This window comes from Bos mutus, chromosome 21, assembly GCF_027580195.1.
Source record: "Bos mutus isolate GX-2022 chromosome 21, NWIPB_WYAK_1.1, whole genome shotgun sequence".
Taxonomy (NCBI): domain Eukaryota; kingdom Metazoa; phylum Chordata; class Mammalia; order Artiodactyla; family Bovidae; genus Bos; species Bos mutus.
In genome coordinates this window covers 45,701,183-45,942,629 of record NC_091637.1, presented here as the reverse complement: position 1 = coordinate 45,942,629, position 241,447 = coordinate 45,701,183, and the positions used below count along the sequence as shown (strand labels likewise).

The 241,447-nt window shown below is 42.5% G+C and overlaps 2 protein-coding genes, 3 long non-coding RNA genes and 2 pseudogenes across 14 annotated transcripts; 4 read left to right on the top strand and 3 right to left on the bottom strand.

Moving 5' to 3' along the window:
• Positions 1 to 14,152: 14,152 nt before the first annotated feature.
• Positions 14,153 to 14,768, bottom strand: LOC102266832 (PITH domain-containing protein 1 pseudogene; annotated as a pseudogene).
• Positions 14,769 to 61,119: 46,351 nt separating this feature from the next.
• NKX2-8 (NK2 homeobox 8) lies at positions 61,120 to 63,320 on the top strand. The gene is made up of 2 exons (XM_070358401.1): positions 61,120 to 61,596; positions 62,279 to 63,320. Exons 1-2 carry the CDS (start codon positions 61,440 to 61,442, stop codon positions 62,833 to 62,835), a joined length of 714 nt encoding a protein of 237 aa, XP_070214502.1. The 5' UTR covers positions 61,120 to 61,439; the 3' UTR covers positions 62,836 to 63,320.
• Positions 63,321 to 120,938: 57,618 nt separating this feature from the next.
• Positions 120,939 to 126,002, bottom strand: LOC138984436 (uncharacterized). Of its 2 annotated transcripts, none has more exons than XR_011461724.1 (3): positions 125,554 to 126,002; positions 123,300 to 123,907; positions 120,939 to 121,030 (listed from the first exon to the last, which is right to left on the bottom strand). It is a non-coding gene; the product is annotated as an uncharacterized lncRNA (long non-coding RNA). The 2 variants fall into 2 exon arrangements; XR_011461725.1 differs by lacking the exon at positions 120,939 to 121,030 and having other exon boundaries at positions 122,736 to 123,528; positions 123,859 to 123,907.
• On the top strand, positions 124,923 to 128,945 carry NKX2-1 (NK2 homeobox 1). Its single transcript, XM_070358753.1, is given in 4 exon segments — positions 124,923 to 125,311; positions 126,001 to 126,386; positions 127,318 to 127,763; positions 127,765 to 128,945. Coding segments are annotated over 4 exon segments (1,203 nt in total). The 5' UTR covers positions 124,923 to 125,234; the 3' UTR covers positions 128,059 to 128,945.
• Positions 128,946 to 131,430: 2,485 nt separating this feature from the next.
• Positions 131,431 to 179,557, top strand: LOC138984435 (uncharacterized). 8 transcript variants are annotated; one of them, XR_011461717.1, is made up of 8 exons: positions 131,433 to 132,148; positions 148,077 to 148,257; positions 149,563 to 149,603; positions 154,679 to 154,776; positions 154,935 to 155,217; positions 169,047 to 169,171; positions 170,293 to 170,431; positions 176,684 to 179,552. It is a non-coding gene; the product is annotated as an uncharacterized lncRNA (long non-coding RNA). The 8 variants fall into 8 exon arrangements; XR_011461718.1 differs by lacking the exons at positions 148,077 to 148,257; positions 149,563 to 149,603 and adding an exon at positions 167,177 to 167,421 and having other exon boundaries at positions 131,431 to 132,148; positions 176,684 to 179,557; XR_011461722.1 differs by lacking the exons at positions 148,077 to 148,257; positions 149,563 to 149,603 and adding an exon at positions 165,050 to 165,240 and having other exon boundaries at positions 131,431 to 132,148; positions 176,684 to 179,555.
• Positions 179,558 to 180,712: 1,155 nt separating this feature from the next.
• Positions 180,713 to 184,777, bottom strand: LOC102274272 (ferritin light chain pseudogene; annotated as a pseudogene).
• Positions 184,778 to 193,260: 8,483 nt separating this feature from the next.
• On the top strand, positions 193,261 to 238,060 carry LOC138984349 (uncharacterized). 2 transcript variants are annotated; one of them, XR_011461594.1, is made up of 4 exons: positions 193,261 to 193,366; positions 200,779 to 200,942; positions 207,173 to 207,431; positions 237,924 to 238,060. It is a non-coding gene; the product is annotated as an uncharacterized lncRNA (long non-coding RNA). The 2 variants fall into 2 exon arrangements; XR_011461595.1 differs by lacking the exons at positions 207,173 to 207,431; positions 237,924 to 238,060 and adding an exon at positions 202,479 to 202,599.
• The last annotated feature ends 3,387 nt before the right edge of the window (positions 238,061 to 241,447 follow it).

Sequence of the window (241,447 nt, the reverse complement as noted above, 5' to 3'; positions counted from 1 at the left end):
CAGCTGCGTCCATAAATCTCGGTGGATAATTTGTGGAGACTGTGCATGTAAGGCAAACTCTTCCGCTTGTCACTCTGTCAAAACCTGAATGCTATTTTGATATGATTCTCCCGGAAGCTGCTTCACACAAATAACAATAATGACATGTATTCTTTTTATTCTTTTTGATAATTATCCAAGTGTTTGATTCTAAGGCAAAGCGTCTCAAACTTTAATGACCATAAGACAACTGGAGATCTTGTTAATATGTACATTTCTTTTTGAAAATTGAGGTATAATTGATTTACTGATATTGGTTTCAGGCGTACAATGTAGTGATTCACAAATTTTAAAGATTATACTCCATTTAAAGTTATTATAAAATATTGGCTATATTCTCTATGCTGTGTAATATATCCTTGTAACTTCTTTTATACATAGTGGTTTGTACCTTTTAATCTTCTACCCTGTCTTGCCCCTCCTCCTTCCCCCTCCCCACTGGTAACCACTAGTTTGTCCCCTGGGAGCTTGTTTTGTTGTTTTCATTCATTTATTTTCTTAGATTCCACATATAAGTGATAGCATACACTATCCGTCTTCCTCTAATTCCACTAAGCATAATACCCTCTAGATCCATCCATGTTGTTGCAAATGGCAACTTTCATTCTTTTTTTGAATGTCTGAGTAGTATTCCATTGTATATGTACCACATCTTCTTTATCCATTCATTTGCTGGTAGACATTTAGGTTGCTTCCTTCTCTTGGCTACTGTCAATAATGCTGCTGTGAACACTGGGGCACGTGTATCCTTTTGAATTAATGTTTTCACTTTCTTGAGATATACACCCAGCTGAGGAATTGAGTCACACGGCAGCACTGTGTTTAGTTTCTTGAGTCACCTCCATATGGTTTTCCATAGTTAACCAATTTACATTCCCACCAGCAGTGTGTGAGGGTTCCCTTTTCTCTACATCCTTGTCAATATTTGCTATTTGTACACTTTTTGATGGTAGCCAATCTGACAGGTGTGAAGTGATATCTCCTTTTGATTTGCATTTCTCTGATGATTAGCAGTGTTGATCATCTTTTCATGTGCTTGTTGGCCATCTGTATGTCTTCTTTGGAGAAGTGTTTGTTCAGGTCTTCTGCCCCTTTTTTAATCGTTTTTTATTTTTCGATAAAATGTTGATTCTAAATCATTAAGTCTGGGGTGGAGTCAGACCTGCTGCAGTTCTAACAAGCTCCCAGGTGATGCCAATACTGCTGGTGAAAAGACTACACTTGGAGTCATGACTATGTAAGACAATGCAAATTACCCTATTTCAGCAGCCAGTCAGTCCTGGAGAAGCAAAGACATACATATGTCTAGTTTAAATATGCAAACTCAAAAAATGCATTACTAATTTTGATCTACTGAGTCAGAAGGCATTTGTGGAAGAATTTGACTACTTTTATCCTCCCCCAACAGCTTTGCAACCATACCAAAGCCAGATGTAGTGCTAGAAGCGCTCCTGTTTCCTCAACTACCCAAGTGGAGTCTAGCACCCATGACTTTAATGAAATCTTATCACAAAGAAGTAAGTTTGGAAACATTCTTTCCTATGTTCTTTCCCCACACCAAATTTAACTCAAGTAATTAGGAAAGTATTTCCACCTGAATGAGTTTGGTAATATATTTTGTGTATCAGGTGAGAGAAAAAAATGAGTAATGCTGGCTGTAAGATCGGTCTGTATATGCACATGTTTGTGGAAGACTTTCGTTTCTTTTGTTATATAATTAACCTTTTGATTATTTAGTATTTTATTTTCTATAAGTCCAGGTGTTAAGCCATTTCATTCTTACATATGCTAAAAATCATGGGCCATTTCTTATAAACTCATATTGCTATTATCATACCTAACAATCATCAGTATTTCTGTGGTATCATCTAAAACTCAGACAATGTTCAAATTTCCACAGTTATTTCAGAAACTCTGTTACAGGTGGTTATTTAAAGTCTACATGTGATTTGGTTGTTATATCTCTCACGTGTCTTTTAATACCCCTTTCTTTCTTTTTTCCTTCATGCCATTGACTTGTTAAAGAAATCAGATCCATTGTCCAATAGTCTAATCTGTTAGATTTGGAATAAAGGCACCTACCCACTTAAGAGAATGCCTTTGAAGCACATAGACCCTGATTTCCTATTGATGGAAAAACAGGGGTACAAAGACTTTGACTGATGTAGCTTTAAAGATCTGAAACCAAATCCTCATCTCCTAATTTCTTATCTAGTTATTTTTCTACTAAATATTCTTGACTCTGTGTTAAAGTATATGTATGGTGAGATATTGTAAATATTTGTGGTTTAAAAATGTGGTCTTCTACTTTGCAAGTCATTTGCTTAAGAAACTTGACTAAAATCTTATGAGGATAAGGTCAGGTCTTATTCACCATAATATTTGTTGAGTGTGGCAGAACCTGATGTCGTTTAATGCTCAAGAATGATGTCTGTTGAATAAGTGAATGAATGAATGAGCATGTGTTGTGTTTCACCAAAGTGTAATGAAGCCTTGAGTTCGAGTAGCGCCTTATCCTCTACAAATCTCTAGTGGTTCTCATTTATTTATGCAACAACCACATAAGATAAATATTGCAACCCCCATTTAACAGATAGAGAGATGGACAGCATCTTTCTAGGTATATGTTAGGTATAAATAAAAGTGAAACTGGGATCCAGATTTTGACGAAATAAAAACTTTTCTTTCGTCAGCTGCCTCTTTATACAATGTCACCCACTCTGGTAGGGTAGGTACACAGAATACTTTGCAACTTGCAAAGCCTCTTAGCCCTCTTGGTCTCTTCACCAAGCATCCAAAATAGGAGCAATTATCACAAGATTGTAGATGAGGTAACTAAGCCTAAGCCACATGACTACTAACAGGAAAAGCCTAACTGGACCCCAGATTTTCTGACATCAACTTCAGTTTGTTTCTACTTTACAGCAGATTACACCCCTCGCCTGTCTGTCCACTGCCTCATTTCACTGTCAGACACAAGTCCGTCATCTTTTATGGCTCCCTGAGTCCATTACTATTCATACCTATCTGGGTGGCCAAGATATGCTATGGACTTGTTCATTTATCACATCTTCCTCCTATTTATCATTCTAACCAGTTTCCTATTATTGCCCTATTACCTCCTTTGATACAGAAGCAGAGTTTTCACCTTTATGTACCTAATTCTATCCTCTTAAGTAGATGAGGCCCAACAGCTGACTGCCCAGACACTGAACTGGTCAGTTTTCGGATGCCCCTTATTTCTAACAGGAATCCAGAAATGAATGAACTAGAGTGTTTTGCTATTTGTTTGGTGTAAAGTATTACGCATTTAAGGTGAGTAGCTGCTTGGGGGGACTGATAAAAAATAATTAATATTCCCAAAAAAAATAAAGGGGAAAAGTAGCATTAACAGTTTTCTTTTGTCATATAATTAACCTTTTAACCACGTAGATGTTAATTGTTTGGAGAATACATTCATCACTTTGGGCATCTACTTACACACACACACCCCTCCCTTTTATTTTTCCTTACAGTGAAACACACTGCTCACCAGCCATTTAAGATTATTTTTTTCAGGGCTCATTTCTAAGAGATTCTGTTTAAAAGGTTTGGATACATGAACTTCTTCAATTTGATCTTGAACTCAGGTCTCAGTAATATGAGAATATAGGATTTGGGGCATCTACCCCCACTACACCTTTAGAAAATTACTTTGAAACATTTGGAAATTTTGCATCAGTGGGTGGATGGGGGTGGGTGGGAGCAGTTTTATTATGCACGTCCTTTTATGGGTTGTGGCCAGATATTTTCAATGTGCTATTATCCTAGTTTTATGGAGTTCTTGGACCCTGTTGGTATAAACATCTGGGAATAAGTGGTTGAGTGCAAGCTGTATGCTGTTGTGCCTGGGAAGAAATACATTTGTGTTACATTTAAATTTTAATGAATTATTCACAAGGGAAGTAATAACTTAAGTGTACTAACTACGCATAAGCCAAAATGAGGGATTATTTTTTTAAAGATTTTCTACTGGCTAATATACAAATCTTTCTTTGGGTATTATCTATGTGCATATAATCAAATCATACAGATTCTTGTCTTCACAAATGCCAGGTCTACCTGGAGCTTTGGAGAAGGAGACTAGTGAATGAGGAAAGATTCTGCCGTTTATGTTCGTTCAGTGGGTAGACTGGGATGGAACTTGAAATTGAATTTCATGGTACTCACTCTTTGAGGGGAGAAAATCAATATGTCTATGATCAGTTCCTCTTTTGAAAATCTTCTTGATTCTGTTCTTTCTCAGACTTCAGTACTTTAATTACATAACTCTAAGAATGTTGTTAGTACTGAGTCCTTTTTTTCCTTTTAGCTTTGCTTTCTCCCTCTCCTACCTTTTTCTTTTCTCAAACTCTCTGTGGAAAGCTCTCATATGTCTCAGCTTGTAGGGACTGAAACCAGAGTCTCCCAGGTCCCTGCTGAGTCCCACATAGTCCACCAGTGTGAGTTCCAGCTCTGCCAACCAGCCTTATTTCTGAGTTGAATGTGAGCAGTGATCCTTTTCCTGGAGGCAGGATAATCCCTCTGGTCCCAGCTGCACTAATTGCCCGAGGAACAGTATTCTCCATGTTTGCACTTTGCCTGGGATAGGCTGTCTAGAAGCCTGTGAGGATGGGGCTGGAAGAAAGAGCTACTCCTCTCCCTGGTGGCTGCAGCTGTAACTGGGAGCTCTCATCACCTAACAGGTCCCAGGGTAACAGCAGTTCAGATGCTTGCGGCAGAATTGAGTCTGGGCTGTATCCAGTTTTGATTTTGCTCTTCAGATTAAAATAGATTCACGACTGAGGAAAGCAAGGAATGGCAGAGAGGGAAAAAAAGAGGGGGCAAGGGGAGAGAAAGGAAAGGAGGGGAACACACGTGCATGTTCAAAACCCTAACAGGATTGGGTGAGAGCCATCAAGTACCTGGTCCGCTGCAATCGTAAAGTCTGCTTTCACCATCAGCGGTGGGGTTTGGCATCTGGAAGTGATTTCAGTCTGTGATTACCTTTGGACGGCAACGCTTGTTGGTTCTTTACTAACAAGCAAGCACAGACCCAGAGCAAGCCTTTCATGCTAACAAGCAAACAAGCCATCAGGCTGCAGATTTCAAAACCAGAGGCAGGAGGCAGATGTGAAGTGGGTCAAAATTCTGCGGCTCCTCAGAGGAAAAAAAGTTGAGACAGAAAGGGGAAAAAAGTGCCTTTGTCCTCCTTAGCCCCTTCCCAAAGCACATGGAAAAGTCAACAGTTATTTCATAGATCATGTGTCCACCCATGTATTTCTAAACTTTTGGAATGCAACGAACACTGCCTGGGGCAAGCAGTAAAAGACACTTACTCTGCTCAAGTCCAGATTGTAACTTTGGTAAGCACAGTGGCTGTGGGCCATCTTCCATCTGAGACACTCCGGGCCTTGAACCCAAGTGACAAGATATTTTCTTTCTCTGTGTGGATTCACTCAGAAATCACCCATTCAAAATGCAGGCAAAGATTAAGGAGGTGAAATGTGAAAATTCAACTCCTCTTCTCCCAGTCTATAATGTTTTGTCTCCTAAAATTTCTGCAGTAACCTATTCTTGAGATGTTGTTTTTTTTTTTTTTTGAAATGCTGTACTTTGATGCCAACTACCAGCATCAGATAGCCAAAGACTGTGATTATAACTTATACCTATTGGTGTCATCAAAAACTGCCCATGGGTTTTTAGCATTGACCAGCTTTTGTTAAATTTTAAAGGGAGCCAAACCAGGCTTTAAGAGCAGAAAGTCTGAAACAAAATACATTAGATTAAAGAATAGCAATGAAATAATAATGATGATAAGCCCAGGATTTCTTTAGTACATATCACATGCCAGGCACAGTGCTGGGTCTTTATGTGTGTGCGTGTATGCTGTGCTCAGTTGTGTCTGACTCTTTGAGAACGATGGACTGTAGCCTGCCAAGCTCCTCTATCCATGAGATTTTCCAGGCAAGAATATTGGAATGAGTTGCCATTTCTTCCTCCAGGAGATCTCCGACCCAGGGATCAAACCTGCATCTCCTGCATTGGCAAGCGGAGCCACCTGGGAATCCCCTTTATATGTACAATTATTTTCATTTAATCCCACCCCAAACCCAGTGGCATGAATTCTATTATTACCCCTCTGTCCCTAGATAAGGAAATGGAGCTTCAAGGAAGTTACTTGCCCAGAGTCACACAGCTGGTATAAGGTAGAGCCAGAACTCAAACCCAGGGAGTCACAGGAGAATGTGGAGAAAATACACTGCATGTATGTTTCAGGCTCACTCTCCTCAACGAACTACAGTATAACTCAACTCTCCCCAGGATGTGTATTTGGTTTATGTCCATGGCGCAGGTGTGTAACTACATCAGTGCTTGCTTTTGTAGGAAGATGGTTGATACAATTATGTGTACTTTCCAACTTATTAAAAGAGATATACCAGAGTTATGTCCAGAGGCATATGACCATTACATCTCTGCCTGTACCCCTGTGGGCCCCAAAAAGGGCCGGATTAAAACGTCCAAGGATCCTTGCTTTCTGGCATTCAAGCCCTGTGGATTTCCTTCCCCTTGTGTGTGAGATGGATCTGTTTCTAATACATAGGATACAGCACAACTGATGGGCCGTCACTACTGAGATTGGGTCACAGAGACTGGCTCTCTCGCTGGTTGACTTTGAAGGAAGCCCGCTACCATGCTGTGAGAGGCCCTAAGGAGAGACCCACTTGGCTAGCGAGTGATGTTTCTGGCCAACAGCCAGGAAATTCAGCTTGGAAGTAGATCCTCTCCCAGTTAAGCTTTGAGAAGGCTCCAGCCCCAGCTTGACATCTTGACCGCAGCCTTGTGAGACCTAAAATCGGAGGCACCCAGCTAAGCTGCTCCCAGATTCCCAACAATTAGAAACTCAGGTAGTAACTGTTTGTTGCTTTAGATCACTAAGTTTTGGAGTAGCTATCTACATGGATAACCATGTGTGCTTACTACAGGTGAAGGGAGGACAGTAAGCCTGCCTCTTGTGAGTAGCCTCTGGGCGAACTAATCGAGAACCTTGGTCCAAGGAACGGGGCACAGAATGTTTTCCTCAGGCCATGTCCTGTCACTGGAACAGCAGCCCGGCTGGAGTCAGGATGTGGCTTCAGGAGCAGTCTACTCTCTTTGTCAATGGGTGGACGGCTCCGCTTTCTTCCAGCCTACTTATTATATCAGGACTGATTGTGCTGATTAGCCCAGGGGAAAGTGAAATTGAACTAAATTTGTAGCTCTTGAAAAAAGAACCAGGTCTAAGGCAGAGGACGGAGAAGGCAATGGCACCCCACTCCAGTACTCTTGCCTGGAAAATCCCATGGATGGAGGAGCCTGGTAGGCTGCAGTCCATGGGGTCGCTAAGAGTTGGACACGACTGAGTGACTTCACTTTCACTTTTCACTTTCATGCATTGGAGAAGGAAATGGCAACTCACTCCAGTGTTCTTGCCTGGAGAACCCCAGGGATGGGGGAGCCTGGTGGACTGCTGTCTCTGGGGTCGCACAGAGTCAGACACGACTGAAGCGATTTAGCAGCAGCAGCAGCAGCAGCAAGGCAGAGGAACTCACTCAGCAAATAGAAGCTTAATAGGCCCTCATCCTGCCCTCAGGTGGCTCACGGGCCCTCATGCACAGGTGTGAGTCATCCTGGCGAAGGCCTGCAGCCACGTGACCGTTCATGATGCGGAGGCAGCACAAAACAACAGGCTGCCAACCAAAGAACAGCCCAAAGGATTAGATTCTTTCTTTATTCAGTCTCTCGAGGTAACATCCAAGTGGGGAGTTCATTCTTTTCTTTTTAAAAGATTCAAATAATTTTATCATATTTGAAATTCAAAACTCCAAGACATTAAAACATATATATTGAGTCCCATTTTATAGGCAATCTATACTTATCTAGATGACTAGCCCAAGATTTCACATGTTTTCTCTTTTTAATTTACTTTATTGATGTAGAGTTGATTTACAATGTGTATTAGTTTCTGGCAATTCAGAAACTAATACACATTTTTATATATATATATATATATATATAATAGTTTGGAGGAACAAGATGGCGGAGGAGTAGCTGGACGTGGGGTACTTCTCTCTCCACAGATACATCAGGAATACACCTTCAGACACAGAACTGCATGCAAAACACCAGCTGAGCGTGGACAAGTGTTCCTGATCAGTGGAAAAGAATATGTAGAACCACGCAAAACTCAGTAGGGTGAAGAAACTAGGGGGAAAAACAGGAGTGTTAGTAGGACTGGGCCTGCCCTTCATGGGTGGGGGAACTGAAGCAGGGGTCCGATCCCCACAGTGGGGCAATTGTCTGAGTCAGAGGAGAAACATCTAAGGCTGAGAGGGAAACAGCTGATCTGTGGAAGCCTAAATGGAACGAGTATCAGACAGTCCTTGCCACAGCCATACATACCCCGAACAGGAATACGGGTCTCCTAGAAGGCACAGCAGCTGAGAGCTGGAGTTTAGGGATTGTGGAGCAATCCCAGGGCGAAGGCTGCTGTTGACTGCAGAGAGACAGATTGAGGGGATGTGAGGGAGGAGAATGTTGACATTCTAGGAATCAGTGAACTAAAATGGACTGGAATGGGTGAATTTAACTCAGATGACCATTGTATCTACTACTGTGGACAGGAATCCCTTAGAAGAAATGGAGTAGCCATCATGGTCAACAAAAGAGTCTGAAATGCAGTACTTGGATGCAATCTCAAAAATGACAGAATGATCTCTGTTCATTTCCAAGGCAAACCATTCAATATCATGGTAATCCAAGCCTATGCCCCAACAAGTAACACTGAAGAAGCTGAAGTTGAATGGTTCTATGAAGACCTACAAGACCTTTTAGAACTAACACCCCAAAAAAGATGTCCTGTTCATTATAGGGGACTGGAATGCAAAAGTAGGAAGTCAAGAAACACCTGGAGTAACAGGCAAATTTGGCCTTGGAGTATGGAATGAAGCAGGGCAAAGGCTAATAGAGTTTTGCCAAGAGAACACACTGGTCATAGCAACACCCTCTTCCAACAACACAAGAGAAGACTCTACACATGGACATCACCAGATGGTCAACACTGAAATCAGATTGACTATATTCTTTGCAGCCAAAGATGGAGAAGCTCTATACAGTCAGCAAAAAGAAGACCAGGAGCTGACTGTGGCTCAGATCATGAACTCCTTATTGCCAAATTCAGACTTAAACTGAAGAAAGTAGGGAAAACCCCTAGACCATTCAGGTATGACCTAAATCAAATCCCTTATGATTATACAGTGGAAGTGACAAATAGATTTAAGGGAGTAGATCTCATAGACAAAGTGCCTGATGAACTATGGATGGAGGTTTGAGACATTGTACAGGAAACAGGGATCAAGACCATCCCCATGGAAAAGAAATGCAAAAAAGAAAAATGGGTATCTGGGGAGGCCTTACAAATAGCTGTGAAAAGAAGAGAAGTGAAAAGCAAAGGAGAAAAGGAAAGATATAAGCATCTGAATGCAGAGTTCCAAAGAATAGCAAGGAGAGATAAGAAAGCCTTCCTCAGTGATCAACGCAAAGAAATAGAGGAAAACAACAGAATGGGAAAGACTAGAGATCTCTTCAAGAACAAAGAAGAAGAGGCAAGAGTACACAGAAGAACTGTAAAAAAAGATCCCTGGGACCCAGATAATCATGATGGTGTGATCACTCACCTAGAGCCAGACATCCTGGAATGAGAAGTCAAGTAGGCCTTAGAAAGCACCACTATGAACAAAGCTAGTGGAGCTGATGGAATTCCAGTTGAGCTATTCCAAATCCTGAATGATGATTCTGTGAATGTGTTGCATTCAATATGCCAGCAAATTTGGAAAAGTCAGCAGTGGCCACAGGACTGGAAAAGGGCAGTTTTCATTCCAATCCCAAAGAAAGGCAATGCCAAAGAATGCTCAAACTACCGCACAATTGCAGTCTTCTCACACGCTAGTAAAGTAATGCTCAAAATTCTCCAAGCCAGGCTTCAGCAATACGTGAACCATGAACTTCCAGATGTTCAAGCTGGTTTTAGAAAAGGCAGAGGAACCAGAGATCAAATTGCCAACATCTGCTGGATCATGGAAAAAAACAAGAGAGTTCCAGAAAAACATCTACTTTTGCTTTATTGACTATCCCAAAGCCTTTGGCTGTATGGATCACAATAAACTGTGGAAAATTGTGAAAGAGCTGGGAATACCAGACCACCTGACCTGCCTCTTGAGAAACCTATATGCAGGTCAGGAAGCAACAGTTAGAACTGGACATGGAACAACAGACTGGTTCCAAATAGGAAAAGGAGTACATCAAGGCTGTATATTGTCACCCTGCTTATTTAACTTCTATGCAGAGTACATCATGAGAAATGCTGGGCTGGAGAAGCACAAGCTGGAATCAAGATTGCCGGGAGAAATATCAATAACCTCAGATATGCTGATGACACCACCCTTATGGCAGAAGGTGAAGAGGAACTCAAAAGCCTCTTGATGAAAGTGAAAGAGGAGAGTGAAAAAGTTGGCTTCAAGCTCAACATTCAGAAAACTAAGATCATGGCATCTGGTCCCATCACTTCATGGGAAATAGATGGGGAAACAGTGGAAACAGTGTCAGACTTATTTTGGGGGGCTCCAAAATCACTGCAGATGGTGATTGCAGCCATGAAATTAAAAGATGCTTACTCCTTGGAAGGAAAGTTATGACCAACCTAGATAGTGTATTCAAAAGCAGAGACATTACTTTGCCAACAAAGGTCCGTCTAGTCCAGGCTATGGTTTTTCCAGTGGTCATGTATGGATGTGAGAGTTGGATTGTAAAGAAAGCTGAGTGCTGAAGAATTGTTGCTTCTGAACTGTGGTGTTGGAGAAGACTCTTGACAGTCCCTTGGACTGCAGGAAGATCTGATCAGTCCTGGGTGTTTTTTGGAAGGACTGATGCTAAAGCTGAAACTCCAATACTTTGGCCACCCATGCAAAGAGTTGACTCATTGGAAAAGACCCTGATGCTGGGAGGGGTTGGGGGCAGGAGGAGAAGGGGACGACAGAGGATGAGATGGCTGGATGGTGAAACCGACTCGATGGACATGAGTTTGGGTAAACTCCGGGAATTGGTGATGGACAGGGAGGCCTGGCATGCTGCGATTCATGGGCTCTCAAAGAGTCGGACACGACTGAGCGACTGAACTGAACTGAACTGAACTGAGGGAGGAGATCATGGTGGGAAATGCCGGTGGAGGAAAGCCAGGCAGCCATGGAAGCAAGGCGATACTGCTAAGTCACACATAGCGGGTGGAACCATCACCATAGCCTTTCTCTCTCCCCACATGCCAGCATTGGCAGCTGAACAATAGAGACACTGGCCCATCAAATGTGTGATGCACTGAACTACAGAGTAGAACCCCAGTCAGAGTGCTCTTTTAAGTGACTGATGTGCCCAACTACAGAGTAGGACCCCACTCAGGGTGCCCCTTTAAGTGACTGATTTGCTGATCTACAGTGTAGGACCCCAGCCAGGGGGTCTATGTGCCTGATGTGCTGAACAACAGGCAAGGGAGCCCTCTAAGTGCCTGAACTGGTGAAGCTACAGAGAAAGACTGGCCAAAGAGGCCTTCTGAACGCCAGCTACAAGAGGCTCGAGAAAAGACTCTGATAGGGCCATAACTCCTGCGGTGGAGGCAGTCCATGTCCCTGCACACTTGGCGCTGCCAGGGTCCCTGCAAGCCAAGCAGCTGCGCCACCTTTATGCTCAACTCTTACTGGGGCAGAGCTGCCACAGGCAAAAATAGTCTTGCATCTATGTGCGCAGGATCACTTTGGTCATGTCTGACTCTTTGCAACCCTGTAGACTGTGGCCTACCAGGCTTCTCTGGCAGGAAAGGGGGTTCTCCAGGCTAGAATACTGGAGCATATTGGCCAATGCTGGTTGCCATACCCTTCTAGAGCACTATATTTCCTGCTGCCCTAGCTGCCAACTCCCCTGAGTACCTGGTGCTGCGAGAACCCCTGGGACCCAAGCACCTGCACCACCTCCACACCTGGCCCTGACAGGGGCAAACCCAAGTCCTCCAGGGCAGCCTCAGGAGCAAACCCCAGTGGACAACCCATGTGCAGAGGTGGGAATAAAACCACAATTGAAACCCAGGGGCAGTGTGACTAAGGAAGAAGACCCCAAACCTTCCCACCAGCTGTACAAGCTGCAGATTAAATCTACAAGATCAACTAGGCAGACTCTGTGTCTATGGAATACATAGAAGGTCATTGAGAGCTCCCAAAAAAGAAAATGCACTAGTTCTGAGAGCTGTGGACAATGGAGGCAAGAACACCCAGGAGCAAGACCAGATTAGAATCTGAGCTGCCGCCACAGCAGGTCCAGAGATCAGCACAGTGTTCGAGGGCATCCTAGGCAGGTGAGGTGGACTGCAACTCCCAAAGCACTCTGACAGTTGTGACTCAAGAAAAACATTTATTATTCTTATGGTTTGATTTGTTCTGTAGATTCTTTTGGATTTTCTTTCTTTTTTCTTTTTTTTGGTCATTTTTTTCCCCTCTCTGTTGTAGTTGTCGATTTTATTGGCACTATGAAATGTAATTAAGCTTTTGAGCTTTTTTTTTTCTCCTCAGTCACATTTTTTATTGTTGTTTTAAATCTCTGCTTCTCCATTGGGCTTTTTGCATTTCTTCGGAGTTTTCCGTTTTTTAAAAAAAAAAATTCTCTGGTTTTAATTTTTAGTTTTTTAAACCTGTTATTGTTTTTTATACATTTATTCCTTTGTTTGCTTTTCCTACTGTTCTTTTCCCCTTCAAGTTAGTCTTTAATGTATGTAAATCTTTATCTACCTCTGTTTAACTTTGTGTATCTATTCTTTTTTTCTTTTCTTTCTTTCCTTGCCACTCAACATATTTGTTAGTTTTATTTTCATAGCTTTATTCCCCAATTGGCACCTTGCTTTAGTTGTGTTTTCCAGTTTGTGCTTTAGTTAGTTTTGTTCTTAACTAGCAGATATGATTGTTGGTTTCCTTTGTTTGCCAGGTCAATCTGTTGTACTTTATTTTTGTTGGACTGTTTTTATTTTGCTTATGGGTGTACATGTGTGTGTGTGTGTGTATATATATATATATATATTAAGTCACATTTTTTATTTTGCTATAAACCTCTACCTCTACCTCTTGGGCTTTTGCAGTTCTGTGGAGTTTTCCTTTTTTCTTTCTTCTTCCTTTTTTTTTCTTTTCTCTTTTTTATAATTTTAATTTTTTTTAAGTCTGGCAAGGATTTATTAGGAAGCTTATTAGTCACAGTGAATACAAAGCCACGAACAGAAGAACTGAGATCTCCAAATTCTGCCAATGGGCTTACAACACTGGTTAGAAGCTGATAAACATTAAGGATGTCCCAAAGAGAAGCATATCAAAGCCCCATCTTACCCCAACCAGGATACCCACAAACACAGAAACAATGCCCATGCTCTCCTCAGACTGCTTCCCTGGGCAAGAGGGAAAAAAGACCCTCTCAAGCTATAAACCAACATCAGGAGATTCCTGCTCTTCAAACTGTAACATGGGACATTGGTGCATGACAGACAACTCCAAGCTGGGCAATTTGACAAGAATGCTGAAAGATGACAGGGAGAAGGAGCAAGCAGGGACACATATTTCTAGTTGGAGACTCTCCTGATGGGTAAGACAAACACAATGCTGAGGCTTCAGAAAGTTTACTGCAGCCCAGGAATAGTTTCCATTTTAAAAACAAGTCACACGATAATCCTGCCACAAAGCAACAAGACACTGGGGATGTCAGGCGTTATCTGGGAAGGCAGGCATTATCCATGGCCTCCAGATACTGACCAGCCCAAGACCCAGAGAACCACAATTGTCCCTTGGCACCCACACAACCCTTCGTGGGGGTGTGGTGTCTTCCATAGGCCAGGTTTCTGCAGCAAGCCCCAAAGACAAAGCTTGAAAGAGGCTGTGGCAGCCAACTCTTTGGAGCCCCATCTCTCTTTGTCCTTCCCAGCAGGATGTCATACTTTTCACCGACACAATGCCTCTGTGGGAGTCTTGGCCAGCCCTTAGGAAATAAAGAGTGTCTGTGGGGTAACCTGATAGACCCTGTGGTCGGCTGGATTGACTGATGCTTCATAATCGCAGATGGTCACCTCATGTCAGCGAAGCTCAGTCCATTCTCCTCTCGGGCCAATATAAAAGACCTTTGTGGTATCGGCTCCAGAGTTTTTTTGAAATATGAGTTGAGAGAGGATAGACATTTGGAAAACGAGACATTTTGGTAGCATACTTTAATTCCCCTGTAAGGTCTGGGTTCAGACTAAAGGTCTGATCTAGCTCCCTGTCTGTATCATCAAAGGACATCTGTGGAATGTTCTTATACAGTCTCATCTCAGATGCCTTTAAGCTTGACATTGCCTGTAAATGGAATATTAAACAGAAGCTGTTCATCTGCATCATTTTCAACAAACTTGGAGCCGTATGTCCACTCCTCCTGTGGCTTGAGGGCGAGGAGGCCGCTGACCTCGCAGTTAAAATTGAGGCCCTGCAGCCGCTCCAGGTCGATGCACAGGTGCAGGCCGTAGGCTAGGCCACGCTGCTCTGGTGGCTCCTCCCATTCGGCACCTCCCATTTGGCGGAGCAGCGGCACCCAGCCCCGCCGTGGCTGTGGCAGTGCGACATGGTGACGCCACCGCCCATGCGTCCCCTTGGCCCTGCTGCTGCCACTGCCACTCCCCACCACTCGCTTTTTGCTCTACCTAATTTTAATTTTTTTAACCTATTAAGACCATTCCCATAAAAAAGAAATGCAAAAAAGCAAAATGGCTGTCTGGGGAGGCCTTACAAATAGCTGTGAAAAGAAGAGAAATGAAAAGCAAAGGAGAAAAGGAAAGATATAAGCATATGAATTCAGAGTTCCAAAGAATAGCAAGAAGAGATAAGAAAGCCTTCTTCAGCGATCAATGCAAAGAAATAGAGGAAAACAACAGAATGGGAAAGACTAGGGATCTCATCAAGAAAATCAGAGATGCCAAAGGAACATTTCATGCAAAGATGAGCTCGATAAAGGACAGAAATGGTATGGACCTAACAGAAGCAGAAGATATTAAGATGAGATGGCAAGAATACACAGAAGAACTGTACAAAAAAGATCTTTACGACCCAGATAATCACGATGGTGTGATCACTGGCCTAGAGCCAGACATCCTGGAATGTGAAGTCAAGTGGGCCTTAGAAAGCATCACTATGAACAAAGCTAGTGGAGGTGATGGAATTCCAGTTGAGCTATTCCAAATCCTGAAAGATGATGCTGTGAAAGTGTTGCACTCAATATGCCAGCAAATTTGGAAAAGTCAGCAGTGGCCACAGGACTGGAAAAGGTCAGTTTTCATTCCAATCCCAAAGAAAGGCAATGCCAAAGAATGCTCAAACTACCGCACAATTGCACTCATCTCACACGCTAGTAAAGGAATGCTCAAAATTCTCCAAGCCAGGCTTCAGCAATATGTGAACCATGAACTTCCAGATGTTCAAGCTGGTTTTAGAAAAGGCAGAGGAACCAGAGATCAAATTGCCAACATCTGCTGGATCATCGAAAAAGCAAGAGAGTTCCAGAAAAACATCTACTTCTGCTTTATTGACTATGCCAAAGCCTTTGACTGTGTGGATCACAATCAACTGTGGAAAATTCTGAAAGAGATGGGAATACCAGACTACCTGATATGCCTCTTGAGAAATTTGTATGCAGGTCAGGAAGCAACAGTTAGACCTGGACGTGGAACAACAGACTGGTTCCAAATAGGAAAAGGAGTTCTTCAAGGCTGTATATTGTCACCCTGTTTATTTAACTTCTATGCAGGGTACATCATAAGAAACGCTGGACTGGAAGAAGCACAAGCTGGAATCAAGATTTCCAGGAGAAATCTCAATAACCTCAGATATGCAGATGACACCACCCTTATGGCAAAAAGTGAATAGGAACTCAAAAGCCTCTTGATGAAAGTGAAAGTGGAGAGTGAAAAAGTTGGCTTAAAGCTCAACATTTAGAAAACGAAGATCATGGCATCTGGTCCCACCACTTCATGGGAAATAGATGGGGAAACAGTGTCAGACTTTATTTTTGGGGGACTCCAAAATCACTACAGATGGTGACTGCAGCCATGAAATTAAAAGACGCTTACTCCTTGGAAGGAAAGTTATGACCAACCTAGATAGCATACTCAAAAGCAGAGACATTACTTTGCCAACAAAGGTTCGTATAGTCAAGGCTATGGTTTTTCCAGTGGTCATGTATGGATGTGAGAGTTGGACTGTGAAGAAGGCTGAGTGCCGAAGAATTGATGCTTTTGAACTGTGGTGTTGGAAAAGACTCTTGAGAGTCCCTTGGACTACAAGGAGATCCAACCAGTCCATTCTGAAGGAGATCAGCCCTGGGATTTCTTTGGAAAGAATGATGCTAAAGCTGAAACTCCAGTACTTTGGCCACCTCATGCGAAGAGTTGACACACTGGAAAAGACTCTGATGCTGGGAGGGATTGGGGGCAAGAGGAGAAGGGGATGACAGAGGATGAGATGGCTGGATGGCATCACTGACTCGATGGACGTGAGTCTCAGTGAACTCCGGGAGTTGGTGATGGACAGGGAGGCCTGGCGTGCTGTGATTCATGGGGTCGCAAAGAGTCAGACACGACTGAGCAACTGATCTGATCTGATATTTTTTTCTGCATTTATTCCTTTGCCTTTCCTACTGTTCTTTTCCCCTTGCAGTTAATCTTTAATGCATATAAATCTTCTTCATCTACCTGTTTAACTTTGCATATCTATTCTTTCTTTTGTTCCATTCCTCTCAACATATGTGTTAGTTTTGTTTTCATTGCTTTATTCCCCACTTGGCATCTTACTTTAGTTTTGTTTTCCAGTTTGTGCTTTAGTTAGTTTTGTTCTTAACTGGTAAATAAAACTTTTTATTTCCTTTGTTCGCCAGATCAATCTATTGTGCTTTATTTTTGTTGAACTGTTTTGATTTTGCTTATGGGTGTATATATCAATAACCTCAGATATGCAGATGACACCACCCTTATGGCAGAAAGTGAAGAGGAATTAAAAAGCCTCTTGATGAAAGTGAAAATGGAGAGTAAAAAAGTTGGCTTAAAGCTCAACATTCAGAAAACAAAGATCATGGCATCCAGTCCCATCACTTCGTGGGAAATAGATGGGGAAACAGTGGAAACAGTGTCAGACTTTATTTTTCTGGGCTCCAAAACCACTGCAGATGGTGACTGCAGCCATGAAATCAATGGATATGAGTCTGGGTGAACTCTGGGAGTTGGTGATGGACAGGGAGGCCTGGTGTGCTGTGATTCATGGGGTCGCAAAGAGTCAGACACGACTGAGTGACTGATCTGATCTGATCTGATCTGATGGGTGTATATGTGTATACTCCATTATTTTAATTATTATTTGCTTGATTTTGTAACTGTCATTTGTCTGAGTTTCATCTTTGGTTTATTGTTTTGGGGTATTTGTTTTAATCTCACTTAATACCATAACAAACCACTTGTGGAATCTTCCTTCCTGAGCAGAGGTCAAGCCCTGAGCCTTTGGAGTAGGAGCACTGACTCCAAGACCCTAGACTCCCAGAGAACTAACCCTAGAGAGTATCAAATAGTGAGAACTCACACAAAGGAAACCACCTGAATACAAGACCCAGCATCACCCAACCACCAGTAGCACCCTGTGCAGGACGCCTCATCTAAACAACAGCAAAACAAAAATACAAACCCAATCACCAGCAGACAGGATTACCACCTCACTCAGCCTTGCCTATCAGAGGAAAAACAAATAAACCAACAACAACAACAACAACAAATTCAGCACAAATCTCACCCTATACGAAGCTTAAACAAACCACTGGACCAACCTTAGGAGAGCAGAAATCAAAAAGAAGAAAGAATTCAACCATGAAGTCTGGGAAAAGGAGACCTCAAACACAATAAATTAAAAAAAATAATAAAAGACAGAGAAATACTACACAAATGAAGGAGCAAACCAGAAACACAGAAGTCCAAATAAATGAAGAGGAAATAGGCAAGCTACCTGAAAAATAATTCAGAATAATGATAGTAAAAATGATCAAAAACCTTGAAAGAAAAATGGAGAAAATGCAAGAATCAATTAACAAAGACCTAGAAGAATTAAAGAATAAACATGCAGAGGCAAACAACACAATTACTGAAATTAAAAATACTCTAGAAGGAATCAGTACCAGAATATCTGAAGCAGAAGAACGAATCAATGAGCTGGAAGATAAAATGGTGGAAATAACTTCTGAAGAGCAGAATAAAGATGAAAAGAACTGAAGATAGTCTCAGAGACCTCTAGGACAATATCAAATGCACCAGCATTTGAATTATAGGGGTCCCAGAAGAAGAAGAGAAAAAGAAAGGGTATGAGAAAAATTTTGAAGAGATTATAGTTGAAAATTTCCCCAACATGGAAAAGGAAATGGTCAATCAAGTCCAAGAGGTACAAAGAGTCCCATACAGGATAAAACCCAAGGAGAAACATGCCAAGACACATACTAATCAAACTAACAGACTAAACACAAAGAGAGAATATTAAAAGCAGCAAGGGAGAAGCAACAAGTAACATACAATGGAAACCCCATATGCTTAACAGCTGATCTTTCATCAGAAACTCTGCAAGCCAGAAGGGAATGGCAGGATATATTTAAAGTACTGAAAGGGAAAAATCTACAACCAAGATTGCTGTACCCAGCAAGGATCACATTCAAAATTGATGGAGAAATAAAAAGCTTCTCAGACAAGCAGAAGTTAAGAGAATTCAGTATCACCAAGCCAGCTTCACGACAAATGTTAAAGGGACTTACATAGTCAAGAAATACAAGAAAAGAAAAAAGATCTACAAAATCAACCCCAAATAAGAAAATGGCAATAGGAACATATATATCAATAATTACTTTACATGTAAATGGACTAAATGTGCCAAGGAAAAGACACAGACTAGCTGAATGGATACAAAAGCAAGACCCATATATATGCAGTCTACAAGAAACCCACTTCAGACCTAAAGACGCATATAGACTGAAAGTGAGAGGATGGAGAAATATATTCCATGCAAATGGGAAGCAAAAGAAAGCTGGAGTAGCAACCCTCATATCAGACAAAATAGATCTTAAAGAAGACTACAAGAGATAAGGAAGAACACTATATAATGATCTAGGGATCAATCCAAGAGAAAGATATAACAATTGTAAATATCTATGCACCCAACATAGGAGCACCTCAATACATAAGACAAACACTGCAGCTGCTACAGCTAAGTCACTTCAGTCATGTCGAACCCTGTGTGACCCCATAGACGGCAGCCCACCAGGCTCCCCAGTCCCTGGGATTCTCCAGGCAAGAACACTGGAGTGGGTTGCCATTTCCTTCTCCAATGCATGAAAGTGAAAAGTGAAAGGGAAGTCGTTCAGTCGTGTCTGACTCTTCGCGACCCCATGGACTGCAGCCTACCAGGCTCCTCCATCCATGGGATTTTCCAGGCAAGAGTATTAGAGTGGGGTGCCATTGCCTTCTCTGAAGACAAACACTAACAGACATAAAAGGAGAAATTGACAGTAACACAATAATAGTAGACTTGAACACCCCACTCACACCAATAGACAGATCATCAAATCAGAAAACTAATAAGGAAACACAAGTCTTAAATGATACATTAGATGAGATGGATCACATTTATATCTTCAGGACATTCCATCCAAATGCAAAAGAGTGCACCTTCTTCTCAAGTGCACATGGAACATTCTCCAGGATAGACCATATCTTGGGTCACAAGTCAAACCTCAGTAAATTTAAGAAAATTGAAATTGTTATCAAGCATCTTCTCCAACCACAACACTATAAGACTAGATATCAATTACAAGAAAAAAAAAACTGTAAGAAACACAAACACATGGAGATTAAACAACATGTGTCTAAATAACCAACAAGTTACTGAAGAAATCAAAAGGGAAATCAAAAAATTTCTAGAAACAAATGACAATGAAAGCACGGCAACTCAATACCTACGGGATGCAGCAAAAGCAGTTCTAAGAAGGAAGTTTATAGCGATACAATCCTACCTCAAGAAACAAGAAAAACATCGAATAGACAACCTAACTTTCCACCTAAAACAACTGGAAAAAGGAGAACAAAAAGCCCACAAAGTTAGTAGAAGGAAAGAAATCATAAAAATACAAGCAGAAATAAATGAAAAAGAAATGGAAGAAACAGTAGTAAAGATTAATAAAACTAAAAGCTGGTTCTTTGAGAAGATAAACAAAATTGACAAACCTTTAGCCAGACTCATCAAGAAAAAAAGAGAAGAATCAAATCAACAAAATTAGAAGTGAAAAAGGAAAGGTTACAACAGACAACACAGAAATGCAAAGGATTATAAGAGACTATTATGAACAACTATATGGCAATAAAATGGATAACCTGGAAGAAATGGACAGATTCTTAGAAAAGTTCAATCTTCCAAGACTGAACCAGGAAGAAATAGAAATTATGAACAACCCAATTACAAGCACTGAAATTGAAGTTGTGATAAAAAAATCTCCCCAAAAACAAAAGCCCAAACCAGATGGCTTCACAGGAGAATCCTATTAAACATTTAAAGAAGAGCTAATACCTATCCTTCTGAAACTCTTTCAAAAAATTGCAGAGGAAGGAACACTTCCAAACTCTTTCTACGAGGCCACCATCACCCTGATATCAAAGCCAGACAATGACAACACAAAAAAAGAAAACTACAGGCCGATATCACTAATGAACATAGATGCAAAAATCCTCAACAAAATGTTAGCAAACAGAATTCAGCAACACATCAAAAAGCTCATACACCATGATCAAGTTGGGTTTATTCCAGGGATGCAAGGATTCTTCAATATACAGAAATCAATCAATGTGATATACCATATTAACAAATTGAAAGATAAAAAACATGATCATCTCAATAGATGCAGAAAAAGCCTTCAGCAAATTTCAGGACCCATTTATGATTAAAACTCTTCAAAAAAATGGGCATAGAAAGAACCTACCTCAACATAGTAAAGGCCATATATGATAAGCCTACAGCAAACATTATTCTCAGTGGTGAAAAACTGAAAGCATTCCTCCTAAGATCAGGAACAAGACAAAGGTGTCCAGTTTCACCACTATTATTCAACATAGTTCTGGAAGTCCTAGCTACAGCAATCAGAGAAGAAAAAGAAATAAAAGGAATCCAGGTCAGAAAAGAAGAAATAAAGCTCTCACTGTTTGCAGATGACAATACTGTACATAGAAAACCCTAAAGATAGTATCAGAAAATTACTAGAGCTATTCAGTGAATTTATCAAAGTTGCAGGATACAAAATCAATACACAGAAATCATTTGCATTTCTGTATACTAACAATGAAAATTCAGAATGAGAAGTTAAGAAATCAATCCCATTCACCAAAAAGAATTGCAACAAAAAGAATTAAATGCAACAAATGAATTTAACAAATTCAATGCAACAAAAAGAATGAAATATCTAGGAATAAACTTACCTAAGGAGACGAACTGTAGACAGAGAATTATAAGACACTGATGAAAGAAATCAAAAGATGACATAAACAGATGGAGAGATATTCCATGTTCCTGGGTAGGAAGAATCAATATTGTGAAAATGACTATACTACCAAATGTAATCTAAAACTCAATGCCGCCCCTATCAAATAACCAATGGCATTTTTCACAGAACTAGAACAAAAAATTTCACAATTCATATGGAAACACAAAAGATCCCAAATAACCAAAGCAGTCTTGAGAAAGAAGAATGGAGCTGGAGGAATCAACATTTCTGACTTCAGATTATACTACCAACCTACAGTCATCAAGATAATATGGTACTGAAACAAAAATAGAAACATAGACCAATGGAACAAGATAGAAAGCCCAGAAAGAAACCCATGCACCTATGGGTATCTTATTTTTGACAAAGGAGGCAAGAATATACAATGGGACAAAGACAGCCTCTTCAATAAATGGTACTGGGAAAACTGGACAGCTACATGTCCAGAATGAAATTAGAATACGTCCTAATACTGTACACAAAGATAAACTCAAAATGGATTAAAGACTGAAATGTAAGACCAGAAACTATGAAACTCTTAGAGGAAAACACAGGCAGAACACTTGATGACATAAATCAAAGCAAGAACATCTATGACCCACCTCCTAGAGTAACGGAAATAAAAACAGAAGTAAACAAGTGGGACTGATTAAACTTAAAAGCTTTTGCACAGCAAAGGAAACTCTAAGCAAGGTGAAAAGACAGCCCTCAGAATGGGAGAAAATAATAGCAAATGAAACAACTGACAAAGGATTAATTTCCAAAATATACAAACAGCTTATGCAACTCAATACGAGAAAAACAACCAACCCCATCAAAAAGTGGGAAGAAGACCTAAACAGACACTTCTCCAAAGAAGACATACAGATGGCTAACAAACACATGAAAGATGGTCAACATCACTCATTATTAGAGACATGCACATCGAAACTACAATGAGATATCACCTCACACCAGTCAGAATGGCCATCATCAAAAAGTCTACAGACAATAAATGCTGGAGAGGGTGTGTAGGAAAAGGGAACACTCTTGCACTGTTGGTGGGAATGTAAATTGATACAGCCACTATGGAAGATGGTATGGAGATTCCTTAAAAAACTAGGAATAAAACCACCATATGACCCAGCAATCCTACTCCTAGGCATATACTCTGAGAAAACCAAAATGGAAAAAGACACACATATCCCATTGTTCATTGCAGCACTATTTACAATAGCTAGAACATGGAAGCAACCTAGATGTCCATCGACAGATGAATGGATTAAGAAGTTGTTTTACATATATACGATGGAATATACTCAGCCATAAAATGGAATACATTTGAGTCAGTCCTAATGAGGTGAAGGAACCTAGAACCTATCACACAGAGTGAAGTAAGTCAGAAAGAGAAAGATAAATATCGTATTCTAATGCATATATATGGAGAAGGCAATGGCAACCCACTCCAGTACTCTTGCCTGGAAAATCCCATGGACGGAGGAGCCTGGTGGGCTGCAATCCATGGGGTTGCGAAGAGTCGGACACGACTGAGCGACTTCACTTTCACTTTTCACTTTCATGCATTGGAGAAGGAAATGGCAACCCACTCCAGTGTTCTTGCCTGGAGAATCCCAGGGATGGGGGAGCCTGGTGGGCTGCTGTCTACGGGGTAGCACAGAGTCGGACACGACTGGAGTGACTTAGCAGCAGCAACGCATATATATGGAATCTAGAAAAATGGTACTGAAGAATTTATTTATAGGGCAGCAGTAGAGAAACAGACATAGAGAGTAGACTTATGGACATGGGGAGAGGGGAGGAGAGGGTGAGATGTATGGAAACAGTAACATGGAAACTTACATTACCATATGTAAAATGGATAACCAATGGGAATTTGCTGTATGTCTCAGGAAACTCCAACAGGGGCTCTGTATCAACCTAGAGGGGTGGGGTGCGGAGGGAAATGGGAGGGAGGTTCAAAAGGGAGGGAATATGTATATACCTATGGCTGATTCATGTTGAAGTTTGACAGAAAACAACAAAATTCTGTAAAGCAATTATCTGTCAATTAAAAAATAATTTAAAATAATAGTTTGCATCTGCTCATCCCAATTCCCAATCTGTCTCTCTCTGTTGGCAACCGTGGGTATGTTCCCTATGCCTGTGAGTCTGTTTCTGGTTTGTAGATAAGTTCATTTGTACCACGTTTTAAATCCCACGTACGTGATATCACGTTGTGTTTGTCTTTCTCTGACTGACTTCACTTAGTATGATAATCTCTAGGTCCATGTTGCTGCAAACGGCATCTGTTGACGGGCATTAACGTTGTTTTCATGTTTTGACTATTGTAAATAGTCCTGCTATGAACATAGGACCACATGTATCTTTTCAAATTATAGTTTTGTTTATATACATTATATATATATATAAGTCCAGGAGTTGGACTGCTAGGTCATATGTCAATTCAAGTTTTAGTTTTTTGAGGAACCTCCATACTGTTTTCCATAGTGGCTGCAGGAGTCCATTCTTAATGCACAGCAAAACATCTTTAGAATCGCCTCTCAGTTTCAGCCACTCTCAAATTCCTCCTCACTACTGGCAGCTGCTCCTCCTCATTCCCTCTCAACTCCCAATTTAGGACTTTGTTGTTTTTGCTTTTTAAAAACTTAAATATTTTCTTTTTTAAAAAAATTTATTTACTTTTGGCTGCACTGGGTCTTCACTGCTGCTTCCAAACTTTCTCTAGTTGTGGCCCTTGGGAGCTACTCTGTAGTTGTGGTGTGCAGGCTTCTCATTGCGGTGGCTTCTCTTGTTGCAGGGCACGGGCTCTAGAGCACGTGGGCTCAGCAGTTGCAGCTCTCATGCTCCAGACTGCAGAATTAGTAGCTGTGGCACAGAGGCTCAGCTGCCTCACATCATGTGAGATCTTCCAGGACCAGGGATTGGACCCATGTCCCTGCATTGGCAGTGGGTTCACCACTGGACCACCAAGGGAGGTCCTTAGGACTTTTTAAAACCAGCTTTTTACCATGCCCCATCCCCTTCATTCTTGTTTCTTTCTGATGGACATCTTCTTGTCCACAAGTCCCATGCTGGCAGGCGGGTAGGGCCACACTGCCTGTGGATTGTTCTGTTTGGCTTCTGCAACAATCCACATTTGGTTTAATTTGAGAAATGGTTAGATCTGACCACAAGGGGGCTCCCTTCTGGCCTGGCAGAGTGGAGTCCTGCATCTCACCTGCTTTTGCTTCACAGGCCCAACTCTCTGCTGCTTCTCCTCCGCCGCCGGCCTCGCCACTGCACCCCTGCCCTGCTCTGCCAGCATTTCGCTCTGTGCCTCTTGCTCCAGCTTCACACCCAGCTCCCCACGCTGACTCCGAGATGGAGGAGAAAGGAGTGTGCCCAGTGGACAAGCCAGGATTTTCTTTAGGGGGCAGAATGCAGGAAGGGAAAGAGGCAGAGAATATACACAGGATAAAAAAGCTTGTCCCTGTTAACATGTAAAATTGCAAACTCTCATAAATGCTGTGAAGGAAAAGAGCATAGATTCTTGCTCAGTTCCTGCCAACACCAAGACGATGCGGCATGGTCTCTGTGGAAGGAGTCCCATGGGCCTGGGCTGAAGGACACATGGGGTCTGCTGCACCCGTGTCAGCACTGCTCTGGTGACATGGGGAACCTGGCAAGGGCTGCTGTGGGCCTTCGCTCTGCGGAGTGTCGTGGCTCTGCTCTGTTTTAAGAAGGAAACCAGGAATGAGCTGATGGGTTTGTTCTGGCAGCAAGATGCGGAGCTCGCTTAGGAAAGGAAGACCAAGGTTTATTATGATTGGGTGAAGCCCTTAATTGCCACTTTGGATGAAGCTTAGTTTTAAAAATTCATATTCTGTAGCCAAAGGGCCTCTCCTCTTACAGAAGTACTATGGCTAATTAATGGCTGGGCATCTTGTAAGAGGCGGCTATTTATTTTTAGTAAAAGCTTCTTGGAATTTTCCTGACTTCTGCCTCCTTCCAGTGCCCTTGGCTGCCAGAGGGTGTTAACAGGCCTGAGTAGGGCTGAACTTTGCTCATGGCCAGTGAGCCTCTTCCTGGGATTCTTCTTTTGGGGGGAGGGAATGAGCATGGCTCTGGCTCCTCTCCGCCTGCCCCCAGCTGGTGGCCCAGCTGCTAAGGCAAGAGCCAGAACCCAGTGGTAGGCCCTCCGGTTCCCCTCCAGAGATGGTGAGCTTTACCTTCCCTGGCTTAGACGCCAAGAAGGGTGTGGAGAAGTCTATCAGCCCAGTGACAAGGGGCTGAGAAGTCAGGCAAGGCTCTGAGGTATACAGATATCCCTGGCTGTCTCGCCGTTGTCCATCCGGGTTCACTCCTTACCCCCCTCTTCCAGCTCAGGACCTGACAAGGCTCACCTGTGTGGACCGACCACAGCTCCCCCGCCCCCTGGCTTTCTGCCTTCCCTGGGGTTTGGCCAGTGTGGAACACCAGCAGGAGATGGAGGTGGATGTATCATTCCCTGGCCCCGTGCCATGCGGCTACAGGTCTCGTCAGGAGAGCCTCTTCACACAGCTTGCTCCGTTCAGATTCCAGAAGCCAGGTTCAGCTCTTCCCATCAGAGCAGGGGCAGTAATGGAGCCCCACCACGGCTAGCCCATTGCTGCCCACACCTTGGCAAAGAGTTTGCTTACTCAGCGTTCCATTAACCTTGTTTGAGTGTGCCCTCTGTTTCCTGCAAGAACATGGACTGATAACCAGATCTTCCAGAATTGCGTTTCCTGGGGAGCAGTGAGAGAGTCATCCAGGACTGGGGCCTAAACTGCCGTGTGCAGACAAGGCCTTGTGCAGGCCTGTGATTTTGCTCTCCTTCCCCTTCAGCCTTTCTCTCGTGATGCAGAAGGAGCCCCTGGAGGACTTGGGCCTCACGAGAAAAAGGCTGAAGGGAAAGGAGGGCAAAATCACAGGCCCTCACAAGGCCTTGTCTTCTTCCATCTTCTTGGATGGCTCTCTGTCACTTGTCTAGCTTCTGGCAAATTAGGAGACAACAGCAAAAACATATGGATTCTCAAAAGAACTGGCGTGTGTGTTTAAACCATGTTCAAATGTAGGTTCATTCCAGGCCTGAAGGGTTTGGGCTCACTGGAAGGTTTTGGATTTCAAGGCAGAAGGCTCTGGAGGGTAACATGAGTAGATGGAATAAGGAGAAGGTTAGCAAGGAGAAGCAAGGGGAAGGTTTTTACTTTGGCATTGTACACCCTTGCTTGCTTGAAGGAGTAGATTTTGGTGTCCTTTCCCTCTGCTAAGTAGCCATTGTCACGTGAGGCTGTCACACATGGGCCTTACGTTAGTTTCTTCCGATATGTAAAACACTCTTTCCTGTTTTCTCTCATGTGCTGTGTTGTGCTTAGGTGCTTAGTCGTGTCCAACTCTTTGCGACCCCATGGACTGTAGCCCACCAGGCTCCTCTATCCGTGGGAATCTCCAGTAGAATACTGGAGTAGGCTGCCATGCCCTCCCTCCTTCATGCCCTCCCTCCCTCCAGGGAATCTTCCCAACCCAGGTATTGAACCTAGGTCTCCTGCATTGTAGGCAGATTCTTTACCATCTGAGCCACCATAATTCTTGGAAAGAAGCACAGGGACACATATATACATGACATTTTAAGGGCCTTTGAACCTTTCTGTGTGTAGTAAATCCTTGCCTTCTTAGTTCAATAAAGACAACTTTAAAGTAAGATGTTATAGGAATGAAATTTTAGTCCAATGCAATACTTCAAAGAATCATGTACAAAGGCCCTGAGGTGAGGCTAGAGGGTCAGGGGTAAAATAAATAGAAACAGATGCATTTAAAATTACTGGTTTCACAAACTCCTCCAGAAAATAGAAGAGGAATATTTTCCAACCCTTTTTATTAAGTCAGTATTACCCTGATCCCTGAACTAGACAAGAGCATTACAAGAAAACTACTGAACCAAAACCCTCATAAACGTATATGTAAAATCCTTAACAAAATACTGGTAAATCAAATTCAGTAATATATAAAAATAATAAATCAGGACTGTCAATGAAGGGAGATTTATCAAAGAAGTACAAGATTACTTCAACATCTGAAAATCAGTCAATGTAATTCACCATATCAGTAAGCTCAAAAAGAAAAATCATATTATTATCTGAAACAATGCAGGGTGCGGGGGGAAGCATTTTATGAAGTCCAAAATCTATTCATAATGGAAACTTTATATAGGCTTGCAATGGAAGGAGATGTATATACAGGTGGCACAGCGGTAAAGAATCCACCTGCCAGTGCAGGAGATGGAGGTTCAATCCCTGGGTCAAGAAGATTCCCCTGGAGAAGGAAATGGCAACTCACTCCAGTGTTCTTGCTGGGATAATCCCATGGACAGCAGGAGCCTGGAGGGTCACAGTCCATGGGGTCACAAAGGGTCGGACACGACTGAGCGACTGAGCACACCCAAACCTGAAATAGGGAATCAACAAAAGGCTGTAGTTAACGCAGTACTTAGTGGTGAAATTCTGAATGTTTTACCTTAAAGGCTGGGAACAAAGTGGAGGTGTCTGCTCTCATCACTCATGGTCAACGTTGTCCTGGTGGTTCTAGCCAGTAGTAAGGGAAGAAAAATAAATAAGAGAGTCATATATCTTGGAAAGGAAAAAGGAAAACTATCTTGATTAGCAAATAACATAATTATCTACATAGAAAATCCCAAGAAATCATAACAATTACTTAACTGCTATGTGAATTTAGTGAGTTGAGACAACACATAGTCAATATAAAAGGTGAATTATATTTCTCCGTATTATCAATGAGCAATTGGAAATTGAAGCAAAAAATACAGCTTCTGATAGCATGAAAATGAAATGCTCAAAGAGAAATTCAACAAACTATTTATAATACCTGTACATTGCCGAGAAAAATCAGAGATCTGCAGAGATAGATCTATACACTATGCTTTTGGAATGAAATTCTCAATATTGTTTAAGATATCAGTTCTTCCTCAAATTGATCAACACGTTGAACAAGTCCCAGTGAAAATTCCAGGAAGCTGCTCCTTTTTAGAAATTGAAAAGCGGATTCTTAAATTTATATGGAAATGCAAAAGACCTAGAATAGCCAAAATAATTTTGAAAAAGAGGAACAAAGATGTGGTGTTCATAATATCAGATTTTAAGACATAATATAAAATTATGGTAATAAAGGCAGTATGGTATTGGTATAAAAAGGGACATGTATATCAATAGAAAGTTAGAAATATTTGATTGGCCAAAAGTTCGTTCAGGATTTTCTGTAAGATATTGTGGGAAAGCCAGAATGAATTTTTTGGCCAACCAGTAGAGCCACACACGTACGCACACTGAGTCACTCAGTCCAACTCTCTGCAACTCCATGGACTGTAGCCCGCCAGGCTCCTCTGTTCATGAGATTCTCCAGGCAAGAATACCAGAGTGAGTTGCCATGCCCTCCTCCTGGGGATCTTCCCGACCCAGGGATCGAACTGCGTCTCTTACCTATCCTGCATTGGCAGACGGGTTCTTTACCACTGGCCCTACCTGGGAAGCCCATAGTATAGTCAACTGAATTTTGACAAAGATACTAAGCTAATCGGGTGAAAAAAAGGACCTTTTAGAAAATTGTGCTGGACAGTTGAAAAAATTGGACATCCACATATAAAACCCACAAATTTCAACCCTTACCTTGCAGCATGTATAAAAGTCAACTTGGAAAGCATCATCCCACAAAGTGGACAGACTGACACAGAGAAGAGAGTAGGGGCCTTAGGGTCCTAAGTCAGACAGATCCCAGTCCTGGATCTGTCACTTACTAATCTTAGCTTTGAGCAAATACTTTAAACCTCCTGAGTCTTGGTTTCCTTTTCTGTAAAATAGGGACATGATACCTGCCTTGCAAGGGTGTCTGTAAATATTAAATGGGACCTATATTAACATGTCAAGAATCCAGCATGTAGAATTTCTCAACCAACAGTTGTTGTTATCATCATCATTATCAATTATTGTTGTTGGTGTTCAGTCACTCAGGTGTGTCTGACTCTTTGTGACCCCATGGACTGCAGCACACCAGGCCTCCCTGTCCTTCACCATCTCCCAGAACTTGCTCAGACTCGTATCCATCGAGTTGGTGATGCCATCCAACCATCTTGTCTTGTCCTCTGTCGTCCCCTTCCCCTCCTGCCTTCAATCATTCCCAGCATCAGGGTCTTTTCTAATGAGTCAGTTCTTCGCGTCAGGTGGCCAAAGTATTGAAGCTTCAGCTTTAGCATCAATTCTTCCAGTGAATATTCTGGGTTGATTTCCCTTAGGTTTGACTGGTTTGATCTTCTTGCAGTGCAAGGGACTCTTGAGAGTCTTCTCCAGCAAAACAGTTCAAAAACATAAATTCTTCCATGCTCAGCCTTCTTTATGGTCCAAATCTCACACCCAAACATGACTACTGGAAAAACCATAGCTTTGACTAGACGGACCTTTGTTGGCAAAGTAAATGTCTCTGTTTTTTAATATGCTTTCTAGATTTGTCATAACTTTTCTTCCAAGGAGCAAGCATCTTCTAATTTCATGGCTATAGTCATCATCCACGGTGATTTTGGAACCCAAGAAAATAAAATCTTTCACTGTTTCCATTGTTTCCACATCTATAAGTCATGAAGTGAAGGGACCAGATGCCACAATCTTAGTTTTTTGAATGTTGAGTTTTAAGCCAGCTTTTTCAGTCTCCTCTTTCACTTTCATCAAGAAGCTCTTTAGTTCCTCTTTGCTTTCTGTCATAAGAGTGGTGTCATCTACATATCTGAGTTATTGATATTTCTCCCATAAATCTTGAATTCCAGCTTGTGATTCATCCAGCGTATCATTTAGCATCATGTACTCTGTGTGTAAATTAAATAGGGTGACAATATACAGCCTTGACACACTCCTTTCCTAGTTTTGAACCAGTCTGTTGTTCCATGTTCGGTTCTAACTATTGCTTCTTGATCTTTATACAGGTTTCTCAGGAGGTAGGTAAGGTGATCTGGTATTCCCATCTCTTGAAGAATTTTCCACAGTTTGTTGTGATCCACACAGTCAAAGGCTTTAGCATAGTCAAGGAACCAGAAGTAGATGTTTTTCTGGAATTCTCTTGCTTTTTCTGTGATCCAACGGATGTTGGCTATTTGATCTTTGGTTCCTCTGCCTTTTCTAAATCCAGCTTGTATGTCTGGATGTTCTCAGTTCATGTACTGGTGAAGCCTAGCTTGGAAAATTTTGAGCATGCTAGCATGTGAAATGAGCACAATTGTATGGTTTTGAACATTCTTTGGCATTGCCCCTCTTTGGGATTGGAATGAAAACTGACCTTTTCCATTCCTGTGGCCACTGTTGTTTTCCAAATTTGCTGGCATGTTGAGTGCAGCACTTTCACAGCATCATTTTTTAGGATTTGAAATAACTGAGCTGGAATTCCATCACCTCTACTAGGATTGTTAGTAGTGATGCTTCCTAAGGCCCATTTGACTTCACACTCCAGGATGTCTGGCTGTAAGTGAGTGATCACACCATCATGGTTATCTGAGTAATGAAGATCTTTTTGTATAGTTCTTCTGTGTATTCTTGCCACTTCTTCTTAATATCTTCTGCTCTGTTAGGTCCATACCATTTCTGTCCTTTATTATACCTTTATTATGTCCTTTATTATATATCATTGCATGAAATGTTCCCTTGGTATCTCTAATTTTCTTGAAGAGATCTCTAGTCTTTCCCATTCTATTGTTTTCCTCTATTTCTTTGTGTTGATCACTGAGGAAGGCTTTCTTATCTCTCCTTGCTATTCTTTGGAACTCTGCATTCAGATGGGTATATCTTTCCTTTTCTCTTTCGCCTTTAGCTTCTCTTCTTTTCTCAGCTATTTGTACGGCCTTCTCAGACAACCATTTTGCTTTTTTGCATTTCTTTTTCTTGGAGATGGTCTTGATCACTGCCTCCTGTACAATGTCATGAACCTCTGTCCATAGTTCTTTAGTCACTCTGTCTATCAGATATATTCCCTTCAATCTATTTGTCACTTCCACTGTATAATCATAAGGGATTTGATTTAGGTCATACCTGAATGGCCTAGTGGTTTTCCTTACTTTCTCCAATTTAAGTTTGAATTTTGCAATAAAGAGTTCATGATCTGAGCCACAGTCAGCTCCTGCTCTTGTTTTTGCTGACTGTATAGAGCTTCTCCATCTTCGGCTGCAAAGAATATAATCAGCCTGATTTCAGTATTGACCATCTGGTGATGTCCATGTGTAGCCTAATTATTTAATTAGACTTGATTAGAAGTGCTCTAAAAAATCAGAATGTGTGGTTAGGCAAGGAAGAGGTCAACCTGAAGTTGATATGGCTATTTCATTTTATTTATAACTAAGCATTGTTCTATGATGGCTTTAAGGTAAATTATATATAAACAAAAGGATAAAAATAATCACAGGAGCCTATGACAAGGAAATGGGCAGAAAATTATAATATTAATATCAAGAAATGCATATTCTGAAGATCTTGATAGTTGCTATGGATGAGTCACAGTTTGGCTTTGATAATTCAACATAAAGAAGAAGATACACTGAGTTTCAAGATTCATTCTTTCCACCAGCTACAAACAAGCTAGGTGGTGAGCAAAATGCATAGCCTACGATCTTGGTATGTTGCTAGAGATAAGTCACTAATTTGACTTTGAAATTTTTAATAATTCAATGAAAAAGGAAGATATACTTAGCTTCAAGGTTCACACTTTCACTAACTACCAATAAGCTAGGTCATGAGAAGAAATACATATTTTCCTTACACCCCAGAGACCTCAAACAGAGGAAGCACAGTCGTGAAGTGGATGGTTTCCCAACCACAACCCCCATAACCTCAGAAGTGAGTTTCTTATAAAATCCTTCAGTATTGGCCAAATCACAGATCTACACCTCTGTAAAAAGCATGAGACTCACATGGTTTGAAGTAATCCTAAGGTAAAAATTTTAAATATCTGAAGAATGTTTGTGTGGCTTTTCAAGCCAGCCCTTCTAAATAGTTCTTGAAACTTTTGGTAAGTGTTGGAGAGCAGAGAGTTCAAAATTGTAATTTCTGGCAAGAATTTCAAAGGTGAATATTTTGCTAATTAAAAGAAAAGACAGTCACAGGCTAAGAGTAGAGTAAAGATCCTTTGGAAATTAAAGAGTCTAGCTGAAATCTACCTCTGCAGAGCAGTGCGGTAAGGGACAAACTACGGGCAGGGTAGAAAATACTCCCACAAAGCAGTCCCACGGCCTGCTCTGACACATGGGGGAACAGGCAATTGAGATCCAAAGTTCTAAGCTATAGTGTGAGGCTATAATGATTTTAGTCTGGAAAAATTTCAAAGCAGATGTTAGCAATCACCCACCATGGGCACTGAAAAAAATCTCAGTAAAATACACATAGCATTTCTAATTTTAAGCAGTGTAGGTTCTGGTCAAACACTTCAAGATGAATTAGTTGCAAATCAGATTCTCAGACAGTAAAATGATTTGACCAGTGGTAGAGAATTGCTGGATGTAAGCCACATGAAACACAGAGCACATCTGCCAAGGATAATGAATTTGGTTTGGAGAAGTTGATCTTTCTTTCTGGTAACATTTAGATAACAGGGTTAAAAAAATTTTTTTTGAGACTACTTCTAGTACATGCTGGAAAAGTCTCTGGAAGGGAGCTGGACTGGGTCAATGGAGAGGGGCTCAGCCCAAAAAGGCTACCTGGAGGGGTGAGGCGACCCCAACAGAGACTCACACTGAAACTGGGAGCCGGAAGGAAAGCTGTTGGGCGACTTCACCTGGAGGAGGTATCACCCAAGTCAAGATTTCCAGTGGTGATCCGGAATCAAGAAGCACCAGGCAAGAGCAGCAAATCGCCTCTGGAAACTCCACACCCAGACGGTACTAACGTCCTACTACAACTGTATCAGTTGTGGATGCTGTTGCGTGCTCTTGGATCCCTCTTTAAGGGCCAAGATGCTCATTCACCAGCTCACCGTTGAGTCCTTCTCCCGAAATTGCTCTCGGCAGGTTTTGTCCTCTCCTCGAAGCAGCCTGAGCTCTCTTCCTTTATAAGCAATGCTGGACCCTCGGGTATACCTGAAGACCATTCCAGCTTCACAACCCCCTGTGGGACTGGCTGAGACCTCTGTGTAACCAGACTTTGGTTTACCTTCTCCCTTTACATATGGACACAAAATTTCATGTAGAGTTTTTCTTTTTTTTTGATTGTTTGGAATTTATTATCTTAAAAATGGTAACATTTGTTTAAAAAAATTAAAAACACAACACCTTGGATTCACAGTAACAGGAAAAACAGTTACACAATTAAATAAAAACAACTCACAAAGAAACACACCACAACTCACAACAGCACAGGCTAAAGGCAAACAGGAGGCTTCATGGAAGGAAGGCCGGGGGCAGACAAGTGGGATGTTCCTGGCACAGCTTTGGCCTCTATACCATGCCTGGGGACCCACTTGCCTGCCCCCCACCTTCTACCCCAAGTTTAACAGCCCAGAAAAAGTGGGATAAAAAACCCTTTAATTCACTGGTCAGGCCTTCAAGGCCATGCTGAGGACCCTTTCAGGAGAGGCTAAAGGCTTCCACTGTCCTACAGACAGACACCAAGAGCCAGCAGGAGGCTGTGGTGATGGACCCTGGGAGCCAGATACATGCCTGAAAGCAAAGCGTTCCTTGGGGGGTCCCTGAGTGAGAGCCCTGCGCCCCTGGTTTCTGGGGTTGGGAGTGTGCACAGCTCACTTTCTAAGACACTTGCACCACCTCCACCAGGGTGCCTGGCTGCTCTGCTCCCTTATATAGAGTTTTGAAGGGGCCTTTGACTCCCTGAAGGTGAACTGAAGGTTAAGAACCTGTCTTACAAGGCAGAAAGGTAACTAAGATCCCTGATACAATGACCCTAACTAATTCTACCAGCAAGTGGGAATTGCTGGTAGAAGAGAAGTTACAGAAATCTTGGGAGAAGATGACCATGCTTTTTTATACATGTATGTATAATAGAGATTAAATTCACATAGCATAAAATTAGCCATAAGCCATTTCAGAATGTGCAATTCTGTGGCATTTAATACATTCATGATACAGACACTTTATCCTCTGAGCCACCAGGGAAGCCCCATATCTAGTTATAAGAAACTTTAATTACTTCAAAGTAACTCCTGCATCCATTAAGCAGTCCCTCCCTATTCTTCTTCCTCAGCCCCTGGCAACCACTGGACTGCTTTCTGTCTTTATAGATATAGCAATTCTGGATATTTCCTATAAATAGAATCATACAATATGTGATCTTTTGGTCACATATCTTGGTCTGGCTTCTTTCACATAAACTTGATGCTTTCAAGATTCATATACATTGTATCATGTATCAGTACTTCATTCCTTTCTGTGTCTGAATACTGTTCCACTCTATGGATTTTCGGCATTTGTTTATCCATTCATCAGTTGATGGACATTGGCATTGTTTATGGTTTTTGTGACTATTTCACGGATAGAATTGTTGGACTACTTGGTAACTCTATGTTTAACTTGTTGGGAAACTGCTGAACTGTTTCCCACCATGGCTGCACCATTTTAAATTCCTATCACCAACGAGTGAGAGTTCCAGTTCCTCCGTATCTTTGCCAAGACTTGTTATTTTCTGTTTTTCACTATGGCCAACCTGTGGGTATGAAGTCATATTTAACTGGATTTTGATTTGAATTTTCTTAATGACTAATGATATCGAGCATCTTTTCATATGCTCATGGGATACCTGTATATTTGGAGAAAATGTCTAATCAAGTCATCTGCCCATTTTTAAATTGGATTGTTTGCCTTTTTGCTGTGAAGCAGTAGGAATTATTTATATGCTCTAGATACCAGACCCTTAGCAGATATATGGTTTGCAAATATTTTCTCTGATTCTGTGGGTTGTCTTTTCACTCTCTTGATAGTGTCCTTTAATGAGCAAAATTTTGTCAAAGTTCAACTTATCTGTTTTTTTGTTTGTTTGTTTGTTTTTTTCCGCTTGTACTTCTGGTGTCATATCTCCCTTTGTGGTTCAGCTGGTAAAGAATCCACGTTTACCAGCCATGTGGGAGACCTGCATTCAATCCCTGGCTTGGGAAGGTCCTCTGGAGAATGGAAAGGCTACCTTCTCCAGTATTCTTGTATTCTGGCCTGGGGAATTCCATGGACTGTTTAGTCCATGGGGTCACAAACAGTCAGACATACCTGAGCGACTTTGACTTTCAATTTCACTTGGTATCATATCTAACAAACATTGCTAAATCCAAGGTCATGAGGATTTACCATTACATTTTCTTCTAAGATATGCAATGGCAGAGCTAGAAAAGTTGATGTCCCAAATAAAGCAAGTCTTACAAAAAGTATTAAAGATAGCTAAAAGGGAAATTAATGTTGAGAGTAAGGAAATTAGTCTTAGAGCAAGAAAGAGTCAGGATGATAGGCCAAACATTGGGTTGACCAAAATGTTCATTCAGGGTTTTCTCAAGATGTTACAAAAAATCGGAGTGAACCTTTTGACCAACTAAATATACAGCTTGTTGTTCTCATATTTATGAAGATCAGAGAGAAATATGAACTCCCGATTGTTTCCATCTCCCCCTAACAAGGAAAATGATGTTCAGACTGAAAAGACTGAATTTTCAGTAGCACAGAGGCATGTATCAGAAGGAGAGCCTGGATATGCTGCAATAACAAACAATGCCGAAAAGACCACAAAGGTTAAATTCTCATTTAGGGAAAGTCCTTTACAGGTTCGATCAGTTTTCTAGGCAGCTGCCCTCCGTGTGTTGACTCAACATGACAGGTGACTTTGGTCCTGTGGCACTGTGACTTTGACCTGTGCTTCCACACAGGAGATGAAGGGCACAGGGATTCTCTGAAATATCTCCACATGGAAGTGGTGACAGTCTTCACTTCCTCTCACTTTGCCTTGGCAGTAGCAAGTCACGGGGCCCCTCGCTTTGAGGGAGTGGGAAGGGACAGTCCTCCTGAGCATGTGGAAGGAGAGGAGCTTAGAAATGTCAATGAGCAGCAGCCAATGCCCAGCATAAGGTGTCTCTACCTCCTTTCTCAGTTCTGCAACAAACCTGCATTTCCTGACACTTGGAACATGTACAATAAGATATAGTAAACAGAGGGTTCTCATTTGACCCTGTAATTCTGAATGGATGGAAACTCTTCTGGAGCTGCTGTGGTTTGATTATTCCTCCACTTGGTCCCTGCCAGTGTCATGGTCTGTGTGGGTAGAATGAAAAGACCATGCCAGGGCAAAGGGGGCAGGTCTTGGGTGGGAGCAGGGAGGGACTCTGGGAGCTTAAAAACAGAACACATGGCCAGTAACAGAGAACAGGTTCTTTCTAACAGACTTAGTTATTTACTATTCTCTGTTCTCTGAGGATTTAAGAATGCTGTGCCTTGGCTAAACAATGGAAATCGCTATGTTGCTAGGTTGTCCCAGAAACTGTTTTATGGGTAACTAGAAAAGTCAGATTTATGGGCAGTGCTTTAAGAGTTTTAATACATACTAATAATCTCTTAAGATTAACCACTGGGATATCCTTTATGACTGTGAACAGTGAAGAAGATTTTGCAGCTCTACAAATCTCTCCCCAGTGCCCATCCACTTCCTGATACAGTAGTGCCCAAAAAGTTTTGTGGAGTCCCTACTGTGCCTGACTTCACACCCTGCAGAGGTCTGGAGCCTGAAGTGGATTAGACTTTGAACAAGGCTGTAAACCAAGTGAGGAGGGATCCTGGGTCTCCTCTGCAGCAGTAACCCTGAAAGGGCCATTGCATAACCTCCAGGAATCCTAGAACTGGCTTCATGGATTTTTGAGTTTATAATAAGTCACTATCAACACTTGGATTTCTGGCATAAATTTTGAAATACGTCACTCCTGTTTTATCAAGAGTGGCAGTCCCACTCAGGGTAAAAAATATCAACTGAACTGGAACATTCTTGCCTTTAATGGAGATTTTGCCAGCGTTAAGATATAACTGGTAAGAGGCATTCTTTCCACTTTTCTCTAAGCTGCAGTCCACCAACTAGCAGATTGTGTGGATCAAAGATCGGCTGTAATTCTGAAAAGAGTCAGAACTGAATTATAATTCTGAAACAAGACTGAAAATGGGGCTCCTTTGCTGACCCGGCTGGAGAACTCCCACTTAGTGGCCCCGTGTTTCCTTGGCACTTTCATAGCAGAATTCTCATGTTGTCAGCTCGGTAGCACTCTTGCTGCACAGGTTTCTTGGAAATGACACAAGAAAAGAGCCTGGGATTCTTTTTATAAGAATTGGCTGCAGAAATTAGAACCAATAATCCTCCCTGGTGTCACTGTACAACTTACTCAGAGGAGACACATCTATGGAATGGAGAATCCTTTAGATAGATTGGCCCCTTCTTCTAAAAAAAATGATGTGGGTTTAACTTCCAACAGCCAAAATCTATAAACAGGGAGAGTTGGGAAAGAATTCTGGAATAAATGGTTGAATTGAACTGAATCGTTTCAGAAGACGTATGAAACAAGAATGGAAAGAATGAATAAATATGTTGTCCCAAAAGACAAAAAACTGCAGGGATCTGGCAGGCTCTAAATCTCAAGCAGGCTGGGCCTTCATTTGGTGGGACTTTGGCATTAAATTCAGAAAAGGCGATGGCACCCCACTCCAGTACTCTTGCTTGGAAAATCCCATGGGCGGAGGAGCCTGGTAGGCTGCAGTCCATGGGGTCTCTAAGAGTTGGACACGACTGAGCGACTTCACTTTCCCTTTTCACTTTCATGCATTGGAGAAGGAAATGGCAACCCACTCCAGTGTTCTTGCCTGGAGAATCCCAGGGATGGGGGAGCCTGGTGGGCTGCCGTCTATGGGGTCGCACAGAGTCGGACACAACTGAAGTGACTTGGCAGTAGCAGTTGCATTAAATTCATGCAGATTTCAGGTAGAGCTCTAGAGGGCAGCAGAGATATGGTTTCCTTGATGAAAAAGGTCACTTTCAAAAATGCAAGGTACTAACATTTTTTGGTGCCAAAAAATGTTATGGTGCCAATTTTTGTTTTTGACTGATGTGTGTGTGTGTGCTCAGTCACATCTAACTCTTTGCAACCCCATGGACTGTAGCCCACCAGGCTCCTCTGTCCATGGAATTTTCCAGGCAAGAATACTGGAGTGGGTTACCATTTCATACTCCAGGGGGTCTTCCCGGCCCAGGGATGGAATCCACATCTCTTGTGTCTTCTGCATTGGCAGGAGGCTTCTTTATCATTGTACCACCAGGAAGCCCCTTTTGACTGATGTCTGGGTTTAAATAGAGTCTAGACTATTATAGAAATATGGAAATTTAGGCCTTAGAAGGCTTGCAGTATTGTCAGGTTAGTTCAGTCCTCTTATTTTACATAAGAGGACCTTGGCCCCCCCCACCCAAGGGGTTAAGTGATTTTCCCCGGGCCATCTAGTGATAGCAGCAGTTAGGACTGTCCCTCGACACCCCCCCCCGCCGCCCCACCCCCCACACAAACTCACAAATGTGTTCTCTCTTACATGTAATCAAGGTTCTAGAAAGTATTTCTCCATTCTGAAATCCTCCAAGGCTTGAGTTCAAACACACATTCATGTCCTATTAAAAAAAGGACTGATGGACATTCCTAAGTCTGAAGCTGGTGCTTTTTAAGTGCTGTAATTAATTCAACTTAGATTTCTCCAAAGAGCCAGACCAGTTCAAATTTCCCCTGCCCATACTTCCAGGCTTTGGACTCTAGGTGGCAACATAGGACCTTTGGTTTGCTTTCCAGGAGCAGCGGCAGTCTAGATAAATTCTTTGAGGAAAAAAACTTGATTACTGTGGCTCTTCTTGACCCCGGTAGACTAATGGCATTTTCTCTTGGCTGAGCTGACGATCAGGGCTCAGATGTTCACTTCTTAGATGCTAAAATTATTTTCACTGTGATCCTCTGACAGTGACTTATTTAACAGGTCAGACTCCATTATGTCATCTGTTTGGCAGGGTCATATCTAGAGATTAGAGCATTTTCATTGATTTTTAAACTTCATAACATTCAGGCGACTGCCGCCCCTCTTCACCGAACAGCCCCTGCCCCTTCCCCATTTTCCTCCGAGAAGTCATAGCTACCCCCTGTTCTCACCCTGGTGCCCTACCCAACGGTTTAACTCAGTGGAATCAGCTTTCAATGGGCATAAGGGACCGTCTTGAAAGAACAAAGTTTCAGAGAATGGCCTGAGTTGGGAGAGTGGCACTTCATGTATTTGTTTTCTGGATTTATAACATCCCTAGAGTAGGTTTTCTTGAGAAATGGTCTCAGAACAACATGGGATGGTTGGAGAAATGCAGAATTGCTGCGCCACACTCCGGACCTGCTGTGTCACAGTCTCTGGGGATGGCTCCTGGAACCTGTCTGTTAGCTCCTAAATAGACTGTGCAGTGGACCACAGCGGCAAAGAAGCTGCAGTTTGGGGCTGGGGGGTGGGGTGGGGGAGGTTTCTGAACAGCTGGTGGCGCCATTTCCATCTCTTTTGCTGCCTCTGGTTTACTGGCCTGGTACCAGATTTTCACTGCTGAACTTGAAGGCTTAAAGTTCAGGAATAAAGATAGACCCCCATTTCCCAGTACCTGCTCATCCCTTCTTTCCCCTATCGTAACCTGACTCCATAACACCTGAGGACACATAACCAGAAAGGTGATGTAGGATGGAAAGAACATGAACTTTGGAGCCACAGACAACCAGGATTGAATCTTGACTCAATTGTCAGATGATTTCCCTTGCAAGGGCTTCAGTTTCGTCAGTTAACACAGTCACAACCATTTGGATATAGCCAACTGTTAAGGTTTAAGGAATATTTTCTTCCAGTATTTTTTCTCATTTTCTTCCCTCACTTTAAGTTTTAAAAATATGATTTTAAATTTCATGATAAATATATTATTATTAAAGATACTCAAATGATACAGATGAGATTAAAGTCCCCTTTAACCTTCCCAATCCAAAAGCCTAACCAAGTAGGATTGTGCTCTGCATCGTTTCAAAACATGTTTTCATGAAGTGATGTCAGATTTTCGGAGTCTCTCCAAGTTAGCACATTTAGATCCATTTAGTCCTTTTGAACTGCTGCAGGGCACAGCCTTTTCTCTAGGACTAGAGAGTCTTAAAAAATTGTACACATAATTTTGCACACTACTTTCTCCATTTCACATATGTCGTAAATATTTTCCTGTCTCATTATATGTTCCTCAGAAAATATGATTTTAATTATTTCATTGTAAAGTGTTAATCACTCAGTTGTGTCCAACTCTTTGTGATCCCATGAACTGTAACCTGTCGGGCTCCTCTGTCCATGGAGTTCTCCATGGCAAGAATACTAGAGTGGGTTGCCATTTCCTGCTCCAGGGGATCTTCCTGACCCACAGATTGAACCTGGGTCTCCCACATTGTAGGCAGATTCTTTATTGTCTGAGCCACCAGAGAAGCTCTGTACATTTAATTTTGCATATTCCTTTTTCCATTTCAAATATGTGGTAAATATTTTTCCACCTTATTATATATACATTCTTCAGAAAACACAGTTTTAATCATTTCATAGCATTCCAGCATTAAACATACTAAAATTAATAATTCTCCAATTATCCGATATTTAGGTTGTGTTCAGTTTTTTTTGGGGGGGGGGCTGCACTGTGTCGCATGTGGGATCTAGTTCTCCAAGCAGAGATAGAACCCATCCCCCCTGCATTGAAAATGCAGTCTTAACTGCTGGACCCCCAGGGAAATCCCATTTTCAATTTTTGATCAATTGTTCCTTTTTAAAGATCATCTCAGTGGCTCCTTACACTCATCGTTCCCACTGCTCCCTTACTTAGGGATTGTTTTTTTGTTGTAGCTGAATAATTGAGGTCCTTAAAAAGGGGCTGATGGGATCAAGGTCGTTTTGTAGTTTCTGCACTCACCTTAGGAACAAATTGCTCTATGAGTGAAGATGGATGTTGAATTTTAACTTCTTAAATTTCTGTTGAAACTCCACTCTCCTCAGCCAAATAACTGAAGCAAAATGAAGGTGTCTTTCCAGAACTGTTTACTTTGAGCAGGTGAGCATTTTCACAATTAGAAGGGAAGCTTGCAATCAGTTTCTTTAATGGAAAAGGCTCTCTTATAGAATTAATCCATGCATGGCTCAGAGGAAGTAAGACTCTCTGAAATTGATTGGATTAAAGGGGCTCCTTAAAATCAGAAATACTTGGCTCGTTCATCTCCTCGGCTGGGTGATTGACAGAGGTCTTCAAACCATCATCCTTCATGGGAGGTACTTGGCACAGGATCCATGTGATTTTAGAGCTTCTGGATTAGAATCAATTAAATCCATAAATAGAAATGAACTGCCATCATTATCCCCTGAATAACATCCCAACATCTTCATCTGGCCCACTCCAGTGTCAGGCAGGAGTTATAGACAGGCTTGCTGCCCCGGAAGGGAAAGCCTTACATACAAATACTGAGAGTAATGATCATGAGAAGAAGATGCACCGGGTTTTAAGTGAAACTTGAACTTGAATATCTGTTTTGCCCTTTGAAAAATACAGGAGGAGCAGAAGACAGCCTCTACCCTTGAGGACATGTTTGTCGAATATTACTCTACCACAACAACATCAAAAGCACCAAACTAGAAGGCTTTACAGGCTCAACAAAATGCAACAGTGACTAACAGCATTGCGGATTAAAATAACATTTGAAGGAAATGAATAGCATTGCTGTTTGCCAAATGTACAGATCATGTGAATATTCCAAGTATTCAGTGTTTCTCCTAGAATTTCAATGTTCTTTGACTCAGAAGAGCTTAGATAATTTGGGGCACGATTTAGGTTGTAGGATTTCCATTATTTAACATCTGCGGTTTAGGAGTGTGATTAGAGCCTTGGTTCTTGAGGCCGACAGGAGACTGGTCCTCTCTTTTATGTTTCTGTGTCTCTGCCTCTTCCCCTCTCACCCTCGACAGACTCACCTGGTCCAAGGAAAAAGAAAACCAGGACTTCGGACACTCAGGGTTTATATAGCAGCATCACTCATGGCTTCTGTGATTCTCTAACACCCTCCCTGGTGTTGGAAACAGGACTTGTCAGCTCCCTTTTACTGAGAGAAAGTGAGGCAGGAAAGGGTAAATGGCTCCCTGGCCACCCAGCAAGACCACAGCAAAGCCAGGATTAGGACACAGGCCTTTTGAATTCCACAGTGCCCCTTTCTCTTTGCCCCTCTTTTACATGTTGGGCCAAATGCTTGCTTTCTTTCTGGCTAAAAGCACCTCTTTCACCAGTTTTTAACCACAAGTCAAAAAACCTACCCTTTGGCCATCTCCTGGGTGGAACTTTGTTTTCAGTCATTCACTTCTAACTGCACGGGGTGATAAGACACTGGGTCTCCCAGGGAATTTGTGCTGGGAACCTGAGGGTGAAAGGTCATCCCCTTCTCCAGCCCCTGTTCTTCCTTTGGCGAGTTGTCAGGCAGCCTCTCAACCATTGATCAATCAACCCCGACGGCAGACTGCCTACTGCAGCCCTCGCTGACTCTGTCAAAATGGGAATCTTCCTCTTCAACCCATCTGGCCTCTCCCAGTACCTCCATGACTTTCCCACCATTCTTCTTCTTTCGTGTTTTCCTCCTTTTTTACTCCCTGGTCCTTACAGTCACACTGACTCTAATCTCAGGAATTAGTCACCAGCTTTTTGCTGACCAGGGGAGGTTTCCGTGGATTCACACTCAGCACCTCCTCTAGTGCAGTCACATCACCCTATATATGGATTTTTGTGCACATGAGATAAACAGTGGATCAATCAATGGAAAAAGGCCATAGGCTTTTTAGAGCCAGGAGGGGATATAGAAGTCATCTGATTTAACAAACTTATTTTTACAGATAAAGAAACTTAGAAAGAGGTTAAATGACTCTCCTAGGTTATGTAGTTACTGACACAAATACTATTAACCAGATCTTCTGATATCCAAATTTCTTTTTCCTCCCATGAAACCATCCAAACAATCCTTCTTCTACTTATTATAGCTCCTTTTTAATGATATTTGTCTAATTCCAATCATTTTTTAAATTTTAGAGATAATGGCCTATTTTTCATTTAATTAAGACATTAAGTATCATCTCTCAGATAGTAAAAACATGTTATATCTCATACAGTATTTTACCCCCCAAACATTAAAGTAATACATGCTCAATGTGTAAAACTTGGGAAATAAAGAAAGGATACCTATGGAACAAATAAAGAAAAAAAATTACCTAATTTTATCAATTGGAGATAAATCATTACTAATGTTTTAGTATATTTCTTTCTAGTTTCATATACTTCTTACACTGTTGAAATCATGCTGTACATGGAGTTTCATATTCTAAGATGTTTTGTTTGTTTACTTGTTTGACAGATCATAAGACTTGAATGTGTCATTAAAAATTCTTTGTGTAGATGCTATAAAAAGCTGCATGTAGTCTATCTTTGATGGTAATACAGTGCTCTTAAACATGGGACATCTAGGCGGTATCCCAGCTTTCTATATTTAAGGTAGTGTTGCAATATATTGGTATCCATACATGTTTCTATTTATATTTCTGATCTTTCCTTGGAAAAAACTGCTAAAAGTGGGTCAAAACCTATTTACATTTTTAAGGCCCATGATACATTTTACCCAATTACTTTTCAGGTAGGTGATGCCAACTGACACACCTACCAACAGGCTTCGTGGTACTTTTTAGGGTATTTTTCCAAAAATGTATCTCATTTTATTATCAATTCAGTCTGGACAGGTCCACAGTCAAAAGTAGTTGCTGCCAAACATCAGCTGTAAATTAAAATTGCCAGACTCCCAGCCCCCTCTATGACTGTTCCTTTTGGCTGTTGGGTCAGCAGCATCCCCACCCTGCTCTGCAAAGGGAAGTTGGCCGCTTTCTGACTATGTACACGTTACTGTGTTAAATGTATCGGAAAGCATACTGAGTGACGGATGGTAGGCCATGTGTGTGTGCTCGAGGGCAGAGGTGAAAGACAGGGTTTGTGGCCTCGGGTAGTTCTAGGTGTGGAGGGGGAGACAGCCATGGAAGCCAGCAGGGAGAACAGAGTTTTAGATGCTGCTGCTATAAAGGATGTCTGCACCAGCTGGGTACAGCCCAGCCCAAGCGCACCAACTCACCCTTTGCAGGCACAGGCAGCATTTAAGAAGATACAGCACTTAAACCGTACCTTCAAGGGCAAAGAGGTGCCAGATGGGAGACCTGGGGTGTCAACAGTCTGCCCAGCGGGAATGTCCTGAAGCAAACTGCTCACGGTAGAGTCACCTTCAGAGACTGGTGACCTTGGGACAGTTACTTAACTTCTTTATACCTCAGATTCCTCATCTGTAAAGATACCACTAATATAAACTACTTCATGGGGCTGTGAAGGACAACTGAGATAACATGGGTAGAAAACTTCTTGGTGCTTCGTCAGAGCCTCCGGAGATGTCATACCATCACCACGGTCATCATTCCGGGGGAAGCACTGAGGCATAATGAGGAGGGCACGGTGGGAGATATGGGGTTGGCAGAAGAAGGGTCAGTGCACAAAGGCCTTTCTACTGTTGTGAATAGCACAGTTTTTACCCCAACAGCTGTAATTCCCTCGTAGCTGTTTGGAGTTGACTATCTGAAAGCAGGAGGCTGAATGCATAATCTCCTTGGGTTCCTTCCAGGTCTGAGATGTGATTCCCACCCAAGACCAAACGAATTCAGTCTCAGTCCTGGGCACACCATCTCAAATAACACAACCCCCTCCACTTAGCTTATCAATAACCAAAGGAAGGTATCTTTCCTGACTTCTGGGCCTTTTAATGATTAACCTCTACCCAGTGGGAACAATTATTTTAATAATATCGAACTATTTAGTTACAGAATAAATTCCTGGCAGTGGAGAATGTGTAAAAAAGATCCAGCCAAATTTTTTTTTTCCCCTGAAAAAGATCTTAGGGACTATTACCCACTTTGTGGCTTGGTTTTACTAGAGGGAAATGTGAAACAAGATGGACTAATTTTGTCCAGAGAATAGAGCCTCTCTGCTCACTTTCCCTCTTTTCTCTTGCAGCTTAAATTTAAGCAGCAGGGCAACAGCCACCGTCTGGCTACCTGCCCCATCGGCAGCCCTGCCTCCCCAGTTGGGTTCATCTCAGATTACCTGGTTGGTACAAAGTCAGCCCAGGTACTGTTCCCTGTCACTTCATTCCTGTCTGTCCACCCCCCCGCTGCCCCCCGTTCACGCTCCTTAGCTATGCCAGCTTCTATGAGGGCAAATGTGTCACCAGAGATAGTACACTGTTTTCTCCTTGGACAGACAGTCTGGGAGCTGGAGAAAGGGAATAACCATGCCTCCCAGTCTGCACAGTTGTCCCAGCATAATTATCATAGTGCCTCTTTTCTTTCTCTCAGAAGTGTTATGTTTGGATAATAAATTATGTGCAAATTCTATGGTCACATATATATCAGACATTCAGTCCCTCAAGCTCAGGGACTGGGTCATTTGTTATTATTAAATCCCCAGCACACAGCCAAGGAGAGGCAGCTGATAGTCTTCTGTACTATCTGTAGTTTAACCTTGGATGACTGTCCTGCCCTCTTCAAGGCCCTGGGATCTGAACCTGTTTTTAAATGATCTGTACAATGGACATAATATTACTTACTTTCTAGAACTGCAAAAAGATAAAAGGAAACAGTGATTTTATGTCTTAGAAATTTTAAAACATTATGCAATGTCATTTTCTAGAACTTAACACAGCTTTTGTCACATAGTAAGCATTCCATAAGAGCTTGTTAGTTGAATGAATAGAATGAATAAACTTGTAATAAATTAGCAGCCCTCAGTGGGGAGAGGATCAATTCTACTTAAATTGTAGTGCTGTACTTAGCAATCAAAACTGATTTACAACCCTACCCTGAAGCTGATCTATAGATACAATAGCAAAATGCATGTGTCCCGTAGGCTTACTGTGAGGACTCATTGTTCAGTTGCTAAGCCATGTCCAGTTCTTTGTGACCCCATGGACTGCAGCACGCCAGGCTTCCATGTCCTTCACTATCTCTTGGAGTTTGCTCAAACTTATGTCCATTGAGTCAGTGATGCCATCCAACCATCTCATCCTCTATTGACTAGAAAGGAAATAAATAATTTAAAAATATTAGGGACAGTGGTAAATGAGACCAAAGCATGACTGAAGCTGACTGAAGGAGTCAGGTTCCTACAAACTGGCCCTCTCTGTAACTTCAGGATTGACCAGTAACTAGAGAGGGGTGGGACCTACTATACCTGGCTTTCTGGTAAAGGTGATAACCTTTACACAGTACTGAGCCAGGCTGGTGATTCAAAGTGCATTTCTTGATTCTTGCTTAACTTAGGAGCAGTTAGGGCCCAAGGGAAACTCACTGCTTATGCCAGTGTGGAAATTCCTCTGCCTGGGTGCACTTTTATGACCTGACTCTTTCATCACTAATGTGAACTGATCTTTTTTTTCTGATTGGAAATAATCTAACTAGTTCTGATTATCTAATTCAAAATTTTGGTCTTGCTCACGGAAGTCTGTAACCTACTCCTGTGCGTGTACTTAGACTTTAGGGCTTGTTTTCTCACATCTGAACCACTGTCATGCCCTGATTTCTCTTGCTTTGATTTTCTCAGGGGACCAGTCAATAAAGGTCTTTTAAGAGATGATCTGTTCTTCTCTCTCCTGATCCAGGCAGGTTTCCAAGTTCTTAACTCAGTCATTTGGGCAATGCATCCTCCTAAGAATCAGAAGTCACTAATTAGTGTCACAGCAACATGGCAAAACCAGCCAAGCTGAAGCAGCACAGAAAACATTCCTGGACAGGTCTGGGAGCATGAGACAGCCAAGAAAGGGACAGCATGCATCCAGGCACACTGTGATACCGCTAAAGATCCATGGCAGAGGTACAGCGTTAGAGACACAATCATTCGGATTTGTGTCCTAGTTCTGCCACTTAATGGCTGCTTGATTTTGGACCCCGTCATGGTATCAGTATTTACATCTGTAATACAGGCATGTCATGAAATATAATTCCCAGGATTATGAGGTCTGAATGAGCTACATTTTGCAAAATGTTTAGCGCTATGCTTGACATACTTCTTTTCTGAAAGTGTGAAAAGAATTGCATACAGAAGGCAGTGATTGATCCCTCAACTCAAAGGGAGGCTGCAGAGAGAGATTTAATTCATCTGGGGGGACCTGCCCACACTTAGGGGTACAGTAGTAGCGATAATGTCCTTGGAGAGAGTCTTAATACCAAGGAAAGACCATGAGTTTTTCCTTGTCACAAATAGTGGAAGAATGCAGTGTTTGGTTCACTGAATAATTTGGTTAAGAGACAGTTCTTACCACATTGTTCTTTACATCATGGAACTATAAATATTCCTTAAATATACTATATGATAATATGGTATATATCACAAATGAATTCTCAGTTTTTCAAATAATATAATATTCTGTCTGTCATATCAAAACCATGCAACATAAAAATCACTCGTAAAAGAAGGATAATTCAGATTCTATTTCAAGACCTTTTCATTTTTACTGAAGGATGCTGGTATATGACTTTGCATGTTAGCTTTCTTTGAGTGTAGTGAGCAAAGAATAAATTTCTGTTGTTATAAACCACTGAATTTGTGGTAACTGGTTATGGCAAGCCTAGACAGCTAATACATTAGGCAATACCTGAGTGGAAGTTTTGATGTCCACATTTTATTACTTGTTCTCATAAATATAGAAGTTATATTTTAAGGAGATATGAATTTTAGTCCACTTGGAAGCATACTCATTAAATAATTCTACACTTTAAAAAATAATGATATATTATTGAAATGTTATATATATATCAAATTTTAGTACATAAAATAAAATGCTAAATACCTTGAAAGAATTCACCGTTAAACATCCATGTTCAGTGAAAACAGATAAGGCAAGTCATCATCCCTACATAGTAAATTTCCAGGAGTGAAAATAGCAGAGTAGTGTGACTTCTTCATTATTTCTGAGCCACTCACCTTCACTTTAAAACTCTTGCTCTTTTCTTATTAAACTAGCTATTATCTGGACCTGCTAGAACTAACAAACTTAAGTACCGTTTTGAACAAAATGCTTTTTCTCCTATAATGTAAAAACTTAGCATAAAACTCTAAGCATGAGAAAGTTCAGGTTGCCTTTTATTTACAGTCTTTATGGAGCAAATAATATTCATATTTTGAATTATGCAAATAAGCATTTACATGATAAATCGTAATTGCTCTCAGACAGCTGTTTATAATTGGGTAAATGAGACACACTTTTAAATTGTCTAAATACATACTTACCCATGTTTACATATTTATACACTAGAGTATAACTGTTCTGAATCAGCTGGTATCCTCTATTGTGTCATATACAGACCAAGGGAAGAGAACTTTTCATACAAACAGTGAAATCCCCTTTAATTGGTCTGAGATCAGAACCAGCCCTCTTAAATTAAGCGTGACCTCTCTCCACATACCCCTAGCCTGTGGCATTCCGCAATACCTCAAGCAGCAAATTATTCTACATCACTTTGGTTGGGTGGGAAATGAATCCCGACTCAGATTCTTGTCCCATTAGATACACCTGTGGCAAAGAAGAAAGCTGTTCCTTCTAATGAAATGTTTCTAAACCTTAAAAGTCCAGTTGTCTAATAGTTAGCAGTGTATTCTGGTGTCCATTTAAAAACTCAAGTATTTCTTCTGAAAATACAGAAGAACTAGAGAGCAAGGTGCCTGTCCTGAAGAGGCTGACAGTCAAATTAGGGAGATGAAATGAGCATTTTGAAATGTTCAAGAAGCAATTAAGAGGATAAGCAGATGGTGTAGACTGTAAGAACTAAAGGAGTCTAAAAAAGAAAAGAAGGCAAGAGGACATACAGCCTGGGGTGGGGTGGCCTGGGTTTTCAGGACTCTGGAGCTAGCCCCCTCCTCCCTGCAGAGTGGATGAGGACTGTCCCACCTCTGGAAGGCAGCCGGAGATGTGGAAGGCAGGACCTGGGCAGTCCAATGCACACCTTTCTTCCAGCACACTCACTCGCAGCCCCGCAGGGAAATCAGAGGTCCTGATGTAAGAGAGGCAGCCTTGTGAGAGAGGCTGCAAAGCACCCTTTTCTCCTCCATTTTTCCAGGTAGAAGAATTCTATGCACTGCCACCTTTTAAAAAAATCTTAATGCATTTCCCCTTGCTTTCTTAAAGCAGTCAACATTTGCCCTGTTTCTGGTTCCTCTCCTGGCAAATGCATTTGTTTCTGATCCATCTGATTCTGTTCTTATGTGGTGTTTCATATGTGCTGAAAAGAGAGAATTTTTACTGCAAGATGCTTGGGCTGAATTGAGAGGACTCAAATGCTACTTCAGGGATTCACACACCAGGAAGAATGAAGCCTAGAGACTGGGGGAAATACACCTGAAGCAGCTACAGAAGCACCCAGAAATGAAAACATTAGGACTCTAAGGATAGAAGCCAAGCCTCTATCCTTCCATTAAGTACAATGAGAGCCTTTGCATCTTGAGCGGAGATCTGAGAGCCATAGCAGCAAGCAGACCTGAGCCTGAAAATCTGAAACTGGAGGGTCTGGGTAATGCTGCCGAGTTTAAGGAAGTCTCTTCTATATGCGGCTTTTTCCTAACTCTGTTAGGAGAAGAAAAGCTACTTCAGGGACTAGTAATGCAGGATGTGCTGAAGTAGAAAGAACCCTAGATGAGGAAAGTCCGGGCTCCAAGGGAGACTCTGGGAGACGCTGGGCAAGTTACCCTATCTCTCTCTGTGCCTTAGTTTCTTCTTCTGTGAACTGGATGAAGTTCACGTCAGCTCTGTGACTGATGATCCTAAACCTATAGCCAAGCTCCCCATTGGCTATATGAGGCTAAAATGCAGCCTCCCCACAGCAATCCCTCCTCCCAACAATTCGTTATTATCACAGCAACAACACCACCATTAACTGAGCACCTACTAACTATGGTAAGCACTGTTCCAGGCGCTTCACACAAAATATCTCAGTCATCTCAACACCTAAAGAAATGGTCACTTCCATTTTACAGGTGAGGAAAGTGAAGCTCCGAGAAATCATGAAGCTTGACCTAGGTCACTCGGGTATTACTGGGAGAGCCAGACCTCAAACCCAGGTTTGGTCTGTCTCTCTGATCCCAAATCTGGTGCATGTTGGAAAGAAAAATCAGGTTGTGTCTTCTGCACTAGGACTTATGCTTGACCATATCAGCCTCAGCACTAGCTCAGTGCATGGTGCTTATGACATAATTATTGTTGTTGTTCAGTCACCTAGTCATGTCTGACTCTTTGTGACCCCATGGACTGCATCGTGCCAGGCTCCTCTGTCCTTCACTAGCACCTGGAGTTTGCTCAGATTCATGTTCATTGAGTTGGTGATGTTATCTAACCATCTCATCCTCTGCCACCTTCTTCTTCTTTTGCCTTCGATCTTTTCCAGCATCAGCATCTTTTCCTATGAGTCAGCTCTTTGCATCCAGTGGCCAAAGTGTTGGAGCTTCAACTTTAGTATCAGTCCCTCTGTTGCAGGAAGGGGGACCCCTTCCAGGGCCCGAAACTGGGCTCTTGTCTAACACTCGGAAATGAATTGTCTGAGGAGACACATGTGCTGACAAGGCAAGAGATTTTATTGGGAAAGGGCACCCGGGTGGAGAGCAGTAGGGTAAGGGAACCCAGGAGAACTACTCTGCCACGTGGCTCAGAGTCTCGGGTTTTATGGTGATGGGATTAGTTTCTGGGTGGTCTTTAGCCAATCATTCTAATTCAGAGTCTTTCCTGGTGGCACACACATCACTCAGCCAAGATGGATGCTAGCGAGAGGGATTCTGGGAAGTGGACGGACATGTGGTGTCTCCTTTCGACTTTTCCCGAACTCTTCTGGTTGGTGGTGGCTTATTAGTTATGTATTCCTTATCAGGATCTCCTGTCATAAAACAACTCATGCAAATGGTTACTATGGTGCCTGGCCAGGGTGGGTGGTTTCAATCATTGTGCTTCCCCTAACACTTCCAGTGAATATTCAGCATTGATTTCCTTTAGGATTGACTGGTTTGATCTCCATACAGTACAAGAGACTCTCAAGAGTCTTCTCCAGCACTACAGTTTGAAAGCATCAGTTCTTGGATACTCAGCCCTCTTTATGGTCCAACTCACACATGTCCATGACTATTGGACAAACCATAGCTTTGACTATATGGATCTTTGTCGGCAAAGTGATAACTTTGGTTTTTATGCTTGCCATATTAAATGCTTGTTAAGTTTGTCATAGCTTTCCTTCCAAAGACCAAGCGGCTTTTAATTTCATGGCTGTGGTCATGAAAAGAAAGAAAGCCCAAGAAAAGAAAATCTGTCACTGCTTCTACTTTTTCTCCTTCTATTTGCCATGAAATGATGGGACCAGATGCTGTGATCTTAGTTTTTTGAATGTTGAGATTTAAGCCAGCTTTTTCACTCTCCTCTTTCATCTTCAGCAAGAGGCTCTTTAGTTCTTCTTTACCTTCTGCCATTAAAATGGTATCATCTGCACGACTGAGGTTGTCGATATTTCTCCTGGCGATCTTGATTCCAGTTTGTGATTCATCCAGCCCAACATTTCACATGAGGTACTCTGCATAGAAGTTAAATAAGCAGGGTGAGAATACCTTGTGGTGTTCCTTTCCCAATTTTGAACCAGTCTGTTGTCCTGTGTCAGTTCCAGCTATTGCTTTTGACATTGCATACAGGTTTCTCAGAAGACAGGTAAGATAATCTGGTACTTTTATCTCTTGAAGAATTTTCCACAGCTTGTTGTGATCCACGCAGTCAAAGGCTTTAGCGTAGTAAATGAAGCAGTAGATGTTTTTCCTGGAATTCCTTTGCTTTCTCTGTGATTCAACAAATGTTGGCAATTTGATTTCTGGTTCCCCTGCCTTTTCTAAACCCAGCTTGTACTTCTGAAAGTTCTCAGTTCACTTACTGCTGAAGCCTGGCTTGAAGGATTTTGAGCATAACCTTAATAGCATGAGAAATGAGCACAGTTGTCAGGTAGATTGAACATTCTTTGGCACAGTTCTTCTTTGGGATTGGAATAAAACCGTGTATTTGTGGATTACAACTTTAGCAAAATCTCTTCCTCATGAGGGCCTTGCATGATAATAAGGCTGACTTGGTGGGCAGCCTTTCGGTGGGCAGTGGGTTATCAATTAGTGTAATTCAACGGACTCTAACTGGTACTCAGTCACTCTCATTAACAACCTCTGGATCACCACCAGCGAGGCTGCTGCCCACAGCTGCCAGAGCATCCCCCTTCTGCCTCTGGGGTATATTTGGAGGAAGAAAACAGGCTGTGGATACACGCAGGGCATGAAACAGGACTAAGACAATCCCAGCCACCCTGGCTGCCTCCTGAGCAGGACTCAGGGAAGCTGGCCTGGCCGCTGGCTCCAGGTCTCTGTCTCCAGAAGTGACTCGGATCCCCGTGGGTGGTCGCTCCCATGGCCATTATGCACGTGCGGCTTTCTGCCTGTTGACATTAGGGGATGTGCCCCCACCTTCCCTTTGTTCCATCCTCGATTTAAGATCCATTTGTTCTCACAGGCTTTTAACTGGTTTTCAATCTATGTTCATTGCTAGGATGAGTTATCTGTTTCAAAAAATGCAACTTGCAAAGAGTGTCTGTACCCCCAATTAGCATTGTTAAGCAGTTTGGAAACAAATACAACTTAGACAAGATGAAATAACACTCTGCTAGTCACTGAGAGATGCTGCTAAAACAAATCACAAAGGATTCCTGGAAATTAGTCTCTGTTCCCTACAAGGACTTTTGAAATGCCGAAGGCCTTCTGGTCCCTTAATTGGCATCTGAACAAAACCACCCTTTCTCCTCTATGTGCTACTCCAGAGGTGGTAAAACCCACTCCCTGCCACTGGCTGGCCCTTTACCCACCTCCAGTTGGTAAAAGCCAGGGCTGGATGGAAACGGGTGATCACCAAGCTGACCAGGCACTCTCTTATTCTCTTTCCTTTCTCTTTCCTCACTCACTTTCTCTTCCCTTCACCCAGTTGCTTCCGCCTCCATTCATGGCAAATGTCTCCATTCCCTTTTGAGACACTAACAGTTTCCCCTCTCTGCTGCCTGCCCTTTGGGAATGTTCTTGCAACCAATCCGTTGTTGGGGGAATCAGGAACCTACTAGGACTTGAGTAATAGAAAATCTCTAGGATTTGGCTTCTCTGGGATTTGCATAATAGAAAATCTCAGTAGTGGAGAAATGAGTGTACGTGATAAAAAGAGATATTCATGTACTTTACCTAATGGTTCTATAAAAGAAATGATTAAGATGATAATTCCTGAAACCTGAGTGGCTTTGTCTTTTATTATAGAAAGAACCAGAGGACTAAACTCACCAGAGATAACCTATCAATTGTACCGTATAACCCCCTGCATTCTGGCACCTGCGCTTTCACAAAGTTCATCACTTTTAATAGTCCTTTTAATAATATGTAAGAAATAGAATGTATAGCTTGTAGGCATACATATTATTATTTCCTTGATTTCCCCCCTCTAAATTTGCTTTACAGACCAATCCTTTTCCTTAAGGAAGAAAAGGTTTTTTTCTTTTTTTTTTCTTTTGAAGTAGACAAAGCCAAAGAGCAATTAAAATCCAGTGTGTAGCCGTCCATTTCTTTCTTACACCACAAACCACCTAAACACACCCATGCTCCATTGCCTAAGGAAGGAAATGAATTCCAATTATGTATCCAAATATATGTATACAGGATGCCATAGCCATCCAAGAATATATATCAATCTAGTTTTTGTGAACTGCCTTGATGTGAGGAGCTGGTAAGGAAAACAAGCAACAGAAACACACTGTGAGCCACAGGTGGTCTTTACACTTGGTTCATGTGACCACCGACTGAGGGAAACTGGACACAAATTTTGTGGAAATTTTAAATTAAATGAGAACTTGACAAGCAGATGGAGTGGAAAAAAATACAATGTAAGTTTTGTATAGCACTCTTTTAAATTTTTTCAGGTTACTGTTGTAAAGCAAAATGGTATATTTTAAGGATAAGTCAACAACAGTTTAGTATACATCTTGTTAAACAAACCAACAAAAAACTCATTCAGCAGGATACATTTTTTTCTTTCAGTTAATTAAAGGTCATCAGCAACTAAAAATATATATTAAATTTCCTATCTTGGAGATACGCAAGCTGTCATTAAAAAATCACCTAAAAAAGTGCAGCTATATTATACATAGTTATATTAAATACACAGCATATATATTTTAGTATTAGAATCCCTTTAGATAAAGTCACTTCTTAGTTATTTCCTAACTTGAATAAGTCCAATTCATGAGTTTTAAGATTCAGAGCAAGATAAATTAGAACAATAAATTTCTCAAGAAATTCCAAGCACCCTTCCTCATATCCTGTTGTTGAACTAAAGCCAAACCTAAAATGCCCAGTGTTGAGCTTTGTCATTTATATATTTGTCTGATGGCTCCAGAGGTAGTTTCCATGGTAAGCTCCCTGTGCACAAGAAGCAGGGTGAGTGGAATGTCTCCTCCAATGAAGAACTTTTCACTGACAGTGATAAAGGCCAAGAACCTCCTTCACACAAATGATTGAAAAACAGAACACGAAGGACATTTTTATTTTGTTTTGTTTCCTTTGTGTGGTATCTGACTTCAGTGCAAATACCCATTTAATCAAGAATACAAAGACTGCCACCTTTGCTGGCCGAGGGAGTTCCAGAGACTGCAGTAAACATATATAGCTCTTTTCCTTTTTTTGTGAGGAAATTCCTGTGAGGTTGTCATTTCATGCTCCTGTTGTGCACGTTTGCCTCCTCTTAGAAGAGGGAAAAAGATTTTTCCAAAGGAACATTTCAGAGTAAGCTAAATCAAATCTGGAAAAACTTGAAATGCTTTAAAAGCTGACATTTATCTATTGTCATTTTAAAAAAATATATAGTTGATATATAACATTGTATTAGTGTTAGGCGTATAATGTAATGATTTGATATATTGCAAAATGACTACCAGAATAAGTTTAGTTAATAACCATCACTACACTTAGTTACAGATTTGGTTTTCTTGAGATAAGAACTCTCAAGAGCTATTCTCTTAACAACTCTCAAATATACAAAACAGTACCATTACCTATAGTCTTCATGTTACACATTACATCCTCAGGATTTATTTGTCTCACAACTGGAAGCTATTGTCATTAATTTTTAGAAATATAAAGACTTTGGGGGAGAATATATAATAGAAGCCCCTATTGACTGGAACTTTTTGGCTCAGGCATTTTTTTTTCTCTTTGAGCTGATGAGATCAAATTGAACCTATAGCTCTAAGCTAGCACAGGCTCTCTTTCTCTTTCACCTTTGAATCATTCTTTTCTAATACCTTCTATTACAATAGACTCTCTTTCTCCTCTTTAGGTCCTCTTCATTCTACTCCCTAATTTCTTCAGTTCTAGGGATATAACAGTCAGTCTGCCTTCAAGTCTCTCCTTAAGCTTTGCTTCTTCTAGGTAATCTGTCCTGTGATAACAGGGGTGAGGGCACATTGCAAACATTCTCAAATGTATGAAACATGAAGTGATATTATATTACTAATGCTATCTTCATCACTGATAATAAAATGGAATATTTGATTCTGAGAGACTGTGGTCCTTGTTTTCAGCAAGTATTAACAAATACTCTCCCAGAATAATAACTGGTTTAGAGTTTGAATTGCTGTTAAATAAGACAAATTGTATCTCATCTTAATAATGCTACCCTTTAAAAATCCCTAATATCAGACAAAGTAAAGGTATATTTAAAAAGACCTCATAATTGCTTGGGTAACTTATGGAAAAATAATAACAACGGACTTGAATTGAAGTGCTGGTGGTTATATGCATGCCCTGTAGGCAGGCCTCTCTGTGATGTACCAGGGCAAGTATTATAAAATATGTTCCTGGGGTCAGTCTACTCTGTCAGTGTCTGGGTGTGACATTAAATGTGACTTAGGACCTAGGCCTTTAAACACAATAAGAGTATGATATAAATTACATCTATATCAGTCAAACAAAGGATTATAAGTTGTTACCCTTTTAAAAAGAAAAGATTAGATAAAATTGAGCAGTTTAGCTCTAGACAAATAAGATTTAGCACCCTCCACAAAATGTAGTATTATTTTTATTCTGACAATTTACACTCCATTCTACCACAGCTACTCTGATACCATGGAAAGGCACGAGAAAGACCAGACATATTTAATAAACTAGTTGAAAAATAAAAAGTTATTTGCTGGCTATTTAGGAAATGGAGACTATAATGAAATACATTTCCTTTTTAATTCATTAAACCATTTTACCCCCTACATTTTTTCCATGTATATAACTAAACAAAGATAACGAGATATAACTAGATAAACATATTTGGAGAGAAAAACTTTTCTTCTAGTGATCAAGCACAACAACAAAAAAGTCCATGTAAAGTCAATATTTTAAGGAATTTAAGGTGGGACCTTTCAAATCTTGTCATTTGACATTAAACAATAAAATCTAAAGCCCATTTCAAAGATGTACTAAATTCCCAATCTGAAAGTAATTGCTGTTCCTTGTCCCATGTGTATATATCATCAGCACAACTGAGAAAGAATTGCAGCCAGGCCTGGACCACCGCCAAGCAATTGATTATTAGCCATTAAAAGGGAAATGTTTACTTATTCATGGCAAGTAGTTTTTAGAAGGAAAGGCAAAGAGGTCTGATTTTAAATGCTGCCTTTTCTTTCCATCCTAAGGCTGATGAAGATCATTCACTTCTTCTTGGAAATGTCAAAAGCCCATTTTTATTTTCCTTTTGCTATTTTAACCAGAATACTGATAAAAAAGGAGAGAGCAGTTGCTATGAGGCAAAGAAAAATGTCCTGGCAGTTGAGGGCCCTCCATCTATCAAGGGGAATTTGCAATGTTGCCTCTTTTCAAGACTGTATAGATTTGCAGGATTTTGTGAAACACTTAACCAAAATGGAAGGATTTAAAAGCAGAATGCAAGATATAGATGCAATCATTTTTTTTTTAATCAAGATACTTTAGTTTTATTTCAGAATTTTCTAGTCTTAAATTCTCAAGCACACAGCAGTGATGACCATCTTGGCTAATACTTTTGAAAGGGTGATTAGTGCAGGCTGCTTAAGTATACTCACTATAGCACAGATGCTTTACGATTAAAAACTCTTACTGGGATTGAGATGTACTACATCCAATTACAGGGAAACAAATACTTATCTAATTAAATAATAATATTCACAAGCTATGTTGAGTTTCAAAAGAAGTTCAAGTGTCCAGAGCACCGAGGAATATTTTAAAACTGGAAAAGAATAGCCAGTCATTTGTTTACCAGTGATTTCTAGGATATTTCTAATATGTATAAAACCTAATATCATGACAACCTTTTTTCTAATGACCCAATATCAAAATTATTTTCTCCTCCCATGTCTTTGAGCTTATCTGATGCGAAGAGGCAATTTAAAAAAGCACCTGCATCTAATAGTTTTGGCTCTCCCTTTTCTGCATTTCTTCAGAAGGCACAGTTTAAGTGGAACTATCTCCTGGAGTCCTCCGGCTCTGGCTCTTGGAGATAATTTAGGTAAAGTCCCAGAGAAGAGCTGAAAGGAGGACTGGACTAGTGCAGAATCCACAATGAGGTAGGGAAGTTACAGTGCTTTCCAGAACCAGGAGGTAGTTTCCTTGGGGTATTCAAAACACAGACTGGGGCTCAGGAACACTGTTCCCAGATAGGGAGGTGAGGCTAGAAGTAATATTTGGGGCTAATCCCAGAGCTAGGTCCTTTCTAGAGCACAGCTGCTAGATGGGGGATGTATCTCCTCTTTGGGAGCCAAATACTAAGAGTAAAAGCAAATATTTGATGCTTAAGAGCTCTTAAGAACTGAAGAGTGCCATTTGCTTATTTCTACCCGTCAGTGTGGGCTTAGGATGTTAAATAGATTAAAAGGCTAAGAGAGGTCAGTCACTCCAGGAAAGATGCTTCTTTTGCCTCTCTTGACTTGGTTCTCTTGGCAAAATTGTTATCTACCTACCCCTCCCCACTCTTGTGGAGGCTCCTTGGGAAACTCAAAAGATGTCACATGCTCTTCTAGAACATTCTGGAAAATGTGGGGCCAGGATCCTAGGGATGAGAGATCTAGAAGGGTAGGAAGACCAAAGTCTGCTAGTTAATGCGATGAAGATGGTTTTAGAAAAATTCAAGAGATATGTAATCATAAAACTGGTAGGGTCCTTAGAAATTACTGAATCTATTCTCTTCTGTTTCGGATGAAAAAAGAGCCTCAGAGTGGTGAGGTGATTAAAGCTCGCTAGGGATGGAGCTGGGATGCCAATTGGCTTCCAGGTCAGAGCTTCTACCTGACACAGCTTCCAAGTTCAGACTCGAATTTGGGAGTCTGTCCTAATACTGGCCTAGGACAGTCTTTGTCGGTACCTTCCTTCCACCTCTCCCAGGAGAGGGGCTGATAGAGGTTGCTAGGCATCGGGCGCCAGCCAGAGAGAAGGCCACGCGGCCCTGGGTCAGTCTATGACCTGCCCAACTTCTAGGGTGCGGAGCTTAGGCGCTGGGCACTGTGCGCGCAGGGTTTCCGGCTTCTGCTGCTCTCTACCGTCAGCTCCCTCCTCCGCCCTAGCTCGGCGCGGACAGCCAAGTCATTTCAATTTAATCTTCTTTAAAAAGACATAACTAATAAATCTATTGCCGAGACCTCGGAGAGACGGCCAGCAGAGTGGACCGTGCTCCCAATCCCATTGAACCCCATTGAAAACCATGACAACACAGGACAAGCTCCGATTTATCCCGGCGCGCTAAAGCGCATTGTGAGCAGGCGTCAATCACGCATTATTTCGGACTGAACAAATGCAAAATCTTGACTGGAACAAATGCTTCCAACAGGTCCGGGGCGTCGAGCTCCATTTCCCCTTTGTCCGCGGCCTAGCAGTTGGCCTGTATTGGGGTTGCCTCCGCCCGACCACCCAGCGCGCCGCACAGTCCCGGGCGCCTCGGGCACGCATGACAGGGAAGCTCCTGGGGAGGGTGCGCCGGGCCGGGTGGGGCGGCTCCAGTTGCACGGGAGCCGGGTCCGAGCTCAGATCAGGTGGAGACAGGATTTCAGGTGCGGTCACCTAAGTACCGCCGGCTCGCACCTAAATTTAACAACCCACTACCCTATCCACTGGCTGCAGAAGGAGAGGCTTCTGAGAGCGCGCTCGCTCGGCCCTTGCCTGAAGCGCACCTACCGTGAAACCATGGGCCAAGAAAATGTGCCCGGCTCCTTGCACCTTCTACACGACCATTTCCTCGGTTAGGGAACGAGAAGATGTCAGGAAACCCCGAGCAGGCCATCTTTTAAGCCCGGCGGGCGCACTCCTAACTCCCGCAATCGGTCCCTTACCAGACCAGGCCCGGCAGCTTTGGTGGAGCGGAGAGCCCGAGCCACCCAAGGCCTGGTCTGGGGCAGAGGACGCACCTCCAGCCCCCGGCCTGACGTTGAGGCTACGGAGCCCAGGCGGTGCCCAGATGCCAAGGAGGCAGCAACGCCCTCAGAAATGCCACCGCCCGTGAGGCCTAGAGTGGGCCTGGGCCAGCCACCGGGGCAGAGTGGGAAAACGAGCCTAATGCCTCGTAGGAAAGCAGTTTGGCCTGATTCTGCCTCCATTTTGCTGGCCTGGGGCAACCCGCGCAGAACTGGGGCTCCCCGGATGCTCCCAGCCCTTCCCGAGCACCGCTGAAGTTGCGGGCGCTTGGGGTGTGGGAGATTCCTAGCGGTCTTCGAAACCCTCTGCACAGGTGCTGGCGGGGCCAGGCCTCTCCTCTGCCCCCGCCTGCAACTTCTCGCCTCTGAATCCTTACAGGAGCCCAGCCAAAAAGAGAAAGAGAGCGCGCCAGTGTTCAACGCCGCCTTGTAAATCACTTTCCGGATAATTGCGGGAAACGAACACTCCAGCAAACAAGCTCGAGGAATAAAGCAAACAAGGAATAAATTCCTGGGTGCTCATAAACCCACCCATGTCGCCCCCACCTTTCCCGGCGCTCCCGCAGGGCCAGGCTCGATGTCAGCCCCGGAGGAGGAGGAAGCCGGGACCGGCGGGCGGTGGCCACCGCTCGCCACCCAAGATGTTATTCTTTGGTAACAATCCCCATTATCTGTCCCCACTTGGGGCTAATCAGACAGAATCACTAATGCGGAGGGCAGCTTCCTGCCGCCTCTGGGATGTAACGGGGCGCCCGAGGGGCGGGGGACTGGGCGGGGCGGGGGAGGCACCTTCCGGGCTCGCCGGGGCTTTGGTGCAGCACTCATTCAGGTACTTGACACCCGGGAGACCCGGACCTCTGCTTTCAAAGCGTCCCGGGTGGGAAGAGCTGTTTATATAAACTGGGATTCCACAGTAAACGCGCTAATATCTCGGCAGCCAGTGCATGGCGTGCGCCTCTCACGCCCACCCATAGGAGCGGCGTCCCGGGCCGCCCCTCGGTTCCAGATCTACCCTGCCCCCGCCTCCTTCCCCTGCTCGGCCATGGCTACCTCTGGACGCCTCAGCTTCACCGTGCGCAGGCTCCTGGATTTACCGGAGCAGGATGCGCAGCACCTGCGGAAGAGGGAGCCGGAGCTAAGCGCCCCTGAGCCCGGCCCCTGCGCCACCTGGCTGGAATCCGAGCGCGGCCACTACCCTTGTGAGTGAGCAGAGGACAGCAGCGGGGGTGGAGGCGGGGGAAGTGAGCGGGCTCAGAATCAAGTCCCCGGCTCGTGCGGGGATGGGAAGCGGAAACCCCAGCCCAAGGTCTGGATTTCCTGTGTTGGACCCACAGACTCTGTCCTCCTGAAATCCCTATGTCAGTTGGCACATCTTGAGAGCAGATCCCTGGGCCTGGCGCTAACGCCCGAGATTTGGGTTTCCGTTTCAAGGGGTCAGAATATTTAAATATTTAAGAAGCCGCCCTTAAATGCCTGAAAAAGTGGCCACGTTCTTCTGGCCTCGGTTTGGGATGAGCAGTATTGGCGAGCCTGGATTCAGGGCTTTGCAAACATCGGCAAACCGTAGTGCAGTCGACCTCAAAGTGGCCCGTTTTGGTGAGACAGCTTGCAGTGAATTCGTCTGCCAGCGCAGCGACCAGGACTGAATGGTTTTAATAGACCCCCCGGGGTGGGTTTCTTTGGAGGCGCAGTCCCAGGCTGTGGTCTAAAAGGTCGTCGAATTCAGAGAGGTGGTTGTCCAGACATGGGTCCAGGAAAGGAAACGGCCTCATCCCGAAAGCCGCGGGCGAGTGGGGGCGCCCTCCCGCCGCCCGTGGGTCGGCGCCCGCGCTCCAGAGGCGGCCGGCGTCTCACAGGGCCGTGTCTCCTTTGCGTCCCTAGCTTCGGACGAGAGCAGCCCAGAGGCCAGCCCGAGGGACTCGTCGCAGCGGCCGTCCGCTCGGCCTGCGTCTCCGGGCTCCGACGCCGAGAAGAGGAAGAAGCGGCGGGTGCTGTTCTCCAAGGCGCAGACGCTGGAGTTGGAGCGGCGCTTCCGGCAGCAGCGCTACCTGTCGGCGCCCGAGCGCGAGCAGCTGGCGCGCCTGCTACGCCTCACGCCCACACAGGTCAAAATCTGGTTCCAGAACCACCGCTACAAGCTGAAGCGCGCGCGCGCGCCGGGAGTCGCCGAGGCGCCCGACCTGGCAGCGGCTGCCGAGGTGCGCGCCGCGCCCGGCCTGCTGCGCCGCGTGGTGGTGCCCGTGCTGGTGCGCGACGGGCAGCCGTGCGGCGGCAGCGCCGAGGGGGGCACGGCCGCCGCCCGGGACAAGAGCGCGGCTCCGCCGGCCGCCGCCTGCCCTGTGCCAGGCTACGCCGCCTTCGGGCCTGGCTCGGCTTTCGGCCTCTTCCCCGCCTACCAGCACTTAGCGCCCCCCGCCCTGGTCTCCTGGAACTGGTGAGGCAGCCGAGGGGCGCGGGCACCTGGGGCTACGCTGGACTTGGAGTGAGCTCTGCGGCCGGGCCCGGCTACAGCCGGAGACAAGGAGCGCGTCTCGCCGCCCCACCTCCTTCGGCGCGGGGGTCCTCTCCGGCGCCCCCACCGGCCGGCACTCCGGAAACTTTCGCCAAGACACCCAGTCTCCTCTTCCTTCGACCGCCAGACCCAGAGCTAGATTTTATTGCTTGAACCTTATTTGTACATTTTAAAATAGCTATTTGTATGGGAAGCAACTTATTTTAAAAGAAATAGAATATTTTTCCTCTTTGTGGTGCGAGAATAAAATATGTAGGTTTGGGTCCCCTTTTTGCGTGTCTGCCGGGAACGGAGGTGGGAACAGTGCTTTCCCGATCCGGAGTTCGGGGCGCCGGGCCACTCCTCACTCGCCAAGTTAAGGCCCACCCCGAGCTGGGTAGAAGGGCAGAGCACAGTCCCCACACGCCTTTAGGAAGAAACAAGGGGAAGGGAGAGAAGAGGGGGGGCAGAGGCACCTGTGAGGGTCCTATAAGTGTGGGGTGGTGGCTCTGCTCCCAACGTGAGACGGAGGCCCTGGAGCCGCCAACCGAGTCGGCCAGGACAGGGCATAAAGAGAGGGCATAATGAGCTTCTCCGAAAGGGTTCGGGGAATGCCAGCGGGACCCGGGCTGAGCGCGCTGCTGGCGGTTCCTTTCGGGGACCCGAGGACCACGCGGGGAACCCCCAGTTACGGCTACGAACGCCTCACTGGGCAGCTGTGATTTTCCGCCTCTTCTTGGCGTGACACCTGGCCAGGGTGGGATGGGAGCGGGTTGGTGGGGGCGGGGCTGACGCAGCTCAGGGCTGCCCGCTGGGGAAGGACAGCCCTGGAGAGCTCTGGGAGCCTGACCCCGGGGTGGACCCGTTGGTTCATCCAGTTTCACCCACGGCCCCAGTTGTACCGCCCGGGCGGGATCTAGGGTTCTACCCCGCTGGGTTTGTAACTGTTCTTCGTTGGGCATCCCTCCGTATCTGTAGTCGCAGGGCCTCCCATGCAGTGTAGGGTTCACTCTGTCGGAGAAGAAGTGAGGACCTTTCTTTCTGGCGCCCAGTGAAGGGAGATTCGAGTTTAAAGAGCAGTTTGGAGGCATCAGATCCACGGGCGGGAGCAAGGGCTCGATTAGGCCTGTGAGAAGTAGGCATTGGCCGTTTTTTGGGTTTTAGCTTTTTTGTCCCAGGAGGAAAAGGAGGAGGAGGTTGCGGGAGGGTAGATAGCTGAGGTCCTGTTATCACCTGGGATTTTGGGGGTGGGGAGAGACAGGAGGGCAGAGGGGAAAGGAAGGGGGGTGTTTGGGTCTCAGCTGCTGGCCACCTTGCCTTCCATATGGATGCAGTTATCTTAGAAGAATCTCTATCCTTAAACCTCCTTTTGTCTTGGAAACTGAAAAGGGCATTGTCAGGCCTGAAAAGGACCTAGACAAAATCCGCACTGTTTCGATTCAGGACTCTGTTTAATCAGTCCCTGGTGACAATGTAGTGGGTGTTAGGGAGGACAATAGTATCTTTTAAACCTTGTGGCCTTCGGGAAGACAAAGGGCTTGAATTTCATGGGCTTACAACTTCAATTAGAACAGTGTCAGTGTGCATGGGAGATTATCAAATTTGTATCATAAAACCTCTTTCTAATAAATGATTGCTGGGGTGGGAGCTGGATATTGTAAGACATATATTGGAAACTGCCCTTGGGGCTTCCCCATCAGCCCTGGCAGAGTGGATGGGAAGGAAGAGGAGGGAAAGATGTCTGAAGAAGGCCCGGCTCAGAACTTGTCCCTGCAGTCAGCTGATGGGGAGCCTGGCTCGTCCATGCTCTTCTGAAAGGTGGTTTCGCCAATAATGGAAGTAAAGACTCGTAGCTCGTTTTCTGTTCTTGCTGGTGACAAAGACCTGAACATCTGTGAAAGTGCAAAATCACCACTTGTTTAGTTTCCTGCCTTTTCTTTCCTGGAGCTCCAGAAAACGTAGGACTTGTGGTATGCAAAGCAGAGAGTCTATTAGCTATGAGGCCCATAGGACTAAAGGATCTGACTGTGGAAAGACTCTCTTCCCAGGAAGACCTTTAGGAGACCGTCTTCAACCAGATTCACCCGGAGGTCTCACCCATGTAAAGGACCCAGAGAGGTGATCACAGCCATAGGAGGCCAGCCCGTGTCTTGTGGAGGAGAAGAGCAGACATTTCTTCCGGCTCTAGCCTCAGGATCTCGCGTGTCTACAGTTACCCACTTCTTTTTGCTCCTTTTTCTTTAGGTCCCTTCCTTTGTAGAGGAAAAGCCATAGGGGAGAGTTACTAATGTACCCCCATCACCACCCACGCATTTTAGAAACTCAGGCTGTCATTTTTCTTCTGTTCACACCTGAGATCAGCTGGAACTGATGAATGTCAATTTCCTTTCTGACCTAAAAGATCAATTCCCCTAGGCTCTGACAAGAGAAGCTAAACCCAAGGCCTGATCTCTCTCCCCAGATGAGAATGTTTCATACCTGTCACCCATCACCAATATTGCAAGGCAGAGTCACACTCAGCAAACTTTTATTGAAACTTGCTCTGTTCTAGGCATTGTTTCAGGCACTTTCACAGCTGACCTCACAGAAACCACTGCATATATAATACACCCATTTTGCAGATAAGAAACTGAGGCTCAATGTGTAGGAGTAAGCAGTCATAAACCTCACAGAATATTGCCATTGTCTTTAGCCCTTACTTAAGCCACAGTGTAAACTGCCCTTAAAGTGGACTTGAAATCTTTATGTGATGACAACATAGATGCTACCCAGCCACCATAAAATTGTCTTATGAATGATCTGAAAGGATGGAAGAGCATGCTGAAAGTACCATATGTGGCTTAAGGCCACTTAGAGAAATTGACCATAGCTTATCACAGTAGTTGCTAACGTTTATTGATGTTCCTGTGTATGAGGCAATATTCTAAGTTTTTAAGTCAGATTAACTCATGTAATCTTCATAACAATCCCGTAAGATGCTACTGCTGTTCCTACCTTACAGGTGGTAAGGAAACTGAAGGCCAGAGAGGTTATCAGTAACTTGTCCAGATCACACGACTAGTAAGTGACAGAGAAGGTCTGAACTCAAGCAGCCTAAGGTTAGATCTCACGCCTTTAACTACATGGTGGCAATTATTTCCATTCTTTGTTTCTGTTTTATTCCTCCCAGTCAACAGTCTTGGTTTACCTTATAGACACTTCTGTAAGAGACGTGTTTTTAGCATCTCTGTGTCTCTTGATCTCTCTCCCCACCCCACCCCACCCCCCATCTACCAAAGCTCGAGCTTTTGGACACAGCCTCTGTGTTTGCCCTGTGTCTGTGTGCATTCTTGCCCAGCTGTCAATGAAACACAGCTCTTGTCTGCAGGTCACAATATTTTCCTGTGACTATCATCCCACCATTCTTCTTCCAGAAAAACATCTGCTGCCAATGCCTTGACGCCGATTGTCCACTCAGCATTTGGTTACTGCTGACTCTGATAAGCTCCTCTAAGCTTCCCCAACCCCTAGGCCCAGATCCCTGGGGAACTTTATGACTTTGGCTTCCCTTGCCCTTTCCCTGTCATCTTTTTCCTTCCTGGGTCTCCAGTGTTATCTTTATGATTAAATGTCATCCTTTTCACATTTACTCTCCTGCCATTGTAAACATTTTCACTTCATCTCACCTAAGTCCCTTTTGGATGGAGATTGCAATTTTCACTTCAGTTTTCTCTCCCATCATTCAGAGGATCTCACATCTTAACATGTCTGTTATCTGACTAGTTTAGCACTTTAGAATCGTAGATAACACGTGATGGCTTAGTAGGAAGTTATCTGAGCTCAGGTTAATGTATACCTCCCTTTCTAACAGTGATGTTTAGTTGTTTATTATTCTCTTGCATTCACACAATTAATTGTTGCCTCTTCAACCCACACACACTTCATTACCTTTAAAATGTTTAGAGTTAGGGATAAAATGCCCAGGCAGGATAACTATGGACACTGCATGATTAATTGTTTATTAACCATGTTTATCTGTTCTAGGTATTTCAGCTAACCAGTCTAGGCAGGTTATCTGTAAAATGAATAACAGACAGTCAAGAAAGCTTTTGGAATGCTAAGAAAGTACTGTCTCTACCCCAGGGCATGATCATTTCTGTTAGATATGATTGCATTACTTGATATTCAAAATTTACATGAGAAATTGTATCCCGCCAGGTCACTCATCTCTCCAAGCCGTGATGTGGGAGTGGATTTGCTAAATGGTACCTTAATTACTTTCAGAAGTCCAATTCTGAACCTGTTAACACCCCTCCAATACCCTTGCCCAGACTAATAGCTAAAGGTATGTGACATTCCCTTTTCTCCTGTGTTCCCACCGTTCATGTCACTCAGTCTATAAGCTCACCAAAACTGTGAACAGTATTCCCATCAGTGCTGATCCATAGAGCAGTATTTTTCTTTAACCAGGAAGAATCAGTTAGGCTGTTAAACAGTCTCACGTCCTCCCCAAATTTGTAAGCATGGGGGGTTCTTCTTTTTCCCAACTATACCCTGCATAGAGTTCTTGTTGTTTATCCAGAAAAATAACATCAGATCTTAGAAGCAGAAGATAATACTCTCTTTAATACCCTGCCCTGTGGACCAATAAAAATTTCTAGCTCTTTATCCAGGTCCTATAGTTGCAAAAGCTGCCCTAGTTTCAGTATAGTTGCTATGAGGAGGGTGTGATGGAAGGACCATCTGAGGGGACCTTGGTCATGCTTAATCTCCTGAGTTCTGACTGGGTGGTCCTTTATGAGTCAACGGGTTTTCAAATACATTCCCCCAGCTAAAAGCTCTGAATTGAACTGTCCCTTTTCTTTCCTTGTAATACCATCTCCCCCCTACTACCCACCCCTTCTCCTTTCCTAGGGGCTGGATAGGATACTTGGCAGAATTCACTAGGAAGAGGAGTGGAGGCTGTTTGCAAATTAAACCAGAGACAAAAAAGTGCCCAATAACCCATTAAAAGGGCCCTTGACTCTCACCTGAGATGTCCCTTATAACTTCCTTCTCCAGCTTTGCTGAAGGATAGTGTTTTAAGCTGTGTTTCTTCCTAAAGAATTTACCAGTTTAGGTTTAAATTACTTCTTGGGAGGCAAATTCTCAACCGGAGGCAACCCTGAATTGTCATAACATATCAGGGTCTGACACAAGCTTCAGCAAAAAGTGAAATAACAAGAAAGCTTATTTTTTTAAACAACAAAATTGAAATTCAGAGCAAGAGACACACAGAAGACCAGGAGAAGGCAAAAGAAACCTCATGAGTAAAGAAGTAACCACTTTTCTGAGAAACTATCTTTCCTGCCTAATCACACGGATGGACTCAATCATCTGTCCAGCCAAATATTCAGCAGAGTTCCTAATTCATTGTGGGGAACATTTCCTACTTAAGTTAAAACATAGAGTAGAATTTTCTTATTTTCCATATTTTTGGATAAAATAGTATCTTAAGGTTAATCATTTTATCAGTTTGGGGGCGTGTGGGAGTGTAGGCAATTAACAGAATGAAATGGAGCTTCCAGAATTTTGTCATCCCAGAAAACAAGAATCTTCTCTTTCTTCACCTAACTTGTCACTCATTGAGAGAAAAGTGCTCAAATTCTTCAGGTATGCCTAACAGCTGAGCAACCTTAAAACAGCTTAAAACACTTAAAAGTTCTTTTAAGTTTGTAAATATGCATATAATACACATGTAAGTAGGTATGAAGCAGATTTTGGAAGTGTTCAGTTCTTTTAATGAGAAAGAAAACCTCTAATTTGTAGTCTCACTTGTCAGACCCATAGAGGATGGATAGTTTGTTATTCTCATTCTAAAAATATTTTCTTTGTAAGATAATATGGAAAATACTGAAATGTAGAAATAATCTATGGCCTTAAGGATAGTTACTTTCATATGACATTTGGTTTCTCACTAATATAATCGTGATGTGATGAATAGGAGATTCAGGTGAGCTGTTGAAAGTGCAAGGGTACATTTCATTTGTATCACTGTAAATTACAATCACAAAGAGAAATGATTGAGATCATATTGGTTTGGAAAGAACAATTCTCCTCTATCCTTTAGTTTCCTTTTTTCTTCAGCCTCAAATTGTTCCCTCTACCTAGAGTCATGCAGTGGGAACCGCAATCATTTCTGCCTTTAACAAGGTAAAAACAGACTGTGAAGTGGTTCAGAAGGACATGGACAGAGGAGCTGGCTGTTAGTTTCTTGCTTGGTATGAGTTCAAATAGGGCGATATGATTTCCAGGGGAGCTGCTGTTCACCAGCTTCTGGTAAATTATGGACTTCTGAAAACTCCGTTACCCAAAGCCCATGTCTGTGAAGCCTTAGAAGGTAGAGGAATTTGGAATTGATGTTACCGATTGATTGATGTTTAGAAGTTTTAGTTACCTCCAGTCCCTCTAAAAAGGCATTTTTTCAGTTTGTTTAACTTTCTTCCATCTTTGCCACTATTTGATGTGTCAGCCAGCTAATTTTCAGACAACAGAGGGAGGCTGAGAAACTTGTCCAGCTGGAGGTATCTCGGTGCAGAGATTCCCAGGATGGTGAGAACTCCAACTTCTTACCAACTAAGGACTCTGTGGGGACACAGGGGCCCACTTCTGCACAGATGTTATAACAGCACATCATTGCATATAAGGAAGATGAAAGCCAAAATATGTACCAAAAAATCCAAATTAGTTCTCTTTAAATTGACCCTTACTCCTATGAGCATAGCTATTTATGGCTGCCGTAGCAAGGTCTTTCTTTCCCATAACCTCATGACTCTTTTTGAAGACTTTCCTTCATCCTGTTTCTAGGAGGTCTTCACCAAAACCTCCTCGCTTCCCGCATCCCTTTACACAGTAAGGCTTGGAGACCTTTTATCATCTCCTAAGTCCACTGTGCTTCATCACCCAGCCATCATCCTCATGCCTTAGAACTTTTTTGAGAAGAATGATTTGCTCAGAAATGCCCTAGTCTACAATGCCCTACCTCTGTTTCTTTTTGCACATGGTTATAGTTTCAGAACTCCTTCCTTCTCTCTAAAGCTTTCCCTAACTGATTGGAATATGTCACCTAGATCCGTCCTGTGTAAAGCTGCAACAAACTTAGAACTCCTTCATCCGAAGCACAGCAAGATAGAGTGGCAAGAACAGGAGTTGAGAATTGAGTGAGCCTGAATTTGGGAAGAGAGAACTGAATTGTCACATTCATTGCATGAGAATACTTTTCACCTCAGTGCCTTAGACCATCATCTAGAGATAATACCACCTACCACATGTGATTAATAAGAGTATTGAATGCATGAATAACATCTACTAGTCAGCTGGGCATCAACATAGTCCCTACTCCATATTGTGGACATACATCCAATATAATGTTCAATTTGTTTAGCTTATCATAACAATCAGCTAGGACTACGTTTTATAAAATACACAACCACAACATCTCAGTGCCTTAGCTGCAAAGTGTCCTTTCTTATTTATATGACATGTCCCTACAGCCTGCATCATTTCATTTTCATCCTGAATCTTCAGCAGAAGGAAAAATCTCTTATATAGGATATTTCGGAGGAGAAAGAGAACATGCCATTAGCTGTTAAAACTTCCAATTGAAAATGATCTATATTATTTTTTGCATTTAATTGGCTAAAGCAAATTGAGCAAGCTTAATACCAGCTGGGCAGGAGGGAAGGTGGTTATTTTGAATAATAATACAATCTGCTACATTTGTGTTCTTAAATTTTTAATTTATGACCACATACAATGCATGCTTACAGTGTTAATTATTCCTTTAAATTTTCAGAAGAAGAAATGTCGCGGTGTGCTATTTCACACTGTAAAGTACATTTGACACTACAGATAGTATAAGAAGAATAGGAATTCTGTCTCTTTCCATTATTTGAATAGCACCTGTGCCACATGCTCTTGGTGACATTTAGGAGAATGGTCAACACTCGGGTGAACAGGCAGGTAAGAGAACATCTGAAGACACTGTGAGCAACCATCATCAGAATACAGTTTTAACTGCTTGGTGTGAGGTTATTCCTACGGAATCTCTTCTGCCATGACTCATTATAGGTGATAAAAAAAAAACCACTGCAAGGATTAATTGCAATTGTTACTTATCATTCTAGGAAGTTCACTTAAATCGATATCAGAATAATGGAAGGACAAACCACAGTTATTTGAAATATCAGAATATAAGTTTCTTAGTCCAATGTCCAGATAAAGCCATAGCTGCTGCTGCTGCTAAGTCGCTTCAGTCGTGTCCGACTCTCTGCAACCCCATGGACTGCAGCCCATCAGGCTCCACCATCCCTGGGATTCTCCAGGCAAGAACTCTGGAGCGGGTTGCCATTTCCTTCTCCAATGCATGAAAGTGAGAAGTGAAAGTGAAGTCGCTCAGTCGTGTCCGACTCTTGCGACCCCGTGGACTACAGCCCACCAGGCTCCTCCATCCATGGGATTTTCCAGCCAAGAGTGCTGGAGTGGGGTGCCATTGCCTTCTCCGAAAGCCATAGCAGAGCCTCACATATTACCTGACAGATAAACACACAATCACACAAAACTGCTTTTAACATAGAACCATAATTTATTTAACAAATTTTCAATTAATATTTATATAATTGTGTTATATACAGTATAATTTTTACTGTTATATAAAAGATTGAAATGAATGTTCCTACAGGCATTGTGCATCTGCCTCAATGTTTCTCAAGGCTAAATTCCTAAAAATACATCATTGACCAAAGTGGTATGTACATCATGAAGGCTTTTTATTTCAACCCATTAGTTCTCCCACCCTTCACTATCTCCTGGTGCCCTCATTTCCCTACTTACCCAGCTTAAATTCCATGACCAGTCGTTATAACCATTCCTTTGAACATGCCCTCAGCCTCCTCACACGAGGCAAGACTATGTAACTCTTGTTAAAGCCAGCTCTCCTTCTACTCTGCGCCTGCATCCAGGCTGCAAAGTATGGCTGGGGAAAAATACAACCACATTGACTGATCTGAGTTTAAATTTATGACCTTAACTTCAAATGAGCCCCTAATGTTGCCAGGCCATCATGTGATGTCTCTAGACCCTTCATTTTCCCATTATCCTCCTTGACTGTTTCATACCATTTGTTTCTCCTCCACTTGCTCCTTGCTCCCTCATTCTTACACTCAGGTTCCTACTTCATGGTGAAAACTGAAGTAACAGAAGAGAGATCGTCCATAGTTGTCTCCCATGACATCATTGCCTTAAAAGCTAGTGTTTCCTTCTGCTTTGTCTTCCCTGTTGTTACCAAAAATGAGTGGCCCCTGCTTTGATTTTCTCTAGGATATCACTCCAGTGATTTTGCTCTCTTGCTTCTACAGTGTCAATTTTTTTTCTTTATCCTGCACCATTCCTTTGAGCATACAAATATGCCGCTGTCTCCCCCATCTTAAAAATGAAAGTATTTTCCCTTGACCCTCCTTCCCTTGACAACTATCATCCCTTTAAGCAAAACTCTTAAAATACTTGCTTAAACTCACAGTCTTCAATTTCTCTTCTCCTCTCTCGTTATAATCATCGAGTTAGAATTTGCATACAACAGCATTCGTCAGTTTGACATCAAATTTTGACAAATGTAAACAATCATGTAACAACCACTACAATTAAGATAGAGAACGTTTCCATCCCTCCAAAAGTATTCCCACCGCCTCTGTGTAGTCAATTCTCTGCCTCATCCTAAGACTCTGGGAACCAGTGATCAGCTTTCTGTAGTGATTGTTTTGCTTTTCTGTAATTTTATTATATATAAATGTAATCTAAAGTATGTAGCCTTTTTGTAAGACTTTATTCACTTAGCATAATACTTTGTGATTTATCTATGTAGTCTTTTGTTTCTTTTAATTGCTGAGTATTATTCCACTGTATTGATAATACTACACTGTTTGTTTACCAATTTACCATTGATGGGCATATGATTTCCTATCAATTATTTTACTGTTATGAATAAAACTGCTATGAACTTTCATGAACAAGTCCTTTTTAAGGCTCTATTTCTTTAAATGCTTTAATATATAAATATATATATATTGGAGTACAGTTGATTTACAATGTTGTGTTAATTTCTGCTGTACTATATAGTGGTTCAGTTGTACATTTATATTGTCTTTCATATTCTTTTCTATTATGGTTTATCACAGGATATTGAATATAGTTCCCTGTGCTGCATAGTAGGGCCTTATTGTTTCATTAAAAAGTCTTTGAGTTTACATATGTCTTCATTTTCTTTGAGTAAATACTTAGAAATGCAATTGTTGAGTCATGTAAAAGTGTACATTGAACTGTAAAAGAAACTGCCGAACTGTTGATATTTTCCAAATGGGCTGTAGCACTTTGCATTCTCAGTAACAAGTAGACTGAGGGTTTTAAATCTTCCACATGTTCAAAAACACTGGGTTACTCAGACTTTTTACAGTTTAGTCATCCTAGTGAGTTGTAGAGGTATCTCATGATGCTTTGATTTGCATTCACTTAATGACTTGCAGGGGCTTCCCTCAGCTCAGTTGGTAAAGAATCTCCCTGCAATGCAGGAGACTAGGGGTTTGATCCCTGGGTCAGGAAGATCCCCTAGAGAAGGAAATGGCACCCCACTCCAGTGGTCTTGCCTGGAGACTCCCATGGACAGAGGAGCCTGGTGGGCTGCATTCCATGGGGTCACAAGAGTCGGACACGACTGAGCGACACCACCACCACCACCAGCGACTTGTGGTGTTGAATATCTTTTCATGTGCTTATTTGACATCATAAATATTTTCTTTGGCCAAGTGCCTCTTCACATCTTTTGCTCATTTGAAAAAAACACCAGGTTGTTTGTCTTCTCGTTACTGTGTTATAAGAGTTCTTTATGTATCCTGGACAGAAGTCTCTATTCAATCAGACACGAGTTTTGTAAATATTTTCTCCTAGTCTGTGACTTGCACATTTGTTTTTTAATGATATTTTTTGAAGAGTGAAAGTTTCAGATTTGATGAAGTCCAATCTATTGATTTTTTTCTTTTTTGATTCAAACTTATCTGCTGTAAGTAATCTTTATTAACCCAAGGTCATGAAGATATTTTTTCTTAGAAGATTTTCTTCTAGAAGCTTTGTACTTTTAGCTCTTAAGTCTGTGATTCACTTAAATTTAACTTTTGCTGAGAGGTAAGGGTCAAGGTTCTTTTTTTCCATCTAGATGTCCAGTTGTTTTGTTAGTATAAGTGTTTCCTTATACTCTGTTTTCCCAGCTCTTACCACAGATAAATGGTGCCAGCACCATTATTAAAGACTATCCCTTTCTTTTGAATTACCTTGATACCTTTGTGAAATACCAATTGATGTGTATCAATACCACACTCTTTTAACTTTTTTATTTGTATTTTTTTGAGTTATGAGAGATTTGAAAAATATTGAACAAGGTAGATACAGTTCCACTCTATAGTACAATTATTTTTTAAGTAGATAAATTAAGATTTTTACTTCATTTCATATCAAACTCTCAAAGATTAACATTAATCTTTAATTTAATAATTAAAGAATAAAAAATAAGAAATTAACATTAAAGGTACTTTAACAAAATTCCATGTTTTTGGAAATTAAATGTCCACTTTTAAATGATGGGTGTATCTAAGAAGTCATAATGAGGAAAATTAGAAAATATTTGCAATGCAAGAGAATAAAAATGAGAATTTACCAGAATTTACTGCATATGGCTGAAGCTGGTCAATGCAATTAAATACAGTGTGGAGTCTTGAATAATGTATGAAAACAAATAATGGACATTAGCATAAAATTTTGTGAAATTTGAATATAAGCTGTACTCTAGTTAATAATACTGTATCACTTGTTCATCTGTTTTACAACATAGTATCTCTTTATATTCTCAGAATTGGATTAGAAGTTTCAAGCCTTATTCAAAATTTTTAAAAAATCACTAAGATATTAAATTTTCTAGACTTTTAGCAGTAATGAAAATGAAAGCATTAGTCACTCAGTCATGTCTGACTCTTTGTGACTTCATAAACTATAACCTGCCAGGCTCCCCTGTCCATGGGATTCTCCAAGCAAATACTAGAGTGGGTAGCCATTCCCTTCTCCAGGGAATCTTCCCAACCCAGGGATCAAACCCAGGTCTCCTGCATTACAGGCAAATTCTTTACCATCTGAGCCACCAGGAGGCCCATTAGCAGTAATACTAGATGCCAAAATACATGGAACTATATCAAAGTTTTTAGTGAATATAAATTAGAAATCTAGGATTCTATTCATACTAAGTCAGACAAGAACCACTGCACTCTTTTGATTACTGTAGTTTTATAGTAAGTCTTGAAGTCAGGTAGTGTGAGTCCTAAAACTTTGCTTTTGTTTTCTCAAAATTGTTTTGGCTATTCTAGGTAATTCACATTTTCAAATGTGTTTTAGAATCAGCTTATCAATTTGTATTTTTTAAAAAAAGCTTGCTTGAATTTTGGTTGAAATTACTTTGAACTTATAGATCACCTTTATGTTTATAAGATATTTTCCTTGGGTACAGGGTTTGGGGTGGAAGGTTTTTTTCTTTCAGCACTTTAAAGATGTTGTATCTTCTAGCCTGTGTGGTTTCTGATATTAAGTCTGCTGTCATTCTTTATCTTTATTCCTCTTTAGGTAATGACTCTCTTTCGCTTGGCTGCTTTAAAGATTTTTCTCATTATCACTGGATTTCAACAATTTGATTGTGATGTGCCTTCAAGTGCTTTAAGTTATGTTTATTCTGTTTATTCATGATCTTTTTTGGATAAATAGGTTTATAATTTTCAATAAATTTGCATTAAAATTTTTTTTAATTTCTTCAGTTATATTTTATGTCCCCTTCTCTTCCCTAAGTCTCCTCTCCTCCTGGGACTCCAAATTACAGGCATATTATATACTTTGATTAGTCCCACAGCTCATTAAGATTGTGTTTCTCTTTTTTCAGTGTTTTTTTCTCTCTGTGCTTCATGTTGGTTTCTTTTTCAGTGTCTTCAAATTCACTTATCTTTTCTGCTATTTTATTTTTTAATCTCTAGAAGTTTTATTTGGGTCTTTATATCTTCTTTCCTCATCAAGTTTATATTTTTCTTGAAATCCTCAAATGTATTCATAAGATTTATAATACTTGTTTTAAGGCCCTTGTTTATGAAATCCATGATCTCTTTCATTTTTGTTTCCATCTCTGTAAAGTACTTTTTATTCTGGTTATGGGTCATATTTATTTGCTTCTTTAAAGTCCTGGTAATTTTTAAAAATTAATTTATTTTTAATTGGAGGATAATTGCTTTACAATATTGTGTTGGTTTCTGCCATACTTCAACATGAATCAACCATAGTCACACATGACTATGTGTATGTGTGACTATGAACCTCCCTCTTGAACCTCTCTCCCGCCTTCTACCTCATCCCACCCCTCTAGGTTCTCACAGAGAACTGGTTTGAGCTCCCTGCATCACACAATAAATTTCCACTGGCCATCTATTTTACATATGGTAATGTATGTTTCCATGCTACTCTCTCAGTTTGTCCCGCCCTCTCCTTCCCTCACAGTCCAGGTAATTAATTGGATACAGAATTGTGAATTTGCTTTACTTGCTACTGGATTTTGTTGTATGCCTTTAAAGACTGTTGATTTTTTTCCCCTGACATCCAGTTAAAGTACTTGTGGATCATTTTGATCCTTGTGAAGCTTGATTTTAAGCTTTGTTAGGTTGAGTTCAGAACAGCATTTTTAAGAAGGACTTAATTTAGTTCCATCACGGAAGCATGAGCCTTCTGAGAACTTTAACCAATATATTATGGGATCTCTCCATTTTGGTTTAGGGCCTGAACTTCGATCACTGTGTGCTCTCTGGGAATTGTTCTGGCTACTCTTCCCAGCCTTGGGGAATTTTCTCTTATTTGCATGCAAATCAGTACTCAGCCAGAGATTCAAGAGGACTCCTCTAAGGATCTTCAGAGCTTTTTCTCTGTGAAGCACTCTTCTTTTCAATATTTTGCCTTATAAATTCTAGCCATCTTGGTATCCTCAAACTTTGATTTTATTCTCTTCAACTCAGTAGGAGTGTTAGGCTCTTTGAGCTCCCCTGCCCTTCAGTGTGGCCTGAAACTGGCTCTAAACAGTAAGCTAGCAAATCCTAAAGCTCATCTCATTTGTCTTGCTTCTCTCATGATCACACTTACACTGCCTACTGTCCAGTGTCTGAAAACTATTATTTCATCTATTTTATCAAGTTTACAGTTGCCTACAGTAGAAAGATAATTCCTATTGCTGCTAATTCTTCATGGTCAGAGGAGAAATCCTCCAGTCTCCTATAAAATTAATCTAATAAATTTTGCTCCACCATTCTGCTGAAACTCCTTGCATCAAGCCCTCCAATGACTTCCCAGTTGCTAAATCCAATACCATTTGTATTTAAGATTCACAGAAGACCGTTAACTCTCCTCTAGAACTTACGAAACTACTGTAGAAGATATAAGTAGGGTGACATGTAAGAGCATTAAGTAAAACTGTATAGCACTCTAGGTCTAAAGAAAATTAGTCATAGATTCGTAAGTCTTTCTTAGCATGGGCTCACCTAGGTGAAATGCAACTTGTTTTAAAATGTACCTGGGATTTTGTTTTACTCAGGTATGTTGAGGACAGGGTTTCCCAGATGACACCTGCCAAGTAAGAGACACAGGTTTGATCCCTCCCTGGGTTGTGAAGATCCCGTGAAGAAGGAAATGGCAACCCACTCCAGTATTCCTGCCTGGAGAATCCCATGGACAGAGGAGCCTGGTGGGCTACAGTCCACGGGGTCAGAAAAGAGTCAGACAGGACTGAGGGACTAAACAACATGGTGAGGACGACAGATCAGGAGACGATTGCTATTGGAAAGATAGTTTATTAATCACTGTTTCCAAGAATGGGGCGCATGCCACACCACACAGGACCACCTAGGGAAGCACCAAGGTTGGTCAGGAGGCAGAAGGAGTGAGGAGAAAGCATGGGCAAAGGACTTCACTATGGTTTTTCATGGGAAGAAATGAGCACGGCCGGGGAGGCAGCTGATCATAGGGCTGCTTTGTTTGAATAATTTCAGTGGGCTCTGGGTTACAGGGGTAGTCCCTGGTTATCCAGCACCTGGCTGTGAGGTGAACGGAGCAGAGGGATACTGCCTCCTAGACTGTGAAAGTCAGAGAGAGGAGATGGTTTGGAGTATGGACACTGGATTGGTTACTTTGCATATGGAAGGCATGCTTACAGGCAGGTTGCTTGCTGTCTCTAGGAATTAGCTAACCCTGGGAGGGGCTATCCCTCCCCTGTCCTCAAGGCCCCAAGATACCAAAGCATCATAAAAATACAAATCATGAAAGACATTTTTATCACACAACAATAGCAAGCCAACCTACCTCACACAGATTTTCTTCATCAGGGAACGAGAAAGGGGAGATACAGTGATTCACAGAGACTCTGGTCTTGTCCTGGGTCCTGTGGCTGGGCACCAGAGTCACTGCTGTGTCCAGACCACCGTCTTGTCTCAGCTGGATTCCTGCAGTCTCCCCCTTGCATCTCCTTTTACTTTGTTCTTTTTCTCCACACTGGTAGTTCTTAGTTTCCCCACCAGAGATCGAACCCATGCACTTGGCAGCGAAAGTGCAGAGTCCTAACCACTGGGCCACTAGGGAATTCCGAGCACTGTTTTCTCTACTTCAAGGAGTCATTTTCAGAAGTTATGAAAAAGCAGTGAAAATCACGGATAACATCAACACCATCATTAGAAAAGCAACCACGCTGGTATGTATGCTCTTTGTACAATATATTAGGAATAGAGTAGATGGTGAGAGTGGGGCAGTGTGGTCACCAAGACTAGGAGTAGGATAGGGTTATTCCTTGTTATTATGTATTGATATATTGAGCCAGAACTTTGGAAAGATGTATCCGACTGTAAAAATTTGTTATCAAATCCACTAGAGCTAGGACTAGTGGATTTCAAGATAAAGAAAGATTTAAATAAATGTAATTTAGACAAAAACCTGCTGAAAGAGGATTAATAGAGGAGCTCAGGTGAGTTGTGCATTTCAGGTAATTGGGTTAGAAAACCAATGGGTAAAGTCCTTTTCAAATTTATGCTGTGACGCTATTATTTATTCATGTGTGTATGTGTATGTGTGTGTGTGTGTGTGTACAGGGCATACTGTGTGTAAAGTTCCATCTGCAGCTGTTTATAACTCTGAGAATTACCCCTCTCTGTGCTGTGGTTTCCACTCCACAAACTCCCTCTCCACTAACACAGTAACTATAGAACAGTTTTACAGCCTGCCTTGACCTTTTTGTTGCTGATGTTGTTTTAGAGTGGGAGTAGTGGGGGGCTGTAGGGGAAAGCGAGAGAAGTGTCCAGCTGGGAGTTCCACATCCTGCCTAGAAAGGGCTGGATTCTCTGAGCAGTCCATTTGCGATGTATGAAGCACCCCGGCCGTAGGAGGTCAGAATTCTACTGTTTATTAATACTTTATCCCATTTTTCTTGTCATTTACTCTGTGCCTCTAGTTTCATTTTCTATTGCTATTTTATGTTTTTCTGGCTCACTCTCTAGGTCTTTAGAACATGCCTTTTCCTCTGGCTCTGGGTCTATACCATGATAATTTTCATATTCAGTTTTCTTTCTAGGCTACGTTAGCAACATTGAAGTTTTGGATGAATGTACTGCCAAATGATAAAATGTATGGTTGTCACATATTTACTTATCTATCTGTAAATCCTTTCATTTACAATGAAAGCTGTGACTATTGTGCAAAACCAGAGAAGCATAGAAAGAAAAGCATCAAATTACAAATTATTTAAGTTAAGGGATAAAAAAAAAAAAGTTAAGGGATAGCCAGTTGTATTTTTTCTGGTGGTAAAATGGAGAATGCACTGATTTTTGGAATAGGAAAACTTGGGTTCAAATAGACATTCTGCTGTTTCTTGACATCCGGCTCAGTAAAACTGAAGTCTGAATTTAATGTGGCCGCATGTGGAAGGTCCTACTGAAAGGAGCCACCAATAAAAGCTAAGAGACTTTTGTACTGAATAATCAGGAACTGGAGTATTAGGGTTTTTCAATGCCTACACATTGTCTTTCTGTCCCCACCTACCCCACATGATGGCATGTACTGAATCTTGAAAAGAGGAGAGAGGAGAGAAAGTGCTATATTGAATCTAATATTGTTGTATTTAAATAGCCTTTAGAATAGGTGATACTTTCTGAATAAAATATTTCTAGAGCTTAAATACAATTGGATGAAAAGAGCGAATCATTTTTACGAAATCCTAGAAAGCACTTCATTCCTTCGAACAAGCAAGGCTCTTAAACCTCTGAAATCCTCCTCGATGGCAAGTGCTTCAACCCCTAGAGGGCAGCATGCCCTCAAAGAAACTCACCCAGGGCCCAGTTGGAAGCCACTGAAATGGCCAATCATTGTCTTGAATTGTCTCTTATCAACCGTTGGGGTCGCAAAGAGTCGGACACGACTGAGCGACTGAACTGAACCTTACGAAAGACCCTATAGAAACCCTACCAAGAACTTAGGAGAACTTAACCATTTCTGATAACTACCACAGATATATGTTCCATTGACACCATCAAATAAAAAGCATTGCAAACCCTAGGAAATTAAGAAACCTGGTTGAATCCCCACCACCTTGGCTGAAGGAAGGCTGCTCAGGAGGAAGCACCTCCGGGTTCTAAGATGGGCTTGCTTCTTCGACAGCGACTTCCCGTCAGTAGCTCTCCTCTGCAGCCTCTCTTCAGGGTGTCTCAGAGGGACATGGAGGGAATAAGAGGTCTCTGCCCTTCTTCATCCCACCCACCCATCCGCTTCGCTTCCCTTAATACTTGGGTTAAGAATTAGGGCGTTTCGAGCACTTCAGCGGAGAAGACAATGGCACCCCACTCCAGTACTCCTGCCTGGAAAACCTCATGGATGGAGGAGCCTGGTAGGCTGCAGTCCATGGGGTCGCGAGGAGTCGGACACGACTGAGCGACTTCACTTTCACTTTTCACTTTCATGCACTGGAGAAGGCAATGGCAACCCACTCCAGTACTTTTGCCTGGAGAATCCCAGGGACGGCGGAGCCTGGTAGGCTGCTGTCTATGGGGTCGCACAGAGTCGAACACTGACGCGACTTAGCAGCAGCAGCAGCAGAGCACTTGAGACACGCACAGTTCTTAGCTGCGATTCCTAGGATTCTAGAATTAACTCGTGCTTTTCCTTGCGAACACCGTCATCATTGCTTCACATATAGTGGGAAGACTATGGTGGGTGGCCCCACCCACACCCACACCCACACCACATCCCGCAGTGACACAACCAGGCCCGTGGTCCACGCCCTTCAGACTCTCGCGGTCTCCGCCCTGGCTCGTCGCGCTAGGCCCCTGCAGCTGGGGCTCTCCGCTGCCTCCATGGGCGTGCCTTCTTCAGAAGCCCTGGATTGTAGTCCAGTCTCAACCTCTAACCGGAGCCTCTCGCCTCTAATGCGCAGAGAGGGGAATGACGCCAGGCACCTTCACCCACATCCTGGAGTGGCAGATGGGGGTTACCAGTCACTTTGATGCCAAAATCATATTGGATAACAGGTAATACAATTTCTCCTATTCATCAAGACGCATCAGTGAGCTCTCTATACAGGTTCTGGTTTGACTTGGATTTGGGGTGACTCTTTGCCCTTTTTTTTTCCAAACAGCATCTGGATTTGGGTGGATAAAACACTTTCCCTCTGTGTATGGGATGTTGTCAAAACAGGACACTAGAGTTGGTTCTTTTTTAATGAAAAATAACCCTTCTAGTATTAAAAGGCAGTATCTATTAATTCAATTGAACATTATTTTCATAAGCAAATATGTTTGAAGAAATTAGCAAGTAAATGCATAAATTACCTACATTGAAAGCTGTTACTGGCAGATATGATAACACATTTCTTGTTAACTAGTTTACATTGCTTTTGAAGTGAATTTCTGGCTGACAGTGTTTATGTCACAGATGGTATCCTCACCTGCTTCATTAAGGCCTGTTTAGAATACAGTTCTAATGTAGGTTTTATTCCATGTAAAGCCACCTAGAGATAATTTAAAACGATCATATCGACTAACAAACACGTAATCAAGAAGCTCTTAAAATTTTATCAAAATTCAGGTCTTTCACTATTAGCAAACCTGCTTGATTAACATATTAATAGATAATGTTCCTGCTCATAATTAGGGTGTATTTTCTTTGCATCATTGTAGTTGAAAGAATTCAGGTGAAGTTTGTTAGAAAAGTTGCTTTTTTTCCCCTTCAATTTCTGGGAACAAAGCACCTGGAGAAAACACTTCAGGTTGACACTCCTGAGCACCATTCCTCCTGCCCGCAATTTTCCCTCCTTAAACTTCATTTTATCACTCATTTCCCCCATATTGAACCCTCTATGACTTACAGCCATGATAAGCAGTGAACTATATGCAGACAGGCAAGGGTTTGGCCCATGCACTGAGGATAAATGCTACCTGTAAGAGAAATCCCATGTACAAACTTATTAATATTTTCATCTCAAGTTTGAGAGAAGTGGCAACATTAAGCCTGAAAAGAAGCTCATGTTTTTCTTTAAAAAAAAAAAATTTCAGCCACTTGTTCAAAATATAAGTGTATAGAAGAAAGAATAGAGCCCATGCCTATATTTCTATTAAAAGAGCAATCTCTTTTATCTATTAAAAGAATGGCATCTTACGGAGAGGTATAATTCAGAGGGCTACTTAGGAAGGGTTTTTTCTTTAATGACCACAAAGTTAGATTAAGTCTGTCATTGAGCTCCTGGGAATAAAGTACATCATTATTTTGAAATATTGTATTCTCACTGACTAGCGATGTACTCATTGTGATACATTCACAATAAAGAATGGAATAAGCATTATCTCTTGAGATCACAATTATCTTAAGGTCACACTCTCATTTTAAATAAAAGGAAAACTAATATATATATATATACTAAAAATAGCAATTATCATCTCATATGGTCTAAATATTTAGCTGAGGCTATTTACCAAAACTGCTCTGAAGCCACACCATTCTGTGACTTTAAAACTCACCTGTGACATGAGGCAGAAGCTGCACACACAGTCTAAGCATTTTGGAACCTGTTGTATGGGCCAGAGGTCAGTTTTACTTGTAAGGAGTACACATGTTAGTCTTGCTGCACTTGAGTGTCTTAGGTCTTAAGAGGGCATGTAGTTGCCCCACTCATTTATCCAGGAGCATTTGCAAGCCCAGAGTTCAGCAACTCTGTCTCTCAGCTGTTAGGGACAGAGGTGAGTGACTCTTCTTTTTTTTTTTTTCCACATATATTTCTTATAATTTGCTGGCCCTGATTTTCTCCATATGAGAAAAAAAAGAATCTATGTGTTATTAAAGAGATAGAATATGCAGGCTGTGCGGGGAGAGTAAGTTGAATGTGATCCTGAAGAATGTTTTCATCGTCCACCCAGGATACTGGGATAAAGGGAGGATTCAGACACCATACTGAAGATTTAGCTGGGGCACTCAGGAGAGGCACTGCCTCTTTGCTCCATTAACAGTGGAATCCTAAACTTGTATTTCTACATTGATGAATTACACATACGGTAATTCATACTGCACCCGTTAGCTATCTGCACTGTCCCATATGGAAATCACTAGCCATGTGTAGATATTGAGCACTGAAATGCAGTTAGTGCAGCTGAGGAACTGAGTTTTAGATTTTATTTTTATTCATTATTTATTCTTAACTAAATTTAGATAGCCACGTGTGGCTGGTGGCTGTTGTATTGGACACCACAGATTTACTATATCCCATGGAAGAGTTTGTTGCTGTTGTGTAGTCTCTCAGTCATGTCTGGGTCTTTGCAACCCCATGTAGCTGGCCAGGCTCCTCTGTCCATGGGAGTTAAGATTCTGATAATGTCAGTGAGCTAGAGACCCCTGGTGGAAGGGACTGTTCTCTGCAGGACACAAAGCACATCTTAGTAAATGGGCGGCTTTTTTTCCCCCCGCTAAGGTTCAGCTATTTTGGGATTCTACACATATTTTGATGCTAACGCTACCGCTTAAATTAACATGAAAATTCTCTAGGTATTACAGGATAGAATAATGTAGAATTCAGTGGCTAATTATTATACTGGTTGATGATCACAGTTCACAGATATCAAGTCTCTGTTATTAGGTTGACAGGACACTGGTAGGATGATGGATATGGTTTAAAACACTACCCTCTTGTTGTCTGGCATGAGTAATGAAATATTCTAGGTCCCTAGCCAGGCCAAGAAGCATTCTTCAGAAAGGATGATGGTCTCAAGTCTTATTATATAAATTAAGAGGTAATACAGCATGGCTGAAGTCTGTGCTGAAGTCAGGACAATGGCTGTTTGGTCACTTGACTAGAAGAGAAATGCTTATGTTGCCTCTACCCACTGGCTTTCACACAGCTACAAACAGCTGCCTCCTTGAAATTTCGGTAAGCTGGTATCCATATGCTGGACTCAAAAGGAGAGATTCTGGCCTCTTTTACCTCTCTTAAATCGTGCTCCCTAAGATGGAGTTTCCTGATAAATATGGTTCCTTTCTGATCCCACTGCCTTCTATACTGCTTGTTTTTATCTAGCCATCAAAAGCTGTAACTACGCCAACCACAGTCCTTATCTGTTCACCCTGCAGAGAGTTGAGGGCTTCCTTTTCCTTCTCTGGCCATTCTTACCTCTTCCCACATTCCATCTTTGCTTGATGTCAGCCCTAACACTCCTGCTTTCTTGGGTGAAACAGTATGAAAATGATGGATAGTTAGAATAGGCAAAGAACTCATTAGAAACTTAACCATGGGTCCAAGTTCATATGATAAACGTGTCATTTCACTTTAGTGCGAAAAGAGTAGTTTATGGAACCAGCAAAAATCATTTCCCATGCAGAAGAAAATGAAGTTAGGTCTCTATCACACACCCTGAAAAATTGTTTAAATTTGTAAGATTATTTTATTAATTCTCAATCCCCAGAAATCCCCGGTTTCAGTGTTTCCCTTTTTAATGTATGCTTGCATGCACGCTAAGTTGCTTTAGTCCAACTCTTTGAGACACCATGGGCTGTAGCCCTCCAGACTCCTTGTACATGGGATTTCCCAGGACAAGAATACTGGAGTGGGTTGCCATTTCCTGCTCCAGGGGATGCTCCCAACCCAGGAATCAAACCCAAGTCTCATGTCTCCTGCAACGCAGGCAGGTTCTTCACCACTAGCACCACCTGGGAAGCCCCTTTTAAAGTATAGATTGTACCAAGAGAGGACTAGGAGACTCCTCTGTATAAAGTTGCTAATTGAACCTCCCTTTCCATTAAAAACTATATTTTTATATCTTATAAAAAAGATACAAAAGATGGACACTAGTATCTTCATTTTTAGGTTAAATGTTAAATTATCTTATTCTAAATAATGCAGATAATTGGAGACAAAAATGAGATCAGAGTCCCATATTTTAAAAATTCCAGTACTCAATTATGCAACACTTTATTGTTTTAATATTTCCTCCTGTTCTGTTTTTTTCACTGAAAGCCCTGTGTGTTCAGGGAAACACTTAGTCCTTGGCAACTGGACAGTTGGTCATCCTACAAAGGATCTTCTCTTTTATAAGCTAAAAGCTAAGACAAACTATAGTAGTAATAGGAATGCAAGTGAAGTTATTGAGTCATAACTTTGAAGAGACTTTAAATGTGAAGAAATATCATTTTGAGGAATTTCTAATTCCTATGTGAATTAGAGCACTATGTGAAATATTGAGTCTTGGTCCCTGTAGAGAAAACCAGTAAAGTACACACGTGAAATTGCCATCTTAACTGACAGGGATATGTGACAAGTGATGATATAAAACAAATGATAATTATAAATAATCAAGTTTCATGAATTTGTTGATTGTTTTTCCTATCTCTGTGCACATTAGCTGCCAGCTTGCTAGAACCTAACTAGCTAGCTGAGTGATAGATCTGTCTATGCCAAATCATTACCTTGAATTTTTGAAAAATTCTATTTTCTTTATTGTTCTTATCTACTTAATTTTTCATAGCCTATATGTAGTTATTATTCATATAAGTAAAAAATTATGAGGTTTAATTCTTAAAAATATGAAAAATTCATATACATTATCATAGACTTTAAAACAGATTCCTTTTCCCTTTGGATCATCAAACTTTAAGCCAGCTCTGTGTTGAAGCCCAGCTGTGGTGGAGTAGAAAAAATTTTCAGTTTGAAATGAGGCAGATTTATTGGTTTTGTGATCTTGAGTTAATTACTTAGCCTTTTTTATTCTAGGTTCTTCCTTTTAAAATGTGTGTAATACCAACCATCTGAAAGAATTGTGTGAGAATCAAATGACATTGTATAGAAACCACTGGCAAGTGGAAGATTATCAGAAACTAATAAGGTACATGCCATGATTAACAGTGGCAAACAATGAATGGTGCCTGAATCAGGCATCAGTATTTGAATTGAGGCCAAATTTGTCACTGGCTAACCCTGACTATGAAATACATACTTAACTCTTGACTATCAGCTTCCTTATCTGTAAAATGGGAATAATTTATCCCTGTTTACCTTTTTCTTTATCTTTTAGTTGTAAAAAGGAAAATGAAGTAAAATACACCTTCAAAGTAAAGAAAGAACTCTCCATCCACGTGATGCTAGGTTCCTGGCAATACTATCCCTCCTATAAGTTTGTGTCCACACATCAGCTCGTATCCCACAAGATGTGCTTCCTACATCCATCATTTAGGCATCATGACCTCCAAGCTTGACCTTTACTTGGCTATTTTGTTCCCTCCCAATCAAGATATGGCTCCTAGCCACCAGCCCAGCTCCTTGCCTCTTAAATGAGTTCTTGGCAGGGCAGCTGTGTCATTTGCAGGGCCCAGGGCAAAAACACTGGAAAAAAAGCAGGAAAGTACTAAATATAAAACATTGCAAAACTAAATAGTTTTACCATCTGATCTAGCCATTTTTGAGCTCCTTGGTGTTTACCCAAAGGAGTTTAAAACTTATGTTCACAAATACCTGCATGTTTTTATGAGGTTTATAGCAGCTTTATTCATAACTGTCAAAACTCAAAAACAATCAAGATGTCCTTTGGTAGGTGAGTGGATAAATAAACTGTGGTACATCTGGACAATGGAATATTATTCAGCACTAAAAAGAAATGAGCTATCAAACCATGAAAAGATATGGAGAAAACTTAAATGCATATTACAAAGTGAAAGAAACCAATCTAAAAAGGCTATCTACTATATGATTCCAACTATATGACATTCTGGAAGAGGTGAAACTATGGAGATAGCAAAAAGGTTAGAGGTTGCCAGATGTTGGGGAGGGGAGGTAAGGATGAATAGGCAGAGTACAGATGAATTCTGGGGCAATGAAACTGCTGTGTATGATAGTATAATGGTAGATACATATCATCATAAATTTGTTCAAACATATAGATTGTGTAGGCACCAAGTGTGAACCAATATAATTTATGGACTCTGGGTGACAATGATGTGGCAGTGTAGGTTTATCAGCTGTAATAAATGTACCCCTTATTTGGGGGATGTTGATAATGGGGAAGGCTGAGGACTAAGTGTGGAGGTAAAGTAAGTATGGGAAATCTTTAGATCTTCCCCTCAGTTTTGCTATGAATCTAAAACTGCTCTAAAAGATAAAGTCCAATTTTTTTTTAAAGGGACATGAGGTTGTCCCCTTGACAGATTTGCCCATCATTTTTCCTTGGATAGATTGTAGCTGTGTCTTATATTAGTTATTGATTTATCACATTTCTTTCAAGAGTCCTTAGAAACTTTCAGCACTGATTTCACCTGTAAGGAGGACTTTGTTGCCCAAAGCTGTGTTTCATTGTCCAGCAAAAGATTCTCTGTCCTTTACCTTTTCTAATTCCTCTATCTAAGGTATTTTTTTTCTCAACTAATATTAGTCCCAAACAACCCTGTTTACCCTTTAATGGTCAATTCTACTGTCTGAAACTATTTATCTTTTTTATACAAGTCACTAGGGCTTGTTTGAAATGCACTAGTGTGCAGGTTTTATAAGTTATTCTTTTACAAATGTATATATTTTTAATTGAAGGATAATTGCTTTAAAATATTTTGTTGGTTCTGCCATACATCAGCATGAATCAGCCATAGGTATACATCTGTCCCCTCCCTCTTGAACCTCCCTGCCACCTCCCACCCCATCTCACTCCTCTACGTTGCCACAGAGCCCTGGTTTGAGTTTCCTGAGTCATATAGCAAATTTCCACTGGCTGTCTGTTTTACATATGGTGGTATATATGTTTTCCTGCTGCTCTTTCCATTTGTCCCACCCTCTCCTTCCTTCCCCCCTGCTCCGTGTCCATTAGTCTGTTCTCTTGGATGTCTGTATCTCCATTGCTGTGCTGCAAATAGGTTCATCGGTACCATCTTACGAGATTTCATGTGTATGTGTTAAAATATGGTATTTGTTTTTCTCTTTCTGCCTTAATTCACCCTGTATAATAGGCTCGAGGTTCATCCACCTCATTAGCATTGACTCAAATGTGTTCCTTTTATGACTAATATTCAAACTTATTCTTTTATAAGTAACTATATCTCATGTCTTACAATTCTCAACAGAGACTAAAATGAGAGGTTTCACCTGAAAATGAAATAAAATTATAAAATGTTCTTTTTTAAAATTCAGTGATACATCATCCAATATGGACAAAGCTCAAAAACATTATGCTAACTGAAAGAAGCTAGACACAAAAGATGTCCTATCTTATGATATGATAAACATATCATATGATTCAATTCATATGAAATGTCCAGAACAGACAAATCTGTAGAGATAGAAAGTAGATTAATGATTGACTCGGGATGAGTGGAGGAGCTGAGTGTTACTATTAATACTAATGGATAGGAGGTTTCTTTTTGAGCTGATGAAATGTTCTAAACTGCATTGCTGTGATGGCTGCACAGCTCTGTAAATATTCTAAAATTAAAATTATTGAATTATAATTTACAGTGGGAAATTTATGGTATGGAAATTATATCTCAATTAAGTTGTTTAAAAATAAAATCAATGGATATGAACCTCTGTTGAACATATGCATCTAATTCCAGTTTTCTCTGTTTTTCACATCTCCTTTTATCATTTTCTATTGGGTTGGTCAAAAAGTTCACTTGGATTTTTTCCACAAGATCTTATGGAAAACATTGAATGAGCTTTTGGCCAATCCAATATTTTTATTCTTTCTAGAGTAGCCTTCTAAAATTCATCCTATTATTAGAACCAGGAACATCTCAAATTTTCTTTTAAAATAAATGCATAAAAAATATAGAAAAAATCAGAGCAAACAATTACTAAAGCATAAAACTTTGATTTGTTTGATGAAATCTTCCCTAGTTCACCTAAATTAGCAAACTTGCCTAATAAATTTTAAATATGCCTATATGTGTGGTAGGTTTATTTAAGCTCTTAGGAAAGTTCTACTTGTTTTGTGAAAAAGCATCCAGGCAAGGTTAGAGAAGGAGCTATCTGAAAATAGGGCTGCTGCTATGGACTGAATATGGCCTCACCAAATTCATATGTTGAACCCTAATACCTAATGGTATTCAGAGGTGGGGCCTTTGGGAGGTAAGGTTTCCCTGGAGAAGGAAACGGCAACCCACTCCAGTATTCTTGCCTAGAAAATCCCATGGACAGAGGAGCTTGGTGCAGGCTACTGTCCATGGGGTCACAAAGAGTCGGGCACAACTGAGCGACTTCACTTCATTTCACTTCACTTAGGTCATGAGGGTGGAGCCCTCATGAATAGGATTAGTGCCCTTATGAGTAACCAGAGAACCTATTTCCTCTCTCTCTGCCATGTGAGATTTTGCTAAGAAGATGGCCATCTGCAGACCAGGAAGCAGACTTCACCAGACACCAGGTCTGTCAGCACTTTGATGTTGGATGCTGCAGGCTCCAGAACTGAGGCTGAGAAGCAATTATTTAAGCCACCCAGTCTATGGTGTGTTGGTTATAGAACCCTGAACTAAGACAGCTGCTGAGTGGGAGTCCTAGGGTCAGCAGATCCAAGATCCCCAGGGTTCACAGCCATTGAGACAAAGTTGCTGCCAATACCAAATTTGGGCTACATAGTGAAAGAAAAGTGAAGTCGCTCAGTCGTGTCCGACTCTTTGCGACCCCATAGACTGTAGCTTACCAGGCTTCTCTGTCCCTGGGATTTTCCAGGCAATAGTACTGGAGTGGATTGCCATTTCCTTCTCCAGGGCATCTTCCCAACCCAGGGCTCGAACCCGGGTCTCCTGCATTGTAGACAGATGCTTTGCTGTCTGAGCCACCAGGGAAGTCCTAAATCCTTATGGCTACATAAGCAGTCCCTAAACATATATTATTTGTCTGGCTGCAGAAATTGAAAGAAAAGCAGTAGAGGAAGGCCAAATATGAAGAATAATGACAGCTGCCATTGTTGGCCATCACTATGCACCAGGCAGTGTGCTGAGTGCTTTACGCACATTCAGTTAATCCGCCCAGTTCTATTTCTAAATTAGAAGTAGAGAAACTAAGGCTCAGAGAACTTAAATAACCTGCCCAAGGTTTCACAGCTGTAAACTAATCTCTGTATATATAGTGTTAAAAAGATATCATCCCTGGGACTTCCCTGATAGTCCAGTGGTTAAGAATCCACCTGCCAATGCACAGGACACAGATTCAGTCCCTGGTTTGGGAAGTAAGATCACACATGCCACAGGGCAACTAAGTCTGTGCACCCTAGATCCGTGCTCCACAATAAGAGAGTTGCCCCTGTTTACCCCAACTAGAGAAATTCTGCATGTAGCAACCAAGACCCAGCATGGTCAATAATTTAAATAAACAAATTAAAAAAAAGAAGATATCAAAAACCTCATTGAGTAAAGAACCCCAGAAAATCATTACTACTTACTCATTTTGGAATTCACTAGTTGTATACAATTGAAACTAGTATTATCATCAATGAGGTATTTGTTTTCTTCATATGTGCCTGTGCTGTTCCAAATTGCTAAGTCTCTTCCCCCAGAGTATAAAAATGCACATTAGAGCTTTAACCCGTAACAAAGGGAAGTATGTCATATTACAACTTAGTTTAAACTAACCCCTGAAGTGCTGCGATTTGTCCATGTTGGATCAAAGGTTCTTCCCAAGCAGTCCGATTTTATGAATTTTACTGAGCTCTGTTAAATAGCATCCCATTAGCATCATCATGAATGAGGAGCGAGGGGTGGGCTCGGCACAAAAGCATGACCTCTTATTAGTTGCTATTCTGATACTTTATTTGTCAGCACTGATTCAATGGCAGGCAGAGAAGGCTCATAGGAGATTATGTAGAAAGACTGTGCTACACTTTTCAGCCTTTCTCAAACCATCAGGGTAAAGAATTGACTGCTACTTACATCCATAATTATATGTGGCAGTTTGGCTCTGTAATTAAATTCAAAATAAATCACATGCAGCAATTTGTTAAATTTAAATAATGTTACAAAAAAATAAAAAGATGAGTGAATGAAATGAGCTTCTGAACTTAGGGATATGATTTGAGGAAAGACTGTCATTCAAACTAGCAGGGTTTGTGGCTGCAAAAATAAACTCAGTGACACTTAACTATGCTGAATCTAGGATGTGATGAGGCCATTAAAATCTCTGCCATTGGACTGGGTTACAAAGGAGACAACTGCAATAAACCCTTATGCATAGGAAATTCAAAATAAGTAATGTTCATAAACTGGTTTCAGTTTATTTTCCAAATGATTGAGAATTATGCATAATATTTATTAAAATCTAGTAAGATTTTTCCCAGTCCTTTAGAAGAGGCTGAGGTACAAAAAAAGAGATTTATCCAAATCAGTATCAGAACTAGGATAAATTAAAATAACTATGTCTAACAATAACAGCACTACATGCTTGCTGAATTTTTTTTTTTATTAGAAAGCACTTTCGTATACATTAAATAGGTACATATATCCCGAGAGAGTCCAGAAAAAGATTTGGTTTATGGTCCCTTTAAGCTCCTCACTGCTAGGGGAGACAGACAGGGTGGGACAGGGTAAATGGGTTGACCTAGGGCTAGACTGGAGAAGGCAATGGCAGTCCACTCCAGTGTTCTTGCCTGGAGAATCCCAGGGACGGGGGAGCCTGGTGGGCTGCCGTCTATGGGGTCGCACAGAGTCGGACACGACTGAAGCGACTTAGCAGCAGCAGCAGCAGCAACAGCAGGGCTAGATTAGCCCAACAGAGGTGATGGACAGTAGAACAAAGGTTGATAAGGGGATTTTCCCTGGTGTCCTCATAGAAGGAACTTCAAGGCCTGGAACCTAGACATTAGGCGTGGATGGTGTAGCTGAGTTATCACTCTTTGCGATAGAACATAGTATGCTAGTGGCTAGAGATATAAAGGTCCACGCTTCTCTAGTTGGGTGGAATACCTGACTCTGGGCAGGCTGACAAGAGGTATTAAGCTTTAGTGTGCCTCCCAGAGATGCGAGGGAGACAGTGGAAAACAACATCTATCTACTTGCATCTCTATCCCATGCATAAACTTCGTACGCTTATTGATTGCTTTAGGAGTAAAGTAGTAAGCAACTTTGAACCAAGTCTAAATTACTGTTCTTGCCCATCCTTGAACTTGAACCAGATTTTGGGGGTCTGTCAAATGCAGTGTAGTCAGGCTTCCATGACCAAAACCAGTTCTCCAATAATCTGAATTATGAGTTAGGCAGTCTGTTCTAAGGTTTTACTTAGAATATAAGGAAATAATTCTCCAACTTGGTGAGGGAACAATCCACCAAACATAGGCAGCTTCTGCAGTCAGACTTTTAAAAAATTAACAGTTTTATCTAGGAAAAGTTGATAATATTTAATTTACATATTTTTTGTTACAAAAGGGCTGATTCTAATTTTCCTGAACCGAAAGCAGCCTGTTCTATGGTAGATATCTACTGTATCGTATCTGCCATATTCTCTCCCTTAGACCAAGTAACTCAGTCCAGCTAACACTCATGATAAGAAGGTATACAAGGGAAAGAATATCAGAAGGCGGAGATCACTGGAGACCACCTTATAGGCTGCCTACCACAATCCAACCTCACTAATAATCAAACACACAGTAACAAAGTACCATTTACATTGTTTTTAATTATTAAAGTTTTGAAATGATAACATCTAGCAATTGCCAAGATATGATAAAACATGCTTTGTTAGGAGCAAACATGAATTGATACAATGTTTTGGAAAGCAATCTATATATATGCATTGCTGCTGCTAAGTGGCTTCAGTTGTGTCCGACTCTGTGCAACCCCATAGATGGCAGCCCACCATGCATTCAGTTCAGTTCAGTCGCTCAGTCGTGTCCGACTCTTTGCGACCCCATGAACCGCAGCACGCCAGGCCTCCCTGTCTATCACCAACTCCCGGAGTTCACTCAGACTCACATCCATCGACTCAGTGATCCCATCCAGCCATCTCATCCTCTGTGGTCCCCTTCTCCTCCTGCCCCCAGTCCCTCCCAGCATCAGAGTCTTTTCCAATGAGTCAACTCTTTGCATGAGGTGGCCAAAGTACTAGAGTTTCAGCTTTAGCATCAGTCCTTCCAAAGAAATCCCAGGGCTGATCTCCTTCAGAATGGACTGGTTGGATCTCCTTGCAGTCCAAGGGACTCTCAAGAGTCTTCTCCAACACCACAGTTCAAAAGCATCAATTCTTCTGTGCTCGGCTTTCTTCACAGTCCAACTCTCACATCCATACATGACCACAGGAAAAACCATAGCCTTAACTAGACGGACCTTTGTTGGCAAAGTAATGTCTCTGCTTTTCAATATGCTATCTAGGTTGGTCATAACTTTCCTTCCAAGGAGTAAGCCTCTTTTAATTTCATGGCTGCAGTCACCATCTGCAGTGATTTTGGAGCCCAAAAAATAAAGTCTGACACTGTTTACCAATCTATTTCCCATGAAGTGATGGGACTAGATGCCATGATCTTCGTTTTCTGAATGTTGAGTTTTAAGCCAACTTTTTTACTCTAGTCTTTCACCTCCGTCAAGAGGCTTTTTAGTTCCTCTTCACTTTCTGCCATAAAGGTGGTGTCATCTGCACATCTGAGGTGATTGATACTTCTCCTGGCAATCTTGATTCCAGCTTGTGCTTCTTCCAGCCCAGGGTTTCTCATGATGTACTCTGCATAGAAGTTAAATAAGTAGGGTGACAATATACAGCCTTGACGTACTCTTTTTCCTATTTGGAACCAGTCTGTTGTTCCATGTCCAGTTCTAACTGTTGCTTCTTGATCTGCATACAAATTTCTCAAGAGGCAGGTCAGGTGGTCTGGTATTCCCATCTCTTTCAGAATTTTCCACAGTTGATTGTGATCCACACAGTCAAAGGCTTTGGCATAGTCAATAAAGCAGAAATAGATGTTTTTCTGGAACTCTCTTGCTTTTTCGATGATCCAGCAGATGTTGGCAATTTGGTCTCTGGTTCCTCTGCCTTTTCTAAAACCAGCTTGAACAACTGGAAGTTCATGGTTCAGGTATTGCTGAAGCCTGGCTTGGAGAATTTTGAGCATTACTTTACTAGCGTGTGAGATGAGTGCAATTGTGGACTCATGCATTAGGATCCACTAAAATACTAAAATCCTTTGAAGTTAGTAATCCTGCTCCTAAGAATCTATCCTAAGGGAAAAATTATAAAAAACAAAAAACAAAATCTATAGGCTTGGATGTGATTATTACAGCACTTTTTATAATAGTAAAAAATTGAAGGGAATGGTAGAATAATATCCAGAAAAGAATGACTACAAAGATGTTTACTTACTTAACAGGATATTGTATAGTCATTTTTTTTTAATATCATGAAATAACACTGTGAAATGCTTATGATTTAATGTAAATTGAAAAGATAAAGATATATAATTTTTTGTAAATTATATGTACTATCAAGTAAAATAATTTGTAAGAATAAAAGACTAAGAAATTTACTCTGAAATGCTATTAATAATTGAATTTGAATAATGGACTTTTAGATAATTTTTATTGTCTATTAACTAATTTTAACCTTTTTATTGTAATTATTAAAATAAATATGTGGGAATTTATACATACACACACACACACACATATATATATATAGCTGTGATTATGCAGGTCAGGAAGCAACAGTTAGAACTGGACATGGAACAACAGACTGGTTCCAAATAGGAAAAGGAGTATGTCAAGGCTGTATAATGTCACCCTGCTTATTTAACTTATATGCAGAGTACATTATGAGAAACACTGGACTGGAAGAAACACAAGCTGGAATCAAGATTGCTGGGAGAAATATTAATAACCTCAGATATGCAGATGACAACACCCTTATGGCAGAAAGTGAAGAGGAAGTAAAAAGCCTCTTGATGAAAGTGAAAGAGGAGAGTGAAAATTGGCTTAAAACTCAACATTCAGAAAATGAAGATCATGGCATCTGGTCCCATTACTTCATGGCAAATAGATGGGGAAACAGTGGAAACAGTGTCAGACTTTATTTTTTTGGGCTCCAAAATCACTGCAGATGGTGATTGCAACCATGAAATTAAAAGACACTTACTCGTTGGAAGGAAAGTTATGATCAACCTAGACAGGATATTGAAAAGCAAAGACATTACTTTGCCAACAAAGGTCCGTCTAGTCAAGGCTATGGTTTTTCCAGTGGTTATGTATAGATGTGAGAGTTGGACTGTGAAGAAAGCTGAGCGCAGAAGAATTGATGCTTTTGAGCTGTGGTGTTGGAGAAGACTCTTGAGAGTCCCTTGGATTGCAAGGAGATCCAACCAGTCCATCCTAAAGGAGATCAGTCCTGGGTGTTCATTGGAAGGACTGATGTTGAAGCTGAAACTCCAATACTTTGGCCACCTCATGTGAAGAGTTGACTCATTGCAAAAGACCCTGATGCTGGGAAGGATTGGGAGCAGGAGGAGAAGGGGATGACAGAGGATGAGATGGCTGGATGGCATCACCGACTCGATGGACATGAGTTTGGGTAGACTCTGGGAGTTGGTGATGGACAGGGGGGCCTGGCATGCTGCGATTCATGGGGTCGCAAAGAGTTGGGCATGACTGAGTGACTGAACTGAACTGAACTGATAGCTGTGATTATAGGAAACTAAACCCCTCAGAAAAATTGTGGACTTTGGCTGAATTATATTTTCTGTTAATTTCAGTATCAAACCTATTTCACTCAATTATGTACCTTAAAAATATTGCCATATATCTATACATACTTATATAGTGCTTTAGTAATTTTCAAACCATTTTACCACTGCTCTTTACTTTTATTGCCACTATATTCTTTTATTATTCTTCCTACTGCAAAGATTAGAAACTGAGGTTTGAACAGTTGCTGGTGAAGTTATAGAGGAAATGGGACTCTTACATGCTGATGATAGGAATCCAAGATGGTACAGACACTGGAAAACAACTTGGCAATTTCTGACAGAGTTAAACATAAACCTATCATATGACAAAGTGGCAGACTTTATTTTTTTTGGCTCCAAAATCACTGCAGATGGTGATTGCAACCATGAAATTAAAAGACACTTACTCGTTGGAAGGAAAGTTATGACCAACCTAGATAGCATATTCAAAAGCAGAGACATTACTTTGCCAACAAAGGTCCGTCTAGTCAAGGCTATGGTTTTTCCAGTGATCATGTATGGATGTGAGAGTTGGACTGTGAAGAAAGCTGAGCACAGAAGAATTGATGCTTTTGAACTGTGGTGTTGGAGAAGACTCTTGAGAGTCCCTTGGACTGCAAGGAAATCCAACCAGTCCATCCTAAAGGAGATCAGTCCTGAATGTTCATTGGAAGGACTGATGTTGAAGCTGAAACTCCAATACTTTGGCGACCTGTGGGAAGAGCTGACTCAGATGCTGGGAAAGATTGAAGGCAGGAGAAGGGGATGACAGAGGATGAGATGGTTGGATGGCATCACTGACTCAATGGTCACGAGTTTGGGTAAACTCCGGGAGCTGGTGATGGACAAGGCCTGGCGTGCTGCAGTCCATGGGGTCACAAAGAGTTGGACACAACTAAGCAAATGAACTGAACTGATCATATGACCCAGCTTGCAATCTCATGCCTAGAAATCTACCTAAGAGAAATGAACACCAGTGTTCATAAACAAAAAATCTACTTGCATGCATTTAGTAGCTTTAATCCTAATTACAAAGACAAAAGCCCCCAAACTGAAAACAACTCACATGCTCTTCATCTAGTGAATGAATAAACAAATTATGATACATCCATATAAATGGATTACTCCTCAACAATAAAAAGGACCTACTGATACATGCAACAAAACTGATGAATTTAAGACACCCTGTGCTAAATAAATGAAACCACATTCAAAAGGCTGTATATTATATGATTTCATTTATATGGAATTCTGGAAAAGGTAAAGTTATAGGGACAGAAAACAGATACTTGGTTGCCAGGGGCTTAGGAGTGACAAGGGTTGACTATAAAAGAGCAGCATTGGGGAATTTTTGAGATGATGAAACTGTACTGCATCTTGGTTCTAATGGTGGTTACAAGACTATATGTAACTTTGGTAAAAATTATAGACCTGTGTGCTAAAAAGAGTGGGTTTTACTCTACGTGACAAGATTAAGTGACTTTCCCAAGGTCTTTAGACTAGTCTGCATTGTTTTCCATATCGAGTAGTTCTGTCTCTACCTCTTTCTACCTTAGACTCTGTAAAGATATTTCAGGCACCAACAAGCCAGTTCAATTCAGTTCGGATACATTTTGTTGAGTCATGGTTCCCACATGACTAGAGGAAAGAATGACCCTGAACAACAATGGTTTAGTGGGTTTAGAGTGCCTGGAGGAATTGATTTGGAGGTCGTTTAAATGGTGTCTTCTCCCTCTCAAGGATCTCTTAACGGAAGACAATAGGCCCTAGCTGCTGCTGCGTTAGGATTTCTCCTGTAAGGAAGAAAAGGAAAACTAACTTTTTAATGAATTCTAACTATGGTACCTGAAGAAATACAAGAATAAGAAATTTTACATATATTGTCTCATTTTCTCATCACAACAGTTTTCCAAACCAAGATATTATTATTCCCATTTTATACACAAGAAAACTGAGGCTCAAAGTGATTAAAAATCCACTGAGAATGAACTCAAAACCCTCTGTACTTAACTGGATCCCAACTTATTTGAACACAGTTGACTCATAGACTTATTATTACCTTTTCTTTCCCGTTGTAGAGTCACAGGAATTTTCTATACCCTGAATATGAAGCTACATCTATTTTGAAGGAGGAAGTAAGTGTCTTTTTCTAATTTGCGCAGAAGTGCTTATGGGGTTGCAAGAGTCGGACATGACTAAAATGCGCATGCCACCTCGCTATATGGGCAAGTAGTGGATCTGGAGTATTTTCTTGGTGCTGATTGCCCTCACATGTAAGTGATCATGGTGCCTCTCTCTATAAACCACCCTCATCTCCTACTTTCCTTCTAGCTTCATGGATGAGAATTTCAGCTGGTGTATCTGGGAGACAGATTCTCTGGAGTCTGGGGAGGCAGAATGAGTAAGCCAGGAGGGAAGAAGCAAAGGATAAAAAACTTAAGGAAATGATAAGGGTAAGGGCAATGAAATAAAACAATGAACCACCAGGAAACTCTCATTGTTTGTCTTATGCATTCATTGTGTTAAAATTTCAGAGTTTGATTCCCATGGTTAATCAATTTGGTGAATTAACATCCAGGCCACAGTTATCCTCTCTAACCTATTTTATCCCCATTTTTATTCCTGGAGAAAAGTAGGAGTCAAATTGATGATAAACTTTGTGACTGAATGTTTTTGTCTGCCATGTGAAGATCTGAGTTGCTTTTAGCTACAGTCTTCCAGGCAACTCTACCAGGGTTCCATCAGTCTCTATTATTGACCTGCCCCCGATGGGGTAGAACTGGACCTGAATGAAATAAGAGCAATGTTTAAGTTGAGGTTCTATCCCAAAGCCTGGAAGAAAGAATGTCTGTGGTAGTATTAGTGTGTGTGTTTGTGCTCCATAGCTCAGTTGTGTCCGACTCTTTGTGACCCCACAGACTGTAGCCCACCAGGCTTCTCTGTTTGTGGAATTTTACAGGCAAGAATATTGGAGTGGGTTGCCATGCCCTTCTCCAGGGGGTTTTCTTGACCCAGGGATCGAACCCGTGTTCTTACGTCTCCTGCATTGGCAGGCAGATTCTTTACCACTGTGCCACCTGGGAAGCCTATAATAATTAATGTTGTTCACCAAATATTTCCACACCTCTTGAAATATGTTAGGAATGTCCATCCTCCCCTCTGTGGTTTGGTTTGGTCTGGTCACGTGTCTAGTCCTGGCTTATGAATTGTGAGCTGAAATTAATTGTGGCACTTCTTGACCCAGTATTGAATTGTCCTCTGGCAAGGAGATGGGCCGTATCAGAGACAAGCCTGCTTACAGCCTGGATCCCTGAGTGATGACCTTGAGCAGAGCCCCCTGATGATCATGAGGGGCAAGCTGTTTTAAGCCACTGAGATATGGGGCTTTCTTGTTAACTAGTGCATAATCTATTTTGAGTGATATAATTCTTTTATGGTTTTGTATAATATTTTCAGTTTTTGATGCTTTTGCAAGTTAAGAATTAATAATTGATGACCTATATTCTGATTAAACAAGGAATGTTCTCACAGAGTTACATACCACTATGATACAAAATTTCATAAAACAAAAATATGGCACCGTGTTTGAAACTTTCTAAAAATAAACTGTCAAGAATTAACTTGATAAAATATTATTAAAGTAGGAAGACAATGAAATTGTTTATCCATCAGATTAAGAAACCATCAGATTAATTAAGCTTTTATATGTCTCTAAGGAAATGGCAATCCACTCCAGCACTCTTGCCTGGAAAATCCCATGGATGGAGGAGCCTGATAGGCTACAGTCCATGGGGTTGCAAAGAGTCAGACAGGACTGAGCGACTTCACTTTCACTTTCAATACAATGTTCCTTTAAGAAAAAATTATGTTCCTTAAAAAAAAAAGAAAGAAAACAATATTCCTTTAAGAAAAAGAAATTTGGGGTTACAAAAAAACCTTTTATATTGACTAAAACAAGTTTTCTTAACTTTATTAATCTTGATATTAACTATCACTGTATCACTTATAATCTGTTTGGTGTGTTGGAGACATTCTAAAAATGAAAACAGATAAATTAAAATTTTTATTTATTTATTTTAATTGGAGGATAATTACAATATTGTGGTGGGTTTTGCCATACATCAGCATGAATCGGCCATGGGTGTACATGTGTCCCCTCCATCCTGAGCCCTCGTCCCACCTCCCTCCTCACCCTGTCCCTCCAGGTTGCCACAGAGCACTGGCTCTGGGTGCCCTGCTTCATGAGTCAAACTCGCCCTGATTATCTGTTTTACATATGGTAATATTTATGTAATACCATATTCACATATGGTAATATTTCAATGCTATTCTCTCAGATTATCCCACCCTCTCCTTCCCCTACTGAGTCCAAAAATCTGCTCTTTACGTCTGTTTCCTTTGCTGCCCTGCACACAGGATTGTCAGTACCATCTTTCTAGATTCCATGTATGTGCATCAATATATGGTATGTGTCTTTCTCTTTCTGACTGACTTCACTCAGTATAATAGGCTCTAGGTTCATCCACCTCATTAGAACTGACTCAAACGTGTTCTTTTTTATACCTGAGTAATATTCCATTGTGTATATGTACCACAACTTCCTTAATCCATTCATCTACTGGTGGACATCTAGGTTGCCTCCATATCCTAGCTATTGTAAATAGTACTGCAATGAACATTGGGATACATGTATCTTTTTCAATTCTGGTTTCCTTAGGGTCGTGGGATTGCTGAGCTGTATGGTGGTTTTATTCCTAGTTTTTTAAGGAATCTCCACACTGTTCTCCATAGTGGTTGTATCAGTTTGCATTCCCACCAACAGTGTAAGCGGGTTCCCTTTTCTCCACACTCTCTCCAGCATTGATTGTTCGTAGACACTTTGATGATGGCCATTCTGACTGGTGTGAGATGATACCTCATTGTAGTTTTGATTTGCATTTCTCTGGTAATGAATGATGTTGAGCATCTTTCCATGTGTTTATTAGACATCACAGATAGATTCTTAAATGTACAAAAGAAAAGCAAAATATTAAAATAATTAGAGCTGTGAGATTCTGTTTCCATCTTTTAAAAATAAGACTAGGTTTTTAGGGAAGATATATTCACAGTGAGACTTCTTTTTAATTTTCTTTAACTTTAAATCTTGCCAGCATGTACAGTACTACTTTGAAGCTGTTCATCATTCTTAAAGAATACATTTTTATTTTTTACCTTATACGTCCTTAAGTAAACTAGGGTATGTATGTTTCTCTTAGACAACAAGAATATCCTGATGTTCACATTAAAAGACCCCACGGAGAAAGTCCTTAAACATTTACTCATATTCTCAGAGCTGCGTAGATCCTGCTTTTCACAGACTTGCTGTATTTCATTGATTCTAAGATACTTCTTAAAATTTTTATTTTAACATTTACTATTTTCCACTAAATTGTTGGAACTATCATTCTGATATTTAATATTTTATATCTTGGATTAACATAATTTTTATTTCCTTAAAGGCAACTTAATTCTTCTACCTAAATACTTCTAGAATTTTTATGTTTTATATTTAGCAAATATTTGTATTGTCTTCTCTTATTATTTATTTTTGGCTGCACTGCGTCTTTGTTGCTGTTCATGGGCTTTGTCTAGTTGTCACGAGGAGGGCTACTTTTGGTTGCAGTATTCAGGCTTCCTCTTGTGGTGGCTTCTCCTGTTGCAGAGCACAGGCACCAGCGCATGCAGGCTTCAGTAGCTGTGGCCCAAAGGCTCATTAGCTGGGGCTCACAGGGCCTAAAGCTCATGGGCTCAGTAGCTGTGGTGCATGGACTTTGTTGTTCCACGGCATGTGGAATCTTCCCGGACCAGGGATCGAAACCGTGTCCCTTGCATTGGCAGGCAGGTTCTTATCCACTGTGCCACCAAGGAAGTCCAATATTTAGCAAATATTTAATATTTAGCAAAACACTCCAAAATATAGTAGCTTAAAGATGCAATGAATTATTATTTGTCATGATCCACGGGGCAGGTAGACAGTTTCTTTGCTGGTTTCTTGTGGCATTGTTGCACAACTGCAATCAACTGGTTGGTCAGCTGGACTGAAAGATGCACAATGACCTTACTGGGGTATCTAGCAGTTGGTCCTGGCTGTAAGCTGTGGAGTCTCAGTTTTCTTCCATGCGGCCTCTTATTCTCCTATTAGATTAGACTGAATTATTTTCATAGCTGGGTTTCCTCTTAAGGACTAGGGTCCAGAACTCACAAAGCATCACTTCCATCATGTTCTGTTGGTCATTATAAGACACACCCAGATTGAAAGGGGAGGGAAATTGTTGAGACAATTGAAGAAATATGAATATGGTCTGGATATTAGATGTACTCCAGTTCAATTCAGTTGTTCAGTTGTGTCTGACTCTTTGCGACCCCATGAATCGCAGCACGCCAGGCCTCCCCGTCCATCACCAACTCCCAGAGTTCACTCAGACTCACGTCCATCCCATCCAGCCATCTCATCCTCTGTCGTCCCCTTCTCCTCCTGCCCCCAATCCATCCCAGCATCAGAGTCTTTTCCAATGAGTCAACTCTTCACATGAGGTGGTCAAAGTACTGGAGTTTCAGCTTTAGCATCATTCCTTCCAAAGAAATCCCAGGGCTGATCTCCTTCAGAATGGACTGGTTGGATCTCCTTGCAGTCCAAGGGACTCTCAGGAGTCTTCTCCAACACCACAGTTCAAAAGCATCAATTCTTCTGTGCTCAGCTTTCTTCACAGTCCAACTCTCACATCCATACATGACCTCTGGAAAAACCATAGCCTTGACTAGATGGACCTTTGTTGGCAAAGTAATATCTCTGCTTTTCAATGTGCTATCTAGGTAGGTCATAACTTTTCTTCCAAGGAGTAAGCGTCTTTTAATTTCATGGCTGCAATCACCATCTGCAGTGATTTTGTAGTATTAATCTTATTAAATGTGATGATGGAATTGTGGTCACCTTTTTTAAACAAAGAAGAAGAAAAGAGTATCAGATATACTCACTCAAGTAGGAGACTTCCCATTAAAATTAATGCAAAGCGGAAGGCAATGGAATAACATCTTTTAAATGCTGAGAGGAAAGAAATTGTTTCATTAAATTGTATGCATTAAATATGTACAGTTTTTTTGTAGTGATAATTATAGTGCAATAAAGTAGTTTAGAAAGAGATTATCAACCTGTAATTCGATATAAAAAATATTCTTCAAAAAAAAAAAGCAAAATAAAACATTTTCAAACCAATTAAAAAAAATGACAGACTCCATTGCCAGTAGACTTACACTCCAAGGAATGTTAAAACAAGTTCTTCACACTGAAGGAAAATAATACCAGATGGAAAATAGGATCTACACGAGAGTAGAGACTGCTATAGATGGTAATGATAAGAGTATATATAAAAGATAATTTCCCTGGTTTAAAATGTTATTTTTAAATAATAGACTATTTATTTATAATATATAGAAGTAAAATGTATGACAATAGCAGAAATAGCATAAAGAAAAATTGAATTATATTATTGCTAGTTCTTTACATTATGTATGACATAATATTTGAAAGTAAACTATGGTAAGTTAAGTTAAACATGCATTATAAATGATTATTTATAAGTTATAAACTTTAGGGAAACCATTTATAAAGAATTAAAGTAGATGAAACAATGTGATTTTAAAATGAAATACTTAAAAATACTCAACTACCGAAAGAAGGCTAAAAAAAGGGGGAAAAAAAGAACATAGAATAGAGAGAACGAATATTAGATTAATAGCAGTCTTGTAAAATTAAACCAAGTATGTTAAAAACTTACTTCAAATAGATATGGTCTAAACATCCCTGGTGGCTCAGTTGGTAAAGAATCTGCCTACCATTCAGGAGGCTTGGGTTCAATCCCTGGGTCAGGAAGATGCCCTGGAGAAGGAAATGGCAACCCACTCCAGTATTCCTGCCTGAAAAATCCCATGGACAGAGGAATCTGGCAGGCTATCGTCATGAAGTTGCGAGAGTGAGACATGACTTAGAGACTAAACAAGAAGACAACACCCCCATAAGAAGGCAGAAGTCATCAGGCCAGATGAAGAAGCAAGATCTAACTACATGCTATCTATAAGAAAAAGGTTTATATAAATCACAAATAGATCAGAGGTAAAAAAAATAAAAATGGGGCTCTGCCTCTTGTCATGGCAAAGTAGTTTCTATTTAACCAATCTTCCGCAGATAGCTATAAATTCTAGACAAAATATAAAAACAACTACCTAAGCATCCCAGAGAGTAACAAAAGCAGGCAGAATCTAGAAGGGAGCCAACATTTGGAAGAAGAGAACATCATTGGAGGAGTTTCAGACTTTTATGGTTTTTTTTCTTAAAGAGAGGCCACAGTGGAGAATAAAGCTCAGAAGCCCACAGAGCTTTTGCAAGGAATCATTCACGGTGAATGAAATCCAACATTACCATGTAGAAAAAAGAAAATGAGACTCATACACAAAAGATAAGCAGTGGATACTAACCCTAGGATGACCCAAATGTTGAAATTAGCAGACAAAAATTTTAAAGCAACTTTTATAACTATGCTCAGGGATGTATGCTTATAATGTATGAATATGCTTGTAATAAATGAGTATGCCTGTAACAAATGAACAAGTAGAAACTTCAAATAAGAGCCAAACAGCAAGGCAGCAGCTTGAGCACATGGTAAGGTTGTGGGGCTTATGGACAAAGTGAGCTGGAAAGCCCAGGAGCAGAGGGAGTCCAGGCCAAGTGTTAAGTTTAGCTCCTGATGCTTATTGTTAGAATCAATAATTTGCAATTGCAGGTTCACCTGATGCAGTCCTGTCCTCTTCATCCAATTTCTTAAGACTCCTCTCTGCTGTGAACCTCTCAAAAACATTAATATCCTAAGATCTAATTATTAAACCTTATGGGATAAATTGAGTCATTATTACAGAAATGTCAAGTTAACGCTGCTGCTGTTTCAAGGTCGAACAGTGGGTCTCTTTTCCACTAAAAGGTGTGATGATAACTAGAATACCAGGACTGTGCTTCTAAGGCCTGTGCCTTTAACTCTTACGTATAGTCACACTGATTGTGACAAGAGAAGGATCTATGAGCTTGGCTATAAAATGTCTGAGATTATTTTCTTCGGCTACAGGCACCAGTATGATAATGTTCAATAGTTGACCAACCCAATGCCTAGTGAAGTTAAGCAACTTATGTTGGATATTTTGCAGCCTCAGCAGCTTGGAAAATGCCGACTAAATAGGTATCAAATTGATTTCGTCTTTGAATAGAACTTTCCCTGGGTTCTCTGACCAAGCATTGCATGCCCTGCAAAAAACACTGAATGGTATCATTGCACCTAAGCATTTACCATAGCAACCAATCTGCCAGATATGATCATGTATGAGAGGAACTTCTTTCTCCTTCTTGAAGACATGTTGGAAAATAGCAGCTTAGCTGAAGAACAGAGGGACCATCATGGAGTTATTAATGGCTATACTCATTGTGTTGAAAGAAATCTTCAGCCTGACTTCCAAGACAAAAGGTAAATCTAGACAAACTAGTAAAAGAAGCATTTTGCTGATTTCAAAACTATGAGATTCAACTAAAGGATATCAGAAAAAAAGATGATATGATTTCCTTTTACAGCACTCTCCCTAATCCCCTGGAACAATGAGGAAGATATTATAAGCTATTTAACAAAGTGAAAATCTTTCGGTCATGTCCGACTCTGCAATCGCATGGACTGTAGCCATCCAGGCTCCTCTGTCCATGGGATTTCCCAGGCAAGAATACCAGAGTGGGTTGCCATTTCCTTCTCCAGGGGACCTTCCCAATCCAGGGATTGAACCCAGGTCTCCTGCATTGCAGGCAGATTCTTTACCATCTGAACCAGGCTTCCCAGGTTCTGCTGGAGGGAGAAGTCAAGCCAAACAATAGTGACCTGTGTTTGGTTAGCTAGTGAGATGGGTAGAAGAAACTCTGTTGAGACAGTTTGTCAAGAAGTATGTTATTTTGTTGAAACTTAATCAAGGCATCTGTAAATTAATGGACTGATTATGCTGGTAAGGTGTTTGCCACTCTGTTGTCAGAGTGGTTGGACCTCTTGAATGCTATATCCAATCTAATGGTAAGAAACAACATTATTCAAGAGGAAACATTTTGATAGTCATGCCAGAAGCAATAATAATCTTCACTGAATGACAGAAAAAAATTTAAAATGAAAAGTTCACTGCTGCTTGTTTCAAGATATAATAGAGCATGAAAACAAATCTTTGTGTTATTTGCTCACTTATTGTCTCACAGGTCACTGATGCTCTGCTTTAAAAAAAAAAAAAAGATCTTTTTGTCTCTGCTTTTCAGATTGTATAATTTCTATTGATCTGTTTTCAAGTTCTTTGTCCCTTTCTTCTTCTGTCTCCAATCTTCTCTTCAGCTCATCCAGTGACTATTTTTCTCATTACATATATTGTAGCTCTTTAGTTTCAGGATTTACATTTGACTTATAAAATAGCTTTCATTTCCCTAAAGTTCCCTGTTTTGTTTAGTTATTATTAAAATATTTTAATTTGTCTTTGAATATATACATATGTATTATTATATATATTTACCTTTTTAAATGTACTTTTCTGCAAACTCCAACATCTTGGTCATATAGAATTCTATCAACTGCTTTCTCTTTTGCCTTGAAAACTATCTTCTATGTCTTCACATACCTAGTAGTTTTCTATTACAATCTGGCTATTATGAATAATACATCTTAGAGTTTCTTTGTCTTTCTGCTAATCTTCCTTGAAGAGTATTAGTTTTTGTTCTACCAGGAAGTTAAGTTACTAGCTGATCCCCTCGAACTTGTTGAGGATTGGTTTACACTTTATAGGCATATTTATTTGCCCCTTTCTTTACAAAGATGGAGAAGCTCTATACAGTTAGCAAAAATAAGACCTGGAGCTGACTGTGGCTCAGATCATGAACTCCTTATTGCCAAATTCAGACTGAAATTGAAGAAAGTAGGGAAAACAACTAGACCATTCAGGTATGACCTAAATCAAATACAGTGGAGGTGACAAATAGATTCAAGGGATTAGATCTGATAGACAGAGTACCTGAAGAACTATGGACAGAGATTCTTGACATTGTACAGGAGGCAGTGATCAAGACCATCCCCAAGAAAAAGAAATACAAAAAGGCAAAATGGTTGTCTGAGAAGGCCTTACAAATAGCTGAGAAAAGAAGAGAAGCAAAAGGCAAAGGAGAAAAGGAGAGATATATCCATCTGAATGCAGAGTTCCAAAGAATAGCAAGGAGAGATAAGAAAGCCTTCCTAAGTCATCCATGCAAAGAAATAGAGGAAAACAATAGAATGGGAAAGACGAGAGATCTTTTCAAGATAATTAGAGATACCAAGGGAACATTTCATGCAAAGATGGGCACAATCAAAGACAGAAACAGAAGCAGAAGGTATTAAGAAGATGTGGCAAGAATACACAGAACTATACAAAAAAGATCTTCATGACCCAGATAACTACGATGGTGTGCTCACTCACCTAGAGCCAGACATCCTGGAATGCAACGTCAAGTGGGCCTTAGGAAGCATCACTATGAACAAAGCTAGTGGAGGTGATAGAATTCCAATTGAGCTATTTCAAATCCTAAAAGATGATGCTGTGAAAGTGCTGCACTCAATATGCCAGCAAATTTGGAAAACTCAGCAGTGGCCATAGGACTGGAAAAGGTCAGTTTTCATTCCAATCCCAAAGAAGGGCAAATGCCAAAGAATGTTCAAACTACTGCACAATTGCACTCATCTCACATGCTAGTAAAGTAATACTCAAAATTCTCCAAGCCAGGCTTCAACAGTACGTGAACCACGAACTTCCAGATGTTCAAGCTGGATTTAGAAAAGGCAGAGGAACCAGAGATCTAATTGCCAACATCCATTGGATCATAGAAAAAGCAAGAGAATTCCAGAAAAAGATCTACTCCTGCTTATTGATTATGCCAAAGCCTTTGACTGTGTAGATCACAACAAACTGGAAAATTCTGAAAGAGATGGGAATACCAGACCACCTGACCTGCCTCCTGAGAAATCTGTACACAGGTCAAGAAGCAACAGTTAGAATCCAACATGGAACAGACTGGTTCCAAATTGGGAAAGGAGTACATCAAGGCTGTATATTGTCACCCTGCTTATTTAACTTCTATGCAGAGTACATCATGAGAAACACTGGACTGGATGAAGCACAAGCTGGAATCAAGATTACTGGGAGAAATATCAGTAACCTCAGATATGCAGCCGACACCACACTTATGGCAGAAAGTGAAGAGGAACTGAAGAGCCTCTTGATGAAAGTGAAAGAGGAGAGTGAAAAAGTTGGCTTAAAACTCAACATTCAAAAAACTAAGATCATGGCATCGAGTCCCATCACTTCATGGCAAATAGATGGGGAAACAATGGAAACAGTGACAGACTTTATTTTTCTGGGCTCAAAAATCACTGCAGATGGTGACTGCAGCCATGAAATTAAAAGACGCTTGCTCCTTGGAAGAAAAGCTATGACCAACCTAGTGAAGTGAAGTGAAGTTGCTCAGTCATGTCCAACTCTGTGATCCTGTGGACTGTAGCCTACCAGGCTCCTCTGTCCATGGAATTTTCCAAGCAAGAGTACTGGAGTAGGTTGCCACTTCCTTCTCCAGGGGATCTTCTCCACCCAAGGATCGAACACAGGTCTCCTGCATTGTAAGCAGACGCTTTACCATCTGAGCCACTTGCATATTAAAAAGCAGAGACATTACTTTGCCAACAAAGGTCTGTCTAGGCAAAACTATGGTTTTTCCAGTAGTCATGTATGGATGTGAGAGTTGGACTATAAAGAAAGCTGAGTGCTGAAGAATTGATACTTTTGAACTGTGATGTTGGAGAAGACTCTTGAAAGTCTCTTAGACTGCAAGGAGATCCAACAAGTCTATGCTAAAGGAAATCAGTCCTGAATATTCATTGGAAAGATTGATGCTGAAGTTCTAATACTTTGGCCACTTGATGTGAAGAACTGACTCATTGTAAAAGACCCTGATGCTAGGAAATATTGAAGGTGGGAGAAGAAGGGGACAACAGAGGGTGAGATGGTTGGATGGCATCACTGACTCGATGGACAAGAGTTTGAGTAAGCTCTGGGAGTTGGTGAAGGACAGGGAAGCCTGGTGTGCTGCAGTCCATGGGGTCGCAAAGAGCTGAACACAACTGAGTGACTGAACACTACCTTGGTGTGTGCATGTGTGTTAAGTCACATCAGTTGTATCCGACTCTTTGCAACCCCATGGACTGTAGCCTGCTAGGCTCCTCTGTCCATGGGATTTCCTAGGCAAGAATTCTGGAGTGGGTTTCCATTTCCTTCTCCAAGGAATCTTCTCAACCCAGAAATCAAACCCACATCTCTTATGTCTCCTGGATTGGCAGGCATGTTCTTTACCAGTAGCGCCACCTGGGAAGGCCAATCTTTTAGTCCTGTGACATTGCCTTTTTTTCCAAGGCAAACTTTCCTTTGATAGAAAGCCCGAGGTGTCCACTGAATCTATTTAACTTGCTGAGAACAAACCTCCAAACTCTTCTGCTTTTTTTTTTTTCTTTCTGCTTTTACATTCTTTCCAGGTACTGTTTTCTGCTCAGCTCCTAGTAAACTCTCCCATGCATCAGCATTTTGAGAATTGGGTTGTGATTTGAATAGCATTTAAATGCAAATTATGGTCTTTCCTCTCCATACCCCAAATCCTCGCAAGGTTCCCTTGTCCTGGAATTTCTCTAACATAATTTTTTAGATGTTTTTGCAGCCTCTAACTTCATCCTCTAATACCTCAATCTGAAAACACTGGGCTTTTCAGCTCTGTGTGTGATCTGAGTGCTGCTGCTGCTGCTAAATCGCTCCAGTCGTGTCCGACTCTGTGCGATGCCATAGACGGCAGCCCACCAGGCTTCCCCATCCCTGGGATTCTCCAGGCAAGAACACTGGAGTGGGTTGCCATTTCTTTCTCCAATGCATGAAAGTGAAAAGTGAAAGTGAAGTCGCTCAGTCGTGTCTGACTCTTAGCGACCCCATGGACTGCAGCCCACCAGGCCCCTCCGTCCATGGGATTTTCCAGGCAAGAGTACTGGAGTGGGTTGCCATTGCCTTCTCCGATGTGATCTGAGTAGTGCTCAGTAAAATAGACTGGTAAACTTGATTTTCATGCAGTGAGTGGTTCCATTAAGGACTAGAACCTCCTTCAGTTTCTGCCTGCTTTTGATCACTTTCCAGTCCCTTCAAATGTAATTACGTGTGTGTATTTGTGTGCGTGTGTGCGCGTGCGCGCACACTGTCAAGAGTTTATTATTGTTATCTGAGACTTGGTCTGATATAAGCTACTTTCCATTACCAGAATCAGAACTCCTATTTGAGAATATACACTTAAACAAGTTTTAAGATGATTCTTTTATACTGTAACATTTGGGAGCTGCTGTCTTAGATAAACTTCTGTGTTTAACTTATCCTTTAAAAAGTCATCTTCACTGCCAAAAAGAATTTAAACTCCTTAGGTACATTAGTCACACTCGTTTAATGGTGAAAGTAAAGTCCTACAAACATAACTGTGTTCTTCCCTGCAATGTGTTTCTTGTTACTACATTTTCCCAAAGGGACTGGAACCTGTTTGTTAAAAATCAGAGCATGGTAGGAGAGTGGGAAGAATACAGTGTGGTCCTTGGTTGTTAGGTTTTAAATGTGATAATGCCTATGGTGCATGCACGAAGTCATTTCAGTTGTGTCTGACTCTTTGCGACCCTATGGACTGTAGCAAGCCAGGCTCCTCTGTCCATGGGATTCTCTAGGCAAGAATACTAGAGTGGGCTGCCATGACTTCTTCCAGGGGATCTTCCTGACCCAGGGATTGATCCCATGTAATGCCTATGGTACAGGTCCAATAATATCAAAATTGCCCTAGAAAATCTTATAAAATGGTGACAAAAATTTGTGTATGTAACTTGATACAATAATTTTTATGCACATTAAAGTTTGAGAACTACTGAGCTAGACAAAAAGGGTAATTGGAAAAAATTCTCTAAGCAAAGAGTAGACATTCAAATTATCCTGCTATCAAAATAACTACAAAATTAGGAGATATAAATGGAGGGGCAGGTAGAGAATTCTTAAAACTCCCGGTTTGTCTAGGGTGTGACTTCTCTTGTGTTTTAGTCTGTGAAGTGAAGTGAAAATTGCTCACCGTGTCCAATCTTTGTGACCCTTTAGAATTCTCCAGGCCAGAATACTGGAGTGGGTAGCCTTTCCCTTCTCCAGGGTATCTTCTGAACCCAGGGATCAAACCCAGGTTTCCCACACTGCAGGTAGATTCTTTACCAGCTGAGTCACAAGGGAAGCCCAAGAATACTGGAGTGGGTAGCCTTTCCCTTCTCCAGTGGATCTTCCCAACCCAGGAATCAAACTGGGGTCTCCTGCACTGCAGGTGTATTCTTTACCAACTGAGCTATCAGGGAAGCCCTTTAGGCTGTGACATACTGGCAACCAAAACTTAGCTCTGTTACTTACCAGCTATATAATCTTCAGCAATTCGCTTAACCTTTCTGAAACTTGGTTTCCTCATCTATAAAAGCTGGGAACCATTCTCTTGGAATATGAATGCCAAATTGCCTGGAACATTTCTTAGGATATTTCAGAAGAGAGGGTCCAGGACTTTCAATTTATCTGAGAGTATTCCGCAAGCTTTGTTCTCAAAAGACCCAGGCAAGCTCATTTCTGATTGGTTTAGATTCAATCTATATTCTCCCAAAACTTCTTAAAAATAATTTTATTTAGTTATTTCTTTTTGGCTGCTCTGGGTCTTCGTTGCTGCACGCGGGTTTTCTCTAGTTGCAGCAAGCAGGGGCTGCTTTCCGATTGTGGTGCTTGGGCTTCTCGTTGCAGTGGCGCCGCTGGTTTTAGAGCACAGGCTCTAGGGCATGAGAACTTGAGCAGCTGTGGGCTCAGCAGTTGTGGCTCCCGGGCCCCAGAGCACAGGCTCAATAGCTGTGGCACGTGGGCTTAGTTGCTCCACTGCATTTGGGATCTTCCCAGACCAGGGATCAAACCTGTGTCTCCTGCATTGGCAGGTGGACTTTTCACCACTGAACCACCAGGGAAGCCCCAATGCTTTGTTTTTAAAGGGAGCAACTTAAACACATGGTAACTTTTTGAAAACTTAGAGTTTCCTGCTCAGTTTCCCAAAAGAATGCAACTTGATGGATAATTTATAAGAGACTTGGGCAACAGAAGAATAACCATGATCATGACAATTACTCGTGGAAAAGGCTTAAAATAATGATTATAGAATGTCTAGCTCTGATATATACCACCTGCTATTCTGGAAAAAATCAGGGGCAGGTCTATAATTTCCATATAGGATACAGTGAGAGAGGACAATCCTGTGTGCCTTCAGGCAGGTGGGAGGCAGGGCCATGGAACTACACATACACATGGTAAAAAGATAAACTTGCCATAGCAAAAGTTGGAAGGAGTTTTTAGAGATTGTTGGGAAATAGGTTAGGCCCTGCCAAGGCTTCTCACTTTGTGCTTTCCTTGGAAACAATGGCAGCCAGAAAATTGTGGAGCAACATCTTTAAAATATGGCAAGAAAAAAATACTGCACACCTATAATTCTATGCCCAATGAAAATATCTTTGGAAAATGGAGATTAAAATAAAGAGATTTTCAGATATGCAGAAGCTGAAAGAATTTATCACCATCAGACCTGAGCTACAAAATATGTTTAAATTATTCAAGCAGAAGGAAAATAATACCAGGTGGAAGTATGGATCTACTGAAGAGTACCCGAAGTAGTAACTATGTGTGAAATAGCAAAGTCTTTTTCCCTTAGTATTTAAATCTCATTAAAAGATAATGGACTGTGTAAAACAAAGGCAATAAACATTTACTATGGAGATGATGATATTCTTAGAAGTAAAGCATATGATGACAATAGCATAAAGGCTAGAAAGCGAAGGGCTGGAAGTATGCATTTGTGAGGTTCTTATACTACACATAAAGTGGTATATCATTGGAAAATAAACTGCAGTAAGTTAAATGTTAAATCAGCTACTGAAATAACACAACAAAAATTATAGCTAAGAAAGCCAAAAGAAGGAGATAAAACGGAATCATAGAGAATGCTCATTTAGTCCAAAAGAAGACCAAAAGAGGGAAAGGGGAACAAAGGAGCAGTCTCAGATAAAATACAAACGGTAAGATGGTCAATTTAGCCCCAACAATAGCGATAATCACATTAAATGCAATTGCTCTAAATACTGCAATTAAAGGCAAAAATCGTGGCGTTGGACTAAAAGGAAGACTCAACTATATGCTGCTTACAAGAAACCACAAAACTATAAAGGCTAAAAGTAAAAGAAGGAAAATAGATGTATGATGCTAAGACTAATCAAAGTAAAGCCATAGTAATATCAGAAAAAGAAGAGATCAGAACACGGAATAATACCAGAGATTTAAAACGTTCAATTCGTAAGGGTAAAATGTCGAATTCAAGAGGACACAACAATCCAAAATCCAAAATTTTTTGAACCTAATAACACAGCTTCAAAATGAAGCAAGAGCTGATAGACCTGTAAGGAGAAACCCCCCAATTTTATAGTTGAAGATTTCAATACTGCTGTCTTAATAATTGATAGAACAAGAAGCTGCAGTAACAGTAAGAACACAGAAGATTTAAATAATACCATGAAGCACATTGACCTAATTGACTTTTATAGAACACTCCACTCACCTTTAACAGAGTAAACATTCTTTTCAAATGTACTCAGAGATTTGCCAAGAGAAGTCATATTCTGAGCCATTAAACATCTCAATAAAAACAATTCGAGTCACACAAAGGAAGTACACTACTTTGATCACAGTCAAATCAAGAGTACACAGAATCACAGCAGATCACAGGAGAAATCAGCAAGAGCAAGATTGCTGGGAAATCCTTAAATGTTTGGACATTAAAGAACATTAATCTATGTAACCCAAGAGTCAAAGAAGGGTTCAAAACAGAAATTAGAAAATATTTTAACTGATTTGAATAATGAAAGAAGAAACACAGCCTATCAAAATGTATAGGATACAGCTAAAGCAGTGCTTATAAAGGAAATTTGTACTACTAAATGCCCATTTAGAAAAGAAGCTCTCTATACTGGGCTGAATTGTGACTTCCAAAAAGATAATGTTCACATCCTAGTCTCAAGAACTTGTGAGCATTACCTTATTTGGAAAAAGAATCTTTGCAGATATAATTAAGGATCTTGAGATGCTGCTGCTACTGCTAAGTCACATCAGTCGTGTCCGACTCTTGTGCGATCCCATAGACGGCAGCCCACAGGATATCATTATTTGGGTAGGTTCTGAATGCCATTATAAGCATCTTTATAACAGAGGAGCAAAGAGAAGCACATTCAGAGGAGAAGTCCATCTGAAACAGAGACAAAGATCAAAGTAATATATTCAGAAGCCAAGGAATGCCAGCAGTCATCAGGAGTTTGAAGAGGCAAGGAACGGGATCTACCCTAGAAACCCTAGAAAGAACACAAACCTGCGAACCCCTTGATTTCAGACTTCTGGTCTGCAGCACTGTGAGAGTAAAAATTTTTATTCTTTTAAGCCTCCAAGTTTGTGGTAATTTTTTTACAGCAACAAGAGGAAACTAATATAGTCTCAAATTAGTGACCTCATTTTCCATGTTAAGAAACTGGAAGCACACTGTTAGCAGAATAAAAGAAAGAAGAGAACAAATCATTGAAATGGGAAACACAAAATCAATATAAGGAAATCAATGAACCCAAGAGTAGAGTCTTTGAGGAGATCAGTAAAATTGATAGACTCCTCAAAAAAGAGAGATGGAGGGAAGACACAAGTTACCAATAACAATAAAAGAGGAGATGACATAACTATAAACCCCACAGATATTAAAAGGATAATAAGGAAATAGCTTATATGAATAATTTTACTTAAGAAACTTATATGAAATGGATACATTCACTGAAAGACACAAACTGCCAAACAAAGATCATTCAAGAAGAAATAGGTAATTTGCATATCTGTTTTTATAATACACATATATAATCTTCCCACAAAGGAAGTTTCAGGCCAGATGACATCACTGGTGATGTCTACCAAACATTCAAGCATTTGAGGATGACATACAAGTTCTTCACAAATTCTTCCGGAAAACTGAAGATGAAGGAGTATTTTTCAACTTGTTCTGTTTAGCCAGCCTCTGAAATTAAAAATAGACAAAAGCATTACAAGGAAACTATAGATTAACATGCTCATGAACATAGATACAAAAGTTCTTAAGTAACATTTAGCAAATTAAATACAGCAACGTATAAAATGGGTTAACAAATGATGACCAAGTAGAATTTATCATAGAAAGGCAAGATTGGGTTAACATTCAGAGATCAATTAATGTAATGCAACAGATTAACAGACCAAAAGTGAAAAGTCAATGGTCTTATCTCAAGAGATACAGTAAAAGCACTGGACAAAATCCAGCATCCTTTCCTGACATAAACTCTCCAGCAAACAAGAACAGAAAAGAACTCCTTTAAACTGTTGAATGGCACCTACCTACAGCCTATGGCTAACATCATGCTCATTGATGAAAGATGTCATTTTGACATCTCACCCAGCTATTCCACTCCTACCTATTTACCTGAGACAAATGAAAACATCATGTATAACATAAATGTTCATAGTATCTTTTTTGTAATAGCCCCAAATTGGAAATAACCCAGATGTCCATCCATAGGTGAATAGATAAAGCACATTTGGTATATCCATATGATTATTACTCAGCAATGGTAACAACAATAACAATAATAATAAACTAACCTACAGATGCATATAGCAACATTGATGAATCTCAAAATAATTACACAAAGTGAAAAAAGCCAGATAAGAGAGACTGCATACTGTTTGGTTCCATTTATATGTAATTCTAGAGAATGATAACTAACCTGTAGGGACCGAAAGCCACTAGTCAGCTTGCCTAGTCATCAATATGAGAACAGGGAGGAGTAAAAGAGAAGGCTTACTCTAAGAGTCATGAGAAACTTTGAGGGTGTTATACATGTTTATTATCTTGTCATCATGGTTCCATCGGTGTGCACATACATCAAGACATCTAATTTTACACTGTATACATGTGCAGTTTATTGTTATACCTCATAAAACCATATAAAATGACTAAGACTGTGAAAAGTTTAGAGAGAGTAGAATGTGAAGGGGCAGGTAGTAGGCAGAAAGGAAGTAGTCTGGAGAGAGAGGCTGGCCTCTGTCCTGTGGACAGGTGTATGGCGTAGACTGTGGTGCAGTGCCATGCTAAGTCACCAGCTCTTTGTGACTGTACAGACTATAGCCCACCAGGCTCTTCTGTCCATGGGATTCTCCAGTCAAGAATGCTGGAGTGGGTGACTGTGCCCTCCTCCAGGGGATCCTCCCAACCCAGGGATCGAACCCATACCTCATGACTCCTGCACTGGCAGGTTGGTTCGTTACCACTAGCACTACCTGGGGAGCCCATGAGTAGACCAGAGAGAACTTAAACAGATTAGAGAGCTTAATGGTAGAGACAAGAGCTAAGTGATTCGGCAGTGGATGATGAACCCTGTTGAGGAAGGCAGTGAAAGGAGAGGAGAACTGGTAATGAAGAAGTGGGGCTGGATCTGAGAGACGCTTCCGATATGGAATTGATATAGCTTTATGACCCATTGGATAAGGGAGAGGAAAAGGTACATATTCGGATATCTGGCTTGGAAGCTGCTTTAGACTGAATTTTGTTCCCCTAAATTCACATGTTGAAACACTGACCTTCGATGTGACTACATCTAGAGATAGGGTATTTAGGAGGTAATTGGCAGTGGCAACCCACTCCAGCACTCTTGCCTGGAAAATTCCATGGACGGAGGAGTCTGGTGGGCTGCAGTCCATGGGGTCGCTAAGAGTCAGACATGACTGAGCGACTTCACTTTCACTTTTCACTTTCGCGCATTGGAAAAGGAAATGCAACCCACTCCAGTGTTCTTGCCTGGAGAATCCCAGGGATGGGGGAGCCTGGTGGGCTGCCATCTATGGGGTCGCACAGAGTCGGACACGACTAAAGTGACTTAGCAGCAGCAGCAGCATGTTAACTAAGGTGGGGCCCTGACCCCATAGAACTATAGCCTTCTAAGATGAGGAATAAATAGAAATTTCTCTCCATCATGTGAGGACCTGGTGAGAAGGAACTGGATGCAAGCCAGGAAGAGTCTTCCCCTGAAACTGAACTCTGCAGAACCTTGATCTTGAACTTTCCAGCTTCTAGAACTGTGAGGAAATTAATTTCTGTTGTTGAAGCCAGTCAGTCTATGGTATTTGTTATGGCAGCCCAAGAAGACTAACACAAGCTTTTAGGGGGTTGTGAGCCCGAGGGGGGGAGCGGTGCAGATATGTTCATACTGGTCACCTAAATCAAGAACACAGAAGGTGAAGCAAGTTGGCACAGTTATGAGTTCAGACTGGGATATGTATTCACATGAGGACATAAACCATTTAAGATATAGGCCTGAAGCTCTGGAGAGAGATTGGCTAGAGGTACATATTAAGGATGGGCTTCTCAGGTGGAGCTAGTGGTAAAGAATACACCTGTCAATGCAGGAGACATAAGAGACATGGGCTCGATCCCTGGATTGGGAAGATCCTCTGGAGGAGGGTACAGCAACCCACTCTGGTATTGTTGCCTGGAGAATCCCATGGACTGGTGGGCTACAGTCCATAGGGTTACAAAGAGTCGGACATGACTGAAGCAACTTAGCACATGCTAAGTCACTGCTAAGTCACTTCAGTTGTGTCCGACTCTGTGCGACCCCATAGACGGCAGCCCACCAGGCTTCCCTGTCCCTGGGATTCTCCAGGCAAGAACACTGGAGTGGGTTGCCATTTCCTTCTCCAATGCATGAAAGTGAAAAGTGAAAGTGAAGTCGCTCAGTCGTGTCCGACCCTCAGCGACCCCATGGACTGCAGCCTTCCAGGCTCCTCCATCCATGGGATTTTCCAGGCAAGAGTACTGGAGTGGGGTGCCACTGCCTTCTCTGAACTTAGCACATAGCAGGCACGTATTTAGGAACCATCAGCAATCGGTGGCAGTTGCAACCATAGAGATGGGTATACAGTAGGAGCAGAAAGGCCAACAAGGGAGAGGAAATGGCCAGACAGAGGAGTATAACAAGGACTGAGTGGTGACTCTAAAGCCAATGAGATAATTTTGAAAAGAGTTAACACTAACAAATGCTACAGCACACGGGACATATTTCTGGGGGCATGTTAAGTGTCTGGCATGACCCTTTTAAAATCAAGGACCCTACAGTCTAGCTGAAAAAGAGAACAAAAATGCATATGAAACAATTAGGGAATCATTCAACTAGGGTAAATTGTCTTAGTGTAACAGAGAAGTCCAATAAAGGTTCGTCCATTTATTCTACAAACATGTTGAGCTCCTACTGTGTGTCTGACTTTAGCTTTTGGATGAGGCAGTTGGGCTTTTTATTAATAAAAAGAAGGGCATGACTGAGTTACAGAAGTGTGAATAATGATACCCTGGATAAATGGAAAAAACGAAAGCAGAGTAATTTAGGTACACAGGGAGTGATGGAGAGGATCCAGTCTTGACAAGAGTCCAAGGAGAGGAGAATAATAGGGGAGAAAGCCTGGCTGGCTGAGTTGGTGTCAGATATTAGAAAGCTGGGGAGGGGAAGTGCCCACCCTAGTATAGCTTGTCTCAGAAGGATTCTTGCTCCAGTATTTTTTAGGCACTAAGCCCCTGGTGCCTAAGCACCTGTTGCTGCACACTAAGCTGCAACAGCCAGTAGGGCCACTGCTTTCTACAGGTTTCAGACATGCAGAAACTTAAAGCCTCTTCACTGGCCACCAAATATGTATCCAACTGCTGTCGTGCATGGAGGGGGAGTTTTCATAACGAGCTTCCCAGGCAAAACTTAATAAGAAGAGGGCTTTTTGTATCAAAGTGCCTTCCATGGTTCTTTGAAATAGTGGGTGCATTGAGGCTGGGTGATCCCAAGAGTCGTTTTTAACCTATATTGCAACGGCTTTGGCAACCAGACATGTGGTCAGATAGATAATACAGTGGATAGTTAGGTAGACAAATTCGTGGCGGACAAACCACTATCAGTCTCTGGACACGACCAGTCAGTCAGTCTTGTTGGGCGGAACTATCCACAGTAACAAAGCATCCACAGTAACAAAGCGTCCCCAGGCCAGCCCTAAGGATACAGTTCCTCCGATGGACGGAAGAGGGCGCTGCGGATCGTCTCGGTCTGCTACTGTCAGAGACAGACCTAGAGTCCTGGGCGCGAAGGGGAAGACCGCGTGGTCAGGTCCCGGAAAAACCCAGGGCTGCGGACGTCTCCCCAAGAGCGCCTGGGGTTGGTGCTTCGGCTCCCCGAAACTGCCTGAGCCAAGTGTTGGGGGCGGGGAAATGGTGGGAGGTTGGAGAGGAGAAAGGACCAGAGGAAGGAATCCCAGCGCTGCTGGTGACTCCGCGGGAAACGCGAATGCTCAAAGCCAAAGGGAAAACACCGCTGGGGCTGCGGTTTGGTTGGGAGACAGAAGGTGGAAAATGCTGCGGGTTTCGGCCTTCTAAAGCTGAATGCGGCTGCATACGGGGCCTGGGGGCGAATCAGCGGTGCCGCCATGAGGATCCTTCCCGAATCTTTCTGGTCTCAGCAGCAACTGCAAAACTTTGCTTCGAGCTGCCCGCGCCCCAGAGCGATTCCGCTAGTGTCCCTCTCCCTACTAAGGGAAGCTTAATAGGGGGCTTCCCGTGTCGGTCCAGAGTGTGGTGGGATCACCACCATCCTCTCTCTCTGCCTGTTCAGAGGCCTTTAAAGAGTAACGAAGAAATGGGAAGAAACGGAAGCCGCTTCGATGTGGAGCTCAGGCTCGCTCCTGAGTCTACTCCTGCGCGCCCTGCATCGGCTTTGCGGAGTCTCCGAGCAGCTGCAGGCCCGCGCCCCCCACATCCCACCCACAGCATCTCGATTTTCCTCCTTTCAAAGGGTACTGCTAGCGCTGGGTACCACCCCCCCCATCCCCCACCCCCTCCACCTCTGCTTTGTAAAGTGAAAGTGAAGTCGCTCAGTCATGTCCGACTCTTAGTGACCCCATGGACTGCAGCCCACCAGGCTCCTCCGTCCATGGGATTTTCCAGGCAAGAGTACTGGAGTGGGGTGCCATTGCTTTGTAAACCAGACCCCAAATTCTCTCCTTACCCCAGACTCCTTCCCGCCAGGGGGCGCCCCCGGAGTTAGTGGCGAGGTCAGGGGCTCTGACATAAATTGAATCTAGGCTTGAATTGTGTGACAGGAACATAAGACGGTTTCAAGACCACTGGTGTCGACTTCAGGAGGGCCAGATCTGACAGGAGAGGTTTCTCTGACACCAAAGACCTGAGGGTGGAAGTCTCCTTTTCTCCTGGCAGGTGCAGGCCTTCACGGGCGCAAACCCGCCTCCCATTCCCACCCCAGAAGGCCGAGTGGTATGCAGGGAAGGGCTGCACAGGAACCTCGACAGGACGTCCTAGGGTTATCCACCTCCTCTGTCCTCACGACCTGCCCAAAGGCCACTGTTGAAGAGAGCCTTCCCTAAAAGAAGGCTACCCTCAGAGACCCTAGATGGTCAAGGCGAGATGGAAAGCAATAGAGAAATCTCCAGATTTCTTCCTCGCCCGGCGTCTGCGAAATCCTCCTGCGGAAAGCCGCCAGACTGCCGCGCCGTGGGGCTTTGCGCAGATTCTCCAGAGGTTCTCGATTGTAGTGCCTGGGGAAACGGGGCAGAGGGGCCCTATGAGATCCTTCAGGGAAAGGAAGACGCACCCCCCCCACCCGCCTCAAGGGGCTCCTGATCCTCTCTCGGTTCCTTGCACCTCCGAGTTGGAGACCAGCGACCCCAGCGCTCGGCTGCCTTCCTACTTTCTGCTCCCTGGGCGGGGTTGCCTCGACGGCACCCGGGAACCCAGCTCAGCCTGACTCGGGAGTCTGCGCCTGGCTAAGGAAGACTCGCCCGCCTCGGGTCTGGGCTCGGGAGCAGACGAGGGGTCGAGAGCTTCATGCCAAGAGACTGTTTCTAGAAACCCAAGACTCAGAACCAGAAGTAATAACTCCTTCCGTGTGCCAGCGAGTTTTACAGTTTACAAACTCACGTGCATGCCTAGCACAACCCGAGAGCTACATTGGACAGGTTATGACCATTTTTGCAGCTCAGGAACCAGGTGCTAAAATGCTTTATTTCCTTAATTGAACATTTTTTGAGGCACTGAACGACTGGAGGATAAATAAAGCAAGGACTTGCCCTTGGGGGGTGGGGTGGGGAGCTGAAAACAACACCCTAGCTTATTTTGGCCCTGAGGGTAAAGGCTCCAGACGTCCACAAGAGCCATACCACATGGCTGAAAAGTGGCAAAACGGGCTAAAACCAGGACTTCTGAGTTTATATTCCAGAGCTTTGCCCACGCCCCTGAGCGCTTCAAGATCGAGAAATGGTGCAGACACACGCACATAAACCTTCCTTACAACCCTATCTCGGTGGAAGCCGGAAGTAACATTTGTCACAAAGTAACTACATATTATTTGAGGGATTTGTTAATTTGTAAACTCTTGTAGGTAGGAACCGCATCTAGCTGATTTAAGGCTGAATTTTCCAACGTAGCAGGGAATCTGGGACAGAGCCCACACTCAATAAATTTATTTGTTGAATGAATCACAAATTGCAGTAACTCGGGGCAAAATAATCCGGAATAAGCCCGACCAGGAAAGAGGGTCTCTCCCTGCCCTAGGGAAGCCGGAAGGACCATGAAGGGAATTAGAAAACTGGGGGAGGGGAGAAGATAGGCTTTCCTATTTCATCACCCCCAACCTGGTGAGAGCTATAGAGCCGGTGTTAGCCTTCTGTATGAGCCCTCTGTCCTAAGTTCTCAAAGAAGTGGTGCAAGAGTGAAAGAAGGGCGTTTCTCTTCGGCCAGGCGGCTGGTGAGCAAAGACCGATGGCAATTTCGCGAGTCCCCGGCCCGGCCTGGGCCTGCACCCCCAGGGCTCCTAGATACCGGTCTGAGCCGCAGGCAGCAAAGCAGAACGTGGTGGAGATTGAGGCGGATACCGGCGGCCGCCCCAGGGAAAACTCCTTGAGAAAGGCCTGAGATCCGCTTGCTCTAAGCCTGCCCCACCGCCCCACCTTGGCTGAAAGATAAGGGAAGATGAGCGGGCCCTACATGGTGAACTCGGGTTCCCAAATATCCCCTAAAGAAACTGCTGGCGTAACTGCGATCCGCCCTGTTTAAGATAAGTCGGGGGAGTGGGGAGGCCGACTAAAAGAGAACCCTCTGGTCAGAAAGAGGCACTGGGGCCAGGTGAGGGACTCTCAAGGCTTTCACTTGGACCAGCCCGGAGATAAGGATATCCGCCTTTTCCCCACAAGACGGCTTATTCTTGGCAGCGAAGCGCCTCTGGGGAAAGGTGCAGAGGTAGGGGTGTGTGTGTGTGTGTGTGTGTGTGTGTCTGTGTGTAGGGGCAGAAGAAGCAGGTTCCTCAAGATGCTGCGATGGCCCAGGCCAAGTCGAGACAAGAACTGGTGCCAGCCCGCAGCAGCACAATCTCGGCTGCGGCAGAGAGGGGGCGGGGAACAGGGACCCTTACCCTCCACTCCCTCCCTCGAGCTCCCGCTTCCGCTCTGTGCCCAAACCCAACGCTAGCCAGCTACCTAAGTGGATCCGAGTCCTTTCCCTACGGTAAGCTTGGGGTGGGGGCGGGGAGCTGTCAGCCACGTGCCTGCTTCGGAGCTGAAAGCTGCGAGGGGACGAAGGCCGAGGAGGCATGGCTCAAGGACTGCGGAAGATTCACCCAGCTAGTACTTTCATGTGCCCTGTCTTACTTGGATCTTTAAAAAAAACCTGGTGAAGAATGACCTCCATTTCTAAATGGCATTGAAACAGGAGAGACTACAACGTGTACACCTAGTGTTTCTTACATTTAGTAATAATATAAAACAGTGGAGAGGGAGGAGAGAAGACTCGAGACTCAGAAGCCCTTCCCACCTTGGCATGAAGACCCTAGTTGAGGCGCAGGCCCAGGGCTGGCGGCTGGCCTGCATACAAGACCTATATTCAGTTTTGTCTGCTGTCTACAGTGTTGTCTTCTGTCCTTTCACTTGGACCCAGCGTCATCCTCTTCCCTCCTTGCTCCCTGGACTTAGGCATCACTTTGACCAAGGTGTCCTCGATGGGAGTCTGAGTCCTTCTTGAGAGCGCCCCCCTGAGAAGTCTCCTGGTGGGAAGGGCAATGAGCCGATCTGGCACCCGTCTTTCGAAGCATAACTGAAGAGTGCTGTCTCGACCCTCAATCTCCTGCTTGCCTGCCCCAAAGCGGCCAAGGGGGCTGGGAAACATGGCCCTGTGTGGTAGGCAGGAGAGGGGGTGCCCTGAGCTTTCTCTCCCCTCTTAATGAATAAGGTGGCGAGGAAACTGAATGTTAGCATGTAAGTTGGCTTTGTATTGAGGGAGTGCAGTTCTAAAGGGGAGGATTGAAATCTTGAAATAAAAAGCCAATAAACAAGTTTCCTTAGTACAATTGCTATTAATGGAAAAGGCATCTAACCTGCTGAATTAAATCATTCAAAGGCGCTTTTTCATCATCAGGAGCTACTCTACAAGGAAGGAAAAGAAAATATGAAAACAAAAACCCAAATCGAGAAGCCTCCTTAACCGGCCCCCGCGGTGTCTTGGCTGCCCCTGCCCGACCGGGGAGCGCTCCGCCCTCCCAACCCCTAGCGCGGAGAAGGAGGCTGAAACAGCCAAAGAGAAAAGAAAACAGAATAAAAACAAAACGTTTAAAATCCAAGAGGAAAAGTCGGAGCGGGTCTCAGGATCTGCACGGCGGAGGGCTCGGCTCCGTGGTCCACTCTGCTGGAGGCCGGGGCCTGGCCGGAGCCGCGCGGCGGATGCCTCCGGCCGCCCGCCCGCTCGGAAAGCGCAGCCTACAGCTCCTCCTCTCCAGGCGCCCAAGGACCCTCAAGGCGCGGGGCTCACACTTGAAGCCTGGGAACGCGCAGACAGGAAACCCACTTCCTCCTAAGCAGTTTCTTGCTAGCCGGCTGAGAGGCGCCAATTGAAACAGAATGATCCTCATCTACTAATATCCAGCGTGGCCACAAAGCGACTGGCCATTTACGCCGCCACTTTAAACAAAGATATTTGGTTATTCCCGGGAAGCAAGTGCACTTTTGCATGGCTGAGCTCCGGGTGGAGGCAAGCCTCAGCCCAGCCTCCCGCCAGCGGGGCTGCTCACGCCGGGGGATTCGCCCCCTCCCGGCCGGCTAGTCCAGCCGGGGTTCAGGCTCAGTCCCACCCGGCAACAGGCGAGCCGGTTCTCACGCCGCTCCCTGCCCGAGGCCTCCCTGAAGCACTGAGTGGGAAAAACAGTGTGACCCCGGGCTGGGGTGCTGGGCTGTGATGTCCTCGGAAAGTCACCTCCCGTCCCAGACCTCCCCGTGTCTGGACGATGGGCGAGGGTCGGGGACACCAGGTTTGTTCGAGGTGGAGCAACTTCAGCGATGTCCCTTCGCATGAATTCCCGCAGGTTCTCAGCTCGGGCGGCCAGTGGTGGGTCCTTGCCTTAGCTGGGGGTGGGGGTGGGGAAGCATAGCCGTGTGGGGGTTGGGGGGCGGGGTGGGCATGAGGCCGAAGGCCCTGGGCCTCTGAGAAGACCCTGAGCTGGGGGGAAGGGGGTGGCGCGGGGATCTGGGACAGCCTGTCGCCGGCAGCCGATCCCCCCTTGCTCAGCGCCCCCTCCACCCGCTGGGATTCTCTCTCGGGTAGTGGGGAAAGGGGGCGGGGAGCAGAGGTGTCCTTCTGACGGCGGCAGAAGAGGCAGACAGACTGACAGACAAGCAGACCAACAGTGCGGCCCCGGGGTGCGGCCCCTGACTCCCGAGCTCCTTTGGCGGCGACTGGGGCTCGGCGCCGCGAAGCCAGATGTGGTCCGGAGGCAGTGGGAAGGCGCGGGGCTGGGAGGCCGCGGCGGGAGGGAGGAGCGGCCCCGGCAGGCTCAGGTGAAACCCCTACCCCGTCCTCGGCCCACTCCCTGTCCCCGCCCCGGGAGCCCCGACCGAATGGGAAAGTGGTTCACTTTGTAACTCCGCAAGTTGGTTGCAAAGCAGCATTCACCTTCCTTCCTCCCCAGCAGCCCTCCTCCTCCTCGGCTACTCCCCATCCCACCTCTTGCCCTCCCCTCTCTCGGTTCCCTCCTCCTTTTCCTCCCCCCCTCCGCACCCCCTCCCGCGCGCCAGCGTACCCCACAAAAATGAGGGTAGGGGGTCCGGGGGAGAAATGCTTTGGGTCGCGTCTCTGCCTCTCTCTCTCTCTCTCTGTCTCTCTCTCCCTCTTTGAGACCTAAAAATCCTAACAAGTGAAACTTAAAGGTGTTTACCTTGTCATCAGCATGTAAGCTAATTATCTCGGGCAAGATGTAGGCTTCTATTGTCTTGTTGCTTTAGCGCTTACGCCCCGCCTCTGGTGGCTGCCTAAAACCTGGCGCCGGGCTAAAACAAACGCGAGGCAGCCCCCGAGCCTCCACTCAAGCCAATTAAGGCGGACTCGGTCCACTCGGTTACGTGTACATCCAACAAGATCGGCGTTAAGGTAACACCAGAATATTTGGCAAAGGGAGAAAAAAAAAAAAGCAGCGAGGCTTCGCCTTCCCCCTCTCCCTTTTTTTTCCTCCTCTTCCTTCCTCCTCCAGCCGCCGCCGAATCATGTCGATGAGTCCAAAGCACACGACTCCGTTCTCAGTGTCTGACATCTTGAGTCCCCTGGAGGAAAGCTACAAGAAAGTGGGCATGGAGGGCGGCGGCCTCGGGGCTCCGCTGGCGGCTTACAGGCAGGGCCAGGCGGCACCGCCGGCCGCGGCCATGCAGCAGCACGCCGTGGGGCACCACGGCGCAGTCACCGCCGCCTACCACATGACGGCGGCGGCGGTGCCCCAGCTCTCGCACTCCGCCGTGGGGGGCTACTGCAACGGCAACCTGGGCAACATGAGCGAGCTGCCGCCGTACCAGGACACCATGCGGAACAGCGCCTCGGGCCCCGGATGGTACGGCGCCAACCCAGACCCGCGCTTCCCCGCCAGTAAGTGAGGCCGCCCCACCGCGGGGCCGCGGGTTGAGCGCAGGAGGCGCGGGGAAGACCCGCCGGGAAGGCGCGGCGCCTGCCGGCTGCGCGCTGGGCATCAGGGGTGGGCGGCCGGGCAGTGGCGCCAGGGAGTCGGGTGTAGGAGCTGGGGAGTCTGCCCTGGTTGAGCTGAGGGGTCCAAGAAGAGGGACTCGGTAGCCCTGGAGTCCTGAGGGCAGGAGCTGGTATTTGGCGTTTGCCAGATGCGGCCAATTGTCCGCTCTGGTCCGGCGCGGGAGAGCGCGGAGGCAGGCGTCCCCCCAGCGAAGAGAACCGGGATGAGCAGAACTCGGAGGGGCGCGGCCTGGCCGGGAGGGAGGGTGCCCTGCTGGGACGAGCTCAGGCCCCGGGCCTGGCCCACTCTCCAGGCTAGGCAGGTGGGAGGGCGCGCGGCTCCAGACGGGTTTCTAAATGGGCCGAGCCAGTGCCCTCACCGGGCTGACAGGAGACAGCGGCCAAGGCACAATGAGTCTGGGGTCTCAAGCTTTCGAAAGTGAACACCTCCCTCTCCCAAGCTCCCAAAGCTGGGTGTCTACCGTTAGACCCCGGCTCCTGATCTGAGCCCAATTTGCTGCCGGCTAACCCCACGAATCCGGAGGGATGGGCAGGAAAGGAACAGGGAAGGCTTTATCCACTCTGCTTTTATGGGTAAAGCACTGAGACTGAGGGAGGTAGCCGGGGTTGAGGCGGGGAGGTCTCAGTAACCCCCCTCGACGGCGCGGCCTCGAGGCAGGCGCCGGCGATCGCCGCGGCTGGGCCTCTCAGGGTGGAGACGACCGAGGTGAGAAGGGCGCCGTCGGGGCGGGCCGGGCTGGCCCAAGGGCGCTGGCGGCAGAGGTGGTCTGGCCCGGCCCGGCCCCTGCCGACGCTGTGCGTTTGTCGCTTACAGTCTCCCGCTTCATGGGCCCGGCGAGCGGCATGAACATGAGCGGCATGGGCGGCCTGGGCTCTCTGGGGGACGTGAGCAAGAATATGGCCCCGCTGCCAAGCGCACCGCGCCGGAAGCGCCGGGTGCTCTTCTCCCAGGCGCAGGTGTATGAGCTGGAGCGACGCTTCAAGCAACAGAAGTACCTGTCCGCGCCGGAGCGCGAGCACCTGGCCAGCATGATCCACCTGACACCCACGCAGGTTAAGATCTGGTTCCAGAACCACCGCTACAAGATGAAGCGCCAAGCCAAGGACAAGGCGGCACAGCAGCAACTGCAGCAGGACAGCGGCGGCGGCGGCGGGGGCGCAGGGTGCCAGCAGCAGCAGCAGCAAGCGCAGCAGCAGTCCCCGCGCCGCGTGGCCGTGCCGGTCCTGGTGAAAGACGGCAAACCTTGCCAGGCGGGCGCCCCCCGCGCCGGGCGCCGCCAGCCTGCAAGGCCACGCGCAGCAGCAGGCGCAGCAGCAGGCGCAGGCCGCTCAAGCGGCCGCGGCAGCTATCTCAGTGGGCAGCGGTGGCCCCGGCCTGGGTGCCCACCCGGGCCACCAGCCGGGCAGCGCGGGCCAGTCTCCGGACCTGGCGCACCACGCCGCCAGCCCCGCGGCGCTGCAGGGCCAGGTCTCCAGCCTGCCCCACCTGAACTCCTCGGGCTCGGACTACGGCACCATGTCCTGCTCCACCTTGCTATACGGTCGGACCTGGTGAGAGGACGCCGGGCCGGGCCTAGCCCAGCGCTCTGCCTCATCGCTTCCCACTCCTGCCCGGTCACACACCACCAACCACCCGCTACACCCTGCGCTTCGACTTTTCTTAAGAACCTGTCCCGTTGAGACCAAGGGGAAAAAAACACAAAGACCAAACTGCTGGACGTCTTTCTTTTCCTTTTTTTTCCTAAAATGTGCAGGATTTTTTTTTTTTTTTAAAGAAAATAAAACAACCAAGCGAATCCAGTTCTTCTTAGGAGTCTTTAAACAGAGAAGGACATAACAAGAACCGCTTTGGGGGTGTCTTTGGGGGTGATTCAAATGGGTTTCCCACGCTCGGGCGGAGAGGGCTCTACGCTGACATGGCTCTGGACGCTTAAGATCGAAATCTTCACTCTGGGTACACCGTGCCAGCAAAGTGGACTCGCTTGTAAATACCGGGATTTCTTTGAAGGGGCGACAGGGGGGCTGGGGAAAGGAAAAGACAGAACCCGATTGCCACTGACACAAAGGAAATGCCCCCTCTTGCCCCCCTGGCCACCCAGGCTCAGCTGAGACCGGCCCTGGTTAAAATCGTTTTATGTTTGATGTGAACTTGTAGTTGTAAAACGCTGTCAAAAGTTGGACTAAACACTTAGTTTTTAGTAATCTGTACATTTTGTTGTAAAAAGCAAAAACAAAAAAAACCAGTCCCCGTCCCGGTCCCCAGCCCATCATATTTTTTATGGGCCAAGACAAATCTGTGTATATTATTTGGCAGTTTGGTATTTGCAGCGTCAGTCTTTTTCTGTTGTAACTTATGTAGATATCTGGCTTAAATATAGTTCCTGAGAGGCTTCTAATAAATTATACAAATTAAAAGGATTCTTTTTCTGATTAAAAACCCCATCTTTTGTTTGGTTTTAATTTGGCTTTAAATGGCATTTTTTGGTGGTAGGGGAGTGGCTCAGCATTGGCCTGACAGGATTCGAATTGTGTCGGGGCTCAAAGGATCCTGAACCAGCGAAGGAGGCTGAGACCAGAGTCTTTGCCCCACTGGAAGAGAGCGTTTTGTTCTGCTTCTGAATTAAGTAGAACCAAACCTTGAGCAGTCTTGGGACTCGGCAATAGAGAGTAGAAAAGCTAAACTACTTCTAACAGGAGGAAAAAGAAAGAAAGACACCAAAGGACTAGTTTTCAAAGCCAGACTTCTGTGTCTTAAAACCGCAGAAGTATCTACTGTTGTCTTATACAGCTGAGCCAACGTTTTAAAACAGTCGGCCTTGGACATTCCATTTTTAAAGAACCCTGAATAAACAATTATTTTTATAGATGGATCGTCCCTGTAGATTTCAACATTAATTCTTTATTTCTAATCCTTGGCAGAGCCTCCTTGGGACTAGGATGTGGTGGGAGACTGTTTTTGAGAAAGTGGGGAAGTCGTGGGTTTCGTCTCTGCTCTGAAGCAGTTATTCCCCCGCACAGGCTGCGCAGCCGTTTCCCATGGCTTCCTGGGCCCGGGAAGGTGTCTTACTGGGCTGCTGGCCTTGGGAACACCCCTGGCAGGGCTTTCTGCTCTTTGTTCCAAGATTTTCATCTCTGGGCTCCTGGCTTCCTAAATCTTTGTAGTAAGGAATCTTTCTCCTGTCCCCAACTCTCCACCTCTCCCCCATCGCATCCCACCTCAACATCCACCCCTGGGAGAAAAAAAAAATCTTTGACCTCTCTTCCTACCCCTAATTTCTCAGTCTCTTTGGTACCCTGATATAGTTGTTGGGGAACTCTTAGTTGCTCTGGGGAGGGGAGGAAGAAAGAGAGGTGCAGACAGAAGTCATAGTCCCTAGGTAATCTGTTGCTCCTTCTGTGTCATCTCTGATGAACCTACAGGAAAAGTGGCCGAGTGCACTGTGGACAGGGCCCCTCCCAGCACTTTTCTCTAGGCCTGAAAGTGTTTGAGTCAGGGGGATTGATTCGTATTTGGCATGTACTCATTTATCACCTAGAATTTCAACTTTGTTTTTCCTGTCTCGCCTGCCTGCCTCTACCTTTTCTTCCTCTTCTTTTCAGCTCATTCTGACTCCATCTCTGTCTTCCTGGATCGCCACCCTCAAGCCCCAGGAACTTGTAAGGAAAATGGGGGTGGGGGGTGGGGGTGGATATAGGTGCTTGCCGGCACCAGCAGTCCCCTCTGTTGACTTTCTGGGGACTTTTTTTCCCATGGTGCCCTAACTGTGGACGAGGCCGGCTTCCTGTCTCCTGTCTGGCTGCTGAGATACTGTTTTCAGTATCTAGAAGAGACTCAGAGATTTCAAGAGGGTGACTGGTTGGATCTAGAGGGTGTGCTGGTTGGGAGAATCCTCAGCAGGCCTCACATTTTGGAAAACAAAGGAAAATTTGGAAAGGCTGAACACTTGTGTTGGAATGGGCAGCAGTGGCCCCCGGGGCAGTTTGTGAAGGTGGTTAAATCACTTGGCTCAGGCCCAGCCGGGCAGGGGAGATGTTACAGCTAAGGTCTGAATTCTGTGGGGTGGGAGCTAACGCGCGACTTGGCCCCACACCCAGCACACTAGCGTGGAAGGGGCGCGGCCAAGGGGGGCTGCCCCACCCCACCCTACTCGCTGCTGAGCAGGCCACTGAGAGTCACAATTCTAGTGAGCTATGCCACCCTCAGTCTGATCACCCTTGCCCTGGATGGAGTTACTACCAAATATGTTCTTTCCCCTCCCCGCCCCCCGCCGTCTAGAGCTGACTTAATTTGGAAGTCTGTTTACTGGTCCCGGGAAAAAGGCGAACGGAGCCGTGTCTGCAGACGGGACCGAGACGAACAGGGCCCTGGCCGCTTCTCTCTGTCGGTCACGCGGGGTCCACTCACTCCGTTCCTGGCCGCGAGACTGCTGTAGCTGCAGGAAGCGGCCCTGGAAGGCAATCTGAAGCGTCTCGATAGGGAAAGGGGTGAGCGCTGGGTGCAGTAAAACACCAAATACTGGAGATACACTTTATCCTCACACCCTGTCAGCCTCTGCTTTTGTCCTCTTCAGTCATGGACCTCCCCTAAGTCTCCAGCATCTCTGGCCCCGGGAGCTTCTGGTCTCCGCTAAGAAGAACTCAGCTTTCTGAGGCTGTCCCTAATGGGGAAACTTCCCCACGCGTGGGGGCCGCACAGTTTGCCCCCAGATCCGGGAGAAGCTGAGCGCCGCCAGCTAAGCACCCCATCCATCCCGAGGTCCCGACTGCTGCTGCGGGAAATGGGGGAGATTTTGCAGACGGCATCCCACAACCCCCTTCCTCCTGTTCCCCACCCCCAACCCCGCCATGTAAACACGAGGACTTTCTCGAGAGTCTTGGAGAGCTGCTCTAGAGGCTTCAGGGCCTGAAACCCCAGGCTTGGCTTGTTTGATGTTTAGCATCCCAAAGCGACTGCCCCACCCCCGCCCCAGCCTGGGAGCCCGGAGTTGTGGGTCGGAGAGGCAGGAAAGCAACCCTCTCAGCTGGCCTGGCCGGGCTTAGGGGCGGCGTGAAGACTGGGACAGAGATGCTCTGAACAGGAAAGAAGGGGGGAGCACAGCCTGCCGCCACCCCCCAACAGGGACACAAGCGGGTACAGCTGGAGTCCTCCAGGCCCAGAAGGCGGGAGGGGGCAGGGAATGCGTCAGCAGACCGGACACAGGCTCTGGGACCGGGGCCGGCTCGGTGGGAAGTAACTCGAGGGCCCAGGAGTGAAATCAGAGCCAGGCCGGAGCCGACTCCGCGAGAAACGCTCCCTAACTCCTGGAGGCGGGGGAGGCCCCGCGCGCTCCAGTTCCAAAGGCCTTGCCGGAGGCAGCTCTTCCCACTGCTTAAGGGCTTGGCCTTCCAAGGGATTTGAAATCCTCCCGGGGCGGGGACAGGCCTAGGGCTGGCACTGAGGTGTCCGATTTTGAGACGCCAGGGAAGAAGTCTCAGACGTTAGAGGCCGCACACTCTCAGAGCGCGCTTGCGGGCGTCTGGGCGCGGATGAGGGGCCTTCTCCAGTCGCGAGTGCACAAAAGGTAGCGCCGAGTCTCTTCTGAGGCGACCCGAGCTAAGAGGAAAGGAGAGCGGGGTTTTCTGACTTCCAACTCATTAGGGACCAGGTAAGGTCAATGCTTTCTCTATTATGGCTGTATCTTAAAAGCGGGTCAATTTAAGATAAGGAGCGGGGGAGAATCCAGGATCTGTGTGAACCATGCTGATAAAGACTGACCCCTTTCCTGAACTAAAAGCAAGCCAGGCAGACATTCATTTTCTATAAACAAGAAGAGTTGTGAGAAGCTGCCTTGAATTCTGATCTGATGCCACCAGTCTCTCTAGACATCGCTCTCCCCTCCCCCCAATGATTGGTGTGTGTGTTGGGGGGTGGCAGGGCAAGCCAAGTGATAGAGGATATTATTTGCTGAGAACTAGAAAGCCTGTTGAGAAATGTGAATCTGAGATGATGTGGCTCTTGGGCATGGTTTGCCAGCTGGTTTGTTTCAAATGCTGCTGTCTTTCAGAATGGATGGAAAGCGACAGCCTCGAGTATTGGGAGGGATGAGACTGAATGTGTTCCTTGAGCAGTTCCCTGTTAGAAAATACTGGATACCACCTCCTTCTGGGCCTCCCTGCGTTCTGACTGATGTGCCTGTGGTTGTGCAGATGTATTCTTGTGACTTCAGGCCACCCTCTGTGGGCCTCAGTTTGGGGCTTCCGCCTCAACTTGGAGCACGGAAAGTTTTCTGGTGTCTCTTTGGCAGGTAGCTTCAGGAAAATGTCCTATTCACCAATCACCCTCTGTGGCAAGCCTGTCCGTCCAAGTCGCTGAAGGAACCGGGTGTGGATGGGAGGAGAGGACAGAATGTGTTTACTGAAGGGGAGGACCAGGGTCTGAATGTCATCTCTCCTCCAAGTAGTTGTGTTTCTGAACTTTCCTCGATGATTCTCAAAGAAACAGAGGAGGAGCCAGACTCAGCAACTTGACCGCACAGCTTCTGCCTCCTCTGAAGCCACAGTTGGAGTGGCTGGATGCATTTCTTTCTGACAGTGACCTAATGCCCTACTTGGAGGGCATCTAGACACAGCCCCAGGTTTCTCATTTGATAATGTTTGCCATTAGGTCTCTGCTTCCTAAACGTGTATCATCTTTGTTATTAGTTGAGTTGTAACAAAGTTTTGGAAAGGGTGAGATTTAAATGGACTTTCTTGTTTTATTTCTCTTTTAGTTATTTGCAGGGACATTTCTGCTTGAAATGGAAACTAACATTAAAAAAAAGTCACAGGCAGTAATAGACTTTGTTGAAGAGAGTTCTTTTATCCAATACAATATTTACATCTGACTGTCCATTTGTACGTAGGCTGCATAAGACAACCTGTCTGAAAAAAAAAGACACCTATGTATGTATTATAGATACATATGTACATGTGTATGTATCTTATATATCTATTTTATAGGATCTTCAAAAAGAAAAAATTAGCATAGGATTTTCTTAGTAGGAGATCTTATAGAACTCATTAGATGTAAGAAAGTTGAATGTGTTTACTATCTCAAGGAAGAGGTCACATGAAACTGAGTTTTCCTTAAGAAAATCAAGTAAACAAAAACCCTTGTTAGTTTTTTCCCCACTTTAAATTGGAATATTAATTTATTTTCTTGTCACAGAACTAATTATTTTGGGGGAAAATATTAAAATTTGTCCTTAAAGAAAATGAACTTGTTGCCTGAGACACACAGCTGTAGATGAAACTTCTTGAAGCAATCTACAACAAAAATTGTTGTCATGTGCTTCACCGACATTATCCATAGTAGAAATCGTTAGTATGAACACCGTTGCTAGCTAACAAAAACAGATGGAAACGTTGCTGCCCCTAGTTTGCTGCCTCTAGCAGATCCCCCTCTTCTGGCCTTCACAGAGCACTGGAAATGAGAGGGCAGGTCTGAGTCTGACAACAGAAAGACAAACTTTCCCTCCTCCTGTCCCCCGTTTTGTACATCTTGAACATTTCTGGTAGTCCAGTCTTTGATTGCTACATGGAATTGTCAGTAACACCTGGCTCTCGGTGAAGTGTTAAACTTTACATTTCTAGGGTTTAGGGTGATTGCTGATGATGTCATTTCTACGAAAGATGTCAGGACCTGAGAAGTGTCCTTGGATACCCTTTTCTGTGGAAGAGTCGCCCAGAACGGCTCAGCCTCCACTTTGCCTAGCACCAGTGTTGTTGTGTGAAGGTGTCCAAAGCTCTAGGAAAACGAGTTTATTTGGTCTGTGTGCTACCGATTTACCTGATCTGGGCACACACAAGGCTAGGTGTGTGTGCACGAGCACAGATGTAAAACTGGGAATTACAGTAATGATGTGAAGAGGACTAAGAGCTAGTTCCCGTAAGTTGATTCCTCTACCCCAGGAGACCAAGGCAATGGTTTAACAAATCTGGCTATAGCTGTGTATAGAGAGAACTTCCAAGTTGGGGTTCCCTGAGGTACCCCCAAAGCACCAGATTTCTAAACAGACTTTTTTTTTTTCAGAGGATGCTGAAGCCTAGAGGGTTAAAGCTCTCCCCCTCTGGGGCACTCTGGTGCCTTTAGGTCTGCAAGGCACTGTTTTCTGGGTGGAGTCTAAAGGAGGGTGGGTGGTTCTGGGGAGTGACTGGCTTCTTCCTTCCCAAGAGAGTGTGCTTCAGAAAGAATTGTAACTCTTGCACCACAGGTGTGCACAGAGCATACATCTGTGCCTCTGACCAGGGCAAATAGAAACTGTAGCCAGTTCCTTACTACTCACCAAGCTGCAATAGTCAGTGAAATGTTGATTACTGCTCCCTGGTAGGACTATTGAGGCTGAGGCCAGGGTGTAGTACATTTTGGAAGAGCTATAGTGTATCATACACTACAGCTTTACCCACTACAGTGGGCAAAACTCTGATATCTGACTGCAAATCAAACAAGAGAACCTTTGCAAATACTTAACAAAAGCCAACTCACCTGCAGCCATCATCTAGCACAGGATAGGGAAGGGGTGTAAAGAGAAAATCATTGACATCGATGGTCCCATACAAGGACCACCATGCATCCCTAACAGTTGACATTAACCTTCCTGTATGAACTGTTTTCTATCAACTATAATGTCATGCCAACCTAAAATTAGTTGTTGAAAATTCTCAGCATGGCTGAGTACTTAGATTCTGTTGGTTGGGTGTGTGTGAAAGCTGGGGCTTTGTGTGTTTGTGGTTTTGTTCACTGGTAAGACAAGAGAGGAAGGAGAGGAGACTGAAGGGGAGAGGAGAGGAACAACTGTGCCCAGTGGAAGTGTGTGAGATTCTGTTGGTGTTTGTGACAGCTGAGTCGCCCTGGTTAGAGCTGGTCTTTAGATGGAAGTGTTGGGGCAGGGTGGATGAGTGTGTGGTGTGTCTTGGTATATCTGGTGTTTAGGGGATGATGCTTTTAGTAAGCAGGGCTAAGGAGCAGAATAGGAGATAGTGTGTGTACCATGTCTTTGAGTTGGGCCAGTGACACAAGGGCAACATAATTATCCAGCTTAAACGTGCTCAAACGGCAAAAAGTTGCAAAATAGATCGACCTTCCTGAGAAGAGAGGGAGCCGGTTACAGAGGTCTGCAGCCATCATCCTTTTTTCAATACATTTTAAACAAGAGGATCTAGTGAGTGATTCCGATTCAATACACATAATCAGTTTGCAAGTCTTATTTCCATTTGAAAACAGGGCCATTTGCAATCATAAGAGCCGGACACGCTGAAAGATTCAGAGCGCTTTCTGAGCGGATGATGGGTGACAAAATCTGCAGGCAAGCACTAAATATTTTCTTCTAGTCTCAGACCTTATGCGTCAGCCTTTAGTCCCAATGTATTTTAATCGAATATTCCTGTTGACTATATAGCTTAATTGCTTAGAATATCGAGATTCCATGATGGGGGCGGGGCAGGGAGCCGGCAGGAAAGGTGAGAAAAACCACGTTAGTGCTTTTCCCAAGTGATGGTTAACAATCATTTAGTGAAGAGTACACGGGTAAAAGATTTGATGAAAAATTCAAACTTGTTTTTAAAGGAAGGGCTGCCTGAAGAGGTTGTCGGGGGCTAAGATTCTCGGGTTGGAGCCACGAAGTCCTTCCCGAGCGCGGCGGGGGCGGTGAGCTGCCACCAAAACCCAGGGGCAGGCTCGGCGGCCTCCCAGTCTCACCGCCGGAGACCCGAGCCCCCCCATCCCGACCCAGCGGTTTCGTATTGGTTGTCAGCGGTCTCAGCTAGAAGGGTGGGCACTTAAAATCTCAAGCTGTTTTATGGTCTCTCGTTGTATGAAGTTTTGGTTTCCAGGATCATTTGAAGCAGCAGTCCGCAAACCGCACCCCCACCCCCCGCCCCTTTCCGCCGGCGGCCTCAGCTCTCCCCACCCCCCAGGTCTCCCCTCCAACCCCGGTTGCAAAGCAGCACCCCGCCCACTGCGGCCTCCCCAACCCCCAACGCCCAGCCCAAAGCCCCAATTTCTCCTCCCACCCAGCCTCGCCCCCACCCCCAAGCCTGTGTGACTCTCCACCCGGTTCCTAGCTGGAGACCGGAGCGCCGCCTGCCCACCCGGCCCCCAACCCCTTCTGGAAAGCTCCCCAAGAAGTCTGGTGTGCGGCTGAGAAGAAATTTTCCGTGTATTTTGACCCCAGGTTATATAGTGAATGTATTAGCGTCACTGGGTTACGACGAAGATCCAAACCCTAACCTGAAGGGATTTTTAAAACGATCTCACCGTACAACCTTTTTCTGAACAAGTGAAATCAAACAAAACCAGCGAACTGCTGCTTTCCCTGATGAGTGTTCCTAAGGAAAAGAGATTCCGTCGTCTCTGCCCAGATACCAACATCTAACGAACTTTCTATTAGGCTGAAACTCGGTCTAATAATAGCATGTTTAATGTCGATTCCATTTTTATGTTGCAAGGAGATAATTTATTAACCTCCTCAACATAGTGCCTCTTAGGCAGGCTTTGTGTTTTTAGATGTCCTTGCAAAGCATTTTCGCCTCTGGGAAAATCTCAGGAGAACCCATATAAGGAGGTGTGTGTGTGGCGGGCGGGGGGGTGGGGGCGGGGGTGTGGTGGAGATTCTGTACAGCTCCTGCTGGCTTGCTCAATTTTCTGCAAAACTCATCCTAAAAGCCTGGGTGTTCTCGTTATGCTGTGCTGTGCTTAGCTGCTCAGTCGTGTCCGATTCTTTGCGACCCCACGGACTGTAGCCCACCAGGCTCCTCTGTCCACAGGGGTTCTCCAGGCAAGAATACTGGAGTGTGTTGCCCTGTCCTCCTCCAGGGGAGATGTTCTCTTTAACAGATGTCAAATTATAGGGGCCACACAGATCTAAAGACATCCCACATACACATACCAGCTGTAAACTCTGTAGGTTCCTCCCTACCCCGCCATCTCTCTAGGACTCATTCTGTGGATAAGCAAGAGTGGTCTTCAGGCACGGGTTCACCCTGAGCCAAGGGGTGGGGGGCAGGACAGGCCTCCGACAACAGGGAGCCTCCACACTCCCTATTCTGCAAACCAGAAGGATGGAACTCATACAACTGACAGGAGAGGAGGGTGGGGCTGGACTAGTAGGACTCAGTCTGCTAGGTGTAGGGGAATAGCTCCCTGGAGGAGGGTATGGTAACCCACTCAGGTATTCTTGCCTGGAGAATCCCCATGGACAGAGGAGCCTGGCGGGCTACAGTCCATGGGGTCACAAAGAGTCGACATGACTTGAGTGACTAAGCACAGCACAGGGGAGTAGCTCATCCACCTGAGGGCCTTGGCTGGGTGGTCAGAAGGGAAGCACAGGAATGGCCCTCCGAAGAATCAGAGAGCCAGAGCAGACTCCTGGCCAGAAGTTTCAGCCACCAGACAGCCCCATAGAGATACGCTGACTACAGACCATTTCTAGGAGCCCTGTTCTATGAGTGATAATTCCTTCCCAGCCTCCTGGACCTCCCTGGGGACCAAGCATATGTTTAGAACTGCTGGCCCATCTTCAGCAGCAATCCTAGTCAGGGGAGAAACTTCAGCCTGCCTACTCAGGAAGTTCTGTCCCTGACTCGCAAGGCTGATGTGGGAGACTCTCCTTAGGACCCAAAGATCACCTGCGGAAACATTATATTCTTGTATTTATAGCCCAAAGTGACTTCAATATCTACTTTTCCCTTGTTTCCTTATCCTCCTCGTTTTCTGTTTTTTCATTTCAGTGCCTACATTTTCCTTGCTTACTTGCCCAATTCCAGCCTCATAGATGAAGTTTTACTTCGTAGGCAATCCGGTATCATTTTCCTAATGTCAGTACTAAAAGGAAAAGCAGATAAAGTGGATGTGCTAAGTCATAAAGAATGAAAGCCAGCAAGACCCATATGGGAGGCCAGTTGTGGGGTAAGGACACCAGAGAACCGCCAAGGTCAGCCTATCAGAGGACTAGCGAGAAAAATGAGGAAAGCAAAGAGAAGCAGCAAGCGCCTAGAAATTCAATTAATGTCAGTAGATGGGAAGGAAGGAATACAGCCCCCACCTATGGCATACGTACGCCTAGCCTGGGCAGGCATTGAATGGGCTGAGGAGGGAACAGGTCTGTGTATGGTGTTCCGTCTTTGAGCTGAGGGGTGAATCTAGCAACCTTTTCCTTCCCTGCAGGCATACCTTACGAATGGAGACTTTATTCCAGAGCCAATTAAAGGGCTACGGAGCGGAGGGCCTAGGGACTGGAGTTCGCCTCCCTACTTCAGCCTGGCCAGCTCCGGGCTGTGAACCCCGGGGAGGAGCAAATTCCGAGAGATCTGATGGGGGGCGGGGGGGGGGGTTGCGGGGAAGGGTGGTGGCAGAGGGCGGACCCGCCCGGTGAGGAAATAGTGGCTTCTGGAAACTTCCGTGGAAACATACAAAAATCTTTTCCTTCGCACAAGTGCCCCAGCCCTCCTCCCTGCAGGTGGAGAAGGGACTTGCGAAAAATTGCTTGTCGATGCTTGTCGACCCTGACTGTTGGACAGCGCCCCCTCTCGTCGCTGTCCTTTCGGCGCAGCCTCTAAGGATGCGCCACGCGGAGGGAGTCCCAGCCACCTGGGAGGACCGCAGGGCGGTTCTGCTGTGACTCGGATCCCAGGCCGCCCCGCAACCCTTGCCTTCGGGTTCCGGACCGCTTCCTCTGGTGGAAGGCGGATCCGCATGGGGACGGCCGGTTCCCCGTGACTCCGGAGGACGCGCTGCGGGCAGAACCACTTCTGTGCAGGAGAGCGCTCCCCAGGCTCTACCTTGGCGCGCCCAGGCTCTACCCGCTCGCAGCCCGGGAAGGGGCCAGGGCTGGCCGGGTCGCCGGGGTCTCTGCCCCGCGGGGAAGAGAAGGGAATCCCCCCAACCCTCAGTGACCGACCCGGCATCCCCTCCTCCCCTCGCCCAGCCGGCTTTCGGGCTTCTCCCAGGGCCCTGGATTCCCCGGGGCCCTCCCTTTTTTAAGGGTCTCGCGCACAGTGTGATACATTTGAGCTGAAATATATTAACTCTTTTAACACATCAGCATGATGACACTGTTCGTGAGGACCTCATGTGTTCGGTGACCGCAGAAGGGCACATTTAAGATGCTTCCTGGCCTGTAAGGCACCAGGCCCCTCCGTCCCTTCCCTCCCCCAGCCCTCGAGAGGGACAGAGGAGAGGGACCCAGGCCGAGCGCGGCCGCCCAGTCTTCCCGCGATCGGCGGCCACCACTCGGCCCCAGCGGCCGGAGGCGTGGCGCATCCCGGGCCCCGGCCCCACTGCGGCTCCGCCGTCGGGTTTTTTTCTGCGAATGAAGAGGCATCGCATGCGAGCAAAGGCCGGCCAGCCGGCTCCAGACTCCCAGGTCCTCCCTCCTGGACCTGCGCGCTCTCCCTCTCTCCTCCGTTAATATTCTTCGATAATTTCGGAGGCAAAAACGTCCAACTTTGGGTGGGGATAGGGATTTGTTTCATCTCCTAAAATTCAGAAACGGAGTCTTCAAAAGTCTTAATGCGTATGTGTTTATTATTATTTTTTCTTCTAGCATTCAAATGAATGCGAAGCCACGGATCGAATCCCGTCACTCATTTGGGGTTAGCTTCTACCGATATTTCACACGGAAAACAAAACTGGGTCCCTCTTATTTGTACTCGTCCTTAACCTTTGCAGCAACTGCTGTAGATGCGGCTCTGTCCATTCTCTAATAGATTTTACCAGGGGCTGGTGACAGAGAACTGATTTCTTTTCTATTAGGGTTTAGCACATCTTTGTTGAAGGCCTGTAGAATGACCAGGGATTAGATTTGCATCTCTTAGACGCCCTGTGTGGTCTTTGTGCGAAGCTTGTAACTGTTAAAAATGACTTGTTAGGAAGCGTGTGGGCTCTCATCGCTCTCCTTTTGACAGAATGATTGTGAAATTCAGATTGGCCCTGTAGGATTTAGCCCGCAGATTCCACCTGAACCCTAAGCAATTAGACCCTAATCTCACTGCAATCATATTTGAGTTAGGATTTGTTGCACTTTGTTTACTTCAATTAAAAGCAGTGGAATAATTTTTTTGTTGTTGTTGTTCTTCAGCTTTTAAAGTGAAATCTCCAGGCGAAGAACCCCAGGACTTCTTAGGATCGGTTTTGGTAGTGATGGGAGATTTCTTTTCGGCAAGGTTTCCTCCTAGTCCTCCCACCCGCCCCTCCCCCCATGTAAAAAACTCTTCTTTCTTCCCCTGTGGCCATGCTAATGCCCGGAGCTTCTTCTCAGGGCTGAATTCAGGTCGCCTGGGAAGAACCGCATGGAGATGACTCCCTGATTCCAGGGACGCCCAAACTCTTGGGGCGTCCCCAAGTCCCCGACTGGGCTCTTCCATTCCGCTGGAGCGCGGGGCTTTCCCACCCGCGCCGGTTGGCCTGCTGGTCCCCGCGCGAGCTCCGGGCAGCATGCGCGGGTCGGGTCTGGGGTCTGGCGTCCGGCGTCCGGCTTCCCGAGGTGGAGCCGATGCTTCTAAGGCGCCTGGCGCGACTGCCAGGCGGCGCGGCTACTGCAACCGCCGCGTGGTGCAGAGCGGCTTCTTCACCTCCTCTCCCCCGGGATCCACTGGGGCCCCTCAGCGCCTGGACGTGGGAGAGGGACTGTGGTCTCTTCCGCGACCCGGCTTCCTCCGCCCTCGTACCGGCCCGGCCGGCGTGGGGCCTCGCTGCCTGGCTCCGGCCAGCGTCCAAGCCCGGAGCGCCCCGGGCGGCCTCCAGCCTCTCTCCGGCTGGCTCAGTCCAGAACGCGAGGCTCCGGGCATCCCCTGCCGGGCCGGCAGGATCTCAGCGATTCTCAGGGCATTTCACCCCGCTGCGGTTCCCAGGGTCGCCTGCGGTTACTATCTGTCAGATCAGGTCACCTTAGTAGTAGTTCTTGATCTGTGGTGAGTTTACCGCCTGCATTTATTTATCCGTTGCGACTTCGTCACTCAGATTATCTCATCTGGGAGGCATATACAGTGACTTCGGTTTATCGGGATTTTTGTTTTGATTCACGACCATATATTTGCTCCCAGTGAGTCTGATTCAGTTCCCTAATTGACTGCTTCACCTTTCTCATGCACCCTGGAGCCGGCCAACGTAGGATATAAACAGGAGGAATTTTCTGGTACCTAGACCTCAATGCCATATATCTGCAAAGGGAGCAGGGAGATACCACTTTTGAAACTTTCCAATAAACTTTTTAATGGCAAGTGCTGTCATTTTCACTTGTTGCAGACAAAAAAATTTTTTTTTTTTTAATGTTCTTTGTATTTGATTCCAGTAATGAAGGAAAGCCAGCCTACAGCCTGGCTCTGCTTTTGTAAATAAAACATTTTAAATGAGGAAAAAGTACTTTGCTGAGAGTACTACATAAATGTGAGCAGTGATAGCTAGTTTAAACAAGTAGTTTTCTCTTCTGGTATTTTCTGAGGTGAGTCTATTTTAAACAGTCTCATCTCTTTGGATAATTCTTATAGCCAATTATTCTTAACTTTAGTAAGAATTCTTAAGGGTTCAAAGGAATAAAGGAGATTCTGTCTTGCCTTTGGATGGGGGGAGGTGGGAATGTGGTCTTGGGGTGGGGAGGGAGGGGGAGCCAGACTGTGATAATCTCTTTGAGATCTACCAGAAGTCTTGATCTATTGATTGAGGATCCCTGCTTTAAATGAGACCTGTGTGCAGTTTAGTGCAGTTTTTCATTTGTGAATAGGGACTGTATCAAAATCCTAGGGTGACCATGACAATTGGGTAATCACACACTAGGCATCTTTGCTAATGGAGAGATTCTGTAAATATGTTTCTAGTGAATACACAGCTAACAGTCACAGTGGAAGGGTCAGGTGCCACAAATCATAGATTATTCTGCCAAGGGTTGCCAGCCATCTGAGGTTTGGAAGGACATTAACTGCCTTTGCATTCTCAGAATACTCTCCTCAGTTTGTGATTTCACTTACTTGACCCTACTTCTGTTATTAAAAAGCTGGCAGGCTCAATCAAGGGCAAGCAGGTTGGCTACCTACCCTTCTGGCAGCTCTCCAATATTCCCATTTAGCTGCCAGGAGACAAGGAGAGGAGTGAATCAGTCATGTAATCCCTTAGTAGCTAGAAGGAACTGGGAGAACTTTAGTGGCAGCAGGCAGGTCCATTTCTAAATTCTTCATATATATAATAAATTCCTCTGGGAAAATTCACTTGTAGGAAAGTCAGGGAGGGGAATATTAAGAAGTGACTTAGGTACAGGAACTCTTAAGCAGTTTCCTTGGAAAGTAAGTTGTAAGTGCATTCTTTGATAGCTTCAGTTTTGAAAATTGCCACAGACAGAAATAGGATTTTCGTTACTAACAGGGAGCAATGATCAGGAAAAGTGCCCCTTATCAGATAGTATAGGGGAAATAAATCAAGAGCTTTTAATAAAATTTGGAGAATTATCACTTCCTGTCCATAGAATGAACCTCTGGCTTTTCACATTTGTTTTACCAGAGAAATTGTTGCTAATTTGATAAGATCTAAGTACTCAACTTTCAGAGCAAAGTGAAATTGAAAGATATAAAAATATTTTCTTGCTTTCTTAAATTGAAACAAGCAGGTATTTGGCATATAGGATAATTGCAAAAGCAAAATACATCTCTCTCCTTCTTTCCTTGATGATGTAAAATCTAGGAATATAGCATGAAAGAGTCAAAAGGGTGAAACAAAACTTTCTAGGTTCCCTTTGTCTGCAGGATAGGCCCTTTTCTCATACTTTTACATTGGAAATGACTCTGGGATCTATAACTATCATGATTGACAATAAAAGCCATCACTTTTACTGGTGAATACCATGACCAATCTAGTGGGTCTCCTGGAGAAGGGAATGGCAACCCACTCTAGTATTCTTGCCTAGAGAATTCCATGGACAGAGGAGCCTGGCGGGCTACAGTCAATGGGGTCACACAGAGTTGAACACGACTGAGTGACTTAACACCGTGACAAGTACACTGACTTCATCAATGAAGTCTTCTCCAGGAGATTTACTTATGTGAGAGGACTTGTAGCACTTCTTGAATAGGAATGAAAAGTACAATTCACTGAACTATGAATGTTCAAGATGGCTGGAAAAGTGTAGTTTGGAAGAATATTCTGTTTCTAATATGTCAGGAAATCTTTAGCTGTGAGATATTAAGAAAAACTAATTTTTTTTCAAAATTAGACTGTCATTATATTAGTGTATTCTTAAAGAATGGAGATAGACATTACTCATCTACATTACCAAAGGGGAAAAATATTTAAAAACCAGATGACAGCTTGGTGCCTTATAATTTAAACAATACTGAATGGTGAATAATCTTCCAAGTTCATTTAAGCAGGGATAGGGAGAGAATCTCTATAAAAGTGAATAAAAAAGATCTTATTGTACAGATATGCCTAATCCCCCATTTTATTAGCTTATAATGCAAATCATTACTTGCTTTTGCTACTAAGAGCCATTTTAATGTAATGGATTCATTTCAGAAACCCTCAAGGAAACCAAAGCCTATGTCCATTTATGGGTTTATGAGGAACTTTCAACTGGTCCCAACCAAGTTGGAGACATAGATATATTTTTTCTTGCTTTCTAAGTTAAAAGTTGGAATTTATGCAGATGAGTATTTTCCATATTGACTAACACTTCTTGCCAGAGAAGTTTTTCTTCCAAGAGAACAGATAGCAAGTGGACAAAAGGAAATTTTAAGCTTATGTGATGTGATAACAGTCACAATTCACATTCTTGAATTTAGAGCTGTAGAGCGAAAGCAAAAGTAAAGTCATTCAGTTGTGTCCCACTCTTTGTGACCCCATGGATGGTAACCTAACAGGTTTCTCCATCCATTGGATTCTCCAGGCAAGAATACTGTAGAGGGTTGCCATTTCCTTCTCCAGGGTATCTTCCCAACCCAGAGATCGAAACTTGGTCTCTCACGTTGCGGGCAGACTCTACCAGCTGAGCCACCAGGAAAGTCAAAACAACCATATTCTTTTATTTCATTTTGTATATCTGCTGTTAGTCAACACCTGTGTACATAATAGTTATTCTGGCACATAATAGTTATTGAATAATAATAGTTATTCAATAAGTTTGCTAAATGAATAAATTTATGAAACTATATCCCTGGTTATAATTTTTTCCTGATATATGTAAATGTAAAAATAAAGGACTATTATTAACATTTTTATTTCCTTTTTATAAATGTGAACAGAAAATTGTTAAAATTCTATGTGGGTTTGATTCAGAATGACAGAAAAATGTCCCCATTCTATGCCAGCAAGAGAGAAATCTCTGACTCACATTTCTCTGCCTATTCACAAGAAAACTGTTTTAGGTAATGCTGTAATGTTTAAAACAAACACCACCCCCAAAGCTTAGATGTAACACAAGATGAACCCTAAAAATTAATGACTTGGAAAATCCACAGAGTTAATCTCTTTTTTACATTCCAGCCTTAAACTTTCTATGGCACACCCGCCATTCAAGACTTTTACAATTCTAAAGAGTAGTCATCTTCTGAAGTGGTGAGGAGACCAGAAGGTCACAAATCCTATCATTCGTTAAAGGGTGGGGGTGGGAACTGGCCAGTGTGGTCTCACCTACCAGAAAATAATTCAAGAACTCACTTTGGTTGTTAATATTAATGCCACAGTTCAGTTCAGTTCAGTCGCTCAGTTGTGTCCGACTCTTTGCGACCCCATGAATCGCAGCATGCCAGGCCTCCCTGTCCATCACCAGCTCCCGGAGTTCACCCAGACTCACGTCCATCGAGTCAGTGATGCCATCCAGCCATCTCATCCTCTGTGGTCCCCTTCTCCTCCTGCCCCCAATCCCTCCCAGCATCAGTGTCTTTTCCACTGAGTCAACTCTTTGCATGAGGTGGCCAAAGTACTGGAGTTTCAGTTTTAGCATCATTCCTTCCAAAGAAATCCCAGGGCTGATCTCCTTCAGAATGGAGAGGGCTGCTCTAAGGAAGGTGGTCAAAGACCAGGAGAAATCTGTTATGCAGGCACAATGGCTACTGTTTACTGTGTTCCCAATTTCTAGTCCTTAGTGAGCACCCCTCACATTTGAGTAGTGACTGTAGCTCTGGGGCAGAATGGAACCCTGGAGTGAAGTCAGTGGGGGCAATAATCAAAACATTGGAAGTAGGTTCAGGGTTGGGATGCCCTGTGCCTTTTATTGGCCCAAACAGCTTCTACTGGAGTCGCTCTTCGTTGATTTGGAGTCTGCTCAAGATGTTATACATGTTAAGGGAAGACCATACTGGCACATCCTTCTCTATTTTGAATATGAAGCCTTTTATCAATGAGTGTGAGGGTATTATTTCAAGTGCAAAATATGTGCTTATGTACCAAGGACGTCCCCCACTTCAGCTGAGCAGGCTTGGAGAGGACATTAGTATCTGGACAGCATTTTCTCAGCAAGATGAGGAAGACTGGAAGGAGTTAAACAGTAATAGAACCCTGAATAAGCGGACTCTCAGATTTAAATTCCATTTGTTTCAGACTAAAAATCCTCTTTTAAAGCACTCACTTGGCATGAAGATACTGATATCACTTCCAGTTTTTATCCAAATGAGCATTTTCAGTTTTAGGGGGTGACGGAAAATCCTTCAACTTGTGTTTCTAATAAGAAAAGGAGCCATAAAAGGAACTGTCATTTACCAACTCTTCTATGCCATATCTCGAATATTGGTGACCCACTGTTTACCCAAGAGTTCTCCTCTTGATTCACAGTTAGATAGGAGTTGGTATTTTGTCACCACCTTCATGCCAAAAGTAGCTTTCTATGGTGAGAGGGTGATTATAAAATTGTGCTTAAAACAAACAGTGGATAGAAACCAAAAACAGAGGTTGACGCAAATATCCTGTTTTCAGTGTACATCCAGTTTAGACCTTATATAGAAGAACTAGGTGATTAGTGACAAGAAAAAAATATGGTGGTTTGTTTATTGATTTTTTTCATTCAGTCAGTGAATACTCACTGAGGGCTTACACCAGGCAAAGTACGGCATGGAGAAAAAGCTATGTCTCTGACCTCAAAAACAATGTGTTTGGGGTAACAGTCATGTATTTAGACAGAGTTCAATGTGATGAGTGGAGTAATGTGAGGTCTGTGCAAAAATGCAGGAGAATCCCATGGGAAGAGGCATCTATGTTCAGCAGGAGGAGAAAAAGTAAGACTTGGGCTCACTCTTGAGAAAGAGCAGAGTTTATCAGGCATCGCAGGTGGAAGATACAGCCTGTGCAAAGGCTTGGGGGCAGTGAAGAGCATGTTGTGTTTAGGGAGTCATACCTAGTTTGTATTCCTGAAGCAGAAAGTGTAAGGAGAGTGTCAGGAGTAAAACTGAAGGCATGGTTCTGGCTAAACATTTTGAAGACCCTTGAATGCTAAACTAAGTAATGTAGATTTATCTTGTAGCACACGGAAAGCCATAGAAAAAATTCAGTCATAATGAGTTGTGCATTTTAGAAAGACCATCTTGTCAGTAGACTGGACAATGGATTGGAAGTGGGGACAAATTAGTGACAATGAGACCATATGATAATTGTTTTTACCTGCCTGCTTGGTGTAAGAGTGCTAACAAGAACTACCTTTCATTAAATAGATAGAAATCCTCAAATCCTGGAAAGAATAAAGGCATAAAGATAGCTTCCAAAGAGGCACCTTTGAAAGAAAAATAACTGTTGACACTGGGTAAAGATGGTTGGTTAATTTTGTATGCACTGCATATTCCTTTTAGGGTCAAGGATGCATTGCTCATTGTTTTACTTGGTTGTGTGATTGACATCCACCTGAGCTGCCATTCCTGTTACTGTGCTGAAAGGCTCTATGGTATTATAGACATTGTGCTGCCAATTGTGTCTCCAGTTGTGTTTCCTAGCCTCTGTAGGACCTTGGGGGAGTCACTTTCTTCTCTTAGAGTCTCAGTTTTCTCAGTCATAAAGTGAGGGCACAGTGTAAGTTATTTGTAATGCTACTGAGTTTATATTGTTCTATGACTTGTGACTTTGTTCACACTTATTAACCTCTCCTGCTGTTTATTTCTTCATCTGAATGATTTTTCACAATTTTAAAAGGAACAGAAATATTTGGAAGATAATCCCAGATGTGTTATTTAGGGCAAAATTCTGTTTTTATTTTACTGCATTTAACACAGCTTTCCTCCTAGAAATATCAGGATATTGCTAGCCATTTTGAAACTGTGGACTTTCTGCTCAAATGAATCGCATCTTATCCTCATGTGAACAAAAACATGACTAATCACTTTCAATGTCCACTAGGTTAAGGTAATAATTTAGCTCGATTTTTAGGTTGTGGATTTTCCTTTCCAAAATGATTCTCAGGTCAGATAACTGTATATTCTCAGAAAACTAATGTATGGATAAACCTGTGGCCCTTAAATATTATGAAAATGCACTGCTTCTAGTAATACTTTCCTTATTTTAAATTCTGCATTTCCTTGGAAGCTTCCAGTTATTTAATGATCTTTTTCTTCCCCCACTTAAGGGCCTGTTTACATTAGTAATATATCTTCCAGGGCTCCGGGAGTTCATAGGGTTTATCCCTACCAAACAGCTCAGCACTGTTACTGTGCTCCAGAGACATGCAGGGGGCCCAGGACAAATCAAAATGTTTTTAAATGTATGACATGTGTGAAGTTGATGAAAATTCATGACACTCTCTGTCAGGGCTGCTTGAGCTTAAATCATCAGAGAAAGGTGAGTGTAAAGAATTTTGTTTAATACTTTTAGTTCTGGAATCCTTCCCATTTCTTGCTCACGCTCCCATGTTTTAGTTCTGTTCTATTTAGTAGACTGATTACAAAAATAAAAAAATTAAAAATTAGCAGCATGCTCTAAATTGCTTTTCAGAATTTCCTGCTTAAACCATCACTCAGATGTATAACTTTTAAAGAGGAATTGAAATGTGGTTTGAGAATGTAATCACGTACTATAGAACATGCAAAATACATGTGAAAGACCACACGAGTGGTGTTAATTTAACTGATTATACTTTCTGCTTTCGAAATATTTTCAAATTTATCTTTTAAAATTGAAAAGAAAATATTGCAAGAAAAATTTAACAGATTAAAAAAAAAAAGCCAAAAATGCTTTGGATATTGAGATCAGCTGTTTTTAAGTAAAAATCCATTCAAAGCAAAATAAAAGGCATTGTGTAGTGTGTGCCGGCTAAAACTGAGAACACAAGAGCACTGCAGTTAATTAGAACCAATCAACAGAATGCTTTGCAACATTTCTTACATCAGTGCACCATCTGATCTTCATAATACAAATTTCCCACAGCCTTGATGCAAAAAGGACTAGAAATAAATATTTGAGTCATTAAAATATATGATGTATTTCAGTTGCTCTTTTCAATGAGTATTTTTTATTGCTATGAAAATAAGATTTGAAAATTCCCAAATGTTGACCTGTGTTTTAGGAGGATAATCTTAGTTACTTTTTTTTTTTTAAGCTGGGGGCGTTTGATTTTATATGTGTTTAAACATGAGGAAAAATATTGATTTTGAAAATAACATTTAAAACATGAATTTGAGTTTTTATATGATTTATGTATGATTACTGTACTTGTGAAACGTGACCGGGATTCTCCTGGACTGTTGAGTCATTATTTTATGAATGATTAATTACAAATAATGAAGTACTACATTATGGCTATTTTTATATTAACAGAATGCTGAACTAAGTTAACTGCATTAACATTTATATCATACTATGTCTTAAAAGAATATGCAGTAGTTAACACTGTTATACTTCTACAGTTTACTCAATGCTTGATTCTACTTAGAAGTTTTACTTTTCTTTCATTTATTATACATCAGGAATTGTTCTGCTAGGGCACGAATATTGCTTTTGCTATATTTTCATGAAGTTCATGGTTTGTTCATTATAAACAACATGTGTTTCCCTTTTCTTTTCCCTGTGCGTCCTATGTTTGATTTTACTTTATAATTTTATTTTTTGGGTGTGTGTCCGGCTCTTCGTTGTCTTTTTGCATTAAAGGTAGAACTCCCTCGGGGCCACTGAGGTGCTTCAAAACATTGGTAAGATGGCTTGTTAAAAATGTTTAACTGGAGTCAGAAATATATACGTCTTGACAATGGTGTATAAGTTTTTCTCCCTTATTAAAGGTAATTTGTAAATGTCTAGCAGGTGCCCCTTTTAGAGGCAAAAATAGCTCTGAAACTGGTGCTATTAATAAGAGAATTGTCTTCCAAAGGAGCGGATGATCCCTTCTCCTATGTTTATAAAGTCCAACTCGCTGTCAGCAGTAATTTACTCCTCAGACTGCAGTCATCTCTTGCAGAAAGGAGACATGCTTTAGAAGGATACAGTCCGAGTTTGACTGTTTTTTGGTTTTTGTTTGATTTGTTTCAGTCTCTATACTTTCTCCTATCACATCACACAAGATTTTTTTTTCTCTCTGTTCCCCCCAAAAAGCTTTTTGCTGAATATTTTCTTTCTTGAGCATTCATTATCTATTTCTGTAGAAAGAAAAAAAATAGTTTCAAAGAATTATCTTCTCTTTAAAACTAAATGTTTTTCTTTGTGCTCTTCTTGGTACAGATTTGATCGACCAAGGGTATCTCTTAGCTGAGTTCTCTCCAGGAAATTTACTCTTTCTACTGCTTTACAGAGACAGATAGCTTTGATGAGAAATACTTTAGAATGCTTATCTTACAAGTACAAGAAAAGACTATGTTAGGATGTAAATTTTTTTCTGACTATAGAGCCTATTCAATGCATAGCAATATTTGTGTTTACATTTTAAAAATCTGATCTATTTGCTTGTCAGCTTTGGAGCATTCGCTGCAAATGTTCACTGCTCCATGAAAAGCAGTTTCAATAAATAACAGCCTGAAATGGGCTCCGTTGCAGTTAATTTGATTTATAGGAATTAGAATAATAATACTCTAAAACGCATATTAAAATAACTCTGCTTATCTCTAACATTGTTATTTCTTAAAGCAAACAATTTAGATAGAAACGTCATTTGATAAAAATAATTGGTTCACGTAAAATGGGACTCACATTCTTTTGCCAGACTCAGCAGCTACTCTTCAGTGGTACTTCATTAGACGCGATTCTCATTCATCTTGAAGTCTTAAGAAAAGAGCCACCTTCTTTATTTTTAAAAATTATTTTTTTAAAAGTAAACAAATGCAGGGAAGATGGAATAAAATTTCTAACAGAATTTACTTACTGTTATTCAATTCTTTAAACATTTTCCTAGGGGACAGGAATGTCATATGTTTAGTTTCAGGACAAAGGCACCTTTTTAAATGACGAGCTTTAAGAAAATCTATAAAGAAGTTTGTTTAATAGAAAGTAGGCTAACTAAACTTTTGGTTATAAAAATTATCTACATTACAAAATTAGAAAATAACTAATATCTAATGAACTTTAGAACTAATGTAAGGTTAATCTTTAATAAAGAGTATCCTTAAAAAAAAAATAAAAGCAGTTACAAGCAACTTCTAGAATTCATTTTGGGTAACATGTCCAGAGACACATTGTTTTATTGTTTTTCTTTGGTTTTCTATGGTAAAGCTGATTAAAGTTGGGAGTTAAGAAAATCTATATAACTTGAGAATGTTTTCAGGTAGTGGTTTTATGCAGGGCTAGTGTTATGCAGTTTAAAACCAAAACCTTAGAGTCATATAACATTAATTAACTCATTTATTAATTGTGGATTATTATTACTGCTATTATTATTTTGCCTGAGAAATGACCAAACTATATACAAGCCAGGAATTAATTCAGGTTCTTGGCAATGGTTTAAAGTTTCTTTAATAGATTAGAAATTAATTAAAAGCCCCTTGTATGTGATTCATTAATATTCATATTTATATTTTGAGACTCAAATGAATTTAAAAATTGAAGATCGTTAAATGATTTTAGCTACATGTTGTGTTATGGCAAAAATATATATTGTAAGGTTTTTCATTTAAGAGAGTATTTACATTTATGTTGCTTTTTAATAGAAAGTTGCTAAATGTAAAAACATTTGTTAATATGTTTTATTTGTTAATGAAAATGATTTCATAGACATTAATAAATCTTCACTTTCTTGACTACTTTCTAACATTTTAAATTTATTTTAGAATACAGATATTTATTTTTAAAGGGATAAGTAAATATATTTAGAATTCTCATTCACTTCAGTGAAAGAGAGTTTAAAATCTCCAACAGGATAGTGAACTTTTTACTGGGATTCAGTTTGACTGTCTTGTATATGATTTGACAGAAGTAGCTAGTGAAATCTAACCAAAACCAGAAATCAACTGAGAGTATAGTCAAGAAGGAAAAAGGAAGACTTGGAGGAAATGATATTTTCCCATCAGTGGATAGGCATGCATACATTAAAGGCATAAAAGCCAGCAGGCGGAGAAACAAAAGCTGTATACTGAGGATTCTGCAAGTCTGAATTAACCACATGGAAAAAAAAAATGAAATCATTCTGCTTAAACTTGTTCACTAATAAAAGGAGAATCGCTTTTGTTAAATATGCTTGGTGTGATTATCAAGCAAAATTTTTTTCTCCCAGACATCTATGAATAAAACATGTGTTTGAGCACTAGGTAAACAAACAATAAATGGATGAGTTCAGTTGCAACATAATAACATTTTATTTAGAAAACATATATAATCATATTTGTATTGGCAATCCAAATTTAATGACTTCTTTCAGTAAAATTAAAGTGCCTCACAAATAACATCTTATACATAAGGACTGCTTATTCTTTGCCCATCTTTTTTCTATTTTTCCAAAGAAACAGATTTTGAAGGTCTCTGCTGAACCCTGTATAGACCAGATGAAGTGTGATTTCTCAGGAAAAAATGTTCTTTTGAATCATCTTAATTTTAGGTTACAGATGCTGTAAAAATAAATTTTAGAATACATTTCTAGGGCTGAGAGAGAAAATGTTCTCAAGTCTAATGTGGCTTGGGCTGCTTTGAACAAGGCTCTGTGTGTAGCTGAACCACAGCCTTTGGCTTATTAGCCGTTTCATTAACACAACATCTTCTGTAAACTATGAATGAGAAGAAACCATTTACAATAAGGAAAGCAAACAACAGAATGAATTTCCTCTGTTGGTGTTTTATAAGACTGTTAAACAGAAAATGGAGGGAAGAACTCTCTTTAGACGATATCACTTAATTAAGTAAAGCATCCTAATCAGAGTCCCCTCCAATTGTAATGACTGTAGGGAGTCAAGTACATTTCTGTCTATATTAGAGTATCTAACTGCAATGATTTATTGATATTTATTTTAGAAGTACAACACAAAAGCAATAAAACAGGAGAAGCAGGGAGAAGGGAGCTATTGCTTACTGCAGTTACAATCAGAGCACTTCAGCAGAATTCCTGATTTTCTTGTGGGAGGTTTTCCTTTCTAAAATAAGAGCACATTTTTAGATGAGAATGTTCTTTTCCCGCATTTGACTTCTATTCCAAATATTCACTGTGACGTTTCTTTGTCCACTGGGTGAATCATTGATTCACTTTCTTCTCTGCAAGAATCACTGCAAATGAGTGGATGAGCACCTGCTGTTTTCTGCAGTGACATTCCTGGATTGCATTCTACACTGATTTTAGACTTAAAATACAGCTTCTCTGTATGAGAGAGATTTGAGGCAGGAGAGTCAATACACTGGATAGTCAGACAGACATTGGCTGCCCTCCAAGCTGCACACAGCATAAACCTGTTTATCTGCCGCATTTCACAAATCTCAAAAACACATGAATAATCAGGCAAGCAACTGGATAAGTGATTCACACTAGGGAATCTAACCAATATTCTGATGAGAGGGTCCTATGATGCTAAGACATTGGGGCAAATAGACTTATATTGTAGAAGTTGCACATAATAAACTTGATTAGTGGTTCAAAGGAAAAAACTGTATATTAAAACAGGTGTATATGGAATATACAGATATCCCAACTCTGTGGATTTTGGTTGGATATTTATGTGCAAGTTATCTAGATAATTGAGTTCAAAAATATACTTTCAGCCATACCTTTCTAATAATTTGAGCAATGTGCCTTTGGACAACTTAATATTAGTTATCGAGATAATTTATTTCTAGATTCCTTGATCTAAATATTGGAGGCCAGTGCCTTAAAACTCCAAAATACAATAACATATATTTAAAATTAAATTACCAAACATGCTTAGAACCTACTTTGTGGAAGTAAACATTTCTCAAATAGTTACACTTATTTTTATAATTGAAGATTATTTGCTTGGTTGGGTTGGGAAGGCCCCTTGGAGTAGGAAATGGCAACCCACTCTAGTATTTCTTGCCCGGAAAATCCCATGGACAGAGGAGCCTCGCAGGCTATAGTCTATGGGGTTGCAAAGAGTCAGACATGACTGAGTAACTGAGGACACATACAAAATTGCTTGGTAATAAGTGAATTAGGCAAGCAAAGTTACAGTTATTGATATATTTACTGTTTTATTTACTTCTCTTAATTTCTATTATTCCTTCCTGAGTTCTTTCAACCTCTCTCTTGCTTTTCTTTTTTTTTTAATCTCAAAGGTTATTATTGTGCTTTAGCATTCAGTTGTAAAATGAACGTTCTCAAAAGTTTTGATGGTGGTGGTTTAGTCGCTAAGTTGTTTCCAACCCTTGTGATCCCATGGACTGTAACTTGCCAGGCTCCTCTGTTCATGGGATTCTCCAGGCAAGAATACTAGAGTGGGTTGCCATTTCCTTCTCCAGGGGATTTTCCCAACTCAGGAATCAAAGCCAGGTTTCATGCATCGCAGGCAGATACTTTACCAACTGAGCTACGAGGGAAGATTTGGGGCTAGTTTTGGGGCTAACCTGAAAAGTGTGCTTTGGTTCTAAAGATCTATTAAGATTTTTTATGAATTTCAGGCTTGCATTACTTCCATAAACTAGATGTGGTTATAATTACAGCAAGATGAATTGTCTGTTTGCTTGGTTTGCCTGTCTTATTTAGCTTCTAATATAGACCTACCATGTTAGTACCAAGAGAAGTAGGTACATTTGCAAACACAAAATACTATTCCAGAGAAAAGAAGAATCATATAAAGCATTTAAATTAATGTTGTGTACCCTACAACTTCCTTTTTCTGTATTGCAGAGACAAAGACTAATTGATAAAACTTTTGACACTGGAAAACTTGGTTAGATTAGTAACCAAAGATGTCATCATCTTAGCAACAGAAAATCTTGGAAAAGGTAGGTTACCTGGAAATTGATATTCCAAATGAAATGTTGCTACTTTCAAGCTTGATTAAAGCCTTGCCCCAAGGGAACCTATATTTGGATCTATTGTCAGTTGTACTGTCAATTTTTTTCTTGCTTTGACATTTTCTCTTTTTCTTGTTTCATCTCAGGTTTTCTTTCTTCAGGATCAGACACAGATTGAATGGCTCCACTGATCAGGATTTGAAAAACCAAATCGCAGAACCTACTGCTTGGTGTATGTCTGCCTTGAGCAGTCTCTTCTTTAGCAACAGGACACTTGCATAATATGGGAGCATCTTTTCTTCTTCACTTCTCCCTGATTTTGTAAAATATGATCAATTTTTTTCATAGTTTTTAAAGTTAACTTCATGGGAAATCTCATTGTAAACACAATGCAAAAGCTAAAATGCATCCCTTGAAAGAGGAGTGTAGGTAAGTGTCAGTTCTAAGTTTGGGGGTGATCGAGTTATATTAAAATTATTGCTAATCTCATCAACAATCTGAAAGCTCAACACCTGGATTTTTGAAACCACAGGAAATTTCACTAACCTCTCTGTGTGACTTGGATTTTGAGTGTACATCCATAAAGTTGTAGTTGTGTCTGTGAGCCTCAACTGAGATCAACCATAGCTTTTCCCTCAGCCACACAGAACTCTTTAGGAGGATTTTTAAAGTGGTCATTATTCACTATGACCAAAATTTCAAAAATGGTTGCTAAACCCCATAAAATGCTATGGGGTATGCTATATACCATAGCAACCTAAGAAATAATAGATTGGTTGTGAGAGAACTTTTTACTTATAAAAACAATACAAACAGGATATAAAGTTTTAAAATGTTCCCCTCTTTCCCCCTTGCCCCCTCATACTCAATCCCATTCCCTGGTATGCTCAGTTGTGTCCGACTCTTTTGCAACCCCATGAAATGTAGCCCACCAGGCTCCTCTCTATGCTCATGGGATTTTCCAGGCAAGAATACTGGAGTGAGTTGCCATTTCCTAATCCAGTGTGTCTTCCTGACCCAGGGATTGGACCCATATCTTTTATGTCTCCTGCATTAGCAGGTGGATTCTTTACCACTAGTGCCACCTGGGAAGCCCCATTCCCTGGTGAATAACTGTTAATAATAGTTTTATATACACACACACACACACACACACACACACACATATATATATATATATATATATATATATTGGCTTTGCTGCATGCCTTGCAGGATCTTAGCTCCTTGACGGGGGATTGAACTCAGCCCTTGCAGTGAAAGCGCTGAGTCCTAACCACTGGACCTCCAAGAAACTCCCTCTCATATATTCACAGACACTTTAAAACAATAATTTTATTCATTTGTTTATGGCTGTACTGGGTCTTTGTTGCTGCTTGGGCTTTTTTCTGTTGTGGAGAGCAGGGACTACTCTCCAGCTGTGGTGCATGGGCTTCTCATTGCCGTGGCTTCTCTTGTTGCGGAGCTCAGACTCCAGGGCAAGTGGGGTTCAGCAGTTGCACCATGTGGGTTCAGTAGTTGTGGTTCCCGGGCTGTAGAGCACAGGCTCAATTGTTGCAGCTCATGGGCTCAGTTGCTCTGCAGCATGTGGGAATCTCAGTTCCCTGACCAGGGATCGAACCCGTGTCTCCTGCATTGGCAGGCAGACTCTTTATTACTGAGCCACCAGGGAGGCCTCTGACAGACATTTTTTTATTCACAAGCAAGTGTATCTTCTTTTAAATCTCAAGTAACATCATACAATATATTTACTCTTCTGAACTTCCTTTTATTCACTTAGCAATGTATTTTGGCTGTATGTTGCCCTATACATGGGTCTACCCCATTCTCCTAGAAGTTGCACAGGGTGTCAGATAATATGATATTATGGATCTAATGTACACATATCAGTGCATATTTAAAATGTTTTCTTTTAGGCTTTTTCAAATAATAGTTTAGCAAACATATGTGTATTTTGTGAATTTTTATAAATTTTGGTAGAATTAATTGCTTGAAGTAAAAGTGCTAGATAAAAACACATTTACAATTTTTGAATGATATTGTCACATTATTGATACAACCAAAGATGGCCTTTCAATTTACTTTCACTCACTGTTGAGAGGCAGGTATTTTGACAAGGGCTGAGGGGAGTTCTGTGTGTGGCACACTCGCCTGCCATCCTGTCTCTTCAAGCGTGGCTTTTCTACATAGTTCAGTGGCAGCTGCAATGGTACGTGAAGGCCTAATGGAGAAAGAGAACATTCCTGTGGGCTGTGTGCTGGGGCAGCAGCGATGGCTGGCCAGGGGCAGTCCTGGGATGGTGAGGGAATGAGCTGGGAGGTGCAGCTGCCATCATTAGGACCAGGTCTGAGCTTTCACCACAAGTTGCTGGCAGGCTCCTGACAAATGTGGGGGTGGGTCACAGAGTAGGATCAGGAGTCATTCACACAGGCTATCATGAGAGTGGAGATGGAGGAGAAGAAGAATCATATCAAACACACACACATGCCGTAACACAACTTCTCTTTTTGTTCAGATTCTTTCTTAAGTAATTTTTATTGGAGTATAGTTGCTTTATCTGTTCAGCCAGTTGTGTACTTAACCTTTTTGTTTTTTTGCATCTTGGGCCGGGCTTTTAAGTTAGGGCTGGTCTCAGTCACTCCTGACTGGTCTTCAGCAGGCAGGGGTCCTCCAGAAATCGTCTCCATTTACTATTCAGCTTCTCTGTGTTCAAATAGCCCAGAACACTTATGTGACATGTCCCAGTCACTGGATTTGAAGACACATCCTCATCCTTGAAACTCCTACTCCTTAGTCAGTATTTTCATCTGGCCTGGTATCTTGTAAGTCCCATTTTTATCCTTAAATAGAAACTTGGAAGTGCCTCTTAATTTACACCCTAGATTTCAGCCTTTTAAGTTGAGGGTTCCTTTAATGTTCTTAAGGATATAGTTACATGAGGAAGTTTAGTTTGTATTTTGCATTAACATGCTAGGTACTATGTAGGGGCTGTGGATACAAAGACCAATGAAACACAGCTCATGCCTTCCAAAAGCTCATAAAATAGTGAAGAGAGCGCAAACTGAAGTACAGGCTACTCTTTGTTAAGTAAGATGGAGGTATTTAATAAACGTTCTATGAAGTCCCACTTCTGGAAATGTATCCTACAGATATATCTGTATGTATATGAAAGCACATAGACGAGTTGTTCACTGAAGCATTGTTTGTGATGGTAAGAGTTAAGGAACATTTTGAGTGTCTGTTGACAAGGACGCTTTACGGGGTTTTAATAAATGCTCACTATCTATTAATAGGAAATGATCTCCAGGGTGTATTTCTCTATGGAAGAAGCAAGCTGAAGAATATGTATAGCATGTGTTGCCTTTTGTATATGAAGTATAGGAAAATTAGATAGGAAAATATAGGAGAATTAATAATGTCTGCTTGAATATGCATAAAAATATTTAAAGACCCCCCCAAAGAAACAAATGCACATGCTTACCTCTAGGGGGCATCAGGAATTAGTAGGGTGGATGGGAAAAAGTGGTGAAGCACAGCTTCTCAATGCATGCCTTTTTATGTCATTTTAACTTTTGTACAATGGGAATGTATTGTCTATTCAAAATTATATTAAGTGTATTTGTATTATAAAATTCCCCCTCTCAAAGCTCTGCATTCTCTGGAGGTACATGGGAGTACTTAGCTACATTGATTTGGGTTTAAGATTATTACATGGGACCGGACAAGGAGACCCTGAACAATAGAAAGTAGCCTTTTTAGAGACCATTGACTTTTTCTTACCATATTGTTAGACCCACTATCTCAAGGAAATTATATTCAGCAGAGCTAGGAGGAAGAACTCTACAAAGTTCTCAGCAATGAAATTTCTTATAAACATGGAACATATGTAAGACATGGAGTAGATTTCATTCTTTGAACTTCCTACAGGCCAGGCTGTTCAGAGTGGCCATCTCAGGTTTCCCGTGATGACTTTGTAGGAAAGATATAATTTGCCCATTCCTTGAGTTGACCTGCTGAAGTCATGAAATTGAGCCCTGTGAACATTTTCTTCTTGAATTTTTAAATACAGGTCTTATGCTGAGTTACAAAGAAGAGAGATTACTTGCCTTGCCACAGAAATGCTACGTTTCTTTGACAAGCATGTGCTCCCTGAATTTCCCAGAATACCACATTAAGATGATTTGGGGAAAAGCAGCGGGATAGAATTAGATCTTGAGAATTCTTTGGTCATTTCTGTGAACTGAGATTATGAGGTTATAAAAAAATGAGGTAGAGAATAAATAGCTTGCGAGGAAAAAAGTGTTGACGGTAATTTCATGATTATAAAAGACGGTGGTAGGAGATGGTTGAAGAATGATACAATCATCACACAAACCATCCAGGGACAGAAAAGACTGCTGGTGGAGGAAGGAGATTTTACTTCCTTGTACGTGTCTGCCCTGAATTTCCTCACTATGATATCAATGACGGCTACTATGACAGCTGCCACTCTTCCTGCCCTTTTTGGCTCATTTCAGCCATTTTTGTCTGTAAGATGACACCCAAGTGATAAGCCCTGAGCACCCAGGGAGCTAGTGGCAAGTGGCTGGAAACATGGGGGTGGGTGAGCGTGAGAGCAGGTGACTCAGCACCTTCAATTCACCAGTTTATTTCAATGCCCCTCTACCCACCCCGTGTCATTTAATCTCTCAATTGGTCTCAAATCAGTCCCGTGTTAAAATCCTGATGACTTGGGAACAAGGCTTCCAGAGATGACAAAGTGGCCTTATAACTTATTCAGCCTAAACCTAGTATCAGGTTCTTTTCCAAGTACTAGTTAGTCACTCTCTTTATGTGATTACCACGCAAACATGAGCATGTTAAGTGAGCTATTGCCAGCGATCAGGGCCACTTGTTAACATAGCATCAGTAAGAGCAACTCAGGTGAGAAACAACTCTGATGATAGGTATTTAGCCCAAATGTACATCAGTTGCAACTCCTTAAATGTATTCTTTTACCAGCTAATTGAAATACTTTATCAGTGAAAGTCTTGACACAACAGTTACACAAACACACATCTAAGAACATGGGGAAATTAAATAAGACTTACAATATACACTTTAACAAAATGATGGCTTAATTTATACTCCCTTTGTAATTTTAACTAAATATTGTGGCGAGTATTTCTTACTTTAACTCCTAAGTATATGGGCATTTATTTCACACAATATAAAAATACTTCAGGAGGCTGTGATTAACGCCATGGTATTCAGGCACAGTTTATAGAGACTTTCAGTCAAAGACAAAAGGTCCAAGTGGATGATAAAACACATGAAATAGACATGTATATATACAACCAAGGACTTAATTCAGATGTCTCATGTCAGCTGAGCTCCAGTTATTGGCTTATCAGGAACGTCTCCAAACAAGCATGTTCTGTACCTGGCTCAAGGCTGCCTTGGGGACCAGCCCCTGGGTAGGGTGGCTAGATAAATACAGGGTGCCCAGTTACATTTAATTTCATGTAAACACTGAATAATTTTTAGTATAAATATGCCCCAAACATTACATGCAACATGCTTAGGCAGACATATGCTGTAGCTCTTATGTGCTTACTCTTCAGGCAAGATGCCTCACACGTTTGAAACCCCGAAATCCAGACTTTCCCTCTAGCACCATAGTCTGCTTTTTTTATTGTGTATTGCCTTACCCTCTATTGCCTAAGCTTGCCTCTTCCTAAGGACTTCCCTGATGGCTCAGAAGCTAAAGAATCTGCCTCCAGTACAGGAAACCTGGGTTCAATCCCTGGGTCGGGAAGATCCCCTGGCGAAGGGAATGTCAACCTGCTTCAGTATTCTTGCCTGGAGAATTCCATGGATAGGGGAGCCTGGCAGGCTACAGTCTGTGGGGTCACAAAGAGTCAGACGTGACTGTATTAGCCTCTTCCCAAAAGAACATTTTGTTCATACTGCTTGTTTTCAAAGAACTTTTTAAATGTTAGTGATTGGATAGAGACAAATGTTGCTTTCCCATCAGTTGTAATACAGAGAAAACTCTCTAAAACCTACTTTCTCTCTCTCTGCCAATTTTGAGTTTTCAAAGGCATGTCCTTAAGGTTTAGCACTAGATTTAAAAGGGTGGACAGATATGAAATAAGATAGGAGGGTTTTTTTTTTTTTTTTCTGACAAAGCTTATATGCCTGGGTTGGTTTCTAGGGATTGTGGTAAAGGCAGTTTCTCAAAGGTTTAATTTAAAATTTTTAGGTCAAGCCAAAGGCCACCACTGGTAACATAAACAACATGTTATGGTGAACAGCATGTTATGGTAAGGAAATGAACAGCTGCTGCTGCTGCTGCTGCTAAGTCGCTTCAGTCATGTCCGACTCTGTGCAACCCTATTAGATGGCAGCCCATCAGGCCTCACCGGCCCTGGGATTCTCCAGGCAAGAACACTGGAGTGGGTTGCCATTTCCTTTTCCAATGCATGAAAGTGAAAAGTGAAAGTGAAGTCGCTCAGTCATGTCTGACTCTTAGCGACCCCATGGACTGCAGCTTACCAGGCTCCTCCATCCATGGGATTTTCCAGGCAAGAGTACTGGAGTGGGGTGCCATTGCCTTCTCCGAAATGAACAGCAGTATGGTAGAATAAAGAACAACAAATGTAGAGCTGTCAGATTTGAGGTTGAGGGCTTGCTCTGTAATTGAAGCAGCTGTGTACTTTAAGCAAGTCCTTCGGCCTCCATGAACCTCAGTTTCTTCCTGAGTAACAAAGAGGGCTTAGTGGGGCAAGTATGGAGAGGGATACTTGTATAGAAATGATGTGTAAACTTCAAGTTCAATCTAGACGTTTGCAGTGATGATGATGATGAAGATGATGGCCAAGACATAAAGAGATGTTACAGGAGGTCGTTTGTTAAAGAGATATTTCATTTTTTTAGACTTAAAAATATTTATTTATGTTTTTATTTTTGGCTGCTGGTCTTTGTTGCTTTTGGGGGGGGTTTTCTCTAGTTGTGGCAAGTGAGGAGCTGCTCTTTGTTGTGGTGCTCAGGCTTCTCATTGTGGTGGCTTCTCTGTTGTAAAGCACAGACTCTGGGCACTCGGGCTTCAGTAGCTATAGCCACGGGTTCAGTAGTTGTGGCTCTCGGGCCCTAGGGCACAGGCTCAGTAGTTGTCGCGCACTGGCTTAGTTGGTCTGCGGCACGTGAAATCTTCCCGGACTAGGGATGGAACCTGCGTCCCTTGCATTGGCAGGCAGATTCTTATCCACTGCACCACCAGGAAAGTCCTAAAGAGATTTTAATTCAGACCCTAAAAATTTTAATACCTACTTGGTTCACAAGATTATTATACACAAGAATATTGTTCGTATATGAGTTAAGAAAGAAACAAACCCAATTCCATATGCCTTTAAAAGAAAGCTTACTAAAAGCTTTTGTGTATAAGAATAAAATTTTTAAAAATTGAAGTGTAGTTGCTTTACAATATTATATTAGGTTCAGATGTATAGCATAGTGATTCAGTCTTAAAACAGATTATACTCCATTAAAATTTAAAAGCTACACTTTTCTGTGCTATACAGTATATCCTTATTGCTCATCTGTTTTGTACATGGTAGTTTGTATAGTTTGTATCTCTTAATCCCATACCTCTATTTTGTCCCTCCCGGCTTCCTCTCCTCTGTGGTAACTGTTAGTTTTCTATATCTGTGAGTCTGATTCTGTTCTGCATTTATTATACATTCATTTGTAGTATTTTTTAGATTTCACATGTAAATGATATCATACAGTATTTGTCTTTAACTAACTCATTTCAGTAAGGTCCATCCATGTTGTTGCAAATGGCAGAATTTCATTCTTTTTTATGGCTGAGTAATATTCTATGACAGACATACACACCACATCTTCTTTATCCATTCATTTGTTGAGGGGCATTTGGGTTGCTTCCATGTCTTGGTTATTGCACATAGTGCTGCTATGAATATTGGGGCGCATGTATTTTTTTCAAACTAGAGTTTTCATTTTTTCCAGATAGATACCCAGAAGTGGATTTGCTGGATCATATGGAAAATCCCATAGACGGAGGAGCCTGGTAGGCTGCAGTCCATGGGGTCGCTAAGAGTCAGACATGACTGAGCGACTTCACTTTCACTTTTCACTTTCCTGCATTGGAGAAGGAAATGGCAACCCACGCCAGTGTTCTTGCCTGGAGAATCCCAGGGATCGGGGAGCCTGGTGGGCTGCTGTCTATGGGGTCGTACAGAGTCGGACATGACTGAAGTGACTTAGCAGCAGTAGCAGCGTGGTAGTTCTATTTTTACTCTTTTGAGGAACCTTTGTACTGTTTTTCCGTAGTAGTTGTACTAATTTACATCTCCACCAACAATGTTAGGAGGGTTCCCTTTTCTCCTCATCCTCTCTAACATTTGTTATTTGTAGATTTTTTTGATGACAGCTATTCTCACAGGTGTGAGATTATATCTTATTTTTGTTTTGATTTGCATTTCTCTAATAATTAGCAATGTTGAGCATCTTTTCATGTGCCTGTTGGCCATCTGTATGTCTTTGGGAAAATGTCTATTCAGGTCTCCTGCCCATTTAAAAATTTTTTTAAAATATTGAGCTGTATGCTGCTACTGCTAAGTCACTTCAGTCGTGTTCGACTCTGTGTGACCCCATAGACGGCAGCCCACCAGGCTCCCCCGTCCCTGGGATTCTCCAGGCAAGAACAGTGAAGTGGGTTGCCATTTCCTTCTCCAATGCATGAAAGTGAAAAGTGAAAGTGAAGTCACTCAGTCGTGTCCGACCCTCATCGACCCCATGGACTACAGCCCACTAGGCTCCTCCATCCATGGGATTTTCCAGGCAAGAGTCCTGGAGTGGGGTGCCATTGCCTTCTGTTTGTATATTTTGGTTGTCAACCTCTTGTCAGTCATATCATTTGCAAATGTTTTCTCTCATTCTGTAGGTTGTCTTTTTGTTCTGTTGATGGTTCCCTTTTTGCTGTGCAAAAGCTTTTAGGTTTAATTAGATCCCATTTGTTTATTTTTACTTTTGTTCTCTTTGACTGAGGAGATATAGCCAAAAAATATTGCTCTGACTTATGTCAAAGAGTGTTCTACCTATGTTCTCATCTAGGAGTTTTATGGTTTCAGGTCTCATATTTAGGTCTATATATCCACTTTTCATTTATTTTTGTATATAGTGAAAATATGATTTTTACAGTATAATTTACTTAGGATTACATTGAAGAAATGGAAAATAGAGTGATATTCTGAGAAGCATTTTGTTTAAATCCTTTTATTTTGGGTCAATAGTCACTCAACAACCAATCTATTTATTTTGTACAAGCCTCAGATACATTATTATTGTTGTTACTATTTAACATTATAGCTTGGAGTTTTTGATGCACAGAGAAAGCTTTCATGAGGTATTGAGTCTATCCATTTGCTCAGTGATAAAGCAGAGGATGCAAAAGAGGAAAATTGTACCAGAGGTCCTCTGATTCTTTTTTTAGCATTTCCATCCTATGCTCAAGGAAGGTGAAGGTTTTGGGAGGACTGAGCCCTCAGAGCTCTGAGTACCAACTCTGATTGGAGGATATTTATCCTTGTTTAATTTTGCTTCATTTATTACTCTATAACCAATACCAGTCCATCTTAGAGGAGATCAGTCCTGGGTGTTCATTGGAAGGACTGATGCTGAGGCTGAAACTCCAATACTTTGGCCACCTCATGTGAAGAGCTGACTCATTGGAAAAGACCCTGATGCTGGGAGGGATTGGGGGCAGGAGGAGAAGGTGACAACAGAGGATGAGATGGCTGGATGGCATCATCGACTCGCTGCACATGAGTTTGGGTAAACTCAGGGAGTTGCTGATGGACAGGGAGGCCTGGCGAGCTGTGATTCATAGGGTCACAAAGAGTCAGACACAACTGAGAGACTGAACTGAACTGACTGAAAAACATGAAATTGCAAACTAAAAGTTACTTTTTGCCACCAAATGAGCAAAAGTTAGAAAGCATGTTAACATGCAGTTGTGAAACGGTAGAAAATTGCTTACTCTCTTATGCAACTGAAGAAGTGAGTAATATTATAATAATAAAATACTCCAAACATATAATAATTTTGAGGAGAGGTGATCAAATTTGGAAAACTCAGCAGTGGCCACAGAACTGGAAAAGGTCAGTTTTCATTCCAAGCCCAAAGAAAGGCAATGCCAAAGAATTCTCAAACTACTGCACAATTGCACTCATCTCACACGAAGTATTCTTGCCTGCAGAATCCCACGGACAGAGGAGCATGGTGATGGACAGGGAGGCCTGGCGTGCCGCGATTTATGGGGTTGCAAAGAGTCGGACATGACTGAGCGACTGAACTGAACCAAACCAATATATATGTGTTATAGGAAACTAGAGAATATGGATAAGCAAAAAGAAGACAAGTTTCCCTAACTCTGCCCTCCAGTGTACAGTAGGTGTGGTTGTACCTGTAAGATGCTGCTGTATTCAACAGAACCAAAAAGCACAACGGTGGCGTCTTCCACAAGCATTGTAACCAAGCACATGCGAGATACAACCCAAGACATGTGCATGCGTGTGTGTGTGTTTGTGCGTGTGTGTGTATGTGTAATAGGATGGCAAGCTCTAGAGAAGGCTCCATTTCGGTCATCTTACCTACCTTGCTTTTCTCTAAAACCAGTCCTAAAACTTGTTATTAATACTAAAGTGATAAAATGATGGCTACTTCCTGGCATTTGACTAACATACTCCTGGACTAAAAGCCTTCCTCTGGTTCTCTCTGATTCTTTGATTGGGCTTAGGCAACTCTGTCTCCCCCTCCAGAATTTCTGGGCTAATCGTTCTATTTATCTTGTAGGGTTGTTGGAGGATTAAATGAGGTAATACTTTGAAAGGGTTTAGAATAGCACTGGGCAGGCGCATGATGAGCCCTCCTCAGTATCAACTCTAGAGTGGCTGCTGTCTAAATTCACCTCCCCAAGAGGCCCCATTTTCTGCTCAGTGTGCTATGAGAGACTTAGGCTTAAATTGTGACTCACCATTTACTAGCTATATGTCCTTGGATAAATTAACTTCTTGGTGATGTGAATTAGCCCCACAAATATAGAGCACATTGTGTGCCAGATTTTGCCAGGCACTGCAGACCCATGGAGAACAGCTTGAACATAAGAAGGTTATTAACCTGAGCTTGGGTAAATGGATATAAGCTGAGATCTAAAGGTTTGAAACAGTCTAACCAGAAAGCTAGGAGATGGTGTTTCAAGTCCCACAAATAGCCAGAGAGAGGAGGGTACATACAGGAGAGCAGGAAGTATCAATGGGCCGTGGTGTGCAAAAGGGGTGTGTTGAAAACTAACTTGAAGAGGATCTTGCAAGCCGCATTAAGAAGTTTAGACTTTATTTTAGGGAAAGTAGCAATCTTTCCCTATTGGAGAAGGAAATGGCACCCCACTCCAGTGTTCTTGCTTGGAGAATCCCAGGGATGGGGGAGCCTGGTGGGCTGCCGTCTATGGGGTTGCACAGAGTCGGACACGACTAAAGCGACTTAGCAGTAGCAGCAGCAATCTATAGAAAAAGTCTTAAAGGAAAGACTGACATAATTAGACTTGCACATCAGAAACATCCCTTGGACTGTATTTCAAAGGATAGATTAGAGACAGTGGTGGGGCCGTGGGGGAATGGGCATACAAGTGAGTGACGGTAGGTTATCAATTGAATGTAGTGCCACAGTGGGCAAGGAGAGTGCCTCATGGGTGAGGGAGAGAGGAAAGACTGGTTAAAGCTCAGAAAATTCTTTGGCCGTCCAGCGGTTAGGACTCCATGCTTTCAGTGCAGCGGGCCTGGGTTCCATTCCTGGTTGGGGAACGAGGATCCCACAAGCTGAGCAGTACTGACCAAAAAAAAAAAAGTCATAAAAGCTCAAAAGTTTCTGGATTTGGTGGTGGTCCCATTTACCAACACAGACATGAAACTAGGGTAGTTTTGGGGGGAAGATGAGTTCAGTTTGGAACATACTGAATTTGAAGTTGGAAGAAGCTGGGAGCGCCCACTGAATAGCTAGACATGTGACCCTAAAGCTGAATCAGCACGCAGTAGGTGTTTAAAGCCTTAGTTCCCTTTATCTAGCGCCTGTTTCCTCACTGCTCACCCTCAAACCATTTCTCTGCTATCACCTCCTCTCTATCTCTTTTTTTATTTTTAAGGCATTTTGGTATATTTCTTTCCAATATTTTTGTGCTTTTGGAAAAATATAGTTGAAAACATACTGTATATATTCTTTTCACTTGCTATTTTAATGTTACTATTTTAACTATGATTTTTAATAACTGCTAGATAGTTCCTCTTTACAGATATACCAAACTTCACTTGGGCCATTTTTCCATTGTTAGGCATCTAGGTGCTCCTGTGTTTACAAACAAATCCTTGTTCCTGTTGCTGATTATTTCCCTACACCAGGCTTCTAGAAGTGAGACTACAACGTTAAACATTTTCAGAGGAATAAGAAAGCTAGTTTCATATTAAGGATTGAAAGTGATACGGCTGTTTTTTCACCAGCACAGTACTAACTTTTCAAGTCCCACTGATGTTATCACCAAAGTGGGGGGCTTTGTGACTCATTCATCTTTTATATTTTGTAAGTAGCATCCTCTTCCTTATATTTAAAATACTAACCATCTATTTGTTTGTAATGTCTCACACTGTTCGGTTGTTTGCTGTTGTTCAGTTGCTACGTCACGTCTGACTCTTTGCAACCTCATGGATTGTGGCATGCCAGTCTTCCTGGTTCTTCACTATCTCCCAGAGTTTTCTCCAATTCATGTCCATTGATTCAGTGACGCTATCTAATCATCTCATCTTCTGCCACCCTCTTCTCCTTCTGCCTTCAAACTTTCCTAGCATCAGGGTCTTTTCCAATGAGTCGGCTCTTCTCAACAGGTAGTCAAAGTATTGAGCTTCAGCTTCAGTATCAGTCCTTCCAATGAATATTCAAGGTTGATTTCCTTTAGGATTGATTGATTTAATCTCTTTGCTGTCCAAGGGACTCTCAAGAGTCTTCTCTAGAATCATAGTTTGAAAGCATCAATTCTTTGGCACTCAGCCTTCTTTATGGTCCAGCTCACATCTGTACGTGACTACTGGAAAAACCATAGCTTTGACTAGATGGACCTTTGTTGGCAAAATGATGTTTCTGCTTTTGAATACACTGTCTAGGTTTGTCATCGTTTTCCTTCTAAGGAACAAGCATCTTTTAATTTCATGACTGCAGTCATGATCCACAGTGATTTTGGAGCCCAGGAAAAGAAAACCTGTCACTGCTTCCACTTTTTCCCTTTCTATTTGCCATGAAGTGATGGGACCAGAGGCCATGATCTTAGTTTTTTTTTTAGTGTTGCGTTTCAAACCAGCTTTCTCACTCTTCTCTTTCACTCTTATCAAGAGGCTCTTTAGTTCCACTTCACTTTCTGCCATTAGAGTGGTATCACTTCCATATCTGAAGTTGTTGATATTTCTCTCAGCAATCTTGATTCCAGCTTGTGATTGACCCAGTCTGGCATTGTGCATGATGTACTCTGCAAGTGAGTTAAATAAACAGGGAGACAATATACAGCCTTGATGTACTCCTTTCCCAATTTGGAACCAGTCCAAATTGTTCCATGGCTGGTTCTAACTGTTGCTTTTTGACCCACATACAGGTTTCTCAGCAGACAGACTAAGGTGGTCCGGTATTCCCATCTCTTTAGGAATTTTCCACAGTTTGTTGTGACCCACACAGTCAAAGGCTTTCACATAGTCACCATTCAGAGAATTATAGATTTGATCCCTATATTCTAAAAGTTTATGGTCTAAGAGAGAAATACCAATGCAGGCATGCATGCTTAAGATTTACCAAAACTGTTAAAACTACAACATGCATGGACTCCAATGAGTTTAGGGCAATCGCATTTAAAGGATCAGGACCGAATTAACATTTATTACATAAACTGAAGGGAGAAGAGATCAGTGGGGACCAGCTGGGACACCCAGTGTTCACCTGGACCAAACGTGTAGCCTGCTCATGCCTTCTAAAAGTCTCTATTATAACCTACTTCCGCCTCTCTTCCAGTTCATAATACCAAGTGGCTGCCCTCAGAAATGCACTGTAATCCCCTTCTTGGTCCTTTAACTTCTTCCCCCGTTTCCCTCTTGACCCACCTTTCCCATGTCACTTTCCCATCTCCCAGCCTCAGGTCTCAGACTAATCCTGCCCTTTATCATCAGGGGTGATGAGTGGCACTACCGGATCTCCTGTCTCCCTGGAGTTGTGTTTGGAAAGCACAGGCCCTGACTGTGGCTATCCGCCCTCCCAGACACCATCTGCTGCCTGTCTGTCATCATCACCGCAGGTACTGTGTTCATGGGACCAGACCTTCACTTACCACCCTCCACTGCAGGTATCCTATGATGGTCCGCCTCCTTGACATGAGAGAGCCCATTCTTGGTTCTAGGAACAAATCCTTGCTGGTCTGCCTCATTCCTGCCAGAGAGAAAGATAACACTGATAGTAACAAAAAACATTTAGTGAGTGTTTGAAGCGATGGTGCTCAGACATTCAGTCCTGTCCGACTCTTTTGATCCCATGGACAGAGAAGCCTGCCATGAACTGAAGCCTGCCAGGTTTCTCTGTCCATGGGATTCTGCTGGCAGGAATACTAGAGTAGGTTGCCATTTCCTCCTCCAGGGGATCTCCCAAACCCAGGGCACTTCCTGCATTGGCAGGTGGATCTTTACCTCTAGCGCCCCTGGGAAGCTCCAGTGAATGCTTGCTACTGCTAAGTCACTTCAGTCGTGTCCGACTCTGTGCAACCCCATAGACAGTAGCCCACCAGGCTCCGCTGTCCCTGGGATTCTCCAGGCAAGAACACTGGAGTGGGTTGCCATTTCTTTCTCCATTGCATGAAAGTGAAAAGTGAAAGTGAAGTCACTCAGTCGTGTCCAACCCTCAGCGACCCCATGGACTGCAGCCTACCAGGCTCCTCCATCCATGGGATTTTCCAGGCAAGAGTACTGGAGTGGGGTGCCATTGCCTTCTTCGAGTGAGTGCTTACTATTATTCATTTAATGGTTTTGGCCCTTCCATTCTTGGCCATGACAGGAGACAGGCTATAACTTACTCCTGAAGGGATCTGATGACACATGTGGATGAACATATTAGCATATTATCACAGGCATGAAAGCTAATACTCCATCTACCCAGAACAGGCCCAGGGAGAGGGAAAAGCAAGACCCCTCCCTGTCTCACTGTCTGTGCCAAGTCCAGAGATGGTGCTTGCCTACTGCTTCCAGTGACCCGTCACAGATAAGGCGGTCATCAGAAGCCGAGGTGTTGCTAATAAGACTATTCACTGAAAGAAAGGCACTGGCTTCATTTTTGGGCAGATTCTCTTCCCGTGGAACAGTGAACCCTTTTACCTAGTCTTCCTGCTCTTCCTGAGTCTAATCTATATCTGTTTTTACTGTGTTTCAGCTACGAGTATAGTAGAAGTAAATTAGAAAGAACTTTTTTCTCCTCTATATTGGCTTCATGTTAATATGAACCTATGGTCTGAAAAGGAGTTTTCTGATTATCTGGGTATGCAGTCATCCTTACCACTGACTAATAAGAGGTAATTATCATCAAATACTCCTCCACTGAGGGGGAGCTATAAGTTGTGGCAGGTGTTTGGTGAATAATACTAATGCAATTTATTTTACAGTTTACTATCTCAGAATGATCAGCTAGTAAAACACAAATTATGGATTGGTACTTAACATTTTTTTGTTTGTCCATCCATATTAGATTTAAACTTTTTTAAACTTTGTTTTTTTAGTTATATTCCTGTGCATGAATTACATAATCATGAATACACTGTGCTATGCTAACTACCACACAGGTACTCTCTCAGTGCTTGAAGTAACCTCACGAGCCTGTGTGTGTGTGTGTGTGTGCCTAGTCACTCAGTCATGTCTGACTCTTTGCAACCCCATGGACTGTAGCCCACCAGACTCCTCTGTTCATGGGATTCTCCAGGCAAGAACACTGGAGTGGGTTGCCATTCCCTTCTCCAGAGGATCTTCCCAACAAAGGGATTGAACCCAATTCTCCAGCATTGCAGGCTGATTCTTTACTGTCTGAGCCACCAGGGAAGCCCCATAAGACTGATACTGATATTATTCCCATTTTACTGATGAGGAAACTGAGGCTCAGAAATTGAGCTCCAGAATAGTCTGCTGTCTAACACTGTACTATCATGGCATGGTTCATTTTAATATATTTCTTTATTTCACAGGTTCAAGTTTTTCATGACTTAAAACTTACCTCCTGAACATGCCAACTATATTTAGGAAAAGTCTCACTAGGCACACCTCATATATAAAGTAGATGTTTTTTATAATTTCATCATTGCAAAGAACTTTCCTAAAATTCTTCTGTCCTACATTATTACCATTTATCTCATAAATATATTATTAGATTCATCAATGGGAAAGTTTCGCTTTCATGTTAAAATAATGGCAAACTGTAAACTATTTAGAAGGGTAAACAATTATGGCTGGTATGAGCCGTAAATTCTTTGGAATTGGTCAGGAATTAGCATGCTCACATAAACATTAGTTGGACTGTGCTAAATCTTGGATTCTGTCTTTAAATTTGCTGCAAAACGAAAACCTTTCACTTTGTGTCCTAATGTTTCCACTTCTGGTCAGGTATAGGGCAGAATTAGGAAGTAGAGAGATTTAGAAATGCCTTTTCCACCCCCCTCCCCTGCCCACAACTAAAGTCCTATTTAGTTCAATGTTCTGAGGAGCTGAGATGGGATTAAGACCCTACTACAGTGTCTTCTCCTGGAAGAGGACATGGCAACCCACTCCAGTATTCTTTCCTGGAGAATCCCATGGACAGAGGAGCCTGGCAGGCTATAGCCCATAGCGCTGCAGAGTCAGACAGGACTGAAGCGACATAGCACAGTGTCTTCTAATGAGAGCTCTTTCCATTCTGCATTTATCAGTTGTTAATTATTCATACTGCATGATTGAGGATTTTGGAGTCAGAGATTCACCTGCAATATTTGGAATACCAGTGGAGGTCTACATGAACACAGAATTTATACAGCAGCTGGTACTAGTCAAAGCTAATGATGGAATTTCAGTTTAATAAAAAGACCCCCAACCGAGCACACCATCTTGAAAAAAGTATACTTATCAAACAGCTTTCAATCAGTTCAAGAGAGACACCTTAATTGGGAAGAGGAAGATTTGAGAGTAGTTTGTCATTGTGCCAAGTCCGGATCAATAACTTCATGTCTGTGCTTTGGTAGATGTAGCTTTTGCTTTGTTAAGTAACCATATCTACATCCACTTTATTTGGATAAGGAGATCTTTGTTTCATTTCACAGTATTAAATGATACCTTCTTTTAATTCTCTCTGTATCTTCATAATGAACATGAGTAAAATTTAGACTTGTGATTTTAAGGGTCAATGTTTTTATTTGAAAACAAATTTTATATTTTTGTAAAAGGAAAGCAGTGCCTGTGAGATGTGAAAATTTTTCATTTTTGAAAATTTCATTGAAATAAAATTATATGAGTAAAATTAAATTATGGTGGTTTACCTAACAAGGAGAAACCAGCACAAGATTGTAAACCAATTATCCTCCGATTAAAAATAAATTTAAAAAAAGGAGGTATTTGTTCCAACTAGTAGCTTTCAAGCTATTTGTAATGACTCGTCTTAATGGTACCTTAAGGGACACCATGGACCAGCAGGGCAAGTAGAGAGGGCAGAGAGGGTGGTGGAACAGAAGCCCAAGGTGGAGGTGGAAGCAGTTTGAGGGGCAGGGCTCAGGAGTTCCCTTTCTCGCAGCAACCAGGACAGAGCGTTTCTTTCTTTTTTCCTTCCTTCCTCTCTTCTTCCCTCCTTCTCTGTCTTTCCTTTTCTCTCCCTTCCCTTAACACATAGAAATATTGAGTTTATGCAAACAATTTTTCATAAAATAGGGTTCCACTTCTAAAATATAGCTTGCAAATCACTGAACTAGATAATTCTAAGTCTTCTTCCCTCTATGAATTCTTTCCTTCTAGGAATGCTTTGATTACTATTAGGATTTTAAGATCCAGAAACAAAATAGCAAGAGAAGGTGGAACATTTTTTTGGACATACAACAAGTATCTATCTTGCACTAATTGTAGTTCTGCTAGGATACAACAAAAGTTGGCAGAAATGGTATCTTTCTGACCCCCTACAGAGATATGGGACTACTATGAATAGGTCTAGGTTTTTTGGTTTGTTTTGTTTTTTGTTTTGCAAAGCAACTGTGCACAAAAGAACCAAGCTCACTTAGGCACTTAATCTACTAGATGATGTTTGGGGAGAATGATGGAATTATGGTCCAGTTTAAAAAATCAGTTTCATGCATTTAGAGGATCATAAACTATAAAAGTCAAGGGGATACTTTAAGATCACTTTTCTCATATATTCACTCACCAATTAAATCTGAGTTTTTAACCAAATGTGTCAGCTACTATGCTGGGTGTTGGGGTACTAATATAATGTCCCTATCTATGTAGAGATTATATCTTAGTGGAGAAGACCATTGATTAAATAAATAAACCTGTAAGAATATAACTACAAGTTATTATAATCTATTAAGTAAAAGAACAGGCTTCTCTGAGGTCATATGTTAGTGAACACATGAGACACTAGGCTGGAGGGAGAGAAAGTGACTGGCCTCAAGTCACTGAGGAGTGGGCATTAGTCTGTCACATATTCTCTGTCTTACCAGTTTGGTTGTAGAAGCCTAGGCAAATAATCAGGGCCAAGTGATGGAAACCAGAAATCTATGAGTTTCTTTACTGGCATCTTCACTCCTTTGAAATGTTGGGCAACCTTGAGAGACATCAGATACCTGCATTAAGAATGAGAGCTTCCAGTTTTTGAAAATTGCTTTTAAACAATTTTTTAAAATAATTGTTTTAGGGCATCTCTGCTTGCAATATGGTTGACCAGAAGCTGAAAATGGTTTGCAGGAGTAACAAAGTCCACAATTAAAGAAAAACAGTTGTATTAAAATTTCTAGGCCACAACCAGGTTCCCAGCTTCGCTGAGTCTGCTGCTGCTGCTAAGTCGCTCCAGTCGTGTCCAACTGTGTGTGACCCCATAGACGGCAGCCCACCAAGCTCCCCCGTCCCTGGGATTCTCCAGGCAAGAACACTGGAGTGGGTTGCCATTTCCTTCTCCAATGCATGAAAGTGAAAAATGAAAGTGAAGTCTCTCAGTCGTGTCCGACTCCTAGCAACCCCATGGACTGCAGCCCACCAGGCTCCTCCGTCCATGGGATTTTCCAGGCAAGAGTGCTGGAGTGGGGTGCCATTGCCTTCTCCATCGCTGAGTCTACTTTGCTGCAAAACAAGTGGTTTTGTTCCTATGGAAGATCCAGTCCAGATGTCTATCAATTTCTGCTACAAATTTTTGCCTTGGCTTATCAGTTAGAAGAAAATGCAAGTGAAACCATCATTATTAAAATTATGAACAGACTTCCCTGGTGGTCCAGTGGTTAAGAATCTGCCTTGCAACACAGGGCGGGCGGGTGAGGGTTTGATCCCTGGTTGGGGAACTAAGATCCCACATGCCACAGAGCAACTAAGCCCATGTGCCACAACTACTAAACCTGCACACCACAACTCGGGAGATCCTGCTTGATACAACTGAGACCTGACACAGCCAAAAAGAAAAAAAAAAAGAGCCCTTAAATAAAAATGAGCCGTTAATAAACAATGATTAGCTAACAGCAACTGTAATGAGCTTTGGAGACTGAGCTAGGTGAGAACTTTTCTGATTGACTTCCCTCAATCTAAAAGCCTAAATCATAGTCAGTGCCATTAGTTTGGAATGTTTCATTTGTTCTTATACCATCAAATTTGTATTTTTATTATAATTAGAAATTATATGTACATATACATTTGATCCCTGGGTTGGGAAGATCCCCTGGAGCAGCCCATTCCAGTATTCTTGCCTGGAGAATCCCATGGACAAAAGTGAAGTGTTAGTTGCTCAGTCATGTCTGACTCTTTGCAACCCAGGCAAGAATACTGGAGTGGGTTGCCATGCCTTTTTCCAGGGGATCTTCCCAACCCAGGAGTCAAACCCAGGTTCTCCCACTTTGCAGGCAGAATCTTTACCATTTGAGCTAGCGGGGAAGCTCTCCATGGGCAAAGGAGCCTGGCAAAAGAGTTGGACATGACTGAAGTGATTTAGCATGCATGCATACATTATATGTAAATTTCATATTAATGAATGAATGGGATTACAGCACAAATGTTGGGATTTTGTGCAGACTATTTTTTCTTTTTCCTTTTCATACCTCCTTCCTTCTCATCTCTTTTCCTGCTACCCTTACCTGTGACACAACCCTTGCTATCAAACTAGCTTACATCTTTGCATATTTTTAATCTACGATCATGTAATCCTGTGTAAGTATATATAGGGACACAGTAATATGAATATATATATATACATTCCCATGAATGGGCTTCTGGGGGCCTTTCTTTTTTTCTTTTTGAAAAATAGAATCATATTATATACTCCTCTCACTGGGCAATGCTTCCAGAAGATGTCCCCAAGTCAACTGGTATACTTCTATTTCTTCTACTACTTTTATAGTATAGATGGGCACTTATAGTGAATGAACATTTGATGATTTCTTGAGTAGTAGGGTAGAATGAGCTCTGGGTATAAAGAAGATAAAACACTACAATGAAAGGAAAGTGAGGTACAGGCACCTAACCATTTTCTATCTTTTTGATAGAACTGATTAGTGGAGGAAGAGACATTTCTCTTCCATTAAAAACAATTTTTTTTTCAGTATCTCAATAGCAATTTTCATCGTCAAATCAGTTTCAGACCACATATGATACTTAATTCTATCAGCCCCCTCAGAGGGTGAGAATTTCGGAAATACCATTATTCAGAAAATGAACTCAGGAAAACATTTGTAAAATCTCCTGTCATCTCAGAAGAATCTTAATACAACAAGCTACTGAACTGTCATTAAAACCGATGAACTGAACCTCCCATCTTGTTCATTTTGGAAGGGGGAATCTAACACAGAAATTGGGTTGGATAGAGAGGTCTAGGGAGAAGGAAATGGCAACCCACTCCAGTATTCTTGCCTAGAGAATCCTGTGGACAGAGGAGTCTGGTGGGCTGCTGTCCATAGGGTCGCACAGAGTCAGACACAACTGAAGCAACTTAGCATTCCTGCATGCATTGGAGAAGGAAATGGCAACCCACTCCAGTGTTCTTGCCTGGAGAATCCCAGGGACGGGGGAGCCTGGTGGGCTGCCGTCTATGGGGTCTCACAGAGTCGGACACGACTGAAGCGACTTAGCAGCAGCAGCAGCAGCAGCAGAGAGGTCTAGAATTTAGACTGTTCAGTATTTAATTCCTCGGTAGTTGCTCAAGCATTATCATATCCCTTAAAATTCCTCACATGTTAATCACATTCATCAAATGTGTTGGTTTCACTTTCACTAAAGGAGAAGACATCTTCATACCAGTACTACGTTAGAATCTGCTGACTGACCCAGCTTTCAAAGGCAGAATCTCCTAGTAAAAATATCTCTCTTTATATGTACAACCAATAAAACAAAACCAGTGTGTACAATTTAATGTAACCCTACTGAAGACTTCCACAATGCTATCACTATTTTATTAATGTCTTAATTTAATTCAAAGCATTAGAAACAAAAGTGAATATCAGATATTGCTCCAAAGTAGTGACTGTGTCTTCTGAATTATCTGGGACTCAGAGTGGGTTTGAGAGGGGGAGCATCCTTGGATTTTTAATGGACACCTCTTTTCTGTTTGCTCATTTTTTTTAAAGGTCATGAAGAGTTGATTGAGAAAGAAGGGAACACGGAATATCTGGTTTTAGATCATCCCAAACTTGTCTCATCAATAAAATGTCACTTCAGGTCTGCTTATTTGTTGGACAGGATAGAGGTGGAACTTTAAAAAGGCCTGGAATGACCTGTGGATCCACTGGAATGACCTGTGGATTGAAGAGAAACCTTCCCAAATCAGAGATGAGGACTTTTTCACCAGCAGTTTTCAAACACAGACTTGAAGAATAATAAATTAACCTTTAACACTTTGAAACCTTAGAAAATTGCATGATCACTGATAAATCATTAAAATCACTTTTTTCTTCTTTGAACATAATAAAGACCATTTTTCTTAGACTTGTTATATACCTTCAAATGGAATAAATACAATGAATAAACAAGCTACTTTATATTTTCAATCTAGTTATAGGGAAGGAATGTTTTTGGATCCTGGATGTTAGCAGTTTCCTTTAAAAAAATAATACCCAGGAAACCCTCTATAAATGAAAGAAATGTGTATAGTATGCAAATTCAAAGTGTGCTGTCCTCATTTACCCAGTGGAATTCAAAATAAGCCCCAACTTGTGAACATATTAAAACAGATTGAAATGGATATTAGTGGGATTTGTAAGGAGAAGCACTCCAGTCCATCAAACACGCTATGCACAAGAACTTTGATAATGTTGTTTTACTGATAATTACCTGCCGGCTGTCACCTCAACGTGGGATTTCATGCAGGTTCCTATATTTAAACATTACATTCGGAGCCAAGCCTGCAAAGACACTTATACCAATCTGGCCATGTCCATTTTATTTCACAATTATCTGTGAATTTCTTTGTGAAAAGCAATGCATTTAACTCCCTTTTAATTGTGTTTGATCTGTGTGGGCAAGAGACCCATCTATACCGTGTTCCCATTTCCCTGGCCAGAGCAGGTTCTGCCTTCTCTCCCTTGCAGGCACCAGCAGATACCAGAATTACTGGAAAGCAGCACTTCCCAACGACGAGCATGAATATTCATCTGACCTGAAGAAATAGTCACCAGGGCAAAGCAAATACCTTGTATTAACTAAAGGTGTTTTAAACAGGAAGGACCATCTTCTGCGGTCCTCCTGGGCGGCCAGTGCCTGTGGGCCTTCCAGCTCTGCGGAGAACTTCCTTTTCTCTCTACCCCACCCCCACTTTTTTTTTTTCCCCATACTGAACTCCTAACTAAATTTAACAGTTTCAAGAGTTTAAACTGTATACCTTTTTAATTGTGTCCTACTTTGTATTGGCTGATGCACAAGTCTGAAAATGGATATTACAGCTTTTTATGATATACTATCACCCTAATTGGTGCTTCATAGGCCGTGGCTGAATTCTTTTCAATTAAGCGCTAACATACAGTAACTGTTTCTCTCTGCAAATGCTGGAAAGCCATTCACAAGAGAGGACTGGTACTGCACAATTCAAGTACCTTAATGTGTCAAAAATGTTTTGTGAAGAAAGCTACACTGTAAATGCAATCACCTACATTGGTGTTCCCATTGTTCACTGGGAGTGAAAGTATTGCTAATTGTCCTGCGTTTTAGCTGGGTTTTTAAAGCATTATGTAGTAAGTACACCGGAGGGTCAATTTGTGAAGTGAAATACTTAGCATGCAAAGCGTAATACAAGATGCTGTGTAATACTTGACCTCTTAGCATAATAAATGTAGCAGTGAAACGCTGTGCATTCAGCATTCACTGAATAGAGCCTTCGAAGTGGAACAAAACCAGAAAATGTTCTCTTCATTCCTTTTTTTTTTTTCACTAAGCGAAAATTATTCTTTATAATGGCCATTGCAGCAATTAGCTGGCATTTGGTAGAATAAATGTGCAGAAATAGCAATTTCTTATTTTAAATGAGATTTTGTATGGAGCCTGCAAATTACTTGAGGTATATGAATAATTGTGCCTTAGCTTTATGCTACAGAATAGGGTGTGGGTGGGTATAAAGATTTCCTATTTGCAGTTAAATGTTTAGACATTTTATTATTTTAATTTCACTCACAGTCTGCCTGGACTGACCCTGCTTTCCCATTGATCATTTCATGTGCGCTTGGAAGCAAGTGTGCAGATGGCGGGAGACTCCCAATTAGTGCACCATGTTTTTTATGAATGTGACATGTAAGTGCAATCAGGTCCCCTCTGGAGGCAATGGTGGTGTTGATACTTTGAGTTTCTAAATCAATACAATTTAATAATCTGCATGGAATGAATGTTTATCAATATTCTCTGTGGTCAAATGCAATTGGAAACTTCATTAAATTTTTATCCAAAGTTTTTCACCTTATTGAAATGCATTCTTCCAGACATTCATGATTCATCTAATTAGCCTTAAATAGGGTATTTTTTTTCTTCTCTCAAAGTGATTCAGTTAATTATGTCCATATATTCATAATTACAAGGTGGATGAGTTTGGTAAAACTGAAATTATGAAATCTGCAGAGAGATTCTAAGAGGTTTAGGACGTAGAATATTAAAAAAGGAATGAGTAAAAGTCAGAGCAGTGAAATGTTTTGTTTTAATCCCCCTTAGCCCACCCCACTCCAACTGCTTTCTTTTGGGGTTTTATGTATTTATTTTTTTCACTTATCATTTGTAATCCAACAACTTGCAAAAATTGATTTGAAGTAAGCTCATCGTGAATAAACATAATAATAAAGCAAACACTACAAGAATACTTGAACAATGTGTCAAGTTATTCTAGAAATTTTTAAGATAATATATAATCATTTAAAGGCTAGCTGTTCAAACAAAGAAGAGTTTCTTTCACCCACTGACCACTTTCCTGAGTTCTCTGACCAGATTTAACTACTTCAGCAGGTCTCTTATATGTTCTCTTTCACGCTTCTAAGTCCTTTCTTCTTATTTCCATCCTTCACTCATTTTATTTGCATATTCTAAGTATTCTATATAATATCTTAAGTTTCAAGAATTTTATTATTTTCCTAGGCACCTTTTCTAGCTCAATAACTTTTTTTGGTCTTTAAAATTATGTTTTGGGATTATTTTTTAGCTAAAGGAAAGAACAGTCTCTCCTAATTTTTATTTTACCTAAGACCTAACCACACACGACTTTTTACTCAGACCATTGAGTGATGCCAAAAATTCCTCTGCCAAATGCTATTATGAAGGCAACTCATTAGCAAATGACCTAGCTCATCTGTGAAATCCAACCTGTGATACTGCAAAATTGGAAATAGCCCCAATTAGTTATTGTTAATCTAATCTGGGTAAATGATGTTCTCACAGAGCAGCAGATACCAGGCCTCTATCACTTTACAAACAAGGCTTGTTTGCTACACTCTCTCACAACAAGCCCCAGGGAGGGTACTGGGTCATTGTATTATTGCCTTTGCCCAAAGGTCATGCTTAAGAACTTTAACAAACGGCATAGCCACTGGCCAGAAAAAATTGCGCCTGATTTCTGTTCTATTTTCACTTTTTTTTTAAACTAATGGAACAAATAACAAGTCACAATTAGAGTTTTACCATTCAAGATGATTTATAGTTGATCCAGGTAATTGACTGCAAGAATTAATCTATTTTAAAATTGTATATATAAAATGAAAGACTGTGAGTTATAACATTTTTCTTTCTAATTATTCCTTCCTGAAATGTTTCTACTGGACTTCCTAAAGAACAATGTAGTGGAGTGGACTAAGGGTAAAGTTTCATTCCTATCTTTGTGGGGTATATGCAAGGGTTATAAAAATAACAGTGTAATATATTGGTATGTTAGAACACAGAAATGTCAGCTGCATTTTCATACTGTGTGCGTGATCAATCGCTAAATTGTGTCTGACTCTTCCCAACCCTGTGGACTGCAGCCTGCCAGGCTCCCGTGTCCATGGGATTTTCCAGGCAAAAATACTGGAGTGGGTTGTCATGTCTTCCTCCAGGGGATTTTCCTGACCCAGGGATCAAATTTGCATCTCCTGCGACTCCCGCCTCAGCAGGCAGATCCTTTAGCTCTGCTCCACATGGGAATTCCAAATGTTCTAGTCATGGTGATCACCTGGGTAATTCTTCCCCCTCCCCCCACAAAACACTTGTTTCAATTTGGTCCACGGCTTCGGAGAGGGCTCCAGGGTGGTTAAAAAGACTGCCTCGTGGCTGCAGAGAGAGGCTTCAAGCAGAAGCCCTGACATCAGAGGGTCTCCGAAGGAAGCTGGGCTTGGAGGCTCCCAGTCCTGCCTAAGGGTGAGACTTTCAAAGAGATACTTGCCCAGCCCAGCCTGGGGACCAGTCAGCCTGTAGAGGTTAGTCACGTGGTCTCCCATCTTCTTGATGAGTTTCACCTGCTCTTCCACGAAGCAGCTTTCCAGAAAGTCGGAGGTGGAGGTCTGGTGGGCTGAACCCAGGCTACACAGATCTGAAAGGGCCTGGTTGAGGTCCTTCTCCCTGAGCATGGCAGCTTCCATAGTGTCCTGGGTTTTAACCCCACTCATTTTGAGATGGCTTTTGCACATCCTGGAAGACTGCGTGGCAGCAGTACTGGTTTTGCATTTTCAAGAGACACTTGGCACCCTGGTGCTTCTCCTCGTCCAGTTCACAGAAACGGTGGTCCCACGCCATCCAGAACCACATCCTCCCGGTGGAAACAGAAGCCTGGAGAGAGGTAGGTATGGGAGACCTGTAGGTGTATATTGACCGTGGCCTCCACCTCGGTGGAATAATTCTGACGACCTGGAAGCTCATGGTGATGGGTAATAAGGAACTACGCTCAGAAAACTGGCTGGTCCCAGTGGCCAAGGATGGTTGATTGGCTGATTCCGAAGGTTACAACTGTTGAAAAGGATGGAGGGTGGCCTGAGGCTGGAGTAAGGGGCGTCCCTGGCGTCTGTTCTGTTCAAATATTGTTGAAACAAGGGACAGAGCTGCAGGACCAAGGAGTGCACTACTGGATAATTCTTTTCATTATCTCATGCCATGATCAACTAACAAAATCTTCACCACATCCTGAGAGGTACACAGGGGGGGCTTTATAGTTAATTAAAAAAAGAAAGAAAAAAAGGATGGCACAAGTTGTGAAAATCTGTTGTATGTTAAACTGTTAGTCTCTGCATCATTGGAGGTTTTATATCATTGCCGTAAAAATCGAATGACAATATTTTCACCTTGAATATTTACCAAAGGATGTGTGTATGCTTAGTCATTCAGTTATGTCTGACTCTTTGCGACCCCGTGGACTATTGTCTGCCTGGCTCCTCTGTCCATGGGATTCTCCAGGCAAGAATGCTGGAGTGGGCAGCCACTCCTTTCTCCAGGGATCCAGGGAATCTTCCTGACCCAGGGATTGAGCCCAGGTCTCCCGCATTGCAGGCAGATTCTTTACCATCTGAGCCATCAGGGAAGTCCTTACCAAGGGATAAACCTCTTTCAAAAACTGAGTAGAATACATATGTAGGGGATGCTTTCTGTTTTAACTGTCTACCTTAATAAAGAAGCTTTCTTGTTTCCCTAGGAAACTCCCAAGTAAACGCCTTGAGTTTCCTTGGGAAACTTCAGTGAAAAGTATCTCATTGTAGTTCACTCAAACTAATAGATGACTCTCTTCTGTATCTGTTCTCCTACCTCCTGACTTCACTGGGCATTCTCTTTGGGGATCTCTTCACTCCCACGTCCGGTTGCCTAATTCCTTTTCCTCGTTCAAGTCCTAGGTTAAATGCTGTCTCCTCCATGAAGCTTTCTCTTGTCCTACTAAGAAGGAATCTGTTCCTCTTCTGAACTGTGAGAGCAAGTTGTTTTTCAGCCTCTCTGTTGTCTTTATATATTTCGTCACCCTGTAGACATCTTGGGAGGATCCAGTCTAAACCAGTTTCGTGCCTTACACATTGTGAGTATACAGTAAATACCTCTTGAGTGAATAAATTTTACCTGCAAGATTTTTGTTATTGATCCATCATTGGTGGTGATTTAATTGCTAAGTTGTGTCTGACTCTTGAGCAACCCCATGGACTGTAACCTGCCAGGCTCCTGTGTTCATGGGATTTCCCAGGCATGAGTACTGGAGTGGGTTGTCATTTCCTTCTCCAGGGGATCTTCCCGACCCAGGGGTAGAACCCAGGTCTCCTGCATTGTAGGCAGCCCTCTGCATTGCAGGCGGATTCTTTATCAACTGAGCCACCAGGAAAACCCGTTATGATGGCAAAGAGCTGTAAACAAAGAGCCCCCAAACTTTCAGGTACACACACAGAAAGTCCCTTGTGCTCTGTTGTGCCTCATTCCTTGAGAAATAACCAGATTCCTACAAGTGCCCCTCTTTCTAGGGCAAGAAGGTTGTGTGTAATATAGGTGACACCATGGGATTTCTCACTTAGTACCCTTGTTTGGTTAAAGATAGATTAAACTCTATAATGTCTATTTGCCATTCAGCTTATCAGGCAGGACTAGTCAGTTTATTTTAAAAATTATGAAAGCTAACTGAAAATGTTTGAGGGTTGTGTGCCAATGTTATAAACATTGGACTTTATAAACATTGTCTCATTTGTTCGTCACAACATGACATGAGGGAGAAGCTATGTCACTGGGAGGGAACTAAGCTGAGCAGCTGGATGGCTTTCCCAAGTTGTATACTATAATTCTGGGAAAGAGCAGGAGGAGGACCAAGGTCTGTTTCAATCCATAATCTGAGCTCTTAATACTTCTTCCTTTTCTCTAGCTTCACAGTTTCCTTTGACTCCTCTCCTAAGTGAACTTCCCATGGAACACTTGAACTCAGTGGGTGTTTGTACACCTTTATGGGAACTGCTTACCCAGAGCAAACCAAACTCTAGGGGCTCTGGGCGATAATGCTATGGATGTCAACCAAAAATAGCTTACCTAGAAATCTCATTTCTACCCAATTTATATACTGTGGGTGGTCTAGGGGGGGCAGTTAGGAAATGAAAGGACGCTGAGAGAAGGCACAGACATTTCTCTTGTGGGGAAGGTGCTGTCCCACAGTAGATCATGGAAATAGTTGATGCAGGGACGTGGGCTCAGGTGTGAAAGAGATGTTCCCCTAGCCCACCTAGGAGCTGTGGCTCTCAGCCTGGGATATGCCAAGATCCAGATGCCCTAAGCCCCAGTGTGTCTGCAAAGCAAATCAGTGCTGATACGTGGAGCCCAGAACAGAGGTCTCAGAGAAGCATTCGGCTTAGTGTTAGGAGAGAAAGACCAGCAATGCCCTTTACCAACCCAAATTTTCCAACATGAAGGCAAGAGAAAAACCAACACTTACTCAAAATAACAGGCAAAAACCCATCTGATAAACCCTGCCACAATATTTTCTTCAAGTTTTACTTATTGAACATTCATACTAGTGGTTCTCAAATTTTAAGATGTAAAATTACCCGTGTGTGTGCTTAGTTGCTCAGTCGTATCCGACTCTTTGAGACCCTTTGGACTGTAGCCCATCATACTCCTCTGTCTGGGATTTTTTTCAGGCAAGAATACTGGAGCAGGGTACCATTTCCTTCTTCATGGTATCTTCCTGAGCCAGGGATTGAACCCACATCTTCTGTGTCTCCTGCATCACAGGCAGATTCTTTACCCGCTGAGCCAACACCTGGAGGGGGTGTGGTTATTAAAATGAATAGACCCAGATCCTTTTCCTGTAAAATATTGATTCTGTGAGTTTGGGGTGAGTTCCTGGGCTCTGCATTTCAGACCACCCCCAGAAGAGAATCTCATGTCCCTCATCAGAGAAGTAAATTCTGAGAAAATAAGCCTGAAAATCAGGAAAGTGCTGCAAGAGTTGATGTTCTGTGGGGTTATTTAGGATGAAGCTAATTAATAAGTCTCTAGGAATGCTTGTCTTTGGAGAATTGGTGATGGCTGACAATGCCTTCAGCTACTGCCAGTAAGTTTCTCGCTCTTCAACAAGAAAAACTTGTTCTAGGGAATCTCTGAGACAGAACCAAGGGTGGGGTGAGGGACACAGAAGCCCTCCCTATGTGGTTGAGAGGGCACACACCTGTGCCCTGGCTGATCTTAGCTGGGCAAGCCTCCCAGACACACTCTGCAGGAGGCAGGTCGAAGGACCCCTTAGCTTCGAGGATGATTATTTTCTGAGGGCTCATCGAATCTGAAGTCTCAAACAGTAGATCATTCATTCAACAGTCACAGGGGCCTCTTCTGGATCCATGCTGTAGCTGTGGGCCTTGCACACACTTTTCTCTCTTCCTGGAAGGCCACTTTCCCCCAGCTTTGCCTGGTTAATTTTCAGCTTCCGGACCTGGCCTCCCTAATGAGGCAGTTCCCCCACAATATGCCTTCCTGATATCATTAACCTGGGAAATAGGATTCCTTGATTCATGCCTGTCTCAGTTGTAAGCTCCATGAAGGCAGGGGCCAGACTGTTTTATTGTTATTTTTTCATTATTTTTAGCTCTGAGTCACTTATAAAAATAATTTGCTGAACTCCAGTTTTTGGAGTTATTGCTATATTTAGCAATGTACTAGTTCAACAGAGTAAGTTATTTTTCTGTTATAAATTATACAGCCAGTTGTATTGGAGAGAATATTTTAAAAGTTTTTGATTTCCGTGAAGGTTTAGTTGATTGGTTTTAATTTTTTAGGGAATTTTAAGGAATTTCAAGCATTTTAAGGAATATTGGATTGTTAAAAGCTCAGGATTATAGAATGGTTTAGCCTTTTAGAGTATATATCAAATATTCAAGAAAGAGTGATTAATAACCAGTAACCAAAACTTAGAGATTAGTGCCCCAAATCTGACATTCATTCCTTTAAGTATTAAATTGCTGAAGAGGAATTTAGAGTAACTGAGTTCACATGAAATGCAGGGATCTTAGACACTAATTGCTAGTCATATAAAATTAAGGTAATATGCCATTTGAAGGATTGGTGAAAGAGTGTAAAAATGTTTAAAGAGGAATCCTAAATGATATTCAGAAAAATGGGGAAACTAAGTCAAGAGAAACAATCTCATCCTATGTGTAATGCTGAAATTTAAAAATTTAATCGCTAGAAACAAAAGTCTACCTTGCCACCAAGCAATTGTAAGTGATAGTAAGAGTGAAAGTCCCTCAGTCTTTGAGACCCTTTGGACTATACAGTCCATGGAATTCTCTAGGCCAGAACACTGGAGTGAGTAGCCTTTCCCTTCTCCAGGGGATCTTCTCCTAGGGATCAAACCCAGGTCTCTCGAATTGCAGGCAAATTCTTTACCAGCTGAGCCACAAGGGAAGCCCAAGAACACTGGAGTGGGTAGCCTATCCCTTCTCCAGAGGATCTTCCCAACCAGCCGGGGTCTCCTGCATTGCAGGTGGATTCTTTACTAACTGAGCTATCAGCGAAGCTCTGGCAATTATAAAAAGATTGTTAATTGTGGTTATATTTGAAAAAAATTAGACAATTATGGAAATTAGAAGTATGCAGGTCAAGAAGCAACAGTTTGAACTGGACATGGAACAGCAGATGGTTCCAAATCAAGAAAGGAGTATGTCAAGGTTGTATATTGTCACCCTGCTTATTTAACTTATATGCAGAGTACATCATGAGAAAGGCTGGACTGGATGAAGCACAAGCTGGAATCAAGATTGCCGGGAGAAATATCAATAACCTCAGACATGCAGATGACACTACCCTTATGGCAGAAAGCAAAGAAGAACTAAAGAGCCTCTTGATGAAAATGAAACAGGAGTGTGAAAAAGTTGGCTTAAAACTCAACATTCAGAAAACTGAGATCATGGCATCTGGTCCCATCACTTCATGGCAAATAGATGGGGAAACAGTGAAAACAGTGGCAGACTTGATTTTTTGGGCCCCAAAATCTCTGCAGATGGTGACTGCAGTCATGAAATTAAAAGATGCTTGCTCCTTGGAAGAAAAGCTATGACCAACCTAGACAGCTTATTAAAAAGCAGAGACATTACTTTGCCAGCAAAGGTCTGTCTAGTCAAAGCTTTGGTTTTTCCAGTGGTCATGTATGGATGTGAGAGTTGGACTATAAAGAAAGCTGAGGGCCGAAGAATTGATGCTTTTGAACTGTGCTGTTAGAGAAGACTCTTGAGGGTTCCTTGGACAGCAAGGAGATCCATCCTAAAGGAAGTCAATCCTGAATATTCACTGGAAGGACTGATGCTGAAGCTGAAACACCAGTACTTTGGCTACCTGATGAGAAGTACTGACTCATTTGAAAAGACCCTGATGCTAGGAAAGATTGAAGACAGGAGGAGAAGGGGACAACAGAGGATGAGATAGTTGGATGGCATCACCGACTCGATGGACATGAGTTTGAGTAAACTTTGGGAGTTGGTGATGGACAGGGAGGCCTGGTGTGCTGCAGTCCATGGGGTCACAAAGAGTCGAACACGACTGAGCTACTGAACTGAAGATTCAATTTTTATTTTCTAGCAAGGGAAAACTAAGGTACTTTTACATGGTTGTAATGCATCAAAAACTCTAAAATAAAAGGGCACATGTGTTCAAAGTTGCATAAATCAAGTCAAGAGGCTTATAAGGAATTGGCAAGATTAAATGAATGGCAGAAATTTAAATTCGATTTACATGTTACCATAAAACTGAAGTTTACAAAAAAGGATTTAAACCTTCGTTAAAATTTCTAAAATGCTAAAATGGTAGGTAAAACTAGAAATGAGCTTGGAAATAATGAAGCAACAGCATCATATACTGAAGCCAGTATTCATCTTAGGAAACTGACAAAAATAATCCTAGAAAGCTAAAGAGTTGACAAAAGTGTAGATGAGTTGAAGAAATCTGTATAAGGCCAAATATTTATTTAAAAAATAACTAAAATTTTGGGTAAAATATGACATTTTATGAATATAAAATTTGTCTATGAGAAGATTAAAGTATCATAGGTTTTGATACGTTATGGTTCTTCAAAATGCTGTTATAAAAAGCCAATAAAAACAGACCAACTATGACTATCCTATAAAAATTGTGTAAGTTGTGTAAATAGTTAAAAGAAACTTGTTTTGATCATTACATTTGGTAAATCTGAAAAATTAGTGATTCAGTGTTTGATCATTTGATGGATTAATTTTGCAGGATTGATTTTTGGCTAATGAGTCAGTTTCTTTTCTACAGTTTCTTTTATTTACCGTTTCCAAAACCTGTTGCAGTGCTTGATATGCAGAAGGTGCTCAATAAACAGTGGGGTGAATGAAGGAACTGGGGGTGGAGGTGGGGGTGGGTAACATAAAGGCAAAGACCATCAGGGTTCTTGGTTTCAGGAAGCTTACCTTCTCTATGGAGTGGTGGTTCAACTCTTTTTCAGTTACTCTTTATATGACTATGGGGTGATTTCATCTTTGTGTCGTACTTGTTCTTCATTCATTGGAGCAGGTTTACCCTACTGTTACATTTGATGTTTAAATGGAAATAGAATTTCATTCCACAGAGAGGTGAAGATCTTTTTTTTTTCTTTTTAATTTTTTTTTTTTTCTTCTGTCCCCTCAACTCGTCTCCTTGTCCATAATTAGAAGTGAAAGGAAATGAGGTAAAGGTAAACCCACCCCAAACTTAACAGAGTCAACAGATGACTCTAGGCCATGTAGACGGAGAGCCCGGCCCCTCGCGCACAGCCGGCGTCATCCCGAGCTTGTGGGGAGCGCTGTACAGTAAGAGCCAGAGGCTTTTCCTGTGCAGTGAGTTGGAATTAAACATGCTAATTTGAGGTCTCTTTCAAGTATTTTGTTTAACTCCATTGGCCTTTAATTCCTTTATATTGCATCATTTAATGTAATGTTATTTATATATGAAGCATGTTATGCTTATTAACCAATGTGCAAAAATCCAAAGTACAGATTTTCTGTAATGGGCTAATTACAGGACTTTAAAGCCACCTACTGAGTTTTGCTGAGCCTCACAACAGGTTCACTGAACTGGATAAATTTATTCAAACGTGTGGAAATGAACCCCATTCTATGTGCAACGGTACTGGGAAAACACACAAATTATACCTCAATACCAGTTTAATGGGTCAAACAGTGAACCTGAATACTGAACTTATCTACATCTTAAACTAGTGGGGAGGCCTGTGGTAAGAAAGGGACGTGCCCATTCAAGGGAGTTTCTCCCTGTTTGTAAACAGTGGTAATAAAACAATAAGCCTGGCAATTAGGAGCCAGTTCTCCACACTCAGGAAACAGAGGTGGGTTGCCTTCCAGTGACCTTTGAAAATACACAACTTTCATAATCCAACCTGAGTGGAATGGAGTGACGAAAGCTCGGCAAACACATCTCAAGCACAGCCCTTTAATCTTTTCTGTGGAGAACGAGAGGCGCCTTTTCTTGTGTCATGGTTTAGGAAGAATTCCGCACAGGGTGTTCAGAGTTAGACACACAAATAAGGTATAAATATGTGGTGGAATTAAACACTCCAAACCAGCTTTTTACCCCTGAGCTTGATCAAACCAACAGGGTAAGCTGATCATGTTAGTATTAATTCTTCATGAATCCATTCTTAAATGAATTTTTTTTTTTTTTTTTTGCATTTGAGAGTTTCAGAGGACTTTATACTCAAACTTCATAGCACAATAATTAGAATTATTATCCATTATAAGAACATAAAAATTGGTTGGGGGTAGGGTTAGGAGAAGAAAACAGAGGCTAGATGGAGGTTTGAGAACCTTGTCGGGGACAGAGTTGAAAGAAAAGACCCTGCTATGTTGCATTATGACCAATGGAAGTACTGTTTTCCAGTAGGTAAGTAAACACACACACACGTGTATTCTTATATGATCATTTATATCCCTTAGCTGAAGATGGAAATAGCAACCCATTCCAGTGTCCTTGCCAGGAGAATCCCAGGGACGGGGGAGCCTTGTGGGCTACCGTCTGTGGGGTCGCACAGAGTCGGACACGACTGATGTGACTTAGCAGCAGCAGCAGCAGCTGAAGATGGACGTTGCTTTTATTATTTAATAGATTCCAGTAGTAGATCTATTAATTTTGTCATGAAAGGGAAAAGAAGGTCATTTCCAAGCCTGAAAGAGTTCCAGTCTTATCCTCAGGGCACCTTATTGACAACGTACAATCCACCCAGTGGCTGACAGTTGGGTGTTGATAACCTAATTCATGCCCATCTTTTTAGGGAGATGCTGGTACGTCAGCTCTCAAAGCAATGAGCCTGGGTTTTCAGAGCTCTCCCAAAGTGCCATGTATACCAATGAAAAGAGAGTTCTCCAGGAAATGAGGTGTGACGCAGGTCAGCTTCGCCAAGACTCTCGGACCAAGAAATAAGAATTTAAATATGAAATACTAAAATTTAACACATGACTGAAACAAAATAAATGGTGTACCAGTGAAAGCATTTGAGGTAATTAATCAATGCTGTGTTTGTACATATCATTAAATATATTATACTCAGTTTAGATTTGATTTCTATGCTCCTTTTATAAAGAGTTAAAAGAAAATACATTTGAATTCACGCTGATACCGAAAACATGCTCCTAGTTTCTAGTTTTTTTTTGGATTTCAAATCATTTCCATTAACAAACAGCTATTTGCCCTCTAATAAAATATGTCATTATGCTTTATTCACATCGCACAAAAGAATCACTGAAAAATCGCCCCAATGATGGCCAATAATTACACATTTTGCTCCTGTGCTAGCGATGAAGAAATCTGTTCATTGGAGAAAGCAGGTGCTGGGGCATCAAGCTAATAGTCAATGTGAGCCATGGTAATTAGCCACTGAGATTGCTAAAATTAACAATTAGCTAACATGCAATTCTCTTTTTTGCAGGCTGCAGTTTACTTTGTATAATCCTTGCATGTTCTTAGTAATTATTCTGACAGCTTATTATTTTTATTTTTTCTGGTTTGAACACAGCTTTAACATTTGCATTGGGCAACCCAAATGTTCAACAGGCAGGGACGAAACAACTGCTTGACTAGGCATTTTTCTGAGGCCACATTTGGTGGTTTTCTTAACTTTTCCTGGTTGGGGAGGGGAGTGGTTAGGGGTGAGAGCTCTGATTCTTTCACAGCTATTGTCTTCTCCCCTCAGGCCTTCCTCCAGGGCAGCACACACGGCATCCAGAAGCTTTTAGAGGGAAAACTACCCAGTCAGCGGCAATTTAAACTTGAGGGGAATGACTCCAGGGATGAAGTGCCACAGTCAAGCTAGTCAAAACATCTTCTTTTCATTCTTCTTCCCTGGAGCGTGTCTTTGGTTAATACATTCGCTGCCCCCCACATGATACCCTCCATCTCCCCTTTTTGAGGGAGAAAATGTAGCATCCTGTGTGGATTGTTCTTGTCGGGGGCTATCAGTTTAGTCGCTCAGTCGTGTCTGATTATTTGCAACTCCATGGACTGCAGCACTCCAGGCCTCCCTGTCCATCACCAATTCTGGGAGCTTGCTCAAACTCATATCCATCGAGTCGGGTGATGCCATCCAACCATTTCATCCTCTGTCATCCCCTTCTCCTCCTGCCTTCAATCTTTCCCAGCATCAGGGTCTTTTCCAATGAGTCAGTTCTTCTCATCAGGTGGCCAAAGTAGTGAAGTTTCAGCTTCAGCATCAGTCCATTGAATATTCAGGACTGATTTCCTTTAGGATTAACTGGTTTGATCTCCTGTTTGGGGGGCTATACACTGAGGTAGTATTATTGCTGGAGCCTTCCAGTGGAATAAGTCTGATGAAGCCTCAGCCTACATGTGAAAGGAAAAAGAAAAATTAAACAGCAAGGGAGTGATTTGTTTTCAGAAGACTTCTGGGAGGTGAGATGTGATGAAAGCTCTTGTAGCATTTAAGTAAGATAAACTGTGGCAACAACTTCAGCAAACTACTCTTCCAGACTGTGTTAGTTTCCTATTGTTGTTCAGCTGATAAGTCGTGTCTAACTCTTTGCAACCCCACGAACTGCAGCACGCCAGCCTTCCCTGTCCTGCAGTATCTCCCTGAGTTTGCTCAAACCCCTGTCTATTGAGTCAGTGATGCCATCCAACCATCTCATCCTCTGTCGCTCCCTTCTCTTACCCAGCATCAGGGTCTTTTCCAGTGAGTTGGCTTTTCTCATCAGAGGTCTGGAAGGGGTCGCACTGGGCTAGAATCAAGGTGTCACCAGGGCTGTGTTCCTTTCCTCGCCTTTTCCAACTTCTAGAGTCTACCCACACTCCTTGGGTTGTGTCTCTTCAGAGCCACATTTTCTTTCACTGTTCTTCGGTAGTCACATTTCCTTCTGACCATGAGTGGGAAAGAGTCTCTGGTTTAAGGATCTACATTATTACACTGGGCCCACATGGATGAGCCAAGATCATCTCCTCATCATAAATCCGTAACTCAGTCATATCTGCAGCGTTTTTTTTGCCGTGTAAGGTAACCCATCCACAGGGTCAGGGGACATCTTTGGGGGCATTATTCTGCCTGTCACACAAACCCATGCAAAATATACATACGGTAGTTAAGTTTCTATTTCTCTACAGCTGTGAGTCATTGCACATTTAATGTCAGGGAACTGGATTATTGAGGAGTGGTGGGCGTTGGAGGCCGGGGGCAGTGGATTTCCATGGCTTTCATAGACAATAACTCTGTATGGCCCTTCTGTGCCAGGTGTCTTAACTAACACAGAACCAGCATAGGCCAGGCTTTGTCCTGTCCCTCCCTCCTAGGCTCCTGAGTTTGGAGGGCCTTTTCAGCCTCTTGATAAGAGGGCTGCCTCTTAGAGCACGGGCATGGCCAGGCTAAGAGCTATCATCATGTGTTCTGTGCTTTATTATGGTGTTGGGCTGTAACACGCTGCTTTACTGTGTGAATGAGTGACATGGATTGCTGTCCACAGAAACTCTGAATACTAGGAAGAAACACCACCCACTGTAGCCCTGACTTCTAAAATGCAGTGATGGGAGAGGCAAAGCTCTGGTGGAAGTTCAGGCCATCCAAGATGGCTGTTCTCTTGCTCTCTGTGCATCCCTCCTTTGCCCAGAACCTGCTTCACCTACATCCTGCTCACCTGACTGACCCTTACCTATTTGCCCCTGCCTCAGCTGGTGATTATCCTAGCTTTAGCTCAGAACTCTCCAATGCTTATCAAAGGGTTGGTGAGGGGGGGGTGCAGCTTTCTGGTTTCCACGGTAACTGATGCGCCAATCTGATATCAATTTCCCCAACTGGTAACCTCCCCATGCTGCGAAGAGCGAGGACGGCCACCATGTTCTGCCCACAGCCTGGCCACCAGCAGCACACAGTGGTGGTGGGGTGTCGCTTCAGGACTGCTTCCGACGTATAAGCTCCCCCTAAGTTTTAAACCACTGATATCTCTGTTACTGGTGCCAAGCTTGTTCTTTGGTCTTGGAGCTGGGGAAGGACAGGCCTGATAGACGTTCAGGGTGCAGCCCAACAGGCGGATTTCTGGGAAGTGCTGAGACCTCATCTGTGTAGGGTATGACCCGGTTGTTGGGGCTCAGAAGGGCTTCTGCAGACATGAGGATAAGCCTGGGGAACCGGACCTTGGGGCTGGCTGTGGGCTGCAGAGGCTGAGGAGGGCCAGGCTTTGGAGGAGAGGTCAAGGAGGTGAGCAGTGGCAGAGGCTGGGGCCAGACTTGCGGTGGTGAAACATAGCAACGTGTTGTTTGTTTAAACGGGAGGAAACTGGAATGAGCAGAGTCTGCCCAGAAGAGTGAAGCAGGCAGGAGTCAAACATCCAGAGAACAACCTGCTACTGAGTTGAACTGAGGTGAGATCTCACCCAGTCCCAAATGTTCCTGGTCAGGCAGCAAAAGAGGTGGGGGGTCTGAGATGTGCCTTGGCTTAAGAAAATCTCTCCAAAACAGAAACGCGTTGGATTTTTTGCTTTACGAGATAATTCATCAAATTGGTTGTTGGTATAGTGAGCTCCTCTGGTATACCTGAAACAGAATTCTAACCACAGAAATTGTACTGCGCACTCCCAAAAGCATATCTGTTGCATAAAGTGAGCCTCACACACAAGCCAAGATTCTTGAAAAATAGCAGACCAAGGGAAATTTGGAGCCAGAGCTTAAGAATGTTTTGCTAAAGATTTTAAGGGGTTTGCCTCAACTTGAGAGACTGGCCAAGATATAGAGATGGTATTTTCAGTGGTGTAGCAAGGTCATCAGAATGATAGCAATAAAGCTGGGGAATGTGTTTAAGCAAATATGTGTTCTAATAAGGAGGCATCTCCCCAGAGGACTGTCCTTATTTCACACAAGAACAATTGTAGCTTCCGTAGAGGAGCTACACTGGCTTAGAGCAGGTGTACCACCTTCATTCTCCATGACCCCCACTGTTTTTTACTGCTGGCTTCTTAACAGTATTTAGTATTTAGGTTATTATTATTATTGATTTACAGATGCCAAGCCACACTGTGTTAGAACATAGTTTTAAGTTCCCAGAGGCAGGCCAAGTAGACTTGGGAATAGTACCTAGACTTCCTAGAATCGTACTCTGAAGCTGGTGTCTCTGGGTTGTGTGTGCACAGTATTGGGGTGAGAGTGGAGTGCAGAAGGTGGTTGGGTAGGCAGGGAGGGATATGGCAAGGGAGAGGCTGGTATTTAGAAAACAGTCATATATGCTTCTCAAGGGGCGAGGGCTGTGCAACCCTGGGACTTGGGCATTACAGAAGATTCTTAAAGACAGGCTTCAGTGAATAAAAATTATTGAACCAGATGCTACCTGGTGGCGAGGGATAGCTGAGGAAAGGGGGAACTGTTAAGGGTCACTGTGTTGTTGCTCTTTAGTCACTAAGTCGTGTGTGTCCAACTCTTTGTGACCCCCATGGACGGCAGCAGCCAGGCTCCTCTGTCCTCCACTAACTCACAGAGTTTGCTCAAATTCATGTCCATTGAGTCGGTGGTGCTGTCTAACCATCTCATCCTCTGCCACCCGCTTCTTCTTTTTTTGCCTTCAATCTTTCCCAGCATCAGGGTCTTCTCCAATGAGTTGGCTCTTCACATCAGGTGACCAAAGTATTGGAGTTTCAGCTTCAGCATCAGTCCTTCCAATGAATATTCAGGGATGATTAAAGGAAATGGAAGAACAGGGCACTAAGTAGCCAGGAAGAAGACTACTCCCCTCAATTTAGATAGTTTTTGTAAGTGAGGTAAGCAGTCAAGTTTATGTTTGGTAAAATTACTTATGTGCCTATCTGTCAAGTGCAGCACAGGACAGGAATCATAGTTCCTCAAGTTCTCCAGCATAAGAAACTTTAGACCCAGCCTAGAGCACTTCACCAGAGAAGGAAATGGCAACCCACTCCAGTGTTATTGCCTGGAGAATCCCAGGGACGGGGGAGCCTGGTGGGCTGCCGTCTATGGGGTTGCACAGAGTCAGACACAACTGAAGTGACTTAGCAGCAGCAGAGCACTTCACCGGGGAATGCCATGCCTCACAGATTGTAACCAGAACCACCCCACCTTTGCCCACCACCTGCAAGCGGCTCTGCCATCATCCTTCAGCCTCATTCTCTCACACTTTATACCGGGATGTAGTTCACTATTACATGGAGAGGCATTGGAAGTTGGGTAGGTCACCTTAGGGAAAGATGGCAGTAGAAATGTATTGTAAGTCCATTCAGATCGATGGTATCCACTTCAGGACAAAATATCAGGTAGAAAGAATAATAGCATGGAAGAGGATGTAGGGGTGTGGTGTGTGTCTGTATTTTCTAGGGACCCTCAGAAAATGTTTGCTCTTGGTTCTTTTTCATTCGGTGTTGTTCCCAGTGTTTATCGACACTTAGCTTCCTCCTCTTTCATTCAGTACATAGTTTGGTAAGTTTGCATTTGCCCCTTGTTTCAACCCAGGGTGACAGAACAATGTTTTGTCTATGGGTTCCATTTTTCCAATGCACTCTTTGCTGCTGTCTTTTCTTCCTCCCAATTACTGATCTTAGATCAAGATATCCAGCATTTTGTCATATGCTTAGTAATGTTCTGCACATCTTGAGGTTACCTGGGTAAGGAGGTCATTGGGTTCTTATCTGACCCATGGCTTATCAGTCTGTGACTAATGGGCTGTTTCTTATAGACTGCCCAAATCCTGAAGATATGTTGCCTGCACAATAAAGCCATGTGAGAGGCGACATCACTGCAAAACTTTACCACTATGGAAACAGGAAATACCACTTATATTAGATCAGGGAAAAAAGAACCTAGCATCAAAAATTTAGGCTTGGGTTCACTAAGTCCATATGTCCTAATCCTAATTTAGGTACTATCTGGGCAGTGTTGATCGCAGGCTAAACACTGCAATAGCTCAGTGAGATGCAGAGTCCAGTCATACAATAAAATACTATTGATTTTATGTCTCTCAATAAAACATTAAGCAGTCCAGTATTTTATTGAGACTTCTAAATGTGGAAATCTAATTTTAAATCTTACCCATTAAATGTCTCTACACTAGTGTTTTGGATGATCTAATGAGTGGCCCCATTTATAGGCCATAAGGTTATAATCTGAATTTTTGAACTGTAAAGAAAGTACCAGTATGCTGACTAACTAATGAGCTTTTTAATGATGGGAAATAGATAAAGCTTAAAATGCGGAATGCTTATCAAGGACCTCAGACAATAGCAAAGTGGAGCAATTTAGAAGTACTTACCAGTGCTACTGCTGTGACAGTGAGAAGTGAACTATTTTCTTTCATTTTAAAGCACTGCTTTTCATACATGGGAGTAATTTCTATATTTTCTTAACTAAAATTAAATGTCCTGATATAATCCCCTTTTCAATAGAGTTCAAAATACAAATAACCTATTGATGACACTTGTGATCAAGTGAAAGAAAATGCCTTTAAAAGCAGGGAAATATCTGAGTATCAGCATGGGATGATGGCTGAGACTTCACTCAGGGAAGGTCTTCCTTGGAGCAGCTTTAAACACAGGCGTGCTGCCTGGCGAGGCTGGCGGGCCCTGGGTGGGCTGACCCAGCATCACCACCACAGGTGACTTACAGCAAGTGTGCACTTCCACAGAGAGTGTCTGAGGTTTGCCTGTGACTGCCTTTGCCCTTGTATTCCGCAGCATAAAAGGAATTAATATGATAACACGTCCTTTTGCAGAGGCTCTATCTCAGGACTCCAGAACATGGCACCCGGACATCTCTGGGATATGGGACCAGCCTAGGAAAGGTGAACCATTTCAGAGCACCTGGGTCCACAGGCTGCTCTTGGAGTCTGAATGTGCACCCTCCTCGATTTAAAAACTCCAAGTCCAGGGACTCCCTGGTGGTCCAGTGGCTAAGACTCCTGGTTCCCAAGGCAGGGGAACCGGTTCGATCCCTGGTCAGGGAACTAGATTCCACCTGCCACGTTAGGCAACTAAGACCCAGTGCAGCCAAATAAATAAATAAATCCCCAAAAATCATAATGAGATGGATCCACCAATTAAAAAGAAAGTCTAAATTTCCATGCTGCTGTTTAGTCACTAAGTCTTTTACAACTCCATGGACTGTAGCCCGCCAGGCTCCTCTGTCCATGGAATTCTCCAGGCAAGAATACTGGAGTGGGTGGTCTGCCTTTCCTTCTCCAGGGCATCTTCCCAACCCAGGAATGAAACCTGTGTCTCCTGTATTGCAGGTGGATCCTTGACCACTGAGTCACAGGGGAAGCCCCCAGAATTCCCATGACCAGAGAGTAAAGGAAAGTCTGGGTTATGCTGTCCTGATGGGACTCTGTGTGTTGTTGCTGCCATTGCTGTTGTTAATAAGAAACTAGACTGAGCCTGTCTTTTCCTTCTCAGGAAGTGCGATTTCTAGCTGGCTCATTTAATGACTCTCTATTGGACAATGGAAAGGCCCCCAGAGAGTGGGGCTTTCATGGTATTTGACACATGACACAAACCTGCTGGCCCAGACAGTGTCAATCCTCTATAGGAAACAGGAGAAGTGGAAGGAGCAATGAGGTTGCAAATCCCAGGGTATTAATTGCTAGAGGTAGTGGGGTCTGGTGGCAAGCATGAGGTCTTTGGTGTGTCAGCCCTGAGTTTGAATCCCAGATCTACAGCTGCCTACAAGTTGCTTGACCTCCAAGAGCCGTGGTTCCTTTATGTCTTATGAGCATGAAGACCAAGCCCAAGCCATGTTGGTTTTGTTTGTTGATTTCAAAAGATAAGACAGGAAGATGTCACTGAGTAAGGTCCTGCCAGAAGCCACCTGGCACTGGATTCTCAGCCAGGATAACTCTGCACTGCCTCCTGTCTCATCTCACTCCTCCTCCTCACTAACTTCCTCTATTAGCTTTTTTTTTTTTTCCCCCAATTATCTTTTGGCCATGCCATGGGACTTGCAGGATCTTAATTCTCTGACCAGGGCTTGAAAGTGTCCAGTCCTAACCACTGAACTGCCAGAGAATTTCCTCCTTCTCTTTATTCCCCTTTCAATCCTGAAAATCCTCTTTGATTTGAAAACAAATCACCCAAAACTTGCCACTGTTTATTTTAAGATTATTTGACCAGTAAAATGAAAGTTCTCTCCCATCATTCAATTATAATCTACACTTGGATTTACTTGCCTGTTGTTATTCAGTCACTAACTCGTGTCTGACTCTTTGTGACCCCATGAATTACAGCACTGCAGGCTTCCTTGTCCTTCCCTATCTCCTGGAGTTTGCTCAAACTCATGTCCATTGAGTCGATGATGCCATCTAGCCATCTCATCCTTTGTCACCCCCTTCTCCTTTTCCTCTCAGTCTTTCCCAGCATTGATGACCAAAGTATTGGAGCTTCAGCATCAGTCCTTCTAATGAATATTCAGGGTTGATTTCCTTTACGACTGACTGGTTTGATCTTGCAGTCCAATGGACTCTCGAGAGTCTTCTCCAGCACCACAGTTCAAAAGCATCAATTCTTCAGCGCTCAGCTTTCTTTATGGTCCAACTCTCACATCCATACACGACTACTGGAGAAACCATAGCTTTGACTATATAAAACTTTGTTGGCAAAGTGATGTCTCTGTTTTTAAATATGCTGGTCTAGGTTTGTCATAGCTTTTCTTCCAAGGAGCAAGCATCTTTTAATTTCATGGCTGCAGTCACCATCCACAGTAATTTTGGAGCCCAAGAAAATAAAATCTGTCACTGTTTACATTTTTCCTTACTTGCCTTAGGCAAAACCTTAATTCAGGATTCCCAGCTAGAACACAGAACAATCAGCTACATCTGAATTTCAGATAAGAAATAAATTTGCAGTCTAAGTGTGTTCTGCATAATATTGGTATTTTTATTTGCTAAATCTGTCAACCCTAGTTAACTCAATGTGCGCTAAGTTCTCCATGATAATATCTTGACTTTGTTACTTTCGCATCTTACCAATCCCCAGATTGTATTTCTCAAACTGTATCTTATAAATTTGCGTGTCTATAATTAGACTCGTATAATGCAGAGAGGCGCGGTTTGCATGTTTATTCTGCTTTGCTTTTTGCCGGCTCTTCTCTTTCCATGTGTCTCTGCTGTATGGCCTAGACATGAGTTTTGTAGGAGCGGGGTACAGGGGTGGAGCCAAAATCAAGGAAGACATGGAGGGCATCTGTACTCCATGAAATTCCATGAAGTTATACATGTGGTGGGGTCAGATCCTAGCACCACAAATTGGGCCCATTTCTCCTCTTTTTCCTGTCCCCACAGCTACAAGGGCAGGCTGCTGGGCACCTAATGGAGCATTAAAAGAGGCCATTCCTGCAGGAGGCAGGGCTCCTGTGGGTTTGTGTATAGAATACAGTAATCCGTTAATTTGGATGAGAAAAAATGAATCTTTATTTTTATTACCCCTTTCAATTATAGATACAAGCAACAAAAATAATGACTATCAGTACCTGTGATTGTGTTACCAATGGAAATCACAGGATTTTAAAAATAACACACTAAATTATTATCGATATTCAAAACTTCAGTATTCATTATGACTAAAAAATTATAGGAGTTGCTACTTTTGTGCATAGACCTTATTATTAATATTTAAAGCAGTAAGTTCATTAACATTAAATCATCATAGAATTGCTTGTATACAAATTTGCTTTTTAAATCTTTTGATAACTTTATTTCAGTATAATAGATTTTCTTTGTAATCCTGAGTGTTTTATTTTATGCATGTAAAAGCATTCTGAGAAGAGATCTACAGGTTTCATCAGTTTGCCAGAGGATTCTATGGCACACACAAAAGAAAAAGTTATGAATTTGGACTAGAGGAAGATCTGAGCTCATGTAGATATAATTTACTTTCCCAAATCAATGGTCTCCAGAGCAAGATAGGCAGAACTCTCCTCACTTTGTCTTCTCAATGCCTGCTTCCAACTGAAGACAAACTTGTTATGAATTCCAAGTTGCTTTTAATATTCCTCTTAACCTGAATTTTGGTTGGTTAGAATTGTTTCAAGGAAGTGTGATTTCTGGAGGAGAAGTGTGAAGTCTTGAGGAACACCCAGGAGAGTATAAATGGTAAAAGAAAAAGAGTCAAGACCAGAGCCCAAGTTTGCCTTCACTTCTTGGCTCCATTTTCAAACCCTTTGCGGTTAGGATCACTGTAAAAGCCAATAGGGCACAAAAACTATATTACATAGAAGTGTTGTTGTTTAGTCATGTCCCATGGACTGTAGCCCACCAGGCTCCTCTGTCCATGGGATTCTCCAGGCAAGAATACTGGAGTGGGTTGCCATTTCCTTCTTCAACATAAAAATACTAAGTGTATAAGTATGTTGGGTCAGATAGCAAAATTGTGTTTATTTGATATGTTAGATGCAATCCCTGGGCATTAGCTCCTGTGAATTCTGCTCCCCTCTCCCACCTTGTTGGTGAGCTTGGGAGCTCAGGAAAAGATGGGCTCTGGCTTAGGAAGGAGGTAACCAGTGCAGAGAAAAGGGAACTTTTTACTGCGCACACTCCTTTGTTATTTGTGAGCTTCCAAGGGCTCTGGGAAGGTTGTAAGGAGGCAAGGGGCCTAAAGATGGGGGATTGCATGCTGGAAAACAGGTGCCTTGCTGGGTGGGAAGTGGGGGTGTCTGATCCTGGCTTGGAGGGGCTGTGGTGGTGGGGCCGGGCAGAGGGGGGACTCGAATGAATGAATGCCTGAGGGTTGAACTGGGAGAATAAAGCCATGAAGGAACCGGTCTCATTAAAGAATCCATTTCCCATTTTCAGCAGTTTGCTACATTAACAAGCTGAGCCGTGAAAGGATTAGATCCGCTAAGTGAGAGCCTGCTCTGTGCACCATTGCTAAACACATTTCAGAAAGCAGTGGATTTGCCTTAAATGAGTATCTGCTGGAGGAGCAAAGCCCTAGGAAAACAAAGGGGCGCGCCAGGGTAAGCTAATAATTCCCGCTGTGCTTTAAGGGCAATGAAATGACTGCAGCCCTGAGAACTTTTTCTCCCTCCCCTGCAGTTGGTATAAACATAAGAGCCATTTTGATGATCATATCGACACCTCGGCAGCAAGTGCTTTCCAGGTGCCAACAAAATGTCACTCTGCAAAGGGTTAAATGAACCCAAAGGCCTCAGCCTCAAATATTCTCCTCCTGCGCCCATTTAGTGAGCCCACCTATTAGAGAAAACAATGGGCATAGATTCATATCCTGTCTCCAAATAATCGAATGATACAAGAACAAATCTACCACCAGCTGCTTCGTCCCCTGCTCTGCTTTGACTGGGAGGGGAAAGCCAAGTTGCCAGCCGGGTCTAGCCTGACTCAGGCCCTAACTTGTGAGTCCTGCTATTCTAACCCTTTCTCTTGATCTGCTTTTCAGCCTGTCTCGGAGCACACAGCTCAGAGCAGCAGGGAAGTCGCTTAGCAAAGGGCCACCCACTTGCCTATTATTCCTCTCTCGCCTGTGACATGACACAAGAACAAAGTAGACATTAACCGCTACATTAAACCCAGAAAGAAAGTAATCAGTAACCTGTTATTCCCTTAATAAAGGGAAACACATGCAGTGTGAAATCCAGAAGACTAATCAATAGCCGCAGACAATGCAATGTGCCAAACAAATTGCAAATCAATTAGAATCCTTGTTTTCTTTGAAATGGTTCACTATATCTAAAGCAATTACTCCTTCATTAGACCTAATTTAACAGCATGACTGCCCTGGCTACAACTGGCAGCGTCTGGCTATCAAATGGAAGAATGGCAGCTTATTTCTGTCTGTCTAGCACCAATCAAAAAAAAAAAAAAAATTGAATTCCTTTATATGAGAGAAACTTTTAATGAATGGGTGGATATTTGTCTTAATCAAAATATCAGTACCCAAATGACGATACCTCCCTCCAAGGAAAATTAAAAGAGAAAAGAACCACAAGAATTACTGAATAAGAATCTGTGATTAAAAAATGTTTTTCTTCTTATTCTACTAAGCCTCATGTAAAGACGACATTTAAGTAGGTAAAGTCTTTTTAGCTTTTCAACCTAACACATCTCTTGATACCAGTTTGAGGACATTTGAGCAGAGAAGCCTCCTGAAACCTTCCAGAATTCGGAATACTCTTGTAAAATGATCGCTCAAAAAAGTTCTAGTTCACTTTATTTGTAAAGCTATTTAAAAAACAGCTTTATTGTGATATGATTTACATACAATAAAATTCACCCACTTAAAATGTACATTTGATGAATTCTGACACATGTGTACAGTCATATAACCACCGCCTCAATCAAGATATATAATATTTCTATCACCCCGATAAGTTCCCATGTCTCCTTTAGCAGAAGGTTCCTGCCCTTCATCCCTGGCCCCAGGCAACGTAGGTCTGCTTTCTGTCAGCCCATTTCATTTTTAGGAACAGGTTCCCATCCTGTGGAGGATATGGGACTAGAAAAATAACTGAAATAAGGTTTTTCTGCTGTTACAGGGGGAAATGATTTTATATGACTGGAACAGCAAGTAACAATCTCTCAGAACTGAAGAATAAGATGACAACTTTTGGGAAAGTAGATATGCTTAAGGAGATCAAACCATTTCAGAAGCCAAGGTAAAAATTCCTAAATGAACTGAAAAAATCTTAATAGTCCCAACTCGCATTATTAAATCATTAAACCTCAGAGGCTGATCACAGCTCCAAGAATTATCTTTTAATTTTCTGTTTCTGAATTATTTTCTAGCTATAAAATCAATCCATTTTGATTATATGAAATCCCAGTCTTACAGAATTACAAAAAGTAGGAAGGAAGGTCCTTGTGTTTCCATTCTTCCTAATAATTTTCAAAAGGCTGTTCTTTATAGCATTGTGGTAATAGTAAAACTTGGAAGCTGTGGGAGTTTGAGCATTAAATTAAGTCACACATGTTCCTGCTTCCCTTCATCCTTCCTTTGCTTCCCTCATAACAGCTTTCACTACCGCCTCCCCTCCTCCTAACCCTTCATCTTCACCTCACATCAAATGGCTTTTCATTCTCTGCATCCTTTGCCTTTCTTCTTTTATTTTTTTTTTCTTCAAAGTTCAGGCAGGAAAATTCTTGTCCTAAGAGCACCCATGTCTTTTGCAAGCCACCCAACCCATTTCCCATCTCCAGCTCCTCAAAAGAAAATAGTCTGTCAAAGCCTTCACATTCTGAACGTCAATTTGTGCTACCCCACAGCACACCCCATCTTGCCCCCTTTAACCTTTCACTATTAACACTGTCACTCAGTCAGATTATTTTTTGTTTCTATTGGGTAGACTAACACTCATAATTTACCCTAGTCAATCAATCAATTAATCAACGAGCATTCACTGAAGGCCCGCTTCCCAGCAAAACCCGATTGCCTGGTTCTGAGAGTGGATGGATTTGTAAGTCTCCTGAGAAAGCATTTGTGATGGTGGGGGATGGGTTGAGGAAGTTATGAAGTTGAATCACCGTCTAAAGGTGACTTCTTTGGCGCGCAGGCTAAGCAAAAGCTGAGGCGAAAGTAAGCAAGAAAGAGGACATTTCTCCTTTTCAACTCTCTGCACAGGCCTTAGAGTGGAAAAGGCTTTGTCATGGACACTGCAGCCACTCCAGCCCCAGGGCTTGGCTGAAAATGGAGTGGCCTCAGGGAGGAAGATGCTATAACTATCTGAAGAGTATTTTTAATTATTTAGATTAAATCTTCCTTAAGCCAGGGCTGTTCATGCTCTCCAAATTTGCAACTCTTCACGTGTAGCACCACCACCCTAACTGCAACCCCCAACCCCACCCAACCTTCCCAGCCATCCCACCCCCTGCCCAAGTTGTGCCAAAGCTTCGAGACAATTGTCAGCTGACCAGTAGATGAACACTTAGGCCAGGCGCATGGGGTTTCAGTTGGTGGTAGTTAAGGAAGAGAGAAGGCTTGGTCTCTGACCAACAAGTTTGTGTGTGCGTGCTGAGTTGCTTCAGTCATATCCAATTCTTTGTGACCCTGTGGACTGTAGCCCATGAGGCTCCTCTGTCCATGGGATTCTCCAGGCAAGAATACTGGAGTGGGTTGCCATGGTCACTTCCAGGGGGTTTTCCGACCCAGGGATCGAACCCGAGTCTCTTAAGTCTCCTGAGTTGGCAGGTGGTTTCTTTACTACTAGCGCCACCTGGGAAGCCCAACAAGATGGTGACCACCACATAATTAGATACTGAATACATCAACGTGAGCTCTTCTAAGGAGAGAAATGGCAACTTTTAGCCTTTGTGAGGCAGAGAGACAAGGATCTTTTGGGTTTTCAGTTTCCTAAGACGGAGAAGGCAATGGCAACCCACCCCAGTACTCTTGCCTGGAAAATCCCATGGACGAAGGAGCCTGGTAGGCTGCAGTCCATGAGGTCGCTAAGAGTCGGACACAACTGAGCGACTTCACTTTCACTTCTCACTTTCATGCATTGGAGAAGGAAATGGCAACCCACTCCAGTGTTCTTGCCTGGAGAATCCCAGGGACGGGTGAGCCTGGTGGGCTGCCGTCTATGGGGTCACACAGAGTCAGACACAACTGAAGCGACTTAGCAGCAGCAGCAGCAGCAGCAAGACAGATAAAAATAGATTATAAAAGTTCCCAATAGAGTCTTCACAGAAAAGCTTTCACTCATAATTTTTTATCCTGCCGTATTCACTGGTTAAGTCACTGCTGGCAATTTGTGAATTGATAACAGTTATTTAAATGCTTTTTTGCAAACCAGTGTCCAACCAACCTGATGGCTCTGTTTCATAGGCTTTACATCATTCCTGCCCATGGCATGGAGACTGATTCTTGCCAGGGCACAGATAAAAGCCATAACGGAATGGTGACAGAACAAATGAAGCCCGTCCTTCAAAGCAAGTACAGCTCTTTGTTTGTTCTGCTATAGAAAAAGTGAATAGACGGGTCTTTTGCAAACTTTCAGGGTACCAACTTTTTATCTCCTTCTCCCACTCTGGGGAATAATCATTGCATTGAATCTTTTTCCTTGAATCTCTTATTGACCATTAATAGGAGAATTTTATCCACCATGGATGAATGTTAAATAATAGTTTTTTTTTATATATATGTATAAATGCGAACCTCCTCTTTACCCGCCTCTGGTGACTCGGCGTCTTGCACCAGCATGGTATCATTCAGCTTCAGTTGCTATAGCATTTTCAAGAACCTCTCTGTTCTTGTCATAAATTATCTTTAAGTGAAAAAAGCTCAAAGGAGGTCTGCAGCAAACTGTATCAAATAATGAATTTGTAAGCGGTGGAAGAAAACACTTATCTTACTCATGCTCTTCTCCCATCGATTGTTCAGTGACCCTTCTTTGGGATACTGATGAGCATAACCCTGAAAAATGTTTGTGTTGTCTTTCTTTAACTGGCAGCCTGCGGGCTGCATGATCTAATAAATATTGGCAGGGCCAAATGAAATAATATAGAAGAGCTTCTCTTCTTTAAAGTCCACAGACCAAGAGACTCTTGTCACTTGTTAATATCTCCATCAAACACTGAAGTGTTAACATATGTGATACGACCACGCAATCAAGTAAGGACCGATTTGTTGACTAATTAAACCAACACAACAAGCTCTTTAGCACCTACAAGTGACAAGTTTAGAGCAGGCAAGTGGAAACTCTCAATTGAGCCCCCTTTTATGAGACCATCATGCCAAATTCAATTCTGACTGAGTAGTATTTGAATGTACTTGACTTCCACCATGTGCTGACATGCTTACAATAATTCATCATGGGTGACAATAGGCCAATATTAGAGATTTATGATATATACAAAACAGTTACAAATGAAATATAGCCCTAACATGGGTCTGCTTTCCTTACCCACTGCCTATTGATATTATAATTAATGGTCAATTACTTAGGGAAAAGAAAACGGAAAATAGTCATTACTGGTTGCAGTCATCATCAGATTTTTTTGGGGGGAGGGGGTGAATTCTGGAGATAAATGAAACCATTTTCACAGTGATTGCTTCAAAATAATAAATGGACATGGATGCTTGCTGTTCTTGGCTCATTTTAGCAAAGAGAATGAGCTGATAATACAATTTTAAAGAAACCTGAGTGTAAATGAAGCCTGAGAAACAGAAAAGCATCCCAAGGTGTATTTTTGTGCAAGTAGCTAACACATACATGTTACATCTGTATACATATATGCACCTTCCCCCACCTACCACCCAGAGGCTTTATATTCAGTTTTCTTGCTTGTAAATTGAAGCAGTCCCACTAAGTTATTTCTAATATCATTCTGAGCCCCAAAATTTCTTGGCCTCTGATTGATCTCTCTGTATTCAGTTTAGAGAAAGGAGAGGCAGCACACTTCCTGTTGGTTTAGGCCTTCTTCCTCTTTCCGTCCTCTGTATGCTCACTTTTTTGACCTTTATGTGCATGTATCCAGATTTTCTGTACCCAGCCCCAGACTTCTGACTGACCCTGTCCTTGCCACCTGGACAATTCCACTTGTGGATAATCGAGACTTGAATGTATCTATAACATATACACCTACAGATATGAATCATGTATTCCAACCCCTTTTTGCCTATAGACATATTAGTACACAAGTCACAGTAGTAGTAGGCCCCCTAGGGCTGTTGAATTAACAGGGAAAACCAACTTGGGACCAATTACAGGTGCTAAAACAGCCCAGGTTCTATGCATCCCAGAGCTGCAGATCAGTAACCTGTATCCCAGATGTTAAACGTCTTCTTGTGTCCCAAATGCCTGACTGGGAACAAGAATCAGCATCTGGTAAGATACCAAATAGGTTCTCATCAAACTTTGAAGTTAACCTCCAGATCGTAAGTGGCCACATCTTGCGCATCAAAATGGCTGTCTGATAATTCCCTCATCTTGTGATGAAATGACTGATACTGTGCCACCTCCTGTCTCCCATCCCCCTTGAAGGCACAATCTTATTTTCCCCTTAATCTCTGGCTGGATTTTGTTCATTTTGAGTAGACGGTATAGTCACATAACTCAAAAATAAATATTAAATAAAAGTGTATTCCTTGAAAAGACTTGATCATCGCTTCATCTCTGTCCACCCTGTTCCCCATCTTCCTTTTTGATCAATTCTTTGATTAGTTTCTTTAGAGAAGTATAAGCAAATATATATCTAATTTTGTTTTTTCCTCCCTTTTTTAACCAAAATGAAGGCTAAGAAGTCCCACAGCCCACCGTCTGAAAGCTGTAGAAGCAAAAATGCTGGTGGTATAACTCAGTTGAAGGCTAAAGACCTGAGAAGCAGGGTGCTGCTGTTACAAGTCCTAGTCTGAAAGCCTCAGAACCAGGAGCACGGATGTGTAACACCTGAGAGCAGGAAAAGACAGTTGTTCCAGCTCACTAAAGGAGAGAGAATTTGTCTTTCCATTCTACTTGGGTTCCCAATGGATTGGATGATGCCTACCTGCATTGGTAAGAGAGATCTTTACTTAAACACCTTCACAGATACACTCAGAACTAGTGTTTTACCAATAATCTGGGCATTTCTTAGCCCAGGCAGGCTGACACATACAATTTGCTATCAAAGAGATACTGTAACTTCTTGATGCCTGTATTCCCAAACTGGGATACATTTACCACCGGTCTTCAAGGACATATACATAAAGATATTTATTTTAATGGCTATAAATTTATTTTGTATCAGAAAAATTAATGATCAATATATTAAACATGAATATTGTTTCTTAGGATGAGTCTTAGATATGAAGCAGTAACTAATTTGGTTTAAAGTCCTTTTAAAGAGAACCATAAAGTAAATAATGAACAAACAATGTGTAGATATGGCCAGAAATATGGTATACAAAAGTTCAAGATTTGGGAAATGTTGCTCCATACAATATACGTATTTCTAAAAAGTACAACGTGTTTTCAAATTAAATTGCTTTAAAACTTTTAGAAAAAGTCACCAATTTAAAAAAAACCTAAAAGAAGTCTTTTCATAACTTGAATCATCACCATAGTATAATCATTCTTTACTGTAAAGATCTCAAAATTTCATGTTTTGGTTTCAAGTTGCTTTAAGAGAAAGACATATGTATTCAAGTTGAGAACCCTGATACAGTATTGGGGAGATAGTTAATGAGTTTCTGTATGTAAACATGGGAAGCACATGGCAATTCCTTTTTCAAAAACTATGCACATTTAAAAATAGTGTATGCAGTTGGGAGAACTTTGGGTTTATAGGTTGATGAGATATTTCAAAGAAAATTTTAGCATGTTTGAAAATATGGTGATTCTCTTTAGTAAATACAGAAATCAAAAAGTTCAGCATAAGAACAGAGTACTAGATTTTTTTATATGTACAGACACATACACTTTGATTTTTGCTTTCAGTTGCAAATTACTGGGAGTAGAAATCTTTATGCTAAAAAAACTGAGAGCTTAGATTTTTTAAAAAATCCATTAATTTTAGTTTCTTTCAAGGTCCAGAGGATTTTTTACAGACTGCTTTAGAGATCAGATGGTCTCTAAAGAAATCAATCCAATTTCAATCGAAGAGCTATGTTGTGTTGGGATTTTTCATATAATCCAACTGCTAAATGATATCAGGGCTACTTTGATTTAAAAGAAGAAATACAGATAACTCACTGTTGTCAAGACTTCTACATTCTGATGAGATCAGCTGACCAAAATCCTTCCCTAAAGAGAAGGAATGCATTTCCATGATCAAGGGGAATCAACATTAATGAAATAACATCTGTATTGATATATTGATAGAATTTTATTTATTTGATAATATCAAACATATTGCTAATGCTCTAAGTAAAAGCCACAAGAGTGAGGATGAAGCATATGAAACATTTCTGCATTGTTCCTGAAACGCAGCTGAGCTCCTCAGGCCTACAGGTACTTCTTCAGCCTGTTGCCCAGAGGACCTCATGACTATACTCTCCAGATTTAGCAGATGGGAAGAGAACAGGATTGTGAATAAGGAGGGCCATCAGTAAGTCTAAATCTAAGAATGTGCTTCTATTGCAAAGGGAAAGGGAAGTAAATTTTTACTTTATTTTTATTGAAGTACAATTGATTTACAATACTGTGTTAGTTTCAGGTATACAGTGAAGTGATTCAGTTATGCATATAAATATATGTAATTATATTCTTTTCTATTATGGGTTGTTCCAAGATACTGACTATAGTTTTCGGTACTATACAGTAAATCCTTGCTGTTTATCTATTTTGTATAAGGTAGTGTGTATCTGTTAATCCCATACTTTCAATTCATCCTTCCCTACCTTCCCCTTTGCTGCTAAGTCACTTCAGTTGTTTCCAACTCTGTGCGACCCCAGAGACAGCAGCCCACCAGGCTCCCCCAGCCCTGGGATTCTCCAGGCAAGAACACTGGAGCTGGTTGCCATTTCCTTCTCCAATGCATGAAAGTGAAAAGTGAAAGTGAAGTCGCTCAGTTGTGTCCGACTCTTAGCGACCTCATGGACTGCAGCCTACCAGGCTCCTCCGTCCATGGGATTTTCCAGGCAAAAGTACTGGAGTGGGGTGCCATTGCCTTCTCCAACCTTCCCCTTTAGTAACTGTGTATTTGTTTTCCAAGTCTGTGAGTTTGTTTCTGTTTTGTAAATAAGTTCATTTGGCTCAGCGGGTAGAGAACCCACCTGCTGCAGGAGACAGGAGATGTGGGTTCAGTCCTTCAGTTGGAAAGATTCTCTGGAGGAGGAAAATGGCAACCCACTCAGTATTCTTGCCTGAAAAAAGTCTCATGGACAGAGGAGCCTGGCAGGCTACAGTGCAAAGGGCTCAAAGAGTCAGACGTGACTAAGTGACTAAGCACAAGTACTATTTTTTAGATTCCACTTATAAGTGATATAATATTCGTCTTTCTTTGTCTGATTTACTTCACTTTGTATGATAATCTCTAGGTCTACCCATGTTGCTGCAAATGGCATTACTTCATTATTTTTTATGGCTGAGTAATATTCCATTGTGTATATGTACTGCGTCTTTATCCATTACTCTGCTGATGGACACTTAGGTTGCTTCCATGGCTGGGCTGTTGTAAATAGTGCTGCTATGAATATTAGTGTGCATGTAACTTTCCTTTTTTTCAACTTTTTATTTTATATTGGAGTATAGTTGATTAACAATGTTGTGATAGTTTCAGATGTACAGCACAGTGATTCAGTTATACATATCCATGTATCCATTCTATTTCAAATTCTTTTCCCATTTGGGTTGTTATTAATCCACAGTATTGACCTTCCCTGTGTTATATAGCAGGTCTTTGTTAGTTACCCATTTTATTTTTTTAAGTTAAAAAATGTGTTTATTTTTGGCTGTGCTGGGTCTTTGTTGCTGTGTGCGGGCTTTCTGTAGTGGTGGTAAGCAGGGAGCTGGGACTACACTTTAGTTGCGGTGGGCAGTCTTCTCACTGTGGTGGCTTCTCTTGTAGCACATGGGCTCTAGGGTGTATGGACTTCAGTAGTTGAGGCACGTGGACTCAGGAGTTGCAGCTCACAGGCTCTGGAACGTGGGCTCAGTAGTGTGTGGCACGTGGGTTTAGTTGCCCCACGGCATGTAGAATCTTCTCGGACCAGGGATTGAACAAGTGTCCCCTGTATTAGCAGGCAGATTCTTAACCACTGGACCACCAGCAAAGTCTGGTTATCCCTTTTAAATATAGAAGTGTGTACATGTCAATCCCACACTCCTTAACAATCCATTTCCCCCTGGTAACCATACATTTGTTCTTTAAGTTTGAGTCTGTATCTGTTTCATAAATAAGTTCATTTGTATAATTTCTTTTTAGATTTGGCAGTGTAAGTGATATCATATGATGCTTCCCTTTCTCTGGCTAACTTCACTCAGTATGGCAGTCTCTGGGTCCATCCGTGTTGCAAACAGCATTACTTCATTATTTTTAATGGCTGGGTAATATTCCACTGAGAAATCATGAGAAACGCTGGGCTGGAAGAAGCACAAGCTGGAATCAAGATTGCCGGGAGAAATGTCAATAATCTCAGATATGCAAATGACACCACCCTTATGGCAGAAAGTGAAGAGGAACTAAAAAGCCTCTTGATGGAAGTGAAAGAGGAGAGTGAAAAAGTTGGCTTAAAACTCAACATTCAGAGAACGAAGATCACGGCATCCGGTCCCACCACTTCATGGGAAATGGATGGGGAAACAGTGGAAACAGTGCAGACTTTATTTTTTTGGGCTCCAAAATCACTGGAGATGGTGACTGCAGCCATGAAATTAAAAGATGCTTACTCCTTAGAAGGAAAGTTATGACCAACCTAGATAGCATATTCAAAAGCAGAGACATTACTTTGCCAACAAACGTCCGTCTAGTCAAGGCTATGGTTTTTCCAGTGGTCATGTATGGATGTGAGAGTTGGACTGTGAAGAAAGCTGAGTGCCGAAGAATTAATGCTTTTGAACTGTGGTGTTGGAGAAGACTCTTGAGAGTCCCTTGGACTACAAGGAGATCCAACCAGTCCATTCTAAAGGAGATCAGTCCTGGATGTTCTTTGGAAGGACTGATGCTAAAGCTGAAACTCCAATACTTTGGCCACCTCATGCAAAGAGTTGACTCATTGGAAAAGACCCTGATGCTGGGAGGGATTGCAGGCAGGAGGGGAAGGGGACGACAGAGGATGAGATGGCTGGATGGCATCACCAACTCGATGGACATGAGTTTGGGTGAACTCCGGGAGTTGGTGATGGACAGGGAGGCCTCGCATGCTGTGATTCATGGGGTCGCAAAGAGTCAGACATGACTGAGCGACTGAATTGAACTGAATATTCCACTGAGGGGCTTCCCTGGTGGCTCAATGGTAAAGAATCCACCTGCCAGTGCAGGAGATACAGGTTTGATCTCTGGGTCAGGAAGATCCCCTGGAGAAGGAAATGGCAAGCCACTCCAGTATTTTTGCCAGGAAAATCTCATGGTCAGAGGAGCCTGACAGGATACAGTCTGTGGGGTTGCAAAAGAGTTGGATATGACTTAGCGACTAAACAACAATGACAAATATCCCATTGTATACATGTACCACGTCTTCTTTAGCCATTCCTCTGTCAATGGACATTTAGGTTGCTTCCATGTCTTGGCTATTGTAAAACAGTGCTGCAGTGAATATTGGAGTGCCTGTATCCTTTTGGTCCATGTTTTATTCTGGATATATACCTGAGAGTGGGACTGCTGGGTCATATTGTAACTCTTTTTAAGTTTTTAAAAATCATACTGTTTTCCACAGTGGCTGTAACAGTTTATATTCCTACCAATAGTGTAGGACTGTTCCTTTTCTCCACGCCCTCTACAGCATCTATTACTTTTAAATGATGGCTACTCTGACCCATGTTACATGGTACTGCATTGTAGTTTTGATTTGCATTTCTCTAATAATTAGTGTGCTGCAGTTCATGGGGTTGCAAAGAGTCAGACATGACTTAGTGACTGAACAACAACAAAAATTAGCAATGTTGAGCATTTTCATGTGCCTGCTGGACATCTGGATGTCTTCTTTGGAGAAATGTCTGTTTAAATCTTCTGCCCTTTTGATTGGATTGTTTGGTTTTTTATTGTTGAGTTGTATGAGCTGTTTGTATATTTTGGAAATTAATCCCTTGTTGGTTTCATCATTTGCAAATATCTTCTCCCAGTCTGTAAGTTATCTTTTTGTTTTGTTGGTAGTTTCCTTTGCTGTGCAAAAGCTTGTAAGTTTGATTAGGTTCTACTTTTTATTTTTGCTTTTATTTCTATTGCCTTGGGAGATTGACCTAAGAAAACATTGGTATGATTTATGTCAGAGAATATTTTACCTATGATCTCTCTAGGAGTTTTATGGTGTCATGTCTTATATTTAAGTCTTTAAGCCATTTCCAGTTTATTTTGGTATATGGTGTGGAGTGTTCTAACTTCACTGATTTACGTTCAGCTGTCCAGCTTTCCCAACACCATTTGCTGAAGTGACTGTCTTTTCTCCATTATATATTCTTGCCTCCTTTGTCAGAGATTAATTGAGCATATGTGGGTGGATTTATCTCTGTGGAATTTATCTATATGTCTGATTTTGTGTCAGTGCTGCTGCTGCTGCTGCTAAGTCACTGCAGTCGTGTCTGACTCTGTGGGACCCCGTAGACGGCAGCCCACCAGGCTCCCTGTCCCTGGGATTCTCCAGGCAAGAACACTGGAGTGGGTTGCCATTTCCCTCTCCAATGCATGAAAGTGAAAAGTGAAAGTGAAGTCGCTCAGTCGTGTCAGTACTACACTCTTTTAATTACTGTAGTTTTGTAAAATTGTATGAAGCCTGAGAGGGTTATACCTCCAGCTTTGTTCTTTTTCCTCAGGATTTCTTTGGCAATTTTAGGTATTCTATGGTCATATAACTTTCAGGATTATGTGCTCTAGTTCTGTAAAAAAAGTTATGGATAATTTGATAGAGATTGCATCAAGTCTGTAGATTGCTTTGGGTAGTATGGCCATTTTAACTTTAATTCTTCCAATTCAAAAGCATGGGATGTAAGTGAATTCTTGTTATTAAAATCCTCCCAAATAAAAGTTTTGAAGGGTTCTAATCTAGATGCAGCTGAATATTTTTATTGATACTTTGTTACACTGGTTTATAAGATATAAGATCAGAAGGAAAAGATTTCTATTTCCCAAGTTGCTCATTTATAATTTCCATTAACAATTCTTTTTCTCCTTCATCACTGTCAGCCCTTCCTTACCCACTCTAATGTTTTGAATTAGCGGCTTTGAAAAAGACACTTTCTAGAAGGCTTTTAATAATGGCCATGATTTGTAATTTTGAAAATGTTTAGATCAGGTTACAAATTAGATTTCTTGGAACCCCAGTCATTGATGTTTGTTAATTGGTGTTCCAAATGACCAAAAGACATCCCTCAAACCCCAAGCAGAAAGAATAGTTCAAGGAAACTCTTGGAAGGATCTCAGGCTGCCTTTTGTGAAAACCCATCTTGTCTGATGAGCCAAAATTAGGATGTCAGGTCTAAAAAGTAACTTTGCCGTAGTTATGTATCCTTTGATTCTGTGTCAAGCAGTAAAAGTCATACAAACAACACATACTAATTATATAAAATATAAAATGTAGATGTACTTTAAGAATATAGACCTTATCTTTCACCACACTGAAATAACCTAATAGATTTTTTTTCTTGGTTCTTCCTATTTTTGGATAAGCACATATGTGTATATATACATACACACATATATTTAAAAAAGTAATCATGTCATGTCTGTGGTTTTACAATTTAAATTTGTTCACTTGGTAAATGGTTTACAATATCATTTTAATGGCTATATAATATTCCATCTACAGATGTCCCGTAATATATCAACTAATCTCTGATTGTTGAATGTTTATGACCCTTGTAAGTTTCATTTGCTTGAAAAATAATTCCAGATTAATGACTCTAAGAAATAGGTTATAGAAAAGTTCAAAATTCAAAATTGAGAAAATTTTCTTCTCCCTCATTTTTTGCCCTGTGATGCCAAAACCGTATGTCAACTAAAAAAATCAAAATATAGGATATTATTGTTTATAACTTGTGCCAAATCCAGGTCCAAAAAGAGTTACAAGACCTAGGTCTTTCATTATTACTTTTAAACTAAAAGCAATTCATCTTCACCCTGCCTATGTACCAAACAGCATTTTGTAAGTGTTAGCATAATTTGCACTTCAATATTGTTTCATCAGTAATCAGCGGTTATAAGGGTTGCACAGTAATATTATAAGATTAATAATTTACAGTGTGAAAAAGCAATGAAGTTAAGAAAGTATAGTTAAGTCCTGTTTGTTCATAGATATCTCGTAATTGTGGTGGCCACACCATCCCTGTCTTTGTGAAATGGTCTCTGTGCAGAGACTGCCTGGCCTCTAGGTTTGATAAAGAGCCAAGTATCCCAACCACATCCTAGAAATGCTGATGATGCCAGTGACAGTCAAGTCAAGTTGCCTATTAATATGATCTAACCAAGATTATCAGAGAAGGCAATGGCACCCCACTGCAGTACTCTTGCCTGGAAAATCCCATGGATGGAGGAGCCTGGTAGGCTGCAGTCCGTGGGGTCACTAAGAGTTGGACACGACTGAGTGACTTAACTTTCACTTTTCCTTTCATGCATTGGAGAAGGAAATGACAACGCATTCCATTGTTCTTGCCTGGAGAATCCCAGGGACGGCGGAGCCTGGTGGGCTGCCGTCTATGGGGTCGCACAGAGTCGGACACGACTGAAGTGACTTAGCAGCAGCAGCAGCGCAGCAGCAACCAAGATTATCTATCCTCAGGAAGAGGGTAATTCTAAGCAAAAGCAAAGAAACTTAATGTTTTAGTTTAACTTTCTGAAACAGTGAATATGGTTCACAGGTTGAAACTAGTCCCCCTTTCCCGTCCTCTTTTACTTCTGCTATGGATGGTAAGAAATTCTGGGTTCCAGTTTGGAAGAACTCACTGCTACCCCAGCCCACTGTTGGGCATTCTGGATCTTTCACAAACTGGCTCCAAACTATCTTCTGGGCTATTTCTCACTTTTCTCCCTTCTCCTCCTGACCCTTTAGTCTATTCAAAACTCAGCAGTTAGAGTGAGCCTCTTCTAGTCTGTAAGTAAAGTGATGTCACTCCTCTGCTCAACTGTCCCCAACCCCAGTGGACCCTCCTTTGACTCAGAGTAAAAGTCAGAGGCCTTCAAAGCTCTCTCCAAGGGCCAGCTCCCCATGATCACTTTGAGCTCACCTACTCCATGCCCTCAACCCTGCTCATCCCACTTTAGCCACGTGGGACCCCTTTCTTCTGCTTCCTGAGTTTCCTCCTCCTGCCACTTCAGGGTTTTTATGCTTATTTCCTCTGTTTGAATGTTCTTCCCACACACACACGTGGCTTGTTCCCTCTGGTCTTTACATAAATATCATCTTTTCAGTGCAGCCTTGTCTGGCAACCTATAATAGATTAAAAATATGGCCAAGATGGTGGTACATCACGATATTGTGGCACCACCATGATGTGGTACAAGCCTAGAGGAGGGCTTCAGACATGGCTGGATCCAGGGGCCCAAAGGACATCTGTGAAACTGTCACTCTCCCTCTGTTTCTTGGACACTCTATCCAGATATTATCCACGGATTAATACCTCCAGAGAACAGAGTCTCTCCTGACAACAGCTCCAGACAACTCCTGGCATTGTGTCCAGTGACCATTCCTGAACTGATTGCTGGACAAGGGGCACAGTTACCCTCCTTCTGGCCAGGCTCACATTGTGGGTCTTTCCCCTTTGGATAGAGTTGGGAGCAGGGTCAACCCATCATCATATGGGATGGGAAAGGAGAGATCTTTTGCCAGGACAGCAAAGAACCATGTCCACTTACATTCTATTAGTAGCACTGTGTATCTAACTGTGGACAAACCCTCCCCGGTAGTAGAAAAGACACGGACGCTATTGATTTCTTTTCTTCCCCTTATGAAGAAGGACCAGTAACAAAGGAGGAGACATTTCATGTTGGATGGAGCAGCAGACAGAATGAATGCCAAGCTTTTTGATTGTCTTGCTTAGTTCCAACTGGTTTTCTACATGGCAGCTTTAGAATTTAGAGATGGGAGTGAGAGGAGTCCATAGTGTGGACTAATTCATGCTAAATAAACCTCCACAGCAACACCCACAACCTGAAATACAAGTGTTTCAGAAAACCCTGCCTTGAGGAGAGAGTTGAAGGGGGTGGGGAGAAGAGACTACATTTTATAGGGGAAAAAAAATAACCATGTTTAACAAAGATTTTGAGAACGAGGTAAAATGAGAGTATACAATGTCCATTATAGGGCAGAACTAAGATGAGAGAAAGGAATCAATATGCCTCAACAATACCTAAGAGATGTTTTTCATCTGAGAAATGATCTTAGGACCACTTTTGCTATTTTGAAATCCAGCCCAAGCACTTGTGAGATGACCTTTTATATATTGCATTTTGAGAGAACTATATATAGTTGGATACAATATCTTGACCTAAAGGGGAAAAATGAAGTAGAGAGAAAAATGGTGTTTCTGGGTATTCAACCAGAAAGCAGTACATGGCAGAAGAGAGAGTGCAGAGGCTGTACACGTGGCCCAGTAGAGCGTGCTGGCTGAAATGTCATTATCTGAAGGATTCTAGACATCTGCATTATTTTGCATGAGACTCCATCAGCAAGTGACTTAAGAGAGCGGGGAGGAAAAGCATTGTTTTTTCCTTTTCTTAAAAGCATCTTGTCCCAATTCTTGGCTTCACCTGCTTTGGGGTTGGGGGCGGGCAGTGATGGGAGGAGGTGCTCCTGAGGAGAAAAGGTCACTGATTTCCAAAAGGTTAGAGATGCTTTTTTTTTTTCTTCCAAAGAATACCATTTCAGCTTGATATTATTTTAGTATTTACCACTCTGTATTGTCTTAGACCTCATCTTGGCAAAGGGCTCCTAAACAACTGCCACTTTTAGCATTGCTGCCAAAAGGCGCCTTTTCACAATAAAGCATGCTGTGCTTTGGCAGGAAATCAATAAAGTGAAAATCTGTTCTCATCATCCATACATTTACCATCACAATCAACAATCAAAGGCAAGACCTGGGTTCTTTATCCACAGGCTCCAGCCTCCCAATTTTCTGCTATGAAAGGCAGCATAAATTAGAACCCTCGGTTCCTGTTAGCTGGGCTTAATGGGTATGATTTATGAACCATTAAATGAGGTTATGTAAATTGATCCTCAGCAGAATGCTAGCGCCCAGGTGACAGGTGCAGTGCGCTCGTCCACAAGGGTTCTGCACAAATCAGATTTCAGTGACATTCAGTTTGAGGAAAGAGAAATATGTTGTCAACAAGGAAGTGATTTAAATAGTGCCCTGGGTTTGTCAGCAATTATGCCTTTCTCCTTAATTGCTGAAAACTATATAAATTCTAATAGGAAATAAATTAGTAATTTACCAGTTAATGACAAGGGATATAAAGGAGAAGGGCTTATATTTTAAAAGCCATATTACCAGTGAGGCCATACACTTGGGTGATTTCACTCATGCCGTTCAAGTTGAAGAGATGCTCTAAAGCAAGAGTATAAACTTTGACACACGACAACTAAAATTACACTCACTGGCAACAGAAAAGAAAACTGGATTTACATAGAAAATGCCCTTGTGGAATTGCTTCATGTGTTCCATAGAAATGGAGATGTTACCCGGGTTTCTATTTGTCATCACCATTAACACCCTATGTGGCAAACAAATACTCTTTTTTAATCAGGCTGCAAAAAAATTTGCTTTATCTTTCAAAAACTTTTTTGGAAACCTGGCATCTGATCACTCGAGTCAGAAACACGCAGGGCTTTTAGCTTGACTGCCTCATTCAGAAAATACATAGCAAGAATGTTTCCTGCTATACTCTGTGTGGTGAAAGGAACAGGCTTTGTGAGTAAAGATGATGCCTTCACTTTGAGTCTCCAAATTAAAATGCCCAGTTAATGCTTGGGGCTAGTGCACTGGGATGACCCAGAGGGATGGTATGGGGAGGGAGGAGGGAGGAGGGTTCAGGATGGGGAACACATGTATACCTGTGGCGGATTCATTTTGATATTTGGCAAAACTAATACAATTATGTGAAGTTTAAAGATAAAATAAAATTAAAATAAAATAAAATAAAATAAAATTCCCAGTTAAAAAAAAAACCAGCAACAACAACAAAAAACCTGGGGGAGTGTATGCAAATTAATTTCACTAGTTTTAAAAATGAAAAAAAAAAATCTCAAATCCATTCCTCCCCTTTGGCTTGCTGGCCCTAATCAAGAATGTGGTGGCCTTTTGAGAAAGGCTTCTCCTGGGAAAGAGAGTTTAGTATCACCCCTGGCTTTTATCTGAAGCTGGTATTGTGCCTGTTTCCATGAGGCTGACCCCGTAAGAGGACACATATGGATGTGATAGAAATTCTCCCTGGTCCCTGGTCGAGCCTATTAGAGAGCTCAACAGGGGGTCTCCACCATTCTTTTTAGTAGTCATTTCTGCCTCACAAGTGCAGTTGTTTATGGACAGGGGAGCTGATTTGCACCACTGTGGTGCTATATGAAAGAGTACGACAGGGCAGAGGTCAGATGTTTAAAGAGTTGTTGCTGTGGGCCCCTGAGAGAGGCTCTTCTTGCAGAGGAAAAAACCAAGATGTCATTTGTGAACTTAGAAAAGAGCCTGAAAGGCCACAAGTGAAGAATTACATGACTGCTGATATCCATAGATGACTTCAATGCTGGTGGGTAACAAATATTTCGTAGGTAGAGAAGGTTTATAAAAAGTAGCTTTATAACTGGTGTGGGAAAAAAACGCTTGGGGACTCATGCAGCAGTAAGGGTCCACCAGCTGTTTCACTTACTAGCAACATGATTTAGAAAGCATATGGCTGTGAGCAAGTTATTTTACCTTCTGGATATCAGCCCTGTCTCATAGGATACTATCGTGGAGATTAGATAATGCATGAAAGTGTAACATATATATGTGTGTGTGTGTGTGTATATGTGTGTTTATATACATATATATATTTATATGAAATAGCCCAAATTTTATGTATATATAAAGAGGGAGAGCTCAGTTTCTCACTCTAGAACCTTGAGATACCTGTCCCTAGGTATCTCTTTCCATGTAAACACACCCTTTAATGCCAGATCTTCATGGTCCAATTACCTAAATGGACCAAACCCCTCCCATATATCTCTACTCTGGTCCTCCCTTGCATCCTATCCTGCCCAGAAATGTTATGTTGATTAAGAGCATGATTCTGAGTCATGTTTCTGGGATTTAATACTAACTTCCCTATGTGTTAGTTTTGTGAGACCTTGAACAACTTATCTTACCCATCTGTGCCTTAGATTCCTTCCGTAAAACGGGGATAAAATATAGGACCTCCTGCATGGGGTTGTTCTTGAGATTGAATGAGTTAACGTAAGTGATGTGCCAAGTATAGCATGTGACGAATAGTAAGTGCTGGGTATTGTTATTATGACAGCGCCTTCTACCTCTTGTCTCTTTATTCAAATATTCAATTGCTTGCCTGAACGAGGGCACTAACATATACTGAGCCCAGGTCATACACCAGGCACTTACTGTACATGGCCAAGATCTAAAATGTGCACTTTATCCCGACTTGGTAAGTGAAGTGGAAGCTCAGTGCAGTTAAGTAATCTGCCAAGAGTACAGGGCGAATAAGTGTAGAGCCAACCTTCAGACCCAGGTATGTCTAACCCCCAGTTCATGCTCTTTCATTGTGCATCACAGGCCCAGGACAAAACATTCACAGGCGTGGAAAAGAAATGGACCTCCGAGTAGGACTTCACCTTGGTGTGGTGGAAAGAACACTTGGCTCCAGCTCCGACACTCTGAATTTGTTTCCTCACCTATAAAAATGGGCTTTCCTGGTGGCTCAAACAGTAAAGAATCTGCCTGCACTGCAGGGGATCTGGGTTCAATCCCTGGGTTGGGAGATCCCCTGGAGAAGGGAATGGCAACCCACTCCAGTATTCTTGCTTAGAGAATCCCATGAACAGAGGAGCCTGGTGGGCTCCAGTCCATGGGGTCACAAAGAATCAGACACAACTGAGCGATTAACACTGGAAACACCTATAAAGTCAGAGGTACTAGATTGGAGGCTTCCAAACTATGCCCCCCAAGCCCTTGGGTTTGTTCAAGATTGTTCAGGGCCCACTACAGAGGACAACTTTAGCAGCAAAACCCAAAGTCACCCTCCTCACCCCCACCATGAGATGCTCATCCCATCTAAATAGAGTAACGCTGGGACTCTGGATGAGGTGTTTATAATATCAAGATCAAAGCATCAACTCTAATATTCTGAGTATCTTTTTCAAATTCAAGAGAGTGAAAATATGACCCCAATCTATACTGAAATAATTTTCTATTCAGTAAACATTTCTCTGGTTCTATTACATGCAAGATACCACATTAGAGGTTGAATAAGCAACCCCACCTTCCCTCCAAAATTGTCTTGTAAGAACTCTTTGCTCTATACTGAGTGCTCTCTCAAGATGCATTTCTTTCAAGAATTGTGTTTTCAATTCACTTAAAAGTCAGAATGTGAAATGTTTCCCTAAAGCGCTTCACCTTTGGACTTTAGACCTTCATTTCCTTGAAGAATATTTTTATCCCTTCTCTTTCTCCATGTTTTATCAGTGTACTTTATCTTGTGAACACAACTCTGTGTCCAAAAAGAGCCTAACTCTTTGGTACTTTTTCAATAGAAAAAATACTCAAGTGAGCAACTACTGCCCTTTGGGTGGCAGACTGCAAGCTTTGCCAATGTTTTCCCTGTTGGCAGTCTGGGCACCAGCCCTTACAGGTCTTGTGCCCTTTCTTGTCCAAAAAGTTTATTCTAGGACAAGGCGTCACTTGCTAATTAAATTAGCTTCCCTCTTTGTGTTTTTATTCAATGGCGATTACACAAGGAATTCAGGGGCTCTTCTGTGACTTCGTTCCTAGGAGGCAACTTCTTCCCCACAGGCTCTAGAAATAATTCCCTTCTCCCTTTCTTATTTGTTGGAAGAGATCAATGAGGAATGTGACTCTTAGCAAATACTGCTGGGTGGAGGACAGAAAGCAAATGAAGGATTGGCTTTAAAATGAGGGCAGCAAGGAAAAGAGCTTCCAGATATTCCACAGGGTGGTGAGGGAGGGCTCTTCTTCACTTAGTTGTTGTTCAGTCGCTCAGTCGTGTCTGACTCTTTGCGACCCCAGGGAATGCAGCACACCACGCTTCCCTGTCCTTCACGGTCTCCCGGAGCTTGCTCAAGCTCTTGTCCACTGAGTCAGTGATGCCATCCGACCATCTCATCCTCTGTCACCCGCTTCTTCTCCTGCCTTCAATCTTTCCCAGCATCAGAGAGCAAAGTACTGGGGCTTCAGCATCAGTCCTTCCAGTGAATATTCAAAGTTGGTTTCCTTTAGGATTGACTGGTTTGATCTCCTTGCAGTCCATGGGACTCTCAAGAGTCTTCTCCAGCACCACAGTTTGAAAGCATCAGTTCTTTGATGCTCAGGCTTCTTTATGGTCGAGCGCTCACATCCATACATGACTACTGGCAAAACCATAGCTTTGACTGTCTGGACTTTTGTCAGCAAAGTGATGTCTCTGTTTTTTAATATGCTGTTTGTCATAGCTTTTCTTCCAAGGAGTAAGTATCTTTAAATTTCATAGCTACGGTCACTATCTGCAGTGATTTTGGAGCCCAAGAAAATAAAGTCTGTCCCTGTTTCCATTGTTTCCCCGTCTATCTGCCATGAAGTGATGGGACTGGATGCCATGATCTTAGTTTTTTGAATGTTGAGTTTTAAGCCAGCTTTTCACTCTCTTCTTTCACTTTCATCAAGAGGCTGTTTAGTTCCTCTTCACTTTCTGCCATAAGTGTGGTGTTATCTGCATTTCTGAGGTTTTTGATATTTCTTATGGCAATCTTGATTCCAGCTTGAGCATCATCCAGCCTGGCATTTCACATTAGGTTCTCTGCATACAGGGCCTCCCTAGTGGCTCAGACAGTAAGGAATCCACCGGGAGAACCTGGGTTCAATCCCTGGCTTGGGAAGATCCCTTGGAGAAGGGAAAGGCTACCCACTCCAGTATTCTGGCCTGGAGAATTCCATGGGCTGTATAGTCCATGGGGTTGCAAAGAATTGGACATGACTGGGCGACTTTCACTTTCACTTTTCATTCTGCATATAAGTTAAATGAGCAGGGTGACATATACAGCTTTGACGTACTCCTTTCCCAGTTTGGAACCAGTCCATTGTTCCATGTCTGGTTCTAACTGTTGCTCCTTGACCTGTTTACAGGTTTCTTAGGAGGCAGGTAAGGTGGTCTGGTATTCCCACTTCTTTGAGAATTTTCCACAGTTTGTTGTGATCACACAGTCAAAGGCTTTAGCATAGTCAATGAAGCAGAAGTAGATGTTTTTCTGGAATTTCCTTGCTTTTTCTATGATCCAACGATGTTGGCAATTTGATCTCTGGTTCCTGTGCCTTTTCTAAATCCAGCTTGTACATCTGAAAGTTCTCAGTTCACATACTGTGGAAGCCTAGCTTGAAGGATTTTGAGCATTACCTTACTAGCCTGTGAAATGAGTACAATTGTGCAGTAGTTTGAGCATTCTTTGGCATTGCCCTTCTTTGGGACTGGAATGAAAACTGACCTTTTCCAGTCCTGTGGCCACTGTTGAGTTTTCCAATTGCTGACATATTGAGTGCAGCACTTTAACATAATCTTTTAGGATTTGAAATAGCTTAGCTAGAATTCCATCACCTCCACTAGCTTTGTTTGTAGTAATACTTCCTAAGGCCCACTTGACTTCACACTCCAGGATGTCTGGCTCTATGTGAGTGATCATACCATCGTGGTTGTCCAGGTCATTAGAACTTTTTTGTATAGTTCTTCTGTGTATTCCTGCCCATCGTCTTAATATCTTCTGCTTCTGTTAGGTCCATACCATTTCTGTCCTTTATGGTGCCCATCATTGCATAAAATCTTCCCTTGGTATCTCTAATTTTCTTGAAGAAATCTTTAGTCTTTCCCATTCTATTGCTTTCCTCTATTTCTTTGCATTGTTCACTTAAGAAGGCTTTCTCCTCTCTCCTTGCTATTCTTTGGAATTCTGCATTCAGATGGGTATATCTTTCCTTTTCTCCTTTGCCTTTCACTTCTCTTCTTTTCTCAGCTATTTGTACGGCCTCCTCAGACAAACATTTTGGCTTTTTGCATTTCTTTTTCTTGGGGTTGATCTTGATCCCTGCCTCCTGTACCATGTCACAAGCTTCTGTCCATAGTTCTTCGGCACTCATCTATCAGATCTAATCCCTTGAATCTATTTGTCACTTCCACTGTATAATCATAAGGGATTTGATTTAGGTCATACCTGAATGGCCTAGTGATTTTCCCTATTTTCTTCCATTTCAGCCTGAATTTTGCAATAAGGAGCCACAGTCAGCTCCAAGTCTTGTTTTTTGCTGACTGCATCTTCACTTAGGAAAACTGCTTTTTAAGACACCATGGTAGTTGGGAAAGTATGATATAATCTAATAGGACTAGATTTAAGAAAACCCTGGAGACTGATCTTATTATTAATGGGAGGATTTAGAGATTCTGACACCCTGATAACCCCAGAATATCTGTGACCACCTCTGTCTGTGAAAAAAAAAAAATTGGGTAAACTTGACAGGCTACCACAGAAGGTGTGTGTGTCTATGTGTGTGCCCACACTCACGTGTGTTTTGTGTGAGGGTATTTCAGCTTCACAATCTAAACCAGTGGCTCTGGCGGGAGTATCTGGGGAAGCTAAGAAAAAAGTGATATAGGCAAATGTTGGCTCCATCCTTTGAGATTCAGATTCTGGTATAAGCCGTGCATCCTTCCTTTTTGAAAAGCTTCCCAGGAGATTATGATGCCCAGTCAGGCTGAGAATCACTAGTCTAAGCAAAACCAGGCACTGAATGCCCTCATCATAATATCCTTGGCTTTTGTGGCTTTTGTGGCCTGCTAAGTGTCAATGAGCCGTGTGCCACACCATAGGGACAAGGTGTCCAACTGGTTGATTGCATATACAGAATATAGTTGTCACTTTCTTGGGTCTGTAAATTCTCTCTTCAGGGTTTATTCCTGAAATAATACTCAGTTCAGTTCAGTTCAGTCACTCAGTCGTGTCAGACTCTTTGCGACCCCATGAATCGCAGCATGATAGGCCTCCCTGTCCATCACCAACTCCCGGAGTTCACTCAGACTCACGTCCATCGAGTCAGTGATGCCATCCAGCCATCTCATCCTCTGTCATCCCCTTCTCCTCCTGCCCCCAATCTCTCCCAGCATCAGAGTCTTTTCCAATGAGTCAACTCTTTGCATGAGGTGGCCAAAGTACTGGAGTTTCAGCTTTAGCATCATTCCTTCCAAAGAAATCCCAGGGCTGATCTCCTTCAGAATGGACTGGTTGGATCTCCTTGCAGTCCAAGGGATTCTCAAGAGTCTTCTCCAACACCACAGTTCAAAAGCATCAATTCTTTGGCACTCAGCTTTCTTCACAGTCCAACTCTCACATCCATACATGACTACTGGAAAAACCATAGCCTTGACTAGACGGACCTTTGTTGGCAAAGTAATGTCTCTGCTTTTCAATATGCTATCTAGGTTGGTCATAACTTTTCTTCCAAGGAGTAAGTGTCTTTTAATTTCATGGCTGCAGTCACCATCTGCAGTGATTTTGGAGCCCAGAAAAATAAAAGTCTGACACTGTTTCCACTGTTTCCCCATCTATTTCCCATGAAGTGATGGGACCAGATGCCATGATCTTCGTTTTCTGAATGTTGAGCTTTAAGCCAACTTTTTCACTCTCCACTTTCACTTTCATCAAGAGGCTTTTGAGTTCCTCTTCACTTTCTGCCATAAGGGTGGTGTCATCTGCCTATCTGAGGTTATTGATATTTCTCCTGGCAATCTTGATTCCAGCTTGTGCTTCTTCCAGCCCAGCCTTTCTCATGATGTACTCTGCATATAAGTTAAATAAACAGGGTGACAATGTACAGCCTTGACGTACTCCTTTTCCTATTTGGAACCAGTCTGTTGTTCCATGTCCAGTTCTAACTGTTGCTTCCTGACCTGCATACAGGTTTCTCAAGAGGCAGGTCAGGTGGTCTGGGATTCCCATCTCTTTCAGAATTTTCCACAGTTTGTTGTTATCCACACAGTCAAAGGCTTTGGCATAGTCAGTAAAGCAGAAATAGATGTTTTTCTGGAACTCTCTTGCTTTTTCAATGATCCAGCGGATGTTGGCAATTTGATCTCTGCTTCCTTTGCCTTTTCTAAAACCAGCTTGAACATCTGGAAGTTCATGGTTCACGTATTGGTGAAGCCTGGCTTGGAGAATTTTGAGCATTACTTTACTAGTGTGTGAGATGAGTTCAGTTGTGCGGTAGTTTGACCAAAATACTGCCAACACCAGCAAAGGTAGAACTCTGTCTTAATTCATGCCTGTAATCTCTTTGTGAGGTCATTTATGCCCTCTGGATAACTCAAGCCCTCTAATAATATTTAATCTGACCTAGTGAAAGTGAAGTCACTCAGTTGTGTCCGACTCTTTGTGACCCCATGGACTGTAGCCTACTAGGCTCTGAGGAGCCTCTCAGTCCGTGGAATTTTCCAGGCAAGAGTACTGGAGTGGGTTGCCATTTCCTTCTCCAGGGGATCTTCCCAAACCAGGGATCAAACCCGGGTCTCCCACACTGCAGGCAAATGCTTTACTGTCTGAGCCACCAGGGAAGCCTTCAGATTCCTAAGCCAGATACCTTAGGAATCTGATCTAAGGGATAGATAACACCGAGAGGCCACAATTTCAGTGATTTTTGTTGTTGGTGTTGTTTGTTTTATTGTGAACTATATCTTGAGACAAAAGCTTAATAGACTGCATCAATCTTTTTTTTTTTTTTTTAAACTTGAAATGTTGACACCTAATGTAATAGACCAGGAAGCTTAACACTGTACTTTAGTCCCAAATCAGCAAACTGGCCTTAGGATCAGATAGCAGTGCTCTGGAGCTACAGATATGGCCTGTAAACTGGTGCCCCCTCACCTCAGCCCCATATACACATAGTCTCTCCTCTGTGACTCACTGGACACAGTCTTTAGAATGGTCTTCTTTAAACCCCTTTGCATCATGTCACTTTTCTCTCAGGAACTTCCAGGGACTTCCTGCTGTCAATCATTTTAAATCAAAATTCATCTAAGCAGGTCTGCCTTCTAACTCCACGGTGACCTCCATTTTTATTGCTTCTCAGCATAGACCTCTCTCCCTCTTCACCAGGCCAAGAAGAGCTACAGAACTCTTATTTATGCTTGATGCTGGGTGATACTCACTCTGCCTAGACCCTTCCTGCTTCTGGCTTCAGCTTGTATGTCTGTGGTCAGCAGGGCTGGAGCTTTATTTCTAGGGCCCATTTTGATTCCACCCCAGAAGCAGTTGCTCTGTGCCATGGCAGGGTGAACCCCCACCCCCACCTTTCCTCTATTTCATGCTGGCAGTGTCCCTTTTGGCCCCAAGAAGTCCCCTGCCCCCATCTGAGTCCTCTTCCACAGCATGGCTCAGGACTGACACCTTCAAGGGAACTTTCTTGTGATTCGCTTCATTTTGTATTTGCGTGTATGGACTAGCCTGCTTGCACTGTTGGCACTGACTTTGTGCTCAGTTGCTCATCGTGCCCAGTTGTTTGCAGCCCCATGGACTGTAGCCCGCCAGGCTCCTCTGCCCATGAAAATTTCCAGGCAAGAATACTAGAGTGGGGGCCCATTTCCTCCCCCAGGGGAATCTTCCCAACTCAGGGATCCAACCCACATCTCTTGCATCTCCTGCATTGCTAGGTGGATTCTTTACCACTAGTGCCACCTGGGAGGCCCCTTGCATTGACTTTACATGGTCCTAGATTGTGGTCTCTGCTGTATTCCACATCACTGCTGCTGCTGCTAAGTCGCTTCAGTCGTGTCCGACTCTGTGCGACCCCATAGATGGCAGCCCACCAGGCTCCCCCATCCCTGGGGTTCTCCAGGCAAGAACACTGGAGTGGGTTGCCATTTCCCTCTCCAGTGCATGAAAGTGAAAAGGGAAAGTGAAGTCGCTCAGTCATTTCCGACTCTTAGCAACCCCATGGTCTGCAGCCTTCCAGGCTCTCCGTCCATGGGATTTTCCAGGCAAGAGTACTGGAGTGGGGTGCCATTGCCTTCTCTGTCCACATCACTAGCTGGATTGTTAACTCCTACAGAGCAAGCATTTTGCCTTCGGCTATTTCTATATCCCTCTTAGGTGTGGTGAACATAAGCCATAATAACTGGTGTTCTTTGTGATGACTGTGGCCTGCAGGCTCTGTCTAGAGTGAGCTCTTGGATGCTTGTGGTCAGCTTTTGGATGCCCCCCCCCCGCCCCACCCTGGGCTGTGAGAATATAGGAGCACTGTACCCCTCTGAGGTGAAACAGAGGAAGGCAGGGCACACCAGCCAGATGCAGGCTGTGGTGGGAAAGCTTCCAGTGGTACAGATTAAGCTGATCCCTGCACAGGCCTCACTGCAGCGGAGCCTGCCCCCTCCCCTCCCCCACTTCCTTGTAGCCTCTTCCTGTTGCTTAGCCAGATCCACTTCCCATACCTGGAAGCAGAAGGAGAGAGGAGATTGTTTTCTGCTACCCACAGCAACATTCATACAAATTGAGCCTCATTAGACTTGGTGGCTGAACTCATTTGACTTGCCACAACCCTGAATTCAACAGGACTCAGGACTCTCTGATTTGGCAATGGCTTCAGGGCAGCTTTCTGAAGTATCAGACTTCTGGATAAACCTCAGCCCCAAGTCTGTCTTGGTTGGCTTGAGTACTCTGTTCACATCAGCCACAATTTGAATCCTCTCTACTGCCTTCCCTGAAGAAGTAGACTGCTTCCCATTCCAGCCCTTCATGTTGGTCCTGAGGGGCTTTAGGGTCTTAGTAATGATGAAAAGTGAAAGTGTTAGTCACTCAGTTGTGTCTGACTCTTTGAGACCCTATGGACTATAGCCTGCTACACTCCTCTGTCCATAGAATTATCCAGGTAAGAATATGGGAGTGGGTGGCCATTCCCTTCTCCAGGGGATCTTCCTGACCCAGGGATCGAACCTGGGTCTCCTGCACTGAAGGCAGATTCTGTACCATCTGAGCCACTAGGGAAGCCCTTAGTAATGATAACACCACCTTTCTCCCAGGAAACAGCTTAGGCTGCTACTTAAAAGTGTTTCAAAGTCAACAGACCTTGATACTACTGTATAAAGTCAGCACATGGTCCCCTTATTTTACAAAAGGGAAAGGGAGGCAGGTAGTCATCAGGACACTTGCTGGGGCCAGAGGGGAGAATCACTATATGCTTTTTCTCTCTTGTACCTTCTACATCTTTGTCTTAATTTTAAAACCAAGATATTCTATGAAACCATCTCAAACCAATATTAAAATGCCCCTCTAGGTGCACTCAGCTTGTCAAATGTTATTAAAAATAAGAAAAGTATATGCTCTATTTTTATGATTTGTTAAAAAAAAAAAAAAAAGTCCTCTAGTCAGTCATTTCTGATTCAATCAGGTGAACTGGGAGGCTGTGAATTTTTAAGGGAAGTGTCAACAGCTTTCAAAAGGGTGCAGAAATCTTTGATCTGAACATCTATCAGCCTTGTCATTCCGTTTCCATTAACTCCACTAATTCACCCTCCTGATTCCCCCGTTTTTATTAAAGGGGTAGGTTGACCACTATTAAGGTAAAAAGTTAAGATGTGGAGAGAACTTTGGGGAAACTGCCTGTATGCTGAACAAGTTAGATAAGGCTTCCTTAGACTGGGGTTTAAACCCTCACACTGAACCAAACTGCAATCCAGGACAGTTCCTCTGAGCCTGGCTGCTGCCTCAGGGTTCTTAATGTTGTTGGGGAAGGGAGTACGAGGGGTGGGCAACATCTTTCACTTCTCCTTTCCTTCGCTGAAGAATAAATCTATTGTTACTTGCTCTTGCCTTATCCTCATGTTGCTACTTAATACTACTCACATCAGTCAGTGTTCTTGAACACACTGGTAATAAATACCCTGAGGCCATTTTCCACTGCATCTAGGGTACTGCTTCCTGATTCCCTGGCCGTGAGGATCCCATCTTCCCAGATCTCTCTCTCTCACACGCACATGGACTCCCACACACCCACCTTTCCGCCTACCTACCTGTCTGCTGGACTTTAACCCAACAGACTATCCTGACCATGGCTCCAACACATGAGAAACAGATCAGGATAATCACCCTGCTCATTTCAGATGTAATGTTTGCACTTTTTCAGGTAACTGGGGAGAATGCTACGATGTGCCCTTTAAATGAGTCTCTTTTTTATATTTAAACAAATTTTTATTTTATATTGGGGAACGACAGAGGATGAGATGGCTGGATGGCATCACTGACTCGATGGACGTGAGTCTGAGTGAACTCCGGGAGTTGGTAATGGACGGGGAGGCCTGGCATGCTGTGATTCATGGGGTCGCAAAGAGTCGGACACGACTGAGCGACTGATCTGATCTGATCTGATAGTTGATTTACAATGTTATGTTAGTTTCAGGTATATAACAAAGTGATTCAATTATACGTACACATATATCTATTCTTTTTCAGATTCTTTTCCCATATAGGTTATTACAGAGTATTGAGTATCCTTCCCTATGCTATACAGTAGGGTTTTAAAAAAATATTTTTGTTTTGTTTTCCTTATTTGTTTTTATGGAAATTAATTCCTATTGTACGGCATTGTGATTTGGTTATTCATATATATACATCCTTTTTTAATATTCTTTTCCATAATGGTTTATCATAGGATGTATTTTTTAATTGGAGGATAATTGCTTTACAATGTTGTGTTAGTTTCTGCTGTACAACGACATGAATCAGCTATCAGTATACACATATCCCCTCCCTCATGAGCCTCCTTCCCACGCACCCCAATCCCACTGCTCCCGGTTGTCACAGAGCATCTAACTGAGCTCCTTGGGTTATGCAGCAGCTTCCCAGTAGCTAGCTATTTTACACAGGGTAGTATATACATATATGTCAGTGCTATTCTCAGTTCATCCCGCCTTCTTCCCCCGCTGTGTCTGCAAGTCTGTTCTCTACATCTGTGTCTGTATTTCTGCCCTGCAAATAGTTTCATCAGTACCGTAAAATGAGTTTCTTTGTAAGAGAAAGCAACAACTACCACAAACTTACCTGGAAGGTACAGACAAAAAATGAAGATAAGTCATTTAAAATGCTTGTCCTCTGTGGAGGTGGCTTAGGTTGAGAAAAAAAGGTTTCATGGAATAAGAAAAAAATCCCTTTCCACCTAGTGGCTTCCTAGGATATTGCCATTATGGTACCTTTAACCCTATGGCCGCAATTGTGAGCCTTGGTGGGTTAGGAAAGGTAGCCTGTGCAGCACAGAGGCGTCTGCTCTGCAGAGCACAATACCCCCATGTCAGGAATCGTGAGCGCTGGGCACACCAGCCGGATGTGTTGGGAGAATCAAATTATTTAACTGACAGAATCACATTTCTTTTACCCTTACCAGGGAATGTCATTCTGGTGACTGAGACTATTATCAGTGTTAAATTCATCAACCATATTTACTAAATATAGAAGAATTGAAAAGAATATTTACTTCTAATGACCCAAATGCTGATAGTAGTATCAGCTAGGGTCTACTTTTAGGAACATAGGAACAAAATTAGGGGGAAAATGTGAATAAATTCTAGTTATTTTCTTAAGTGAGGGTACATGGTACACATAATGTGGAAATAATAGCAAATCTTCCTAAGAAACATATACAAATTGCATTCTGCCCGACAACAGTGAAACTGAAGACGTTGAAAACTGTGATCATTCACTCCCAGCTTCATCTTATTCTTCTATCCTTGTTACTTACCCCTTTACTTTTACTTCCTTATTTATTTTACTTTTGATCTCATGGTATATGTATGCCTATATCACCTCAAGTTCTTAAAACAAGTAAAATGTACATAAAATAAATAGGGCTCATACTGTTAATGACTTGGAAGGAGTGTGAGAAACTTGATATTTCAGTAGGAATATCTCTTACAAGCCACCTCTGGAATTTACCACTGAAGAGGTTTCCCACCAGAGTGAAGGGAAGCAGTCTTCTCAGATCATGTGAGTTACCTAAGACAGCTGCTATATCATACTTTTTTTCTCCCCTTTATATTCCATATAGTAAAATATCAAATGTGAGGCATCTGTTGACAATAAATCATTAACTTGTATTCACATCACTCCATGGCATTTCTTCTCAGAACTATAAACATCTGTTATTATTTTAAGGTTGGGTCCCAAGGAATCTAAATCCAAAATGTGATGATAAAAAGCAAGTGATAATGGTTTTTGGAAGTATAGCAGTCCCTTATTTGACAGATTGCTGAACTTAAATGATAAGCTTCAGTTACAAAATAGTAGAAAATGAGGTTTAAGATTTAAGTAACATCAATGGAGAAGGCATTGGCAACCCACTCCAGTACTCTTGCCTGGAAAATCCCATGGACCGAGGAGCCTGGTGGGCTGTGGTCCATGGGGTTGCTAGGAGTCGGGCATGACTGAGCAACTTCACTTTCACTTTTTGCTTTCCTGCATTGGAGAAGGAAATGGCAACCCACTCCAGTGTTCTTGCCTGGAGAATCCCAGGGATGGAGGAGCCTGATGGGCTTCCGTCTGTGGGGTTGCACAGAGTCAGACACCACTGAAGCGACTTAGCAGCAGCAGCATACTGTCTTCTTGGAGAAAGAAATGGCAAACCACTCCAGTATTCTTGCCAGGAGAATCCCAGGGACGGCGGAGCCTGGTGGGCTGCCATCTATGGGGTCGCATAGAGTCAGACATGACTAAAGTGACTTAGCAGCAGCAGCAGAGAGTACAACTGAGTAAGATTTTAGAATAATGCTCATGAATATATAATATCTAAAAATATCTTCTGTGACATTACTTGCAAGACCTGGGTAAAGGAAATTATAATAGCCATGTGTATACACATATGAGCTTCTCTGTTGGCTCAAATGGTAAAGAATCTGCCTGCAGTGCGGGAGACCCAGGTTCGATCCCTGGGTTGGGAGATCTCCTGGAGAAAGTAAGGGCTACCCACTCCAGTATTCCTGCTGCTGCTGCTGCTGCTAAGTCGCTTCAGTCATGTCCGGCTCTGTGCGACCCCATAGATGGCAGCCCACCAGGCTCCTCCGTCCCAGGGATTCTCCAGGCAAGAGTACTGGAGTGGGTTGCTATTGCCTTCTCCAATGCATGAAAGTGAAAAGTAAAGTTTCTGGGGCTTCCCTAATGCCTCAGATGGCAAAGAATCTATATAGCAGTTATCAATTTACAACATAATTTTCTAAATTTATTGTCTATTTTGATTATTGTATCTTCTTTGTGAAGTAGGTTTTATAGATCTTATTTTAAAATTGGGAAAACTGGACTCATAGAGGCCAAATGACTTGCTCAAGGTCATACAGTCAATCATTGAGAAGGACCTCAGGCAGGGCAGATACTAAAATTCCCGTTATATAAATGAGAAAAAAAAACTCTCCGGAAACACTTGCCTGAGACTATGAGGATTGTGATCAGTGGAAGCTGAACGAAGAAACAGACTTTGCCTTTGGCCTGCATTTCTCTTTTGGTCAGTGCCTTGCAGAAAAACCAGGCCTATGACAGTTGGGTTTGGGAAGGTCTTTGGAGGCAGATCAGAGACAAGCATCACCCCTGCCCTAGGAGTAACTCTGTTGCTCAGTTCTCCTAGTACCCTGCTTTCCCTCTGTGCTTCTTCTCAGGGTTTCCCAGTATCATTGTCAGTGCTGCCAGGACTGGTGGGATGATGGTGGAGAGGAGCCCAGGCCATGTGCTCCCAGTGTGACTCTGCTGCGTTCCCCAGGCCCCTCATGGTCCACACAGACTTTGACTGTGACCTCCTCCTGTTTTCATCTCTCCCTATGATCTTTCAGTGATGGCAGCTCCTGACAATACAAAACAGCTCGTTCTATTTGTTTTTCTTACTAGAAATGACAGAGAGAGAGAATCTAATAAGCATGGTTCATCTTTTTATTATTATTGAAGTAGAATTAATTTACAATGTTATGTTAGTTTCTGGTGTACAGAAAAATGATTCATGTCCAAAGGGGAGAAATGTAGAATAATTCCCACCTAAGTTTGCATAGATGATGGGTCATTGTGGCTGAGGCAGGGCTGGGAGACTTCACAGGGACAAAGGGGTTTGGATTGGATCTTGAGGTGTACAGACTTTTGACCGGTCTAGGAAGGAGAGGTCCTGAAAGGGGGCCTTATAGACAGAGGAAACAGCACGTACAAAGGCTCAGAGGCTTGGCTTGAGATAGCACACCATGTTCAGGAAGAGCGAATCGTCCTGTGTGGCTGAAATGCCAAGTCTGTGGAGGAGCACGCAAGAGATGAGGCTGGAAAGTTAGAGAGGGCTAGACTTGTGACCCCCACTAGGAGCATTAGGAACTGTGAAGATCTTTTTTTTGGTTGTCATGGTGATTAGGGATTATTACTGAGAAAGATATTGTGCACAAAGAGGAAAATTGCTGTGTCTCAAAGCCAGTAGGGGGCTTCCCGGGTGACTCAGTGGTAAAGAGTTTGCCTGCTAACACAGGAGACACAGGTTCGATCCCTGGAGAAGGAATTGGCAACCCTCTCCAGTATTCTTGCCTGGGAAATCCTATGGAAGAAGGTGCTTGGCAAGCTATAGTCCACGAGGTTGCAAAAGACTTGGATGTGACTCAGAGACTAAACAACAACAAAGCCAACAGGGCTTTCATCGAGAAACACTAGGCTGGACCCTGAAGGCCTTTCAAAGTCTTATCAAGGAATTTAGATTTTTATCTCAAGAAAGATAGTGGTGAGAATAAGGAGTCTGGAATGGTCTCTAGATTTTGGTTGGGCAGTTGGTTGGGAGGTAGTTCGAATCACTGAGGCTGGGATTATGGGGAGGAGGGGGCAGAGGTGACAGATGGTAGGAAAGATGAACTCTCCTTGCACATATCACAGATGGATGGAGGAGGCATCTGTGGGAGGCACTGCTTAGCTCAGGAGAGAGGTTGGAGGAGAAATGATGACTGGGGAGCCCTCAAAACATCAGTCAGGTCAAGTCATAGGCATGAATAGGTCATCCCTGGTGAATGTGAATCTTCAAGGTCAACTTTTAATCTCAGGAAATTTTCCTGCTTCCTATTCAGTGTGTTCACAGGAAACACCAATTAAAATTAATTCCAACCTAAGCAAAATATAATTAGGGAGATAAACTTGCTGCCAAAAATATAATGAACTCCAGAATGAAATGTGAAATTGATATTAGCTCACTTATCTGATACATTTATAAGATGCTCTACAAAACCTGGTAAGTTAGGGTGGGAAATATTTTAGACATTTTAAGGAGATTAGTAACAGAAAAAGAAACAAAGGTATGTCTTCCTCTTCCTTCTTACGACTCTCTCCCATTTAGGCTGGGTGATTTGGACTCTGAAAGTCTCTGGTCCCTTCGTTCAGTTAAAGTTTTTTCTGACATACTGCATTTGCCTAGAAGGAATATACAAAATTCATTTCTGCTCCCTCTTGCTGCAGAAATTACACTTAGCCACTATTGTTAGTCTGAGTATGCCTGCCCACAATACATTTTAAAAATACATTTAATGTATTTAATGTATAATTTTTCTATGATCTAGTGATTTAAATCTTAGTTTCAGTGGAGAAAGTCAAGCCGCTGGAAATATTGGCCCATTAATTAACCTATGAAGAGAGGAGTCATTGGAGAGATAATCTTTGGAAGTTATTTTTAGTAGCAATAGCAGTGTGTTCCTCACTACTTCGAGAATCCCATTACTGCAGTTCACACTAACTTTGATTTTCAGGTTGCTTGCCACTAAGATAATTTAGGTTATGTTGCTGGTTTTTAAAATAGATGGGAGTCATTACTGTTTCTGAAGACAATATTTATCCTGCCTTTGAGCCCTCCCTGGGGAGGGTGTGGGCACAGAGATTGATTAGGAGCTTTTATTTTCCTGGGATGACCTGTCATTTAGATGACTGTCAAAGCAAAATGTCCATTTGTATCTGACAGTACAAAATATCTGTACTCCCATGTTCTTTCCAGGTGAAATAACTGAGAACACTCTGTGGACAGAGTCTTATTTAAGAATTTAGTGCTGAAAACAATATTCATAACAAAAAACAATGCAATCAGAAAATGGGCAGAAGACCTAAGTAGGCATTTCTCCAAAGAAGACAACAGGCACATAAAAGATGCTTGACATCACAAACTATTAGAAAATGCAAATCAAAACTACAATGAGGTACCACTTTGATGATCAGAATGGCCATCATTAAAAAGTCCGCAAATAACAAATGTTAGAGAGGGTGTGGTGAAAAGGGAACCCTCCTACATTGTTGGTGGGAATGTAAATTGGTGCAGCCACTATGGAGAACAGTATAGAAACTCCTTAAAAAACTTAAAATAGAATTAAAATATGATCCAGCAATCGCATTCCTGGGCATACATCAAGAAAAAATTATAATTTGAAAAGATACATGCACCTCAGTGTTCATAGCAGCACTGTTTACAGTAACCAAGACATCAAAGCAACCTCAGTGTCTACTGACAGATTAATGGAAAAAGAAAATGCAGTACATATAGGCAGTGGAGCACTGCTGCTGCCGCTAAGTCACTTCAGTCATGTCCGACTCTGTGCGACCCCATAGACGGCAGCCCACCAGGCTCCGCTGTCCCTGGGATTCTCCAGGCAAGAACACTGGAGTAGGTTGCCATTTCCTTCTCCAATGAATGAAAGCGAAAAGTGAAAGTGAAGTCGCTCAGTTGTGTCCGACTCTTTGCGACCCCATGGACTGCAGCCCACCAGGCTCCTCCGTCCATGGGATTTTCGAGGCAAGAGTACTGGAGTGGGTTGCCATTGCCTTCTCTGAGTGGAGTACTACTCAGCCATAAAAAATAATGAAATAATGCCATTTGCAGCAACATGGGTAGATCTAGAAATTATAAAATGAAGTCAGTCAAAAAGAGAAAGGCAAATACCATGTGATAACACATGTGGAATCTAAAATATGACATTAATGAACTTATCCACAAAACAGAAACACTCATAAGCACAGAGAACAGGCTTGTGGTTGCCAAGTGGGGAGGAGGCAGGGGGAGAGATGGAGTTAGGGGTTAACATATGCAAACTATTACATATAGGATGGATAAACAACAAGGTCCTACGGTATAGCACAGGGAACTATATTCAATAGCCTGTGATAAACCATAATGGAAAAGACGGTGAAGAATTATATATGTGTAACCGAGTCACTTTGCTGGAACAGCAGAAATTAATACAACATTGTAAATCAACTATACTTTGATAAAATAGAATTTTTTTAAGAAATGAAAAACAATATTCACATAGAGTTGCCTGAAAACATGTAGTCTATAATTTCCTTATGATTGTTTCCCAAAGTGTCATCTTTAAATTTCCCTTAAATGTAAACAGGTATTATATAATGAAAGGACCAAATTATTATTTTGGTAAAACTCTGGATTAAAGTTTCTTTACTGAAGGGCTTCTTAGAGCATTTAGCATATGTTAGTGTACTTATAAATATCTATAAGGTCTAATAAGAATATGCAACATTACCCAAATGTACTTAGCCACAGTGATCTTTGTTTTAATCATATTTCAAGGACTACTCATGTTCCTCACAACACACCTTATTCTGCTGCTGCTGCTGCTAAGTCGCCTCAGTCGTGTCCGACTCTGTGCGACCCCATAGACAGCAGCCCACCAGACTCCCCGTCCCTGGGATTTTCAAGGTTGCCATTTCCTTCTCCAATGCATGAAAGTGAAAAGTGAAAGTGAAGTCGCTCAGTCGTGTCCGACTCTTAGCGACCCCATGGACTGCAGCCCACCAGGCTCCTTCTTCCATGTGATTTTCCAGGCAAGAGTACTGGAGTGGGTTGCCATTGCCTTCTCCTTATTCTAGATATTCTAAATTTTATCCTTGGATCAAGTCAGTTCATCGGTGTTCTGAGTACTTGGCTACATTATTCTAGTCTCTCTGTCATAGAATTACTTCAATTAGTCTATATTGAAGGACATTATAAAAATAGACCTAAAGAATTTACTGTTGTATCTAATACAGGTAATATCCTGGAACACACTGTCTGTAGCTCAGCCAGAAACCCTTTGGGAGACTTCATGGGGACATTTCTTTTAAGCCAACGCAGGGATGGTTATGCTTCATCTGAGCAACTTTTCTTTTTAAATCCTGCATGTACTATCAAATTTTTAACTTGAGTTTTCTTTTTTTTCTTTGCTTTGACTGCTAGGTAGTTCAGAATGGAATTTGCAGCCTATCACTAATGATGCTGTGTGACTATATGGTATGTACTTTGTACAGATTTTTCTTGGTTTACATATGATTTCTTTCCCATAATTTCCACTTATTTCCAAGTTTAAAAATTCAGTTCATTCTCTCTTTCAACAAATATTTATTTGGTCCTTTCTATGGACAAGCACTGGTCTGGGTGTTAGAAATACAATGGTAAAAATATCTATGGTCTTTGCTCTTCAGATCTTTCAGTTTACCAGAAGATGATGTGTATGTGAGTGTGTGTGCTGGGTTCAGTTGTGTCTGACTCTTTGAGACCCCATGAACTGTACTCTGCCAGGCTCCTCTGTCCATGGCATTTCTCAGGCAAGAACACTGGAGTGGGTTGCCATTTCCTATTCCAGGGAATCTTTCTGACTCAGGGATGGAACCCATGTCTCCTGTGTCTCCTGCATTGCAGGTTGATACTTTACTGCTGAGCCATCCAGGGAGCCCACAGGAGGATCAGATCAGATCAGATCAGTCACTCAGTCATGTCCGACTCTTTGCAACCCCATGAATCGCAGCACACCAGGCCTCCCTGTCCATCACCAACTCCCGGAGTTCACTCAGACTCACGTCCATCGAGTCAGTGATGCCATCCAGCCATCTCATCCTCTGTCATCCCCTTCCCCTCCTGCCCCCAATCCCTCCCAGCATCAGAGTCTTTTCCAATGAGTCAACTCTTTGCATGAGGTGGCCAAAGTACTGGAGTTTCAGCTTTAGCATCATTCCTTCCAAAGAAATCCCAGGGCTGATCTCCTTCAGAATGGACTGGTTGGATCTCCTTGCAGTCCAAGGGACTCTCAAGAGTCTTCTCCAACACCACAGTTCAAAAGCATCAATTCTTCGGCACTCAGCCTTCTTCACAGTCCAACTCTCACATCCTTACATGACCACAGGAAAAACCATAGCCTTGACTAGACGAACCTTTGTTGGCAAAGTAATGTCTCTGCTTTAGAGTACTAAATATACAGTACACCATATCCAATGCAATATGGTCTTGATGGGGGATGTATAAGGAGGATATCTAACCCCTATGGAGAGATCAGAAACACCATTAAAGCTACTACATACAACCATCAGAAATAAGCTTCTTTGATTATGCTAGCTTAAAATTGCTTTGAACCCTTCCTTTGTCCTGCGGTCAAATACCCTGGTGCCCATCCCCTGTCCTACCTTGCATCTGGGTGTGGCACCCCATCACTTCATTGCTTTGCTGGTTCCTCCTGTTTTGGTGCTTGGGCTAATGCCTGCTCTCATTTCCTGCTAGGAGATTCTGCAAACCATGGCTAAACATACCTAGCCTTGGCTATTCTGTTTCCAACAACCCACTGTCTGAAGACCCTTCAGTATCCAATGAACTAGACATAGCCAAAGAGAGGGTACAAGAGGGAAGAGAAGTGTGAGAAGACAGGAAAATTAGTTAAGGAGGGATCCAGAGGAGTAGCCGTCAGAGACGGGAAACACAGAGCAGCTCAGGGTCATGGAAGCCTTGGAAGAGAAAACTCTTAAATATACCCAATGCTACAGAGAATTCAGGAAGGTGAAAGGTTGTTATGCAGCCATTGGATTTGATGATGCGACTGGTAATGACAGCCTGCAATGAGCAATTTTAGCTGAGTGGTGAGGATGCAAAGAGCTAAGGATTATACAGTCCAATGTGATTTGGGTGGTGAGGCAGTGGAAACAAGTATGGGCTAGCTTCTTAACAATTTGGGAGTAGAAGGAAAGCGAGAGGTAGGGTGGTACCTTAAAGGAATAGCAGGGTCAGGAGAAGGTTGGTGCCTTTTTGAATGACCAAATGCTTCACCCATACACATCTTTCATCACTAAAGACTGATGAAATGCAGTTATGCTGCGGTTGCTGGGCACTGGGATAATGCATACAGTCAACATTCTGAAACGCTTCTTGAAAGAGCACTTGAATCATAACCTAAATTTTTAGGAGGGGCAGTGATTTCTTATCCACCATATCTTGATCAAACTTCAGATAGCCTTAACCTAATATTTGAAAAGCGAATAGTTTAAACTCATTTGTTGAGTTGTTCCTTTGCAGTGGGGTAATAGCCAAACAGTGACAACCAAACAGAGAATTTTGCAAGCAGAGCACCTCTACTGGTGGCGGCAGCTGCTCTGGATGAAAGGCATGGACTTGACACTGAGAAACCAGAGGAAAGGCTCGAAGGGAGAGGAAGAGGAACTTCTTGGTGACTTCTACACACACACACACACACACACACACACCTCCCACACCACATACACCCCCACCTGCTCACCCTACACCCCCCTCACACACACACCTACACTCCCACCCACCCATCCTGTACTACTGGTCTACCTCCCTGTGTCACACACACCCACCCACCCACCTACTCATCATGTACTTCTGGTCTACCTCCCTGTGTGTGTTGTGCCTGCTGAGGCTTAAGCCTGCCCACACTCTGCGATCATTCTGCTTCCAGTGGAGGATACAAACAAGAGACCCTGACCTATTTCTCCAGATTCTTTGCCTGACTGCCTCTCAGAGTCTGCTGCCCAGACAATTCCAGACCCTTTGGTACCCTCTCCTCTACTCCTTTATTGATGAGTCCTGGCTTCCTCCCGTCATCCCTGTAGATGTTTGCCCTTCAAGGGCTTGATTCCTCCATTGCTTGTCCTTGGAGCCCAGTTCCCTATTTACCACCTGACCCATCGCCCTTGCCCTCCCTTCCTCTCCAAGAATCAAGACTAGCTTATTGTGCCAGGGGTATGCCAATAATAATGGCAGCTCCCTTCTGTGAGCATTTACTATGTGCCAGGCACTGTTCTAAGTACTTTACATGAATTATTTCATGTTATCATATTCACATCCCTTTGAGTGATGGGTTTATAGAGGAGGAAACAGGCACAGACAGTTTAAGCAGCTTGTCCAGGAGGCACATCTAAGCTTCAGAGCTGGGAGTCTCACTTCAGAGCCTAGATTCTCTTTTTTTCTTGGCTGCACTGGGTTTTTGGGGCTTTGTGAAGGCTTTCTCTAGTAGCAGTGAGTGGGGTTGCTCTTTTTTGTGGCTTCTCATTGTGGTGGCTCCTCTGGTGTCACAGCATGGGCTCTAGGGCACATGGGCTTCAGTCGTTGTGGCCTGTGGGCCCTAGAGTCCGGGCTTAGTAGTTTGACCCATGGGCTTAGTTGCTCCATGGCATATGGAATCTTCCTGGACCAGAGATGGAACCCTTGTCCCCTGCATTGGTAGGAGGATTCTTATCCACTGTGCCACCAGGGAAGTCCCAGAGCCTATGTTGTTAACCCTTACATAATATTGCCTCATCTACAAATTTAGATGTAAAGGACCAGGAGCACAGACAATTTATCTAAATTTGGGGTCAGAAGCCCAAGCAGATGCTGGGTATTAGAAGCATTGAAATCCAGGCCTACACTCTGAGCAGCAGGCCCAAGAGCTCAGTAGACAGAGGGAAGCTCCACTCCAGCCTAGGCCAATAGGG

Excerpts from the sequence above, each read along its gene's own strand:
- NKX2-8 (XM_070358401.1), top strand. The coding sequence starts at position 61,440 with ATGGCTACCTCTGGACGCCTCAGCTTCACCGTGCGCAGGCTCCTGGAT. Across the intron at positions 61,597-62,278 it reads CGAGCGCGGCCACTACCCTT|CTTCGGACGAGAGCAGCCCA; the intron begins GTGAGTGAGCAG and ends TTGCGTCCCTAG.